Here is a 215,838-nt window from a genome sequence, read left to right as displayed (position 1 = left end):
TTTTTTGGAGCCCTCGCTGTGTGCTTGGCGCTGTGCTGTGTGCTACGCAAACTGTCCTGTTTAGGTAGGCAACCAAAAGGGCTACTGCAGAGGAAATTTCAATACCATAACGTAACTGGGAAATTCATCGTAGTCTTTTCTGTTGGAACTCAGCTGGAAAGGGATGCAGGAGAAATAAAACCGTTTCTTCCAGTGATTTACAGCAAATGTATTTACCCTTGACTAAGTCTCGCTGGCTGACTGGGGATACCCTCAGGGGACATGGGGGGTTGACTCACTAAAGGCTGTCTATTTCTTTTCTACACTGTCCTTAGTAGGGTGAGAAGTAACAGTGCCAAGGCCTTCCAAAACTCCAGGGGACAGGGATGGTGGGTGAGGCGCTGGCTTGCCGCCTTGGCAGTTATGTTGCTGTTGGCTCCTGCACCTGCGCCTGGCTGATTCTCTGTGTGTGTGCTGGTTTCTTTTGATGCTGGGGCCATTGGGTATTATCTGGCAGAACAAGTTGGGATAGAAAAAAGTTCCCTTTGGAGTAATGCTTTTCTGCATCTTTTTCTTCGTTGGAAGCAAACAGTGTACGTATGTCTTTCAGTGTGTCAGCATATATTAATTGAGCACTGAAGATGTGCCTGCTCTTGCACGAACACATGCTGACAGTAGAAAGAGCATATGCTTCAGAGTAAGCAAGGAATTGGCTCGCCCACATGCTAACCGATTTGGGGCAGGTTATGGGGATGGTAACACCTGTCAATGAGGGTAGTTGTGATGGTTACAAAGAGGGAATATATGTCAGGTATCTAGCCCAGTGCCCACCTTCAAACGGGTGGTTAGTAAATAATGGTCGTTATTCTAATGCGATGAGTGTATGGTGAGATAGGGACAAAGTGCTAAGAATACAGAGGTCTGTAAGAGGGAAAAACCCTGTGGAGGGGAAAGGGGAAGGACCAGAGGGAGAGGTTTCCAGGGAGGGAGTGCTGAGCTCATTCCATGAGTGGTTGAGGGGCTGGGAGATGGAAGGGGGTGGGGAGGGGGCAGTAGGCACTGGGTTCTTGGATCCTAGAGCAGGACCTTATTGTTTCTAGAATTTTTTTCTAGTTATTTACATTATATTTTTCAGATTGTAAAACTTACGCACAGTCAACGTAGAAAGTACACAGGTGTTTTGTTCTTTCCCTCCTCTTCCTCATCCCTTTCCCAGCCCATTTAAATTAGTATTCCCATTAAAGATGTTTAACAACGTACAGTAAGCCCCCTACATACGAACGAGTTCCGTTCTGAGAGCACATTTGTAAGTCCAGCTTGTTCGTAAGTCCAACAAAGTTAGCCTAGGTACCCAACTAACACAGTCGGCTATATAGTACTGTACTGTGATCGGTTTATAATACTTTTCACACAATACATAAAAAACAAACAAAAAAATAAAACATTTTTAATCTTACGGTACAGTACCTTGAAAAGTACAGTAGTCCAGCACAACAGCTGGCACACAGGGGCTGGCATCGAGTAAACAGGCAGGAAGAGTTACTGACTGGAGGAGGGAGAGGAGGTGGGAGAGATGGTCGAGCTGAAGGATCGTCAGCAACAGGAGATGGAGGAAGCTGCAGTTTCACTCACGGCTGGCTGACGTTGGTGGACCGCACCTTCACAGCTTGAAGGCTCGTGTGTAGGGGCCTTACTGTAATTCTTTTCAGTGGTATCATCAGTCATTCACAATCCTCCTGGAATTCCCCCTTTGCTAGAGGAAGAGAGCACCCCCCACCACCATCATCCACCTTACTCTGTAGATGACCCGTGCTGTGGTTAGTTTTATTATTGCCAGAATGAGCCTGCGGGAACTCACGTGTTACATCTCCCTAATGCCAGGCCCATCCCTCAGACACGAAGACCCTTTTTTTTTTGCCTGTGTTGGGTCTCTGTTGCTGCACGTGGGCTTTCTCTAGTTGCGGTGAGCGGGGACTACTTTTCGCTGCGGTGCACAGGCTTCTCATTGCTGTGGCTTCTCTTGTTGCGGCACGCAGGCTCAGTAGTTGTGGCTCGCGGGCTCTAGAGCACAGGCTCAGTAGGTGTGGCACATGGGCTTAGTTGCCCCAAGGCACATAGGATCTTTCCCGGACCAGGGATCGAACCCATGGACCCTGCATTGGCAGGCGGATTCTTAACCTCTGTGCCACCACGGAAGTCCCCAAGACCCTTGGTTTTAAACCCCTTGTTTTTAAAGGTGCTGTTTTGAACTTCTTAGACTGACAATGTTCTTAAACATTAAAAAAATTATGTAATATTCAGATAATTCGAGAGAATGTGAGATGAGTATGTATGTGTGTATATACATGCACATACACATGTTATGTAACATAGCAACACAATGAACTTTGGGAATATACCACCCAACCTAAGAATTAGAACATCACCAATATGATTGGTGTAAAAATGTAATACCAGAAATGTTAAGGACACTCATCATTTCTTGCTACTTTTGGTGTCTGTGGACTGAGAAAACACAAACTATACTACTGACCAAAACAGCTACTACACGTTTCATAAAACATTTATTTACTTATTTATTTTAGAGATTACAGCTCCATTTTTATGCATTTGAAAAACAGTAGACCGCTATGTGGGGTCTGCACATAGTGGAGACCTGAAGCTTCGCCACTGAACACACCATGGGTCACTTGGTGAGTTTTCCTCACCTCTGAGATGGGAATCATGATAGTGTCTATGTCACAGGATTAAATGATAAATTATTATGTGTGAAGTACTTAACGCAGTGCATTCGCACATAGCAAGCAGATGAGCGGTAATGATTGTGTGTGCCATGTTTTATTTGTTCAGCCTGTTGATTGCTGGAGTATGGAGTATGGAAATGGAAGACCCCGAAGTTCCCAGCGCTCAGGCTGCAAGCTACTGACTGGTTTGGACAGGGGTTTGAGCCACTGTTTCCAGAGTAGTGCTTCTTCCTGATGTTAAATCACATCTATATTTTTTTCTCTTTAACACTCAATGATGAACCTGACTATCTAATATACTAGCTTTGATATTTTGTCATTCCAGCAAGTCTGGGAGCCTTGTGAAGGTAAAGACTTGGTCTTAATATTTCCTTGGGCTCCACTGTTATCTGAGCTCCGTGGGGTGAGGAGGTTGGGATATTTGGTGGTTGTCCTGCTGAAAGAAAGTAGTTTTTCCCTTCTTTTAAAAAATAAAATCTAAGTTCCTGCTTCAGACTAATATATATTTTTGTTTTGCTCCTCGGAGCAATAAAAAGTAGCCCCAGTCTTCATCCTTCTGCGTTTGTGGATGAACTGAAATTTGGCTTTGGCCTCATTCGTGGGAGGGTCCAGTAGCCAAATGCCTATTTCAGCATTATTTCCAGCCTCCCCAAACTTGTGTGTGATCAGAGATCATGTGTTTGTCCAGGTCATCATATCTAATTAGCATAACTAGAACTAGGATGGCCTTTTGGGAAAAATCTTGCCCTGCATCATCCTCAGTTGAGAGTAAATGTGTGTTTAATATGGTAAATAAATCGTGCTCTGCAGTGACCTCAGGAACAACCCAGCAGCTCTTACTACTGAGAAATTAAGAAATTATTGTTCCTTCAGTATAATATCAAACTTGTTAAGTGGTCTGCTAATATTTTAAAACGATTAAATTGTAATAATAATAAAAAAACTCGTATGAAAGTTCAGAATTACTCTTGTATCCCAGAAGTCCCTTCTGAGTTGGTAACATTAAGCTTTAGTCAAATACTGACTTTAATATTTACCCTTTCAGCATTTAGCCAAAACGTGTACTCAGAGCTACTCTGAGTTTACCCCTTCCCATGGGCCCTGCAGGTGGGTTGTTCAGTAGCCCTTCTCTCCAGATCAGCCTCCTCCAGGGGAACTATTCTGGTATTTCCTTGGACTGACTGCCTCAGCTTTAATTTCCTCCTGGGTTTCTGGAAGCCCTAGCCAGGGGTGGGAGTACTCACCCAGATTCCTGCATAGACCAGACAGAGAGAGTCTCATACTCCTTCGTGGAGGGGTAAGGGGTGTCTATTTTTCTTAAAGGGGCTCTGGATTTGCCACGGGCTCCACTGATCAAGCACTTGACCTCCCAACTATCCTCTTCCTTTCCCGTGGAGAACAGCCCTCAGGCCCTGTCCTCAAGATTTGCGTCCACTGATGCTTGCCGCCATTACTTCCTATAAGTGGCCAGTTGGTGCAAAGCTGTTTATTGAGTGGGTCGGGAGGCTTTGAGCCACGGAGTGGGTGGCGGCTGCTGGGGCCATAGGCCATGAGCCGACGTGCTTTGGCCGCAGGCTCTCGGTCCCTTGGGGTCCTGGGGCCGAGAGTCGGGAAGAGCAGCATTTGGAGCGCACCCGCGCTGGGCACTGAACTCAGGACTGTAGGGCAGTACTGCACTTTCCCTCGGTGACAGCCCTCCCTGTGGCTTCGGATTTGTTCCCAGAGCAGGTGCTCAGTTGAGTGGGCAATGCCGCCTGCGCGCTGGCGAGGGTCGCCGGGCTCAGGCCCGGGCTGTGGGCGCGGCTGTCCCGAACTCCTGCCCCAGGGACGCGGCCGCAGGCGGCTCTCGGCCCTGGACGGACGGACGGGGGACCCAGGGACGGAGGGACTCAGGGACGGAACTCGGTCTCATCAGCCGGAGCGGGGCCTGCGCCTGGGGCTTCTCTGGGGGCTCGGGGCTGGGTCGCCGAGGGCCTTGTGCGCGCCCCGGCCTCCGTGCCCGCTGGTGCCCTCTGGGGGCCCCGGAGCGGCTGCCTGGCACGCGAGAGGGGCTCAGTAGACTCGGGGAGAGGACAATTCCGGAAGGACAGTGGCCCGCCCAAGGCCCCGCCCCGGCGAGGTGGCCAGCGAGGCCCGCTCCACGGCGGCCGGTCTTCGGAGGACTCGTGTAACCGGGTCACCAGCCCCGAGCGCAGGACACCTTCCTGGCCGGCTGGGAGAGCGCGCGCCCGCGGGGGACGCGCAGCCAGGCGCACGCCCGGTTCTCGGCAGCAGGGCCTGCTTTTCCGCCCAACTCTTTGCACTTTAGATTTTGCTTGTACCTGTGTCATTGGGATAATATCAGCGGCCGGCTGTTTGGGAGCTTTTATACGTACTGTTCTTGGCTTTCACCCCCCCCTCCCCGCTTCTTGCCTCCTCCGCCCCCTGGAATCCGGCGTATGGGCACGTGACCTGATGTTTGAACCGCGATTTTGGTTAAGACCGAGCTTGATCGAACGTACCGGGTTCATTTTTATCTAAGAAGAAGAGACATATTTATTGAGCACCTGCGAGGGCGCCGGGTCAGCCCGAGGGACTGTGGGTGCGTCGTCTGTGAGGCTGTCGTAGCCCCTTAGGGCATAGACACGGAGAAGTGAGAGCAAAGGAGAGACTGTGCGACTGTCGGTCTGCTTCAAAGTGCAGGGTGGTCGGGTGTGTGACGGGGGAAGTGTTCTGGGAAGGCCTCACAGAGACCCAGAGGTTGAGGAAGCTCTTGAAAATGGATAATATCTTATTTGTTTACTTTTTAAAAAGATATAACATCACGAATGAAATAATGTCACTTGCAGCAACATGGATGGACCTAGAGATTATCATACTAAGTGAGGTAAGTCAGACAAAGACAAATATATGAAAAGACAAATATATGATATCACATATGTGGAATCTAAAAAAATGATACAGATGAACTTATCTACAAAATAGAAATAAACTCACAGACATGCAAAACAAATTTAAGGTTACCAAAGGGGAAAGGGAGCGGGAGGGATAAATTTAGAGTTTGGGATTAAGAGATACACACTACTATACATAAAATAGATAACCAAAAAGAACCTATTGTATAGCACAGGGAACTATCCTCAATATCTTGTAATAACCTATAATGGAAAAGAATCGGAAAAAGAATATATATATATGTGTATATATATATATATATATATATATATATATATATATATATATACACACACACACACACGTACACATCTAACGAATCACTTTGCTGTACCCCTGAAACTAATACAACATGGTAAATCACCTATATGCCAGTAAAAAAATTTTTTAAATAAAAATTTAAAAAAGATATAACAATAAATGTATAGCTTGATAAAGTTTTACATAGGTATGTACCCCCCTGACTACCAGATCAAGAAAAAGAACTCGTCAGCACCCCAACAGGCTTCTGCATGGCCCCTCCCAGGCAGTAACCATCCCTAAGAGTAACTGCTATTCTGACCTCTCCCAATAGATTAGTTTTGTCTGTTTTTGAACATCATTCAGAAGGAATCATGCAGTATATACTTTCTGTGACTGGCTTCTTTCATTCCACATGATGTCTGTGAAATTCATCCACTGTCTTGCATATAGGAGTAGTTCATTACCTTCCCTTGCTATATAATACTTGATTGTATGAATATACCACAGTTTACTTGTCCGTTCTGTTGTTGATGATATTGGGGTTGTTTCCAGTTTTGGGCTATTACGAATAAAGTTTCTTATGCACATTCTTGTACATTACTTTTGGTGGACATAAATGCTCATTTCAGTTTGGTATATACCTAATAAATGGAACTGATGGGTCACAGGGTTTTTCTTATATTTAGCTTTAGCAGATACTGCCAATTTTCCAGAATCAGGGTATCAAGTTACACTCCCACCAAGAGTGTACGAGTTCCAAGTTGCTGGGCATTCTTACCAAAACATGGTATTGTCGGTACTTTTAATTTTAGCCCATCTGGGGGATGTAGTGCTATGTAATTTATATTCGTTGATAGTTAATGAAGTTGAACACATTTTCATATACTTATTGGCCATCTGGATATAGTCTCATTTGTGAAGTACTTACTCAAATCTTTCGGCCTATTTAAAAAATTGTATTGTTTATCTTTTTGTTGTTAATTTATGAAATTTCTTTATATATTATAGATAAGATTTGCTTTGACAGATACATTGCAATAATCTTCTGGTCTGTAGCATGGCTTTTCACTCACATAATGGTATATTTTTTAAATTTTTTAAAAATTGAAGTAGAGGTGATTTACAATGTTGTGTTAATTACTGCTGTATAGCAGAGCGATTCAGTTATGCATATATGTACATTCTTTTTCATATTCTTTTCCATTCACATAATGGTATTTTTTGGTGAACATTTTAATTTTAATGGAGTTCAATTTATTAATCTATTTTTTATGGTTAGAGATTTTCTTTAATAGACTATTTTTTAGAGCAGTTTTAGGTTCAAAGCAAAACTGAGCAGAGACACAGAGATTTCCCACATACTCCCCGCCCCCGCACATGCATAGATCGCCCTCCACGCCATTAACAAAATCCCTCATCAGAGTGGTACAGTGTTACAATCGATGAATCTACTTCCACACATCAAGGGCACCCAAGGTCCATAGTTTATATTAGGGTTCACTGTTGGTGTGGTACTTTCTGTGGATTTGGACAAATTTATAATGACGTGTATCTATCATTATAGTATCATGCAGAGTAGTTTTACTGTCCTAAAAATCCTCTGTGTTCTGCCTATTCATCTCTCTCCTCCCCGCTAACCCCGGGAAACCCCTGATCTTTTTACTGTCTCTATAGTTTTGCCTTTTCCAAAATGTCGTATAGCTGGACTCATACAGTACGTAGCCTTTTCAGACTGGCTTCTTTCACTTAGTAATATGCATTTAAGGTTCCTTCATGTCTTCTCATGGCTTGATAGCTCATTTCTTTTTAGTGCTAAATAATATTACGTTGTCTGTATGTACCACAGTTTATACATTCACTATGGAACATTTTGGTTGCTTCCAAGTTTGGAAATTATGAATAAAGCTGTTTTAAACAGCTGTGTACAGGTTTTTGTGTGGACATAGTTTTTGACTCCCTTGGGTCAATACAAAGGAGTATAATTGCTGGATTGTATGATGAGTATATGTTTAGTTTTGTAAGAAACTGCCAAACTGTCTTGCAAAGTGTTTGTTTTGCATTTCCCACCAGCAACAAATAGGAAATCTCCTTCCTGTTGTTCCACATCCTTGCCAGCATTTGGTGTTGTCAGTGTTCTGGATTTTGGCCATTCTAATGGGTGTGTAGTGGTATCTCATTGCTGTTTTCATTTGGTTTTCCCTGATGACATATGATGTGGAGCATCTTTTCATATGCTTGTCACCTGTATATCTTCTCGGTGAGATGTCAAGATCTTTTTTTAAAAAATATTTATTTATTTATTTATTTTGGCTGCACTGGGTCTTAGTTGCGGCATGCATGTGGGACCTAGTTTCCCGACCAGGGATTGAACCCTGGCTCCCTGCATTGGGAGCACGGAGTTTTACCCACTGGACCACCAGGGAAGTCCCAAGGTGTCAAGATCTTTGTCCCATTTTTTTAAAAAAATTAATTAATTAATTTATTTTTTTTGGCTGTGTTGGGTCCTCGCCTCTGCGCGAGGACCCTCTCCAGTTGCGGCAAGCGGGGGCCGCTCCTCATCGCGGTGCGCGGGCCTCTCACCATCGCGGCCTCTGTTGTTGCGGAGCACAAGCTCCAGATGTGCAGGCTCAGCAGTTGTGGCCCACGGGCCCAGTTGCTCCGCGGCACGTGGGATCCTCCCAGACCAGGGCTCGAACCCGTGTCCCCTGCACTGGCAGGCAGACCCCCAACCACTGAACCACCAGGGAAGCCCTGTCCCATTTTTTTGATGAGATTGTTTGCTTGTTTTTTTACTGTTCTGTCTTCTTAAAAAATAAATGTATTTCTTTATGTTTATAAATTTATTTTATTTTTTTTGGCTGTGTTGGGTCTTCGTTGCTGAACACGGGCCTTCCCTAGTTGCGGAGAGCAGGGGCTACTCTTCGTTGCAGTGCATGGGCTTTTCATTGTGGTGGCTTCTCTTGTTGCGGAGCTCAGGCTCTAGGCGTGTGGGCTTCAGTAGTTGTGGCGCGTGGGCTCAGTAGTTGTGGCTCACGGGCTCAGTAATTGTGGCACATGGGCTTATTTGCTCCACGGCATGTGGGATCTTCCCAGACCAGGGATCGAACCTGTGTCCCCTGCATTGGCAGGCAGATTCTCAACCACTGCGCCACCAGGGAAGTCCGTACTGTTGAGTCCTAAGTGTTCTTTGTATATTTTGGATAACAGTCTTTTATCAGATGTGTCTTTTGCAAATATTTTCCCCCAGTCTTTGGCTTATCTTTTTATTTTCTTGACACTGTCTCTTGTAGAGCAGACTTTTTTTTAAGTCTTTATTGAATTTGTTACAATATTGCTTCTGTTTTTTACGTTTTGGTTTTTTGGCGGCGAGGCATGTACCGAGGCATGTAGGATCTTAGCTCCCTGACCAGGGATCAAACGCACACCCCCTGAATTGGAAGGTGAAGTCTTAACCACTGGACCACCAGGGAAGTCTCCGACATTTTTTTTTTTTTTTTGACATTTTTAATTTTAATGAAGTCTAGCTTATCAATCCATTTTTTCATGGATTGTGCCTTTGGTGTTGTATCTAAAACATCATTGCCAAATTCAAGTTCATCTAGATTTTCTCCTGTGTTATCTTCTAGGAGTTTTATAGTTCGGGATCTTACATTTAGGTCTGTGATCTATTTTGAGTTGATTTTTGTGAAAAGTGTAAGATCTGTCTAGATTCATGTTTTTGCATGTGGATGTCCAGTAGTTCCAGCACCATTTGTTGAAAAGAGTAGCTTAGCTCCACTGTATTGTCTTTGTCAAAAATCAGTTGACTATATTTATGTGGGTCTATTTCTGGCCTCTCTTTTCTGTTCCATTGATCTATTTTTCTATTCTGTTGTCTTGATTACTGCCACTTTATGGTAAGTCTTAAAGTCAGGTAGTGTTAATCCTCCAACTTTGTTCTTCTCCTTCAATACTGTGTTGGCTATTCTGGGTCTTCTGCCTCTTCAGATGAACTTTAGAAGTTTGTCAATATCAACAAAATAACTTGCTGGGATTTTGATTGGGATTGTATTGAATCTATACACCAAGTTTGGAAGAACTGACATCTTGACAGTTTTGAGTCTTCGTATCCATGAACGTGAAATATCTCTCCATTTATTTAGTTCTTCTTTGATTTCCTCCATCAAAGTTTTGTAGTTTTCCTCATATAGATCCTTGTACATATTTTGTTAGGTATATACCTAAGTATTTCATTTTGCTTTTGGATTTTCTACATAGGTGATCATGTCATCTGTGAACAAAGAGTTTTATTTCTTTCTTCTCAATCTTGGGTTAGTGATTTTTCATGTGTGTCTTGTTTAAAAAATCTTTGTTTATTCCATAGTCATGAAGATAGTCTCTTTTTTGTTTTTGCTTTTCAAAATGGACGCTTTTTTGTTTTACTTTCACATTTAGGTCTATGATCCATCTCAGATTAAAATGTACATATGGAGTGAGGATTGAGGTTTATTTTTTTTCGTACGGATGTACATTGACCCAGTACCATTTATTGAAAGACTATCCTTTCCCCACTGAACTGTGGTGGCTCCTTTGTCATCTATCATGTGTGACCATATGTTTATGCTTGTTGTGGACTCTTTTTTTTTTTAATGTTTTTTTAAAAATTTTATTTAATTTTTTTGGCTGCATTGGATCTTCGTTGCTGTACGCGGGCTTTCTCTAGTTGCGGCAAGCGGGGGCTACTCTTTGTTGTAGTGCGTGGGCTCCTCATTGCGGTGGCTTCTCTTATTGCGGAGCACGGTCTCTAGGTGTGCGGGCTTCAGTAGTTGTGGCACGTGGGCTCAGTAGTTGTGGCACATGGGCTTAGTTGCTCTGAGGCATTTGGGATCTTCCCAGACCAGGGATCGAACCTGTGTCCCCTGCATTGGCAGGCGGATTCTTAACCACTGCACCACCAGGGAAGCCCCTGTTGTGGACTCTTCTGTTCCATTGGTCTGTTAATTATCCTTGTGCCAATAACTTGGCATCTTAGTTGCTGTAGCTTTAAAATAAGTTTTGACATCCAGTTTTGTCCTTCTGTTTCAAGATTGCCTTGACTCTTCTAGGTTCTTTGATTTTCTGTATACATTTTAGAATCACCTTGTAAATGTCGTTAAAGAAATCTAGGATTCTGATTGGGATTCCATTGAATTTACACATCAAATTAGGGAGATTTGACATCTCAAAATACAGAGACTTCCAGTCCGTGAACATGATCTATTTTTCCATTTTTATTGGTATTCTTTCATTTTTTTCCACAGTGTTTTATGTTTTATATTTTTCAGTGTAGAGGTCTTGTGCATCTTTTATTAGATTCATTCCTAGGTATTTTTTAGTTTGGGTGCTCTTATAAATGCTATTTTCCAAAGTTTATTTTCTAACTGTTTACTGCCAGCATATAGAATGCACTTGATTTATTTGTTTTTAGTTATTTTAATTGTGGTAAAATATACATAACATAAAATCTATCATTTTAACCATTTTTAGGTGTATAATTCAGGGGTACTAAGTACATTCAAGTTGTTGTACAAACATTCAATTGATTTCTTTTTTGGTAACAGCCTTACTGAGATAGAATTCAGACACCATATAATTCACCCATTTAAAGTGTACAATTCAGGGAATTCCCTGGTGGTCCAGTGGTTAGGACTCAGCGCTTTCACTGCTAAGGTCTGGGTTTGATCTCTGGTCGGGGAACTAAGATCCCGCAAGCCACACGGTGCAGACAAAAGTGTACAGTTCAGTGGCTTTTCATATAGTCACAGAATCGTGCAGCCACCACTACAATCCATTTTAGAACATCTTCGTCACCCCGTAAAGAAATCTTGTACCTTTTAGCTATCATCTCCCAACCATCCTCAGCGCTCAGCCCTTGGCGACCACGAATCCACTTTCTGCCCATCTATCCCCCCCCCCACTTTTTTAGACTTAATTTTTATTGGAGTATAGTTGATTTACAATGTTGTGTTAGTTTCAGGTGTACAGCAATGTGAATCAGTTATACATATACATATACATATATCTGCTCTTTTTTAGATTCTTTTCCCATATAGGTCATTACAGAGTATTGAGTAGAGTTCCCTGTGCTGTACAGTAGGTTTACCCCCTTCTTAGCTCACAGGTATTTAAGAGTTTGAAAGAATGGCTAGAGCTTCATCTCTAGGCATGAGTAAAGCTTTAAGAATTCCTGTAGACATCTTACCTGCTCCTGGACTTCCATTGGTCTTTTAGACACTAGTATTGTTTTGTTTATCTGCCTGCTTTTTAGCTCTCTTTTTCTTTCTTCTGTTCTGTTTCTTACGCATGAAAGAAAGAGGTGTGTATGTGACACCCGTCACTCTCCCTCTCAGGACATCAAGGCAAACAAACCTGCTTCTCCTGTTGGTGGCTTCTTCCAACCCCATCGCATGTCCTTCTCTGTGGTGTGCCTTTCCCTGGGTCATTCAGCTGCTGCTTGAAAACACCTACCTTTCCCCATTTCTATTCTCCAATTTTTCTTTCTCTCATGCAAGTATTTTTAAAATCAGCATTACTGAGGTATAATTTACATGTGCTAAATCCACCACTTTTAAGCGAATAGTTCAATGAGTTTTGACAAATGCACATAGCCGTGCAAGCATGACAACAATCAAGACGTAGAACGTTTCCTAAATTTATCCCCCAAAGTTCACTTATGCGCCTTCACAGTTAATCCCTAGCAACCCTCCTCCCTGGGCCCTGGCACCCACTAATCTGTCTCTTTTTATAGTTCTGCCTTTTCTAGGATGTCATGTGAAAGAATTATACAGGATGTCTCTTTTGTGTCTGGCTTCTTTCACTTAGCATAATGCTTTTGAGTTGTACCTATGTTGTTGTGTGTGTGTTGTTGTATGCACTGGTAATTTGCTCTTTGTTTATTACTGAATAGTATTCCATTGTGTGGATGTACCACAGTTTGATTATCTATTTACCAGGTGAGAATTTGGGTTGTTTCCAGTTTGTGGCTACTAGGAACAAGGCTGCTAGAACATTCTTGTACAAATCTTTTATTGGAGATATGTTTTCATATTGTGTGTATACCTAGGAGCAGGACTGCTAGGTCACATGGTAACTATATGTTTGACTTCATAAAGAACTGCTAAGCTGTTTTCTAAGTTGGTTGTACCCTTTTGTATTTCCACCAGCAATGGATGAGAGTTCCACTTACTCTGCATCCCTGCCAACACTGACTGGTCTTTTAACCATTCTAGGGGTTATGCAGTAAAATATCATTGTGGTTTTATTTATTTATTTTTTAATTTAATTTTTAATTGAAGTAGAGTTGATTTACAATGTTGTGCCAATCTCTGCTGTACAGCAAAGTGATTCAGTTATACACATATATTCTTTTTTTAATATTCTTTTCCATTCTGGTTTATCACAGGATATTGACTATAGTTCCCTGTGCTATACAGTAGGGCCTTGTTGTTTATCCATCCTACATATAATAGTGTACATCTGCTAATCCCAAACTCCCAATCTCTCCCTCCCCCACCCTCTCCCCCTTGGCAACCACAAGTCTGATCTCTATGTCTGTGAGTCTGTTTCTGTTTCATAGATAGGTTCATTTGTGCCATATTTTACTTTTCACATATGAGTGATATCATATGTTATTTGTCTTTCTCTTTCTGACTTACTTCACTTAGTATGATAGTCTCTAGCTGCATCCATATTGCTGCAAATGGCATTATTTCATTCTTTTTTATGGCTGAATAGTATTCCATTGTATATATGTATTACATTTTCTTTATGCATTCTTTTTTTTTTTAAAGGAATTCCTTTATTTTTATTATTTATTTATTTATTTATTTATTTTTGGCTGTGTTGGGTCTTCGTTTCTGTGCGAGGGCTTTCTCTAGTTGCGGCAAGTGGGGGCCACTCTTCATCGCGGTGCGCGGGCCTCTCACTATCGCGGCCTCTCGTTGCGGAGCACAGGCTCCAGACGCGCAGGCTCAGTAGTTGTGGCTCACGGGCCTAGTTGCTCCGCGGCATGTGGGATCTTCCCAGACCAGGGCTTGAACCCATGTCCCCTGCATTGGCAGGCAGATTCTCAACCACTTCGCCACCAGGGAAGCCCTATCCATTCTTTTTTAAAAAATTTTTATTGGAGTATAGTCACTTTACAATATTGTGTTAGTTTCTACTGTACAACAAAGTGAATCAGGTCTACTTATACATATATCCCCTCTTTTTCGGATTTCCTTCCCATTTAGGTCACCACAGAGCACTGAGTAGAGTTCCCTGTGCTATACAGTAGGTTCTCATTAGTTATCTATTTTATACATAGTATCAATAGTGTGTATATGTCAACCCAATCTCGCACCCCCCCTTCCCTCTTGGTGTCCATATGTTTGTTCTCTACATCTGTGTCTCTATTTCTGCTTTGTAAATAAGATCATCTATACCAATTTTTTCAGATTCCACATATATGCATTAAAATACGATATTTGTTTTTCTCTTTCTGACTTACTTCACTCTGTACGACAGTCTCTGGGTCCATCCACATCTCTACAAATGACCCAGTTTCGTTCCTTTTTATGGCTGAGTAATATTTCATTGCATATATGTACCACATCTTCTTTATCTACTCCTCTGTTGATGGACATTTAGGTTGTTTCCATGTTCTGGCCATTGTAAATAGTGCTGCTATGAATATAGGGGTGCATGTATCTTTTTGAATTATAGTTTTGTCCAGGTATATGTCCAGGAGTGGGATTGCTGGATCATATGGTAGCTCTATTTTTAGTTTTCTGAGGAATCTCCACACTGTCTTCCATAGTGGTTGCACTAACTTACATTCCCACCACCAGTGTAGAAGTGTTCCCTTTTATGCACACCCTCTCCAGCATTTGTTATTTGTAGACTTTTTAATGATGGCCATTCTGACCAGTGTGAGGTGGTACCTCACTGTAGTTTTGATTTGCATTTCTCTACTAATTAGTGATGTTGAGCATCTTTTCAGGCGCCTACTGGCCATCTGTATGTCTTCTTTGGAGAAATGTCTATTAATGTCTTCTGCCCATTTTTTGGTTGGGGTGTTTGTTTTTTTGTTGTTGAGTTGTATGAGCTGTTTGCATATTTTGGAGATTAAGCCCTCGTGTGTCACATCATTTGCAAATATTTTCTCTCATTGTGGTTTTAATTTGCATTTTCCTAATGGGTAATGATGCTGAGCATCTTTTTGTGTACTAATTTGCTATTTTGTATATCTTCTTTGGTGTTCATATCTTTTACCTATATAAAAAAAACAGATTGTTTTCTTATCGATATGTAAGAGGTATGTGTGTGTGTGTGTGTGTGTGTGTGTGTGTGTGTATGGCACTGTGGTATACTGAATAATGGCCCTCCAAAGATGTTCATGCCCTAATCAGCAGAATCTATGAATATGGTAGCTTGGATCTTGAGTTGGGGAAGTTACCCTGGTGGGTCCAATGTAACTACAAGTGTCTTTCTAAGAGGGAGGCAGCAAGGTCAGCATCAGAGCTGGAGATGTGACAGCGGAAGCAGGAGTGTGTGCTGTGGGCCCACAAGCCAAGGAATGTGAGCAGCCTCTAGAAGCTGGAAAAGGCAAGGAAACAAATTCTCCCTGGAGCCTCTGGAAGGAACACAGCTCTGCTGATACCTTGATTTGAGCCCAGGTGAGACTGATTTTGGACTTCTGACCTCCATAACTGTAAGAAAATTAATTCGTTTTGTTTTCAGCCTCCAAGTTTGTGGCAGTTTGTTACAGCAGCAGTAGCGGTATACAGACACTCAGTGTTTATTGAGTGGTTTGAAGCTAGCTTTTCTGCCTCTAAGTCCAGTGTTGTTTGTTTCTGCCATACTGTTCTGAGTGGAGGGGGCAGGGTGCTTCAGGTGGTGGGAGCAGTACGAGAAGCTGCCCAAGGTGGACATGAGCATCTCGGTACAGAAGCAGAGGAGTCTTAGGTGGAGTAGAGTGGGTTGGAGGAGTGGGAGACGAGATTATTTAGTGGAGAGTACTAGATTTTGGAAGCAGAGGAACTTAGGCTTGAGACGGTAAGAAACCACTTAGGTGTTGGAGCAGGTAGGCTATTTGTGAGTCGTAGCAGGGGTGTCTGGACAGGTAGGAAATGAGCATTGGGGAAAACATTTCTCTCCAGCCCTTTCACTCACTTCTGATGGGAAGGCCAACCTGGCACGCTGCTTGTTATTTTAGAGCAGCGTTCTACAGTTCTTCAAGCAAGGCTGAATCTGTTAATAAAGGGTGGGGAATCTGGGAGGTCAAGGTCACCTCATCCCTTAGGGACCCTCTGGCTCAGCGTGTCCCATCCCTCAATCTCCTCCAAACTGGCGCTGGACTCTCTGATAACATTTTGAGATGTCCTGGTCAGCACTTCACTGTATCACTCTGCACAGGCATGTGGTTTGTCGGCATGAAAAGGCAAGGGGTTCGTTGGAGGGGGGCCTTTTGCAAAGGGGGAAAAGCATACTGGTGTCTGGGAGCTGGAAAGGTAAGGTATATGGCTGTGTTCCTTGCTGCCCCTGCCCTGGCCCAGCTCTCAACAGTGGGCAGCTGGGCCGGCTGGCTGTGTGCTTCACGCCCATGTCTCCCCACCTCTGGAGCTGTGACCGAGCTCCCCATCCCTGGGACTCAGGATGCCTCCAGGCCCCTGGACATGGAATTTTCTTCTCTTTCCTACTTCCACCTAGCCTAGGGCAGTTCAAACCCAAGCCCCTCCAGGAAGCCTTCCCTGAGAACCCTTATTTTCTACACTGCACATTTTCAGGGCCCAGTGATTGTCAGTTTACCATTTCATTATACAGTCCCTGGTTCTCTCATCATTCTGGAGCAGCAAGTGTGTCGGGAACTCCCTGACGGTCCAGCGGTTGGGACTCCACGCTCTCACCGCCAGGGCCCTGGGTTCAATCCCTGGTCGGGGAACTAAAATCCCACAAGCCACGTGGCAAAAGAAAAAAAAAAAAAAAAGCAAGTGCAGATGGATGCCTTGTTTTCCAGTGAGATTACAAACTTCTTGAGGACAGAGAGCAATCTTTCTTCATTTGTGTCGTGTCTCACTAAATATATTGTAGACCACTGGAAGACAGTAAACTCTTCAGGGAAAGGATGAGTGGACGGGAGCTAAATGAGAGACAAGGAGCCCAGGAGAGATCATTTGTTAGTTGAAAAAGACATGTCCTTTCTAGTGGGGTGGATTCCTAAATTTAGGGCAAACTTATCAGGAAGCTCAAATTTTTTACACTCTAAAAAGATGCGCCTTAGCTCCTTAGTCCCTTTTGCTTTCTTGGTTTCCTCTCATCTCAATATGTCAATGGATGTCATATGTTTGCTGAGTACCTTGTGTGATCAACATGCAGGACCCCAAGATGAACAATAGGTGGTGTTTCTCTGCAGGTGGCCAACTATCTCGGTGCTTGTCACTCACAAGCCTCTGTCTCCCCAGTCCCAAGCTCCTTCCCCAAATCCATTTCTTATGTGGGTGTTAGACCTTTTTCCATGTATGAAAATATACACAATTAGACCTGCAGCCCCAAGGGGAGCTGAGGTCGTGCTTCTCCTTGCCAGGAGGGGCCACACGATGTCACATGACTCGTGGAAGGTGGGGACGGGGTGGGGGGGGGGAAGGGGTTGGGGGGGAATCCCAACTGGCTTTCGGATTTTGGCAGAAAGCTGAGGAACCCAAGACATCAAAGCCGACTTGCTACCAGTAGGAAGCTGAGTTAAAATCAGGAGAGGCTAGTGGTCAAATTCAGTCTCTTTTACACACAAGAACCAAATACATGTTTTACAACAACGGAGGAAAAAATTAGTGGCCACCTACTAAAATAAATGAAAGCAGCAGTAATAGTAACAACAACGGCAACAGGACAGACCGAGAAACAAATATGATACAATCCAAAGAGTTTGCAGTTTAGTGGGGGAGGCTGGCCCACCCTAAAGAATTGACCTCCTTTTTTTTTTTTTTTTTTTTTTGTGATGACATGAAATGTTTTTATTGAGGTATAGCTGTGTTCTGGCAGTTTTTTCTTTTATTTTTAATTGAAGTATAGTTGATTTACAATGTTGTGCTAATCTCTGCTGTACAGCAAAGTGACTCAGTTATACACATATATACATGCTTTTTAAAAAATACTCTTTTCCATTACGGTTTATCCCAGGAGATTGGATATAGTTCCCTGTGCTCTACAGTAGGACCTTGTTTTATATCCATTCTAAATGTAATAGTTTGCATCTACTAACCCCAAACTCCCAGTACATCCCTCTCTCCCACCCCTCCCCCTTGGCAACCACAAGTCTGATCTCTATGTCTGTGAGTCTATTTCTCTTTTGTACATAGGTTCATTTGTGCCATATTTTAGATTCCACAGATAAGTTATATCATATGGTATTTGTCTTTCTCTTTCTGACTTACTTCACTTAGTATGATAATCTCTACGTCCACCCATGTTGCTGCAAATGGCATTATTTCATTCATTTTTATGACTGAGTAGTATTCCATTGTATATATGTACCACATCTTCTTTATCCGTTCATCTGCTGATGGACATTTGGGTTGTTTCCATGTCTTGGCTATTGTGAATAGTGCTGCTACGAACATAAGGGTATATGTATCTTTTTGAATTACAATTTTGTCTGGGTATATGCCCATGAGTGGGATTGCTGGGTCATATGGTAGCTCTATTTTTAGTTTTCTGAGGACCCTCCATACTGTTTTCCATAGTGGCTGCACCAACTAACATTCCCTCTAACAGTGCAGGAGGGTTCCATTTTCTCCACACCCTCTCCAGCATTTGTTATTTGTAGACTTCTTTTTTTTAGACTTTTTGATGATGGCCATTCTGACCGGTGATATGTTAACCATTCTGACTGGTGATAGGATAACCGCACTGTGGTTTTGATTTGCATTTCTCTAATAATTAGTGATGTTGAACATCTTTTCATGTGCCTACTGGCCATCTGTATGTCTTCTTTGGAGAAATGTCTATTAAGATCTTCTGCCCGTTTTTTGATAGGGTTGGTTGTTTTGTTGTTGAGCTGTATGAGCTGTTTGTATATTTTGGAGATTAAGCCCATGTCAGTCACATCATTTGCAAATATTTTTTTCCATTCCGTTGGTTGTCTTTTTTTTTTTTTTTTTTTGTGGTTTCCTTTGTTGTGCAAAAGCTTGTAAGTTTGATTAGGTCCCATTTGTTTATTTTTGTTTTTATTTCTATTGCCTTGGGAAACTGACCTAAGAACACATTGGTACGATTTATGTCAGAGAATGTTTTGCCTATGCTTTCTTCTAGGAGTTTTATGGTGTCCTGTCTTATGTTTAAGTCTGTAAGCCATTTGGGTTTATTTCTGTGCATGGTGTGAGGGTGTGTTCTAACTTCATTGATTTACAGGCAGCCGTCCAGCTTCCAGCAGCACTTGTTGAAGAGACTGACCTCCTTTTGAGGCACCACCCCGGTTCTGCACCCTGGCTTGCACGGACATGGGGACAGTAGGAGCCCACAGGTGTCCCACCAACACCTCAGCCCAATTTGTCTCTTTAGACAGCTCAGCAGCACCCCCAGTCTCCAACTCATTTTTCTGCCTCCCTTTCCTCCTTTTTTTTGGGGTGGGGAGGGGAGGGAAGGTGTCTGTGGTCCAGACAATGCCTCTCATTGCCAGGAGAGGGCAGCAGTCACCTCCCCTTCCCGCAGGGGCACCCTCAGCTCGATCTAGGATTGCGTCACTTTTCCAATGGCCACTGAGTGCCCACTAGGTGCCAGGCTCTGCGCTGGGCGCTGGGGATGCCAAGCTGACTCCTCTCGCTGGAGGAATCCGTGGTCTAAAAGAGTGAGTCAGCCACAGAAACACACGAAGTGCCGAACAGTGGGGTGAGGCGCTCTGCAGAAGGTCCCCCCGAGGAACTGCGGACTCCCAAGGAGGGGTGGGAGAGGAGGGGCCCCAGGAGAAGATGCTTGAATGGAGTGTTGAAAGAGGATAGTTTTTTTGCAGGGTACATGGCCAGGAAGGGCATACCAGGAAGGGGAACTGAAACCGCAGGACTCAGATGGGATTTCAGCCCACGGGCCGGGACTCCAACCCAGCCAAGACCCAGACTGGGACTTGTATCCACTGTCTTTTAATTGAAATCGCAGACCTGGTCTCAGGACTTAACGAAGCTCAGGTTCTCACGGCAGAAAGAATTCAGTGAGAGACAAAGTGGTAGGTAAGAAGTGGATTTATTTAGAGAGATACACATTCCATAGACAGAATGTGGTCCATCTCAAAAGGTAAGAGTGGCCCTGGGAGAAACACAGTCTGCAGAGTGTGGGCCACCTCAGAAGGCGAGAGACCCTGAAGTATGGGGTGGTTAGTTTTTATGGGCTGGGTAATTTCATAGGCTAATGAGTGGGAGGATTATTCCAACTATTTTGGGGAAGGGGCGGGGATTTCCAGGAATTGGGCCACCGCCCACTTTTTGGCCATTTTTGGTTGGCCTCGGAACTGTCATGGTGCTGGTGGGCATGCCATTTAGTTGCCGATGTGTCACAATGCGCGTATAATGAGGCTCAAGGTCCACTGGAAATCCAATCTTCCGCCATCTTGGGCCTAATCGGTTCTAACCAGTTTATGTCGTAACTTCAATGGCTGTGTCATTCTTTTAAAGGTTGTGCCCTGCCCCCTTCCCTCCTGTTTCAGAACCAGGTGAACCTGACCCTATATGGCCAGCTCAGCTCGAACAGAGGGTGCTGGGGAGGGTCAGGAAGACTCGGAAACTGGGACCATGAAGGGGTCCCTGGCTGCCGTGCCGAGGAGCCTGGGCCAGAGTCGTGGCGGAAACAGGAAGCCATCACAGGGGTTTAACCGGGAAAATAACACAATCAGATGCGCACTTTTTAAAAAAGTCCACTCTTGGGACTTCCCTGGTGGCCCAGTGGTTAAGACTCCATGCTATTAAAAAAAAAAAAAAAAGGAGATAAAAGCGCCTGTGGGGAAGGGTTGAGGATGGAGGGACGTTGGCATAGTGGGGAGGCCTTCCAAAGCCCTGGCGGAGGGTTTGAGAGGGGTGGGGGTGGAGGGGTAGGTCACGGAGAGGAGGCACAGAGCAGGGAGAAAACTCATTCATTCATTCGTTCCATTTAATGAATATGGACTGAGCACCTGTTCCAGGCCAGCAGTGCAGCAGTGACCAAGATGGGCAAGCCTCCTGAGCTCAGGGGACTTACTTTTTTTTTGGCCTTGCTGAGAAGCTTCCGGGATCTTAGTTCCCTGACCAGGGATTGAACCCGGGCCCACGGCAGTGAAAGCACCGAGTCCTAATCACTAGACCACCAGGGAAGTCCCTGGGACTTAACATTTTAGTGGGAGGAGACATACAGTAAACAAATACGATCATTTCAGACAGCGGTAAGTGCTACGCAGAAGGGAAAACAGGAGAACGTAATAGATTGTCGGGGACCAGGGTAAACCTCTCAAGAGGGGACATTGACATGTGAGCTGACCGGGAGGTGAGCACCCCTGCTTGGGAGAGGACACGGTCGGAGCAAAGGCAAGAGGGTGTGGGGAAGTGTGGATGCCTGGAGGGTGGCGGGCAAGGACAGCGGCTGGGGGCCAGATGGATTCACCGCTCACAAGGTAAGGCAGGGACTTAGTCCACCAGGCCTCCAGTGGGTGGATGGACCCTCAGGCCTGGAGGGGCTGTATGTCTGGAGGAGCCTTCTTAGTCTTTGACAGATGAGGCTTGGGTTTCTGGAAGGAGCTGGAGCTGGTCTGTGTCTGGATCAGTCACTTAGGCTCTGGGAAGAGGCTTCAAACTCCAGGGCAGCAGTTGGTAAACTACAGCCCGGAAGGCTGAGTCCTGTATTCTGAGAACACAGCCGAGCTCCTTCATTTATGTATTGCCAATGGTTGCTTTATCAAAATGGACAGTTGCAACAGAGACCACATGGCCTGCAAAGTCTGAAACGTTTCCTCTCTCTGTGGAAAAGTTTTGGGAAGCCCTGCTCTACGCTGTGGCAGGCAGTTTTCTGGGACGTGGTTCGGGCCTGGCCTGGTCTGCATGTGCTGAGAAGGTAAGGCTGTGCTCTGAAGCCGCATCTCCAAAAGCTAACGTCCATCTCAGGTGCTGGAAATCTGCTTGGTCACGTGTGTGTAGTAGTGCACCATGACCGTGGACTTGTGGTTCCAGTGGTCACGTGAGTGTCTCTTAGCTTTTCTTGATCGACAGCTTTCTGCTTTCATCTCTCTCTTTTTTTTTTCTTCCTTGCAATTTATTTATTGAAGAGACTGGGTTGTTTCCCCATATGTTGGGTTTTGCTAATTATATCGTGAAGTTTCACATGTGCCTCTGTTCTCTACTAATTTACTGTAAATTAGTAGTTTGATCTAAAGGCTTGATCGGCTTCAGGTTACATGGGGAGGGGGCAACAAGGATTATGCTAGATTCTTCCAACAGGAGGTAAGTAATGTCTGGGCTGGCTTTTAGTGTGTGTGTGATGTTAGTAGCTGTTAATTAATTATGGATTGAAAAATGGTATTATTACTGTATCATTCCTTCTTCATTTACTAGCTGGCATACTTCTCTAAAGAGATACTGCCCCTTATAAGCTATTTTGTTACTCTGTGGTACAATTATATAGAAAAGGCTGGATAATTGCTTGATTTGTTCTTTTTATTTACCATTTTTCAAATGAAGAGTTGTTTCGTATCCTTCAATGGCAACCACTTTTTCTTTCTTTTTTTTCTTTTTTTGGCTGCGTTGGGTCTTCGTTGCTGCACACAGGCTTTCTCTAGTTGCGGCGAGCGGGGGCTACTCTTCGTGGCGGTGAGTGTGCTTCTCCTTGTAGTGGCTTCTCGTTGTGGAGCACGGGCTCTAGGTGAGCGGGTTGTGTAGTTGTGGCGCACAGGCTTAGTTGCTCCACGGCATGTGGGATCTCCCCGGACCAGGGCTCGAACCCATGTCCCCTGCATTGGCAGGCGGATTCTTAACCACTGCGCCACCAGGGAAGTCCCCAACCACTTTTTTTTTAACGTCTTTATTGGAGTATAATTGCTTTACAGTGTTGTGTTAGTTTCTGCTGTATAACAAAGTGAATCAGCTATATGTATACATATATCCCCATATCCCCTCCTTCTTGGAATCTCGGTGTGGGTTTCGTGTTTTTGGTTTTTTTGAGTTTAGTGTGAAATTTATGAAGGCACTATTAGTATCAGTAAAATTATATAAATAGTATTTAATTTAGTTCTGGCCCCCAAGTCTTCATCTTTTTCTTCTTCTTCTCCTCCTCCTCTTCATCTTCTTTTTCTTTCTTTCTTTCTTTTTTTTTCTTTGTATAGATTAAATTTAACTCCTTTCCAGGCTTGGAAGTGAGCTGAACCCACTCAGTTCAAGCATCCTGAAATCCTCCCTTCCCGTCATATTCCTGAGAGACTGGTGATGTGTTCTTGCCTAATGAACGTGAATCCACAGTTTGGCATTAGTACTACTACTTCTTCTCTGCTACTTTGTTCTTACACTGTGATTTATTTTAAAATCCTTTTGCATTATTAGACATTATTTGCAATTGTAAAGATAAAAAGAAACATTTCAAGTATTAGCTTATTTGACCTCTTTGAAATGATCACATCTTCTTCCTCAAAATTCTTTTGGATCTGCAGCAGCATTTCATATTGTTTCTACCCTATCCTGGTTGACTATTCCTTTTCAATCTCACTTATGAAGTCCTCTGGCTCTGCTTCTGCTTTACTCATTTTAAAAATAAATTATTTATTTTTGGTATAGGTACTATTTCCATATATTGCTGACCTTGGAGGGTCTCCTGGGGCAGTGGGGGGGGCAGCTGTGGCTCTCTCTGGGGTCATAAAAGCTGGTGGCGGACATATTGGGGAGTATTCATCTGAGTAAACTCTTCCTGCTGGTCTTGGAGGGTCCCCTGGGGAGGTGGAGGGGGGCCAAGGCTCTCTCTGGGGGTCACAAAAGCTGGTGTCAGAAATATCAGGCAGTGTTCACCCACCCGAACTCCTGTTGCAGGCAAACATCCTGCTTGGGCAATTAGCACCCTTGGTGTGGTTTAAATTGCTTTTCTTTTTTTATGCAGGACTTGTGATATGCTATCATTTTTATATATTGTTGCTGGATTTAGTTTTCTATTTTTAAAAAAGATTTTCACATCTATAGTCATGAGACAGATTGGTCTTAATTTTCCTTTCTTGTACAATCTTTTTTAAGCTTCAGTATTAAGATTATGCTAATCTCATAAAATGGGTTGAGGAATGTTCTTTTTTTATTTAATGGAAGAATTTGTGTATAATTGGCATTATGTTTTCTTTAAATGTTTAGTAGAAATTATTGATGAGGGACTTCCCTGGAGGTCCAGTGGTTAGGACTCCACTCTTCCACTGCACGGGGCTCGGGTTTGATTCCTGGTCAGGGAACTAAGATCCCTCATGCTGCATGGTGCGGCCAAAAAAAAAAAAAAAAAAATCAATATTTATTGAGTTCTTACTATATGCCAGGCACTGTTCTCTATATATTGTCTCGTACAATGCTCCTAACGACCCTATGAGGTAGCTTCTACTACTGCTACTGCTGCTGCGAGTACCGTGATAATCATTTTACAAACGAGTAATAATAAGGCGTGTCTTTAGTGAAGATAAACCAGAATATCTAAATAAATAAATAAACAATCTGTGCTGGTAGTAGATAAACGGAGCCCAGACTAAATCAATTTTCCATTTTTTTGTTTTCTGTTTTTCCTATCACTATTAACCAAGACTATGGGTATAGGTAACTGTAGTTTATAGTGATCAGTTTTTCATAATCTTATTTTTTTTTTTTTTCTGGCTTAACTCACTTTTTAAAAAAATTGGAGTATAATTGCTTTACAACGTTGTGTTAGTTTCTACTGTACAATGAAGTGAATCAGCTATACGTATACCGATATCCCCTCCCTCTTGGACCTCCCTCCCCATCCCACCCATCTATGTTGTCACAGAGCACCGAGCAGAGCTTCCTCTGCTTTATAGCGTGTTCCCACTAGCTACCTATGTTACGCATGGTAGTGTGTGTATGTCAGTCCTCATCGCCCAGTTCGTCCCACCCTCCCCTTCCCAGCCCTGTGTCAGAGTGAAGTAAGCCAGAAAGAGATTTTCATAATCTTAGGGACAAGCACTGCACCCCCCCTCACCACCCCCCGACCCCCAACTCTCTATCCAGCTCTCCCGCGTAGAAGGCGCTTTATGATCTCAAGGGAAAAGATGTGATCCAAAGGGCAGGATGAGATCTTGAAAGTTGATACCTAATAGGATATATCTTGTCTCTTTTGGTTCTCATGTTAATTTTTTTTTTTAATATTTATTTATTTAATTGGTTGTGTCAGGTCTTAGTTGCACAGGCGGACTCCTTAGTTGCGGCTCGCCGGCTCCAGTTGCGGCATGCATGTGGGATCTAGTTCCCGGACCAGGGCTCGAACCTGGGCCCCCTGCATTGGGAACACGGAGTCTTAACCACTGCACCACCAGGGAAGTCCCTCATGTTAATTTTTATTATGCTTATTTTACATATGCAGAAATAGAGTCTCCAGGAGGTAAGTGAATCGCCTAAGGATAAATTGCTAGTAGGGGCACAGTCTGAATCAGGAGCCAAGCTTGTGTCTTCTGATTCCTAATTGTTCTTTGCATATTTTCATGCACCATGATACCCACCTCTGAGGAAACACCCACCTCCAGCAAGAGAGAAACAGTGCTCCCCAACTTCATTCTTTTACATGTGGATGCTGCCTGTTTTTTTTTTTTTAACTATTCATTCCTTCAGAAATATTACTACTTACTATAGCTTTAGGGGTGATCAACTCCATATATCCAGCTCCTACTTCTGTCTGAACTCTAGTCCCCCATTTTCAGACACCACTGAATACCTCATCGAGACAGTGAAAGTGGGGCACTTGAAAATTAAGTTTGACAAGTTAGTGCAACCTATTATGTGAGGAAACAGACTGTATCCCACACCCACCAGAATGTGGCTTAATGAGCAAAATTAATCTAGCTAGATATATACTGAACACAGTTATCAAAGAAACTAGGATTTAGAGAAACAAGTGTGATTAGGGTGCATCTTGCACTATTCCAGGGAGAGGCACATGGGGTCTGAGGATGGGAGCAAGCTGTTCTCTAGAAAAGTGTTTTCTCTTATAGGACAGGCACAGTTCATGGGACTTGCCCAGTGAGTAGGTAATGCATCTCACTCAGATTCCTGTGTTTTCCTTTTTCTGACTTAATGGTCACCAAGCAATCTTCCAGTTCACACTGGCTTCCCAAATAGGAAGAGAAAAATTAGCTTATGCTCACCGGAAATGACTCCTTTATAAATAAATCCTTTATAAATGAATTAGCGTGAATGTAAATTTTGTGATCCTGCATTTGTAATGAGCCTGATACTTTCTGAGCTTACTAAGATAATTCAGCTTCTGGACTGATGCTCAGTTAATATTTATCGAATGAATGAATGCCAAGGCCAGGCTACACCCTGGAATAAGATGCCTTTGAGAGGTCCTGGTCCTGCCTGTACATGGACGACCCCTCCCCCCTCCACAAACAAATACATTACGGTGTGCCCCATCAAACTGCATAACTTTAAATATCTCAGAAACTGAATATTCATGCTCCTCCTCAAAATATCACTCCTGGCCTCCTTATTTCTGCTCTTCCAATTGCCAAAGGCCAAAATGTAAAAATTTACACAGTTAGTCAGAACCCAACTTTACTTTTATTTTATTAGATTTTATTTATTTATTGTTAGGTTTATATCACAGCTATTTCTAAAGGGGATCTAAGGAAATATAATAAAAGCATAGAGACACTAAAACTAAACCCAATTAATATTAGTAATAGTTTGGGGGGGAGGGATAAATTAGGAGATTGGGATTAACATAAACACACTACTATATATAAAACATAATCGGGCTTCCCTGGTGGTGCAGTGGTTGAGAATCTGCCTGCTAATGCAGGGGACACGGGTTCGAGCCCTGGTCTGGGAAGATCCCACATGTCGCGGAGCAACTAGGCCCGTGAGCCACAACTACTGAGCCTGCGCGTCTGGAGCCTGTGCTCCGCAACAAGAGAGGCCACGATAGTGAGAGGCCCGCGCACCGCAATGAAGAGTGGCCCCCGCTTGCCGCAACTAGAGGAAGCCCTCGCACAGAAACGAAGACCCAACACAGCCAAAATAAAATAAAATAAAATAATAATTAAAGGTGCTAATAATTAAAAAAAAACAAAAACAAAAACAAAAAACCTTTAAAAAAAAACATAATCAACAAGGACCTACTGTATAGCACAGGGAACCCTACTTAATACTCTGTAGTAACGTAAATGGGAAAAGAATCTGAAAAAGAACAGATATCTGTATATGTATAACTGAATCACTTTGCTGTACCCCTGAAACTAACACATTGTAAATCAACGATACTCCAATATAAAATAAAAATCAAACAAAACAAAATATTAGTAATAGCTAACCTTCGTTGAGCTTTTATAATGTGGCATGCACGGTGCCAAGCCCTTTATGTTACGCAGATGATCTCGTTTCTTTCACAAGAATCCTATAAGGTGGGTCCTGTTATTATCTCCATTTCCTAAGTGAGAAAACTGAGGCTCAGAGAGTTAAAACAACCTGACAAGGCCGCCCAGCTGGTTAATAGTGGAGTCAGGATCTAAATCCAGGTGGTCTGATTTTACTAGGGCCTGTACTTAAAATTAGCAAGAAGCAATGAGAACAGAAAAAAAGAAAGTATCAAAAAATGCTTTCCAGTGAAATGCTAAAACAATGCACAACATGTAGCTGAGATTACTAGCAGCGAAGGCAAAGAGGAATACATAATGGGTTTAAAGAGCTCTCACGGCCGAGTTATAGAAAGCATATTCGTACATAAGTAGAAAGACTTTTCTCCCTGGCCTTGAGTTCTGAGTTTGTTAAGAAGGTGTTTGAGTTCATTCAATGAATGCCATTAGCAAGAAATGCAGAGGTGGTCCACATGGGGCTAACTTCTGATTTTACCTTTGGGACAAAGCCCAAGGCCTTATGTTAGGAGCGTCATTCTCTAAATAAACCCTTGGGGTGAGGATGAGGGGAGGATAGAGGGACATAGTCTGGGTTCACATCCTGGTTTAACCGCCTCCATCAGCCATTCCTATCGCTACTCTAGAGGTCCAAGTCCCTGTTGCACTGTCTGGTTTACTGCATAACCTGACTTGTTCACTTGCTTCTGGTCTCTCCCCTGCCAACATTCTCCACACTGCTTCTGCCTTATTATTTCCAAGGCATTGATTTTGCAGTTTCACTCGTCTGTTCAAAAACCATTTCAGTGATGTGCAAATTAGAGATTTCATACCCTAGGCGTGTGTGTGTGTGGAGAGCGGGGAGGGGGAACTCTGAAGAAATAGACCCAAGTCCAGTGCATCTTCTTGAAGTGTCAAGTTTACCAGATGACAATTACCTTAAAACACCTTTTTAAATGCTAAAACAAGCAGTGGTTGTAGAGTAAATGCAACATTTACATGAACTTAAAACTGAGGCATCAGAGACCTTTTCAGGATTTTGGTGGGCCACCTTCCAAGACCCTGAAGGGTGTTAGTTCTTTGCCCTTTTCAAACTACCCCAGTCACTGATAGTTGGAAGTACTGACAAAAATACCGACTCTGGAACCATCCTTTTGTAAATTCCCACCCCCAAGTTTTTACACAGCTTGTAACACTGGCTCCTTTCCTGGAAGGCCTTTCCTTTAAGCCCCAGAAACTGTCCAGAATGTTTCTTGATCCTGCTGGGAAGTCACACCAATTACCAAGGTCATTCCCAGGGAGCACTTAGCATAAAATGCCCCCAGTTGTAATTTCATAGACCCATCCTGTGATATTGTGATAATAATTATATTTTTGGTCTTAGTCCCCGTTCCTAGCAGAGCTCCTAAAACCCTAGAAACTTCCTAAGTGAGGAAAGCGATAGAGGTGTCTCTTGTTATGTTAATGATGTGATTTTTGGAAAGCCCCTAGGTAACGAGCCTAAGGATGGGGGCTGGTTGCCAGGGGAACCAACTGAGTGATTGGAGGGGAGAAGGGCTGGAGACTGAGTTCAATCACCAATGACCGATGATTTAATCAACCTTTGCCTGTGTAATGAAGCCTCTATTAAATAGGCGGAAGGATGAGGTCTGGAGAGCTTCCGGGTTGGTGAGCATGTGGAGGTGCCGGGGGGAGTGGAAGCTCTGTGCCCCCTGCCACACACTTGGCCTGTGCATCTCTTCATCCTGCTGCTCCTGAGTTATATCCTTTTACATAAACTGGTGATCTAGTAAGTAAAATGCTTTCCCCAGTTCTGTCGACTGACAAAAAAAAAGTGCAATGTGAGAGTTGTGAGTTAAGTTTTATTGGGGGAAATTGAGGACTATAGCTTGGGAAACAGCATTTCGGATAGCTCTGAGGAAATGCTCCAGAGAGGTGCGGGGGGTGGGGGGAAGGTGAGGGTTCTATATGATTTCAGTGAAGGGGGGACGTGCAGTCGAGCACACATTTTGGCAGAGCCTGGCTGCTAGTCAGGAGGAGCAGATGTCCCCGTTAATGACTTTAGTGCTTTTCTAGATATGAGGAGATGCAAGAATTGGGCTCATAAAATCTTCTCCTGAAAATAGCTATCTGAAGACCTGTTCTGCCAGTTTTTCCCAGAGCACAGAGGGCCTCATTCCTAATCTCCGCCCTGAACTCCTTTCAGGGGGCTTTGAAGGTCAGCAGCTGCAGCGGCTCATGATTTAATCCTTGTAGAGGTAGATGGCAATTGCCAATTTGTAGCTGGCAATTCCGTCAGCTACTCTAGCAAATTAATCAAACCCAAGGAGGAGGTTGTGGGAACCTCTTGAGTTACAGCCAGTAGGTGAGCAGCACAGGTGACAACCCGGACTTGTGATTGGTGTCTCACGTCGCAGACATGTGGGACTGAGCCCCTAACGTGTGGGATCCCAGTTACCTCCATATAGATAGTGTCAGAATTGGGTTACTGGGTGGTGTTGGAAAACACACACTGGACATGCCTTCAGAAAAGCTCACAGGGATCATTCAGTCCTATCCCCTGCTGGACAAAGGAGAACCCACGTCCAGGGAGGTGAAGGTGATGTGCTTTGACCCCCTGACCAGGTGTGCTCCTCCAAGCAGGGCTGGCACCCAGGAGCAACAATCCTAAACTTGGCTTCCAGGGTGCTTTCCCTCACCTGGTCTCAACCCTGCAGAGGTGGGCAGGGCAGGTACTGTCCATTCTAGAGGTAAAATAACCAATATATTAAGGTCTGACAGGAGCGAGGACTATTAACCAGACCGAACTCCACACAGCAAAGTCAATTTCCTGACACTGGGCTGTGGTGAAAAGAAAGTACAGCGTTTACTGCAGGGCCAAGAGAGGAGCACAGCGGCTCATGCTCAAAAGACCTGAACTCCCCGTGGCTTTCAGGGAAGCGTTTTTAAAGGCAACCTTTGGGGTGAGTGCTGCAGGGTGCATGACTTTCTTCCGATTGGTCAGTGGTGAGGTAGCAGGGTGGTGTTTCAGGAATCTTAATCAGCAGACTTCTGGTTCCTGACGGCCTGGAGACCACATGCTTGTGCTCAGCATGCAGTCACCGTCCTCCACCTGGGGGAGGTGTCTTAGTTTCTCCAGAAAAACTCAAAGATCAGTGTCAGATTGTTAGGTATATGCCTTGAGGAGGCATATACATAAGAGTTTATCCCTCAACTATTGTCGTTACTTCTGTTTAACTGCTTTCCTTTGTTTCTGCATTGCCTCATTTCCCTCATTGGTAACTACCTGTGCCATACCTTGGAACTTAGGGAAGCATCGGAGGCTAGTCTTTTTTAAAAAAAATTCTAATTTATTTTTAAAAATTTATTTATTTATTTTTGGCTGCGTTGGGTCTTTGTGGCTGCACGCGGGCTTTCTCTAGTTGCGGGGAGCGGGGGCTACTCTTTGTTGCGGTGCGCGGGCTTCTCATTGCGGTGGCTTCTCGTTGTGGAGCACGGGCTCTGGGCACGTGGGCTTCAGTAGTTGTGGCTCACGGGCTCTAGAGTACAGGCTTAGTAGTTGTGGTGCAGGGGCTTAGTTGCTCCAAGGCATGCGGGATCTTCCTGGACCAGGGCTCGAACCCGTGTGCCCTGCATTGGCAGGCAGATTCTTGACCACTGCGCCACCAGGGAAGCCCCTAAAATCTCTTTCTACGAACAAGAAACGGAGGACATAGGGGGGCTTTTGGGCTGGAGGGCCCTGCTCAGTTCCAATTCCATTTTTTTTTTTTTTTTTTGATACTTCTCGATCCTGAGGGGAACAGGCACGGAATAAGAATGGGAATAAAGTTTTGGATAGAGAGGTTAATCATAAACTGAGCAAACTGGTTTTACAGGGGCTCAGTTTCACGACCAGAATACAGGTTTCCTGAGTCAGCTACAGCAACTGGCCCCTCAGGTGTTTGATAAACACGGCCAACTGAAGTCAAGCGACTGCTGAGCTCCCAGGATTATGGGCGCCAGCTAGCGGAGGCGCAAACATTCCACAGCTGGCGCGCGGCAGGGGAGGAAGAACAGCCAGCCGCGACCACAGCCTCCTACGGCCCCTCCCTCCAGCGAGCCAGCCGCACAAGCGCAGTGACGCAAAAGGGGAGGTCCAGCCCCAGCAAGACACGGAGTGCGCACGCGCAGCGAAATGGGCTGTGCAACGCAGGTCGGTCTTCCGGGTAATGCAGACCGAGGCCTGGACGAGCCCGCCGCGCAAGCGCAGTGGCACAATAGGGGGACCAGCCCCCGCCGAGCCCCGGAGTGCGCACGCGCACTGGCGCGGGGCGTGTATCGCGACGGGCTTCCCCTGGGGGACGCCGACACCGGCGAGCCGGGGTTTCAGGTTCAGTGGCGTCCGCTCGGACTCCTCGCCGGCCTGGTCTCGGCGGAGCAGCCCTCCCGCCAAGGAAGGTGAGCGCGGTGCCGAGGACGCGGAGCAAAATGAGAAAGTGCAGACTCCGGGGGAAACGCAAGGGGGCGGGCCGGGCCGGCGGCGGGAAAACGTCCCCGAGCTGGGGCGGGCTTGACATGTGATTGACAGGCCAGACACCAATGCAAGGGCTGGGGAGGCCGCGGGGCGGGACCTGGCCGTGAGCCGCCGGCCGCGGGGAGGATCCGCCGGCGGTGCTAAGCGCGCGTTTCCTACGTTGTAGTACCTGCTGGTCCCTGCAGCGCTACTGGATGTGCCGTTACCTGTCCCCCGCAGGTGAGGAAACAGGCTCAGGGCTGTGGACTTTAGCACGGATACAGCCGGGATTCCACATTGGGCAGTCTGACCCCAGAGCCCTCCTGCCGCTCGGGGGACCAAGGTGGAGCAGGAGGAGTGGGATGGCTGGAATGGACCAGAGTGTGGGAGGTCTGTGAAAAGTGGAGAGAAATGTTAGCACAGTGTGAGAGCTCTGAGGGCGGAGCTGGGAGGGGGACAGAAGCAAGATGAGGATATGGGGTTGGGGCCAGCTCCGGATTCACAACAGGTGCGCTGGAGCCGGGTCGTCTCCCAGGTGTGTGGCGTTAAAGCACTTTAGGAGGGGGACAGTAGGATGGTACCTGGACATGGATGTCTCTTCTGCTCAGGCTGCCATAACAAAACGCCATAGACTGGGTGGCTTAAACAATAGAAACTTCTCTCTCCCAGGTCTAGAGGCTGGGAATTCAAGGCCTCAGTCCTTATAAGGATTTAGGACCCCACTCTTAGGACTTCATTTAACCCCGATTACCTCCTTCATTTCATGTTAATTACTCCCTAAAAGCTCTGTCTGCAGATACAGCCTCACATTGGGGGTTAGGGCTTTAATGCATGAATTTGGAGGCGGGGGGTGGGGGGACACGATTCAGTCTGTAGCAATAGTTTGTACCCAGGCAAATAAGTGATCATCGAAGACTGAAGAAAATGAGCACTTTCAGGACTAACGTGCCCCTGAGATGCTCTCACGTATCTTAGCCCATTTAACGAGCATGAGATTTGCCTTCGCATTGGTGGGGAGTTCTAGGGAGAACTTGGGTGGGAGCTCGTGTCCACGCAGCCAGCCTGAAGAGGTCGGGAAAAGTTCCACCAAACATCCTTAATAGCACTTAGTATATCCATTATTCATGGATTTAGCTAAACCCTTCTTTAACTTATGGTTTAGCTTGTGCTGCTGCTGGAATGATGAGATCCGTAATTACCACCCACGGAGAAGTGGAATAATAATTACTTTTGTTCTGTATTGTTTCGTGTTGTCATTCTAAAGTTTGGTAACCGAGTCTTTCCACCCTACTTATCCTGGTGGGAGGAAGATCAGAAATCTACAGCTTGGAGGCAGATGTGCTTTCAAATCTTGGATTCAAGCCCTTGCTGAGTGACTGTGGGCAAGTCACTTAACCTTTCTGAGGTTCAGTTATTTCAGCTGTAAAATAGAGCTAATAAAAATCCTGGCCACATAGGGTTGTGAGGTTATATGGAAGCAGTTTGAAACCATTAAAGAACTGGCCCTGGCCTAAATATTCAAGTCATAGACCTCCTCTCCCCACCCCTCTGAGGAGCAGAAACCCTCCCCACGGCTCCCACCTCAAGCTGGCTATTCATTCATTCATCAAATTGTTCCTGAATGCCTGCTGAGTGCCAAAGCACCTGTTCTGAATGCTGGGGGCAGGGAAGAACAAGACAGACAAGGTTCCTCCTTTTATGCTATTTATATTCTAGTGGGGGAGGACAGTAAATAAGTTCGCTAAGAGGTATGAACAAAAGACAGAGTATTTCAGAATAATGAGATAAAAAAATGACTTAAAGCCGAGTGGTGTGTGTGTGTGTTTGGAGGCGGGTATTTGACCACTGGAGGGTGGCACATACAGGGAGAGGCCTCTCTGAGGAGCGGAGCTGAGTCCTAAACGTTGAGGACGCCAAGCCGGCGGGGACGGCAGGTGCGAGGCCCAGGCTGATTAGATCCGTCTCTAGGCCGTCCAGTGATCTGTCTTACAAGGAGAGGAGGGATGGGTCAGATTTTTCTCTTGGGATTTAGAACTACGAAACAAGAAAAGACTTCGCTTGGCAGTGGGAGCTGAAGCCAGAGGTCGAGGGGGCTGCAGGCAGAGGTGGCATGCAGGCTGCCTTTGGGGTAAAGCAGAAGCTGCCAAGCGAGCAGAGGAAGCCGGGTAGGCGCCACCTGGCCCGCGATGACGGAGCAGGAGACGGGGAATGCGCGGGGCCTCCGCGGGTGTTTACCGTTGGTGGGCTTCCTGGCTCCATCTTGAGACCTGAACCACTTTGCAGTTCTAGTTTGCAGGACGTCCCACCCTGTCCGCGGCTCTGCTCTTGGTTTTCCCAGATGGTCTGTATTCTCAATCTCTCAATATGTATCTTTTCAGTAAATCTCACTTTTATTTATGCTAGTTCTCTTTTGCAGACACGTGAGTTGGACTAAAACAGAGCCATGTGGACCTGGGCTTGGATCCCTGGGTTTCCTTTCTGAGCTGAGTCTTTGAAGAGTTACTTAATTTCTGTAAAAGCGTCAGGATCCGACGACCCTCTGCTTATAGTGTTGTACAGATGAAACGAGACACCAAAAGTGGAAGGGCCTGCGGAGCGTTTAACACAGGGCAGGCGCTCAGAGATTGTTAGGGCCATTCTCCTTTCCCTTCACGTTTTAGTGGGTTTCCGATTACACACTTGCCTCTTGCATTGGATTGTCCTGGTTTTCAGTCATCCTTACCGCTATCCCTCCACCTTGGTCCTCGTTTTAACTGCCCCTAAACTCTTGCCTGGAAGAACATCATGAAACTCCCTTCTCTCATAAATGAATTGACATGGTCACTGGTCTTCCTGAGACCAGTTATGTAGCAAAGGCATAAATGGGATTTAGATTTATTCATATTTGTACTGAGGTGAGCTGGGCCTGCTTAAATAGCTCAGAGCAGTGACTTGCAAAGACAGAGTGGGGCCCGGATGGAAAATGGTGACTAAAGGAAGAAAGGGTGTGTCAAAGCTGTCTCAGAGAGAGCAGGGTCAGAAGAGGAGGAAAACGATGGAATAAATATGGAGCAGAGACGTTTTTCTTAGACCTGGGCCTGCAGGGGCAGAGAAGTGCCGAGGCCTCAGTTCTCGGAAGCCCTTCCAGCCAGGGCTCAGCCGCCGTGCAGAGAGAGGGTCCTCCAGGCTGGGGCCCCAGGGAAAGCTCTTAGGGGGTGGCTCTGGTTTGTACTGGAAGTGGCAGCTGGGATGAATTAGATGCAAACGGAAGATACCTGTTGGGTAGGGATGGGTGTGTGACATGCAGAAAAGCTTTGCTCGGGATTCTCTGCCTGATTCTCCGCCTGTGGGTCACGACCTCTTAGGTCTTCACAGCAGGGGCAAGAGAAGCAGTTTTTTTGTTGTTGTTGTTTTTTAATTTATTTATTCATTTAATTTTTTTGGCTGCATTGGGTCATCGCTGCTGCACGCGGGCTTTCTCTAGTTGCAGTGAGCGGGGGCTACTCTGTTGCAGGGCGCAGGCTTCTCATTGTGGTGGCTTCTCTTGTTGCAGAGCACAGGCTCTAGGCGTGTGGGCTTCAGTAGTTGTGGCACACGGGCTTCAGTAATTGTGGCTCGCGGGCTCTAGAGCGCAGGCTCAGTAGTTGTGGCGCACGGGCTTAGTTGCTCCGCGGCATGTGAGATCTTCCCGGACCAGGGCTTGAACCCATGTCCCCTGCATTGGCAGGCGGATTCTTAACCACTGCGCCACCAAGGAAGCCCAAGAGAAGCAGTTTTGTCCTGCGATGTTGGGAGACATGGCTGGGAGATGTGAGAGAAGAAAAATTAATGACTGCAGAAGTAATTACAGGCTCTCCAAAAGAAATCTGCAGGCCCTTAGAAAGGTGTGCACGCAGGCGGGACGGCAGGGGTTTCTCTTAGGGCTTCCTGGGCCGCGTCCCCCTGTATCCGGTTATGATGGACATCCCTGGATGGACAGCGAATGTGGCCAGGCCTCGTGGGGAGGCACGTGAGGGAAGGAGCACGGCCTCTGCTTGCAAAACGTCCCTCCTGGGGAGGAAGTGTGCGACTCGTGTTGAGGCCCCTCCTAGGAACTGTTCTGGATCTCAGGCCAGTACCGCCTGGCCCATCAGAGAGCTACTAGATTTTTTTTTTTTACCCCCCAGGACCATGGCTGACAAAACAAAGGAGGCTGGTGGCGTCCACTTCCCTTTTCCCTTCACACCCTATGCCATCCAGAAAGACTTCATGGCAGCGCTGTACCAGGTGTTGGAGGCTGGCAAGATCGGGATATTTGAGAGTCCAACCGGCACCGTAAGTATTATTTGGGGCCTGAAGAGGGTCTAGGGAGACGCTGATGACGGGTCAGAGCCAGCGTGCTTGTCTGCACGTGCAGAGAGTCGTGGTTTGAGGTCGAGCTAAGTCGTTCTTTCTGAGTAGTAGCCGTTTCTGTCTACCAAACCGTTAAACACAGCCCCGGGGTCTGAGAAAAATTAGGCTAAAGGCAAATGAGAATTTTACTGGCCATGGAAACCACGACCGTAGCACTGAAACCTTCCGGTTTTTTCTGGACGCATGACCACTTTGATGCTGAGAAACGTAGAAATTACTCTGGCTTATCCACAGATCTGACATATTGGTTTACTCTCCAGGAACTGGGTTACTGAGGGCCGGAGGGGTCCAGTCCAGAGCCCCTCAGTTTTCCTTCCTGGCCTGGGAGGAGGGGGTTTGTTAGAGGTTGGCCGCAGAGTCCTGTTAGGTTCCCACTTCTCTCTTGCCCTTTATTACCTTCTAGAGCAAGTGCCGCGTGAGAGTGAGCTGCCTGTGTGGGTGTTGCTGTGACCTCCTGGAGGACCAGGACCTTGAGGTCCTCTCCTCTGTGTCCCCGTCATCTGCGGGGAGCTTGGCACGGTCGGCCTCAGGGGGCTCTTAAGGTGTGTGTGTGGAATGCATGAACGAAGGAAAGTGACTTACTCCTTCTCATCCGCTGACGGGAGTGTGTCACTCTCTCCTGGGATGACACGGTCTCCTGGGGCAGGAAGAGTGCAGATGGGCCGCTCTCTTGATCCGTTTTGTTCCTTCAGATACAGCGAGTGGGAGAGGCTCTGTTCCGCCAGTTCACACAACGTGGGTCATGAAGATACTGTGCAGAGTGAGGGTTTTTTGGTTTTTTGGTTTTTTTTGGCTGCGTTGGGTCTTTGCTGCTGTGTGCAGGCTTTTCTCTAGTTGGGGCGAGCAGGGGCTACTCTTCGTTGTGGTGCGCAGGCTTCTCATTGCAGTGGCTTCTCTTGTTGTGGAGCATGGGCTCTAGGTGCGTGGGATTCAGTAGTTGTAGCTCACAGGCTCTAGAGCACAGGCTCAGTAGTTGTGGCGCACGGGCTTAGTTGCTCCACAGCATGTGGGATCTTCCTGGACCAGGGCTCGAACCCGTGTCCCCTGCATTGGCAGACGGATTCTTAACCATTGCGCCACCAGGGAAGCCCGAGGGGTTTTTTTTTTTTTAAATTTTTTGTTTATTTATTTATTTATTTTTGGCTGTGTCGGGTCTTCGTTTCTGTGCCAGGGCTTTCTCCAGTTGCGGCAAGCGGGGGCCACTCTTCATTGCGGTGCGCGGGCCTCTCACTGTCGTGGCCTCTCTTGTTGTGGAGCACAGGCTCCAGACGCGCAGGCTCAGTAGGTGTGGCTCACGGGCCTAGTTGCTCCGCGGCATGTGGGATCTTCCCAGACCAGGGCTCGAACCCGTGTCCCCTGCATTGGCAGGCAGATTCTCAACCACTGCGCCACCAGGGACGCCCCCGAGGGGTTTTTAAAGTAGCATCTTTCTACCAGCATCCGACCTTCCGTTTACACCCAGTGCACGTGGGGACTTCCCTGGCGGTCCAGGTCCAGTGGTTAGAACTCTGCGCTTCCACTGCACGGGCTATGGGTTCGATCCCTGCTTGGGGAACTAAGATCCCGCGTACTGTGCGGTCCGGCCAAAAATAAATAGATAAACCCAGTGCATGGGACTTCTCCCCTCCTGACCCACCCTACTGAAAGACTGGTTAGGATCAGGAGCAACTTCCTGTAATTAGATCTGAGGAGGTCAGGTCCTCATCCGACCACCTGGCACATCTGACATGGTTAAGCATCTCGTCTTCCTCTCTTTAAAGTCAGGTAAAACACTGAATCAAAGAACAGTGCCTGTCATTTAAGAAGTCACATTTATCAAACTTTGTTCCTTGGGCAGGTGCTTTTAAGTCTTTTAACTGTTTCCTAAGAAATATACTTGGAAAGAATATGTTGAAATTACAAGCTTATGCTGCCATTTCTTGCTTTATTGATTTTAGTCATTGGGACCTTCTTCTTGTGATAGATAAGATGGAGCTTTCTTCCTGGTGTAGTTATATGTTTTTAGTCTCTTTTTTTTCTTGAATAATCTTTTGTCTTTTGTTTTTTAAGAGTCGATAGTTGTCTTTTAAAGGTTTGTGTAGTTTTTAAGGTACTTATGCCTGTTCCGCTCACACCATCCAGTGGTCTCTCAGTATCACACTTCATCATAAAATTATTACCTTTGTCTGCCCGGGCTGCCACCACAAATCACCACAGAAGGAGTGACCAAAATGGCGGGAATTCATTGTCACACAGTCTGGAGGCCGGAAGTCCGGAACGAGGTGTCAGCAGGGCTGTCCAGGCCCCTCTCCTCCGCGTGTGGACGGCGGGCTTCTCCACGTCTCTTCCCATCGTCTGCCTTCCTTGCCTTTGTGTCCACATTTCCCCTTTTTACAAGGGTACCCATCTTACTGGGTCAGGGCCACCCTCCTCTTAATTCAGTACATCTGCTGTGACCCTGTTTTCAAGTAGGGTCCCATTCTGAGACACTGGGGGTTAGGACTTGAACATGTGAATTTGGGGGGACACAATTCACCCCATATCAAGGACCTACGGGGAGAATTCTGGTCTTTAAACCAACAGTTGTGTTCCCCAGAGCAATTGGCTTGCTTTAATGTTTCCTGACACTGGGACTCATGGGGCTGATCACCTTCCGTCCGCACGTTGGCTGCATCCCCCGCCCGGCAAGTCGTATCCGGGATTTCATGCTGTGCGTTTTTTTGGCTTTATTTTCTGGGCTGTGTATTCAGTTTCTCCCGTTCTTCTAATTATGATGACCTGCAGTACTTATATGCAACTTGTTAAGCCACTTTCATTCTTTGAGGACCAGTGAGCCATAAAATTAAAGAATTTCACTTTTATTTCTCTCTTTTTCCTATTTTTTTCCCCCAGCCATTCTCTTGCCAGTTCCCTTCTTTTTCCTTCCTTTCCAAGGCTGGTCTTAGAGCACCCTCTGATATTTAAAGTCAGACCTCCCTCGAAGGCTTTATTAAAACGGGAAAGGTGGGCTTCCCTGGTGGTGCAGTGGTTGAGAATCCGTCTGCCAAGGCAGGGGACACGGGTTCAAGCCCTGGTCTGGGAGGATCCCACATGCCGTGGAGCAACTAAGCCCGTGAGCCACAACTACTGAGCCTGCGCTCTAGGGCCTGCGAGCCACGATTACTGAGCCCACGTGCCACAACTACTGAAGCCCGCGTGCCTAGAGCCTGTGCTCCGCAACAAGAGAAGCCACCACAATGAGAAGCCCGCGCACCGCAACGAAGAGTAGCCCTCGCTCGCCACAACTAGAGAAAACCCGTGCACAGCAACGAAGACCCAACACAGCCAAAGATAAATAAAATAAAATAAATACATTTAAAAAAAGAAAAAAACCTTTAAAAAAACAAAATGGGAAAGGTCATTAGGGAAGCTTCGTTTCTCATCCTCTATTTCTGAGAACGTTTTTCTTCCCGCAGGGAAAATCCTTAAGTCTCATTTGCGGGGCCCTCTCCTGGCTCCGCGACTTTGAACAGAAGAAACGGGAAGAGGAGGAGCGTCTCCTTGAGGCCGGAGCCGACCCCTTAAACGATGGGAAGGACCAGGCCCCGTGTCCCCCACCCTCCTGCCAGGAGAGCCCAGGCTCCCCGAGGGCCGCTGGAGAGCCCGACTGGGTCACTCAGTTTGTGCAGAAGAAAGAAGAAAGGGACCTGGTGGACCGACTAAAGGTGAGATCGGGTTACGAGAGGTGGGGTGATCGGGAAACGGGGCCTCCGGGAGTTTTTCGGGTGGATCCCGAAGCAGGATGGCTCCTGTCCTCGCAGTGCCTCTCAGCGCCCCCGGCCACCTCCCGGGTGGATGGCGCTGCGCCCTCGCTGTCTGTAGTAAGCCGATGTCACCAGGCCTTCCCTAGGTTGGCGGTTCCCATCCTTTCCCAGGAAAGGAACTGCACCGTTGCCAGTGGCCACACGCTTCCCTGGCTGCGGACTCGCTTCCGGGCTGTGCTGGACGGAGAGCGTGGGGCTTCGGGAGGGAGGCGCACACTTCCCGCAGCAGCGAGCTCGACAGCTCGGCCGACAGGAGGCTGGCAGGGCAGGGAGGTGCGCGGGGGCCAGAGGCCCTGGACTGAGGTGCCGCGACTCCGGGAGAGGCTGGGGCTTCCTGCAGGGGTCTCCCTTCTGGCTCCCTCCCCTCTAGGAGGAGCAGGTCAGGAGGAAGAAGCGAGAGGAGCGCCTGCAGCAGATCCGGCACAACGTGCCGCTCAAGTTCGCAGCCAAGCGCATGGTGAGTGGTGGCCCGTGTCCCGGTGGCGTCCCCCTGCTTGGGGCCTCGCGGTGCAGCTGGTCGGGCGAGCGGCCGGGACCTCGGCCCCTCCCTGCCCCCGCTGGCTACGTGCTCCTCGCCCGGTAGCAGGGCAGCGTGCGCTGAGGGGCTCATCCTGGGGCCTTGACACCAGTCGGCTGAGGCCCGTGTCGATGGCGTGTGTGTCGCTGCCCTTGGCCTGGCCCCCGGAGGCTGCCTCGTCAGGGGGTGGGGCTCTGGCGCTGAGGTTTCTCTGTCTTTCCCCACTGGCCACGCTCCTCCGCAGAGACAGGAAGATGAAGAAACTGAGCGTCTCCTCCGCCTGAGCAGGGAGATGCTGGCAGCAGGCACGGGGCCGGAGCAGCTGGCCTGGGGGGAGGAGGAGCTGGTCCTCGCCGAGTACGAGAGCGACAAGGAGAAAGGCTCGACCAGCGGGTGAGAGCGCGTCTCCTGCATCCCCTGCCCCGGGTGGCTGCGCAGGGCCCCTTCCTCTCAGGCCCGGCTTCTTGGTCGCTCATGGGGTGCCGACGGGGTGGAAACCCGGCTGCCTGCCCTATTCCCCCCACGAGGCCCCTTGGGGCACAAAGGACGACGACAGGGGCCCTTTCTCTGCCAGCTCAGGCAGGTGTCACCTCCGTACCCTCTGTGGTATTCTTGTCTCCACTCTGCACCCAGGACACCGAGCCCAGCAGGATGCTGTGCCTCGCCAAGGCCACCAGCCGGCGATTTGAACCTCCGCTGGCCCGGCCCTAAGTCTCAGTCTCTTAATACCAAACTGAGCCGTGTGAGGCTTGTGATGTAAGCCCTCGAGGTGTCCTCAGCCTGTGTTTTTCTTTTCACCTAAGGCTTCGCTTGGTCTAGGTTCATAGGTTTCTAATTTGTGAGCTGTAACTTCCTGGGTGAACTAGAAACGCTGAAGGTAACAACCGGGCCGTTTCTAGGCCACGCCATCCCTGTGAGATCCTCCCTGTCATTCGTGCTTTAATTTCACAAATGCCCTTCGAGCCTCTGTTGTCGGCGTGGCGCGTCTTGCCTCAGTGTTGGTGGCAGTTGACTGACGAGGGTGACGGTTGCTGAGGGCTGGGGGGACCACGGCAGGTTCTTGAAATACGGCGACAGTGATGTTTGCCCCATCGATTGACTCCTCCTCTTACAAACAGTTTCTCTGTAGCAGCGATGCTGTTTGACTGCATTTTACCTGCAGTAGAGTTTCTTTCAAAATTGGAGTCAGTCCTCTCACACCCTGCTGCTGCTTTGTCAACCAAGTTTATGTAATTTTCTAAATCCTTTGTTGCCATTTCAAGAGTCTTCACAGCATCCTGACCAGGACTAGATTCCATCTCAAGAAACCGCTTTCTTTGTTCGTCCATAAGAAGCAACTGCTCATCCATTAAAGTTTATCATGGGGTTGCAGCAGTTCAGTCCCATCTGCAGGCTCCGCTTCTAATTCTAGTTCTCTTGCTGTTTTCACCACATCTGCAGTGACTTCCTCCACTGAAGTCTTGAACCCCTCAAGGTCATCCATGAGGGCTGGAATCAACTTCTTCCAAACTCGTGTTCATGTTGATATTTTGACCTCTTCCCATGAATCACAAATGTTCTTAATAACATCTAGAATGGTGAATCCTTTCCAGAAGGTTTTCAATTGACTTTGCCCAGATCCATCTGTAGCTAAAGCCTTACAAATGTATATCTGAAATAAGACTTGAAAGTCAGAGTTACTCCTTGAACCGTGGGCTGCAGAATGGATGTTGTGTCAGCAGAGGCATGAGAACAACATTCATCCCACTGTCCATCTCCATCAGAGCTCTTGGGTGACCATGTGCATCGTCAGTGGGTATTAATATTTTGAAAGGAATCTTTTTTTCCGAAGCAGTAGGTCTCAACAGTGGGCTTAAAATATTCCATAAACTGTGTTATAAGCAGATGTGCGGTTAGCCAGGCTTTGCTGTTTCATTTGCAGAGCACAGGCGGGGTAGATTTAGCATAATTCTTCAGGGCTCTGGGATTTTCGGACGGTAAATGAGCATTGGCTTCAACTTAAAGTCACCAGCTGCATTAACCCCAGCAAGAGAGTCAGCCTGTCCTTTGAAGTTTTAAAAGCCAGGCATTGACTTCTCCTCTCTGTGAAAGTCCTAGATGGCATCTTCTTCCAATGTAAGGCTGTTTCGTCTACACTGAAAATCTGTTGTTTGGTGTAGCCACTTTAGCTACACCTTCTGGGTAACTTGCTGCAGCTTCTACCTCAGCACTCGCTGCTTCACTCTGCACTTTAATGTTATGCAGGCGGATTCTTCCTTCCTGAAACCTCATGAGTCACCCTCTGCCAGCTTCAGACTTTTCTTCTGCAGCTCCCTCACCTCTCTTAGCCTTCATAGAAGTAAAGAGCGTTAGGGCCTTTCTCTGGATTAGGCTTTGATTACAGGAACGTTGTGGCTGGTTTGATCTTCTATCCAGACCACTCAGACTTTCTCCATATCAGCAATAATGCCGTTTTACTTTCTTATTATTCCTGTGTTCACTGGGGCAGCACTTTTAATGTCCTTCAAGAACTTTTCCTTTGCATTCACAGCTTGGCTAACTCTTTGGCGTAAGAAGCCAAGCTTTTGGCCTGTCGGGTTTCAATATGCCTTCCTCACTAAGCTTAATTCATTTCTAGCTTTTGATTTAAAGTGAGAGACATGTGACCCTTCCTTTCACTTGAACACTTAGAGGCCATTGTAGGGTTATTAATTGGCACAATTTCAAGATTGTGTCTCAGGGAATAAGGAGAGCCAAGGAGAGGGAGAGAGATGGGGGAATGACTGGTCAGTGGAGCAGTCAGAACACACACGACATTTAACAGTTAAGTTTGTCATCTTGTATGGGCATGGTTCGGGGCACCCAAGACAATTACAATAGTAACGTCAAGGGTCACTGATCACCGATCACCATAACAAATATAATAATAATGAAAGTTTGAAATATCGCGAGAATACCCAAAACGTGACACACAGACACTAACTGAGCAAATGCTGTTGGAAAAATGGCACCGATAGACGTGCTTGATGCAGGGTTGCCACAGACTTTCAATTTGTAAAAAAAAAAAAAAAAAAAAAAAAAGCAGTATCTATGAAGAGCAGTAAAGCAAAGAGCAATAAAGTGAGGTCTGCCTGCAGTCGACGTGTAACGTGCCTAAGTGATGATTCGATATAGGTATATGTTGTGAAATGATTACCACCGTAAGGTTTAACACGTCCATCACCTCCTGTACTTAACATTCTTTTGTGTGGTGAGAACGTTTGGGATCTGCTCTCTTAGCAGCTTTCAGGTTTACAATACAGTATTATTAACCACAGTCACCATGCGGTGCATTACATGCCCAGGATTTATACATTTTATAATGAAGTTTGTACCCTTTGACCACCTTCACCCATTTCTCCACCCTCCCCCCACTGCCCAGTCCCTAGCAAATCACCAGTCTACTTTGTTTCTATGAATTTGGTTTGTTTAGATTCCATACATGAGATCATACAGTATTTGTCTTTCTCTCTCTGACACAGTTCACTTAGCATGCCCTCAAGTTTCATCCATATTATTGCAAGTGGCAGGATTTCCTTTTTTTAGTGGCTGAATATTCTGTTTTGTGTGTGTGTGTGTGTCTGTGTGTGTATATGTAAAACACACCATATTTTCTTTACCCATTCATCTGTCAAGGGACACATAGGTTGCTTCCATATCTTGGTTTTGTAAATAACATTGCAGTGAATGTGAGGATTCAGTTATCTCTTCGAGATAGTGACTTCATTTCCATTGTATAAATACCCAGAAGTGGGATTGCTGGATCATATGGTACTTTTATGTTTTGAGGCGCCTCCATAACTGTTTTCCATAGTGACTATACCAATTTACATTCCCACCAACAGTGCACTAAGTTTTCCCTTTTCTCTACATCCTCACTAGCATTTATCTCGTCTTTCTGATTATAGCCATTCTAACAAGTGTGAGGTAATATCTCATTGTGGTTTTGATTTGCATTTCCCTGATGATTAGTGATGTTGAGCACCTTTTCATGTACCTGTACCTGTTTGCTATTTGTATGTTTCTTTGGAAAAATGCCTATTCAGTTCCCCTGCCCATTTTTAAATTGGATTATGTGTGGGTTTTGGTGTTTTTTTTGTTTTTTCTGTTTTTTTGCTATTGAGTTGTACGAGTTCCTTATATATTTTGGATATTAACCTCTTATCAGCTATATGGTTTCCAAATATTTTCTCCCATTCCGTAGGTCGCCTTTTCATTTTGTTAATGGTTTCTTTTGTTCAGAAACTTTTTAGTTTGAAGTAGTCCCACTTGTTTATTTTTGCTTTGTTGCTTGTACTTTTGGTGTCCTATCCAAAAAATCATTGCCAACACCAATGTCAAGGAGCTTTTTCCCTATGTTTTCTTCCAGGAGTTTTATGGTTTCAGGTTTCTTACATTTAAGTCTTTAATCAATTTTGAGTTAATTTGTGAGTGGTGTAAGATAGGTGTCTAGTTTCATTCTTTTTCATATGAATATCCAGTTTTCCCAGCACCATTTGTTGAAGAGACTGTCTTTTCTCCATTGGGTATTCTTGGCCCCCTTTTCAAATTAGTTGACTGTATACACAGGGGTTTATTTCTGGACCCTCAATTCTGTCCTGTTGGTGTATGTGTCTGCTTTTATGCCAGTACTGTACTGTTTTGATTACTATAGTTTTGTAATATAGTTTGATATCAGGAAGTGTTGATACCTCCAGCTTTGATCTTCTTTCTCAAGATTGCTTTGGCTATCTTTCCTGGTTCTGTATGATTTTTAAGGTTGTTTTCTCTATTTCTGTAAAAAATGCCATTGGAATCTTGGTAGGGATTGAGTTGAATCTATAGATGGCTTTGGGTAGTATGGGCATTTTTGTAGCATTAATTCTTCTGATTCATAAACGGGATATCTTTCCATTTGTTTGTGTCTTCATCAATTTCTTTTATCAAAATCTTGTAGTTTTCAGCATACAGATTTTTCAACTCCTTGGATAAAGTTATTCTTAAGTATTTTATTGTTTTTAATGCCATTGTAAATGAGATTGTTTTCTTTATTTCTTTTTCAGATAGTTTGTTGTTAGTCTATAGAAATGCAACTGACTTTTGTATGTTGATTTTGAATCCTGCAACTTTACTGAATTTGTTTATTAGTTCTAACAGTTTTTTGGTCAAATCTTTAGGGTTTTCTACATATAAAATCATGTTATCTTCAAACAGACAATTTTACTCTTCCTTTCCAAATTGGATGTGTTTTATTTCTTTTTCTTGCCTGATTGCTCTGGCTAGGACTTTAGTACTATGTAGAGGATGAGTGATAAGAATGGGCACCTTTGTCCCTGATCTTAGAGGAAAAGCATTCAACCTTTTACCACTGAGTGTGATGTTAGCTGTGGGCTTGTCACATATGGCCTCATTGTGTTAAGGTATGTTCCTTCTCTTCAATTTGTTGAGAATATTTATCATGAGAGGATGTTGGATTTTGTCAGATGCTTTTTCTGCATCTGTTGAGATGATCATATGATTTTCTGTCTTTCATTTCGTTAATGTGATATATCACATTTACTGATTTGCTTATGTTGAAACATCCTTGCGTCCCAGGGATAGATCCTACTTGATCGTGAAATACGATCTTTTTAACGTGCTGTTGAATTTGGTGTGCTTTGGTTGAGAATTTTTGCATCTATATTCAGCAGGGATACTGGCCTGTAGTTTTCTTTTCCTCTGGTACCCTTATCAACTTTGGTATCAGAGTAACGCTGGCCTCATGGAATGAGTTTGGGAGTATTCCCTCCTCTTTGGTTTTCAGGAAGCGTTTGAGAAGGATTGGCATTATTTCTTTAATTATTTGGTAGACTTCACCGGTGAAACCATCTGGTCCTGGGCTTTTCTGCGTTGGTGCTCAGAGGCCTGCCCTGAGGCACCGGTTCCAGGGCCTGAATTAGAACTAACGCTTGTGACCCCGCCCACGGCTGAGATGCCAACTGCTCTACGGTCCCCATCTCTCTCTGGGGGAGGACAGGAGCAGCCAGTGCCCCGTGGCCTTTCCTGCTCTTCTGCTCCTCCCCAGGGGGCGAGGTAAAGAACTTCAGTGGAGTTTGCGAATATTCGAGGAAATAGTACTCGCTAGGGTCCAGGCCAGGGCTGCCAGTCCTGCAGCTTAGTTTCTGTGGCTTCCGACGCCCTGGGTTCGGGAGACGCCAGCCTCTGAGGGCCCACCCACCTGGTTCTGAACACAAGATGTTCTTCACTGCCTCCTACATCCAGCCCCTCATGGGGTCCTGCCCACTTTGTCCCCACGTGGCATGTGATTTAAATCCCGGCCTTTCACACAGAGCTGCCTGAACAATCCTCTGTTGACCAGGAGGCCGACCCTGTTGATAACTCCTCTCTGAGAGCCCTAGACAATGCACATTTCTGCCTTAAAAAAAAAAAAAATTGAATTTCTAGGTGAATAAAAACAAAACACAAAAGTCCGAGAAGACTTTTTCCGTGCTGTGTGTTTTTTCCTCTCACAGAGTAGACGCGGATGAGGATGACCTGGAGGAAGAACATGTAACTAAGGTGAGACACCAGGTCCTGGGTCTCCCGTGACCGACCTGGGTCCACGGAGGAGGTGGGAGCCCCCGAGTCTCCAGGTGCTCACTTGGCAGGGGGGCTGGCTCCCCGGGAGATGCCCGTGCCCCAGGGCGTCGAGGGGCAGCCTCTTCACTGGGGGTGGCAGGAGGTGGGGGACGAGTGCTCTGCCCCTGGCTCTCAGTGGCTCGTCCCCTGTCCTCTGGTCTGAGTTTGCATTTGCCTGGGGTGCTGGGAGCTGTGTGTGGTTCTCACATTGCTCAGGCTTCGTGTGTGCGGGACTTCGGGTTTTCTCTTTTGAAATTAGATACTCCCCCCCCCGCCCCCATTTTCCTCTCTTCCTCCCCTGGCTCTTCCAAATCTTGGAGGGGCGCACAGAGAGAGGTGAGCTCAGCCTCCTCCTGCTTCACCCCCCGAGCCCTGGGAGGTGCATGGGGACCCGCCCGCCCCGCTACGCCCCGGACTCTCGGAGTCCTCCCTGTGTCAAGAGCCACCACTGAGGGGAAACTCCCTTTCCTGAGATGACCGAGCCTCCCAGAGGGGCAGGAGCAGGGGCACAGCGTGACCGAGGGGAGGGGGACGCCCTGGCCTGAGGGCTCGCAGAGGTCTGCCTGGGGGCGGTTGCCTTCCTTAGGTCTGTGTCCCGGCCGCCCGCTCCATTCCCTCTGCGTCTCGGGCCCCAGCCCTCCTCGCTGTGCCGGGAACGTTTGGGGGTGACGGTCTCCCCTGAACCCCGCTCCCCCGGGCAGATTTACTACTGCAGTCGGACGCACTCGCAGCTGGCCCAGTTCGTGCACGAGGTGCAGAAGAGCCCCTTTGGCAAGGACACTCGGCTCGTCTCTCTGGGCTCTCGGCAGGTGAGCGCAGGCAGGGGCTGGGTGGGCAAGCAGGGCGGGACCGGCCCCTGTGCCTTGCTGGTCCTTGGAAGGAAGGACCCGCTCCTGGAAGGCGGGCAGGCCCGGTGGCTTGCTCTGTGTCGCTTAGCCAGCCCTGTGCCCTTTACCCTCTTCTCTGTCTCATAGAATCTTTGTGTCAATGAAGATGTGAGAAAGCTGGGTTCTGTGCAGCTCATCAATGACCGCTGTGTGGAGCTGCAGAGGAGCAAACACGGTAGCCGCCAGCGCCCCGAGGCTGTAGGCAGGGCCTCTGGGACCATGTGCAGCCCTGGGAGGAGCCAGAAGCAGTCCCGGGACAGGGGAAACGGAACGAGGGCAGAGCAGACCTGGCCTCCTTCCTAAAGAGCCTCACGTGGGGAGAAAGGTCTTTTTGCTTTTTAGTCCGGATCTAGTCCAGTACCCTGGCTATGAGGTGATACCATAGGCCACTTCTAGAGAAGACAAGGTAAAATGCCAGGATGTTTCGCAGAGTCCGTAAGCAGCAGTTCTGGAAGGGTTTAGAGGCCCCGCCCCGTGGTACAGACCCCCTTCTGGCCCTGGGGTCAGAACCTCAGCTGAGGTTCTTTCTGCCTTTGCCCTGTGCCTGCCCCCCTCAGAGAAGAAGAACATCGTCGAGGAGGAGAAGCCCGGGCGGAGGAGGAGGCTGGAGCCGCGGGCCACCTGCCCCTTCTACAGCCATAAGCAGCTGCAGCTCCTCCGGGACGAGGTCCTGGTGGAGGTGAAGGACATCGAGCAGCTGGTGGCCCTGGGGAAGGAGGCTCGGGCCTGTCCTTATTACGGGAGCCGGTTCGCCATTCCAGCAGCCCAGGTGAAGACCCCGGAGGTGGGGCGGTAGCTCTTGGCTCTGAGCAGGGCCCAGGAGGGAGTTCTCACTCCTCTTTCGGTTCAGGAGGGTGTCACCGGCCGTGGTTGTCTGCCTGACACACCGCCCACTGAGGACACGTCACCCACTGTCTCCTGGTACATAGGGTTGGAGGAGGCCCCAGGTCCCTAGGTGGCTCTGGGCTGCAGGGACAGTTGGCGTCCTGGGGGATGGCACATTAACGCCAGGGCAGAAACTAGAGTGCCGTGGGGAGCTACGGGACGTAAAGGTCTTTCCAGGTGCCCTTTGGGTGCGTGGTCGTCCCACCCTGCGCACCTGCCTGCAGCACAGGTGGAGACCCTTCCCTAGACTTGCTGTATGGAGTCAAAAATGGTATCATTGTAATTTGGTGGTATGATTTAACTGTTTTCTTTCTACTCCCTTAATTTGAATGACTTTTGGAAGTAATGTATCATTTATGGAGAATTTCATATAATCAAGAGAAGACTTCCATAGATTTTTAAAGATGCAGGGAACTGTGTTAGTAATAACATTACCTGGCAGTTAGACGCCTGTCAGTGTGCTGCCCGGAACCGAGTGTGGAGGGTCACCGAGAAACTGGGGAGCCCTCCCAGCCTCACGGTTGTCTCAGCCCTCCTGGGGTCTGGACACACTTGGGTGCCAATATAGTGAAATATCCTGAAACTCTTATGATCTTGACTTTTTAAGACACTTTTCACATCGTTTTTGTGTATAGCAGCCCACTGAAATAGCTAAGACAGGTATTGTTCATATTCTACACATGAGGACCCCCGGGGCCCAGAAGGGTTAAGTGATTGATCTGTTTTCTCACAGCAGATGAGTAATGGAGCCAGTGTTAAAACCTGGGCCTTAAGTTTCCAGCTTTTTGGATTTTCACTTTATCGGTATCCTTTTAACTGGAAAATCCTCATAACAACACGGCACCTAAGAAATTGACAGAGTGCTTTTATTTTTGTTACCCCGCCTCCCCCCGCTTAACCCTCATTTGAGATAGACTTTATCAAGCCCGTTTTGCAGACGAGGAAACTGAGGCTCAGAAAGGTTGACTGTCCCAGAGTCACACAGCTGGGAAGTGGTGGCTCCAGGGCCAGAACCCAGGGCTGCTTTCTGGGCCCCAGTGCTGTCACAGCGTGTTGAGGGACCTTGGTGCTTTAGGGGCTGCCTTGGGGGCGCAGAAGGGGCTCCACAGCAGGGGCTCCAGGCCCCTCCGCCCTTCCGCCCTTGCCCCACTCGGAAGTGCAGTCGGCTCCAGTTTTATCTGTTCCGTAGCTGACGTTCCACATAAGACTTTCCGGGGAAGGTTCTAGAGCTCAAAGCACAGTGCGCTGCTCTAGCTTTCTCTCCGGAGTGTCCCCCTACGCGTGTTCCGGGTAGGAAGTGAAACCGTGCACGCCGGGCCTGTGGGGTGGCTGGCCCGCCCACCGCGGGAGGGGTCCTGCTCCCACCTCAGGCCGCCTCTCCCCCTCCAGCTGGTGGTGCTGCCCTACCAGATGCTGCTGCACGCGGCCGCCCGGCAGGCGGCGGGGATCCGGCTGCAGGGCCAGGTGGTGGTCATCGACGAGGCCCACAACCTGATCGACACCATCACCGGCATCCACAGCGTGGAGGTCAGCGGTTCCCAGGTGGGTCGGCCTCTGCCTTCCCGGGCCAGGGCCTGCCGCGGGGGCAGCGGGCGCGCTGAGCCGAGGCCGGGGCTCCCCAGCATGACTTAGGACGGCACCCAGCTCAGGCAGCGGGCACTTCGCTTGCTTCTCCCCAGCCTGCGTCGACCCGAGTCCTCCAGGCCAGGCTGCTGCTAACTAGGTCTCTGTGACCCGGGTGGCGGGATGAGAAGCAGGGGTCCTTGTGCAGCTGGATGTTACTGTTGATGCTGCTTTGAGGGGTGCTCAAGGTTTCTGAAAGCCGCTCTTTATGGCCCATTATGTGCCCTGCACCACGTGGGGCGCCTCTAATCTTCACGCTGACTCTGCATCGGGCTGGTGCCTGTTTTACGTAGAGACTCGGAGGCTGAGAGAAGGCTAAGCGCTGCCCCTGAGGTCAGCCTGGGATTTGACCACCGGTTTCTGACCCTCAAGCCCACCCCCTGGACTGCCCAGTGCCGGTTGGCCTGGACTGAGCTGCAACGGTTGCCTTGAACCGGCTCCCTCAGCAGACAGCACGTCTTTCCCATCCCAGGAAGCACTAGCAGGGACGTTCGTTACCTGCGAGTCATCGTCTTCCCCTTTCCCTGACCCTCAGTGGATGCCACTGCACCAGCCCCCCTTCACCTCGACTGCCCCCCGAGTGTCCTGGGCTGGCGTATTCCAGGCATTGTCAAGGGCATCACTGGCACGGCCCCAGGCTGCTGGTCTAGGGCCTGCTCTGTCATCACATCGCTCTCTGTTCTCCCCCAGCTCTGCCAGGCCCACTCCCAGCTGCTCCAGTACACGGAACGATACGGGTGAGACGTTGCCTCCCGAGGGGGTGGGAAGGCCCCGCTCAGCCTCGGCGCCCCAAAGCCAGCCTGCGAGAGGAGGCACCGGGGTGGCATCTGGCCGGACCTAGCATGACGGGGGCCAGCGTGCCTTCACCTCCTGTTCGTTAGGCGTGCACCCCAGGAGGCCGTGCGGGCCCTGGGCCACAGTGAGCCGCCCTTCTGGGAGAGCGTGTGCAGCTCGTGACCCAGCTGGGAAGACAGCAGACAGGAGGGCCTCAGCTCAGGCACGTGGAGGGGAAGTCGGGGTCCTCCCGCTGATGTCCACTGGCTTCTCCCCAGGAAGCGCTTGAAGGCCAAGAACCTGATGTACATCAAGCAGATCCTGTATCTGCTGGAGAAGTTCGTGACCGTGCTGGGCGGTAAGGAGCATCCCCGCCCGCGGCCAGCTGCCGAGCCTGCTGGGCTCCGTTCCCCGGGTGCCAGTCAGGACCCCTGGGGTTTCTGTCTCTCAGGAATCGCCTTGGCCATTGATTTAGGAAATTCTTATTTGTCCGGCCTTAGATCTTTGTTTAGAGCCCTGGTTGATCTGCCCCTGTTCTGAGTCCTTTTTATTTTGCCAGGCCCGACTCCACAGGTGGCAGTAATAATAATATATTGTGATATAAATGTGTGTATGACACTACATCACAGTGAAGGGACTCAGGACTCGGGTGCTCCTGTGAGGAAAGCAGCGCAGGCACGGTAACCCTCAGGCCAGTAAACTGAAGCCCGGAGCAGAGGTGACCGGCCTCTGGTTCATGAGCCCGGCGAGAGGGACTGGAGTCTTCTGGCTCCAGGGCCCACACTTCTTTGTGTTATTCAGAGCCACACGACTTCCCTTTGGCAGTTCCTATGAAAGCTTGTATAGAAGCTGAAGGGCAGAAAGGCCGCGGGGCTTTTCTGGGGGGGTCTGTCTCACGTTGATGCTCTTCACTTGGTCTCTGCCATGCAGCCTGGGCGTCTCCTGCTGGCGCCCGTGTGGAGCGGGGTGTCCCTGTCCCTGCCTCCTCAGAGGATGTGGGAAAGGATGACATCGCCAGGCTCGGGCTGTGTGTGCAACACGTGGGTCAGACCTTGAGGCCCCCGGGCCCTCCTGCCCCCTCCGTGGGTCCTTTGGGTGCTGTAAATGGCAGAAGACCCCTTCAGATAGGAACGTTCTTACTCGATAACCACAGAACAGAGGGAGAAGATGGGGGCCAGAGGCCCACCGTCCTGACCTGTTTGATTCTCTTTTTTAGGGAACATTAAGCAAAACCCCAATACCCAGAGCCTCTCTCAGGCAGGTAAGAGCAGGTCGGAGCCGTTTCTGAGCTGCCCTCTGGGGCCTGGAGGCCGTGGTCCTCAGACCAAGGACTTCAGGGCCCTTCGCTTGTTTGCTCTTAGGGACGGAGCTGAAGACCATCAGCGACTTCCTCTTTCAGAGCCAGATCGACAACATCAACCTGTTCAAGGTAGGTTTTCACCTTTGTGTGTTGGCACATCCAGGTTCCTTTTCTGCCCACCCCCCGTGGGCGGAACAGTGTTAAGACGGTGGAAGGAATAGAAAGTAAATTCCTTCTGTCCTTGAGCAGCCTAGAGGTCTGAGGGTCTATAGAATTACTGTACCTAACCCTTACACACAGCTCGTGTCGGAGGAGGGCAGAGTCTTCAGCCTGGGGTGGAGGGTCACAGAGAGCCGTGCCTTCCTCTCTGTGTGATAAGCAGACGCTCGCAGGTGCCTCCGCTCCATCTGTCTTCGGGCACAGTCTTCCCGGGCTCTGGGCAGAGCACGAATGACTTTGCGATCCAGCTGTCGGGCTGAGGTGCCTGAGAGCACGGCTAGGGTGCTCGGCCTGGGTTGGGCCCAGCCTCAACCTTTGCTCCCTCCAGATGGGGCACAGGCTCTGTCGCTTGACAGACCACCTTAGTGAGTCTGGTTTGCTAACGACACAGAGCACCGTGTCCAAGGCAGCGCGTGGGTCCCGTGACTCCAAGGGAGGGGCACCACGTCATTCAGGCTCCCCAGCTCAGGAGGACAGCACACCCGTGCACGCGAGGGGGCTGGGGGTGCTCGGCGGGGCCCGGGGCGACCCGGCTGCGCGGGCTCGAGGCCCCCGCTCCCCCTTCCCCTTCACACCAGCTGCCCCCCGGCCTGGTTGCTGCCATCGCCCGCCAGGCGGGTGGCAGGCCGAATGGCCTTGGGTTCCTTTCCCCCTCGCCTTGCATCCACACGCTGCCAGGCCCTGACCCCGTGCTCTCATCCCACAGCTGCTGCCCCAGAGCAGGCGGTTTCCCTCCTCGCTCCTTTCTGGTCTCTGATCCTGTTCTCTGCCTCCTGTCTCTTTTACAGACTATAGTCCGGTGACTCTTTTTCTTTTTTCTTTTTGGCCACACCACGCAACTTGCAGGGTCTTTAGTTCCCTGACCAGGAATCAAACCCGCACCCTCGACAGTGAAAGCACGGAGTCCTAACCACTGGACCACCATGGAGTTCCCCAGTGAATCTTTTTTTTTTTTTAACATCTTTATTGGAGTATAATTGCTTTACAATGGTGTGTTAGTTTCTGCTGTATAACAGTGAATCAGCTATACGTAACACATATCCCCATATCCCCTCCCTCTTGCGTCTCCCTCCCACCCTCCCTATCCCACCCCTCTAGGTGGTCACAAAGCACCGAGCTGATGTCCCTGTGCTATGCGGCTGCTTCCCACTAACTAGCTATTTTACACTTGGTAGTGTATATAAGTCCATGTCACTCTCTCACTTCGTCCTAGCTTACCTTTCCCCCACTATGTCCTCAAGTGTGTTCTCTACGTCTGCGTGCATCTTTATTCCTGCCCTGCCCCTAGGTTCATCAGTACCGTTATTTATTTATTTATTTAAATTTATTTATTTACTTATTTTTTGGCTGCATTGGGTCTTTGTTGCTGCGCGCGGGCTTTCTCTAGTTGCGGTGAGCGGGGGCTACTCTTTGTTGCGGTGCATGGGCTCCTTGTTGCGGTGGCTTCTCTTCTTGCAGAGCACGGGCTCTAGGCACGCGGGCTTCGGTAGTTGTGGCTCGTGGGCTCTAGGGCACAGGCTCAGTAGTTGTGGTGCACGGGCTTAGTTGCTCCACGGCATGTGGGATCTTCCCAGACCAGGGCTTGAACCCATGTCCCCTGCATTGGCAGGTGGATTCTTAACTACTGCGCCACCAGGGACGTCCCAGTAGTGTTTTCTTAAATTCCATATATATGTGTTAGCATGCAGTATTTGTTTTTCTCTTTGTGACTTACTTCACTCTGTATGACAGACTCTAGGTCAATCCACCTCACTACACATAACGCAATTTCGTTTCTTTTTATGGCTGAGTAATATTCCATTGTATATATGGGCCACATCTTCTTTATCCATTCATCTGTCGATGGACACTTAGGTTGCTTTCATGTCCTGGCTATAGTAGATAGTGCTGCAAGGAACACTGTGGTACATGACTCTTTTTGAATTATGGTTTTCTCATCCCCAGTGAATCTTAATGGAAGACGGCCCCTTTTCAGAGATCTCTAGGGGCTCCACACCCCTCATCTTGCACGTTGTGCTCACAACCAAGCTCCTCCACGTGCCCCTGACCTAGCCCAGCTCTCCCTTTTGCGTTGTGCTTTTGCTCAGAGGATTTTTAAAAAACTACCACTTAATCCTCAAGGTCCAGCTTTGCTGTCATGTTGCAGGAGAGCAGAGGGGACGTGGCCATCACCAAGCACCTTTAGAGAGGGGAGGCTGTGCCGCGCTGCCGAGTCCCTCCTGTGGCAGGGCACCGTGTGCGCACGCGCGTGTGTGTGTGTGTGCGCGTGCGCGCACAGCGGGGGGGACAGTGGCAGAGGTGAGGCCTCAGGCAGGAGGCTGATGCGACCACAAGAGGCGCTTCGGGCACCTGGGGGGTGGCGTGGGCCTGCTCCTGTCGTTTGGAAGGTGGCTTTCTCCAGCTGGATTTGTTTTCCCGGCGCCTCTGGCTGGGTTTGCTTTCGCAGGTGCAGCGCTACTGTGAAAAGAGCATGGTCAGCAGAAAGGTACGTGTCCCTTTGCGCGGGCCCCCGTCGCTGTCCTCCGTGCCCCTCTTTTCCTGCCCTGCCAAACCTCCGAACCCCGTCTCCGTGCTCACCGTGCGGCAGCTCGCCGGGGCCGGGGAGGGGCCCATCCGTCTCCCTCCCACAACCACTACTCTCATCCCTGTGCCAGCTCCTCGGCTTCACAGAGAGGTACGGGGCGGTCCTGGCGCCCTCCAGGGAGCAGCCCAAACTGTCCGGGTTCCAGCACTTCCTGCAGAGCCTGCAGCCGGGGGCGACCGCGGGTGAGTCGGAGGGGGAGCCTGGGCAAGAGTTGGGCTTCCTCACGCGTGGTCTTCCCGGAGGATGGCTTTAGCCCAGGTGCAGGGCGCCCCCTGCTGTCCGGGCTCCCAGACCCTCCTCCTTCCTCTGCTCTGTGCAGCTCCTGCAGCCCCTGCGGAGGAGGGGGAGGACAGGGCGCCGCGGCCCGCTTCCCCGCTGATGCACATCGAAGGCTTCCTCGCGGCTCTCACCACTGCCAACCAGGATGGCAGGGTCATCCTGAGCCGTCAAGGTAACCCCGGGAGGGGCCAGCCTAGAGCCAGGCTGCTTTACTGCCATCTGGGACCCCACCAGCTTAGGACGCAGAAATGGGTGAAAACTGGCCACCTGTGACCCACGCCAGTGGTCGAGGGGCTGAGGAGGGATGCAGAGGTGCTGGGCTGCTGGCTGGTCTCGGCCGAGGTTGCCAGAGACTCCGCGTAGCCCAGTGTGAATGAAGGTCAGGTGGGCTTTGTTGGAGTCGTGGCTCCATCACCTATGAGCTGCGTGACTTGGACCAGTTTCTCCCTAACCCTCAGATCCTCATGTGAAAAGGGAGACAGTCCTGCCATCTACCTCAGGGTTGTCCTGGAGATGAGATGGGTCTAATTGAAAGAGCAAGTTGTATCTCTTATGGCTTCTACATGGACCCGACTGGACATCCCCTTTGTCTCAGGCGGATGGAGGTCTCTGTTGGGCCTGCACCTGCCCTTCTCCATGTAGCTGTCTTTCTCTGTCTTTCTTTAGGCAGCCTCAGTCAGAGCAGCCTCAAATTCCTGCTCCTGAATCCAGCCGTGCACTTTGCCCAGGTGGTAAAGGAATGCCGGGCGGTGGTCCTTGCAGGGGGCACCATGCAACCGGTAAGGACACGGCCCAGCCTCTCACGCCCAGCTGCTGGGATGGGGAGGATGTAGCATCAGGCCTCTTCCCATCCTGTGGGTCCCCCAACCAGAAAGGGGTTAGCTTGAGCCGGCCAAGCAGTGTCCACCAGGTGGCATTGCTGGACTGTCTCGTGGCTGGGTCTGGGGTGGGGTGGGCACTGCCCTGCCCTGGTGTCTTCTGTAGCCACTTCTCCAGAGAAAGCCTTTCTGGAGTTTCAGACCCAGAATGGAGTGCCTTTCCATTCCTGTACCCACCATAGATACAACCTTCTCTTTCTTTTATAAATTTAAGTTTTAGTATACATATTTAGGAAACTGTTATATTTTCATTGTAGGGAGCAGAGACAAGCAAAAACAGGAAATAGATCATAATTCCACCAGCAAAAGATTCGTTTTGGTGTATATCGTTACAATAGTCTTTGTATTCATAATTTTTACAAATACACATACATATTTTTAAAAAAAAAAATCGTATCTCCACATGCTGCTGTTATAATTTGCTTTTTTCATTCAGCAACAAAGCATCTTCAGCATTTTTCCTTCTCAGCAAATATGCATTTATTCTGCCCAACTCTGGCTGCACTTTATTCCGTTACGTTAATCTATTACATACAACCACTCTTCTTTTGTCAGGTATCTAGGCGATTTGCAGTTCTTCTGTTTTAAACGGTAGGGTGGAAGATACAATTGCATCTCTGCACAGCGCTCACTTCCTTAGGATGTGTCTTAGAACCAAGACTTACTGGCTGAAAGGCAATGGCTTTTCAACCTCCTCAAGCTGTCAGCTCCCAACCTCAGCTTCCTGTTAGAGTCACCCCTGTAGCTGTATAATTTTTCCATTTTTCTTTCTTGTGTATAGAAGTAGATTTTTATTCACTGGTGTATTAGAATCATTTACAGTTGCTGTTTTTTGTTGCTGTTGTTTTTAAATTATTTTTGGCTGCGTTGGGTCTTTGTTGCTGCGCGCGGGCTTTTTCTAGTTGCGGGGGCTACTCTTCATTGCGGTGCGCAAGCTTCTCATTGCGGTGGCTTCTCTTGTTGCGGAGCACAGCTCTAGGCACGTGGGCTTCAGTAGTTGTGGCTCGTGGGCTCAGTAGTTGTGGCTCGCGGGCTCTAGAGCACTGGCTCAGTAGTCGTGGTGCACGGGCTTAGTTGCTCCGCGGCATGTGGGATCTTCCTGGACCAGGGCTCGAACCCGTGTCCCCTGTATTGGCAGGTGGATTCTTAACCACTGCGCCACCAGGGAAGTCCATAGCCGCTGTTTTTGATGCTCAGATTTTCTCAGACTTGGCCTGTGGGAACCCCTTATGCTGCTCTGGTCCCTTTGACATGGCCCCCTTAGTCTTGGGATGCTTTCAGCACAAAAAATGTCCCGGGCTCACCTTAACACTTTCCTTGCCCCAGACCTGGAATCATTCATTTCTCCAGGGTGCCCTGGTTTCTTCAAATGGGGATTGGTACTTAGAAACCAACATCTGGGAGCTAGGGTGTTCATAGTGCTCCTGGGTCATCACCGTTTATAGGCCATTTCAGGGGACAGACCTAGGGAATAGTTTTCAGAAATAATGAGTCCACAGTGACATTTCTGTATCAAAATCAGTCAGTCATTTTACTTGACCTTACATAGTATCTGTTAAGCTGCAGTTTGATTTCTTATCACATTCACATAATTACTTATTTGATCTATCCCGAATATACTTAAAATAGTTTCAAAATTATACCAGTATTCTAACAAGAAACTACTGATTGAATTCATTTACGTGCATTTATTTTTTGCCTTTAAAGTATCCCACTAAGGATATGTGGTCATTAGTGATATAAAGTCACTTGAAGTCAAGCTTTTCTCTGTGTGGCTATGTTCTGAGTTTGATAGGCAGCTAGGCTTTCTTTCAGTTTTTGTTTTCAATTTTACAGTTTGCCTTTTTACTTTATGTTCTTAAAAATGTCCACATCTGTATGGTTCAAAAGTCGAAACTATATAGCAAGACGTATTCAGAGAGTCTCACCTCTGTTCTTCTTCAAACCGTTCCCCATTCCCACAGGTAATCATTTTTATTAGCTACTGGTCTATTCCTCCAGTGTTTCATTATAATTTTTTTTTTTTTGCAAAGATGAGCAAATATTTTTTTCCCTGTCCTTTCTTACATCAGAGGGAGCTCAGTCAGCTTTGACTTCCCAGCACGCTCTGGCGGTCGCACCTTACCAGTGCGCAGGGTGGTCTGCGCCCCCCCGTTAGCTGCACGGCTGTCTGCTGGGGAGATAGCGTAGCCCCTTCAGCCAGTCTCTCTTGAAATGCAGAATATTACAGATAACCTCACGAGGACTATCCTTGCGCATATATTTGGTTTGTGGAGCTGTACTTCAGGGGAGATGCCTAGATAGGGGATTGTGGGTTAAAAAGTAAAAATATGTCTACTTTGTTAAATATTGTCAAATTCCCCTTCCACAGGAGTTGTACTATTCTGTGTCCCACAAGCAACATATAAGAATGCCTGTTTCTCCAGGGTGTAGTCAGACTTAGGGTTTTTGCCAGTTTGATAGGTGAAAACCTAGAGCTCTTTAAAAATACAAATGCATATGTCTTCCCACCAGAGAGTCTTATTCAATAGTTTGGGCTGGGCCCTGACCATATATATATATATTTAACTCCGAGTGGTGATTTTGTTGCATAGCCAGGGTTTAGAACCACTGTTTCAAATTGCTGAATTTCTCTTGCTGTTCCCACAAGTGGTTTAAATGAGGCTGCCAACACTGGGTATCATTATTATTTTTTTTCTTTTAACGAATCTGTTACCAGCCTTTCCTTTTGCCTCTTTTTTCTGTTCTTATGGACTTGTCGCCTCCTGGCCCAGACCTCTGGGAGATGACAGAGCTGGCTTTGTGGTCTGCAGGTGTCTGACTTGCGCGAGCAGCTGCTGGCGTGTGCCGGGGTGCAAGCTGAGCGCGTGGTGGAGTTCTCCTGTGGTGAGGACCCATGCCCAGGGGTTCGGGGTGGGGCCTCTGGTCACAGTTCAGCCGTGTGCTGTTACCAGGCCCGGGGGCTGAGGCCACGAGAGGGCAGCTTCATCCCGTCAGCTTCCTCGCGAGCTCCCCGTCTCCGGGCTCTCCTGCTCTCTGTGCCCTCTGTCTGCACGGAGAGGCCTGGGCATCGCCGAGTCGGTTCTGTGTGGAAACGGGGTGGAGGGTGGGTGCTGTGAATTGCTCTTCCTAGTCTGGAAGACAGGGTGGGGGGATGCCCTTCCTGGACTCTGCCTTGCGGGACAGTCGACTCCAGTTCAGCCTCACTGGGTCTCGCCAGGTCACGTGATCCCTGCAGACAACATCCTGCCCCTTGTCATCTGCAGCGGGCCCTCCAACCAGCAGCTGGAGTTCACGTACCAGAAGAGAGAGCTGCCTCAGATGGTCCGTACCAGGCAGCCTGCCTTCCCACGGCCTTTGCGGGGGCAGGAGGCAGACTTAGGGCTGGGGGCACCCTGCCCAGGGCCGAGCATTCAGGCGCTGGGCTCTCCCGTCACAGCTGGCACAGGGTGGGCAGGATCTAGAAGTTCACCCGAAAGGTCTGAGCCATCTCCACCCTCACGCCTTCGGCTGCTGAGGACGTTTTCTTTATAAATGAAGCTCGCGAGCAGGCTGCCCACTGCCTTTGGTTCTCTTGCCGTCTGGCTTTGTGCGCTCCGCCTGGGCAGGAATGCGGGCGTCGGGGGCACACCTCTAGTGGCATGCCTGGGGTTTTCCGTGCCTGATTTGTCAGACGGGGCTTAATCCCCATCAGGATGTTGGGAGTTGGAGAAGAGCGGACTGAGCGGCATCCCACAGTGGCTTTTAGCTCTGGTGTGCCAGCACGGTGGTGTGTCACAGACGCTACCAGGCACCAGAAGCATCGTCGGGTGTGTGGTGGGGAGGGTGGCACATTCCGCCCCGGGGGAGCCACCTGGCCGTGCTCCCCCGCAGTCACCCGTGGGTCGCTGTACTTGGCTTTGAGCCTTTTTGGGGGGCTTCAGGAGTGGCTCCGTGGTGGGTTCCTTGTCTTCCCTCCCTAGATGGATGAGACGGGTCGCATCCTCTGTAACCTGTGCAACGTGGTGCCGGGAGGGGTGGTCTGTTTCTTCCCCTCCTATGAGTACCAACGCCAGGTCCATGCCCACTGGGACAAGAGTGGCCTGCTGGCCCGCCTGGCTGTCAGGAAAAAGGTGAGTGACTGCTCAGCTGGACTTCCCACTTGAGAGGACGGTGGCACCCAGAGCTCCTCCTGGGATTTCTTGTGTGCGGGGGCTTCCGCTAGTTCCTTACCCCCACTTCCAATCCCTGATAACCATCCAGGGGATCTCCCCAAGGGCCCTGGCCCTGTGGGCTTCTCCAGTCCCCAGTCTGGAAAACATAGGCCAAGAGCGACCCAAGACCCAGGCGTTCTGAAACCCTTTTCTGGGAGACATATGTTTGCCTTCAGATATTTCAGGAGCCCAAGAGAGTGAACCAGGTGGAGCAGGTGCTGCTCGAGTATTCCAGGTGCGTTAAGGTAAGAGGTGTACTTCTGAGGCCTTGGGTCAAAGGGCACGTGGCGCTGGCAGCTGAAAATACCGCGGTTGGCATCCACGCTCTGGCTCTGCAGCTCTGGGCTGGGTGTTTCCTGCAGCACTGTGGCCAGGCAGGGGGCACGGTGACAGGGGCCCTGATGCTCTCCGTGGTCGGAGGGAAGATGAGTGAAGGCATCAACTTCTCTGACAACCTTGGCCGGTAAGGGGTGGGCTTCTCATCTCCCGCGGCTCTGACACCCACCCGTCTGGCGCCTTCTGAGTCCACACCCGGGCTGACTGCTCAGGTCCGTCACCCGCGAGGCGCACGGATGCAACAACTCTGGATTTGGCCCTTTGGGGCCAGGTGGAAAATCAGGCAGCCCCTAACTTGATCAGGACTCAGTTCCTTGGTCTAGACTGGATATCTCTGCTGAGAAAACCCTCTCCAGGTGGTAGGGACGAGGGGAGGGAGAGGCGGAAGGAAGTGGAGGTGTGGGTGAGGACGGGCCCCTTGTCATGGGCCTGGGCACTGCCCGCTGCCGTGGCTCACGTGTGCCTCCGCCCTAGGTGTGTGGTCATGGTGGGCATGCCCTTCCCCAGCGTCAGGTCTGCAGAGCTGCAGGAGAAGATGGCTTACCTGGACCAGACCCTCGTGAGTACCGCCAGTGCCTCGGCGGACGAGGGGAGGGGGCGCCCCACGGCTGTGACTTCCCCTTGCCCCGGGACGTGTGTGTCCCGTTTGCTCCAGAGCGATGGGACGCCCCTCGACACCCCCTGAGCTTCTCCATGCCATCACCTATCATATCGGCTGCTGTGCCCATGAGGCCCACAGGTCCCGCTCCAGAGCCCAGCTGTGTCACTGTCGCTGAGAACACTAGGAGGAGGCAAGAATCCACTCTGACGGGTCATCTCCTTTGCCCTTCCCAGCCCCGAGCCCCGGGCCAGGTGCCCCCTGGGAAGGCGTTGGTGGAGAACCTGTGTATGAAGGCTGTCAACCAATCCATAGGTGAGCCTGGGGCTGATCCTGCTGGCGAGATGGATGGCTGGAGAGGCCACAGGAAGGAGGGATTTCACCTGCCATCTCTCCAGCCCGAGGGCTGAGCGAGGGGAGGGGACACAGTAGAAACGCACTGTGGGGGGAGGCAGGTTTAACTCAGAGCCCCAACCTCTGTCCCCATCCAGGCAGGGCCATCAGGCACCAGAAGGATTTTGCCAGCATCGTGCTCCTGGACCAGCGGTATGCCCGCCCTCCTATCCTGGCAAAGCTGCCGGCCTGGATCCGGGACCGCGTGCAGGTCAAAGCCACCTTTGGCCCTGCCTTTGCTGCTCTGCGGAAGGTCAGTCCTGCCTTTCTCTCTCGTCCCCAGAACCTTCCACCCCCCAGCCCCACCCCACCCCGAGCTGGCGTCTCCCCGTCTTTCCCTCTCTCCACAGTTTCATCGAGAGAAGTCTGGCTCTTCTTGACAGATGGCTGCACCACGGCCTGGTCACCAGGCCCTCCTTTCGCCCTGCCCACTAGAAATGTTGTCTTGGGCCTGGTCTGCAGCGACCCTGCCTAAGAAGGTGAAACCCAGGTGGCGAGCGCGGTAGCCCCCTTTTGGAATCAGTGGGCTGCCGGGACCTAGGAATAGGTGGAGAAGGCAGCAGGAGAAAATGAGGCTGATCCTGAAGGAACAGTGCCCCGCCATTCCTGGGCCCGTCCCAGCGCAGTTGCCCTCCCTGGAATTGAGCCTGTCTTCCACTCGGCACGGCCCGGAGTCCAGCTCCCTGACCTGATTCCCGGCCGGCCTTTGTGAGCGGCTGTGGGGGCCGCAGCATCTCCGCCCTTGCTTGCTTCTCAGTATGCACGTTCTTAGAGGTGAGGTGGGGCAGGCCCTCCCTCCCTCTCCTTTCTCACTAAAAGTAGCTGTTTTAGACCTTTCACCCTCTCTCGGGAACCAAGAGCACCCCCCGGGGCTTCTGCTCGCCCTACCACCTTCTCGCTCTGAGTTGCTAAGAACTGCTCCCCGCTCCTGCCCGCTGGCTGCACTTCTTCCCGCAGGCCCGTCCCTGAGCGGCTCCTGGCCCTGCAGCGGGATCAGCTTCCCGGCTCGGCTCCGGGTCTTCCCAGGCAGGGGCCCCTCCCTCCCTCCCTCTCTCTCCAGCACCACCGGAGGAGCCCACGCCAAGACTCTCTCTTCCCCTGACATCAGCAATTACGCCGAGGGCCATCAGGCTCTCAGCGAGGCTATTTTTAGCGACCCCCCGTCTGTCACTGAGACATGTTTTCCTGTGTGGAAATGTCCCTCCCTCCGCCGGCCCCTGCTGACCGCACCTCTCTCTGACCCCGCCGCCTGAGACCCGGCCTGGAGGGGGACATCATCTGCGTTTTGTGCGGCTGTGGTCTCTTAATTAAAAGGGCGCTGTTGGTTTATGCTCGGTTCTTGCGTCATACTTCTTTATTGACTCACGTACTGTTTCGCCGCAAAGCGTCTCTAGGGAAAAGGCACGCGTGCTGGCGAAGGGGGTGGGTGAGGCCCAGGCAGAGAGCGGCCCCCGAAGCAGCTCCAGGTGACAGAGCTGGACGGTCCTCCGCGACCCCGTCCCTCCCGGGGGCCTGTCCGTGGTGAAGGCGGAGCGAGCCCCTAGGACTCCCAGTCATCCTCGTCCTCCTCGCCCGGGGCCGGCTGCAGGGGCGGCAGAGGCGGGATGGAGTCCGACATGCGGGCAAAGGCCCCTCCCGGCCCCTCGCTGGCCCCCGGCCCGGGTCCTTTCCCGGAGATACCTGCGAGGGCAAAGGTGAAAGGTGAGGGGCTGGTTTGGGGCACCAGTCCACCCGGGCTCTGGAGACTTGAAACAGTGAGAAAAAAGGATGTGGACGACCTCAGCCAGGGAGGCAGCTGGCGTCCTGCTTCCTACCTTTGCGCCTCATGGCCAGCTTGTTGAAGAGATCCGACATCAGGTCTCCACCTTGGCTGGTGGCTCTCACTGTAATAGGAAAGCCATGGGGAGAAGATGAAGGGACCAAGGGTGGACCAGATCGAGCCTGCCTAACACCCGCAGGGCTGCATCAGTGTCCTCTGTGCTGTCAACGCACCCGGCCCCTCCGCGGCCACGTGTCACCGCAGCTCTTGGAGCTTTGGTCAGTGCTCATAAGAACACAGGTAACCTCTGAGCAGCAAGAGTCACAGCTACCCTGTGAGACAAGGACAGACGAGCAGCCTCGCTGGACAGATGAGGAATCTGGCCCAGAGAAATGAGGCAATTTGCTTGGGGTCACAGTGCAAAGCTCAGAAGCAGAGCTGGGACTCGAAACTCAGGACCGGACTCCCAGGGCATTGCTGCTTTGGGCCCAGGTGCGGTATTTATGTCAGCGATGGGGATTCCCAGCTGACGTAATCCAGAGTCTCAGAGGCCTAGAGAAGCAGGACTTAGCCAGGTCTCCGTCCCTAAAAATATCCCAGGTCCCTGACCGTTTCCTGGACAACTGGCAGAGTCTAAGAAGGCTCGAGTGGCCGAGGCTCTGCCCCCTACAGGCGTAGAGAGGAAAGTTCCACCAAGCAGGCCCCAAGAGCAGGAAGGAGCCCGTGGCCCGGGCAGGAGGACGGCCACCGGGGCAGCCCACACGCCCCTGGGGACAGCAGGGCCGAGAGCCCCTCCTGCAGTGGGTCCGGCCCCACCTTGCTCCTGCTGCTTCTGCTTCTTCTTCTCCAGCTTGCGCTCCTTGACGCTGCGGAGCTTGGCCTTGCCGATGCCCCCGGCCTGGCGGATGGACTCCAGCAGAGTGGCCCGGCCACTGGAGGGCTCAACCACTTCCTTGGGCGCTCCCTGGACTGGGGTGGGAAGGGTGCAAGGAGGAGAGGCTGCTCAGGCAGGGCCTGGCCGTGCGGCCCAGAGGCGGCCCTGGGCGGCGTCTGAGGAAGGGCTCTTCCTCGGCGAGGTGGCAGTGGTGAGGCGGCGCCTCGGCACACTAGGGGCCTGGACGCTGCCTGCATCCGCCCGGGCGCAGCCGGTCCCTCTCCAGCCCCACCCGCTTCAGGTGCCACGCTGCACTGCTGGACCCTGGGAATCACCAGTGTGCTGAGTGTCTGAACTGAACACAGGAGCCAACAGGGGATTTCTGTGCCACTTCTGGGTGCTGGAGATGGACGGGGAGATACAGGAGTAAAACCGAAATCCTGTAACTTAAGGGCCACGTGGATACTTCGTTGCTGTAGTTTTCCATGTCTATTAGTTGCCCCCTTTCCCCATTGGTTTAAGGGGGAATGGGGGGCCCACGGCTCCCCCTGTCCAGGCTCCACAGACACGGTTTGAAACTGCTATGTTATGAACCCAGTAGAACAAGATTTTGAAATCAGAACTACTCTGAAAATCTAGCATTTATGACCAATTAACTAAGCTACAGAAAATCCTTCAGGGACCCAGAAACGAAGGGCACCCTCAGAGGAAGCAGAGCCCCCTCCACGCCCCGCGGGCCCCGTGCCGCTGCTACCTGAAGGAGACGCGCCACCGCTGTCATCCTCCCTGGCTGGCTGGCCCAGCGGGGCCACGGTCTGGGCTGGGGGCGGAGGTGGGAGGGCGCTGACCAGCAGGGCCGGAGCTGGCGGCGGCGGCGGCGGTGGCGGCGGGGGTACTGCCAGCACCCCATCTTCTAGGTGGGAAAAGCGTGAGAAGGTGCCTGCGGAAGAAAGTGGCCAAGCAGGGGTGCTCCCGCCCAAGTCCGTTCCCAGCTCTCAGCTCACCGGGCTTGAAAGGCTCAGCCACCTCCGTGTGGAAGGCAGGCAGCTCTGGAATGGTGCCAGGGGCCGACGGGGCAATGCCGGGGCCTAGATCCGCACTGTACATGAGGTCGTCGGCCACGCCCGGCAGGTCAGGCAGGTAGGACGGCACATCGATCTCAGGCACTTGGCCCAGGTCGGGCACATAGAAGTAGTTCTCTGGGACCTGTGGGACCGCGGGATGTGGCGGGCCTCGGGCAGCCAGCGGCCTCACGCGTGCCCACTACAGCCGGCCGGGGTGAGGGCTCGGCAGACCCCTGGCCGAGACAACACGGCAGGACCACGCCTCCCCCCCCACCCCTTCCCCTCCCCCACCCGAGCAGCTCTTCTCTCCACCTGCCGCTCCAGCTGCTCTCTCTTGCTGATGGACAAGGGCGCATCGAACAGCTTCTCCTCCGTCTCCGCCCCCAGCATCACATGGGTCTTTGTTACGGCACCAGCCAGGGGGTCCAGGAAGACATACTTTTTGTACCTACAGAGGAGGGGTGGCGGTCAGGCAATCCGGCCTCTGTTCTAGGCCCGTGGTCTGGACCACCTTTCCTTCTTCATCGGGGCCACAATTAGCTTGTACCACGGCCTCCCAGGCCTTACCAGACAAAACCAACTGGTCAGGAGCCTCCTGGCTCCCGGGTTGCAGACTTCTGCTGCAGCCAAGTCTGGTGCCCCCGGCCCCCCCGGCCCCCCCACCAAGCCAGGCCAACCCACCCCCCGGCCCCTTCCCGCCCCGCCCTTACAGGTTCTCCGTGGTGTTGAAGAGCAGCAAGGAGCTGACAGAGCTGATGTTGCTGGGGAGACCCCCCAGCCCCTCCTCGGCCTCATCTTCAGGCTCCGGCTTGGTGCTCACACACACGGGGAAGTACTTCAGCTTCTCCTGGGGTGGGGCGACGGGAAATGACCGAGGGACGGTGGTTTCAGCGCCAGGCCAGAGCGACCTCCCCCACCGCAGTCAGACTCCTCCTGGGGGACAGAACCCTGGGATGGGCCTCAGTTCCTCCCCAGTGCCCAGGTCACCCCCGTCAGACCTGTAGGGCTAGCTCGTCCAGGGGACGGTGCTTGCTCTGGACCCTGTGGCGGGCACGCCTCTGCAGGCCAGGGTCCTGGGCTCCCGTGAAGATGGAGCTGTACTCCTGCAGGCGCTCTGGAGCAGGGTACTTGGCACTGGAGAACACCTGTGTACACGGGGAGTCTGAGCACTTCCTCAGGGGGCCTGAGAAGCTCCAGACAGCCTAGGTGTGGGCGGGGGGAGGCATCCCGGGCAGGAGGAAAGCTTGCCGTGTGGCTGGAGCAGGGAGCTGGCAGCCTCAGAGGCATGGGGAGAGGGGAGGGAATGGGATTTCTGGGACTGCCGACCAGCCAGGGGGACAGGGCCACACACGCTACCTTGATGGCTTTCTTGCTGCCCTTGATCTTCTCAATCTTGGCCTGGGCCAAGGAGACCCTCTCCCCAATGGCCTGCAGCTGGCTCCGGCTGAGCTCTACTCGCTGGGAGATCCTGCCACCGGAAAAAAGTCACAGGGGCTGAGGGCTGCTCCCCAAGCTCCTGCAGCCTCCTGCAGCCCTTGCGCTTTTAACGGCAAACCTGCGAAGCCAGGGGCTCGGGTAAGGGCTCTTGACTAAATTTTTGTTTGTGTTTGCGTGTGTTTGTCTTGGCGGTGCCCCAAAACAAGGCATGCGGGATCTTAGTTCCCCGACCAGGGATCGAACCTGCATCCCCTGCAGTGGGAGCACAGAGTCCTAACCACTGGACCGCCATGGAGGTCCTCAGGTGAGGGCTCTTAAAACACAGCAATACCTGCTGTCAGGCCCGATCTTAGAACTGCCCAGGTGACCTCTACCAGGACCATCCAACCTGAAGCGTCTAGCAACGGACTGTATTAAGTTCCTTGGAGCTCTGGGTAGGGATGGGCAATCACCTTGGCCCCAAGTTGGCACCTGTACGTGCCACCTGAAGGGACGTGGTTCCTGCCTGCCGGGGTTCTCAGCCTCAGGCCCAGGTGAGCAGAGGCAGAATCGTTATGACCTACATGGAGGAAACCAGAGCTCAGCAAGGCTGAGTGACAGGCAACGCTGGGCCTGAATTCAAGTCCTGGAGCTGTCCACAAGGAACTGCCTGGCACGGCTTTTGGTAAATCCAAGTCCCCACCGGGGTTCTCATGGTTGTGGTCGGGCTGCCTAGGGGCTGCCACTGCCCCCTCCCCGGATTACGGCGCCCTGCTACATTCCCTGAACACGCCACACATCGCCTTGTTGTGTGGCCTCTGCCCTCTCCTCGGATACCCACATGGCTGGTCCCTCACTTCACTGAGCCCCTCGCCGAAGCCTCCCTGACCACGGAATCTAAAGCTGCACCTGTCACTTTCCAACCCCCAGCCGGTTCTTCCGTTACACAGAGCCACCTGTCACCATGCGTCTCCTGTGCACTCCTAGGCTGAGGGCTTTGCTCCCCGCTGTGTTCCCAGAGCCTGGAACAGCGCCTGGCACCTGCAGGCCTCCCTCTGCAGTTACTGAATGGCTAACACCACGTGCCCCAAGGGTAAACGCACACGAGCCTCACTCGCGTTACTCAGTAACACGAGGTACTCCTCACCGCACGGGGACTCCGGCTCCCCTGCCAGGGCGTCCTGCGCCTGAGCGCTCCCCTACCTCCAGGGACACCTGCCCGTGGCCACCGTGTTCCACGACCACAGCGGGGATCACATCTCCACATTCACCAGGCACGAGTGAGCACACAGCGAGGCACGAGAGACGAGGCAGAGTTGCAAGCTCAGCTCCCGGGGAATGGCCAGAGGACACAGTGAGTGGATGGCCGAGGAGCGCCGCGGTCCCTGGGATCAGAGACCACGCGGCCAGGGAACTCTAGGATTTCTTTAATGGTTGAAGTGAATAGTCAAGACTCTGGCCCAACCTTCTTAAACCACCCCCACCAACTTTAGAAGGTTTTAGCCCCCAGAGAACACACCTCATCGGCCAGCTTCACAACCCAGGGGTCTCCACCCCTGATAAAGTCTCCTTGGTTACTCCTGGCCCCTCGTGTGCAAGGGCTCGGGGATGCAGGGGCTGGCCTACGAGCAGGGACCCAAACCAGCTTGGTTTTCCTTGACAGGCTGGTCTGAGCGGGGCAGCAAGGCGGACAGAGAACACGAGGCACGGTCTCCTTCCGGGAGAGATGCAGAACCAGCTTTCCGGCAGGGAGACCCGTCTCCCCGCTTGCACACAGGCCAGCTCCTGTGGCTCCAGGCTCAGCCCTACGCTGCCCGAGGCTGAAGCAACCTCACAGTTATGTAACCGCTCCGCTCAAAGGTGGCATGGAGGGTGGGAGCGACGTCGAACTGGAGCCAGACACAGCCGGCTCTCTCTGGGTCTTCCATCTGATTTCTCCAAGTTACAAACATCAAGCTTAACAATGAATCCGGGCAAATTTCCGGAATGGGTTATTAAATAGAGGGTCGTAAGCAATTTGAAATGGAAGAGGCGGATCCCCGGGGCCAGCACTGTTCTAAATTCATAGCATTTCTTTTTTGACAAGGTTATTAGACTGGCGTATCAGGGGAAAACCTTACACACAGTGCAGCTTGAGTCAGCAAGGATTCTGACGGCTTCTCACAAAATCCCGTGGACAAGATGGAGCTATGGGGGCCGGAGGAGAGCATATTTAGGAAAAATCAGAGCCAGAGAACAACAGTGCCCCAAAGGCATGGCTGAAGAATGGACTGACCTCAGCCTCGCACGAAGGACTCTGGCAGGGCGCCGCACACTCATGCAACGCTTGATTAGTAAGCTGGGGGTATCAAATGGGGAGGCCCAAAAATGGTCTGCACGACGGAATCAAGACTCACGGGATCTTGAAAGGCCAGAAGGCCAGAAAAGATGAAACTGATAAGGAATGAATGTGAAGCTCAGCGTTCAGGTTTAAAAAGTCAAGGGTACAAACACAGAGGATGGAGGTTTAGCAGGAGTTCAGGTGAAGGAGGACCTGGAGGTTTCAGTTACCTATGAGCTAAAAGCACGTTAAGCAGCTTGGAAAGGAAGTGAGATCTCAGAGCACACAGCTCCTGAGATCTTTCCCACCTTCTTTCAATAAATAGGGAACGTCCACTCTCCTGGAGGCACTACAGAGAAAACAGAGCTCATCTATGCCAGGCGCCCACCTCGTCCACAGCCGTGTCCCCTTCAAACTGGTTCCACATGTTAAGAGGACTCTGAAGTCCCTTCTAGACCACAGGGTCTGTCTGATTCACAGCTGCATCTCTAGCACCTGGGACAATGCCTGACATGTAACATACTGGCTGAATACAAAATGACAAGCTAACGAACAACTAGAGGAGGGTGATGAGGAGGGTGATGGTGAGAAGCTCACATCACACAAGATAACTGAAGGATGTTCTGGCTAAAGATGAGATGACTTCGAGAATATGAAAATCCCCTTCAGATATCAGAAAGATCACAAGTGCTGTCAGGTGGAAAAGCGATTAGACTTACTCTGTCACCCCAGAGAATGAGCTGCATTACAGCCGGTGGGAGGAGTTACATGGAAACAGACCTCAGTTCTGCATAAGGAGAACTTTCTCGTAAACAGCTGCATGGCTTTGCAAAGCAATCAGATTCCAGCTGGATGCCCACCTGTCAGGGATGCTCCAGGGGAGATTCCTGTGTGGGACGGGGGAATGGAAGATGGGATTTCCAGGGTTCTTTTCTTATCCAAGAGCCTAGGATGGCTAAGTAACGCCTTGCTTGTAACAAAGGGCTTGTAACAAAGCCCCCAGGCAGCCCAACCTCAGGCCAAGGGTGAGAAGGAGGTTTCAATTTGTGTGTCATCTCTACCGACTGGCAGTGACAACGGCCTGGAAGGCAGTGTTAGGAAGGCCTGCTGGGCCGCATGGGGGCTGGGACCAAGAGCCAGGACTGATTAGCAACACCCACCATGAGCCGGGCTGGTGGCAAGAGGGCGACTTGTTTGCCGCTCCTTATCTAGAGCCCCTGGCTTGGTGGCTGGCTTCAGGCAGGTCAGTTTCCAGGCTCATCACTGGAGCCACGTCCCTACAGCATGTCACCAGGACACCAGCAGGGAAGGAACTGGCTCAGTCAGTCTGCTGAGAGCCTGGGACAGAGATGCGTCAGATAACACACATCTGCTCCCAAGGAGATAAACAACTACAACGTCCCAAAGACCTGGGGACAGCAGCAGCGTGGCCTTCAGCCAGTCACTTAACTGATCTATGTCTCACCTTCTTCAGCTGAAAAACAGGAATTGTAACTTCTGCAGCGTGGAATTGCTCTAAAGATCAAAGTGAGAGACTGGATGTCTCATGAGCTGTGCAAGCCTACACATCCCAAGAACTTGGTCAACGTTTACCTTTACGGCCCACAGACCAGGAGGGGTGAGGGGCTGCAGGCAGTGCTGAGCAGACACGGAGAAGGCAAGGGAGCACCACGGCGGGTGCAGTGCAGAGGGCTCCTCTGGCTGGGGCCTGGGGTGTGAGGTGGTCAAGGTCAACGACGCACCTAGGGGGCCAGGACAGGGCCTGGGCTCCCTGTCCCCACCACCTCCAAAGCTGACCCCCATGACCGTATGGGAAGGTTTCCTAGGAAGCCGCAGGCCCATGGCCCCTGCAGGGCTGCCACACCCTCCAATCATCACACCAGTCAGCTGCTGTGACAGGGCCACTCCCCTGGCCTAACTGCTGCTTCTCCTCCCCTCGCCAGCCCTACCCCCGCACCCCCCAGCCGGTGCCCTGAACAGCTCTTGCTTTCCCCTTTATCTTCTCCACTCACTGGGGTAATTAAGAATGATCTGCTAATTATGCAGGTAGCTGATTTAGGCCTCCTAACCTTGGAAGGCACCAGGTGCGCTCAGCAGGGAGAAGAGGGGGGAGCGGGGAGACGAGGAAGGGCCCAAGGAGAGGAAGGAGGAAGTGAGGAGGAGGAGGAAGAGTGGGGAGGTGGAAAGGGAGGAAGGGGGGAAGAGGGGAGAAAGGAAGAGGACAGGAAGAAGAGAGGAAGGGAAGAAGCCTCGCAGAGGCCGAGTGGCCAGGCTGGGGCCGCGGAGAGGGCAAGAGACAGCAGCCACCGCCCACGCCCGTCACAGTCTGCCCTGCTCCTGCTGCCCCTCTGCCCGTCATGGAAGTCGTGTGGAGCAGGGGACGTCTCTGGGCAGGTACCCTGGGGCTTCTCCCAGGTGATGATGGGCAGGTGAGGGCAGGTCTGCTAGGCAGGGGGACAAGCCAGGGAGGGGCTGCAAGGAGCGGGTCCCAGTGCCCGCAAGGGCCCTGCCATCCTGTCTCTGCGGGCTCCGCCCACCGGGCCGAGCAGGAGGAAGGAACCGGCTGGGGACGCTGACCTTCCACGTGCTCACCTGCCTGGGGGCACAGGCTCCGGTGGGGCTGAGGGGCTGGGCCTGCGCCTGAGCTGGGGGAGAGGGGGGGAGCAGAGACATCAAGCATTTCTTCGTCACCCGCCGCCTCTCCTTCTCGAGAGGAGCACGTTCAAGGGGAGAGGCTCCGAGCTGGGGTCCCATCCCACAGCAAAAGCCAGTGAGAACAGAGGCGCCCCTGCTGCAGAATGGGGGGCGGGGCTCGGCACTCCCCACTCCCTGTCGTCCCCAACTCCTCCCTCCCCTTCATCCTGTTCCCAATCTGTCATCTCGTCCTGTCGTTATTCCATTTGCAGTGTCTCCTATCCGCCCCCCCTACCTGCAGCCCCCCTGGACCGCAGCCTCTCCCTGCCCACAGCACGGCTCCCCTCCTCATCCCCTGGGATGGCTGCCTGATGAACCTTCCCCAGACGCTTCTGTCCCATCGCTTCCGGCTCAAGAACCTATCCGGGCTCCCAAAACCCTGGGCTCAAGCTCAAAGCCCCATCCAGCCGGGCGAAGCACCCCCCCCCACCCCCGGCCCTGACTCACATGTCCCAGCTCTCCCCTCAGCCACATCCTCTTGCCCGCTCCTTCCACCAGGGACCGTCCCCAGCGCTGTAGGGACGTAAAGCAGCGAGAGAGGAGGGCTCCCAGGGCACAGACACACGGAGGGCGGACTTTCAGCCCCGTCCTGCAGTGAAGGAGTGGACCTTCGGGACAGGCGGCACTCAGGTACTCAGGGCCCCGCGGCCCGGGGCGCACCACCCTCCAGTCAGGCCTCAAGCCTTTGGCACTCATTTCCGGGCCCCAGCGGAGGGCCCTCAGGCGGCGTTCCGCACCCCGAGTGGCCCCGTTCGCGCCCCTCCTTCAGGAGGTCTTCCCTGGCCTCGGGGAGCGGCGCTGGTTTTCCTCTCTAGCATCTGCTCCCTCCTCGCTCTGTAACAGCCTGCTTCCTATGGGGCCGCCGTCGCTCCCACAGGCTCGGTCCGCACTTTGGGTGGGGCTAAACCCAGGGCCTGGGGGTAAGGCATGTGACCAAGGTCTGAGCCAGCCGCTGTGTCACCCTCCCCGCCACCCCGGCCCCAGCCACTGGCTCTGGGACGGCCATGAGAACCAGGCCAGGCCAGTGGGAGGGCGGGACTTCCGAGCGAACGCCGCTGCAGAGGAAGACATTCTTTCCTGCTGGACCTGAGCCTGAGTATGAACTCTGGGCCTACTGGTTACCTTGCAAGAGCGAGGCCTGTCTGGGAATGGGGCCAACCCAGAAGCAGCGAGCAGGGATGGGATGAAAGCAAAACCAGGCCCTGATGACAGCATTTAGCCCTGCAGCTCCAAAGGCTGCTCTATGAACTGGTTACTTCTGCTTATTGGTCTGGGGAGTCTGACTGATAAATGTGCTGCCAGTTGTCTCTCTCTCCTCTAGGCCCCTAGGAGCTCACACAGTTCATGCTACGCGGCTCAGAATCAGCTCAGATGACTGTTTTCCCATCCTAGACAACGTCCCTGAGGACAGGAACCCCATGCCACACACCATTAGTATCCCTCTGACCTGAATGCCGGGCACGTGGTGGGGGATCAATGGTGGGACCTGGAACCCAGCGGTGATGGGAGCCTGGACGCAGGTACCAGGCTCCTGGGAGCATCCTACCATCCCTGGGCCATGCCGAGCCTATGTTCAACCAACTTGCCACTCCCTCCCCATGAGATGGCCATCCTGCCCTCTGCTCACCCCATCCAGGGGCAGAGGAACGTGAAGATGTCCACTGGTGCCAAACACCAGGAAGGGAAAGGAAAGTATGCTAAAAATCCAATGCTCCCCTTACAGAAAGGCAAGCATGCAGGCACAGTCCTGGTGAGGAAACACAAGTATTTCTGATGGATTGTTTCTGGCGTCCGTTTCAATCACGAGGTGTGAGGTGGCCATAATCTGGGACCAATGGCTCTTAAAGGCCTGTGTCCTCTGGCTTACGTGTTCCTTGGGCATATTTAGCACAAAAATTAGCACAGAAGGGGCACCTAACACTTTCTATAACTACTGATAGCAGGTTAATGGAGGGCCAGAATAGGCAGCAAATGAGCAGAGATGATGTCACCAGATCATAGGAAGGAACATTTACTGAATGCTTACTATATGCCAGGCACTTCAATTCCTTTGCACGTTTCAATTCATTTCATCTTAACAACAATTCTCTGAGGAAGGTACCATTATTACTGACAATTTATAGATGGGAACACTGAGACTTAGCGAGGTTAAGTAACTTGCCCGAGGTTACAGAGCAAGCAAATGGGGAAGCCAGATTGGAGCCCAGGAAGTCTGCTCCAGAGTCAACCCCCTTAACTACTTCGGGGCACCGCCCTCGGGTACATTTACATCTGGGATAGGCTTGAGGCAGGCAGGTGCATTAGTGGGCAACTCAGCGGCAAAAGTCAGGTGGATCTAATGTTTGGACTGTGTCCAGCTGCAGACAGTGACTCCACTGTATGCCCCATTGGGGAAGGCTTCTGGGAAGAGGTGGAATTCCAGTTGGTGGGGGAGGAGACTGCATGCTGCAGCAGTCGGGGTTCCTGGTCTGGGGTACAAGCAGGGGACGGTGTCGGAGACCTGACTAGGGGAGGGACCTGAGTCAGGCAGTCTAATACTCCAGCCTTCAGGGGGCACGGTGTGGGCACCCAGGAAGGAGAAGCTCTACGCCCCTCTCAGCTTGCTCATGGCCAGAGAAAGATAGGACCCGTATACAGGACAGAGGGTTGAATGAGTGAATACACTCAGGTCAGTGGTGGCACACAGTTAATGTGACGCAAATATTAGTTGTTACAAAAATATTAAAAATAGGTTTTCCCACAATTGTAATTAACTAACATGCAATTAATCAATTAGAGTCTGTCTCTGCTCCTGGAGTATATCCTCTGGCTGGGCAGAGATGCTGCCTTAGTCGTTGCTGTAACTAAAGAGAGTAGCACAGAGCCCTGCACACAAGAAGTGCTGGATGAATATTCGCTGACTGCGGGTCGCTGACTGCGGGAATAAGCGGAATAAGCGAAGGAACAGGGCCCCCCAGTGGGGGAACAGCATGAGCTGGGAGAGCTGCACCACCGCTGGGCGGATGCACAGGGAACCCAGGGGCCAAAAGGGACAGGAGGTAGTGAGCTCTTATGATAACATTAGAAGCTGGGCACCCAGCCTGGCCCCTTGGGCACAAGAAAGCCAGCTGGGTCGCCCTCAGGACCAAGAATCACCAAAAGGGGTGCTCTGAGAGGGTGCGTTCTGGGATTGGAGAGACGACTGCCCAGCGCGGGGAGCAGCCCCCGGTCAGGTGAGGGCGGCGGCGGCAGCACCCACCTGCTGAAGATGTCTCCGGAGACCTTCTGTAGGTGCTGCAGGGCATCCGCCACCTGCTGGGTGGCCTCCTCTCGCCGCAGGTCTGGCTGTATGAGGGGCACCGCGTAGGTCTGATCGGCCAGTGGACGCTGGGTCCCCGTGGGGGTCATGGTGCCTGGGGGTGGGAACTGAGCATCAGGACTACCCGCACACCCACCTGCCACGGGGCAAGGTGACGGGCACACAGCGCCCCGCCCAGCGGTCTGCATGGGGCGGGTGGGGGGGGAGGCTGGGAGCTCACAGGAGCTGGTGTTCTTGTTGGGTGAACGAGGGAGGGAAGTTGCTAAGGACCAGAGACTGATGTGAAGCATTCAGAGGAGGTGCAACACGGACTGGCTGCCGGAAGGCGCTTGGAACCCAGCTAGGCACCCCTTCCCCACCTCATCTCACTTCAACCTCCAAAGCCTGGATGAACAAGAAAGAAACCCTGGCTGCAGAGTGAAAAAGAGGGAAGGGTTTGGGGGGAAAGTTGCCTGTGTCAACTGCCAAACGGTACCTGGGTCTGGGAAAGCACAGACAATGTGGACTCGAGCGTCCTTCTCACTCCGGCCCCGGAGGACCTGCTCCCGAGACAGGACAGGCAGTGGCTGGAGACTCCAGGGTTAAGGCTGTCCGGGCTCTGCTCTCCCAGGCCAGAGCTAAGGGGGGCCAGGAGGAAGGAGGGGCACATGGGGGCAGGGGACAGGAGGAAAAACACTCCTTCGAACTGCAAGAGGGGGGCAGAGTCAGTCTATTTATACTGGGTTTAATTAACTCCGCTCCCTGGTGCCACCAAAGCAGCAATCACACTGCAGACGGCACTGATTTGATTGGCAAGAGAGGTATCGGGCAGAATATTAAGGCACCAAGCCCCTATAAATAGGCCTAATCGCAGCCCTTCGGTAGAAGACAGTGAGGAAGACATTAAGCAGGCCTGGCACTGTGCCCCAGACCTGCTCTCCTAGGCACAACGCTGGGGCCCCTGGTTGCAACAGAGGTGTGGGTGGGGCTGGGTGTGACATGGAGGCTTCATTTGAGTTTCAAGTACTGTGTGACCTGGGGTAAGTTGTTTGCCTCCTCTGAATCTCTGATTCTTTCCATTTCTCATCCTACAGACTGAGCATGGCACTGCCCTCTGAGAAGTGGTTATTCTCCATGCTTCACGCCAATCTCCTCAGCAAGCTGGAGCTTATCCTCTGCTCCCTCTGTTGGCCTCCCCTGCCCTTCCTTCTACCCAACTTGTTCTTGCCTACCCTTCCTAGGCCAGCACTTCTCCTGATCCGAGATGCCCATTCTGCTCTCCAAGTTTTTCTCCAGCAGTGAGCTCCTCAGCTTCCTAGACCTGAACCTGCCGAGAATCCTCACCAGGGCCCAGGAGTAACTCCTCACCTCCCCACTTCTCTTCCCGCCTAACAAATGACCAAAGAGGAGCCAGCTGATCCCACACCACCTGAGGAACCTAACCCTCTGGGAACTCTCATGCCTTTCAAAAATCCCCACCCCAGTCCCTCTTTGCATTTACACTGATGCAAATCTGCCTGGAGTCCTAACTTAGCTCTGTACCTCAGCTTTCCCATCTGTAAGACAGAGAGGGAGTAAAAGGCAGAAAGAAGGTACTTTCTGGGCTCATCTTGTGATGCATTCCTCATGGTCAGTCACCACACCCTGTGTGTGTGTCCATGCACGACGGGGTAGAACAGGCACAAAGCTCCTAAGCGAGGAAGGAGCAGGTCTGTTCAAGAATTAAGAAACAGTGCAGCTTAGTTTAGCATTTTACTCATTCTGTCTGCTGACAAGTGCTCATCAACTATCAGGTGCCGGCCATGACCACAACAAAGATGAACAGGACGCTATAGTAGCTGTGAAGACAGCCTGGAAAACAAACAGCAGGTCATAAGTGCTCTAATTCAGCCATGAATCCAGTGCTAGGGGACACTGAGGAAGGAGTGAGTGATAAACCCCTTCTGGGGTCAGGGGAGTCAGGAACAGCTCTCCGCAGAAACTGTACCTCCCTGCCAGTCCCAGGGAGACAGGGCAGGGAGAGCACCCCAGGCAGAAGGGACAGTTGAACAAAGGTGTGTAGGGGAAGGGCAAGTGGTTTGGGCAATGAGGATGAAACCATCCTTGGGTAAGTAGCAAAAAAAGAGGCCGGATTGTGAAAAACACTGAATACCATGGCAAGGAGTGTGGAGTTGAGCCTGCAGGCCAGGAATGAAAGCCTCAGACCTGTCGTCCAATATAGGAGCCACTAGCTACATGGGCTATTGAGCACTTGAAATGTAGTCTAGGTGTAAAATATACACCAAATTTCAAACTTCCGAGTAAAAAAAGAATGTAAAATATCTCATTAAAATTTTAAATAGATTACATGTTGAAATGAGCATATTTTAAACACAGTGGGCTAAATAAAACACATAACTAAGTTAATTTCGCCGTTTCCTTTTACTTTTAAAGTCACACATGTGGCTCGCATATTTCTATGGGACGGCGCTACCTTAGAGAATCTGGTAAAAACTGTGGATTCTCCCAGAAAAGTGAACACAGAGCAAACCCGCTCTCACAATGCTGTTGATAAATTTCGAAGTGCTCGGGATCCCTCCCGCGCGCGACCCACGCCCGACACCCAGCTCGGCTGCAGGCAACTGGGACCCAAGCAGGGTTAAAGCAGTGTGGGGTCATCCAGGGGCCGGGAGGGGTGGCCGCAAAGGGAGGGTCTGAGCATCCACTGCAGCTCGTTCCGAGAGCCGGGCCCTCCCCGCGAACCGACAGGGGCGGGGGGCGCCGACCCGCCCACTGAGGCCCAGGCCGGCGCCGCGAGGCGGCCAGCCAGCCGGCGGCCGAGGCGGAAGTCACGGGGCCCGGGCCTCCCGCGTCGGCTCCCGGCCCGGCGGCGTCCCCCGGAGCCGCTCCCGCCTCCTTCCGTCCCCTCCGTGACCGGCCCCGCTCCCGCCCCGCGCGTCCCGGCCAGGCCCGCGCCCTCACCTGCGCGACGCCCGCCGCTTCCGCTCCGCCCGCTCCGCCTCCCCGGCGCTCCCGGCCCCGAGCTCTGGCCCCGCCTCCAGCCGCCAGTTCCGCTCGCTCGGCGCCGCGGCTCAGGGGCCTTAGCCGCCGGCGCCTCGATCCCTCAGGCCGGAGCTCGCCGCCAGCCCCTCAGCACCTCCTCGCCCCGCCGCCGGGCACAACCCCGACGCCCTCTGCCCCTTCTCCCCGCGCAGCCCCGCCCCTCAGCGCGCAGCCCCTCCCCTCCCCGCGCAGCCCCGCCCCTCCCTCCGCGCCCCCTCCACCCACAGGCTTGGCGGCGTACTTGATTGACTGCCCCACCTCTTTCAGCCCGGATTTTCTGGGATTGGGATCTGCGGGCCGAGCTCCCCGCAGAGTCCGCCCAGTGCCCGCCCCGCCTTAAAAAGTATAAATAAATGCCGGACACAAAAGGACAAAGGCTGTAGGAGTCCACGCTGTGCGAGGTGTCCAGAGCCGTCAGATCCAAACAGAATCAGAACGGCGGTTACGGAGGGGGCGTTATTGTTTAGCGGGTACAGAGCTCGTGACGGTCTTCTCCTGGACCACACTTTAGTCGGGCTCCTTTGAATCCTCTTCCAACTAGGCCTCCACTTGCGTCGCCCAGTTTTCGCGAGAATCCTGTTACTCGTTTCAACCAGAACCTCCCCCCACCCCACCCCGCCCTCTTATCTGACCAAATGCCTCCCTCCCCCGTCCCCAGGTGACGTCCCATCCCTCAACTGCCTGCCTGCAGCAAGAATCCTAGCCAAGAATTACCCAACCCTCTTAGTAATTTTCCATCCCCCCCAATCCGGCTCCTTGGCTAAAAGTCCCCACTTGTCCACGCTGTATTTGGAATTGACCCCTGTTCTATACTGACCTCTCTTTTCCCCTGTTGCAAAGTCCTGAATAAAATCTGCTTTTACCCCTTTAATGACTGTGCGGCTCTGGTTTTCTTTGCCATGTCAGTTTGTGATGATGACAAAGTTCTGGAGATTGGTAGTGGTGATGGTTGCACCACGATGTAATGTATGTAATGCCACCGAACTGTCCATTTAGAAGTGGTTAAAATGGTAAATTTTGTGTTACGTTTTTGTTACGCCAAGACAAAAAAAGCTCGATGGTTTTAAAAAAGACTTTTAAAAAGTTAAATATATAAAGCAAGCGTCTGTCCAGAGATCCTGCAATAGTCCTTCGTGGGGTCCATTGGCCTGCCTCATGGAGGCCAATGGCTCCTCTCTTTTATGGTTGCCAGATAAAAATACAGGACGTCAATGTCATCTGAAATTCAGATGAAAAAAACCAAATAGTTTTCTATTTTTTTTAGTATAAGTATGTCCCAAACAAAGCATGGGACACATTTACACTAATAAAATCATTCCTTGTTTATTTAAAATTCAGAATTAAGTGTTTATATTTTTATTTGCTAAATCTGGCCACCCTACTCTCTTCCTAATACTCTCCGAATTTTGTCCTCCTTCCCTGCCCTGCCTCCGCGTCCGTCCCTGGGAGAGAGTTAGGTTGAACACCCCAATGACTTGCAGGCTGTAGCACATGGTTCCCACCAATGGTGGGTAAGAGATGGGTTTGCACCTGTATTATAGACTGAATGTGTCCCCCCCGCCCCAAATTAATACGTTAACACCCTAATCCCCAGTGTGACGGTATTTGGGCCAGGGCCTTTGGGAGGTAATTAGGGTTAGATGAGGTCATGAGGGTGGGGTCCCCACGATGGGGACCCTTATGAGAAGGGATACTCTCTACCACTAAGGACACAGGGAAAAGGCAGCCATCACAAATCAGGAAGAGAGCTCTCTCCAGGAACCAAATCAGCCGGCACCTTAATCTTGGACTTTCCAGCCTCCAGAACTGTGAAAAATAAATTTATGCTGTTTAAGCCACTCTATGGTATTTTGTTTCTGACTAATACAACCTGCAAGCCCATTTCCCCCTCACTCCACCTGAGCAATGACTAAGCAGCTTAAGGTATCCGGACAGAAAGCTCGCAGGCTTGGGGCTCCGCCCCTCATCCTCTGTGCGACCTTGGGCAAGTCATCTGATGGGGCCTCAGCTGCCCGATTTATAAACTGCAGTTAAGAGTGCTTGCCCTGCCTCCTTTAGAGAGCTGCAGATAAAGGGCATCTAAGTGCTCTGTGATCTGTAAAGTGTACTCGAACACAAAAGACTCCGGGATGTCTGTTCTGTACATAGACATGTGCCCACATACCCCACATCACACATCCAACCTGGCTGTGTTTTCTCACAAAAGTGCTGCAAGACAGCACCCCCAGTCCAGAGCAGCCAGTTCACCCTCCAGACCGTTCACCCCACGCTTCATCAAAGTTCTCTACCAAATCTACTGGTCACAGGCTCCTCTCAGACTTAATTTTAAAGATTTCCTGGGACTTCCCTGGCGGTCCAGTGGATAAGACTCTGTGCTCCCAATGCAGGGGACCTGGCTTCCATCCCTGGTCAGGGAACTAGATCCCACACGCATGCCACAACTAAGAGTTCTCATGCCACAACTAAGGAGCCCACCTGCTGCAACTAAGGAGCTGGTGAGCCGCAACTAAGGAGCCCTGGAGCCGCAACTAAGGAGCCTGCCTGCTGCAACTAAGACCCAGTGCAACCTAATTAATTAATCAATTAAAAAATAATAATAAAATAAAGATTTCCTAGGAGCTGGACTGCAAAGACATTTCACCTCAGCCACTCGAGCTGCAGTGGGAACCTTTGACCTCAGTCTGGATAAAGAAAAGCTAAGTGTCATCTTAACATGTGGACACTGGGGCCCCACCTGCCTCTGCTAGCCCAGCGTGTAATGCTATTTATATGAAACATCCAGAAAAGGAAAATCCACAGAGAATGCAGATTGGTGGTTTCCAAGAGCTGAGGGAAAGGGATAATGCGAAATGGCTGCTTAACGGGTATAAGGTTTAATTTTTAAATTTTTGGCCACGCTGCACAGCATGCGGGGATCTCAGTTCCCTGATCAGCGATCGAACCCGTGCCCCATGCAGTGGAAGCACGAGGTCTTAACCACTGGACCACCAGGGAAGTCCCGGTTATAAGGTTTTATTTTGGGGGTGATGAAAGGTTTTGGAGCCACACAGAAAGAGCGGTTGCACGACATTGTGAATGCACTAAATGTCACTGAATTGTTCACTTTAAGACAGTTTTATGTGGCTTTCACCTCACTTTAAAAAACAACACTGGGGCTTCCCTGGTGGCGCAGTGGTTGAGAATCTGCCTGCTAATGCAGGGGACACGGGTTCGAGCCCTGGTCTGGGAAGATCCCACATGCCGCGGAGCAACTGGGCCCGTGAGCCACAACTACTGAGCCTGCGCGTCTGGAGCCTGTGCTCCGCAACAAGAGAGGCCACGATAGTGAGAGGCCCACGCACCGCGATGAAGAGTGGCCCCCGCTTGCCGCAACTAGAGAAAGCCCTTGCATAGAACCGAAGACCCAACATAGCAATCAATCAATCAATCAATCAATCTTTAAAAAACAAAACTGAAAGACAATGCTGGGGCATAAGAAGCGCTGTCCAAGCACTAGTTGTGATTATCCTGCATTCCCCGACCTCACCCATGCGAGGGCTGAGCCTGTGTCTTGCACTTCTGTACTCTCCTTGCTGTGGAGCCTGCACTGGAAGGGGCAGGGAGGCCACTGGCCGAGGGCCTCTTCTGTGTGTCCCCTAGGGATTCCTTTTTTTTTCTTCAGAAGGAGGATGAGGAACACAACAGTGTCCCTTGTCACTGTCCGCTCAGCACACGTTTACTGAGCGCTTGCTCTGTGCCTTCAAACAAGTCAGAGAAACAGCCCCTGGAGCGGCTGATGGCCAGCGTGCGATGGAGTTCTGAGAGCAGCCGGTCGGGGAGCACAGGCGCTGGGGAGCGGGAGCTGGGGCCCGCATTCACGTAGGAGCGTGTTCATTTGGTGCCAAACAGGACTTCAACTTCCACCGCCGGCTCTAAGCCTTAGAAGTTTCATTTTCCATATATCGACCACACCGTCTTTATCCAGTCATCTGTTGATGGACACTTAGGTTGCTTCCATGTCCTGGCTCTTGTAATAGTGCTGCAAAGGAACACTGGGGTGCATGTATCTTTTTGAATATGGCTTTCTCCGTGTATATGGAATCTTACTCAGCCATGAAAAGGAACGAAATTGTGCCATTTGCAGAGCCGTGGATGGACCTAGAGACTGTCATACAGAGTGAAGTAAGTCAGAAAGAGAAAAACAAATATCGTATAATATCGCTCATATGTGGAATCTAGAAAAATGGTACAGATGAACTTATTTGCAAAGCAGAAATAGAGACACAGATGTAGAGAACAAACTTATGGATACCAAGGGGGGAAGGGGGGGTAGGACGAATTGGGAGATTGGGATTGACATATATACACTACTATGTATAAAATAAATAACTAATGAGGACCTACTGTATAGCACAGAGAACTCTACTCAGTGCTCTGTGGTGACCTAAATGGGGAGGAAATCCAGAAAAGAGGGGATATATGTATACGTATAACTGATTCACTTTGCTGTACAGCAGAAACTAACACAACATTGTAAAGCAACTATACTCCAATAAAAAGTAATTTAAAAAATTTAAAAAACAAAAAAAAAGAAGTTTCATTTTCCACGTTACAGGAGAACTGGAGGTAAGCAGAATGGGGCTGATCCGTGGTGCCTTTAGGAACCTAGACTCTTCTTTCTACTGTGCCTTAGCACGTGGCTTTCATCCTTATGGCTGTAATATGTGTGCTCCATTCCGGACATTGCATCTGACTTCCAGGTGGTAAGAAAGGAAGGACAAAGCAAAATGGTAAAATGTAGATGTGAGCCCAATCTACTTTTTTTTAAGAAAGATTCCCTAACGATCTCCATCCAGCAACTTCTTCTTACATCTTATTGGCCAGGACTGGACCAGGTGACTGCAGCCAGCTACAGAGGAGTCTTGGGACGTGAGTATTTGTAACTGGGGATACTACTTCCCTGAACAAAATAGGGATTCTATTAGGAAGGAGAGGATAGAAGGAGGGTAGTCAACTGTGCAGTGTCTGCTGGAGACACCCAACCTTTGTTCAGGTTTGCTCAGAGAAGGATTTCTGAAGGATGCAATGCCAGAGATGAAGCTTGAAGATGAGCAGGAGTTACCCCAGGGAAGGAGGGTGGGGTTATAGGCATTCTATGAACACAAGACGGCAGGAGTCTATTCATTAAGGTAAGGCTAGCTGCTGCAACAAACTGAAAGCAGTTCCATCACTTCTCACTAATGGAACACCCACATCCATGGATGGCTTTCCTTCATGCTTTAATTCAGGCACCTGAGTTCTCTCCATCTATGGCTCTGCCGCCTTCACCATGGGGCTTCTGGGGTTGGGGAGGGAAAGAACATGAAGAGCATGTGGGAGTTTTGATGGAACAGGCCTGGCAGCAGCATGGATTACTCTTGTTCCTCTTCCACTGGCAAGACCCTGTTCAAATGGCCACATCTAGGTGCAGGGGAGGCTGGGAAATACAGTCCATCTATAGATGAGCCAGCTTCTGCTACAGTGATCAGGAGGTGAGAAAATGTGCAGCTGGTGTGGAGTGGGACGTGACACAAGACCAGAAGCAGTTTGGTGTTGCTGAAGTTCAAGGCAGAGGGGAGGTGGGGATGAGATTAGAGAAGTAGTAGGAACCAGACCACAATACTGGGTACTGTTTCTGGAGCTCCTGCTCTGTGCCGGGCAATGCACCTAGTACTTTACATCTATAATCTCAGTTATGATAGGGTGTCTGACCTGTGGAGAAGAGGTGGGAGATCTTCTGTGTATATTTGCTTTGTATAACAATCCTATTTCCTAACGAGTATATAGAGTTTCACTGTGTGCAAAGCACATGTATGTCTACAATATTTGTAAGAATTTGGTGAGGAAAATAGTCCCGTCATTCCTATGTACATTGGGGGGAAGATGAGGGTTTGAGAGGTTTAAGAACTTGTCCCAAGTTCAGCCAGGTCCACCTGTTAATAAACACCTCACCCATTCTATTATATCACCTCCCAAAGAGGGTCTCATGCGTCATAGTAGGGAGTTGGGACTTGAGCCTGAAGTCTAATGGCCCATGCGCTCGTTAGAAGCCATCCCTTTCTGATGCTAAAACTGGACTCCCTCAGATTTGCTCAGACTTACCTGTCATCGGTGGCATCGGCGGTGGAGGGGGGCGCGGTTTGCGGGGGAGGGCGCGGGGGGCAGGAAGGACTCCGTGAAACCATGAACTCGTCCTTCCTGGGGCAGCACCTGGCTCTCCCAGCGGAGGAAATTCTCCGTTTTCAGAGGGAAGGGGGCAGGGAGAGTCCATGCCTCCCTCTGAGTCCAAAATGACCCACCTGCGGACTTTACAGCTCTCCTGCCACCCCCAATCCCAGCCTCCTCTGCAGCCTCGAAGGACCAGGGCTGGGAACAGAGGGCGGGGCGCAGGCAGGGCCAACAGTAACACAGTACTTTCAGAGGACCACAAACGTATTGTCATTAAAATCACAAGAAAAGTGAACTTCAGATTGAAGAAGATATTTTAATACATAATATTAATATAGTCATCTGTGTACCAACAGAGAAAATATGATTTTTAATTTTTTTTATGGAGTAAGGTCCCCACGAAGGCAAAAGGACCCACCTAGTCTATGAAAGTTGTGATGAGGTTGGGGTGTGTGTGTGTGTGTGCGTGTGTGTCTGCGCGCGTGTGTGTGCACGCGTGTGTGTTTCAAGGCAGAGACTGAGGGCCTAGGGCTTCGGGCTCTGACTCTCCAGCTCGTAGCCTGGCAGGCTTCCTGCGTCCTCCTGCTAAACCCCACGCGCCAGGACGTGCTCTAAGGAACCTGGACCCCACAGCCTGGTGCTCAACACCCTGCGTGGATCTGCATTTCAGGAGCCGCACCCCCTTCCTGGCACGGTGTCCACCGCTCTGAAATCCCACCGTGTGGGAGCTGAACACAGGGCAGCAGGACTAATCCTTGAAATAACTCAGGGAGGATTATCCCCGCCTCTCAGCAGCAGCGAGGCCGGGTTGGTTCCCAGGGAGGGGGAGGCCAGAGCAGGGGGGCTGCCCACAGTGGGAAGACGGGGAAAGGTGAATGCCCAGCAGAGAGGCTTCCAGACTGGACCAGGCAAGGAGGGGGTCCTGAGGGGTGGGGCTAAATCTCAGAGGTGGGATTATGCAAATCAATTCCGGCCAGAGATCTGAAGCTTGGAAAAACCCAGACTGGGGGAATGAATTTAATTTATAAAAATTTAAAAGTATGAAATATAAAAGAATCCCTTAAAGTGCTTATTTAACAACCAAATCATTCCAACACAATGAACCATACGTAAAACGTACCTCCCCCCAGCCCCTCACTTACACCCCGAGGAGCCCCTCTTCTCTCCACCATCCTACCACCCAGGCTTGGATGCCTTCCCGTCCTCCTTTCCGTCTCACTGACCCAGCAAATTCTGAAGTCCCACCTCCTCCAGGGGGCGACTGGAGGACAAGGCCCGATTTCCTGGGCCCCCAATCTGTGGGGGGAATATGTCTCCGGATCCTGAATTTGCCTTTGCAAATTGGATTTCTGATATGCTGATGTCTGTATGTGGAGACAATTTTGGTAGGAGGACCAGGTAGGTGAAAGTGTGCCAGGGGAGCAGGGACGCATGAGTCATGGGTGGCTCCCACAGGCTGGGGTGTGGGTAGGAAGGGGAGCCCCTTTGAATGGAGATGTGCGCACAGAGGGTCTGGGTAAGTCTGGGTGACTGGAGAGAGCCCGAAGTGGGTGCTGGACCTGGGGCCTAGACAGCAGAGGCTTACACTCTGGTAGCCACTAGTCACAAGTGGGTGTCCGAGCACTGGAAATGCAGCTTGTGTGTGCAACTGAGGAACCAAAATGCACATCTGCTTAATTTTCACTAAAAATTAATTTAAAAGTTGTTACTCTCTCCATTTAGTTATTGGAAAACATAAGTATTGGTGAGATAGTTTGAATATGTGAACTTACTTTTCAATGTGAATGTTGTGAAATCTGAACACAGGCCATATATTTCCAATAAAAATTTAGCATCCAAACTGAAATGTGGTGTAAGTGTAAAATACACAGTACACCTCTAGGACTTAGTATGAAAAAAAAGAATTTTTTCAAGGACCTCAGGAATTCTGTACATGATTACATGTTGAAATGATAATATTTTAGATACAAGTTAAACAAATATATTATTGAAATTAATTTCACTTTTTTTTTTTACTTTTTTAAGATTAAAAAAAGTTTTTTTATTGGAGTAGAGTTGATTTACAATATTGTGTTACTTTCAGGTGTACAGCAAAGTGAATCAGTTATACATACACATATATCACCTCTTTTTAGATTCTTTTCCCATAGAAGCCAAAAATATGGAACGCTTCACAATCTGCATGGCCTCCTTGTGCAGGGGCCACGCTTATCTTCTCTGTATCGTTCCAATTTTAGTATATGTGCTGCCAAAGCGAGCACTTATTTTTTACTTTAAAAAATATGGGGGGCTTCCCTGGTAGTGCAATGGTTGAGAATCTGCCTGCCAATGCAGGGGACCCGGGTTCGAGCCCCGGTCTGGGAAGATCCCACATGCCGCGGAGCAACTAGGCCCGTGAGCCACAACTACTGAGCCTGCGCGTCTGGAGCCTGTGCTCCACAACGAGAGGCCGCGATAGTGAGAGGCCCGCGCACCGCGATGAAGAGTGGCCCCCGCTTGCCACAACTAGAGAAAGCCCTCACACAGAAACGAAGACCCAACACAGCCATAAATAAATAAATTAATTAATTAAAAAATATATATATATGGTTACTAGAAATTTAAAAATCATGCATGTTGCTCACATTGTATTTCTGTTGGACAACTCTTCTCTAGAGTGAAAGGCTAAGAGGGACCTAACTGGCTTCAGGTGGCAAGGCAGGGTGGAAGGCTCTCTAGGGCAGGGCCAAAGGTAGCTTGATGCCGGGGTGGAGGTTGGGGGTAGGAGGGGAGTGGGGCCTGGAAGAGGGCAGAGACAGCTCGACCTGGCAATGTTGAGAATGTGTTTCATGGGGCCGGCCGTGTCTGCTGTGTGTATCATAAGGCTCAGGTGTCTCTGCACCCCTCCATACCCTCTGTGCCCTCCTCCCCCATCTTCCTTAGGTGCTGGCAGAGTGGGTCTCACCTCCAGCGGTATAACCACCACTGGACCAAAAGCTTCTCCAGCACACAGATCGTGTCTTATTTCTCTTTGTATTCTCAGTCTCAACATCACGTATAAAGACACTTAGCAAGTTTTGCCGACAGAGGAACCGGCAGTCCAAATGCTGTTTGCTTTAGTGGGCTGACACGTGTGTGTTGGGACAGGCCCCCCGAGGGGGGCGGGATGTGAAGGGGAGCGGTTACAGCCTGCTGGGGGAGGGGAGTCCTCATCCTCTCATCCCTGGGGAAGTGCAGGGGGTGCCCCTCGGAAATGGACAGGAGCCTTGTCTGTGTCAGTTCCCGCAGCACTGTCTGTGTCAATCCTGGGTCTAACGAAGCCCCAACGCAGACAAAAATAAAATAAATAAATAAATAATTAAATAATTAAAACAAAACCTAAGCAGGGAACACCCAACATTGGCTCAGTGAATTTCAGAACTGCTATGGACCAGCGATTCCTTTGTACCTCTCCTGTTACCCTCCCCTGTTACTTTTTGAGCAGAAATGTCTGTAGCTGTTGTCCTGCCATGGTATGCTGTGTGTGGGCAGGCAGATAACTTGCATCTTTAGTTGTACAGGCCAGGTAAGAGGAATACCTAAAGGAAACTCATCTACACCTAAACCTGATTTAGATGAGATTCTGGACCCTGAGCTTTAGGGTGTCTTGGGAGGGAAGTGAATGTATTTTGCAGGTGCAATGGACATGAGTCATTGAGGGACAGAGGACAGCGTGGACAGACTCTAAGGTGACCCGCATGATCCCACCTCCTGGTACTCACACCATTGTATAACCCCCCGCCCTTGGGTGTGGGCAGGGCCTGTGCCTTGCTTCTAATCAATAAAGCACAGCAAAGATGACGGTATATATGTGATTATGCATCCAGAGTATGTAACATCCATGATCGTTACACTGGTCTTGCTAGGGCACTGACTCCCTTGCTGGTTTTGAAGAAGGAGGCTGCCGTGTTGCGAGCTGCCATATGGAGAGGGCCATACAGCAAGGAGCTGGGAGACACGTCCAGCTGACGTCCAACAAGAACTGAGGCCTTCCGTCCAGCAGTCGGCAAGGAATGAAGGCTGCCCCTAGATGAGGACCCAGCCCTGGCCCACAGCTTGACCGCAGTCTTACGGAGGACCCAGTTAAGCTGTGCCCACACTCCCGGTCTTCAGAAGTTATGAGCTGATGTGTGCTGTTTGACGCTGCTAAGTTTCCGATCGTTTGTTCCTAGCAGTAGAGAACTGACACCGCCTACCAGCCCTCCTCAGTCTGAGCCTCACCTGCACCTCTCTGACCTCATCTCCAGCCACCGTGCCCCTGGCTCACTCCACAGTAGCCACAGGGCCCGCTTGCTGATCTCCAAAACCACCAGGCAAGCATCTGCCTCCCAGCCGTGGCATTTGCTGTTCCCTGTTCCTGGAATGCTCTTCCTGCACTTAAAAGCAGGACTCACTCCCTTGCCCCCTTCAGATTATTGCTAAAGTTTTGCCATCACAGTGAGGCCTTCCATGGGCACCCTTTTAAAAATTGCAACCCACCTCTGCCCCAACTCCCATACTCCTTACCCCTCTTTCTTCTTTATTTTTCTCCAGTTCTTTTTAAAAATCATTTTGGCTTGTTTTTTTGTTTTTTACTGTTGCATCCCCAGATCATAGGAGGCGCTCATCAAATACTAGCAGAGAAGTTAAATGAACCAGGGAGATTGGTGGAGGCTGCGGCAAGGATAAGGTTAAAGTTAAGATTACAAAGAGGAAGAGACTGAGGCTGGAGGGCATTTTCTGGCTGTCAGATGTCTGCAGAGTCCAACTTCGGACATGCTCTTCCAGGAAACACTCCTCATTATATAAAATATGATCCTGGGAATTCCCTGGCGGTCCAGTGGTTAGGACTCCGCACTCTCATTGCCGAGGGCTGAGATAACATCCCTGGTCGGGGGAAACTAAGATCGCACAAGCAGTGCAGCGCAGCGCAGCCAAAGAAAAAGAAAAAGAAAATGAAAATAGGATCCTGGACTTCCCTGGTGGCGCAGTGGTTGAGAATCTGCCTGCCAATGCAGGGAACACGGGTTCAAGCCCTGGTCTAGGGAAGATCCCACATGCCGCGGAGCAACTAGGCCCGTGAGCCACAATTACTGAGCCTGCGCGTCTGGAGCCTGTGCTCCGCAACAAGAGAGGCCGCGATAGTGAGAGGCCCGCGCACCGCGATGAAGAGTGGCCCCCGCTTGCCACAACTAGAGAAAGCCCTCGCACAGAAACGAAGACCCAACACAGCCAAAAATAAATAAATAAAATTAAAAAAAAAAAAAACCGCTTTGTTTAAAAAAAAAAATTGGATTTGCTTATAAAAAGAAAAAGAAAATAGGATCCTGCAGGTGGGGAATGGACTGTATAAAATAGCTCTATAAAATAGCAATGACTGGACACATCGAATTACTCCAGGTATGTGAAGAGGCTGACATAACGTTACCCCTGGTAAGTGGTCAGTAGTGAAGGAGGTGCCCCTCGTCAGACCCTCGTCATGCTCGTGAAGACACCCAGATTCTCACGTGACCCAGGAACTTGATCCGGGTCACTCAGGTATTTCATTCCCGATCTAGGAATCAGAAAGGAGGTCTCCGGGCTCACCGTCCGCAGCTGGAGAAAGTGTCTCACGGGAAGTTTCCCTAGGAGCCCGGTCCCCTGGAGTAGGAAGCGGCAGCTGTAGGTCCAAACCCAGCTCTGCCACCAAAGTGCCACATATCCTGGGGCACATGCTCCAGCTGGGAGAGGAGCTGAACGCGGCCACTTTCTGACCAGGCAGAGATGAGGGAGCGAGCTGCTGTTTGCCAGGTGCTAGGGGCCCCGGGTCGACGCACAGAAGGGAGGGCAAGAGGCTCCCACCACGGAGAAGCAGGCCCCCCTGCAGCTGGAGATTTTCCGCCGCAGCAGATCTCACCGTGGCTCTCTGGGTGTCTGACAGGCCCAGGCAGAACCCCCAACCCTGGCCTGTCATCATCTTGCGAGGGCGCCCTTGGGTACCATGGGGAGGGGGGCTGGTGGAGGGAATATGGCTGGTTTAGGGCGGAGCCAGCGCAGTGATCCCAGACCATCGGGGATCGGTGATGGGCGAGAAGCGTCATTTTCATACGCAGAGAACAGTGCACGGTTTTTCAGATCTGGGCCCAGTCCTCAAGGTCACTGCCTTTCTTCCTCAAAGAATAGGAGTTGGGGTGCTTCTCCTTGTTTGGTGACCACGCTCAGCCATGGGCCCAGGCCTGGTTGATGGCTCTGGGTTCAGGCCCCAGCTTTCCTCCTTAGTACTGTGTGATCTTAGGGAAGGCGCTTCACTTCTCTGAGCCTCGTGTTTCTCACATGCGAGATGCGGGTGATGACACCTGTTGCCTGTTGGTAAGATTAGCAGCCGCCCGCCCTGCTGCACACATGCTCTTTTCTTCTCACTCTATCCTTTTCACTTAGTGGATCTTATCTATACTCATGGCTTCAGTTTAGAAACTGTGGGTTGTTTTTTTTTTTAAGGTTCAAGTTACATGCAGTAAAATTCACAATTTCCGTGTACAGCTCTGAGAGCTTTGACGTGCGTATAGCTGTGTAACCACCATCACAATCAAGGTACAGAGTAGTCCCACCGCTCCCGCAAAACCCACGCCCTCACCCCCACCTCTTGCAGTCAGTTCTCCCCCCCTGTGCTCCAGGCTGCCACTGATCTGATTTCCATCACTAAAGATTACTTTTGCCTGTTCTGGCATGTCATGTAAATTGAATTATGCATATGTACTCTTTTATATCTGATTTCTTTCCCTAAGTGTAATATTTCTGAGATTCATCCATTTTGTTACATGTAGCTGTAGTTTGTTTCCTTTTGTTGACAGGTAGTATTTCATTGCGTGGATTCCATTGCACGGATTCCAGTTGCATGGATACCCACAATTTGTTCATCCATTCACAACTGAAGCACATTTGGTTTGTTTCATTTTCGGGTTGTTATGAATAATGCTGCAGTGAACATTATTTGCAAGTCTTTGTGTGGACAAATGTTTTTATTTCCGTAGGACAATTATCTAGAAGTGCAATTGCCAGGTTGTACGCTAAGTATATGTTTAACTTTTGAAGAAACTGCCTGTTTTCCAAAGTGGTTGTGCAATTTCACATGTCCACCAGTAATGGGTGAAAGTTCTGGTTGTTCCACATCCTGGCCAGCATTTAAGTTTGTCAGCCTTAAAAAATTTTTGCCATTCTAGTGAAATGGTACCTCATTATGGTTTTAATTTTGCATTTCTTTAATGACTAATGATGTTGAGCTCTTTTTATGTACATACTGGCCATTTGGAGAATTTGTGAGCTGCCTATTCCAGCCCTTTGCATGGCTGTAGTTTTTATTAGCTGTTCTCCAGACCTCACTTCTGGGTCCTGGATGAAGATGCCACTGGCATTCTTGATACTCTGCTGGGACGCCTCAAAGGGAACTTAACTGAACATAAAGGTAAACTCATAAAAAAAAAAAAAAAAAAAAAAAAAAAAAACTCATAACCTTCCCCCTCACCGTTCCTCCATTCTCCAACCTTGGGCTCCATCGCTGATACACGTCTTAGTAAATGACCTCGCCGCCCACACAGCGGCACAGACCAGAAGCCTAGGAGTCGTTCCCCGTACCCACTCTCCTCTATTCTCCCCACCTCCGTCCACGCCATCACTTTTCCTCCTCCCTGCCTCTTAAATCCATTCAATCCCCTCTCCCCACTGTAGCCTAAGCCACCATCCTCCCTCACCTGGATTATTGCAACTAGTCCTTTCTAACTAGTCTTTCTCCCTTCAGGATGTTCTAACATTTGTCGATGAAATTCAATTAATTATCAAGTTAAGAAGAAAAAAAGGGATTTTATTCGAGCCAAACTGAGGCTTATTATTACTTATTATTTTGGTCACACTGCGCAGCTTGTGGGATCTTAGTTCCTCGACCAGGGATTGAACCCAGGCCACAGCAGTGGAAGTGCCAAGTTGTAACTAGTGGACCACCAGGAAATTCCCCAAACTGAGAATTATAACCTGGGAAGCAGATTCTCATAAAGATCTGAGAACTGTTCCGCCTGTTAGAAGTAGAAGGCACAGTCATACACATTTTCGAGATAAAGGACTGTACATCAAAATGACACACTGATGTTTTACATAAAGCTCACCAAGGATACATAGTCCAGGTAAGTGCATACAAAGTGAGCAGCAAGTCGCCATGACCCCCTGCAGAGCTGGGAAAGAACGTTCTTCTTTTAAGAAGTTACATTGCTAGCATCAGAAGAAAGAAACAAAATTGATCTCCACAGCTAAGAAGGCACTCCCATCTTTGAAAAGTTTTGATTAATGTGTAATGCAGGTGCACACTGCACATTAGGGAGGGAGGGAGAAGGCCCAAACAAACACACAGAGAGAATTTTATGTTTAATTTTTTCTTGTCCTGCCTTAAAATATAATTTTTTTTTGTGGCCGCGCCGCATGGCATGTGGGATCTTAGTTCCCTGACCAGGGATCGAACCTGTACCCTCTTCAGCGGAAGCACGGAATCCTAACCACTGGACCGCCAGGGTTTTATTTCATCACACTGTAACAGTGAAAGAACTTTTTAAAAACAGATTTGAGGGTTTCCCCGGTGGTGCAGTGGTTAAGAATCCGCCTGCCAATGCAGGGGACGCGGGTTCGAGCCCTGGTCCGGGAAGATCCCACATGCCGTGGAGCAACTAAGCCCATGTGCCACAACTACTGAGCCTGCGCTCTAGAGCCCACGAGCCACAACTACTGAGCCCACGTGCCACAGCTACTGAAGCCCACGTGCCTAGAGCCCGTGCTCCGCAACAAGAGAAGCCACTGCAATGAGAAGCCTGTGTACCGCAACAAAGAGTAGCCCCCGCTCGCCGCAACTAGAGAAAGCCTGCGCACAGCAACGAGGACCCAACGCAGCCAAAAATAAACAAATAAATAAATAAATTTATAAAAAAAAAACAAAACAAAACAGATTTGATCCCATTTACTCTCCTATTTAGATACTTTGTGTGTGTGTGTGTGTGTGAGTGTATGTGTGTGTGCCGGGAATTCTATTTAGATTTTTTGTTTGTTTTTTAATTTTTATTTTTTGGCCATGCCATGCTGCCTGCGGAATCTTAGTTCCCTGGCCAGGGATCGAACCCCCACCACCACCGCCATGCAGTGGAAGCTCGGAGTCTTAACCACTGGACCGCTAGGGAAGTCCCCTATTTAGATTCTTAATGGCTTTCCATAACTTCTAGGAGAAAGACCAATTCCTAACGGGATTTATAAGACTGGGCCATGTTCCAGCCACGTGGCTTGCTTTTCCTGGGATGCCAGTCTCTCTCCTGCCTCAGGGCCTTTGCACATGCTGTCCCCTCTGTCTGGAACAGTCATTCCTTGTTCTTTACTTCACTAACACCTGCTTATTCTTCACATTTCTGTTCATACATCACTTCCTCAGGGAAGTCTCCCCTGACCCCAAGGCTACTTTAGGTCCTGCTACTACATGCCCTGAGGGAGCCCTATAATAGTTTTACTTAGCACTGATCAGCTTATAATGATGTATTTCTAGGATCATTTGGTTAACCTATGTTTCTCTCACTAGACTAGTAGGCTCTATGATGACAGGGACTGTATTTTGTAGATCCTGTGTCCCTGGTACCTCACCCCAGGGCCGCTATGTAATGTGTGGGCCCCATGTAAAATGAAAATGCAGGGCCCTGTTCAAGAAGTAGGAAAAAAGTGTCCTTAAAGGTAGTAAAATATACAGCTTTTTCTTTTCTCCCATGTTCTCTTTCTCTCGACTTGTCATAGTATTTAAAAAAAAAATTTGTTTTTGATTGTAGTTGTCTTACAGTGTTGTGTTAGTTTCTGGTGTATAACAAAGTGATTCAGTTATATATATTTTCCATTATATATCTAATGGAAAAGAATCTAAAAAGAATATATCTATATGTATCTAGATATATTCTTTCAAGATTCTTTTCCATTATAGTTTATTTTTAAAAATATTTTATTGAAGTATAGTTTGTCATAGTACTTTTATTTGCTCTTTCGTGTTATCCTAAGTTAAAAGGTTAAAAAATAAATTTAAATTATCGTCACGTATTTTCATTCATCTTTATACTGTATGTTGCAAATTTTAAATGGAAATATGAGCCTTTAGCTGCTATGTGGAATCACCAAAGTCACACAGTTCACGGCGGGTCCATGTGTATGTATTTCATTCTTACGGGAGCAGTGGACGTACTGCATGAACGAACTCGGACGTTTCTCTATCCCTCCTGACACGCGCCATTCCACCCCAACACTCCGCCTCCGGTCACTGGTGACTCAGGCAGGGCTGCAAGGAAAGGGAGCTGGCGGCTGCTCTGTCTTTTCCTTTCCTTCCGTGTAACCATTTTCAGCCTAAGCATTGGTTAATAGGGACATAACATCAGTAGCAAAGGATGTGATAAGGTTCCTTGGTCATTTGTGTCTCTTCGAATGTCACTGCCTTCTTTCTGCGCACAGAGCCAGCTCTGCGTTGGATGGGCGGTGTGGCCTCTCCAGCCTGTGGGCGCCCCACCCGTCAGTCATGGACCTGACAGCGCTCCCTCCTGCACTGACTTGAGTCTCCCTGCGCTGCCCCCATGGTGTGTGTCCCCTGGAGCTCCCTGCTTGTGGGGTGTCGAGAAGGCTGCACGGGAGTGGGCTGAAGGCACAGGACACACTCGCGTGACTCGTCTCCTGTCCGTGTGCGCGCTCCCCTGCACTGGACTTCCCTGACAACCTTACAAAACACCAACTTCAAGGCAAAATGATTAACCATTTCAAGATGCTGACAGCAGAGCATTAAACCAAATGCGGGGTCCTTCTGAGCATAGGACCCTGTGTCATTTCCCAGGTCACATGCTCGTGAAGGTGACCCTTCAGAACATACATAGTAGACACTCAAAAAACGTGTTCAATGAATGAGTGAGGGGTGTCACTTGATATAAGAGAAACAGTTCATTTGGTTTTGATAAAAACTAAAGACCTCCCTCCTCTATCACCTTGGAGATGCAACGTAAATGTCAGAGGGGCACCCCTGCCTGGAATTGCCTGTCTGGGGAGAGATGCTTCCTCTCATGCTTCAGAGTGAGAGTGAGAGAAGAGGGGAGAGGGGGCGGACAGAGGCTGATGGGTCTCTAGACTCGCCTGTCAATTAATCACTGCACTTTGCACATACAGCATGTAACACCTTGTAGCCTGTGCTCTTAAGACCTGGCCTCTGTGTGAATTAAGCTTCGCAGCTCACTGCTTTCACCCACCTCCTCCCCACCTTTCAGCCTCCACCCTCACTCCAAGAGACCCAAAGTTGCTACTTCATCTGCACAGGACCTCTGGGAGCCAGCCTGGAGGGAACGGGGAGTAGAGCAGCTCAGCCAAGGTCAGAACTGCTGGCTGCTGGGTGATGCTGATTCCTTGTCTCTGGCTTTGGTTTGGGTCCACAGCTCGGCTCGTGCAGAAAGATATTTGAGAATTGCAAAGGCCAGGAGGCAGGAGACCTCAGCTCAAGATCTGGCTTTGTTCTACAGCACTCCATCGTGTGACCCTTCTCTAGGTCTCTGTCAAATGAGAAAATGAACTAGATAAGTGGTCTACAAGCAGTGTTCCCAGAACCTCCAATGTCTCAAGAATTACACTGGTTGGAGGAAGGAAGAGTCTCCCCAACTTCAGTCATTGGTAATCATCATCATCATCATCATCACCACCACCATCACCACCACCACCACCATCATCACCACCACCATCACCACCATCACCATCATCACCATCACCACCACCACCATCACCATCATCACCACCATCACCATCACCACCATCACCATCATCACCATCATCACCATCATCACCACCACCATCACCATCATCATGGCAGACACTCACTGCTCCAGGGGTTATCTTAAGGCTTTAGATGCAGTAACTCATTTAGTAGTCACAATATTCCTATAAGATGGGTTTTAACTGTTACGCCCATCTTCAGATGAGGAAACTGAGGAGCTGAATAGTTAAGTGACTTGTTCCGGGTCACACAGCTAGTAAGTGACGGAGCAAGGACTTAAACCTTGTAGTCTGGCTCTACAGTACAGCTACGTAACCACACCATTCCCATTTTATCTAACTACCTGCCTCTCCATTCATCCACCCATCCGAGTTCCACGCAAGAGTCTATTTGATAAAGAAGGATTCTTCTGAAAAATTATTAAAAATGATAAAGAGGTGAAAACTACTAAATATTGCCATTCAAACTGGAGAAGCCCCAGGGGGTGGGGTGCTAGGATTGCTTCCCACTTCCTGGGTCATTCTCAGAGCAGCTTCTGTGGGTGGGGCGGGGGGGTGGTGAGGAAAAGTTGGCAGCAATCAGAAAAAGAGAATATTTCAAAACAATTTGTCAAATGTGACACCCACAGCTTCTGCGGAGACGATGCCATGTGAGAAAGTCAGGCAGTTTGGATGTGGCTTCCTCCCTCCTCCCTCTCTCATCTCTCCCTATCCCTGGAAGGGTGGAGCTGGAAGGGGTTAAAAGGGATTGGCTGGTATAATGAGACTTCAGGGGGCTGAACTTGACCCACGGGAGAAAGGTCAAGGGAGGCAGATCACAGCTCCACGTAAGCAGAATCTTCCTAGCCATGCTGTCATCCTGAAATTAGACAACCATCTTGTGATGCAGGGACCTGCTTGTCCTGGGAAATCTGGGGCAGAGCCTGGTGATTAGGGACGACACGGTGGGATGCTTGCGTTTGTGGGGGGAGGGTGTCCTCAGGTAGGTAAGCGCCCAGGCCGTTCTTTCTCCTGGATCCAGTGATTCCACCTCCACCCCGAGTCCACAGAGGGACTCCTGAGGTCTGGAGAAAAACAGACCTTGGCCCCAGCTCACGGGCTTGTCAGGGGCAAAGAGGAAGGATTCGAACCAGTAACCAGGGTTCTCAGGCCTGTGGCTCCAGCTGGAAGCTTCTCAAATGTTCTCAATGACACCGCACAGCACTCCCTCAAAGAAGGACAGTTCTCTCCATGCCCTTCTCACTCCAGGGCTTTCTGGAGCATCTCTATGCATCTGCCGTGGAGGCTTATGACCTTCTCCAAATTCAAGGCAGGCCTTTTGTTGGGGCTGGAGATGGGGGGGCAATGGCGGAGGGGTGTTCCCACCTTCAGCTGGGCCCAAAGGTTCTGTCTGGATCTGGACTTCCTCCTAAAACAACGTATTCACCACTTTCCTGTTCACACAGAACATTCACAGATGTGCGCTCCGGGGATACCGCTACCGAGCCCTTCACAGATGGAGGCAGGGATGTGCAGGGAGAGCGACCATGACCCCAGGGAAGCCTTTACCGCTCCTGCTCCAGAACAGGCAGCGTTCCCTCTACAGCAGCTATCGTGTAACCACAGCATCCGCATGAGGTCCGCCGTACGGGTGAAGGAACGCAGACTCAGAGAAGGTGAGTCATTTCCCCAAGGTCTTATGGGTGGAAGGGGCAGAGTGAGGGTTCAAACCCACAACTGCCTTTTCCAGAATCCAGGTTCTTTTTCCATTCCTAAATCCAGAGAAGCCCCAAGGAAATGGTATCTTGGGAGAATGGGTGTGCGGCTCTCTTCAAGCCCGAAAGCTTGGGATGCCTTCGGAATGGCCCGGAACCCGGCAGGACTGGCCTGATCCATTGGGGGGCAAGTAGGGTGACTAGGGCTTCCCCAGCTCAAACCCCGACTGCAGGATGACCTCGGAGGCTCCTTCTGAGGCCCAGGCCATGAACTGCACACCCTCAACTGAACTTCACTCTGTGAGACACAGCAACGCCACCTCCTGGGCTGCATTTGAGAGAAGCCCTGTCTGAGGAGACCCAGGGCAGCCTGGCCTGAGGGAGGGCTCGGGCTCTGGCATCTACTAGCCTTGGGAAAGCCACATTATTCCCGCGTGCCCCTGCACCCTTTTCTGTAAAATCGGGTTAATACAAATACTCCATGGGCTTTTTGTGAGGACTAAATGACACTGTGTATCTGTGAAAGTACTTTGTACATGGTATAGCATTACTATATTTATTACTGTATTATATAAGCTTTATTAAAATAAAGCTGATTTTATTGGACACGTGTTCTGTGCCAGACATGGTTCTAAGTGCTTTAACGCTTCACCTCATTTAAGCACACATACAAGTATAAGGGCATTGCTGACCATCCCCTAAAGTATTCTTTCCACGTCCTATCAGGATGTCCGAATATGTGGTGCAGAGGAAAAGGAGGAGGGGCTTAGAATAGGAGACCTGCGTTCCAGTCCTGGTTCTGCCATCATTGGCTGTGTAACCCTCTCTGAGCCTCACTTGCCACATCTGAAAAATATACTTGTCTTGCTAACCACTCGCTGAGAATCAAATAAAATGAATACGTGTGATTGCACATCTCACGCACTATTTATCCTTACAATATTCTTACAACCTATGATGGGGATTCAGTTATTATTCCCATTTTACAGTTAAGAAAACCCAGGCCCAGAGAGTGAAATACAAATTCTGGCTAGGACTATCATCATGGTTATTATATAATAAGGCAAACCCCTGTGAAAACAGACCCAAAAGGTCACTGGAAGAGGCTGTGTTTGCTTTACTTCCCTGTAGGCTGATAGCCTGATTTATTTCCAGTCCAGGCAACAAAATACATAAAAAGCATGTGTGAGCCCGAGTTCTGGTTTGTATGGAGCCCAGAGGCAGAGGGTTGGACGAAATGCTCCCGAATGCCCCCTCTAGTTGTCTGGCATCCATTGAATCTCGTGGACCGGAGCAGACACCGCCACCGTTTCTTCCCCAGCCCCACCTGCCCATCTGGCGAGCTGTCCAGTCAGAGCTGTGTGTGAAATCTGTGGGTCTTCCGTGCTGAAGTGAGAGGATTCCCACCCCACTCATCCCCCACCGTGCGAGGCATCGTGTGGACAGAGGTGGCAGCACCTTCTGATCTTGTCAGGTCGTTGAGGGAGAAGAAAGGCACAAATTCACACCCTGGGCCAGAAAAACTGAATCCCTTGCTGTCCATCGGGCATCAAAGCCCTCGTCAGTATTCCTTCTGCTCTTACCAAGTTAGCCTAGAATTATGATTTTACCAACATATACGTCATAGCTAAGAGGGAAGTCTTAAAACCCCACCTCCTTCAGGAAGTCTTCCTGAACTGATCTCAATGTTGAAACATTTTATTGTTGATTATGCATACACGTAGAAAAGTACATACACACACCACACACACACACAATTTAACCAAGTGTCCTACCATGTCATTTTAAAAGAGACATCGGAGGGACTTCCCTGGTGGTCTGGTGGTTAAGACTCTGTGCTTCCACTGCAGGGGGTGCGGGTTCGATCCCTGGTCGGGGAACTAAGATCCCACATGCTGCACGGCACGGCCAAAATATAAAACAATATGTAAGAAAACAGAAGAGACATCGGAGGCTCCAGGGGGTAAAGTGCCATTTTCTGAGGCTGAGTTCTTCCCTTCGACTAAGCATAACTGCTCACTGTGTCCTCTCTCACCGCTCCCAACCACTACCTTATTCTTCCATTGAACACATATCACTGGAATATTGGCCCAAGGCCCTGGGATGAGGGCAGATCAGGCGAGGGGTGGGTGCCCAGATTTATAAGGCACTAATTCTTTTTTTTTAATTTTTTTTTTTTTTTTTAATGCTATTCTTGTCTGCTTACATTCTTTTTATGTATGTATGTATGTATGTATGTATGTATGTATGGCTGTGTTGGGTCTTCGTTTCTGTGCGAGGGCTTTCTCTAGTTGCGGCGAGCGGGGGCCACTCTTCATCGCGGTGCGCGGGCCTCTCACTATCGCGGCCTCTCGTTGCCGAGCACAGGCTCCAGACGCGCAGGCTCAGTAATTGTGGCTCACGGGCCGAGTTGCTCCGCGGCATGTGGGATCTTCCCAGACCAGGGCTCGAACTCGCGTCCCCTGCATTGGCAGGCAGACTCCCAACCACTGCGCCACCAGGGAAGCCCAAGGCACTAATTCTTGCCCTCGAGGAGTTTGCAGTCTAGGAGGAGAAGACAACTACATGGATAACCAGATAACAGAGAGAGTGGTTAAGGTCAGAGAGAGAGAGACGTCAAGGTGCTATGAGAATCCAAAGAAAGAAGAGAGGATGGAAGATGCTCACGGTGTAAGTGGTATTTATACTGAATCTTGATGGGATGGGATCTGGACATGCAGGGATTCAGAATGAGGAAGAGCACTTTACACAAAACAGAAAATACCAGGAAAATGGACTTCCCTGGCGGCCCAGTGGTTAGGACTCCGTGCTTTCACTGCCAACGGCCCAGGTTCAATGCCTGGTCGGGGAACTAAGATCCTGCAAGCCACGTGGTGCGGCAAAAAAAAAAAAAAAAGTGTCCTGAAAGGGGAAGAGTAATCCCTTCCCAGCCGTCCTCAGAGGGTGGATTGAGGATGACATGATAATGAACATGAAGGCGTCTTGTGAACTGGAAAGGCAGTCCCTTTACTGCCCTCCAGCCCAGGAGCTCTCCACCTTAAGGTACATCAGAATCACCTGGGGTGCTCACTAAACATGTAGTTTTTGGCTTCCAGCCATAAAAAAATTGGCCAGGAGCCAAGAACTGGGACTCCATTTGCCCTTCTTCTATCAACGGCTAGAAAACTGTTATATTCCAGTCTACACATATATTTAAAAACCAATTTTCAGACATTGGAAAACTAGCTGCACAGGGCTATCGTTCCTGAGAAAAGGAATGCAAACTAGGTGAGCCCCGATCGCCCTGGCTTGCCGCCTGGGAGGGACTTTCAAGATTGCTATGCAGGGAGGGGGACCAAAGCAGAGCATGACAATCTCTCTGAGTTGAGGTCACAGACACTGGAGCTTGGGGAGGCTGAGGTGGCCGGAATTTACAGGGCAGAGTTAGAGAAGAAGGAGTTATCTGAAGAAAGAGCTCCAGGAATCCGCAGAGAGCCCCCTTGAGTCTGTTGGTAAACACTGAACTGTACACATCCAGGGTAAAACTCTACAAGACTCAGCACATAATGATGGGGTTTAAGCTGACCAATTCTCAGGGCTCACACAGGCTGGAAGAGATTAGAGCTCTGACCAGCCAGACTGAAGAGACCTTGATGGCGTCCGATCAGATGACAGAGTGATCGCACCATAGCAGCAGGGATAGATTAGCCCTAGAATGATTACTCTAGACTGGCCCTTCAAAAAAGCTTAAAAACTAGTCTTGAAAGGACCAAGTGGATCCACAGGTAACTTAACTACTTGCAAAAACAAAGCCCAACACTCTTTAAAGGAAAACAACAAAATTCAGCACTCAACAAAGTCACATTCAGAATGTCCAGCGTAGCATAAAACAATTACTAGATATGTGAAGAAGCAGGAAAATGAGACCCAAGCTAGGAGAAAAACATAAACATAATGAGGTGAGAAATGTAAGATATAAACAAAGAACTAAGTGGAACTTCTAGGGGTGAAACTATCCTCACAAAGCTCAGAGGGAAAAAAAGACTGGGAAAAAAAAAAAAAAAAAAAGAATAGAGACTCAGTGACCTGTGGAAAAGTATCAATCAGTTTGGATAGTTTCTGTTGCTATATCTTTAGGTTTATTGATTTTTAAAATTCTGTAGTGTTTATCTGCTTTAATCCCATCCAGTAAAACTTTCATTTTAGATACTGTATTTTCACCACTAAATGCTATCTATAAGAAAATAGACTTTAAATTTAAAGACACAGATAAATTTAAAGGATGGGAAAAAATGTAACATGCTGTATTAGTTTTCTGTGGCTGCCATAACAAATGATCACAAATGTAGTGGTTTAAGCCGTTCACATGTATTATCTTACAGTTCTGTAAGTTAGAAATCCAACATGGGTCTCCCTGGGCTAAAATCAAGGCATCAGGGCTGCATTTCTTTCTGAAAGCTCTAGGGTAAAATCAGTTGCTTTGCCTTTTCTAGAGGTGACCCACATTCCTTGGCTCATGGCCTCTTCCTCCATCTTCAAAGCAAATAAAGTAGGTCTAGTTCTTCTCACATCACACTACTCTGACCATTCTTTTGTTGTCATGTCTCCATGTGCCTACAGCCAGGAAAGGCTCTCTGCCTTTAAGGAATCATGTGGTTAGATTTGGCACACCTGGATAATCCATGACAATCTTCCCATCTCAAGGTCTTAATTTTAATGGCATCTGCAAAGTCCCTTTTGCCATGTAAGGTAACATATTCATAGGTTCCCAGGGGTAGGAGATGAACATTTTGGGGAGCTATTAGTCTGTCTATCACACATGCAAACATTAACAATGAGAAAGCTGGAGTGGCTACCAGACACTTGCACATGAAACGTTCATCAAAACAGGCTGTAGACTGGACCATATAAAAGGCCCAGAAGTTTCAATAAATGTAAAAAAGATTGAACTCACACAGAGTATGTTCTCTGACCACAAAGGAATTAAATTAGAAACCGGTAATAGAAACATTTGGAAATAACAAGGGAAATTACAAAATATTTTGCACTGAGTGAAAATGAAAACAAAATTTGTGGAATTCAGCAAAAACAGTGGTGGGTGGGAACTTTAGAGCTTTAAGTGCTTATATTAAAAAAGAAGAAGGGTCCAAAGTCAATAATCAAAGCTTCTGGGACTTCCCTGGTGGTGCAGTGGTTAAGAATCCGTCCGCCAATGCAGGGGACACGGGTTGGAGCCCTGGTCCAGGAAGATCCCACATGCCGTGGAGCAGCTAAGCTCGTGCGCCACAACTACTGAGCCTGTGCTCTAGAGCCTGTGAGCCACAACTACTGAGCCCGTGTGCCACAACTACTGAAGCCAGTGTGCCTAGAGCCCGTGCTCTGCAACAAGAGAAACCACTGCAATGAGAAGCCCACGCACCACAACGAAGAGTAGCCCCCGCTCGCCGCAGCTAGAGAAAGCCCGTGTGCAGCCATGAAGACCCAACACAGCCAAAAATAAATAAATATATAAAATTTTAAAAAGATTAAAAAAAAAAGGCTAATAGGAAAATATAAACAACTTGATGCCAATAAGTTTGACTCTTCAGATGAAATGGACACATTCTTAAAAGACACTTATATCTACTTCCTATTGCTGCTGTTTACCACAAAGATGGTGACCTTTTTTTTTTTGGTCGCGCCGCACGGCTTGCAGGATCTTAGTTCCCCAGGGACTGAACCCAGGCCCACAGTAGTGAAAATGCCAAGTCCTAACCACTAGACCACCAGGGAATTCCCCCATTTAAAACAACACAAATTTACCATCCATCTTAGAGTTCCGGAAGCCAAAAGTCCAAAATGCATCTCACCTCGCTAAAGCCGAGGTATTGGCAGGATTGCATTCCTTCTGGAGGCTCTGGAGAATTTGTTTCCCTCCCTTTTCCAGCTTCTGCATTCCTTGCCTTCTGGCTTCCAGACAGCAATTGCCTCACTGTGACCTCTGCTTCTGTTGTCACATCTCCTCTCTGACACTCTTGCCTCCCTCTTACAAAGACTCTTGTGATTACACTGGACCCATCAGATAATCCAGAATAATCTTCCCAATTCAAGATCCTTAACTTTACTGCATACTTAAAGTTGCTTTTGCCATATAAGTTAACGTATTCACAGGTTTTGGCGATTAAGACAAAGGCATCGCTGGGAGGTCATTCTGCCTACCAGAGACACAAATTGCCAAAATGGATACACAAAGAAAGAGAATGTTGAATAGCCCCGTATCTACTAAAGAACTTGAATTTGTGGTTTAAAATCTTCCCATAAAGAAACCTCCAGGCTGGGATGGCTTCAGTGGTGAATTATGTCAAACATTTAAGGAAGAAATAGAATTTGACTCATCATACCAAACACAAAAATTAACCTGAAATGGATCATAGGCCTAAACATAAAAGCATAAACAATAAAACTTCTAGAAGAACACATAGAATATGTCTTTGGCCTTGGGACAGGCAAAGAATTTTTGATAGGACACAAAAAGCATGAACTATAAAAGACAGAAAGAAATTTTTCTTCATCAAAATAAAAACCTCATCAAAAGACAATGTTAAGAAAACAAAGGTAAGCCACAGACTGGAGAAAATATGTGCAATGCATACATCTGGCCAAGACTACTTTCCATAATAAATAAAGAACTCTTACAACTCAAAAATAAGACAAACAATTCATTAGAAACAGTGGGTAAAGAAGATAATGGCCAAATGGCCAAAAGCACATGAGAAGATACTCAACAGCATTAGTCAATAGAGAAATACTTACTAAAGCCATATTAATATACTCCTGATTGATAAAGTAAAAAAAAAGGGCTAAAAATATCAAGCGTTAGCAAGGATGTGAAACATCTGAACCTCTCACATACTGCTGGTCAGAATAAAAAATTGTACAACCACTTTGGAAAACAATCTGACAGTTTCTTATTAAGTTAAATATACATATATTTAGTATATGACTTGGCAACTCCAATTCTAGATTCTTCCTTCTGATAAGACACATGTAACATAAAACACGAAACACATGAAAACATATGTCTACACAAAGACTTGTCCTTTAATGATCATAGAAGCTTTATTTAAGATAACCAAAACCTGGAAACAACTAAAATGTCCATTAATAGGTGAGTAGAAAAATTATGGTATACCCACACCATAGAAGACTACTCAGAAATAAAAAGGAACAAACTATTGATACCTATAAGAGAATAGATGAACCTCAAAAGTATTATGCTGTGGAAAAAAAAAGAAGACACAAAAGAGTATATACTCTATGATTGCCATTTACATGAAATTCTAGAACAGGCAAAACTAATCTGTCTTGACAGAAAGCAGATCAGTGGTTGACTGGGGATGAGGATGACGGCAATTGACTGCAAAGGGGCATGAGGTAGTACCTCATTTTTTGCAGTGATGGAAATTTTGATTAGACGGTGTATATATTTGCAAAATTCATTGAACTGTGCACTCAAAGTGGGTACATATTATTACATGTGAGTTGTAACCCAATAAAGCTTTTTTAAAATGAAACAAAAAAAGTTAAAAATATGAAAACACTTGGGCCCCATTCCAAGTGATTCCAACACAGCAGGACTAATATGGGGCCCAGAAATCTGCATTTTAAACAAGCTCCATAGAGAATTATGCTGCAGGCTGTTTCGCTTATAGAAATAGTATTGGTTTCTATGAACACCCAACTCTTATTTAGACAACAAGTCAACTAGGCAAGCAAAGAAAATTCAGAAGAAAAGTGTTTGAGTTTCTGTGGGCACTCATTCCACCCCTCAACCTCCATTCCTCAGGTGGAATACTGGTCACTACCAAAGCATCCTCCTGGAAGCTGGCTCAGCTGCGGCTAAGCTTCCTTCACGCATTCTTTACAAAAGGAAGTCTGCTAGGAAAATGAATGGGAGAAAAGCAAAATAAAAATACAAGTGCAGAGAAACCAATATATTTATTTGCAGAGCACAGATCCTTTCCCATAACGTCATTCAAGTCTGGCACCAGATGGGCTTGGCTGGCCCAGCTCACGGGACATGTGGTACCAACAGATATGCCTACTCTGGGGGGAAAGAGCAGGTCCATAGGGAGGCTGGTGGCCCACCTGTGTGGAAGATACAACAGTACAACAGATATGCTAAGGGTACTCATAGCCCAGAGGAAAGGGTCATTTTTTTGCCAGACTGCATTGAACGGAGGTGCTCTATTTCCATTCCTCAGTCTTTTCCTGCTGCCTGACATAGCTCCCCTATCTTCCTCTGTTCTGCTTGTTGAAGCACCTCCCATCCTTCAAGGCCCAGCTTGACTAACACCTCCTCTTTATCAGATCACCATAGTCAAACACGACTTCCCACTCCCCTGAACTCCTACGGCACTTGGCTTGAAGAGCTCTTACAGAAATATTGATTGGTATTTTAGATATCCATGTGCATGCTGTATCTACTCTACTAGGTTGTAATCTTGATTATAGAAACTATAACTTATGGTCCATGCTAGGGCTAGACTACATCGTTCCTAGTACGTTACTTGGCACTTAGTGTGTGTTTTATGTACATGTATTGTAGAAAGTAATGAATGATTCAGTCCATGTGGATTCCTATCTCTGAGCTTTTGCTTATGCTGTTCCCCCTTTCTAGAAAATCCTTCCCACTTCAAGTGTTATTCCCTCCAAGGAGCCTTCCCAAATCCCCAAGCTGTTGGGCTCCTATAGCGCTCTGGGCAATCTCTATCTTATCACTTACAACTACCGCCTTATATTGAAATTAAATATTTACTACCTGTTTCTCCCACTTAATCATAAGCTTCAAGAAGCCAGAGTCCGTCCTACTCATCCTTATCTTACCACCACCTAGCACAGTGTTCGGTGTAGTATGCATTTCATAAATATTTTTCAAACAGAATGCTCTCTTAAGAAGTTTCTGGAAGCATTAGCCCTATGACACAGAGGGCCCGGTTTATTTAGTCTGTGTTCCCATTAGAGTGGCCAAAACTGTCCTGAGGTCTCATTTCCAGAGAAAAGCCAGCGTAAACAGCCTTCCCACCCTAACTTTCTCCTTGGCTGGAGAGGTAGGACCAGACGTTCTCTGGGGTCCCTCACTGTCCTCGGATCCTCCCGATTCAGGGAATCCCCCAGCAGAACAGACAGCCGAGCGTGCGGCCTCTCCTCAGAAGGGCTTTAAGGTGGACCCCCGTCCTCTGGGATGACTGCACACAGGCAAAAGAACCCGTGACCTTTCAGACCACGTCTTTTTAATACACTTCTCTCTCCTCTCACCACCTTTCCTTTCTCCGCGTCCTCGTTCTCCCAGCCGCTCTCTCCTCCTCCTCTGTCCTATCTGCTTCTGCTCTCCTACGGGTCCCACCGCACTTTCCCGGTGCCGCCGCTTCCTCCTGGCTGGCTTTCCCTTTCTCGCCAGATCCCCCTCATCCACCCCGGGTCCCTTCGTTTATCCTGCTCCTCTGCCAGCCCTGCAGGAAGCCGAGACTCCTCACGAAGCTTAGAGGTGGGAGGTGGGGGGGGAGGGGTGGGCCCTGGCGCCGCGGTCCCGCCCCTCGTGCGTGTGTGAATGTCCGTGTGGCGGTGACGCGGCGCCGGCGGAGAGGGAGGCGAGCGGATCGCCGGGGCTGCTCGGCTCCTGCGCGCCCTCGCGCTCCCCGCCGCCCGCCCAGGCGCAGGCAGGGCGCAGGCGGCGGCGGGCGGCATGGAGAGCTTGCTGGAGAACCCGGTGCGCGCCGTGCTCTACCTCAAGGAGCTCACGGCCATCGTGCAGAACCAGCAGAGCCTCATCCACACCCAGCGCCAGCGCATCGACGAGCTGGAGCGGCGGCTGGACGAGCTAAGCGCCGAGAACCGCAGCCTGTGGGAGCACCAGCAGCTGCTGCAAGCCCTGCCTCCGCCCGGGCTCGTCCCCCCGTCGCCAGCCCCGCTGCCGGCCACCCCGGCCACCGCCGCCGCCGGGGCCCAGGAACAGCTCCAGGACCACGGACAGCTCCCGCCCACCGCGCCCGAGAAGCCCCCGCTTCAGCACCACGGACAGCTCCTGGCGCAGCCCCAGCCGGGCCCCAGCAGCAAGGCTCACGCATCCCAGCCGCCCCACCAGCACCCGGCGGGGCCCGGGGCCGTCGCCGACAAGGAGAAGGAGCGTCCCCCGAGTTGTTGCGCCGCTGCTGGAACCCTCCTTCAGCACAAATCCCCCGCCGCCCTCGGCAAGGGCGTCCTGAGCAGGAGACCCGAGTGAGTGGGGAAGAAGGCACGGGGACCAACGTGCCGGGAGGAAGGGAAGCAAATGGGCATGAGAAGGGGACAAGGGGGAAGTGGGGTGCACCTGAGACTGAAGGACTAGGGCCTTCAGTGTGCTTGCGGGGAGAAGTGTGTCAAGGAGGTTTGGGGGAAAGGAGGGAATGATATCAGTGTTTGAGAGGGCTTGGGAGGTGTTGGAGCAAACGGGAGTATCCCAACAATCACTGGGGGGGGGGTGCAAAGGAGGAAAGAAATGAGGGTTATTGGAAACTGGCAGATTTTAAAGGGGACAAGACTGGGGGGGGGCAGATTAAACTGAAGAAAAGAGAACAGTTGAAGAATCTTTTCAAGTTAGGAAAAATCTGGATGGGAGTTTGGGTAGTAAAATTATTCGAATGGAGAGTGAGCTATGAAAAAGACGGAGGCTTGGCAAAGAGACATGTTGAGAGCTTTAAAAAGGGCAGGGTCCAGGAACCGTAGATCTGGGGTCTGAGGGGATTCAGAAGGCAGAGCATGAGGCTGAGAGGCAGGATGATGTGAGAAGGCAGGGGGGCTGGAGACAGAGGAAGAGGAAGGGTGGGAGAAAGCATTTCCCAGAGGAACGAGGTGGCTCTTTCACTGATGCAGTGGGAGTCCAAGCCAGGAGCGGCTCATCTGGCGAAGCTTACTCTGCTCTGACCTGAGTGGGCACCTTTCTTCCGAATGCCCACAGACCCGGAGGGGTGCAAGGTAACAACCCACCAGGCCCACAGAGGATCCCTTTACAGTGTCAGGATTCAGTCTGGTTATAGCTTTTTCCTCTGACTCAAGGAGGATTTCTGTGCAGGATGCTAGCAATCGTGGAAAGGGGATAATGATGAGAGAGGCAGTTGGCTTACGGAGATGGTATTTGGATGGAATTCCTGTTTAAAACTCTGTCGTGGCTGGTGACTGCAAACCTTGCTTCCCCCTGGTTATTTGGTGATGACTGGAATCCCATGGTAGGTCCAGAGAGAAATATGCTCATTAGCCCCTGATGAGAAACTCTAGGACTTCAAGCTCTTTCTTTATGCCCAACGTCCATGAACTAGAGATACGGGAAGAAGAAATGAAAGAGGACTGGAATATTCTCTCCTCTGTATGGGAAGGCTGTGACCACGTCAGCTTCCCTTCTCTGGTTAGACAGGTGATAGAAGAACACCTCACGGGAAATCAGAACCTAGTCAGCACCTGACCCTGACGATGGGGATGCTGAGGGAGTTGGGGGCGGGGTGGGAAGGGTGGAGAGCCAAGAATCATCTTCAGCAGCCTTGGCGTGCTTTAGTCTAGGGCTACTTGTGAAGATTTGATGCAGACTCATTTTCTCCTCACATCTACTGCAGAGTTAGACAAGTTGGGTCAGGACAGAGGGTAGATTTGACCAGAACTTTGGGTCCTTAGGCAGAAGACCCAGGATGATCCCGCAGCATTTGACGCAAGTCCCAAGAAGATGTGGTTTTCCCTCCTACCTTCCTCAGTGGCCCATTTGCCCTCCCTTCAGTTTCACGGTTTTCTTTCCTTATCTGGCAGAAAAAGCAGAAAGTCAGTTTTCCCTCAGTGCTCATGGCTCAGCAAGAGGCAAAAGGCAAAAGGCAAAAGGCAAAAACAAAAAGAAAAAAAAAATCCAAGATACTATGTGGCTTTTTCCCCAAATACAGGCAGCTATCCCATTCCATTTCCCGGGGGACAGCCACAGCTTCCTGGGAATTGTGGTTCTTCACCTGATTCCGCTCCTCATGCCCCTTGGTGTCTCCCTCCTCTTCCACCACATCCCCACATCCTTTGCATCCCTTCAGGGGACTGTGTAGGCAAGACCGGTTGAGGAAAGGTCATTTTTCTTGGATAAGGACTTTGCTGTGGCCCCCAAGGTGGCTTAAAGAGCCCAAACTCTCCTGCTCAGGTGCTCTTGCTGGGAATCCAGGGATTTTAGGAATCACCTGGATTCCTACCCATCCTCACATGTCAAAACTGGAGAGAAACCGTCGTGTCCTCATCTCTCCTTCTCCCTTGTCCTGCTTTTGCTTCCCAAGGGAGCAGAACAAAAATAAGTAGTTGAAATGGTGGAAGAGAGTGGAAGTTTTGGAAATCTTTCACTCGGGAAGTTGTGCCAGGCACCGAGAGGTTAAAACCAGCAGTAACTCCTTCCTTTCTCCAGATCCTCCAGCTTTTCCCCCCTGCTCCCCAAGCCTGGACACCCAGAGACTTAGGGAGCTCAGACACGCACACGCATGCCTCCTCCCTCTTCCTGCAGCTCCCTCCCCGCTCGCATGGGAAATCACGGACATCTAGGCGGACTGAATGCCCTTTGGATCACCCATTTCTTCCCACTGTTTTGCTTAACTTCAATCCAAGTTCCCCCCCACCCCACCCCGCAGAATCTCAGGAAGGAATCATCTTTGCTGACTACATGTTTAGCCCCACCCTGCTCTCCACCCACGACCCCAATTTTGCATGTCTTGTCCTCCTCTGCCCAGCCTCTCAGCGGTGTAGGGCTAGATGCAGGCGGCCGGTAGGGGCACCTCTCCATGGATCGGGTGACATGGGGAGAGGGAGAGCTGAGCCAGCAGCTCTCTCCCTGGGGCCTCTCCTGGGGATCTCCCTGATGAATCAGTTCTCTACTGGGCATGCTGACGTAGGAGGAAGAGCCGGCGGAGGGGGTCCCTGGGTCATAATTTTGCTGAAATCCGTTCTCATTTCTTACTTCCCCTTCTCTGGACTCATTAGGCTGAGAATGCAGCTCTGGTGAGGTTGCTGAGGGGCGGGTGAGGGCTACCCGGGGCCAGGCAGCGTGAGGTGCATTATCTCACCGCACAGCTTATCTCTTAGCCCCAGAACTCATCTTCCTCCCCAAATCCAGGAGAGGCAGGAGCCCTGGGCACCCTGGGGCTGGGAAATAATAGACTGTTGAACTGTCATCAGATCTGCATTAACACGCAACCTGGCCTCTCTCCCTCCTTCAGCTGAGGGAGCTACGAAGGTGATGGCCTTGGAGGTCGGGCCAAGGAAGCAACAACGTGGGTGTGGGTGAGCTCAAAGACATCACGAAAGAACGACACCCGAGGGGTTAAAATTCTTTTTCTGCTGCTTCCTGGCTCTTGCTAAACTCCAGCCCCCACTGCCTTTGCCTCTTAATGAGAGCAGCAATCTAGCTTCCTCCTCTTTATTTTTTTAATCAAGGCTCACAGCATCTACAGAATTGATTATCCCTTTCCTGGCTGGAGCCAGAGCCTCAGCTTGACCCGGCAAAATCCCCTCCACGTCATGGAAGCACATGACCCGGCCTGAAGCTCCTGGCTTCAGTGTGGCCACAACTTCTCTGTCTGAGCACATGTTGGTCCACCCACCCAGCCGTGCATTTAGAGCCAGTGGATCCCAGGGTTTGCCCAAGTCCCCAAGCCCACGGGCAGAGGATTATTGGAGGGTGGCAAAGATTCTTGCCTTATAATTCAAATTCAGCACCTACCCTAGGCTCCCTACCTCCAAGGGACCATGAAGTCCGAATAGCTCCTGTGTTCTCCTCTTCCTCCCTTGTCTTTTTTTATACCCCTCCTCTTCCTCCCTACTTTCCCCCTTGTCCTTTTCCTTTCTTTGCTCTTACCCTTCTTCCCTCCTCTCAAATATGTTCCCTCTCCTGTATTTTCTTCCTTCCATCCTTTGCTTCCACTTAAGCTGCGTAGGGAAGTCTCCTCCTCTCTGCTCCCATCCTAAGCATAAACTAAATCTTGAGTCATCTTTTGAGCACCACGGTCTCATGCTACCTGGAGGCCGGGGCACAGCTGGAAGACCACTGGATGTGCTTTTTAGCCTGTTGTCTGAGATGCTGATTGGAGCCGGCATCCCTGCTCCTACTGAGTCAGGGTTGTCTGCCTGGAGGTGGCAGACAGCCAAGACTGGCCCCTCCTGGGAGCTATTAAGAGAGTCTGACAGTCTGTCTGTCAGTCAACTCTACTGTATCAAGCATCCGGTCCGTTCAAAATCCTGCACTCTGTGCTGCGAAAAGACAGGAAAGACGCCGAGAGTCCTTGCTCGACACACTCGAGACACAGATCTAGAAACATCTAAATAAGTGGAAGCCGACTGCAGGTGCCCAGAGCCATCCTCTATCAGGACAGAATGGGGTTAAGAGGGTGAGCGTACAAAGCATGTTCAGAGCCCAGAGAGAAGGGTTCCTTGGTTGGCGTCAAGGGCTTATGTCAGGAATAGCGAGAGCCAAGGAGAGTTGGAAGGGGGACAGAGCCGGGAGGAGTTGATCCACAGAGATGTCTGTGCTACACGTGCTTACCATCCCACCCGCTGACCTACAGCCCCTGCCTGCCCCCATCATGCCTCCCCCGACCAGGCTAAACCCATCAACGTGGGAAGGAGATCTCGGTGCCCGGGGTCCTTTCTGCCTTGCGGCCAAAAGCCCTTCTTGCTGAGGAAGCGACGTTACCGCCTTGCTCCCTGGCCCTCCGTCCTCCGTCTCTTTCCTATCTCAGCGAGGAGAGAACTTCGGGCTGCTCACCTGGAAAAGGGGGCCGAATGAAGGCTCACTGAGAGGAGGGCGTTGGGTGTCTTTTGCTCACTCAGCAGCTGGTACGGAGCAGGCACTTGTGACGACCTGCTGTCCCCTGCCTCTCCGAGGGCCTGGACCACCGTTCTTCCCTCCCTCTCATCCAAAAAGAAACCAGTCACCCCGGTCTCAGGAAAACCCGACGGCCTCCCTGCTGCTCAGCAGCCCGTGTGCCTTGCTCCACCGCCATCTCCTTCCTACCCGGAGCCCTTCCTGGACCCACACAGGCAACACCAGAGGCCCTTGCACAGGCATTTGGCGCGTCTTCCTCTTGGCCTGAAACCCAGCGGGAGGAGCAGCAGTTGGTCCTGCTGATTCAGCAAATATCTATGCGGCCTGAGTTTCAAAGGTCACTTATGAAAAACGGCAGATGGGGGTCAGGTCTGGGGCGGAGAGTGAATGAAAGGGAGGGTGACATGAAAAAGTGGGGAGAGCCAGGACAAGCAGCTGGACCCTGGTCTGGAAAGAGGCTTGGATCTTAGATTGAAGTCCCATGTAAGGGGTTTCTTAGTAAGAGGGCCTGGGGATGCTTTCATTGCACCTGGCAGATCCCCAAATGCAAGGCCATCTGGCAGGACCTCCGAGGCTTGGGCCACTGCAGCGCCTTCCTCCTCTGCTTCTGGAAAAGCACAAAGCGCGGGTTCCCACACAGGCTGCAAAGGGTTTTTTGTTTTCGCGCGGGCTTTGGAGGTAGGCATACCTGGGTATGAGTCCTGCTCTACCACCTACCAGCTGGGACAGCTTACATTCACGGTGTACCTTCTTTGAGCCTTGGTTTTTTCATTTATGATATGAAGAATAATATCTACTTTAAAAGGTTGTTGTTAAATTTTAAAATTAGATAGTTTTTTTTTTTTTTACTGTTTCAGGCACAAAGTAAGTGCTCAATATATTGTAACATTCCTACGGATAAAGAAACCAGGGCCCAAGGCTCATCCAGAGTTACACCATAGCTATCGAGGAGAATCCAGGTTCAGGATTCCTTCAGGAATTCTTCCAGGCCACCTTTCTACAGTGACCTTTCCTCAACCACTCCCCTACCTCTGGACAGTGTGCACCCAAGCTATTCCAGATATGTGAATGGGCGCTTGCCTTAAAATGCAGCTAGGCAGGACAAATCACCATCCCTTAGTGATCTACAATGAGGTCTCACAACTGTAGAGCTGGGAAATGCTTCCTTAAGCCCAACCTAAATTTCTTCAGTTGCATTTTCAGATTGTTTGCACTTCTCTTAAGGACACTGAAGGGATCTGAGCTACCACCCAACACCCCATGGGGATGAGAATGACCTCATCCATTTTCTAAATGGGGAAACTACAGTCTCATCTAGTATGCAGACGTGACAAGGACAAAAGTGGAGAGTGGGGGACTGGAGTCTGAGCCAGGAGATTGCCTCCCCTTTGCTGGAACGAAAGCTGAATCCATTGCTCCAAATTCTTCCATCCCGGAAATGGAAGGGAAAAGGCAGAACCGCACTTTGCAGGACTCTGAGGTCAGAAAGCGAGACAGAACAGCAGGCAGGGGCTGAGAAACGGGGAGGCCTGACCCGACGTGGGGTTCTGGTGGAGGCTGGGGGGGAGGGTGGCCAGAGGGGGACTCTGCTTTTTCTGGTCAAGCCCAGAGGGTAAAGGAGTTTCTTCTCGTAAGGACTCTGTTAGATGAAATACCTTCTAGAAAACCAAAACAAACGGAAAAGAAAAGGTGGCAAGGTGGTCGTGGCTGTGTGTGTGTGTGTGTGTGTGTGTGTGTGTGTGTGTGTGTGTGTGTGTGTGTGTGTGTGTGTGTGTGTGTGTGTGTGTGTTGAGGCATGGCGTGGGGCAAAGGCTGTCGTGCTGTTGCTGTTTGGAATATCCCATCTGGAGGGTTATGTAACTCTGCGCTGCTGATGTCCGGGCTCTGCTGAGCACTCCCTTTCCTCGCCAGCTGGGGCCCGGGCTCTGTGGACAGGGGGCCTGCAGGCCTGTCCAAGTCCAGAGAAGTGCCCCCCTGCCCCACACCCTCACGCTGTATGGTGGCAGGTCATTTCCTCCGGGCCACAGCTGCAGGGGCCAGAGGGCCTTAGGAGCTGGACCAGGGTCCCCCAGCCCCTCTGGGGAGTCAGGTGAATATCAGAGCTGGAAAGGTCCTGTTAGGTCATTTGGACTGAACTTCTCATTTGGCAAATGAGAAAACTATGGCCTGAGACAGAAGTGACCAGTGCTTCCAAACTGGTTAGTGGCCGAACTAGGTTTAGAACTCAGCTTCTCTAAACTCTTCATCCAGTACTCTTGTCAATATAGTGAGGGACCAAGAGGACCAGTCAGGACTGCTCCGTGGGTGTGCATGGCCAGACTTACCGCGAGCTATGGGGGCTTCGGGCATTCCACGGAGGTCTCTCTGCCTTCCAGAATATCTCGCCTATACCAGCAATTCCACAAGTAGAGATTCCTCTGGGTACTTCAAGGTTATCCCCCTCGTTAAAATGCAAATTCTCCTAGGACAAGAGAAAAACAATACATTTGGCTCTATTAGACTGTTGCACTTCAGCATGAAAGAGTTTATCTGAGCAGTTTCTGAAGGGCAGGTTTGATAAGGGAGGAGAATGCCTAGCGGCCAGGGCAGGAGGCTCGTAAGGCATTGAAGGGCTCACGGGGGACGCTGCGGAGAGTCTAAATGGTCTTCACCTCCACTGCATTTTGCAGAGAATTAGCACTGCCTTGCCTGGGCCTGGTAAGCAAAGGGCAGGGACGCAGGGCACTCACTCCCACACCGGCTTGTCTTGGAAAAGTAATTATCTGGGCTGGAGACGGAATACTTCCCCAAGGAGCTTCATGTGTAAAAGTCATAACGCAGGAATTTAAGGAGCATCCTGGTGCTTGGTAAGCACTTTTGATCCTTTCTAGGCTCTATAAAATAATTTTTTGGACAGCAAAATTTCACACAGCTCTATTGGGGTTTGTCATGGTGGGGATGAATGGTATGGGGGACGGAGGCCAGCTCAACACCTAGTAGGTGTGTGTTGAGTAATGCTGGAAGGAATAAACTCTCAGTGCGTAGGACACAGGCAGGCCCATCCACCCGTGAGTGGAGGGAGGGGGTATGCAGTCAGGGCTGAAGAAGGTCTCAGCTGGAGGGAGCCCCACCAGGGTGGGTTGTGCCCTGGCCCACGAGCACAGTTTCTGCAGCTGAGCACCTGGGAGATGCTGGATCAGAGGCTTAGCTCTTAAGGCCATCTGGGGAGTGAGGGGGACCTGGGTGCCCCTCGCAGCTAACAGATCCCACCTCAATTCTACCCGTGAGCATGGAGAGCCCTCCTCCCGCTCTGCCCCCAGCCTCTGCCCAGTCGAGTCTTCAGTCTGGGAAGCTGCATTAAGAATGAAGCATGAGGGACCTCCCTGGCGGTCCAGTGGTTAAGACTCTGCACTTCCACTGCAGGAGGTGCAGGTTCGATCCCTGGCTGGGGAACGAAGATCCCGCATGCCGCGGCACAGCCAAACAAAAGAATGAAGCATGAGAAAGCCCTTGGAGTGTTTCACCTCAGACACCCACACACACGGCCTGTCAGCAGGTTGAACCAGAAATGGGAAATGGACCTATGAGGATGGGAGGGAAAGAAAGCCGGAATCGTGGCCATGTCTCTGGGTAGAAAGAGACAAAGGAGAGCTGGATTCTGGGGTCCCACTCTGGCCCGGGAGAAGCAACAGGAAGCAGCATCCGGCTCCAGGCCTCTCCTCTTTCTCTGCCAGGCAGTGGTGTCAGCTCTGGTCAGGGAGACGTTAGGACCCTGCCGGGAGGTGAGTGGATGTGAGTCTGGCGTGGCTGCGTTTGTGGGACTGAGGGGGTGCGTCTGAGCGTGGGTGAGCGTTTTCCTGACTTGGACTGGGGGAAAGGGGTGAGGACCCCATCACACAGCACAGGCCTTCTCCCTGTCTCCCCACCCCCGGGGTTTGTCACCCTGTCAGGACTCTGGGTTCCTTCTCCTTTTCTCTGCGTGCTTGTTTCTCTCTTCTGGCCAGCCAGTTCCTCCCGTCTGTAAAATGGGATGAGTCTACAGTGCCTCCACGCCCCGTTTTCTACCCCTCACTCTGCCTCGAGCTTGAAGGAGACCTGGCCTCTGGAGGCTGTGAGCTCCTGGGAAAAAGGCTGCCCGGACGGTGGGCGGCGTAGGGGCGAGACATCTGAGGGTCTAGTGACGCACTGTGTTTGGAAGCTCAGGTACCAGCAGCAGCAAGATGCATGCCAAGCTGCAGCATCATCTTCCCTGCACCTGACTTGGCCTAGCTGTGGCCAGGGACGGGCACCCATGACCTCTCTGGGCTGGACAAGTCAGGTCAAACCAGCTGTCCCCCTGCCTCCAATCAGGAATGCACTCCCCATCCCAGCAGAGAGGCAAGGGAATTCCACCATTTCTTCTGTGATAAATGATTCCAAACTACCACAATTTTCATTCAACACATCAATCCAACACAGTGATTATTTAAAACAGCAACAGCAACAAAAACTCTGCAGAGCAGTTGGGAATCTCTTGCCTATGTCTAGTTTCAGCGTTTCCAGTGCACAGCCTGGTCTTTACAAACGGAGACGCCCTGGTGCTTCCAAACCGGCTGGCTGGGCATCTTGGACATTCCTGGAGCTACTCAACTCGTAAGAGCCCATGGGCGAGGGCCAAAGGGAATTCCAGAGGCAGGTGAAGGCAAGGCGCTGCACAGCACTGGATTGGGGTGGGGAGGGAGCCCAGAAGCCAGACTGAGCCCAGAAGCCAGGACTCCCGAGTTCGATTGCTGTGCCCACCCTCACAGACCCCAAGTGTGAGCCTGCAGCAAACCGCTCCCCCTTCGCTGGGCCTTGGTGTCCCCTCTGCCCAACGGGGACAATCAGTCTTTGCCCACCTTTGGGCCCCTCTCTGCCCTCACTTCACTGAGTCTGTGGCAAAGCAGGGCTGTTCAGAGGCTGCTGCAGCAGAAAGCACTTACCTTAGATGGGCAAAGTGACTTCCAAATGGTAAGAGCCTTAGGAAAGGAGCTCAGAATCCACTCTCCATTTCGAGATAACAAAGGAGACAGACCCTGGGGCCGGGTGTAGGGCGGCCAGGCCCCGCAGGTCGGGGAGGGCGGGGTGAATTCTGCCGGGGCTTCCGGCTCCACACTCCCAGGAATTTCCACGGGGCCCCCTCTGGACATTCGCGCGTCAACAGCTGGAGGGGAGCGCTAAGGATGCAGCCCCCTCCTTCCCCCTCCCCCCACCCCACTCGCCCGGAGCCTGGGGAAACCCTTCCGCGGGCGGCGCATCCCAGGGGCTCCGCGGGGGCGGACCCGCCGGGCCGGGCTCGCGGCTGCGTGGGCGGCCTGGCGAGCGGCCGGCGGGCGGCGCGGAATCTACCCGCCCACGCGCCCCTCGGCGCTTCCCAGCGGGGGCGGCAGAGCCAGCCCCCAGCCCGGCGCCCGGAAGCCGCGCGCCCGGCGCCCATCCCGGCGTGGCGGCTGCTGAGTCACGCGCCCGGGAAGCGCGGCCGCTGCCCCCCATCCCCCCACCGCGCGCCCGGGCCCCGTGGGGCTGGGGAGGGGCGCGTCTCGCGGGTGCGCTGCTCCCCTCCCCCCACCCCCGCGGCCCTCCCCCCTAGCCTGGCGAGCCGCCCGCCCACGTCGTCTGGGAGCATCCCAGCCGCGCGCCTCCCGGGGGAGGAGCTTCCGGGCTGCGACCCCGCCCCAGACCCGACAGGCCGGGCCGCTGCCCGAGGGTGCGGGCGCTCGGGGCGGGACGTGCGCTGCTGTCCCGGCCTCCGTGGGCCACTGCCCGGGCTGGGGGGAGGGCCATCGCCTTCCTGGGGGAAGCCGCGGGGGCGGCTCAGAGGTTCGGGATCAGGGTGGTGTCACGGAGGTCCGGTTCTACCGAGCATCCACCTCCCTAGCCTTCCTTGTACCCGAGTCACCTTGGCCAGAGAATCCCAGCTCCGGCTTAGCCTTCCATGTCTATATTTGTATTTTGTACAAATACAAGTCTTCGAGTTCTGGCCCAGCCTGTGATAACCATAGTAGTTCAGAAGGTGGCCTGGGGTTTGAACCCTGACTCGGTCATGTACTAACTGTGATCCTCAGCAATGACAGCCTTGGCTTCCTTGTCTGTAAAATGGGGCTAGGATTAGTGATAACCTCCCAGGACCGCTGTGAAAATTCAGAGTTGATGCCAATGAAGCACCGAGCAACCCAGGCGCCTGGCGCAGTGGGAACTCGAAGGACAGCAGTTATTTGGGGACCCCTCTGGCAGGAACTGGGCCAGAAAGTGATTTTTGAAGGTAGAGGCTTCCCGAGGGCCCCGAACAGGGCTCCTCCTTCCCTCCCTGACAGCCTCTCAAATATTTGAAGACGGTCAGTCCCCCTCCCTGGCCTTCTGAACCGCTCCCTCCAGCCGCCTCCTTTTCTTTCTCCTTTTCTTTCCGGTGAGCACACTGACACCTACACTTTATGCTCCACGTGGGTCTGGTGGTGTCTCTCCCCACCTGGTCATTGGCTTCTAGCTCCCAGAACACAGGAGCTGGAGACAGCCCTGTGGCCCAGGAGGTGTGGCCCGGCCAGCGGGGGCAAGGGGAGTCCCTCCTTCCCCCTTCCCCTTCCCCCTCCCCCTTCCCCCCCTCCCCCCAACCTTGCAGGTTCTGGACCCTGCCTGGCTCTGGATGGCACCTAGGAACCCACTGGCTTTCTCGGCCCCGGGCCACACAGATGGGACCTGTCAAACGAGGTCAATGAAAGTCCCTGGGCTCTCTGCTGTCCTTCCACTTCTGGCCACCTGTACTTCTCTGCAAGTGGCTTTCATTTTAACACCCAAAGAGCTGAACTTTTCACATGGCTCTGTTGGTTTTCATTTTGTTAATCTGGTTGTGTTCTTTTTAAAAGTTAATTTACTCTTTTCAAACAGGTAATACTTCGACATAGTCCAAAATTTGGAAGATGCAAGTGTTTTCAGTGAAAAGTGTCTCCCTGCCCTTGTTTCCCACCTACTCACCCCCAACCCTACCCCCATCCGCTGTCCCCAGCAACTACTGTTAGAAATTTCTTGTGCATCCTTCCAGGGATAGTGTATGTATATTCAAGCAAATATACATATATATATATATATATATACTTGTTTAGATATGTGTATGTTTCTTTTTACACAGATGGTAGTATACTATATGCTATTCTGCACCTTGTGTTTTTTTTTCCCCCTAATAATAATCTATCCTGGTGATCCTTCCATATTCAGTATAAAAAGAGCTGTCTCATTCCTTTCAATAGCTGTAAAGTATTCCATTGTGTGGCTGTGGATCTAGGTCCTTTCTTCTCGCCTGCTGAATGTGTAGAAGGCAAGCTCTGGGTAGCCTGCCTCTGTGTAATCATTTGGGGTGGGCTTTTCTGAGGGTGGGGTGGGTGGTGGATGGGTAGGCAGACATTATCCAGGGGCTCCATTTGAACTTGGCCCTCCAGCTGCGGACCTGCTGCTGGAGCCTCCTACAGACATTGGTAAATTGCAGTAGAAATAAGATTAAGGGAGCGGGCTTCCCTACCTGAAAACGCTTCACCACTCTTCCAGCTTGGAAGAGTTGTCTGCAGTCCTCAGGGCTGGGGGAGCTCCCAGGATATTATAATCTGGTTCAAAATGAGCTGAAAGTGAGTCCTAGAGCCCCACCTCCTTCAGGAAGTCTTCCTTAACTGATCTAATAAACGGAGTTTCTCATCGCCTCTTCCCCTACTTCCCACCCCGGGCTGAGCACACTCCAGTCCCTGTGGCTTAAAAGTGCTTGTTTTCTTCTCTCCATAAGTATATGCTTACGGCATCTGTATTCTTTCTTTCACTTAACAAATATTTATCGATTATCTGCTGTGTGACACTTACTGTGCCAGGTACCAGGGTACAGCAGTGAGCAAAAAACCCCACATCCCTTCAGGAAGCTTATAGACAAAAAATAAACAAGTTTAAGAATGAAAACATAGAATGAAAGTTTATAGACAAAAAATAAACAAGTTTAAGAATGAAAACATAGAGTACGTCTGATGGGATAAGTGCTCTGGGGAGAAATAAAACAGAGCAAGGGGGCCTGGGAATAAAGGGATTTGCAATTTCAGACAGGGTGCCCTGGGCAGGCCTCCTGGAGAGCTAAGGCAGCACCTGAGAAATGCCCTGGAAGAGGGGTTCTGTGCCATCTGGGGGAGGAGCTTTCCTGGCCGAGGCAGGCGCAGCCCAGAGGTGAGTGAGGGAGCCTGTCTAGTTGTTCAGGTAAGACAGGGGCAGAGGGAGCGCAGGGAGAGTGGTCTGAGGTGAGTCAGAGACTTTGGTGGGTGGAGGGAGGGTGGGAGCATGCAGGGCTGCAGCAGACCTTGTAAGAGGTTCTCATCTGCTATTTCCAAATCCACCGGGCAGTGTTTGGAAAGGCGTGGGGACATTTTAGCTGTCGCAGTGGCTGGCAGGGTTAAGCGGGGGAAAGCATTGCTCTGCTGGCATTTAATGGGCAAAGGCTACAGCAAACACCCTCTAGTGCTCAGGACCATCCCCACGAGGAAGAATCTTCCTGCCCCAAATGCCAGCGTTTCTTGTTGAGAAACACTGATAGGGCCTTGGAACCTATTGTGAAGAGTTTGGCTTCCACATTAAGAAAAACTGGGAGCCAGTGGATGGTTTTAAGCAGAGAATGCTTCAAAGGGACCTCGGCTGCTGGGTTGAGCTTGGGTTGAGAATAGACTTGAGGAAGAAGCAAGCCAGCCGGCAGCAGGGAGATAAGGTAGGAAGTGGTTGCGAAGTCCAGGTACAAGACGGAAGTAGCTTGGACGAGAGGCCATGGCAGCAAGTGGTGATAAGCAATCAAACCACAGGACTTCCTGCGGGATTAACGTGGGTATGAGAGGAAGGGGAGTTGAGGATGAGTCCAAGAGTTTGGACTGAAGTTACTGGAAGGATGAGACAGGGACATCGGAGGGGGTCGAGTTTTAGCCACGCGAAGTTGGGGATGCCTGTGAGACGTGCACTGGAGAGGATTGCAGGCCTTGGATGGACTGGAGTTAAAAATTGGGGAGGGCTTTTAAAGCTTCAAGGCTGGATGACACCACCACCGAGTGAGAAAAGAAGACCACAGAGGGCCGGCATGGAGCCTTGGAGCGCACCGGTGGCAAGAGGTGGGGATGGGAGCTGAGACACAGAGCCAAAGAGGGGTAGCGGCCAGAACAGCTGCAGAAGCACGAGGTGTCCCAGCGAAGAGGGGTCTCAGCGAGGACGGCGGGAGCAGAGTCACCTCCCGGAGGGGGTGAGCAGGGAGGAGAGTACATTGTGCAGCGCGGAGGTCATTGGTGACCCTGAAAAGCACAGCTTGGGTAGAGCAAGGGGCAGGGCGGAAGCTTGTTTGGTGTGGGTTTAAGAGAGAAGGGAAAAGAGATTTAGACAAATCAACCCGGGGTAAAGTGTGGACCTTGACTAGGTCCTAATTCAGATGAAGCAACTGTAACAAGACATGTTTAAGGCCATCAGGGAAATTCAAACACAGATATTGGAAGTATTGTTACTTTAGTTAGCTATAATAATGATACTGTGATATCTTTTCAAAGTTCTTACCTGTTTAGAGATACATTCTGGGTGAAATGGTATTATTTCTGGGGTACGCTTTAAAATACTCTAGCAAAAAAGATGGGGGTAGAAGACTGGCAGAAATGTATGTTTGAAATTTCTCTAAAAGGAAATTTAGGGCTTCCCTGGTGGCGCAGTGGTTGAGAGTCTGCCTGCCAATGCAGGGGACACGGGTTCGAGCCCTGGTCTGGGAAGATCCCACATGCTGCGGAGCAACTGGGCCCGTGAGCCACAACTACTGAGCCTGCGCGTCTGGAGCCTGTGCTCCGCAACAAGAGAGGCCACGACAGTGAAAGGCCCGCGCACCGCGATGAAGAGTGGCCCCTGCTCGCCGCAAGTAGAGAAAGCCCTCGCACAGAAACGAAGACCCAACACAGCCAAAAAAATAAATAAATAAATTTAAAAGGAAGTTTAGAAGATGACAGAATGGGAGGGACTGCAGAAAGTGAGTATAGAAAACTCTTCGGTGAATTTTGCTAGAAAGAAGAGTAAAGAAATGGGGTGGTTCCTGGAGGGGGAAGAGGGTTCAAGACAGAAGATTGTTCTTGAAGGTGGGAGCAACGGTGGCATGTTTGTCTCAGCCAACTGCGGGGACTGGCCGTCCACAGGAGAGGCCCTACGCTGGACACTGCAGGGAGGCTAAGGAACACGGCCTCACTGCCTGGAGGAAAGGAATAATAATTTAATGAAAGCTAATTTTTTATCTTGCACTCACTGTGGGCTGGGCGTTGCGTTAAGTGCCTTACAAACTTTATCTCAATATATGTCTCAATAACTTCTTTTTTTTTTTATTTTTATTGGAGTATAGTTGCTTTACAATATTGTGTTAGTTTATACTGTACAGCAAAGTGAATCAGTTCTACGTATACATATACCCCCTCTTTTTTGGATTTCCTTCTTGTTTAGGTCACCACAGAGCACTGAGTAGAGTTCCCTGGGCTATACAGTAGGTTCTCATGAGTTACCTGTTTTATACATAGTACCAATAGATATATGTCAATCCCAATCTCCCAATTCATCCCACCCTGCCCCTTTCCCCCTTGGTATCCATGTGTTTGTTCCCTATGTGTGTGTCTCTATTTCTGCTTTGTAAATAAGGTCGTCTATACAATTTTTCCGATTCCACGTACATGCGTTAATATACGATATTTGTTTTTCTCTTTCTGACTTACTTCACTCCGTATGACACTCTGTCTCAATAACTTCTACACTTGGGGGGTGAGGCACAAGAGGGTCAGGAACCGCTGCCACCCCCCACCTCGTTCAAGCAACCACCAAGAGGCAGCGTCCAGATTCAAACCCCGGGGGTGTGATTCTGGCGTCATTGCTCTCAGCCTCTCTCCTCCTGCAGACGATTGCAGGAACAATTGCAGGAACATGCATCCAAATGGCCTCCGCCCTGGAGACTGTTGTTCAGGAGGAGGTTAGGGGAAGGAGGGCAGCCAAGTCTACTCTAAAGGAAGCTCTCAGGATTCCGATGCAGCTCCCCACTCAAGAACCATCAGAATAGATCAGCCTGAATCGGCTAGCTGGGGGCTGGGGAAAAAATGTTGAGGTGATGAGCTGAGCTGTACGGGAGAAAGGAATGTGGAGAGAGGGAAGCTGAGCGTATTATTGTTATTTAGGGATGGAAATTTTATTTAGGCTCCTCAAGGGCTGGAGTCCTATCTGTACCTCCATTTAACAAGTAGTCATTGAGTACCTACTGCATTTCAGGCTCTGCTGTAGGTGCTGGGGATTCACAGCGAACAAGTCAGACAAAGACTCGGCCATCATGGAGCTCACATGCGAGAGGAGAAGACAGATGTTAAACCAGGAAAGTAACTCATGTGTATATACACTCATAAGGACTATAAGGAAAAATAAGGGGGTGACTGGGAGGAGGCAGTTTGATAGGCAAGACCTCACTTAGGTGGTGACATTTGAGCAGAGAAATAAAGTGAAGGACAGAGTCATGGGAAGACCTGAGGGAAAAAACATTCTGTGCAAATGCCCTGGGGCTGGAAGAAACACATGTTCAAAGAATAGGAGGGAAAGGTGGAGAGAGAGAGAAAGAGAGAGAGAGAGAGAGGGTTGGAGGGGTCCTTCAGAGGGATTTGTGGGGTGGAAGTTGTTTGGGTGGCGGTTTTGAGCAGGGAGCAATGTGATCCACCCCTGCAGGAAAGTCAGGGGGCTCAAGGGGCAGAAAAGGGAGAGCAGCTTGCAGAGAGAGCCCCGCAGTGCAACCCGCAACCATTTGATCTTCACTTATTTATTCAGTCTTTCTTTCAACATCCACGTACTAATTTCTGCTGTGCGCTAGGCATTTATGTACGTCTTCTAATCTCATTTCCTCCATACAATCCTAATGGGAAGGTATTATTATCCCCATTTCACAGATGTGATAAGTGAGGCCCAGAAAGGTTAAGGTGACCCACCGAGGTCACACAGCTACAGTGGTGTCTTCAAGATTCACCCACAAGCTTTAGCCTCGTACACCCTGATGTAGCTATCCCCACCCTAGGGGAGTCCCCTGCGTTGGGGAAGTGCCTCCCAAGTCAAGGCCTGATTGGGAACTTGGCTCAGTGTTCAGGGACACAGACGCTGGTGGCCCCACATGACACATCCATGTGACAGTTGTTCATGCTGTGGGCCTTTGGCCCACTCATCTCTGTCTTGCCGTGAGGACTGGGCTAGAGGACAGGCAGAGTGTCACCCACGTGTAGCCATGGATGGATGATTTGCAAGTCCCCACAGGACATCGTATCCCTCCATGGCCCACGTGGTCAGCAGGGTTCAAGGAGGGTTCATGTAAGGGATGAAACATCCCTGGTCTCAGTCCTCTGTGTGTGTGTGTGTGTGTGTGTGCGCACGCGCACGTGTGTGCATGCATCTGCACCTGCAGGGTTGCATGTGAAAATATGTATATGTGCATGTGTGTGTCTACACAGCGAAGAGTGAGTGCATATGCATCCATCACATGTGTGTGCAGGATTGTGCATGCATAGGTTTGGGGTGTCCACAGCCACACCAGTGGGGAAGCAGGGATCGAATGCCGCTGTTCCCAAACCTACAGCTTGTGGGCTCTTCGGGAACCGAGCTACCCCCTGCAGTTGGAGAAGGGGCCTCGGTGGATTCCGCCCCAGAGCATCCGTGGCTTCCTGGCTGCCCCGTGGGGTGCACTCCTAGGATGAGAGGAACTTGGCTCAGTGCTGGATCCACCCCTAACCAGCTGTGTAACCTTGGGAAAACCAGATCACTTCTCTGTTCCTTATCTGCAAACGGGAATAACTAGATCTAACCCATGTACAAAGATTAAAAGATGTATGAGAAGATGCTGTATAAACAGTGAGGTGGTGGACTGAAGGGAAGAGACGGCAGCCTTGTGTGTCCAGCACGGTGCCAAGCGTGATAAGGAACACACTGGTCACAAAAGCAAAAAGAAACAAGTGGGAGGCTATCAAACTAAAAAGCTTCTGCACAGCATGGAAACCATCAACAAAATGAAAAGGCAACATTCCGAATGGGAGAAAATATTTGCAAATCATATACTGATAAGAGGTTAATATTCAAAATATGTAAAGAACTCATACAACCCAATAGCAAAAAATAAACAATCTGATTAAAAAACGGGCAGAAGGGGCTTCCCTGGTGGTCCAGTGGTAAAGAATTCGCCTTCCAATGCAGGGGATGCGGGTTTGACCCCTGGTCGGGGAACTAAGATCCCACCTGCTGTGGGGCAACTAAGCCCACCTGACACAACTACTGAGCTCACGCGCCTCAACTGGAGAGGCTGCGTGCCACAAACTACAGAGCCCACGCACTCTGGAACCCGCGTGCCACAACTAGAGAGAAGCCCACACGCCGCGATGAAGAGCCCACGCGCCACAATGATAAAATGATCCTGCGTGCCTCAGCGAAGATCCCGGGTGCCGCAACTAAGACCCGATGCACCAAAAGAAAAAAAAAAAGGGCAGAAGACCTGAATAGACATTTTCCCAAAGAAGACAAACTGACCAATAGACACATGAGAAGATGCTCAACATCACTGATCATCAGGGAAATGCAAATCAAAACCACAATGAGATGCCTCCTCACACCTGTTAAAATGGTCTTCATCAATAGGACAAGAAATAAGTGCTGGTGAGGGTGTGGAGAAAAGGGAACCCTTGTGCACTGTTGGTGGGAAGGTAAATTGGTGCAGCCACTATGGAGAACAGTACGGAGGTTCCTCAGAAAATTAAAGATACAGCTACCATATGATCGAGTAATTCTACTTTGGAGTATTTATCCAAAGGAAGCGAAAACAGGATCTGGAAGAGATATCTGCCCTCCCATGTTCATTGCAGCACTATTTACAATAGCCAAGTTATGGAAACAACCTAAATGTCCATCAATGGATGAATGGATAAAGAAGATGTGAGATATATATATATTCCACACAGTGGAATATTATTCAGCCATGAGAACGAAGGAAATCCTGCCTTTTGTGACAACGTGGATGGACTTGAGGGCATTATGCTAATGAAATAAGCCAGACAGAGAAAGACAAATACTGCATGGTATTACTTGTATGTGACTCTTAAAAAGAAAAAAAGTCAAACTCATAGAAACAGAATGCAGAAAAGTGGTTGCCAGGGACTGGGGGTGGGATGGGAGAAATAGTGAGAGGCTGGTGAAAGGGTGCAAACTTTCAGCTGTGAGATGAATAAGGTCTGAGGAGCTGATGTAAGGCATAGTTGATAACGCTGTGTTGCATAATTGAAAAAAAAAAAACAAGAATGCACTAGACCCAGGCAGACTCTGCCCTCAGCCCAGCAAACATCGAACAGGTAATCAGTGGTCAGCCCGGTGCATGGGATGGGGAGGCGGACACCCAAGATGTGGAGTTTGCCGTTTGATTGGGAAATAGAGCATCTCGTTCAAGAATGGAGTGACCTCTAGTTACTACGACGGTGGGCTGTGAGCTGAACATTTTCTCATTTAGCTAATTCTAAAGGCACTCAGGCTTCCTGTTTGGTCCACCGCATGCCCCAGCCTCTGCTGTGGCAGCAATATACCCTGGGGCTGGGCCCAGGCCTCTGCCTTACCTGTGAAATGGGGGCAGCATCTCTGCCTCTCCAGTCCGTCGTGTTGTGTGTGTGGCCGTGGGTTCCTGGCAGGCAGTGTGGACACGCTGCGTAGACAGACAGGCCGGCCGTTGTGGAGCGTCCGCTGTCTTCTGGGCTCCATGGGCGACTCTGAGTGAGGACGAGAGACGGTTTTCCTGTTGGGGATGGGATGCCTTGATGCTCTCTTCAGGAAATGTGAAAAGGAGACGGGGTCGCTGTTTGTAGTTTGAATTGGGTGGAAAACTTGCAAAACCCGCACATAAGTGAGTCCAAGCCACTTCCTCTCTCTCCGCAGAGGCCCCTCGTCTGTGCCATGTGAGTAAGGGCCGTGAGAGTGTCCACCTGGCAGGGGTACTGGGTGTGGAAGAGCTGTAGTCATTCCACTGAAATCAGATTCAGAGACTGGTCTCTCCCTGAAGCGGCTTACAGCCTAGTGAGGAGGGAAACGCCCACAGTCCACAGGTGAGAGCTGTTAGGAACCAGCCCAAGACCTGGTGTCTGAAAACCACCCCGGGTCGGCAAGCAGCAACAGCATCTATCTGTCTGCGCAGAAGTCGCTTGCCAGGGCGGCTCTTCTGCGCATCGCGGTGGCTGGCCGGGCCTGACTGCACCGGGAAGTTCACTTGCAGGATGTTCACGAGCACGGCCTGGCCAGCTGCTCTTGGCGTTGGCCCCTCTCCTTGCCACGGACTCCTCCCCGCAGGGTTCCTCCGACCACCACGAAAGCCACCGGGCACACCACTTCCCCGGAAGCCAGGGGCTGGGGTGCTTCAAGAAGGAAGGCTGGGCTGGGAAAAGTCGAGTCAATGAGGAACTGAGAAGGTCCTGCTGGATTGGCAACCGGATCGCTGGGGGACTCCCTGGGGGGGTCCCTGGGGAAAGCTCTGTTAGGGCTCCGGGGAGGAGCCGCTTCCCAGCAGGTTGGCAGGAGATCAAGGTGAAAGGAAGCACCTGCAAGCAGAAGGTGGGGGGAGGCAGTTGTAGGGAACAGTAGTGTGTCTAGGATGAGAGATTTGATGAGCAAAAGCCTGTGCCAGCGACAGCATTGAAGACCAGCGGGGTAGGAGAGGGCCTGATGATGGGGCTTGGAGAGGAGGGCGCACCCCTCTCCTGAGATGGAAGGGAGAGAGGCAAGGGTGGCAGAAGGGGGACATTAATAACAGCTGACACAGGGACTTCCCTGGCGGTCCAGTGGATAAGACTCCACGCTCCCAATGCAGGGGGCCCGGGTTCCATCCCTGGTCAGGGACCTAGATCCCGCATGCATGCCGAAACTAGGAGTCCGCATGCCACAACTAAAAAGGATCCCGCATGCCGCAACTAAGACCCGGCACAACCAAAATAAATAAATATTTTTTAAAAAGGAAAAAAAAAAACAGCTGACACTTATTAAGCACTTACTGTGTGCCAAGTTCTGTTGTAAGTGTTTTGCGTGTCTTAACTCATTTCACCCTCAAAACGCTTTAGAGAAGTTCTATTGTTAACCCCGTTTATAGATGAGGAAACCGAGGCAAGGCTGTACCGAGGAGTTAGGCAGGATGACGCAAGGAGTCTGGCTCCAGGCAGTGAGAAAAGGAGGGCGGGGCGAGCCACCTCTGGGGGCGCGGCCAGCAGCTCCTCTCCAAGACCACTGCAATCGATCGGAGAGACGGAGCAGCCTTAGTAATCAATCGCCGGAGGAGGGCTTTTGCTTAGAAGAATACTTTCCCAGTTGTTGTTTTAAATAAATTTATTTATTTTTGGCTGCGTTGGGTCTTCGTTGCTGTGCGTGGGCTTTCTCTAGTTGCGGGGAGCGGGGTCTATTCTTTGTTGTGGTGCGCGGGCTTCTCATCGCGGTGGCTTCTGTTGTTGCGAAGCCTGGGCTCTAGGTGTGCGGGCTTCAGTAGTTGTGGCTCGCGGGCTCAGTAGTTGTGGCTCTTGGGCTTAGTTGCTCTGCAGCATGTGGGATCTTCCCGGACCAGGGTTCAAACCCGTGTCCCCTGCATTGGCAGGCGGATTCTTAACCACTGCGCCACCAGGGAAGTCCCTCCCAGTTGTTTTTTAAAACAAGAAAACTTATTCCCCCAGCCCCCAAATCAAGCCCAATGGGCATCTCTAACACATAATCAGACCAAATCGGAGCTGCACTGGTTGAAGTGGAAGGTCCAAGCCCTGCCTTCTCCACTTGCCTCCTGACCCCGGGGTGGGCCCTGGGGCAGCCGGTGGGGCTCCTCAGGGCACAGGAGAGAAGCACAGCGTTTCCGCAAGACCAGACTTGTTCATATGAACGTTCAAAGAGCCAGCAGCGTGTTTTCAGGGGAAACCTCTCTGAAAAGGAGAGGCAGGCAGCTCTTTTCCCAGACTCTGTAACCCCTATTCCTTGGCGGGGATGTGGACTTGATGACCTTTAAAGCTCCCCCAAAGGAGACTGAGCAGAGAAGGAAGGAGAAGCAAAGCCTGGTGAGAGGGACGCCCATCCGAGCTTTCAGCCTTCGGCAGGCTCGGGGCAGAACACTGGAGCCCGCGGGCCTACCTGACCAGGGTGACATTTCTGTAGCTTTTTGCCCCTGGCTGCTGGGACATCCGTCATCACTTGCCTTATTAAGACCTTTCCAAAGCTTTCTGAGGAGGACTGTGCAGTTGCAGATGGCACCAAGGGGCAAAGGAAGCCCACCCCTTCCTCTGCGCTCCGGGGCCTGCAGGAGGGGGGGGGGCCGGGAGGAGGGAGGGGGGATGGCGCCTGTAGGTCTCTGATGGCAGCAGAGCTGCGGCTGCGGAGTCCCTCGTTGGCTCAGACTGATATCAGTAATAGTCATTATAAGATTGTGCATCTGTGCAGGGCTTATTAGGTTTCTCCCAAGGCGGTTTCACATTCAAAATCTTACCAAATCCCCATAACTCAGTGAGATAAACAGGACAGGGATAAGAGCCTTGTTTACAGCGACTTGACCTTCCCCCCGGGCCAGCGGTGTGGAGAAGGGGCTGGGTCTCCACCACCAGCTCCACACTGTTGCTTCTGCCCTTCCTGGAACCCTCAGCCCCAGGCCTGGGGCCAGCGTTTCCCCAGCTCACCCACCCCACCCTCAACTTTGTCATTGTCCTGCTTTCTGGCCTCCTGGACTCCTCTGGCTCAGTTACGAGCCATCTGGTCTCTGAAAATCCAAGCTAGCAGTTGAAGGGAAGGAAAGGAAAAAGTTGGTGTTTTTTCCTGCTGCTTGGAGGGGGGTTAATAATTAGGTGATCGGGGGCAATGGGAAGAGGGAAGTTAGAAATTATTCTCAAGACTCTTGATGAAGTATCAAGAAGTGAGAAGGGGGAGAAAATATTTTGGTCTTACAAAAATCAGCCATATTAAGGTGCAATTACACACTAAAATTCTCCCATTTTAAGCGTGTAGGTTGATGATTTTTGTCAAATGTCTATAGTTGTGTAGCTACTTCTCAAGCTATGGAACATTTCCATCACCCCGATGACCCCTCGTTCCCTTTTCACTTTAATCTCTCTCCTCCCGTATCACTGAAACTGATCTGCTTTCTGTCACTATTGTTTTGCCTTTTCTAGAGTCTCATACAAATGGAATCATACATTGTGTGGACTTTTGTGTCTAGTATCCTTCACTTAATATAAGGCTTTTTTGAAATTCATCCACGTTGGTACATACATGAGTAAGCGTGTTCCTTTTCATTGCTGAACAGTATTCCATTGTATGGATATACTACAATTTGTTTATCCATGGATATTTAGGGTTGCTGGGTTTTTTTTTTTTTAACATGAATCTTTAATTTTTTTGTAATAACTGTCTCTACATGTTTTTTAGAACACATGGTCCATATGTGTGCACGATACATCATTTACTCAATTTACTGACAATGCTTGGTGTGCATATATATTTGTGCCCTCCTTGAATTAACTCTGGGCCAACTCCATTCCACTCCTACTCCTCTGGCCAGGCACAGACGCTCACAAAGTGGGAACCACTCTTTTTTTTTTGGGCCGCACTTCATGGCATGTGGGATCCCAGTTCCCTGATCAGTGATCGAACCCACGCCCCCTGCATTGGAAGCAAGTAGTCTTAACCACTGGACCACCAGGGAAGTCCTGGGAACCACTAATTTTAGTCACACAACTCAAGAAATGAATATTCAAACCCAAACACTTACATGGATGTGTAACTTTTTTTAAAAAATTTTATTTATTATTTTTGGCTTCATTGCTGGGCACAGGCTTTCTTTAGTTGCGATGAGCGGGGGCTACTCTTCGTTGCGGTGCGCGGGCTTCTCATTGTGGTGGCTTCTCTTGTTGCAGAGCATGGGCTCTAGGCACACAGGCTTCAGTAGTTGTGGCTCGTGGGCTCAGCAGTTGTGACACATGGGCTTAGTTGCTCCACGACATGTGGGGTCTTCCTGGACCAGGCATTGAACCCGTGGCCCCTGCATTGGCAGGCAGATTCTTAACCACTGTGCCACCAAGGAAGTCCCGGATGTTTAACTTTTTTACTGTATTTTATTTTATCGTGGTACGAACACTTAATACAAGATCCACCCTCAACAGATTTTTGGGTGTACAATGTAACTATAGGCACAATGTTGTACAGCAGGTCTCTAGGATGTATTCATCTTGCGTGATTGGAACTTTATGCCTGTTGACTAGCAATTTCCCATTTCCCTCTCCCCTCCCCCATCCCTGGTAACCACCATTCTGTTCTCTGATTCTGTGGGTTTGACTATTTTAGGTTCCTAATTTATTTATTTATTTATTTATGGCTGTGTTGGGTCTTCGTTTCTGTGCGAGGGCTTTCTCCAGTTGTGGGCAAGTGGGGGCCACTCTTCATCACAGTGCGCGGGCCTCTCACTATCGCGGCCTCTCTTGTTGCGAAGCACAGGCTCCAGACGCGCAGGCTCAGTAGTTGTGGCTCACGGGCCTAGTTGCTCCGCGGCATGTGGGATCTTCCCAGACCAGGGCTTGAACCCGTGTCCCCTGCATTGGCAGGCAGATTCTCAACCACTGGGCCACCAGGGAAGCCCTCTTTTTATTTATTTATTTATTTTTTTAAATTTTATAGCTACTTTATTTATTTATTTATTTATTTTTGTCTGTGTTGGGTCTTCGGTTCGTGCGAGGGCTTTCTCTAGTTACAGCAAGTGGGGGCCACTCTTCATCGCGGTGCGGGGACCGCTCTTCATCGCGGTGCGCGGGCCTTTCACTATCGCGGCCCCTCTCGTTGCGGGGCACAGGCTCCAGACGCGCAGGCTCAGTAGTTGTGGCTCATGGGCCCAGCTGCTCCATGGCATGTGGGATCTTCCCAGACCAGGGCTCGAACCCGTGTCCCCTGCATTAGCAGGCAGATTCTCAACCACTGCGCCACCAGGGAAGCCCTCTTTTTATTTTGATGAAGTCTAATTCATCAATTTTTTTCTTTTATGGTTTGTGCTTTTTGTGTCATATCTAGGAAATCTCTGTGTCCTCTAAGTCAGATTTTCTCCTATGTTTTCTTTGAGAAGTTTTATACTTTCATCTGTTATTTTAGGTCTATGATCTATTTTGTATTAATTTTTATATATGGTGCAAATTATGAATTGAAGTCCATTTTTTGCATATGGATATTCAATTTTTTCAGCACCATCTGTTAAAAAAATTAGTATCCCTCATTGAATTATCTTGGTACTTTTACCACAAATCAATTTACCAAGAATCAACTGATGTTTGAATCTATTTCTAGCCTCTCTGTTTGGTTCAATCAATCTGTATGCCTCTCCTTATGCCAACATCAAATTCTCTTAATTTGGGCAGCTTTATTTTAAGTCTTGAAAGCACACAGTGTATGTCCTATAACTTGTTCTTGTTTCTCAAAGTTGTTGTGACTATTCAGCCTCTCCCACCCCCCACGAATAGGAGTGACTTCTGAGAAAATAAGGTCATCTTTTCCTCCTATTACCATGTTTAGATAGAGAAGGCTTCCTGGAGGAGGTGATAAAGTTAAGAAAAGGGGGAGGTGGGAGGAGCCCAGTCTCCAGGCTCTACCGGCACTGGTGACGGTGGCACCAGGATGGGTCGGGGCAAGGACGGTGCTGGGAATGATTTTATGATTTCTCCCTTTTCCTGAAGCTCAAGACTGCTCTGTCGGAGAGGTTCCCTGGCTGTTTCCTTCCAGAGGCTGGGGGTTAGAGCTGCTGTCTTCAGCTTGGTGAAGGGGAGGGGGTCCTCCTTCAAAGCTGTCCCATCGGGATGCTGGCTTTTCCTCCTCAATTTTCCTGCTGGGCGTCCCCTCCTCCATCCTCCGCCACTTCACCCACTGCGTCACCGCACGCCTCATCAGTTCCTCTCAACTACTCAGCTGTGCTGATGGCCGAGCAGTGGAATCCTGAGTCTCAAACTAAATAGAGACATGGGAAACTGTAGGTACACAGCCTCCCGTGGCTCGGAGCCTGGCCTGGCTACAACCTCATTAGCTCCTGGCAGCTCTTGGTGCTTCTTCTCCCTCCAGCCAGCTGGCCTCTGAGGTCTCTGCCCTTCCCTAGGCAGCACCACCACTCTCTTCTCCGCTTCCTGGCTCTTTCAGAGTAAGAAATGGGGTCCTCTTCCAGATGAACCCCAGCTTCTCCTCTTCCTTCAGGCCCACGCTGACTCCTTGGAAGACCCTTAACCCCCATCTTGCTTGGGTGATGCCCTGAAATGCCCCAATGGCCCGCTCCTCTCATCCCCTGAGAACTCCATGCTCCTTCCCAGCCCAGCCTGGCAGCAAGACCAGGGATAAGACACACACTGAAACCCTCATTCTGGGTCCGGACTGTCCCGCTCTAGGGTCACCACATCCACCCACAATCCAGCCACCCCATCAGCACTCATCAACTTGGGGCACCTGGGATCACTAAAGCCAGGGAGGACTGAGTTCTGCCTAAAGTCAGGGGCCCTGGGATTACGAACCCGAGAAATAAGCTTTCAGCCTGGATACCATACGCCTCCCTCCTTTGGAATTCCAAGGGCCCAGGACCGAGAATGGGTTGTGTTCTTTTTTTCAGAGGGGCCCCCTTCCATTGCCAACTTACTGGGGCCTCTCTGTTCCAGATCTCCGAGGGCCACCGCCTTGGGCTGCGAACTGCCCAGACCGCGAGGTGAATGATGCAGCGTGGCAGCTCCGGGAAAGCCCCTCCAGGGCTCCTGCTCTGGGCCGGGTTGGGGGCTGCAGGATTCCAAGGTCTGGCTCACGTTCCTGGTGCACCTTGAAGGGTCCCCCCTCACCCCAAAGCGCAGCGGTTGCACTCAGGCCTGTGAGCACAGGCTTTCCTCCTCTCTTTACTTCCCCAGCAGCAAGGGGACACAGGCCTGCCTCCTAGGTCCTCCACCTAAATGCCCAGCATCTTCGGGATTTGCTCCACCTGCTGAGCCTGTTTCCACCACAATGAAATGGGGATGCAGGGATGTTGCAGGTTGCCATCTGCCCTGGTCTGATGAATTAGGTGCCAAGGGCAGAGGTCTGAGAAGCGGGTCTGAGAGCAGCAGGTTCTCGCTACGTGGAGGGGACGTCTTCTGCCTTCTGGTGCTCACAAAATGCAGCACTGGCTGACTTCAGGCATGCAGGGAGCGCCCTTCGTGGAAGAAAAATTCTTCCTTCCTTTCTCTCATTTGAGCTGATGAAATTAAAGGCTGGGTCAGAAAAGTGAATGAATAAAACGTTTGCTCGTATGACCCTTACCTTTATGATGTGCTTGTACATCCACTGTTGTATCTGCTCCCCTAAAAGCCCTGCCAAGTGAAGGATTTACTATTATCCTAGTTTTACTGGTGAGAAAACTGAGGCTTCGGGAGATAAAGGACCTGACGAACCTACACAGGGGTTGTGATCCGCTTGTGGAGAGCTGATGAACCCAGCACAGATCCCAGCACCTAATTGGGGGTGGGCTGCGGGCAAGGCCTCAGGCCAGCTGTCCTGGGTTCTGTGGACAGGCCCCCTGCCTCACATCTGGACAGGCCGTGATGGGTGGGGCCACCCCGGGGACGCTGTCTTGTCCCTTCTGTCCCCCACTTCTCTTCTCAGCCTCTGGTGCCTGGTGGTCTGGTGCCTCTGGTATGGGGGCAGTGCTCCCAGGGAAGGCGGGAGGAGAGGGAGGCAGAGAGGAGGGGCTGTGACCTGCAGGCCAGGGATTCAGGGATCAGCTCAAGCGCGGTGGCAGGACAAGCCTCGGACTTGGGCAGCGACGGACAAACCAGGCGACGATCCCCCTGCCCATGTTCTCATTACGGCTGGAAAAAGTTCTGGCTTCAACCAAGCAGGAACTCCATCGTTGGTTGACGTGTATGCCCTCTCTGCGGGTGGACTCCCTGAGGCGTGGGATGCTCTTTTGCACGCTCACGCACTGAGCACCAGCAGTGTGTACCCGGCACCGGGCTAAGCACCGGGGACTCCCGTCCAGGGCGTGGGGCCTGGGCGTGAGTGTCCACTGGCCATGAACCTTACAAAGTAGAGTAGTGGGCACAATCCTTGAAACCTGCCTGCCTGGGCTTTAGGCTCTCCTGCTAACTAGCTGTGTGACCTTGGGCAAGTCACTTACATCCTCTGAGCGTTGGTTTTCTCATTTGTATAAAAGGCGATGATAACACAGACCATAACGAGTTGTCATGAGAAACGAGGCACGTGTTGAACGCATGAGAGTTCATCTGTGGTTCACAGACTCCCCGGGCCTCCGCTTCCTCATTTGGAGACCGAGGAGGAAGTTTTGTTGGATGCTGTTTTGTGAGTTTTAACAAATTAACACATGGAAAATGCTTAGAACAGTACATGCCACATAGTAAACACTATAAAGTGCTGAAATACGGTTATTAGTATTTTGCTGCCCCGATTTTGTCATCTATCATCTGTCTGTTTATCCGTCTATCTATCCATCTATCCATCTATCTATATCTATCTATCCATCCATCCATCCATCTATATTTATCTATCTATCCATCCATCCATCTCTCTCTCTCTCTCTACCTATCCATCCATCCATCCATCCATCTATATCTATCTATCCATCCATCCATCCATCTATCTCTATCTACCTATCTATCTATCTCTAGCCCTTATTTGTACTTTACTAGCTTTTCCACTAATATCCTCTTTCTGTCCCAGGATCCCACCAAGGGCACCACATGGCAGTTAGTTATCACGTCTTAGTTTTCTCTGGTCTGTGACAGTTTCTGTCTCTTTGTGGATTTCAAGACGTTGACAGTTTTGAGGAGGACTGGTCAGATATTTTGTAGAATGTCCTCGATTTGGGTTTGTCTGACGCTCTCCCACGTTTGGACTGGGTTATAGGTTTGGGGGAAGGATACCACGGAGGTGACGTGCCTTCCCATCACTTCTCCATTTTTTTCTTCCAATTTTATCTCTAACGGGAATGAATTCTTGGGGTTCCTCTGTGTGGGTTCTCCTCTGAGGTGGAGGGAAGGGAAGTCTTGGGCTGACTTAAGCTAAGACCTGCCCAGATCAGGCACTTGGACGGTGACCTTGGGCAGGGCAGGGGGCCAGGGTGGTCGGAGGTGGGTAGCATGAAATTAATCCCAGAAGGAGGCACCGAGGGGGGTGTCTATTGGGAAGCCCCTGGCCCAGCCTGAGAAGGCCCATGGGCAGGAGGTGGATAGAGAGGAAATGGGGGAGGGGCTGAAGGCAAACTCCTCCTCCCAGCTGGACTGTCCTGAGGGACCCCATCAGTAGGAACCCCAAAAGAGACTGCGACCCCCAATACACTGCCAGCCCGAGCCTGAGGTGCAGAAGGACTTGGAGACATCCAGGCTTATGTCTCCCATTGCACGTGCCAACGCAGCTGCAACTGGGGACCTGGGAGGACCACGTGGAGAGTGCCTCAATGCTGCTCAGGGGAGCGGCTCCCAGCCCTGGGAGGTTGATCAGAACAGAGCCCTTTCAGGTCTGACTTTCTCTGACTCCATGATGGTGACTGCTTGCCAAAGGGGAGAAGGCAGGAGGTCAGCATAACTTTATCCAAAAGTAATTTCAGGGGAGTTCCCTGGCGGTCCAGTGGTTAGGACTCAGTGCTCTCACTGCCAGGGCCCGGGTTCAATCCCTGGTTGGGGAACTAAGCTTCCACAAGTCGCACAGCACAGCCAAAAAAACAAAAACAAAACAACAACAACAAAAATAATTTCAGTGTTAAGTCTCAAGGTGGCTCAAGACAGGTATTAGAATCCCAGCCTCGTAACAACGGAAGGACCTTGGAAATTGTGTAGTCGAATGGCTCTCAATTCTGGCTGCCCTTAGAAAATCAGCTGGGAGCTTATAAAATGTCCTGCTGCCCCTAACCCAGGCCAGCCCAAGTGAATCCGTAGTTTAAAAAGTCTCCTGGAGAGATTAGTAAGCAGCTGGGGCTGGGAACCACTCCTGTGGTTCATTAGTAAATAAGCTGAAACCCAGGAAAGGTGAACCAGGTATCGCAACCCGAGCCAGCTGTAGCGGTGGCCCCAGAACCCGGATCTCCACCTTCCGGTCGGCTTTTTCACCCACATCAGACAAATCTCTCATCCAGCCGGCAACTCTAAAGCCTCTATGAGTGCTTTGCATCTTTGCATATGATTAGCTTAAAAATGTTCACTGCATGCAATTCTGTGCATCTTGGATGAATAGACCTAGTTCTGCCTCGCTGGTCGGACCTTAATGGGGGAAAGGGTTATAGAGGGCTAACCGTGATAATGACAAAAGATACAGCCAAGTAAATGTTACATCACATGGAGGAGCCTACTGCGGGGATCGGGGCGCAGAAGCGGAGGAGGTCAGGGGGCTGCAAACAGGAGGCAGTGTTTGTACTGACTCAGTGCCGCACGTCCTCCCCTGGGTAGTGTTTGGGACCTTGGTGTTACCCAGGGGCAAGGTGTTGGGGCAGGAGCGCCTTGGGGTCAGAGGGCACTGACCTTCTTCCTCTGCTCTGCCCTCAGGAATGAGACCGTGCTGCACCAGTTCTGCTGCCCAGCCGCCGACGCCGAGCAGAAGCCCGCCTGCTCCGACCTGGCCTCCCAAAGGTGGGAATAATTGCCGGACGGTCCTCCCTTCCCCACCCCCACTGTCCTTCCCCTTCCAAGCAGAGCGCACACCAGGGCCCTACTTGGCCTCTTCCTCCCGAGTCGCGTGGTTTTTTTGTTTGTTTTTACCTCCTCCCTCATAGTTCCATCTCTCCGTCCTTCCTCTGGACCCCAGATGAGCAATTCCCAATTTTTAGGTCATGATACCCTGCTGTGCAAATCCCAAACCTATGCTCCTTCCCACTAAGCAGCCTGTAAACAATTCACCTTTTTAAACGTCAGGGGAAATTAGCTTGATTATATCTATACGTCTCACGTGGTGGGCTGTCTGGCACCCGGAGGTGCCCCACCAATAATAGTACCCATCCTGCCTCTCATATCCAAGATTTGCATTTTTCTCTCTAACCTTTCTCCTTCCACAAAGGAGCCAAGGTAACTTTGATTTGAAGGTTTGTCATGCTCCGCTGGGTTTGCCGACCACCTGGGAAGGGAGGGGGACCACTGAGAAGTCAGGTCTGGAGTCCTGTCCCAGGCTCTCCTCCCTGCCCTGTTCTGCGTCATTCGCCCACCCTCTCTTTTCCCCGCAGGCTCTCTCCATTGCTTTCGTTCTTCCCCTCCCCTCCATCATCCACCCCCTCTGACCCTCCACCTCTCTTCCTCCTCCGCATCAGCGTCCTCTCCCCCGCCGTCTCAACCTGGAGCTGCCCCCTCTGTACTGGTCACAGTTTGTCCTCTCCTCTTTCCCCCAAGTTTTCCATCTCAGTTCAGTGCATTTCTCTTTTCTTTGCTTGTTCTTTACTTCCCTGGGGGTCAGGATACTCGGATTCCAGCCTGAAAAGCACCCCATCTTCAGTCTCCTCTTGTTGGAATGAACTTGGGCAAGTTCCTGGATTCCCCTGGACCCCACTTTCCCCATCTGTACGATGAAGGGGCTGGTCTATGTAGGTAGCAGCATGACTTCCCATCTCACCGAGGCTTCTGGGCTGCTCAGAGCCTGGACGGGCTTTAGGACCCGTCTCACGGGAGGGCAGCAGAAGGTTCTAGCCGCCAGCACCCTGGCCCAGACCTGCTGCACTAAGGGCCACCTCCAGGTTTAAGCCTCAGTGATTCCATGATCCCTTCATTCCTTGGGAAGTAACTGGGCAGTCATCAGAGATGGTAGCTGGTGGGCTTGGGGATGGAAAACCTCCCCAGAAAGGTGTTACTGCTTGTTTTCCCTCAAAGGGAGTCCGAGCGGGTTGGGAGAGGCAGGACCCTGGGGAGGGAATGGTGGGAGGGATGTTGTGCCCAACATCCCTGTTCCCAGCCTTATCCGTGACCTTCAAGCCCCTCCCTTCCCTGTGACCAGCTGTCCCGCCCACAGAGAGCATACCCAATCCCTCCCCCCACCCCGCCCCGAGTTACTGTAAGGAGGTGCCGAGGTCAGAGGCCTTGTGTGCTGTCAGAGCACACGGTGCTGGGTCATCAGGCCCTCAGGGCCACGCTGCGGAGACCCTGGGCTGGGCTCTGAGACAAGCCAGCCTCCTCCCACTGCTCAGCCTGGGTTCCCACCGGCTCAGCAGGGCTCCGGCCGAGATGGCCTCCTCTGGGGTTTCCAGGGATAAGCCAGGTGGTCTCTACAGGGGGCCCCGTAAGGACTCCACGCCATCAGTCAGAGCTCAGGGTCAGGGTCTTTGGTGTGTGAGTGCAGGACTGGCCACCTCCCTCCTCTGCAGCTGGCCGACAGTGACCCAGGTCAGCAGAGCCTGAGGTGCCATGCCCTCCCTGTCCCCACCCAAGCTGTGGGGCTGAGCAAGAGTCCCCTTCCTGAGCCGCTGGCCTCATCCCCGGCGGGTGGCGGCCCATCACCCCTAGCGCCTCTGATCAGATGCACAAAGACGAGCTGCTGCAGCCTGAGGGAAACCCTCGGCCCAGGGGAGACCTGGGGGTCCAGGAGAGACCCTTGCCCCTCGCAAAGCCCCAGTCCTGGGTGTGTGTGTGTGGGAGGGGCTAGGACGGCCTTCCCCAGCTACCCAAAGGGCAGCCCTGGGGCATGGGGTCAGGAGAAACTGTGTCTTGGGACACGGAGCCTGGGGGGAGCGATGCTCCCAGAAGAGGGGAGACTGGGAGGCCGAGGGACGGGCACAGTGGGCCGAGGGACGGGGTGCAGTGGCGTGGTCATGGGGTTGGCAAGGTCTCTGAGCCTGGACCACCCGTGCATCGCCCCGAGCACACAACCCATGCTTCCCAGGTGACAGGCCCTCGGGTGGGAGCAGCCTCCAGGGACCGCGAGTGGAGTGCATGCCTCCCACCTCCCCCCGCCCCGCCCCGCTGCCACTAATGACAGGGCTTTATTCCGGGCGACTGAATAGGCCAGTAATCACAGCCCTGCTTTCCATCCACGGGCTCTCCTCCCTCCGGGGCTCTCAGTGACGTCGGGAACAGTGACCCTGGAGCTGGCCGCTGCGTCCTGCATCTAGAGAAATAGTGGCCCATTTGTCTCCGTGGGTGGCAGCAGGGCCCGAGAGGAGGGAGACTGGCTTCTGTTAGAGTAATGACAGGAGGCGGCGGGGGAGGAGGGGTCAGGAGGGGGGCCACTGGGCAGGAAACAGAGCCACCCCCAGCCCTGGGGAGGGGGAGGCTCTGGGGGGCACGCTGCGTGTTGGGTCCTTCCGCTAGGATGGAAGAGGCACTGATATTACGGAACATGCCAGGGGCGTGGCACTAAGCCCTCAGCACTTGATCTCGCTTCATTCCGTGTGACAGCGCTATGGCCATTTGCAGATAAGGACTGGGGGGTGGAGAGAAGTTTGGGGTCTTGACAGAGGGACCCCTGCCAACTAGTTTTGGAGCCGGAAGGTCAGCCCAGGCCGAACTCCGACAGGCAGCCGCTTTCCACGGAGCTGCCGCTAGGATTTTCTTTAGGAGCACAGGAGGAATCCTTCCAGCCGTTCCATTTGATCCTAAATAACATCTATTTGCTCTGATTATAAGTTATACTTGCTAGTTGTTGGAAATGTGGAAAATGCAGAAGTATAAAGAAGAAAATAAAAATGGAAGGCAGTCATATAGAATGAACCGTTGTTAATATATTAGTGTGCAACCTGCCAGGGTTTATTTTTCTAGGCAGGGTTTTACATTTTCCCCTCAGGAAAGAAAAAACGATTTTGTAGCCTGCCCTTCCCACGCAGGGCACCGCAGCCAAGGAGAGCCTGCCGCCCTGACCACTCCCTCCTGGTGCCCCTGCCCCCATCACCTGCCAACCAGCCAGGCGGGGGGCCCTGCTTGGGACCCCTGAGGAGGGGACACCCAGCCAGGAGCAGTGTTGCAGGGAGAGCCCTGCGTCAGTATCCACCCCATCTTGTCTCTCCCCAGCGGCCTGAGGCCTGATCAATGGACCAGCCAGAGTTTACTCAGGGATCACAGAGCAATTAAATTCTCAAATCGATACAGTTTAGGCTTCAAACAGCTGGGCTCCGGGGCCACTGAGTCCCGCGCCGGCTGCATTAGTCGCACCCAGGCTCCAAGGCTGCTGGGAACCCTGCCCCACCCCCCGTGGAAGTGGGGAGGGTCATTCTGGGGCTGCAGAACTGCATGCTCTTCCCCAGAGAAGCACAGAAAGGCCTCAACTTCCCTCGTGGCCCTGGGTGGAGGCAGGGCAGGGGTGGAAGTAGGCCCACCCGGCCTGCCCGGCCCCCAGTCTCTGGGGTCCTTGCATCTTCACGCCAGGAGGGCCACGGGCAGCAGAGAGGCCAGGGGGGAGCTGTCCGGTCTCCGAGGAGACCGGAGATTCGTTTCCAGAGGTCTTTGCAGGGGTTGGGGTCCTGAACCCTGAGCCAGGGCTGTGAAGACCCCCAGGGTGCGCTGCCCTGGAGTGGAGCCCAGGAGGGACCCCTGGGGGTTGAGGACCACCGTCCACGGTGGGCGCGCAACCTGCCTTCAGCGCAGAGCAGCGGGCGTGGGGAGAGGCTGCTCCTCCTTCCTTGGGCTTTGTGAGCAGATGTGCTCCCTGTCCTCTGAGGGTCCCCATGTCGTCACAGCAGAGTCCAGCTCGGCTGGCTCCATACCAGAGGGTGACCTCAACGGAGGTGGCAGAGGAATTTTGTCCTGGAGCTAGGGAAGTCCGTCCCCTGTCACTTTACCCCTCTGTGCTCTTTGCCCCACCTGTGTCTTCCCTGCCAGACCCCGGAGACACAAAAGACAAAACAGATGCTGTCTGGGTGGGGACGTCCCCCTAACTCAACGGGCAGCAGGAAAGCTCTGTCCTGAGCTGCTGTCTGACGTTCTGCTCTGTGGGACGTGGGACTCATGTCTGGAACAATCTCCTGTGTGCTTTCCTCCCAGGCCTGGCCGTCCTCTGAGATGGTCTCTCCCAGGACCTAGGTGGTCACCAGAGGTACTCAGGAAACGCACCTGCCCAAGGGGCGGTGCCTGGGCCGCCATGTGAGCCAGGCCAGGCTGGGCACGCCTCCAGACAGCCCACTTCCTGTCAGCAGCGTGTTTGGAGCAGGTTAGAGAATCCCTCCTCCCTCGGTGTTTCTATTATGTGTCCCTGCACCCACGAAAGGGAAGGAGAATACTAGCTGTCATGTGCTGAGTGCTTGCTGTGTGCAATAGATATGGGTATTATTTAATTCTCACTGAAAACTCATGAACTGTTGTTATTCCATGTTACACACAAGGAAGCTGAGGCTCAGAGGTGATGAATGACGTCCACGGGCCGTAAACCTGGAAAATGGCACAGCTGGGACTTGAACCGCGTCTGTTACGGCTTCTATCACTGTAGACAAAAGAAGGGAGGGGTTCGCTGGCGCAGGAAGTGAAGTGTGGCCACCACCCTGCACAGCCCCTCCCGGAGAACCTGGCTCGTGGTCCAGGGACCGAGAAGTCGGGGCCTTTCCCTGCCACCCCCCTCCCAGCAGGAGACTCAGGCAGCCTTAGGTAAACACATCAGCACAACCAGACTGAGCAGAGAAATGACCAAGAGAGTATTTTTAGAGGAGAAAAGCTCTAGGCTTTATTATTTAAAGAAATAAACATGGGAGCTCCCTGGTGGTTTAGTGGTTAGGATTCTGGGCTCTCACTGCCATGGCCCGGGTGCAGTCCCTGGTCGGGGAACTGAGATCCCACAAGCCACGTGGCATGGCCAAAAAAAAAAAATAAAAAGAGAGAGAGAAATAAACATAACTAAGATAATACTTCCAGAATAACAAAATGAAAGCTACCACAAGGATGGGCATTTATTAATGCAGAGTTTTGTCCAGTTTGGGGGGGAAACAGATTCTTGTTCCATTTGCTGAAAACTTCTTGTTTGAATCTTTTGGATATTCTTTTTTCATTCCCAGAAAGTGTGGCCTCTCTTTGCAGGCCTAGAGATTCTTCTAACCTCACTGTTTCCTGAGCTGTCTTGTTTTCTCCTCTGAAAGGTCATCTTTACCTGTTCATTTATCTTGTAACCGATAACACAACTATGAAAATGACATAATTCCAATAAGCGTTTCTGATGGATGGAAACAGAAAGAGTTTTAAATGCGTTTCCTCAGACCCCAAATGAGGAAATAATCTTAGTCTATAGCAGGAGGGATTGCATGAGATCAGGCATTCTTCAAGAATTTACTGCCTTTGAGAGGCATTGGAATGGTTTAAGAAAGGAGATTTTTAGAGATTACTTTTGTGACGATTAAAAAACAAAACAAAACAGGAAAGACAGCCGTTGGCGAAGGAAGACGTGTTTTTCTGTCTGGAGCCGGGAGAAGTGTGGCGGAGCACAGAGAAGGGGTCCGTAGACTTGGAACCACAGGCCGTCAAGGCGGCAGAGAACCAGGAAGCCTTGGCCCTTTACTGCCCAGACAGGAGACCCAGGAGAGGAAGTGCCTCACCCCAGGTCTCCCGCTGCTGATGCTGGCGTCATGCAGAACAGGGTGGGCTCAGGCCACCCGACAGCGCTGGTGTCCCCCACCCCCGCCACTGCTCCAGGCCCCAGTGTCCTCAGCTATCACACTGGCGGGTGACCCATCTAATCCCCGAGGCCCCCCAGAGTGATTCTATAGGAAGGCAAGGAGCTGCCTTGGCCGGAGGAAGCATCCACATCCGACCAAGGGACCAGGAGCGTTTGCAAAGCAGGATAAAGCAAAGTGGTGTGACCTGAACAGGAGTGCCTGGGCGGAGGCTCGTGGGGAGGAAGCCCTGGAACCTCAGTCAGAGGAGCGCTGGGAGGAGGGCTGGCCACGGGGTTTCTTTCTCCATTTCACTTACTGTGAAAACACAAAAGGCGGTTTTAAAGGAGACCAGCCTCACCTCACAGGCATGACCACACAGCCCTCGCATGACCACCTGTCTCGTTTCCGTCCCCGTCGCCTCCCCAGGGTGCGGCCTGGGAGCTGGGCTGGGCCCCCGGGGAAGGAGGGAGCGTTCGGTGGCAAGCCAGCCTCAGCCTCAGCTAACTGTGTGCAGCGTCTGCCAGGTGACAGGCTCCTTCCCACCCTCCACGCCACCGGCCCTCCCCACAAACCTTCAAAGGTACGAGGGCGAGAATCCCTGTGTCCAGTTTTCAGCCGAGGAAATGCTCAGGGAAGGGCAGCAACTTGCTCAGGTTCTGGAGGTGAAGACAGAGCCCGTACAGACAGAGGAGCGGCGGGGCGCCTCTTTCTTGTCACTGTTTGACGGGTCAGGCCTGGGCCCGCCACCCCCCGCAGGCTGGCGGGAACTGGTGTGGGCACCAGTGGGTTCTAAGTCTAGGCTGCAGTCTTGCAGGTTTGGAGAATCCATTAGGCGTCCCTGTGGTTCTTGGATTCCAGGGGGACTGACTCACCAGAAACAAATTCATGAGAGACTGATGTATCATATTAGTATGAATTTACTAATTCGTAACAAGAAACGACTCTGGTAAACAGGAGACTCTTAATTACTGACCAATGAAGAACTCTACAATACAAGGGAATACAAAGAATTCCATTTCTTCTCTGAGGGCAGAGAGATGAGCACCAGATTCTTGTGGATTCCCTTCTAGGTCAGAAAGGAGGAGGGTGAGGAGGTGGGATAGGAGTGCCCTGGGCTGGAAGGTGAGCTCAGGAAGACATCAAGGAAGCACAAGGATGTGGAGCAGCTGAGAGCACAGACAGGGTAACTCAAATCCAGGTTCACGTCCTGGCTTGGCCACTTACAAACTCTGTGACCTTGGTGCAATTACTGAAGCTTTCGAATCCGCGATGTTCTTATCTGTCCAATGGGGACAACAGTAGCACTTAGCTCTTAGGGTGGTTGGGAGGATTCAACAACATGACGTGTGCAAAGGTGTCTGGTATATAGTAGGCACTCAATAAAATGCTAGCTGGATTTTTCAAGAGCAGAGAGGGAGAAATCAGTTAAGATCCAGGAGTCCCAGGAGAAGGGGTCTAGAAACTCAGGTGTGACTGAGAAATACTTAGAAAGAGAGGGCCGACTCCTTCAGGGGATGGGGTCCCAGCAGGAGCCCCTAGTATGGCAAGCAGGAGGGGACCCACTACCCTGCATCTTGCTCAGGGTTGTTGAGCTGTGCCCTTCAGGGAGAGGGTCCAGTCCCTCCTTTGGACAGCAAGGAATGGGCATGGGGGAGGGGGCCGCTTTCAGATGTTTCTACTCAAGCCTAGCCCGTGACCCACAGAGTTGGCTGGAGAGAGAACGAGAGAGAGAAGCAGGGCGGGGTTGGGGGGTGACTCAAGAACTGAGGGACCAATTTGGGGAAGAGATCAAAGAAGCCAAGAGCCCCGATGAATGACAATCAAGCAGGGCCAACAGGCCCAGAGAGGAGATTTTCTAGATGTCAGGGCAGGGGAGGAAATTATTTAACCCAGCACTGGGCTGTCACAGTGCAGCGAGGATGCGATTAAGGGCAGAGACATTTTATCAGGAGCATCTTCTAGCCAGCCGACAGTTTGGCTTCCTCTTAAGAGGAGGAGACAGTTTAGCCCCCGCAGGGAAAGGTTTATGGTCTGGCACTGACCCCTGCCCTGCCTGGAGAGGGGTGGCTCCCCATGCTGGGAGCTCTGGAGCTTCTCCCCAAAGCCATTGTGTCCTGCATTGCTGGCCCTTCCTCCCAAACACTTTTGGAGATGACCCGTGAAACCCACAGGCATGTGCGAAATTGCCTGGCCATTCTGATACTGTGAGCTTGGAGTGGTTTCTACTGCAGCAAGAAAGATTGAAGCTAGACATTAGGAAGGACTTCCAGGAGGAAAGGTGAAGATAAGGAAGGTGACCATAAAGAAACAGGCAAGGAACCTTGCTCCATAGTAACCTGACAGATGTCTAGAGCAATGTCCTACCCTGCTGGTGATTCTGCCATTTCCATCTCTAGTGTCACAAGACTCCTGATTTTTGGCAAGCACACATCTGACTGCCACAGGCACCTGTAGGCCATCAGAGACCTTTCCCCTGATGTGGGGTGGAATGGGAGGAGGTGGGAGGATAGCCTTCCCTGAAAATGGCTAAGGACCAAGGAAACGTAGGAAACATCTCTGCTGGGTGAGGTAGGGCTGGTTTGGGTAGACCTGGAGGAGGGAAATGGAGAGACGTGGTCTCATGCTCCGCCTCTGGGATGGGCTGTCCGCACATGGTTTGTGTGGGCCACCATCACAGGGCTCTCGGAGGGATCCAAGAAGGACCAGACGAGGTCTTTGCTCTCCAGGGAGAGCACAACAGCCCAAAAGCCAGGGAAGCACAACAGGCCCAGATTAGGGGAGGAAACCTGCATTTACCGAGCATCAAATAGGTGCCAGAGGCTTTATGGTCGTTGTTTTATTAACTCTCCCAGCAACATAGGTATCCCCACCTTACACAGGACTAAACGAGCTCAGAGGAGTTAAGGAACTAGCCCAGCTCCACACAGCTAGTAAGAGGTGGGATTTTAACCACAGCCATCTGTCTGGTTCTTTTTTTTTTTTAATAAATTAATTATTAAAAATTAAATTATTATTACAAATTTATTTTATTTATTTATTTTTGGCTGCATTGGGTCTTCGTTGCTGTGCACGGGCTTTCTCTAGTTGCATCGAGCTGGGCTACTCTTAACTGTGGCATGCAGGCCTTGTGGTGGCTTCTTTTGTGGAGCACGGGCTCTAGGTGTGCGGGCTTCAGTAGTTGCAGCACGTGGGCTCAGTAGTTGTGGCTCGCAGGCTCAGTAGTTGTGCCGCACGGGGTTGGTTGCTCCGCGGCATGTGGGATCTTCCCAGGCCAGGGCTCGAACCCGTGTCCCCTGCATTGGCAGGTGGATTCGTAACCACTGCACCACCAGGGAAGCCCCGGTGCTTTTGCTTTTTATCTTCTTATTTGACAAAATAACATGTTGGAAATCCTGAAAAGGAAAACGATCGTTGCTACTTATATAGGGCTTAGAGCATCTCACATACATTACTACTGCGATCCTTTCCTAGAGAGGAAAGTAAGGCCCAAGGAGGTTAGGAGACTTGCCCAAGGCCACACGCAGGTGCATGGCAGAGCCCGGCCGCCTGGCGCCGGGTCTGCGTTTGTAACTTCTACCCTGTGCTGTGCTGAACTATGAGTTGGCCGACACTCCCTCGTGTGCTCCCTCCTCTCAGGGACCCCAAAGGCACTCACACCCTTGGCCTGGCTGCCAGCGGCTCACAGGCTGATGCTTCTCCTGAGTCCACCTCTCCCAGCCTCACCTGGCATTTCCATGGGCTACTTCCAGGCACTTCTGCATGGCTCCGGACGGTCCCCATGGTGCCTTTGGAAATCGCTACCCATCCGGCCACACGGGGCCAGAAGCAGGGCTCCTTAGGGAGCAAGTCCATTTTCTCACTCGAGAGCCCTCCTTGCTGCAGTAACGGGCACAGCCCTGCTGCGTCAGAGCCCTGCCATCTTTCCAGTCCGGTCTGGAGCTGGGGGCTGGGGGCCGTCCCCCGGGAGGGCCTCCTGCCCCTTCCTGGGCTCTGCTAGACCGTGAGAGCTCCCGAGCCGCACCCCCCAGCACGAGGCGCACTTGGCGCCCCTGCCCAGCAGCCAATGCCGCTTATGCAACATGACAGGAGGAGATTCGCCCCTAAGGAGAAGCTGGGGATGATAAACACAAATCCAGGACAGGCATTCCTCCGAGGGGAGAAGGAGGAACCCACGGGTATGGCCGGGCTGTTTCTTGAGCTGGGTGCAAGCGAAGATTTTCCTCTGAACCTCGCATACACGTTATTCATATTTGCACGTATCAGATAGTTCATAACAAAAGGAAAACATGGACTAAAAGCCAGAGTTCACTAGGCTGTAACTCTTCAGTGCAGCTGTGAGGTGACCGTGGGGTGTGTCAGGGACAGATTACAGGCCATACTTCCGCGGCTTCATCCTCAGGGTGGGTGAGATGGGAATGTGGGCAGACACGGGAGGTAAGAAAGCCCGAGATGTATTCAGGGGCTCAGAGGTGCGTGCGCTTGTGAGCTGTGTGCGGTGTGTCAGGCAGTGAGCGGGGAGGGCGTCCTTAGAGCCTGATTTTGCTTCCAGATCCATGTCTACTGGGAGGAAATCAAACGCTCAAAAATATTAGGCTTCCAGGGGCAATAAGATGGCGTTAGTCCGTGTGGCCCAGCTTGAGTCCGTGAGGGAGGCGTCCTGAGGAAGCTTCTAGGTGAGGCCCCCCCTGGTGCTGGCATCCTGCCGAGGAGTGGGCTACGCAGGGGCCGTTTTCATGTTGGACTCTGGGGCCCCACCGTGAGTGGGCCTGGGTCTGGGGAGGGCACAGGCCCAGAGGACGACTGTGATGTCTTCAACAAGAAACCCCCCCCAGACAAACCCACCCAGCCAGCACCTTCTGGGGCAGCTGTGCAACCAAAGCCCGGAGTCTCCAAGGAGCCGATGGGAGACAGTAACTCACTCTCTCTGGGCCCTTGGGATGTGTCACAGCCAACGAAGGCAGGGCGGCCTCTGCAAGCAGACAGCAGGGAAGACACAGCCGCCCTCCTCCAGGGCGTTCTATTGTGAACTCTGGCTTCCAGCTTGGATGACGCGGGGTCAGGGAGGTGAGGGAGGCGGGGAGGATTCGTTGTGCCCCTGGGTGTGGTGTGAACAGGAAGGTGCAGGGCTGCCGGCACTTCCTAGCCTGTGCTTGGAATCAGCACCGAGTGAATCTGTTTCTTACGCTGGCCCTCTGTTCACTGCAACCTCTCCCCGGTACCATCTGGGACACCCAAGGACACTTGGCTCCCCTTGCTTGGCCTGTATTCTGACCACCTGAGATCACTTCATCGATTCAGGAGAGGGAGAGACAGGAGTGTTTTAGTAAAGGCTGAAAAATCTTGAGATGTGAGGCTCTTTGTTAGCTTTTGTCTGGAAAATGTCTAGTTTCTTTGTCCCAGAAGAGCTTTAAGAAAGGCTGGCAGAGACCGAGATAATCTAGTGCAATTGGTCAGGCCCTCTGGGGGAATCTTGTAGCCCAAGGAGTCCTCCAGCCTTCAAAACACTCCTGGCTGGGTCTCCGGTAATTGCTGCTCTGGCCTTTTCAGGGAGGGGAAAGAAGCCCTCCCTCCCCGCCCATCACCCCCACCAACAAGCCGCAGGGGCTGGGCCTCCAGGCTCCTCCTCATCCCTCTCTCCGCCTTCTTGCCAGGACCTGGGTGCCCCCTCCCCTGAAGTCTTCCCCTCCCCAGGCATAGCACCCCCCCCTCCCTGGCCCTCACAGGCTCTGCAGTAGCTCCTGTCCCCTCAGCTCCTGGCAGTGGGCAGCGTCTGCCTGGAGCCCGGGAAGGACACCACCGCCGGGACCAGCTCCCTGGCAGGGGCTGCATAGCTGCCCTCCCTTCTCCCTCATCCTTCTTAGGGACGTATTTTCCACGGTGGCCGGCACACCAGCCTAGGAGGTCACTTCACTCTCTTGGAAAGGAGATATTCACACCCCCATTTTGCAGATGAGAAAACTGAGGTGCAGAAAAGTTAAATGTTTCGCTCGAAATCACCTGACTAGTGAGTCATAGGACCAGGGGCTCCCTCCACTCAAGCTCTCTTACCCGTGAGCGAGGATCCGTCGGTATTGAGGGGAACAGTGACCGGTGTCTGAAAGCCCTGTGGTGTGTGAAATCCTCATGTTTCCTCTGTATGATCAGAGATGCCTGCAGCGCTTGGTGCAGTCCTCAGCATATGGACAAAATCCATGATCACCCCTCCAGAAGAGCGTTTTCAGCCCGATCCGCAGAAGCTGTAAAGCCTCTGAAAGTGGAGGTAAAGCTCGGCGGGTATGAAATCACGTGCATTTTCTGGGAAGAGAGTCCAGAGCCTTTGTCAAAGGCGTCCGGAGCCCAGAAAGGCTTTACAGGTCTGGGGGCAGGGAGACCAGGGTAATCCTGGCTGACAAGGAAAAGGAAGGAAAAAGAAAAGCTGGGTCTCCATCACTGACTGGTGCCTCTGGGAAGGAGACTCTGAGTTCAGGGTGCCGGATGCTTACTAGAGGATGCTTGGGGTCAACACGCATGGAAGGGAGGGCAGGAACACGGCATGGGGCAGAGAGAGAGGTCAACCCGTGTTGGACGTCCACCAGAAGCCTCGGCTAATCCCACGGGGGCTCTGGAGGGAGAGTGACCTATCCAACCCATGTTGGGTCATATGGCTGAGCCTTTATGTCCCCTCTTTGTCAGCTGTTGGATGCAGATAGCCCTGGGGAGGATGTGACTTTGGCCCAGTAGCTCACTGCAGTTCCTGAAGGAACTGGGGTGGGGGGCAGCTGACAGCTGAAGGCAATCTTCAACAGCACCTCCAGAGCTGGGCAAGCAGTCCTTGAAGGAGGGTCTGGGTGGTACACCACCAAGCTCACCGCAGTATCTCTGCCCTTGGGAAAGTATAAAAGATCAAACGCCATCCATCCATTCATCCCTCCCTCCCTCCCTCCGTCCATCTATTCATCCATCCACCCATCCATTCATCCATCCACCCATCCATTCATCCATCCACCCATCCATCCATCCCTCCCTCCCTCCATCCATCCACCCATCCACCCACCCATCCCTCCATCCATTTAACATTTATTAAACATGACTTATAAGCCAGCCCACTGTGATAAGCACCCGTGACAAAAAGGTGTACATAGCACCGTCTGGTGGAAGACAGAGACATATCAATGAATAATTAGGGCACAAAGTGGTCATTGCTAAAATAGAGGCAAGTGCCAAGAATTATTGGAGCATATTGTAGGGGGGACTCTTCCTGGGGCAATGAGTGAGTCCTGAAAGAGTTGACAAGGCAGAGAAAGGGATGGATGGAAGGGTTAGGGGCATGAGGCATTTCAGGCAGGAGGAAGTCACGGGAGAGGCATGGTGGTCTGAGGGTGTGTGGCAGATTTGGGGAGAGTTTCAGCGTGGACAGAGTGGCTAGGTGACTCCTGGAGGTGAGGCTGGGAAAGGAGACGGGGGTGAGATCATGAACGCTCTCGAGTACCACACGGCTACAGACACGAGTGGAACAATGAGCTGTATCCGGCATTACTGAAAAGTCACTGCTGGGTTTTGAGCAGAGGATTGGCGTTAAAACATCGCATTTCAGAAAGTCAACTCTGATAGCAGAGATGATAGACAGGCTGGGTGGTCACTGGAACCTCAGGGGAGTCCTATATGTGCCAGGACCAGGCTTGCTCAGTGGGTACCTGGAACCCCACTAAGCGCAAGCCAGTGTCTCACATGAGTGACCCTCCCCTGAGGATGCTGAGTTTCAACACCGATCATTCTGGTCCTGTGTGCATGTAGTATTCCTCTGAGCAACTGCTTGTTCCCCCAAGTTGTCAAAGACTTTCATTTCCCATACTCACATCCTGCGTTCTCATGCGTGGCGTAACCTCCGTGGATGGCCTAGGCCCCTGTACATGTATCAGCCTAATGTCATGTGGGTGCAACCAAAGCCTTCTAAGAACCTCTCATTCTGATGCCACCCACATTCTACTTTTCCCTTGTCAAATGGGTGCCCCAACCCAGGCAAGACTCTTGTGACTAGCATCTCCCATATGTCAGCAGTGACCTTAAGTTTCCCCAGGCTAGTGGACTACCACTCAAGGAATCTGTTTCTGCAGCTGGATATGAAGCCCAGGACAGCTAAGTTCACCAGGATTCCTCTCCAGAAGCTCAAGGAAGGGGCTTAAAAGAAGCTATGCTTGTCATAGAGTGAATCCCATTCACACGATTCCTGTCTACGCGCCAGGCTGCCTGAAATTGGACCCACTAGGGATGCCGGCTTTATGATGTGAGGTCAGCCTGGCAAATTCTGGAAACTTAAGGGACACAACCTGTGTCTTGGGAGGAGTGATGCTCTGGGCGCTGGAACAATGGACTTCCAGTTCCGTAAGAGACTGTGGATTGAGAGAGATTGTCCTTCCAGCTATGACAGCCTAGGTTGAAGACTTGAGCTTCTTTCCCTGTGCCCAAAGCACAAATTCACACAACCAGCACTGGACAAACGTCCACCTAGGGCATGCCCCACACTGTGGTGGGTCCCACCAGGGGGTGAATACACACAGATTCCTCAGAGGCCATGGATCCCAGGACTTGGTAACGCCCAAGACCAAGGCCCTTCACTGTGTTCTTTCTCCAGTGGGTGGGAGCCAGTCCAACTTCACTCCTCTCCCTAAGGACCCTGGGAGTTAGTCGGGGGTCTGGGAAAGGCCATGAGGAATGATGAAAAACCCTATTATTTCAATTTTGTGAAGGTTGACAGGAAGGCTAAATATTGAGAACCTCTTCCACTTAGGAATGCTCCATGCTATTTTTCTGGGCATTCTTGTGGGACTCCATGCTATAGGGTTTCAGCTCAGACTACAACCACCATTGCCATCAACTACTGTGTGCCAGGCACTGTACTGGGGGCTGTGCCAGCTGTATTTATTCCTCACAGCAACTTTGTAAAGGCATTACAAGGATGCCTGTTTTGCAGATGAAGAAATAGAGCCACAAGGAGATGATGTAATTTGCCCAAGGTCACATCATAAGTAGCAGAGCCAGGTTTCTAACCCAGGTCTGCCTTCCATGTTCTTTGGCCTCCACTGACAAGCCTAAACCTTGCCATATTGATGACAGTAGTCTTGGGTTTCCATCACCACCTCCTACCACACAAGTCTGTGGAGTATGATAAGGAAGGAAGACAAGGATGGGGTCCCCTTTCCAACACTTTTCATCATATACCTGGGGGGACACAGTCTCTCAGGTCCCTGTGCACATAGGTGGGCAAAGGCAGAGTTGGTTCCACCAGCCAGAGAGCCTGGAACCTTGGGGCTGGTGGGCCTTGGTGGTCTGGCCTCGGCACTGGAATCCAAGCTCCCAGAATGTCCAAGCTGGAGGGTCCCTGGAGATGAGTAAGCTCCTGTGAGGGGGCAGGTGAAGACACTGACTCAGGAGGACACGAGCTACCCGAAGCCACAGAGCTGGTTAGAACATTGTGTGTGTGTGTGTGTATGTGTGTGTGAGTGTGCATGCACGTGCACGTGCACATGCTGGAGATGGCAGTGGGGGCCTCCTATCTCCCAGACCCTATGGATGAGTTCAGGTGAGAAGGCCTTGGAGCCTTCGTCCATGTCCAGAGGGGTGGCCCACGAAAAAGGTTATTTTAAAAATGTGTTTTGTTTTAACGTAAGTAGTGTCTTTGGGACCAGGTGACCCCAAGAAGTGTCAACAGGAGAGTGGGGGATGAGACACAAAAGAGAAGGAAGCCAATGCATGTTCATTAATGATCAGGTCACTGCTTTGGGCAACTGGGGTTCAATCCCATGGGGCACTTCTGGGAGATGGTGTGAAATGTGTCTCAGAGCTGTCCTGCCCACGAGACAAGGAAGCTGGGGTATTTGTCTACCAGCCTCCACTATCATTGGTTGAGCGCTGCTATTGAGGGGCATCAACTCCTTAGAACCTCTTGCCAAGCATCCTCCAGCAGCATAAAAAGAGCAAAGGGCTATTTTTAAAGGTGTTTGGTCTCTAAAGAGTCTTGAAAACCTTTTAGGATTAAGAAGCCTTGGGCATCAGTACCAAGGACAGTGCAGAGAAGAGATGGGTGAGACGGAATGCTGTCCCCAGGAGGCAAGCTGTGCTGGGAGTGGGAAAGGGCTATTTCCATGGGCCCTGCGGGAAGAATGGCCATGTCCTATCACAAGAGGAGCTGAAGTTAGATCTTAAAAAGAACTTCCTGGTGATACTAGTGAAAAAAACCACATACTTAGAGCTCATCCAGCTATACAGCTTGATTGATGGCCACAGAAAAAATGACGAAGCAAAGAATCATGCAGTGGCAAGGAGTTTGAGGCTCCCTGTTGCTAGGGCTGGCCAATGAGCTCTTCTTTATCTATGTTCGGGGTGGGGTGCAGGGGAGTGCTGGGGGGACAGATGAAGTTGAATGAAGAGAGGATTCTTCACTCCACCCTTGGTTATTCTAGCACCAGGAGGCTCCAAAGTTTGGGTGGAAGCAAGAGCTTGAAGAGGTCCCTTCTCTGGCACGATTTGGGGCATCTTGCATGGGACAAAGCCGTGGAAGAAATAAGTCCTAAGGTTGACTGGCCCTCCAACCAGAGCCAGCCCACCTCCCTGGACCCATGCTCCTCATATGTGAAAAAGGGAGATGGGAAGGATGAACTAGATAACCTTAGGGACTCTGTCCACTGCCGAGGCCATGCCAGTGGCCTTGGGTTATCTTCAATTCATCCTTCAACAAGTGTTTATTGAGCCTTCGTTGTTTGCTCAGCACTAACTGGGGAGGAGGGATTCGCATAGAATACAAGTGCCAGGCTCTGGGGGGCGGCGGGGAAGGGAGATGGGGGAAATAAGAGTTAATGTTTATGGAGCACTTAGTCTGTCTGTGCCGGGCACTGTGCTAAACACCTCACATACGCTGACTCCCTTACGCCTTGCATGACCCCGTAGGGCAGGTACTAGTGCCTCCTCTATACTGATGAGGAAACCAGGGGTCAGGGAAAAAGCCACTTGACCAAAGTCACACAGTAGTGGGGCTGCACTGGAGCCCACACCGTGAGCCGAGATGCTTCTCCTCCGTGAAGTAGGCGGTGACTCTCTGGTGTTCTCGCAGGTGGAGCCTGAAAGCTGGAAACACCGGGAAGGCTTCACGCAGGAGATGGCTCAGCACTGGGCCTTGGGGACGGGCAGAATTCAGAGGCTGGCCGGGGAGGGGAGCAACCTGAGTGTAGCAGCCCCCGGGCAGCCAGAGTGTCGTCTTAGAGGAGGCGGGTGGGCAGCAGCTATGGCCAGCCTGCTGGTGGCTCCACGGGAAGAGAGCAGGGGCTGGGGAAGAACAGACACTTCATAGCCCCAGCCAGGGCTATGTGCATCACTCCTGCCCCCAGCCTCCTTGGGGCAGTCTGAAGATGGAGCTGGTTCAGCGAGGATCAGCTTCCTCCCAGCTCCTTAAGCCACCGGCCAGAAAGCCAGACCACTGATAATTACGGTAGTTAACACACATAGAGCAGGGACCGTGAGCCAGGCACGGCTTTAAGAACTTTAACTAGCTTAAGCCTTCCAGCATCCTTATGAGGCAGGTACTAGTATTATTCCTGCTTTATAGATGGGGAAACAGAGGAAAAGTGAGGTTCCGTAACCTGCTCAGGGCCCCAGAGCCAACACGAGGCAGGGCCCAGCCTGGAACCCAGGTAGTCTACCTTAAGCACCTGCTCTACCGCTTCTAAGCAGGTTCCTGAGCGGTGGCCAGTGCCAGCCACTCCCTCCCTCTGCCCCCGGGGACCCTCCGCAAGTTCAGGCTCTCCTCCAGGGCTGGGGCCCTTCCCTAATGGGGACCGCAGGAGGGCCCCACCAGCCCCTCCTCTGGTGAGGCCCATCGCTGCCAGAGGGCCCCAGCCCCCCTCCCCCGCACTCACATGCACCCCGCCCCTCCCCCCAACCGAGCACCGTTGCCTTTCGTTCACAGTGACGGCTCCTGCGCCCAGGCCGGTGCGGGCACGGAGGACTCCGTGGCGGCGGCGGCGGCGGCGGCGGCCGGCAGACCCAGTGCCCACGCCCCGAAGGCTCAAGCCCAGGAGCTGCAGGAGGAGGAGGAGCGGCCGGGGGCGGGGGGCGCCTCCCCGCGGGCCGGCCTCCACTGCGCGGCCTCCCCCAGCAGGCAGCAGCCTGCCCTGGCGACGGCGCTCTGCTCCCGCGCCCCTGCCGCCTCCGATTACGAACTCTCCCTTGACCTAAAGAATAAACAGGTACCCAGGGCCTCCGAGGCGGGTGGGAAGGGTGGTGAAGGGCCCTGGCTCGGGCGCCGTCCAGGGTACCAGGGATGCCCCTGTCTAGGCCGCCTCTGCTGCAGGCAGACCTCTTTGCCGCTAGTTCTCCCAAACTGAGCCAAGGGACTGCCCTTCCCTGCAACCCAGTTCCAGCCTTCACGGGGCAGGGGTCACCCTTGTAACGCCAGGCCCACAGGCAGCGTGTTCAGGGCTCTGCCCCTCTTACCACCGCAGGGAGACCAGCTGCTGACACACTTCCCAGCCCCAGAAGAGATGGCCCGGCTTACCTGCCCACCCAAGGGGCCAGCCCCAAGCTCAGGCACACACAGGCTCAAATGAGGTTTGAAGACAGTGGTCTCCTCCAGGTAGACCGAGGAGTCCCAAGATTAGCCCAGATTGGGGGAGTCCAAAGACCCGCTTATTGGAGAACAAATTTCACTGAGGAGTTCTGAGCCTCCATCTTCCATTCTGTGAAGCAGGAGGAGAAAGTAGTCAGTCACTGGGTCCCAGCTGAACCCTCCAAAATGATAACGGCATGGTTTGTTCGGGTGGAAAATTAAGAGACCTGAAGGAAGATCTGTGTGTGTGTGTGTGTATGTGCGAACGCATTTAGAGAAAGAACATATGACTTAATATCGCTAAGAAAGAGCATTGAGCTTGGAGCACAGATGTGGGATCCGATCCTTGTTCTAGCTCCTCTGTGACTTGGGAAAATGCCAGTTAAGCACTCTGGGCCTTGGTTTCCTCATCAGCAAAACTGGGAATTAGACCTTGAACCATCTCTGAGGTCCCTTCTAGCTCTAAAATGTGTAGGTTCTAGAGAACCATTCTTTAACCCAACGGACTGTGAGGTTTTGAAGCGAAGCTAATAGAAAAGTCACTAAGACTGAGTCAAGCCCAACCAAAGTCTTTTCTTCCTTTCAGCGTAGATGTCGAGCTATTATCCAAGGTCAGGGGCTGCAGGTGGTGCACCAGCCTTCAGTAAAGTATTTGACAAAATCTCCCGTGGTAGCGATGTGGACAGGATCGGAAGTGGGTTAGTTGACAATAGAGTCGGGTGGGCTGTTCTCAAACGGAATTGTCAAAAAACACTGATTTTTCTATCGGTGCCAATGCCAGGGTCATTGAGTGGGGCACTGTCCTTGGTCCTGCCCAGTTCAACCATTTCGAAAAAGGACTGATGCAAAGCTGAAAGGGAAGAGCTAATACCTTGATGACAGAATCCCAGATTTGAAAAAAAGAAAAAAACTCATTAGGAAATATTGTTTAAGTGGAAAAAGTCAAATGAAAGAGGGAAAAATCTAAAGTTCTGTTCGCAGCTTTGAAAATCCCACAGCACTACTATAATACGAGCAGGCTTGGTCGTGGGTGAGAGGCCTTAGGGATTCAGTTGACTATAAGCTCAAGATGCATCAATAGCCAATGAAGCAGCTGCCAACGATATGGGTCCAGCAGCCTTCAGAGATGGGTAGATAAAACCCCCAGTGTAAGGGGGCGGCTGCCTGGAGCCCCACTAGTTACTGGTCAGGCTGTCTGGTTCTAGGGGTTTCATTTAAGAGGGAAAAAGAGAATCCTGAGGTTCTAAGGTTCTTCTAAGAAAGAAAACAACTGGCTGGGGTCATACAGGGAAACTGTAGACATGAAAACCAGTTTTAAACATGGAAGAGCTGAATGTGAATTGGCTGGATTAGATTATTTTCTATCATTCCAGGTAAAAATAGTGGTACTAATGCATGAAACTTGTAGGAGAGGAAGGGGTTTGTTTTTAGCTCAGTTAACAATTAGAGCTGTTAAAAATGTAGACTGTCGCGCTTCTGAGGTAGAGAAAGCCCATGCAGGGGCTGGGAGGCAGTCCATCTGGAACCGCATGCTGTGATGTGGGCGGTCAGCTGGCACAGATGAGAACGTCCTCTCAGTTCCACTTGGCTCTGCCCCTTGAGGACAGAGACCCTGTCCTATTCATCCCATCCCCTGGCGTCCAGCAGAGTGCCTCGGGCAGAGTAAGAGCTTATCGAGTGAATATTTTTTGAGTAACTGCGATGCGTAAAGCAATGAGGGAGTAGGGTACCAAAAAGAAAAAAAACATGGTCCCTACCTGCTCCCCAAAGAGATTACAGTTCAATTTAAGGAGTATCCTGTTAGTAACACCAAAGGAAACTGGTGCTTCTGCTTGGGCAGGGAATTAGTTTAATTGTAACTGATTAGTGGGGTAGGGAGGGTTGTGCACGGTTCTGACGGGCACTGTGGACCTTTTTCATGGTGGGCATAACTCTAGTAGATGGGTTTGCACGTCAGGCCAGCAGCAGTGGGGCAGGAAAGATGAGGGCTGGTAGGGGTGTGGTGGAGCCCCCGTGCCCTGCGGAACAGCCCGCCTCCCCTGGCCCGTGTAGCTCTCCAGGCCAAGACAGGCTAGGGGTGGGAAGAGGAGGGGAGAAAGGGACTGAGGGGAGCAGAGTGGCTAAAAACACAGCACACGTTTACAAAAGATGGAGCTCCACAGCTCTCTCTTCTGCAGATGAACTGTGTGACCTTAGGCAAGTTGCTTAACTTCTCTGGGCCTCAGTTGCCTCATACAGCCCTTTGCCTCTACCGCTAACGTTCCTACTCCCCTCCTACTCCTGCACTGGCCTCATTCACTCCTTCTCTTGCTTTAGGACTTGCTCTCCTGCACCTTCCTCCTCGCGGGCAGCTCTCCCCGCCCTCCCAAGGCTGTGTTGAATGCCCCTTCTCAGTGGTCCCACAGCACCCAGGCGTTCCCTGACATAGCCCTTCAGCCCAGGATCACCATTCCTGTTTACTTGACGTCTCCTCTAAGGCAGGGCAAAGACATCCATCATGACACCCCTGGTGCCCGACACAGCGCCTGACATGAGAAGATGCTCAAAGGATGAAGAGGGGAAAGTAACAGTTCAGTGGCCTGAAGGGGATGCGGATGGGCATGAAGCCTGGGCCAGGCCCTGACTCTATCTCAGCTTTCTTTGAGATCCAGGATTTAGTATTCTGCTCCTGTGGTCCTCACGAGTCACCCACATCCTGTGGTCCTTGGGCTGGAAGGGATCTGGGACAATCACTGTCTCCCCAGTTCACCAACCTGCCAGGCCCGCTCCATCAGCCAGTCCAAAATCCCAGGTGTTTTCCGTGGCTCCTCTCTCCGCCCCGCGTCTGATCCAGCCCCCCACCCCCCATGCTACTCTTAACTACTTCCCAAGTCCCCCCCTCCCCTGCCATCCCCCCCGCCCCTGCCCTAGGCCTGTGTGCCCCTGGGGAAGCCTCCTATGGACCCTCTGCTTGGACCTGGTCCCCGCACCGCAGCTGCATTCTCCTTGTGAGCAGCACGTCGGTCACGGTACCCCATATGGGGGCGCCCACGGCCCCTCGTTTTCTAGGGGACAAGGACTTCAGGCTCTTCCGCCCCCAGATCCAACCCCACATCCTGCCTTGCTGTCCCCCGGTCACACTCACCTGGGTGGTCTCTGCTCACACTTCAGTCTCGGCTCAGAGTCCCGAGCCGGGGTGTGTGCTGTTCCTGAGTGCCCACGGCGGACTCTGCCGTCTGGCCGCATCCCCCTCGTGAGGGCAGGGGCTCTGTCGTGCCCAGGCTGTCGCAGAGTGAGCAGATGGTGCTCTGAACGCTGCTGGGGTGCCGCTCCCTCCGCTGTCGGGGCGAGGAGCGAGCACTCCCTGGGGGTGAGCATTGGGCGCTGCCGGCCGTGCCCACCGTCATTCCTGCACCCGGCACAGCCTGGCGCCTGGGCACTGCTGGGTACTGGAGGAACACAGGAATGAGCAAACCAGTGAATGAATGAGGCCCCCAGGCCTCCCTATTCTCCCAGTCCCCGTGCACCGACGGCCCCTCCCCGAGGCCCCACAGGGAGGAGACTGCCTTCCTTGCTTGCTCTGCCCCCAACTCTCCCACTGCACCTCAGGGTGATCCTTGGGGCCGCACCCTAGAGGTAGGGCGCATGCGGATCCCTTGCGGGGAGGTTCCTTTAGGAAGTGGCCATGTCAGAGATACAGAGGGCGCGGATGTGATTTCCAAATTCAGGTTCTCTAGGGAGTTTGTGTCCTGTTCTCTGCTCCTGTGGGTGAGCACCCACTGGAGCCCATCTGGGATGTCCAAACTGCATAGGTCTCTGTGTTGTCCAAGCCCGGCGGCCGTGGAGCTGTGGTCACAGCATCCAGGCCCTGCTCCTGAGTCAGGGTCCTGGGTGGCAGCGCCCTCTGTCTGGAGAGCAGATCTCCTGGACCCCAAGCCTCAGGGTCCAGCCTCACCACGGGGTGCCTCTCAAGGGGAGAAGTGGTGGCCATGTTTCCAGGTCACTGTCCCTCTCTGGGCCTCAGTTTGCTCACTGTGTCTGAGGCTCTGTCCCGCTCTGAAGGTGAGAGCGCTACCGCGGGCGTGAGGGCCCCAGTGGACCAGCCTGCCGAGGGTGGCGGTGAAGGCAAGGTGTGCCAGGGTGTCGCTCTGCTCCGTGGTCTCGGTTCGGGGAACGGCAGTGCACAGCTGCTGTGCTGGGCCCCATGCGAGGCCTGGGGGCACCGCGATGCGGGAGACGCAGTCCTGGGTCTCAGGGAGCTCCGGTGCCAGTGGTGGGCGCTGACACAGAACGGTACAGGCGACACTAACAGCACTGCATCTGGGGACAGTGCTTGAGTGTGCCGAGCACTTTCTGTGCGTCATCTCCCCCATCTGCACAATGTCCCTGCAGGCTAGAGACTGTCACTCTCCCCATCTTAGGAATGAGAACACTGAGGCTTAGTGATGTTAAGTGACTTGCCCAAGGACACATTCCTAGGTGTGCACCCCGGTGCAACCAAAACGGACCCCACAGTCCACGATTTTAACCCAGAGCCCTCCCCATCTGCTGCCCCCGCGGTGAAGGGGTAGGTTCTGCGGAAGTGGCGTGCAGGGCACTGCGGGATCCTGGCACAGGGCAAGTAGCCCGACCAGGGTTCAGAGCAGGCTTCCTGGAGCAGCCCCACCCGAGGGAGCATCTGGCTCAGGGAGCAGCTGAGCCGCGGTTCTCCCCCAGCGCCCCTACCTGGCTGCATCGGGAGAGGGTCCCAGGGCAGCCCTGCTCCCCAGCAGGCCTCTGTGCCCCTTGCCATGCTGAACACTTTCTGTGTTTTGGACGGTGGGCAGGGAGGTGGGCACACGGAGAAGAACAACCCTGCTCAGTGCAGGCCACGCGTCCTGCGGGCCGCCCCGCGCTCCTCCGAAGCTCCTCTCCCCTCCCGACCCTGCCCCGGAGCCTCAGGTGAGGTGGGAGTTTCGCCTCGCCAAGGTCTGCAGACTCACACCACGGACTGCTTTAATCTTCTCCACTGAGAAATCCTGGCGCACGTGGGACCCGCCCCCGCCCCTCGCCCGGGCCTGGTGCCCCAGTGTCCCTCAGAGGCCTTGTCGGGCTCAGCCCGGCAGCAGCTTGGAAGAGCGAGCGTGCTCTGACGAACACGGAAGGCTCGTTAGCGAGACAGCCCCCAGCCCCGCCCCCTGCCTCCCCGCAGGAGCCGAGGGATGGCGCTCCTGGGGGGAGGGAGGCCACAGTTACCCAGGACTCACGGGGCTTCGAGAGAAGTGGGCGGAGCTGCTCCTTGGCCGGTGGGCCCAGGGACCCCTCCCCCCCACGAGCTGGTCCCTCGGCTCTCTGGCCTGGCCCTGGTAAGAACAGGGTCAGGGAGGTGAGCGGGGCCTGGCTGGGGCGGATGGAGCTGACCCGGGGAACCACCGATTCCCCAAGGCCTGTGATAATGGGGGGAGGGGAATGCACATGGGGGGCGGGGCCGGTGGTACAGCCTTTGGCTCCAAGCCCAGATCCAGAAGACAGCCTGGGCTGCATTTCCCCTGGCGCAGAGGCGAGAGTTCAGTTTAGTTCATGGCCGCAAACATTGATTAAGCCCCAAACACGGGTCTGGCTCAGCGCTGGGCACGGGGGATGCAGAGGCGGATTACGCTGTCCCGCCTGTGACGCACCGTCTGGGGTGCTGAGGCGGCACCGAGCGGGCCGCGCAGGATGCGAAGGAAGCGGTGGGGGACACTGTGGGCAGCAGGCACGAGGCCAGGATGAGTGGGAGCCGGCTGTGTTAGACGATGGGAACAAACGGTGACGATCCCTCAACTGAATTCAGAGACCGTCGTGAGCAGTGGCTTCGGGCCAGGCTCTGGGCTGAGGCCGTCCGTGCATCAGACGATGAGAAGGCCACATCCGGGGCCTCCAATAACTTATGCTTAGTGGAGTCTTGGGGAGGGGAGGGGGGAGGGAAGCCTAAGTTAGATGAATACCACCAAGATTAGTAGGGGAAACTGAGTGTCAAAGAGAAGCACCAAACAACCTTCTCGGGGGTGGGGCGTGGTTCAGGGCAGGGACACCCCGTTCCGGTTGGGGGAACTGGGAGGCTTCGTGGAGGAGGCACATTTGAAGAAAGGGGAAACGTTTTGCCTGGAAGAGAGGGCATGAGAGTGGGAGGTGAGGCCGAGCAAGAGATCAGAGCAGGAAAGCCTAGTTGGGGGAGGGGGGGGGGAGCAGGAGGCGGGGCTGGCGCGTGAGCGTGGACTCCGCGTAGTAGGAGGGGCTGGGGGGGTAGGCGGGGCCAGGCTGCTCTGCGCCAGACCCCCAGGAGATGGTGTTTACACTTATTTAGGGCAATGGTCTCAAGCGGTGGAAGTCCTGTGTTTACACCCGCTCTCTGAGGATACTGCTCAGGGGAATATAGTACAAGGCGGATGGTGCTGGAGCAGGAAGCAGGGAAGCAGTTGGGGGGTTGTCAGAGTGGTCCAAATGGGGGGTCCAGGAGAGCCCCACGTGGTGACAGTCTGGTGGAAAGTTCAGGATGATTGCAAAAGGCATGGGGTGGGGGGCGCTATAGGACTTTCAGCCTGACAGATATTGAGGATAAGGCAAAGGTGGACCCAGGGACAAAAGCGAGGTCCCCAGACTGCATGACCTTGTAGCCGGGGTGCTGTTAGGTGAATAAGGACGTCATCCAGAGCTGGTTTGGGTGAGCCGGGGGAGACGATGGGGTCTTGGAAATGTAGGTCTAGGATGGAGTCTAGGAATGGAGAGCTGAGAGTCACAGAATCATCACTGTCAACATCAAACTGCCACCACTTATTGAGCACCTACTGTGTGCCAGGTGCTACGGGAAATAATTTAATTCTCACAACAAGCTACAGAGTCAGCAGGATTAGCTTCATTTAACAGATAAGAAAACTGAGATTCAGAGACGTTAAGAAACTTGCCCAGGGTCAACGAGCAGGGAAGAGGCAGATCTGTGACTGGGTATTTCCCCTATGGGCTTGCTCACCCACCTATCAGAGTGAAGTTACAACGGAAGACGAGGTTCTCAGACAAGAGGTGAGAAGATATTAGCCCGCGGGACACCTTTAGAGTTGCCACGAAGGCTCTGCATGAGATAGTTCTCATTTCATCAGCTGTTAGCTATCAGCTACCAGGGGGCTGCTCTAAAGACTTCCAACATAGAAGTCAAGGAAGACGTCCAGAAATGCACAGGAAAATCATTGAAATGTGTCTGGAGAATGGAAGAGAGCACACATATGACTCGTAACTAGCACGGTTAGGGACCTTGTGGTCAGAATATAGGATCAAGGAGCTGTATGGAGACAGGAAAACCAAGATAGACTGGGTCATGAGAGCGGAGGACAAAGTTTCAAGGTGATAAAGTATCAAAGCTGCAGAAAGGATGGGGAGGAAGGTTGAGGATGGGATCTAGTGACTGAAGGTCATCAGTACCTTTCTGAGGGTCGTTTCAGAAGTCTGGTGGGGGCAGGAGGCAGCTGCAAGGAGTCAGGGCATACGGGGCTGGCCAGTGGTTCGGCATTTGCTCACGGACGGAGGCAGAGCGAGCAGACTAGTCCTCCTATAGGTTTGGTGGAAAAATACAAAGAGACTGGGCTAGTGCCCCAGAGCAGGGGAGTCAAGCAGGGTCATGTTTCAGCCTGGGACATTAAGGAGGGTCTGTAGGCTGGTGGAAAGGAGTCAATACCAGGGTAGAGGCTGGAAATGCAAGTAGGAGAGACTAGGGGATGAAGTAAACTTACAAAGGAGGCCAGAGAGGGTGAAATCATCAGCCCGGGAGAGAAAAGTTACGGTCAGATTAGGAAGGTTTTAATTTATTCAATAAATATTCATTGAAGATCTACTATGTAGTCTAAGCATTGGGGATAGAGCAGCGAGCATGGCAGGCAAAGTCTTCCTTCATAGGGCTTACAGTCTAGTGGAGGACTTGATGGAACAGATTCAAGAATTTAAAATCTGGTTTTCTTCTCTCCTTGGGTGAAGCAGGGACACTGGCCGGTAGAAGAAGTCTCCTCAGTTATCTCAGCCAGCCTCTGCCTCCAGGTGGGACGACACCATGCCAGGGGGTGGACCTTTCACCATTTCGGAAACACTTCAGGCAGTGGGATTTCACACCTTCCCTCTATTGCCAGTAGCGTCTCATAATCTGAAGAGAAGCTCTTGGGCCAGGGGTTTCCCTAGACCTATGAGCAGGCCAGGGAGGAAGGAGATGTGAATCCCTGTCTGGGGTCAGTTGCTCATGGTGCTTGGGGAGGGGTAAATGGGAGGTGGAACTTGCGAGAAGGAGGCAGGTGAGCGGTCAGTTCTCCTCCCTCTCTACTCTTCCCCTTGGAGGACTTTCCTTCCTAAGCCAAGGCCGATTCTGGGCCTCAGGAGCTACAGTGCTCTCTTCCTTCTGGTGTGATTTCTGCAGAAGCAGGAGGAGAATGCATCAGAGGCAGATACCTGTGTTTCTCTGGGGCTCCTGGGCGCATGAGGTCACACCTAGATAAAGGCCCACAGGCAACTGTCCAATTGGTATGGTAGGCAGCATTCTAAGAGGGCCCCAGAGATTCCTGCTCCCGGTGGACGCACCTATATAATCCCCTCCCCCGGAGTGTGGATGGGACTAGTGAATATGATGGGTGTCACTACTACGATTAAGTTACCAATCAGTTGACATTGAGTTAGTCAAAAGGGAGGTCATCCCGGGTGGCCTGAATGAATCAGGTGAACCCTTTAAAGGCAGTGAGGCTTCAGACGGAGGCTCTCTTGTTGGCCTTGAAGGAGCAAACGACCACGTTGTGAAGGGGACCAGGTGGCAGAGAACAGCAGGCAGCTTCTGGTAATTGAGGCCTCAGTCTTAAATCTCCAGGATCTGAAACCTGCCAACAGGAGTGAGCTTGAAAGAGGACGCCAACCCGTAGATGAAACTGCAGTCCCAGCTGACACCTTGATGTCAGCCTGGTGAGATCCCGAGCAGAGAACCCGGCTGAGCTGTGCCCAGACTGCTGGCCTCCAGAGCTGTGAGGAAATAAACGGTGTTGTTTTAAGCGGCTACCTTTGTGGCAATTTGTTCTGCAGCAGGAGATAACTAATACACTTGGCATGCTTTATCAGAGCGCCTTGGATGTCCCTACAACCAGGGTCATGAGTCCCAGGAGAGCTTCCTGCCTTCTGCTTAAGGCCTTGCACCTTGTGAGCTGCAAATGCTTCTGGGAGGAGTCCTATAGGAAGACTTAGTGGCCTTCTAAACCTTAATAGGAATACGTTTTCCAAGTCTCTTCAGAGAGAAGCATTGGATGTGGGGAGAGAGGCAGCATAATGCCACTAGGCTTGGGGATGGGAAAGGCCATTGGATGGTGAGACAGGAAGAGCCCAAGACACACATTGAGGAGGTCCCGTTTACCTGGGCTTGTCCCTGGGCGTTGGGATTGTATCTATGAGGTCTCCTGGGCTAGGAGGGTATCTCTGCTGGTCCAGCTGTGGGGCACCCACAGGGAAGGAACAGAGGGGGCTGCCAGGGTGGTTGGGAAGTAGTCAATCCAGCTGCAGTCCCTGGGGGAGTGGGAAGCGTGGTGAAGTGTTCCTTGTATTGGGGGATGAAATTTGGCCTTTGTATCTGTACCCCTCCCCCCATGATCCTGGGGGAGGATGGAGGACTGATGTTGTTCTTTCCTTGAGTTTTTTTTTTTTTTAATTTTATTTATTTATTTTTGTCTGTGTTGGGTCTTCGTTTCTGTGCGAGGGCTTTCTCCAGTTGCGGCAAGCGGGAGCCACTCTTCATTGCGGTGCGCGGGCCTCTCACTGTTGCGGCATCTCTTGTTGCGGAGAACAGGCTCCAGACGCGCAGGCTCAGTAGTTGTGTCTCACGGGCCTAGTTGCTCCGCGGCATGTGGGATCTTCCCAGACCAGGGCTCGAACCCGTGTCCCCTGCATTAGCAGGCAGATTCTCAACCACTGCGCCACCAGGGAAGCCCTTGCCTTGAGTTATTAATTTCAGCCACCTGTCCCAATTCTTAGTTCAGGAAGGCTACTCTGTGTAAGTGGAGTGTACGGCTGGGAATAGGACATAGTTTCAGGGCCCAGGAATACTTTCTCACTTCCCAAGCTTCCCTAAGGACTGATGGAACCCACCACAGTGCTACCATTTTGTCCGTCCCCTTCACACAGGCTTTGTCTGTTATTTAGGTGCAAAAATCTCTAGGAAGGAGCACTGCTAACTGTTACTGGTCATTCACACCTCAGGGGGAATGTCTTTCTAGTCCTTTCCTGAGAGGTTTTTGATAAGAGAGAAAAAGTGAGAGCTTAGCAACCCAAGGAGGAGAAAAGACCGCAGATGGGGGACAGAGCTGAGAGGAGGGGAGGAAGGGCCTTGAAGACAGACTGGCCAGTGCCAGAAGTTTTCCTGGGTTCACATCTGCCCAGATGAGGCAGTGCCGTCCCCACCCCGGCCCCCGCCAGCCAGCCCCACCAAGCCCTGCCCTGGCTGTAACAGCTCCCATTGTTGGAAACACAGGTGACTGGAATTGCGGAGCAGGGTAGCCTGGAGGGACTCCGCCTGTTGAAACATCCATCCATCATCCATCTGTCTTTTTATGAAATTAACGTTTATTGAGCTCTATCCTGTGCCAGCCCTTGGGCTGGGTGCTGGGAACACAGAGATGATCCAACCCCAATCCCAACCCTTATGAGGCTCCAAGGAACAGGAAACGACCCCAATGCATGACATGAATGCTGAGAAAGAAAGCAGGTGAACAGGAATAGCGGCAATGTTTTTTAGCCTCTTTAATTTTCAATTTTCTATTATTTAAAAATATACACAAAAGTAGATAGAATAGTGTAATAAACTCCCATTTAACCATCACCCAGCTCCAACAAGTTTTATTAATATTGTTTCATCTAACCCTTCCACTTTTTTTGACGGAGTATTTTAATACAAATTCAAGATGTCATGCATTTCAGCCATAAACACTACCGTATGCATGTCTGATACGAACATTTGGAAATAACCACCTCCTACCACTCACAACTCCTCCGTCCCCTGCCCCTGGCATCACCAATCCCGAAATCCAGTCCTACATCCCACACCTCTAGGAGCCTTGGCATCTCAGGCCATGGCATGCTAGGGTTTTCAGACATGTGCCCCTCAGTCCCCCGAAGCTGTGCCTTCCTGCGTCCCCGCCAAAGTTCAGCCAGCTCACGCCCTGCCCCAGTCGACAGCCGCCGCCACCGTCTTTCTCAAGGACTGTCACACCCCTTCCCTAACTGCGCTCCCGCGCCTCTCTGTCTTCGCTGCAGATTGAAATGCTAGAACACAAGTACGGGGGCCACCTGGTGTCCCGGCGCGCCGCTTGCACCATCCAAACCGCCTTCCGCCAGTACCAGCTCAGCAAGAACTTCGAGAAGATCCGCAACTCGCTCCTGGAGAGCCGCCTGCCGCGGCGCATCTCCCTGCGCAAGGCGCGCGCGCCCGCGGCCGAGAGCCTGGCGGCCGAGAGGGCGCTCCTGGAGGGCTGCGGCCTCTCGGGACTGCCGCTGGCGCGCTCGCCCTCCCTGCCGCCCACCATCGCGGGCACGCTCACCGAACTGGAGGACTCCTTTACCGAGCAGGTGCAGTCCCTGGCCAAGTCCATCGACGACGCCCTCAGCACCTGGAGCCTCAAGACCGTGTGCTCCCTGCAGGAGAGCGGCGCTTACCAGGTCCACAGGGCCCTGCGCGCGGCAACGGGGCCGCCGGGCCTGGAGACCGAGGCGCGGGAGCCCGAGGGCGCCCACCCGGGGGACTGGGCCGAGCCCGCCGAGCCCGCCGGCCCGCCCCAGGGCCACGGCAGCACCCTCATGATGGCCTTCCGGGACGTCACCGTGCAGATCGCCAGCCGGAACATCTCCGTGTCCTCCTCCACGGCTCTGTCCGTGGCCAACTGCCTGGGCGCGCCGACGGCCCCAGCCCCCGCAGAGTCCGCGGCGGGCGAGGCCGAGCAGGACGAGGCCGGCGGGCAGGAGGCCCCGGAGGCCCCCAGCGCCGGCCAGGGGGACGTGCCCGCCGAGGACGCGAGCGCAGAGGCGGGAGCCGACGACGGGGCCGTGCGCGCCAGCCCCCCTGGGGCCGCGGTACCGGCGGCGGAGGAGGAGGAGGAAGACGAAGAGGAGGAGGCCGAGGAGCCGGTGAAGGGGACGGAGGCCGAGGCCGGCGACAACTCGGAGCAGCTGAGCAGCAGCAGTACGTCCACCAAATCGGCCGCGTCGGCCTCGGCCTCCAAGGAGGCCCTGCAGGCCATGATCCTGAGCCTGCCGCGCTACCACTGCGAGAACCCGGCCAGCTGCAGGTCTCCCACGCTCTCCACCGACACCCTGCGCAAGCGGCTCTACCGCATCGGCCTCAACCTCTTCAACATGTAAGTTCCAGGAGGTGCGGGGCAGGGGCTGCGCTTATGGGTGGGCAGCGGGCCCGGGAATGGCCCGAGTCGTCCCAAGGTCGTCCCAAGGTCCTCCCAGGTGGCCTCTGGGCCACGCCTGATCCTCGAGCTAGTGTGGGAATACTCATTATCTTTTTAATGGATGTGAGTTTATGTTAAAGATTAGGGTTACAACACCTGAAACCTATGCTTTAACCACCAGTACTGCTAGATGAAGCTAGGCTTTGAAAAGTGAGAAAATTTCAGAGAAAATGCAGTATTAAGTAAATAATAGTACGAGTAGTATAAGGCTTGAGCAGAAAGCATTCGGGTAGGACATGATGTTAAGGAAACAGGGAATATCAATCTCATGGGGTTGATGGCACGGAGACAAGAGGCAGTGATCAAAGGAGGAAAGGGTGGGGGGAGGAGAGACCTAGCGCGAGGAATGGGGGTGCGGGGGGCGGATAGGAGGGGAGTGTCTAGCAAGCAGAGGTGAAGCAGAAGAGAACAGGGGCGTGGGAGCAGAGAAATGAACGACCACCATAGCTCAGAGCCCCCAGCCAGAACTTCCTTGCAACCAAGAGGTATACAGCTGGTGGCAAGCAGAGGAAACACACATGCCCATCCTGTGGAGATTTCAAGTACGTGCGGTGCTCGTCTCCACCCTCCACTCACCCCTTCCTTCAGAGCCCTGAGCCGGGAAGCACGGCATCCCTCCCGCCTAATCAGTGAGGACTGAGCAGAGACCATTCACCTGTGTGTTCATTTACGCATTCAGAAGTTATTTTTGCAGTGCTTGGCACGGAAACCACGAAGATGAGCAAGACACATCCCCTGGTCTCAAGCAGCTTATCTTCTAGGGGGAATAGCTACTGTTCATAGCTCACCTGACATAAAACATTTGCAGACTTCCTAGCAATCTCTAGAGGGAGCCTCATTACGCCATTCTACAGAACAGGAAACAGGCTCCCACAAGCGAGGTGAGCTGAGCCCTGAGAAACAGCTAGTAAGCGGCAGGGTTGGGTGACGTCAGACCCGTGTGACTCCCAGCGCTGCTTCTTGCACCTCAGGCTGCCACCCTGCGGAGCACAGCCCTACCCTCGCTTCTGCACACACACAGGTACTCGCATCCCACAAGGCAGTGGTTCTCAGATTATCTATAGTGAAGGACCAGTTTGGGTTTTTACCCAATATGTTGTGGGCTGATACTTCTGTAAAATACAATTAAAATGAGTTGCTAGGAAAACAGTCACATGCTTGGTTGTCCTGAAAATGTCAACGTGCTATAAAAGGGTCTAAAGGCTTAGCCTCTATTTCTGTACTTATCTTCTCCTGGACCGGTAAGCTCCAGCTCAGGGAGCAGCATGGATTTGCAGACCAAGCTGGGAGCACGTGTGCCTTAAGACACAGCACTCACACCCACACCCACACACAGACTCAAGCCTGGGAAAATCAACCCTGAAGAGCAGGGTCTTTCTTGTGTCTGCCACACACAGGGAAGAGGGGTGTGGTAGGAGATCCCACCTCCATCTCCCAGTCTCCTCTGCCCTCCCGGTTCGAGCGTGGGTCCTGAGTAGAGACAGCAGGATACAGGCGGGAGGAAGGGCTTGGGGACCTCAGGGTCAGATCCAGTGGGACTGAGGCAGCAAGACGGAAGGGACACCTCTCCACCTGCTCTGGAATCTACTTGGCCAGACCTCCCCAGTCCCGCACCATCTTCACTCCTGTGCAGGGAGGTTCAGGAGAACGTGGCGAGGGGGGCTTTTTAAGGGGAGCCCCTCTGCAGTGGAAGGAATGCTGACATTTCCTGGGAATTCTGCCCAAGGACCTCCAGGCACTTTTGTGGGTTCCCTAGGCAGGAAGAAAGGGAGGAAAGGCGTCATGGGGAGACTTGCCTCACTCTCTACCCCTCCTCCCCTCCCCACCCCACCCCCAGAAACCCGGACAAGGGCATCCAGTTCCTGATCTCTCGAGGCTTCATCCCCGACACCCCCATCGGAGTGGCCCATTTCCTGCTCCAGCGTAAGGGCCTGAGCCGCCAGATGATCGGAGAGTTCCTGGGCAACAGCAAGAAGCAGTTCAACCGCGACGTGCTCGAGTGAGTGCCCCGCCTCGGGCTCCTCCCCGCCCTCCTGGCCCGCCCTCCCGGATCTCCTGGGCGGCCTGGGACCTCAGCTGGGGAAGGCCACGGGGAGGACAGGACCTGTAACGTCTGGGTGGATTCCCAGAAGTCCTGGCTCCAGTCCTGGTGGCTTCCTGATTGGTCCAGGAGCCAGAATCCCTATGGTCCTTAGCCAATCACCTGCCTCCCCTCCAGTCATTCTGCCGCTTACTGAGCCAAGGTGCTCCTCCGCGTGGCACTGTGGATGGGGATGGGATGGGGACACAGGGACGGAGATGGGGACAGGGATGGGGATGGGGCCGCGGATGGGGATGGGGCGGGGCTGGGGCTGGGGCTGGGGGCGGGGCTGGGGCTGGCGCAGAAATGGTCAAGGGAGACCAAAAGGCAAGAGAGTGAGCCTGAAAAAAGAAGAAGGCCGTGTCAGCTCTGGGGCCATCTCCGCCTGGGGGACCGGCCCTTCAGCACCCTCTCCTGCCACCTGTCCAGCCCCCCAGCCCCTGAGTGTTCGCTTTATATCGTGGGGGAAACACGAGGCAGAAAAAGAAGGGGTTAGACTGAGGAGTTTTAGAGCCAGAAAGTACTATGATTCCATAAAGGTAGACTGACCACCAAGGTTGAAGTCCAGTAGATGTGGGATTTGGGGCTGTGTGTGCGAGGTCACACGATCAAAACAATTGTTTTAAAGTCCAGGAGATGGGGGATTTGGTGGGGGTGAGGGGGCCGCTTTTGCTAGGGCTCTGCTTCGTGGGTGTGGTGCCGTGGATAGGTAGGCGAGCCCCGGGGCAGGGGAGCACTCCCTGGGGCTGAGGAGCAGGGCCTTGGAGCCACCTCTCCTCTGGCAGAGAGGGGGCGAGGCCCCATGAAGTCTGCTCCGGACCCCTGTCTCTCCCCGTGCCTCTCCCGATGCTCCTCCTCTCTTCTGCTGGGCCCCCCCTAAGCTCACTTCCTTCTCGAAGGTCACCATTCTGTAAGGAGCCCTCCCCACTTCTCTCCCCACCCCCTTCTCCTTGGGTACAGTCGCCGAAGTGTTTCCCCAGGAGTCCTGGAGAACCTCTTCCTTTTGTACTTGCTCTTGAAGCAGCAGGGGCCTGCTACAGTGGGCTGGGGGCACCTGCTACAGAGGGCTGGGGGCACCTGCTACAGAGGGCTGGGGGCTCCTGCTACAGAGGGCTGGGGGCACCTGCTACAGAGGGCTGGGGGCGCCTGCTACAGAGGGCTGGGGGCGCCTGCTCCGGGGCTTAGAAGCATGGAGTCACTGGCAGTGTCCCCAGGGTGGGACTCAGACACCTGGCTTCTCTTTACGGAGCAGTCTTGCTGCCGTGTCTTGGGACAGTCTCTGCTCTCTGGGCCTGCATTTCCACGCCTGGAGGGTGGAGGGGTTGGGTTAGGAGGGGAGATCGGTTGCGCTTGGGAATCCCTGTCACATTCCTAAATTCCTGATGGGATAGTTGTTACCTGAGTGCAGTCAGAAGAGAGGGGGCTTGGACCCATTCAAGGGACCTTGAAATCCCTGATGGCCCTTAGTTGACAGAAGCCAGCTCCTGCCTCTGACTCTTGGTGGCTTTGGACAATCAGCTGTTCCTCCCAGAACAGGTGTTGTGAGTGCCTAAACCCATAAATGGACGGCATTTCTTTATCTTCCTCCTCTCCCTCGGGCTCCCCTTCCCCATCCCACCACCCCTGCTGTGTGGGTGCCCTGAGGGGATGCCTCGAGGAAATGAGAGAAGAGGAGAAAGGTCAGGTTTTCCGTCTCCTTCCTTTCCTGCTTTCCTCTGTCTGGTTCATCTGTCCGGCATGAACTTTTCATTTGCCTTTGTCCCCTTTCCACTGGAGAGTGAGTAGAGGTGCTGCGCCCGACGGCTTCATTCCTTCCCACTGCCCCACACCCCCTGGGTGACCCCGCTTTGTCCCTCTGCTCTGGGGCAGGGGTGACTGCTCCACTCCCAGGCCCTGACTGCCTTGTCTGTTCTCTTCTGCCTTTCCAGACCCCATGTGGCCTGGCCCCGGAACTCTGACCTGCTAGGCCCCTGTTGATCTGCAGCTCTGGGAACACACGGTTTTTCTGCAGCCCAGGTTGTGCTGAGCAGCACAATGGAAACTAATTGCCATCCTCCCTAGGAGAGCATGTGGGCTGGAGATTCAGACCAGCCGCTGCCGCCTGCGCCGCGAGGGGAGGTGGGCTGGGGTCTAGGGCTGGCGGCTGAGTGGGCTCAGGCTTGGATGAGAAGGCAGTGTGGTGGCAGGAGAGGTGGCTGGACCTGCGAGTCCGGCGCTGGCCCCTGCTCTGCTCCTAACACGCTCTGGAGCTTTTGCAAGTCACTTCTGCTCCAGGCTTCCTCATCTGTAAAGAGAGAGGGTTGAGCTGCGTGATCTCAGAGGTCCCTCCAGTGCCGGTGAATCTATCGTCTTTCCTTAGTGCGTTTGTAGCACCCTGGCATCATGCACAATCATTTGCCCTGAACAAGCTTTGTCATCCTGCCAGAGCTGCCCAGAGCAGCCCTCAGGCTCCAGCGTGGGGCTGGGGTGCCAGCGTTCACGGGGGAACAAGATGGCCATTCACCACTCATTCAGCAAATACTGAGTGCCTACTGTATGCTGGGAATAGGGCTGCACTGGGCATCCCACGTGTGTACGTGTCGGGGTGGCGGGGGGAGGAACAGGCCTGGCTCGTGGCCTCAGGGAAGTTATAGACCCAGGTCTCCACGGGGAGAGATGCGAGGAGGAACGTGGAAGGAGAGGTGAGGGGCCCACGAGCCTCCAGTGGGCACTGTGGGCTTAGGGGGGGTCGAGTACAGAGCTGAGCCCCAATTCTGCCACAGTGAGCGCCTCAGTCCCTCGTGCTTTGTTCTGGCAGGCCCTGGGCTCTGAGGCCCTGGCAGACTCGGCCTGCACATGGCAGCTCCGCGGAAAGGAGCCCTCCTCCCCCAGGTCTGCAGCGTGCCGACTGCGTGGTGTGTCTGCGGCGAGGTGCCTGGAGAGGATGAAGAAGCAGGAAGGGACGGGCATTGGCAGGGCAGCAAGACGCTGGGGTTTTGGGTATCTCCCTGCCACTCAAGCCAGCTCTCTCGGAACCCTTCAGGATCCACTGCCTCTTCCTTACTCCCGCCAGAGAAAACACACAATGACAGTCACCCAGTGCCGTGTGTCCAGGCCGGGAAGGCTTCACTGGGATTCTGCACGTGCCCCCGCCCCCGCCGGTGACATTCAGCCTGTCGTATCCATTCTGTACAAAGCTGTTTGCTGAATAAAAGACATAAATCACCCATCCCCTTGGAGACTGAGACAGCCCAAGCCACCGCTCTCTCCAAGGTGCAGCCAGACTGGAAGGGGAGAGGCTGAAAGTCTCTGGGAGGGGGCCCTCCCCCCACTCCTGGGCCTGGGGGGACAGGAAGAGAGGAGGAGCCGGGCCAAGCAGGATCTGTCCCAGCCACTGATCCACGTCTGGGCGTCACAGATGCGGTGACATTTGCCTCCGGGGTCAGGCCCTCTGTGCTCTGGCAAGCTGACCTCTCCACCCCTTTGTGTCCTAGTTCCATGGATGCCCCATTCCAAGAAAGAATGTATCCAACCAGGCTTTATCAAATAATAATAGGAGGCATTCTGAGCTCAAAGGGCCATGTCCATTCCAGTGTTGACCTGGGAAGGTGTTGCGTTTTGGTTGTTGGCTTTTGGTTTTTTTTGTTTGTTTTTTTAGGAGAAACCAGCCTCAATTTCCTCATTTGTCAAATGGGGATAATAGAACCAGTCATATGAATTAAATTTTTTTAAGTGCATATAAAGTGCTTAACTCAGTGCCTGATGCTTAGTACATTCTTTTAAAATGTCAGCTATTTCTATTATTATTTTTCCCACTTAAAAGCACAGGGCATTAGACCCCCCTCGCCTCCCCTTCCCCTCGGCTCCCTCCCCCAACACAGGGAAACCTCAGACTCCTCAGGGCTGGTCTGAGACAGAGTTCCGCGCTGGGGAAGGGAGGAGACCACCGCATGCTTGGAGGAAGTCCTCCGCTGGTGCTGAGGGGGAAGGGCAGTGGGGGCCAAAGGGCAGTGGGCATCAGGATTCTCTGGGGCTGGAAGCGTCTCGCTCTCAGTTTTCACATGGCTGGGAAATTTGACTCTGCTCTATTTCCTTTCTAAAGTGTGCGCTTCAGCAGGTTTGAAGGCCAGCGGATGGGGAAATGTTGTGTGCTGGCTGTGAGCAGTCTCTTTCCTGGCCCGGGTGATCTTCACACCCGTGGAGGGCATCTGTCATTTCCAAGGAAACGCGCGAAGGGCAGCTTTGGGGTTGAGTAGCCAGAAGAAAGTTTGCTGGGTGTTCCTTCTCTGTGTCTGCTCCATTCTTTGTTAGATATTAGAGTCTGACATTTTAGTCAGATTTCATTATTCCATGGAAATGTTTTGGCCAGAGTGCAACAGATTTGTTCTTCTTAGGGGACGTTCAGAAATGAAGACAGATTGTCTGTCAAACTCAATAGGCTGGAAGGCTCTGGCCTCTCATCGCCAGGAAGGAATGATTTGAGAAGGTCCTGCGTGTTGTCTGTGTGTAGCTTCGGAAGGGTTGCCTTGCCCCTGAGGAGATCCACGGGGCAGGGGAGAGCAGGCTGGGGCCCAGGCCCACTCTGACGGGTCTGGCGGAGGGTGCAGAGAGGCTGGGGCAGGCAGGGATAGAAGACTTCGGGGGCTATTTCCACTGTTCTGAAAACTTGATGCTGCCCCCCACCCAGAGGAATGGAAGGAGGGGGTCTCTTCTAAATGTGGTGTCTTCGGGTTTTATGACCTTGACCCCTCACCTCTCCAGTGCCCTTTCCCCCATCCCTGCCACCGCGCACACACACACACACACACACAGACATACACACACACACGCTCACACACACACAGATGAGAGATTCTACTTAACAGGAAAGAGTCATTGGCACTTAAAAGAATCATTTGCTCCTGTATGTGGAGATCTTGGAACCCCAGAGTGGGGTGAAAAAGTCCAGAGTTGAGACTCTCTTTGGCTTCGTCACAGATGCCTAGAACTTGAGCTTTTACACAAAAATGAACATACCCACCACCCATTCCCTTCCTGAGTACCCAGGGCCCGGCTCTGGAGAGGTCTCTCTCGATCCTGTGTGATGTTCAGGTGTGGCTGAAACTGGCCGCTCTTTGCAGTGGGACTTCCTGGGAGCCACACTCCCCGCGGGTTTCTCAGGAGCAGGTAGCTCGCACATATCCAGCGTGTATCGTGTGCCCGCAGGGACGGTTCTAAGAACCTTACGTGCAAAGCCTCATACCATCTTGCCAGCAGCGCTGTGAGGCCAATGCTGGGCGTCTGCACCAAATGAAGGAACCGCGGAACAGAGAGGGGGGTCGCTTGCCCCAGTCCCAGAGCCGACCAGCGGCTGAGATCTGAAGCCTGGCAGAGTGGTCCATAGCCTGAGCCCTGAACTCTACACCATCCTGCCTTGTGCTTCATCCCAACAGATGTGTGGTCCGAATGCCTTTACGGTGCTTGTCAGAGCCCAGCTGTGAATCACCGTGCTGAGAAATGCTTTGGACGGTCAGCTCGTCCAGCGCTCTCATTTTACCCGGCCAGGGACTGAGGCCCAGAGAGAAGAAGTGGCTAGTGCCCAGGCCAGGGGCAGAGTAACTGAACTGAATCAGATGCTGTCCCATCCCTGACTCACCTTTATTTGCTGGGCCCCAACCCTCTCACCTGGGAAGAAAACAGAGCTGAGAAACTGATCCACAGATCTCCACTGATCTGAGCTAACTCAGTTTCCTCTCTCTGATCGATGTATGTTTTAAACAGTTGATGGGTCTAATGATGAAATTTCAGGCAGAGTTCACTGGCGATGAAGGAAAGGGTCTTCATACCTACGCTAGAGGGAACTGCAGATCTACTTACTCACGGGGCACGTCAGCTCCGATTCGGTCCCTAACGAGAACACTCATTTCTTTTTTTTTTAATATATATATTTTTAATTGAAGCATGGTTGATTTACAATATTGTGCCAATCTCTGCTGTACAGCACAGTGACTCAGTTATACATGTGTAGACGTTCTTTTTTTAATATTCTTTTCCATTATGGTTTGTTGCAGGATATTGAGTATAGTTCCCTGTGCAAGGTGCATTAGGACCTTGTTGTTTATCCATTCTAAATGTAATAATTTGCATCTACCAACCCCAAACTCCCAAACCATCCCTCTCCCTCCCCCCCGCCTTGGCAACCATAAGTCTGGAGAACCTCATTTCTTAAGCTCTGTTATAAACTGGGAGCTTTACATACATTGTCTGTTCTAAAACCCATACCACCCTGCCCCACCTGCCCACTGGATGTTTCAGGTATTAGCTCCATTCTAGAGATGGGGAAAATGAGGCACAGAGAGGCTAAGTGGCTGGAACTGAAGACCTATATGGTGGAGACAAGATTCAAACCCAAGGGTGCCTGACACCAAAGGCCTGACTTCTTCCCGTCCTACCCCTGTCATTGGCACAGAGCGTGGGTCTCAAAGTGTGGCCCCCCAAACAGAAGCAGCGCCCCGGAACTCGTTAGCAACGTCGATTCTCAGACTCCAGCCCAGACGCCTGGATTCAGAAACCCTGGGGTGGTGCCTAGCTACGTGCATGTTGATCAGCCTGCTGGGTGATTCTGGTGCGCCCTCAAGTTTGAGAACCACGGGCGAACAGGGGGCTGCCAGGCCCAGCAAAAGGGAAGTGGCCTCGGCATCCACACGGACTCCCGATTTGTGGGAGCAGTTTCAAGGTGCACCAGCCGCCATCCCTTCTGAGGACTTCAAACAAGATTTTCTTTGTCCCCGTGTTGTCACCAGGGACTCTGGCAGGTCCTCCTGCGTCAGTTCCCTCCTGCTCTATTTTCTTGGCCACGTTGCACTTTTCCAGAAAGCCTTGACCTCTGTTAGGCACGTTATGAGTTCCGACTAACAAAAATAACTCCCTAGCGGACGGGGATATTTTTAATTGAATTGTATGAGACAAGAACTGCAGAAATAACAGCCGGGTTCCTCCAGCTCATGGCGGTGGGCGGTTTCGTTTTCCATCCTGATCCCGAAACCCGGCCCCGGCTCCGCCTGGAGCAGAGCCCCACATGGGCACCGCACACACCTCTTCCCGGCCTTGGCCTGTACCTCACCTTCCAGGTCTTTGCTGTCTCTTCCAGCCAATTAAAAATCCCTGCTGCTATCATTACCTATTTTCAGCTCCCAGCCAGTTCCTTTGTCTGCCAGACACTGTCTTGCTATCATTAAAAAAAAATAGTTGAGATGACGAAATTCATTTTGATCACTGTTGTGTAGCCGCTTCATCTCCCCACAACACAGACTGACGCCGCACACGGATGCGCTAACAAGCAATTTCCTGCAAGGCTGTACCTGTTTATACAGATGCGGGGAACATCTGTGCTCACGCTTCCCCAGCCCTTGGGAGGGACTTGCCACAGAATCCCACAGAAAGGAGAAGCCCCCACCGCAGCAAGAGCACCTCCGCGGTCACCCCAGCAAGAGCACCTCCGCAGTCACCCCAGCAAGAGCACCTCCGCGGTCACCCCAGCAAGACCACCTCCGCGGTCACCCCCAGCCAGAGCACCTCCGCGGTCACCCCAGCAAGAGCACCTCCGCGGTCACCCCCAGCCAGAGCACCTCCACGGTCACCCCCAGCAGGAGCACCTCCGCGGTCACCCCCAGCCAGAGCACCTCTGCGGTCACCCCCAGCAGAAGCACCTCCGCAGTCACCCCCAGCCAGAGCACCTCCGCAGACACCCCCAGCCAGAGCACCTCCGCGGACACCCCCAGCCAGAGCACCTCCGCGGTCACCCCCAGCAGAAGCACCTCCGCAGTCACCCCCAGCCAGAGCACCTCCGCAGACACCCCCAGCCAGAGCACCTCCACGGTCACCCCCAGCAAGAGCACCTCCGCAGACACCCCCAGCCAGAGCACCTCCGCGGTCACCCCCAGCAGAAGCACCTCCGCGGTCACCCCAGCCGGAGCACCTCCGCGGTCACCCCCAGCAGGAGCACCTCCGCGGTCACCCCCAGCAGGAGCACCTCCGCGGTCACCCCCAGCAGGAGCACCTCCGCGGTCACCCCCAGCCAGAGCACCTCCGCGGTCACCCCCAGCAGGAGCACCTCCGCGGTCACCCCCAGCAGGAGCACCTCCGCGGTCACCCCCAGCAAGAGCACCTCCGCGGTCACCCCAGCAAGAGCACCTCCGCAGACACCCCCAGCCAGAGCACCTCCGCGGTCACCCCAGCAAGAGCACCTCCGCAGACACCCCCAGCCAGAGCACCTCCGCGGTCACCCCAGCAAGAGCACCTCCGCAGACACCCCCAGCCAGAGCACCTCTGCGGTCACCCCCAGCCCGCGGCCCCTCCGAGGCGGGTGCAGACAGCGCCTCAGGGGCAGCCTCAACAGGGCCAGTTCAGCAGGTTCTCATCACCCCCTGGCCCGCATAGCTGGCTGAGGAAGTGGGAAGCACGTGCACTCCAGGCCGCCTCGCCGCCCGTGGTCTGGAATCCACGGGGCCCTTCCCCCGGCAGCCGTGTCCAGGGGTCAGGTCCAGCGGATCGGGGCCACCGGGCAGAGCTTCCAAAGGCGCCGGCCGCAGGGCTCCTTCCCCAGCTGACCGTGTGCTCACAGTACCGTTCGTTCTTGAGCTTGGTCTGTCACTCACTCCTTCATCCACCCCAGGAATGTTTACTGAGTTCATACATACGCCAGGGATGCAGAGACCGACTGGGCGTCGGGGAGCGCGTGGCCTGGTGGGAGGACAGGCAGATGCTTGGGTGACACGGGAGACACAGCAGAGGCACCGCGGAGGTCGAGGAAGATTCCGGAGAGAAGGAAGGCAGACCTGAAGGTTGGGGGTGGGCGGCAGGGAGGAGGAGCAGCGTGTGCAAACCTGGGGCTGTGGGAGAGCCAGGATGCGGAAGGGGCGGGAGAGTCTGGGAGCGACCAGGGCCGTGCTTTGCTGGGGAACTCAGGCTTCACATGAGGGGTGTGGGAAACCTTGAAAAAATATAGGCAGAGGAGTGAGTGACAGGGCCAAATGGCCGTCCTAGTAGTGTTGTTCCGGAAGATGCTTTGGAGGCAGGGAGGCTGGTTCGGAGGCTATTGAAGTCCCAGTTGTGGCCAGATGATGAGGCCGTTACCCTCAGCAGAGGCTGCAGGGAGGGTAGAGGCGGGTGGAGCCCAGAGGCAGGGAGAGGCAGCAGGGTCTGGTGACTGGGGTGGGCGGAGAACAGAGGTGGCCAATCACAGCCAACAGCCTCCTGGGCTGCTGAGAATTCGGAACACTAGGTCTTTGTGTGTGAATATGTCTTTGCTGCAGGCCCACTGGAGTAATCTGTGCAGATTATACCAAATAAACACGTATGTATTTTTAGCTTCGAGGGGAGAGCGATGCTGGCTGTGGTGACATTTCATCTGAAGAATTCCTCAAACTAGACATTATCAGATATTTACTCAGAGCAAGTTAAAATGTTGAATACTTGGTAAAACGTAACATATGTACACCCTGACTTCCCTGCAAGAGAGGCTAGCACAACCTGTGGCCTTGTGAAGATGCCCAAGGACTGACCTTTGCACTCAGTAGCCCTCATCCACGTTCAGCAGCACCACTACTTAAGGTGGTCTCTCACGAACACTGTAGATCAACAACAACAAAAATTAACTGGTTAGTGACTGATGGTAAAATAATGAGGGTGACCCACTGCTACACTTAAGAGTTGTAGCGTGCGGTGGCATTCAGAGCCATAGGAACGGGTGAGGCCCCTAGGGAGAGGCTGTAAAGTGGGGAAGGGACCTGGTGGCCAGCCCTGAGTTAGAGGCCAGGTGGAGGAGGACAAGGAAGAGGGCCTGTGATGGAGGAGGGGCGCCTCCAGAGAGGAGAGAGTCAACCTAGGGGAGGGCCATGGGATGGAAACAAGAGAGAGGAGAGTTCCAAGGAGGGGGTCTTTAACCGCGTTGATGCTGCCAGGAGGCTGGTGCGATGAGGACAGACGTTGGCGCCATTGGACTTGGCAACGTGGCGGCCATTGGTGGCCTTGACAAGAGTTTTAATGGAATGCTGGGGTAGATGCTTGGCTGGAGCGGGTTGAAAAGTGAATGGGATTGAGCAAGTGGAAATAGCATGAGTAGGGATGACTTCTAGAAGTTTGGCTCCAAAGAGGAGTAGAGGGACTTCCCTGGTGGCGCAGTGGCTAAGAATCCACCTGCCAATGCAGGGGACACAGGTTCAAGCCCTGGTCCAGGAAGATCCCACATGCCGCGGAGCAACTAATCCCGCAAGCCACAACTACTGAGCCCGCGTGCCGCAACTACTGAAGTCCACGCACCTAGAGCCCATGCTCTGCAACAAGAGAAGCCACTGCAATGAGAAGCCCGTGCACCGCAACAAAGAGTAGTCCCTGCTCGCCTCAACTAGAGAAAGCCCGCGTGCAGCAACAAAGACCCAACGCAGCCAAAAATAAATAAATTAATTAATTTTTAAAAAAAGAGGAGTAGAGAAAAGAATTAGTGACTACAGAGCAAAGAAGGGTCGAGGCTGGGTTTTAATTTGTAAAATAGAAAAGGCAAGACTTTGGGTGCTAATGACGATGATTGAGTAGATAACTAAACTGATATGAAAGAACATCTCCAACTTCATGTGTCCAAAACTGAAGTCTCGATCTCTCCTCCAGCATATGTGTCCACCCATCTCAAAAACTAGTACCACCAGGCCCCCAGGTGTTCAGGCCCGAGCTCTGAGACTCACCGCCGACTCCTTTTCCCCGCCGCCCACATTCCTTCCATCACCTTGTCCCATCAGTTCTCCCTCCAGGATGTCTCTCAGGTTCTGAGCTGGCCTGGTCCGTTCAGGTCTGTTCAGGTCCATTCAATTTGTTCCACCTTAGCCAAGGCTCGTCATCTCTAGCTTGAACCTCTGTGGGTGCATCCTGACGGCCCCCTGCTTCTCTCTTGCTCCTGCCCTTCCTTTTTCATTCATTCTCGCCCAACACCAGAGAAATCATCTTAAAACAAACTGGATCTTATCACTCCTCTGACCGTACCCTTCTATTATTTCCCACTGTCTCACCGACCCTTCCCGGACCTTGAAAGTTCTTTCCTACCACAGGGCCTTGGTGTGTGCTGTCTCTCCCACCCCTCCCCCTCCCTTAATCAGATCCTACTCATCTTTTAGGTCTCTGCTCAAATGTCACATCCCCAAAGAGGCATTTCTGGACACACCAATAAAAAGTACATCTCCTTTGTCCCCTCACAAAACCCTGTCCTTTCCCTACACAGAACTTGTCACGATTATAATGAAGTAATTATTTTTGACTCTGCATTTAATGCCTGTCTCTCTCGCGGGGACAGGATCTGTGTTTGTGTTGTTTGCCACTTATTCCAGGTCCCTAGCAAAGTGCTGCAGATGCAGAGGCGCTCAGTGCATGCGGGGGCGGGGGGGGGGAGGGGGGAGGGAGGGGGAGGGCAAGTAAGCTACTGGGGGTCAGAGAAAGCCCCAGGAAGCTGAAGGTAGGGGGTCAGGGGTTTGGTCCGCTGCTGTGGGCTCCGTGTGCCAGGCCAGCTCAGAAACTGCAGGGCGGCCACATGGCCTCATGTGACTGCTGACAGTGAAGTGGCCTTCACCCATGACTCTGTGATGTGTCCATCCGCCCCTCCTTGGCCCCTCACAGGTCCCACCAGGCATCTGGGTGAGAGAGCAGCTCCCAGCGAGAGATGCCTTAGCAACAGCCCCCGAGAGGGAACATGCCAGGAATGCGATGTGTGCAGTCCCCCTGCAAGGTCAGCTCTCTTGTGAGCTTTGGTTTCCTCATATAATAAAGAATAACAGGATGATGCTTAACATCCCACAGGACTGAGGAGATGAAGTCATTGCCCAGTTAGCGAAGCACTGAAAAAAATACTCAGTGAAGGAGGTGCAGAGGGAGCTGCCCACTGGAGTAGATTGGGGAGGGTCTCCCTAGCAGAGGGAACACCGAGCAAGCCCCTTTGCAGTCTCAGTTTTACCTTCTGTAAAATGGGGAGATTATACACCAGAAACGACCACCCAGAAACGTGTGGTTTTTTTTACCTTAAAGGTGATCAGAGAGGAGAGGGCTGTTGGCTGTGCTGGTGGAGGTGGCAGAAGGATCTGGAGAACTGTCAGCCCAGCAGGATTTCAGGGTGATGAAGAAGGAGGACAGGAGGGGAGATTTTAGGTGCAAGTGATCTGCAGAACACGGGGAAGAATGGGAGACGGGGAGAGGAGAGGAGAGAGAGCCAAGGTCAGGTGCAGGCTGGCACACTTAGGGAGGGAAAGGAGAGCCACGCTGTGGGGAGGGGCGAGGACCGTGGGTAGTGATTCCTGGATGACGGAGCCCCCCCTACAAGGTGAGTGTCCACCAGAGCATGGCCTCGGCCCGGCCACCTGCCCCGGGAGGGCACTGGTTCCCTGGGAGGCGGGGAGAAGCAGCCAGTCATGTGAGCTGTATTCCAAAGCCAGCCAGAAACGACGCTGCCCTCCCCTGCTACCTGCAAGCATCCGCGGAGCCTCCAGAGGCTGACTGTGGGCCGGCTCTGGGTCTGGGTCCTCATCAGAGAATGTCACGGCGCGGGCAAGAGGTCACCTGGCCCAACCCCCAGCTCTACAGACAGGAAACGATTTGGGGGCAGTAGTGTCTTTCCGCCTCTCAAGACAGTTTCTGGGGGTTTTGCAGAAAACGTCTAGATTTTTTCTCAAAGATCTGACTACGCCAGACCACCTGCCCCTCAAACAGCGATGCCTGTGGCGGCAACTGCGGGGAGCAAGGCAGGAAATCAGTGTGCGTGCGTGCGTGCGCGCGTGTGCGTGCGTGCGCCTGCATGCGTGCGTGCGCGCCTGCGTGTGTGTGCGCGCGCACGTGCCGTGGAGAAGGGGTGGGGCTGTGTCTGTCCCTCCCGCCCGCGCTCCCTCCCTCACCACCCCACCACAAAAGCAGCCCCTGAGAGCCGAGAGGACACGCGTGCTCCCGTGAGCTCCCGGGCTCTCATTTTAAAAGCATCCCCCCCACCTTGCGCTCGGCTCAGCCATTCGTTTTCAGTTTCTAAGAATCGGCTGGCGACTTTGAGGGATGCTGATTCCCAGGCCCTGCTCTCAATCGTCTGGTTGGTAGATCTGGGGTAGGGCCGGGGCCCTGCATGTTAACCGGCCGCCTGAAGGCTCTGCCATGGGGTCCTGCAAGAGGTGGGCTGTATGCAGCCCCCCCAGCCCCTGGCACAGGTGTCTGCCCGCAGAGGCCTGCCCACCCGGCGCCGTGGTGGTGTAGCCTGCTGCCCGCTCTGCGGGCTGGCGTTTCCACCGGCTGAGTCTCCTGCCCCGGTCCTTGACTCTCCGGCTTGTTACCGGAGCTTTCAGCTGCCGCCCCGAGCGGCCAGCGGCCGTCACCTGAGCGGAGGGCTGGAAAGCAGGCCGCCGTGCTTGGCTGGGCACGTCCGCCAGCTCCCAGCTGCTCTGCGGCCGCCTCCCTCGGTGCCCGTGGTGGGGTCAGCCCCGGTCCAGGGCACGGGGGACAGTCCATGGACAGAGGTTCTGGGAGGGACACCGCTGAGGGACACAGGGTGCCGGGACCGTGGGGTTCAGAGTCGTGCAGGGGGGCCAGGTCGGGGGTGGGATGGACGGACTGACAGGGGCGAGTCCTGGACACCAGACCGCGGGGACCAGGGCCGCTCTGGGGTCCTCCGGGCAGCCGGCCTGTGTGTCAGGCGCTGCCTGCGCCTGGGCCTTGCAAGAGTCGGCGGGGCCCAAGGACGAGAGGCTGCAGCGTGGCTGCCCCGTGCTCCACACCCAGGCCTGCCCAGCCTCCTCCCCCTCGTCTGCTCTGCCTTCTTCTGTCTGTCTGTCTGTCCCTCTTTCTCCTGCTCTCTGTCTCTGTCTCTCCCTCCCTCTGTGTCTCTCTCACTTGACTCTCTACCCCCGTGTCTCTCGCTGTCTCTGTGTCTCTGTCTCCCTCGCCGGCTCCTGCTCGTGGCCCTCCTGCCGCACCGGTTCGCCCCCTCCGACCGGCATCCTGTCTGGCTCAGTCGTGCTCGATTCGTCCCTCCCGGCTGGGCTGGGCTGGGGGACACGCAGCTGTGGGCCCTGTGATGCTGCCCTGAGTTCACCTTCCCTCACCTGGGGACGGCCCAGGGAAGAGGCGACAGGAGCTGCCCTCTCGCCTGCTGGACCTGCTGTCCGTCTCAGGTGCCGAGACGCAGCCCATTCCCATCCTTGGGCCAAGTCCTTGCCTCCCACCTCCCAGTCCCTGCCCCACCCTCTACTGAGGCCACCAAGCCTGAGAGAAGCCCGGGCTTCACCAAGCTGAGCGCGGCTCCCAGCCTGCAGACGGCCATCTGCCCTGTCCTGGGGGAAAGAGCCCCCGGCCCTGCCCTCTCTGGGTGGCCTTGGGACGCCCCCTCCTCCTTGTTCCCCCCAAGAGGAGTAGGGGGAGGCGGGGCCGCCGACCACCAGGCCCCTGACCGCCACCACAGGGCTCCTTGCTTTCTCCTAAGAACCAACAGCTGAGCCAGGGTCAAGCGGGGACCCCCAAGTCTCCCAGGCCGCGGGCAGCCCCAGAGCTGATCACGGAGGAGTTGGGGCCTGCTCAGGGGGGGACAGGTGGGCAGTGGTGTCCAGGGCTGTGATGCTGGTGGCGTCCACCACGGGCTGTGGGAACGGAGAGGGGGCAGGGTGGGGCAGGTGTAAGATGACCAGGACAGAGGAGAGCAGAGCAGCGCGTGGGTGCAGAAGGGGACACGTCCGCTCCACGTGGGAGCCTGCGGCCCGCAGGGGCACGGGGCCCGCTGCTCACGGCCCTGGAAGCGGGGCACCCCGAGGAGGGTAAGGGTGGATACGCCGGGGGCTGGGAGGTCCTGGGGAGGGAGGCCCAGGAGCAGGCCAAGCCAGAGGACAGAGACTGACTGACGGGGTGCCTGGCAGCCGTCCCCACCACACACCGAAGGGGGACATGCAGAGGCGAACTCTCCAGGGCCAGAGGTGGCATTTCGGAGGTGGAAGGACCCTTGGGGAGCAGGACTCTGACCCTCCGTTCTCAGAAAAAGAAACTGAGGCTCCAAGAGGTGAGCCTGTGGCCCCAAGCCACAAGAGTTCGTGCTTGGCCCGGGCCCAGAATCTGCCTGCACCTGTCACGCTGTCCCCTCCACGTGAAGCTGACTTGTCACTTACCTGGGGGGGGGAGGAGGGGTGGCGCCTTGTCTGCAGAAGCTCCGACCTGGGAGGGGCGGTGTAAGAGGAGGTTCCCAAACGGGACGGAAACCAGGGAGAAAGGCCCCGAGAGGCCTCGGAGAGGACAGAAGAGAAACGCTGTTCACCGTTTACGCCTCTGACGCTGGACACTCCGGGGCTGAGAGGAAAGGACCTGCGTTCGGAGGCAGCAGGCTCGGCCTCCTCCTGGCCCTGGGGCCTCGGACAGCTGGCCGCAGCCCTGGGCCCCAGGGTCCGGAGGTGGGAGGGAGGCCCTCAGCCAGAGCCTCGCAGGGCTGTCAGGTGGGAAGAGGTGTGAGGAGGGTCCTCGCGGGCGGTGGAAGGAGACCCTGGGGGTGGGTAGGGTAAGTCCCCCCTTGTTGGTCACAGACACCAAGTCCCCACTCCCCACCAGGGTGGGGCTTCCAGCCAGCGGGTGGGCCGCGCCCTCCTCCCAGCTCTGGTGGGTGCAGGGAGGTTCGGGGCCCACGGCCCTCACGAGCCCCTCCCCTCCTGGCCTCAGCTGCGTGGTGGACGAGATGGACTTCTCCGCCATGGAGCTGGACGAGGCCCTGCGCAAGTTCCAGGCGCACATCCGCGTGCAGGGCGAGGCCCAGAAGGTGGAGCGGCTCATAGAGACCTTCAGGTGGGACCCTTCCCCAGCCCCACTCCCCTCGCACACGCCCGGGATCTGGGGGGGGGGGGCGGGCGGGGAAGCAGAGTGGCCGTGAGCCTGGGGGCCAGGAGTCCCTGGCGGGCCGCGAGGGAAGCAAAGATGCGGGACAGACCCCTCGGGCTCTCCCTGCAGGCACCTCACCGCCCCCATCGACCAGCACATCTTTCCTGAGCGTCTGTGTGAGGCTGGAACGGGGCCGGGAGTGGGGTTCCGGGGGTCTCTGGGTGTGTGACAGCCGCCCCGTCCCCTCGGAGGGGATGGGGACCGAGGTACGGGGCAGACGGCAGTCGGCGGCGGGAGGGGGAGCCTCCCTGGGCTCAAGCCCTCGGAGGACTGGGCACGTTCCCAGGTCCCCCCACCGCTGGAGCCCAGGGAGGGTGTGGGCCCTCAGCGCCCTCACGTGTCTCCCCCACAGCCAGCGCTACTGCATGTGCAACCCCGAGGTGGTGCGGCAGTTCCACAACCCGGACACCGTCTTCATCCTGGCCTTCGCCGTCATCCTCCTCAACACCGACATGTACAGCCCCAACATTAAGCCCGACCGGAAGATGATGCTGGAGGACTTCATCCGAAACCTGCGAGGTAGGGGAGGGGCGGCGGGAGGAGCGGGGACGCTGCTCAGGGTCATTCCGGGGGTCCCAGCCCCGATGCTAGGTTGTCACCCCGGTGGCCAAGGGCACTGCGTGCCGCTCTCCGGGCCCGGTCTCGCAGAGCGGCCCTGGGGAAGTTGCTAGCATGCCAGGCGTCGGGGGGGGGGGCGGTTTCCAGGAGCTGCTGCCACTGTCCTGCAGCAAGCGGCAAGGGCCCCTGGGCGACGCCCCTTGCCCTCTGTGGAACGTCCTCCGTTGGGCGACCTCCAGGCCCCAGGCACCACGGCCGGTACCTGGCTGGTACCGGCCCTTCCTGCTCCACGACTTAGGAGAGAAGAGCCACGAGCAGGGCCTTGAGATAAACCTTATGGCGTTTACCAGCCAAGTCGTCTCCTAACTGACGTGTGTTGGATTCAGGTTTCCTGGGTTCCATCGCTCCCTCGTTTTTAGTTGACTTCCAGAGAAAAGGTACACTGGAGACAAACTTTTTAAGAGTTTGCATGTCTGGATATTTCTTTTTCTATCCTCAGTCTTGATTGAGAATTTGGCTGGGAGCAGAATTCCCGGTTGGAAACATTGAACTCAGAATTTGGAAGGCGTTGCTCCGTTGATTTTTAGGTGTCAGTGCCGCTACTGTTACAATTCCTGACCTCTTGCTTATGTTTTTTCACTCTCCCTGAACATTTTTAGGTTCCTCTGTTTGTCTTTTGTGTTCTGAATTTTCACCATGATGTGCCTTGTTACGGTCCTTCTTTCATCCATTGTGCTGGGTACTACGTTCTTCCTTTTAGTCTAGAAACACATGCCTCTGATTGTGGGAACTCTTTTTTTTTTTTTTTTTTTTTTTTTGATAGAAAGGAAAGATGCTTTATTCAGAGAAGCTGGCAATCTGGGGAGAAGGTGGACTTCTGTCCAGAGACCAACTCTGAAGATTCTGCTCAACCATGACAATTTTAAAGGGAAAAAGGGGAAACAATCTCAGTTAATCATTAAAGCAGGAGGTCAGATTCTTCGTCATTTTTCCATTGCACGCAGACCTGCTGACTTCTCCTGATATTCCTTGGGACGCTGTCTTGCTCAAGTGGTCTGTCTGCAATTGGATTCTTTTACCCACGTGGTCCGCCTGTGCCCTCGGGGTCCACCTGCAAATTTACTAAGGGGGACCTAGGGGTAGAGAGTTAGTCATTCTTTAACTACTTAATTCTTCATTCTTACTCCTTCTAATCCAGGAAAGGAATCAACAGGTTAAGTAAGGCATTTTGTACATTTAGTAAAGCAGAAATCAGGAGCTAGGTTGAATGTTGCTTAGTGATCTCATCTTTATGATGAAGGTCTGAGGAAAACAGGGATGAACAAACAGAAAAGGGGAAAAGGAGCTGCTTACAATTTCATCATCTACGTAAGTCAAATCATTAATCTGTATACCTTAAACTTATACAGTACTGTATATCAATTATATAGCAATAAAACTGGAAGAAAAAAAAAAGAAAATCAGTTAGTACTTTCAGCTGTATCCAGTTGTTGGTTAACTCACAGACAGACCTGATAATTTAATATTCACAAAATATTTAACCTCACATAGTAATTTCAGATCAAATTATTTGTACAGACTCCTTTGTGTCCCTACTGGTAAAGTTTTAAAAATTCTGTAAAGTGTAAAAGTTCTGCCCCATCTGGCAACTGCCTAGACATCTTCGCATAAGCTTATATTATTTTGGAAAACTGCATACATATACTCCAATATACAATATCTCTAATTAGAATTTATTTTCAGGTGGGAACTCTTCTTAAATATTGTATCTGATCATTTTCCCTCTCCATTTTCCATACTCTCCTTCTGGAACTCCTATTATTCAGGTGTTAGAACTCCCAGTTTGAGCCTCTGATCTTTAGAGCTCTCTATCTGCCATCTTTGTCTTCTCGTTTGACTTTCTTGAAGATGTCCCTTGGCTTTATCTTTCAAATCTCCTACTAAGTTTTTTGTTTCTGCTGTCTTATTTTTCATTTTCAGTAACTCTTTTTTGCTCTCTAAGTGTTCCTCTTCTATAGCATTTTGTTCCCGTTTTGTAGATGCAGTATCTTCTTATTTATCTCTGAAGCTATGATGTTTTTTCTGATGAAACTTGGTTGTCCATCCATATTTAACAGTGAGCCACTAAAAGGCTGATTAAAATTCTGAGCACGTATGGGGTTGCTGACTGATGGACATTCTCATAGCAAGATTTAGTTGAGCTGTTTCATTGGGAGACCTGACTGCAGAATCTTTAGATATTTTCTCTTGTGCTGGTTGCTTCCTCAAAAGAGAAATGTCCAGTCCGTTGCCCAGAGGGTATGAGTCTGTCTGCCAGTATTCCGAGATCTTTGTGGGAAATGGGTTGAGGGGGTCTCCTAATACGTAGACATCATCTCCATCCCCCAGTTTTCAGCACAGACTCCCACCCTTGGCAGGGCTTGGGGTCCCCCAGCCCAGAGTTCCTGGTTCATCCCTTCCAGAGGATGAAGGTCCCATCAGAAGACTGGGGTGGAGGAAGGGGCGGGGATGTCTAATTGCCTTTTAAACTGATTTTCAACTGACTTTCCTGTTTCGAGCCCACCTTCACCTCCACCTCCAGGGGCTGCAGCAACTCCAGAGCCCTTGGTGGTTCTGAGCCTCCTAACCTCTCTGCTGGCTTCTGTTTCTTCTTTCCCAGGTTTGTGGATCCATGTCCTCATTCACCCACTTCCAGGTCCCCTGGTGCCACTGCCTCTTTCCCCCGTCTCTGCCTTTAAAAAAAAAAAATTCCTTTTTCTAGGGCATTCAGAAGGAGCAGAGGGGGTGCAAGCTGCTGTCTTTACCTGGGAGCCCCGTGTGCTCAGTCCCTGGCCTGCTCTTTCTTGCCCCCAGCCTGGCTTCTTCCAGGCCCCTGGGTGCCCGACTTTCAGAACCAAACTCAGATGTGGGAGAAACAGGGTCAATACAGAGGGTCGCTCACAGAAGGTGTAATGTCCTCTCGGCACTTAGGAAAACTCCTTGGAGAGCACTTGCCCAAGATGTTTTACCTTTAATTTTTCCCTCTTAAAAAAAAGGAGTGTATAATCATTAAAGAAAGATTTAGAAAAAGTAGAAAGAAGACTTTTTTTTTTTAATTGCCTCTGTTTCTACCTCCCGGGGAAAGTTGCTTTCGTGTTGGTATATTTCCTGCTGGTATCCTTTGCTGCCAGAGTCTGAACGTCACTGTGAAGTGGGAGATGGGTGGCGGTCTCCTCACAGCACCACCACGGGGGCTGCCCTCCTCTCCTTCACTTAATGTCTCACTACCCACCCCCCACCGCCACCCCGTGCTCCCAGCGAGGGGAGAATCTTGTCACCACTCGACAACTAATCGCTGAGCTCCACGCTCCCTACCGGAGGGGAGGGGAAGGCCTGAAGGCCGACACAGCGATGCTCAGCGACGCTCCTGGCGGGGCTGGGGTGGAGGTTGTCAAGACGGGAGAACCGGGGGAGCAAAGGCAGGACCACGGGGGCCGCGTTCAGAGATGGGGAAGGAGGCCTGGGAGGGGGGAGCGGAGGCCCTGGCTATGGAGCAGCAGGAGGGGGCGCTGGGGGCACGTGCTGGGCCCTAGTGTAGTAGTTCTGGTACCTGGCAAAGGAGCTCATCCCTGCTTTAGCGGGTATGGGGAGCCAGCCATTGAAGGCTTCGGAGCGGGGACAGGACAAAATCAAGGCCATTCTTCGGGAGCGGCAGTCAGGTAGGGGGCGCCCCCTCTCTGGCTCCAGGCCCCTGACACCCCCTCCCCTTCCCCGTTCCACGGCCATAGGTGTGGATGACGGGGCTGACATCCCCAGGGAGCTGGTGGTCGGCATCTATGAAAGGATTCAGCAGAAGGAGCTCAAGTCGAACGAGGACCACGTCACGTATGTCACCAAGGTGGAGAAGTCCATCGTGGGCATGAAGACAGTAAGTGCCCACCACAGAGCAGCGCTCACTGCGGGGGATCATTTCCCCTCCCGGGGCTGCAGAGGCCCTGTCTCCATCTCCTTACCTTTCCTTCTTCCTGGCATCTCCTCCTCATCTTTCAGAAATGTGTTCCCCTTCTTCGCTCACTTGTTACTGTATCGAGTGCCTCCGTGTGCTGTGCAGGGCACCCTCTTCCTTCCACCTGCCCGATTTCCTCATTGCTCCCTGCGACCAGCTCCTGCGGCAGGAGAGATTGAAGTGAAATATTGAGAAAGACTGCCCGGTGCTCTAGGGTCGCAGCACCTGGATGGCCAGATAGGGAGGTGTGGGGTGGTATGGGTCCTGGGCAACCTGGATGGTCCTACTGGATAGAAGGCAGGAAATGGGCTAAAGCAGGCTCTAGACGTGGGTTCTCAAATCCTTGGGGTGGCCCCTGAGTTGTAGCCCGTGTCGCAGTTTGCAGTGTTTTCCAAGTTTGCAATGATTTTTAAGGGAGCATCCTCTGTAGACGTCAGCAGAGGCTCTGTATATTGTAGACATAAAGGTCCTGGCCTCCATCTCCCTAACCATCTCCCTAACCCTAACCTCCCCAAATTCTTGGCTCAGGGAGCAGTTTGGGGACCTCGTCTGAGGCTCTGCGCTGGACCCTTCCGCCCAGTCGTGCGGGGCCGGCCTTTTCTGGCCGGAGCCTGCTGTGCTGAGGTCATAGCCTCTGTCAGGTTTGCGGACGCCCCCTGAGGAGGCTTTCACACACTGGAGCAGATTCGCGGTGTCCCCGGGACCCCTCCCTCTTGCACACTGGTGTTTGGGTGTGCAGCCGAGAGAGGCACAGCCCGGGATGTGGGGCTGCCCTCACGAAGGCCTCGGAGGGAAAGGGGTGCACAATCCGAAGGCTCTTTTCAATTTCCTTTCCCCGCCTTTTATCTGCTCGCTGCGTCCAGCACTGTGAAGCCCTCTGGCCCAGCCCTGCTCCCTAAGGAGCCTGAGGAAGGGGGGAGAGCCCGGGGGAGGAAAGAGGGAGTGTCAGGGCCAACCTGGGCCTGCATCTGCTCTTCTGGAAAGTGGGCGCCGGGGGCAGGAGGGCTGCGACCTCGGCTGCTTCTCCGGCTGAGCTGAGCGCTGTGCCCCGGCCCAGGTGCTGTCAGAGCCCCATCGCCGCCTGGTCTGCTGCAGCCGGCTCTTCGAGGTGACGGATGTGAACAAGCTGCAGAAGCAGGCCGCACACCAGAGGGAGGTGTTCCTCTTCAACGACCTGCTGGTGGTGAGTGGGGACCCCCGAGGGCTCCGAGGGCACCCCGCCCCCCAGGATGCCATGACGCTGCAGAGCCAGTGGCTGACTTCCCAGCGCGGGGTGTGAGGTGGCCCGGGCAGATACGATCCTTCCTACTTCGCTAGTTACGGAGCCGAGGCACAGAGAGGTTACCTGCTCATGGTTCCCGGGCCCCGCTGCGAACGGACTAGACCCCAGAGCCTCTGCATCCCCCTCATTACGGGGAAGCTGGGGCTGGAGGGTGCAGGGCTGCACGTCCGTCCCACAGCCTGGGAAGTGCAGGCGGCCTCATGGGGGCCCACACTGTCCCTGGGCCCAGGGGGGATGCTGGCGTGCGTGTGGGCGTGTGTGTGTGTGTGTGTGTGTGTGTGTGTGTTTGCGCACGTCTGTGGGGTGCTCGGCCTTTGCTCTTTGAACACAGGTATCCATACAACAAATATTTAATGAGGACCAGCTATGTCCCAGGCAGTGTTCTAAGTGCTGGGAAGCAGAGTGAACAGGGTCTGGCTTCTGTCTTTTCCTCAAACCCTACACCTTCTCCAGCCACGAGTCATACTGGCACTACCTCTAACGTTGTCCCAAATCCAACGCTCCCCGCCTGAGGTCCACCTCCGCGGAGTAGCTCCCGGACCTCACCTCCCTCCACGCCTCTCCTCTGCCGCCCGCCCCCTGCCCCACCAGCTGCCTCCCCAGGCCGACTCCAGGCTCCCTCCGTCTCAAGCCTTAATCTGGCAGCTCCATTGTCTGCTTGAAAAGCTCCCCAGACCTTGCACGACCCCCTGCCTCTCCTCATTCACTGCAGACGCTCTCCCCCCACCTCACAGGTGGCCTGCCCACCCACCGTCTAGTTCTGACCCTACTTCGTCTTCAAAACACCTACCAGTTTCTGCAGTTACCCTATGTGTCCGTTTCTTCACGTTGCTTTTTGGCTTACTATGCGATGATGGATTGATCCACTGATTGATTTATGGACCCTGAGGGTCCTCCTCCACCAGCTCTGGCACCCTGAGGGCCGAGCTCCCCCGTCCTCTCCTGTGTCCCAGAGCCCAGCTCAGAAGGTGCCGAAGAAACATTTGTACACCGAGCAACTGCTACCTCAGCTTGCGTTTCAGGAGGCAAGGGAGGTAGAAAATAATTAAGAAGACAAACAAGATAATATCAAACTGGGGGAAGGTGCTATGAAGACAACAAAGCAGGGTGATAGGTTGGAGTAGCTGGTGTTAAGGTGGATTTTTTTTTTTCTCTTATTTTGTTTTTGTTTGTTGTAAAGGCTGGTCAGGGAAGGAATCTCTAAGGAGGCGGCATTTGAGTTAAGATCTAAGTAATGAGAGTAACCCAACCATGCAAGAAGCTGCAGGGCGAGTTGTGGAAGGAAATAGCAGGTGCAAAGGCCCTGTGGTAGGACTGAGCCTGCCCCGTTCAAGCTATAGAAAGGGCAGCATGGACTGAACATAAAGCCAGAGTAAGGCAGGGACCAGACCAGGTGGGGCTTACAAACCAGGGCAGGAAGTGTGGACTGGCCTCTAAGTGCTGTGGGAATGACCACTGGAGCATTTTGTGCAGTGAAGACCGTATTTTGATATTGTGTCTGTACATACGTATGTGTGTGTACATGTGTGTATATGTGTGTGAATGTATCCTAAGTGTGTAAGTGGGCATGTGTGTGCATGTCTCTTTCTGGGTGTTTACTTGTGTTCACAAGAGCCCTGGGTGTTCACTCATCCAGGTGTGTAAGGCACGTTTATACACACACACACCTGTCAGTGCACGGCTGTCCCCCTGTCTCGGACAGATTCTCAAACTCTGCCCCAAGAAGAAGAGCTCCTCCACGTACACCTTCTGCAAGTCTGTGGGCCTCCTGCGCATGCAGTTCCACCTCTTTGAGAACGAGTGTAAGTCTCGGTCACCCGTGGATGTGGCAGAGGGGGGAGGGTGCAGGGGAGGGGGAGGGGCAGGTGCTCCAGAGGCCCCCTCCTCACCTGCGGCTGCTCACGGCCTGTGGGGCCTGGGGTCTGGTTTCCAGATTACTCTCATGGCATCACACTGGTGACCCCGCTCTCGGGCTCCGAGAAGAAGCAGGTGCTGCACTTCTGTGCCCTGGGCTTGGACGAGATGCGGAAGTTTGTGGAGGACCTGAAGGAGTCCATTGCGGAGGTGACGGAGCTGGAGCAGATCCGGATAGAGTGTAAGGACGCGGTGACCCCAGACCCTCCGGGCGGCCGGGCTCCGGTCAGCGGGAGCAGGGTCGCTTGCAGACAGACACTCCCTGCACCCCTGCGGAGGGAGTGTGGGCGAGCAAGGCCCCTCCTGCCCTCCCGAGCCCTCCCTGCCCCAGCCCCACGGCACCATCATGGCTGATGGGTGCCTCACAGTTAAGGCGAGGTACCTGAGGGCGTACACATGCGTGTGCACAGGTGGCCAGGCCGTGGGGCGGCGTGTGGGCCCCTCGGAACAGAGAACTCTGCTGGGCTTGACCAGGACCAGTGAGCGAGCCGGCCCTAAAGGCGGGCTTGCAAACCGAGGCGGTCCGGGCCTGGAGCACTTCTTCCCACCAAAGCTCCCTGGCAGTGTCCTCCCCTGACCCAGTCCAGGTTCACCCATCACACCTGGTGGTTTCATGGTTTTCATCTCTTCTCACCTGGAATAGCCCCCCACTTAATTTTTTCATAATGTCATCTCCTTGAAGAGTCCAGTCTGGCTTTCTGACTGTCCCTTGACTTGGAGTTGTCTTTCTCTCCTCCAAGGAGTGCCTTGGTTCCCGATTGCTCCCGTTCAGGTATTGTAGGCAATCTCTGTGCCTCTTCATCTGTCCGGGTGGTTTACCGGTCACCTCTTGGTTCAAGAAAAGAGCAGTGACGCTCTGTGGTCTCTGCCCACCTGCAAGCCTTCCTGGTGAAGCATTGCAGCAGCTTCAAAGAGCCTTTAAAGGAAGATTAAGTAAGAATGGATTCAGAAACTAAAACAGAAAATAAAAACAGACTCCAGGTCTGCCTTACACGGCCACTTAGTTGAAAAGTATTTCTAAATTGGTATAAATCCCTTGGGCAGGAGGAAAGGCAGTGGGAGTTTCTAAGCAGGGACCGATGCGCCAGGGCGGTGCCATTTCATCAGCATCTCTGGAGCACCTACTGTGTGCCAGGTGGTTTGTTTAGGTGTTCACGGGAAGGCCGCAAGGCAGGTGTTGGCCCCCACTTCACGGATGGAACTCAGAGCAGTTAAGGGATGCGTCTAAGGTGCAGATTAGAAGTGGAGGATCTGGCAGCTGCAGTGAAGTCTGATTCTAAGGTTCACGTACTTTCCACCCTGAAAATGAGGGGATAGCTTCTGTTTATAATTTCCTAAGGAAACAACGAAATCAGGTTAAAACAAAAACTCACCAGGGACTTCCCTGGTGGCACAGTGGTTAATAATCCGCCTGCCAATGCAGGGGACATGGGTTTGAACCCTGGTCTGGGAAGATCCCACATGCCGCGGAGCAACTAAGCCCTTGCGCCACAACGACTGAGCCTGTGCTCTAGAGCCCGTGAACCACAACTACTGAGCCCACGCGCCACAACTACTGAGCCTGCGCTCTAGAGCCCGCGAGCCACAACTACTGAGCCCACGCACCACAACTACTGAGTCTGCCCTCTAGAGCCTGTGAGCCACAACTACTGAGCCCGTGAGCCACAACTACTGAAGCCCGCACGCCTAGAGCCGGTGCTCCGCAACAAGAGAAGCCACCGCAATGAGAAACCCATGCACCACAACGAAGAGTAGCTCCCACTCGCTGCAACTAGAGGAAGCCTGCACACAGCAACGAAGACCCAACGCAGCCAAAAATAAGTAAATTAAATAAATAAATTTATAAAGACCCAAAAAACCTCACCAGACCAGACTGTGAAACTAACTCAGTATCGCCTGGTACAGGGAGGGTGTAAATTCCCTTTCTCCTCTCCGTTGGCGACGTGAGTTCAGGGGTGTAACAGACAGACTCTTTTCAATGCCACCTTGGCTGTTGATCTAGAACATTCTCAGAGACACACCCTCTTGTCAGTATGTCCTAGATGGGTCCGCACAGCCGCGGAGCACAGCACCCACGGGTGGGCGCCAGCATGGCCGCCAGAAGTCCTTTTCCCCATCAGCCTGGGAGCAGCAGGTCCTGCCCCTCCCAGTACTAAGGAGGAGATATCGCCAAGATCCGTGTGCTGAGGGCAGGAGAGCAGGGACCAGGCTCATGTCTGCTCCTGTTCTTCAGATGGAGAAAAAGGGAAGAAAGCTGAGGAAAGAGGAAGGGCTGCTCAGAGAGGCAGGGAAAAAGGAAGTAGAAAACAGGAGAAAGTAGCCACAGCTCCCGTTTCTCGAGCACTTACTACATGCCCGCACTGGGCTGAAAGCCGAGCCTATTGTATGAATTGCTGCTACATCTTTCCAGGAGGTGAGAAGTATTATCTTCATGTTGCAAATAAGGAAACTGAGTCTAACAGAACTTAAGGAAGTTGTCCAAATTCACGCAGTCAGTGACAGAACAAGACTGGCACCCAGGTTCCTCGGATGCCTTGCTTGTAATTACAGCGCTAACTTCTCCAAAGCCAAGACGGTCCCTCTGGGGAGAGAGAGCCACTCTCACTTCAGTAAAAATATTGAGTATTGCTTGATGGTGTGACTCAGGCAATCGGCACAAATGGTTCTGGTTTGGGGTTTGCAGGCCGGTGCCCCCGGATTATAGACAACTAGACAGGCAGAAAATGGGACCCAAGAGAGTAGCTTTAATACAAGGAACTTGAGTGATGTCTCCTGGAAAAGAGGAAGGGAGGAGAGATTTAATAACAGCTGTCAAATCTCCAAGGAGGGTCACTGGCCGTTCTCCAGCACCACCGAGAACAGACAGGAAGGAACAGGTTGACAGTCTAGAGAGAGGAATTAAAGCCGAGTAGCCAGACAGACCTCTGCCGGGGCCTCGGGCGGCTGGGACCTCCTCGTCGGGGGAGCTCAGCCAGCTGGCCTGACGGCACCGGCGGTGCTGAGGCTGCTACACCAAGTGAGCCTTTGATGTCGTCACAGGAGCTGGTATTTACTGAGCCCTTGCAACATCCAGACCTTGTTCTAAGTGCCTTAATGTCTTTCCTCCTGTGATCCTCTTTTTTTTTTTTTTAATAAATTTATTTATTTATTTATCTTTTTTTTTTTTTCTCTCTTGGGTCTTCGTTGCTACGCATGGGCTTTCTCTAGCTGCGGCGAGTGGGGGGCTACTCTTCGTTGTGGTGCACGGGCTTCTCATTGCGGAGCACAGGCTCTCAGCACACAGGCTTCAGTAGTTGCAGCATACAGGCTCAGTAGTTGCAGCATACAGGCTCAGTAGTTGGTGGCGCACGGACTTAGCTGCTCCGCAGCATGTGGGATCTTCCCGGACCAGGGCTCGAACCCGTGTCCCCTGCATTGGCAGGCGGATTCTTAACCACTGCGCCACCAGGGAAGTCCCCTCCTGTGATGCTCTTAATGACACTCTGAAGTGGGCACTGCAGTCCCCTTAAGGGAGGCACAGAGAGGATAAGTAACCTGCCTGAAGCCACACAGCCAGGCAGCATCAGAGCCAGGATGCAGACCCAGGCTGTTGCCTCCCTCTTATCAACCTCTTCCACCTGCTCTCTGGCTGCCAGAACGGGCTGCCAGCCCCGGCATTGAAGCTGACATGAAGCGGGTGCCGTGTGTTTGGGAGCCCCTCTTCCTCCTCCTCCTCCTCCTCCTGCTCTCCTCTCATTTCTCCTCTCCCCTCTGTGTGCTAGAGGTCAGGGTTTCTCTCCATTCACGAGCCTCTCCATTCCCCAGGGGAGCTGGAGAAGCAGCAAGGAGCGAAGACTCTCTCCTTCAAGGCCGGGGGAGCCCAGGTGGACCCACAGTCGAAGCAGGGATCGCCCACAGGTGAGTTCCAGACCTGCGGCCCTGGCCCACGTGGAGGCCACTCAGCGCCCCTGCCCTTGGGGTCCTGGGGATTCGGGTGAGGGAAAGGCTCGTTTCCATGGCCTCACCTGCTGGGGCTTTAGCAGTGAGACTGAGGGGGAAGGTGAGAGAGAAACGTGCCCACTTACAAAGGTCACTGTTCCCCCTGGAGGCATCAGGCTCAGGGCTCCGACATCCTGCCCCAGTGCCCGCTTGTTCCCCCCGCACACCGGGGGTTAGGGGTGTGGGAAAGCGAAACCACGTGAGAAGAAAATGCCGTGTCTGTGGCTGGGAGCAGGTGAGAAGGCAGGTGGCCAGAGGGGTCTGGAAATCTTGATCTGCCCCATCAAGACCTTTCCCTAATGAGCCAGCATCACTCTCTAATCCCAGGCCCGAGTCAGCACCCCGAAACCCAGATGAACCCTCAAACCCAATTTCTCAAATGATTTCTTCAAGTTGAATTTTCACTCCAGACAAGTCAAGCCAGCTTCAGATTTTGTATCACCTTTGGCCACGTTCTCTAGACCCGCCCCCTGCCTCCCACTGCCCCCTCCTACCTTTCCCCCTCCCCTTCCCCCCTCCCCCCAACCTGCAGGGAGACAGGAAGAGTTGCCTCCACCCCTCACACACCCATCCCTGCTCCATCTGCCCCAAATAGAAAAGAATTAGGAGAGGTGGCGTGAGAATTAAATCCCATCCCAGCAAACCCCAGCGAACCATCCAGAACTGTTCACTAATTAATTCAGTCATTTATTCCTACATTTAATGAACACTTACTGAGTGCCTGCCGTGTGCCTTGTGCTAAGCCCTGGAAAGCCAGGGTCCCAGCAAGACGTCAGCTTGAGCTGAGACACTCCAGTAGGCTCCATGCTGGTTCCAAACCTCTGGTTACGGCCGTGGCGCCGAGACGCTGTATCAGCCTCACAGGACTGGTCACACCAGCTGGGAGAGGAGATTTGTTTTCCAAGCAAGACTCGGGGCTCTTTTAGCTCATGGAGACCCTCACTGTGGTGTCTCCTCTGTGTATGCGTCTGACCTGCCACCACGCGTTCATAATTCTCCACCCGCCCTGGTTTTCAGCTGGCCCTTCATTTCTTTCTTTCTTTTTTTTTTATAAATTTATATTATTTATTTATTTTTGGCTGTGTTGGGTCTTTGTTGCTGCACGAGGGCTTTCTCTAGTTGCGGCAAGCGGGGGCTACTCTTCGTTGCAGTGCGCAGGCTTCTCATTGTGGTCGCTTCTCTTGTTGCTGAGCACGGGCTCTAGGTGCGCAGGCTTCAGTAGTTGTGGCACATGGGCTTAGTTGCTCCGTGGCATGTGGGATCTTCCTGGACCAGGGCTCGAACCCGTGTCCCCTGCATTGGCAGATGGATTCTTAACCACTGCGCCAGCAGGGAAGTCCTGGCCCTTTATTTCTACAAGGTCAGAGTACACGCTTGTTTTCACAACTGTGTAATAGAGTCAAACCTCAGCCGTGATTGATTCCCAGACACCCCGCCCCACTCCACTCTCTGCAGCCCAGCCTGCCTCTTTGGGAAGCTGCAGCCCCTGGCCAGGCCCTGATGTGTATCTCCGGGGCCTTGTCCATCCGTTCCCTCCCCAGCTTCCTCTTGTGCTACGGAAAGCAGAGGGATGTGCACAGCAAGGGAACTAGCACCCTCCCCGGGGGTGTGAGAAATCAGAGGGGCCCCAGCCGAGGGCTCTGGGGTGTCTGCTGGGGGTAGGGGTGGGAGTCGGGTGACTGAGCCAGAAAAAATCATCAAGCTGTCCCCGGGTGTCTGCAGGGTCCCTGGTGCTGTGCCAGGCCCATCAGGAAGCCCTGGTAGCAGTCAGAGCCATTCTCAGCTACTTGTGCCAGGTCCTGCCCTGTGGCTCGTTGAATCACCACTCAGCTAAGTAGCAGGAACAGGAAAGGAATGTGGCCCCTCCCTCTCGGAGCCTGCGCCACAGACACAGAGGAGCCCCTTTTGCTCTGGGGACCAAGAACCAAGGCCTCCTCACAACCGACCTGTGCAGTCCGTATGGGGCGCTCTGACTGTGGGTAAAGGAGACTCCACAATACCCAGAAAGGAAAAACGTCAGAGACCTTCTAGTCCACGAGGGCCCAGAGAGGTGTAGCGTCTTGCCCAAGGTCACACAGCTAGTACGTGGCAGAGCTGGGCTCAGACGCCCAGTCCACTGCCCCGGGAGTGGTGGGGGCCCTGGAGTCTCCGGCCGCTGCACTGAATTGCAGGGAGGCTTGGCTGGGGGCTGCGGGGCGGTGGAGACAGGGCTTTGTGCGGGGCCAGGGCTCTGTGCGGGGACGGGGCTCTGTGTGGGGACAGGGCCAGGTGGAGAGTGAGCCCTGTGCTCTTTGCTTCCAAAGCCAAAAGGGAAGCGGCACCGGCGGAGAAGGCGGCGGAGAGCACGGCGGAGGTGAGTGGAGGCCTGGTTGCCCAGGTGAGTGAGTCTGTGCCCCCTGCCCTCTTCTCACTGTCTCTGTTGTTTCTCTTCTCAGGTTTTAATCAATGCCTCCCCAGCCCGACTCACCATTTTACCAATTTCAAGAGATACAATTAAAAGTTACTGCTAGCATGGGTAATACCACTCTTCCAGCACCTCATCAAGCCACAGTGCCCCCTCCCGTTCCCCAGCCCGCCCTCCCCGCCGAGCCCCCCAGGCCGAGCTCCCAGACTAATGCGTGCAGATAAAGCCCCCAACACCCCCATCGCATCCCTCCCGCAGTCCCCCGAATCCACCGCCCCGCACACTGCCGTGGTCCTGATGCTCCCATATCAGAGACCAAGGTTCCCTCCTCCACATCTTGCCAGCCTCTGTAGCAGGGAGCCTGGCCCCTTCGAGAATCCCCCCTTAGGTCTGTTGCCCGAGTGAGCATGGCGGGGCAGACCCTGCCCTCCTGGATGCCTCTGGGGAAAGTGGAGGCGGCTGGGAGGGTACAGTTTCCGCCCAGAACAGTGGTCCATCTGGAAAGCCGGCCACAGGGTGGGATGTGGAGGAGGAAGTGAGGCGAGGTGGGGAGGGGGTTGTCTTAGGGCTTCTCCGGGAGGGGCACGGGTGGCTGCTGCATCTGAAGACGGTCCACATCGGAGGGAGGGGGCTGGAGAAGTAGTAGCAGCAGCTGGTGCCTGCCAGGCCCCTGGCGGCCACCTGGGACGGGGCACGCAGTCGCCCTGCAAGCCTGCTGGGCCCCAGCCCTCCCCACTGGCTCCCCTCGGACCCTGGTGAGCCCCTCACTCCTTTCTGCCAGGCCTCCAGGGACCCTCACTGCTCACACAGACCCTCACTCCAAGCTGGAGGAGCCCCAACTTCGGGCTCTGAGGGAGGAGCCCTGCCCCCAGCCTGACTCAGCTTGGGGAAGCCCCAGGACACCCCAGGAAACCCCAGCTTCTCCTCTCTCCCCCCGACACACACACACACCTGTGTCTGGAGGAGGCGCCTTCACAGGGAGGAGCTTCCCGCCCCAGCAGCTGACAAGCCCCCACTGCCCCTCCTCCGCCCATCATCCTGCAGCTGCCCGTTCTCCAGCCTTGCAGATAAACGCACGGAGTTACCAGCCCTTCGGTTTGTTCTACCAGCCCCGCCTGCGGCTTAGCGCCCCCTGCCCAGGGAGGACCACGATCTGGGGGCCATCATCCCCTGCTCCCCGGCCCCGAGGGCCACGTGGCTATCTGCAAGGCTGCCACCCCGGCTAGTCCCAGGGCTCTGCCAGCCTCTGCTCCCCTGCACAGAGGCGGCGTCCCCGCCGGCCTCGCAGCTGGACCCTGAGCTCCCGCGTCCTCCACCCGCTCTGTCCTTGCCTGGCCACCCCCGCTGGCAGGCGCTTCCCAGCTTGTCTGAGCTGTCAGCCCTGCTATCATGTTCCATCTTCTCTCTCTCTCTCTCCCTCCCTCTCTCTCTCTCTTCTTTCATCAGCAGGGAGGTGAGAAGGGGGTCAGAATGAGGGAATGTTTTGCTGTCACTTCCTGCTTTTCACTTACTGACCAGAGGGAGGTGCAGACAGTGGAGGGGGAGAGGGGAAGGGGAGGCAAAGAGGAGGTGCAGGGTGAGGCCGGGGCTGCGGCCACAGGGGGGCTCGGAGGGTCTGGACTGGGGTGGCTGGGGAAGGGCAGCTGTAAAGTGTGGGGGCGGAGAGCAGAAGACCTGCCCCGCGGTCTCAGGCCACTTTCTCCCAGGGGATAACTCGGAAGACAAGCAGGTGGGGAAAGGAGCCGCACCCACCCCTCCCCAGCAGCAGTGGACAGAAGCCTTCTGTCCCAGCGAGGACCACAGAGGGCTCCCCGAGAGGGAGGTGGACGCAGCCCTGCTCTCGGCCCACCCCAGGGCTTGGCAGGGCACTGAGGGGCTCCGGGGCTCCTTTGATTGATTGGGAGGCGGGGGAAGCTCAGGCTTAGAACACACTGCTGAGGCTGGAGGTTGAGAATGGAGAGTGGAGCCTGCAGCCTGTGGAGCTTGGCGGTGGGGGCTTGTGAAAACCCAAGGGCAGAGGAACGGGGCTGGAGAGCCCAGCAGCCCACCAGGGCAGTGCCCGGACCCAGGAGGGGGCGTCCCTGAAATTGCACCTTTTGCCAGTAAATAGGGTCAGGATCTGCTGGCTTAGGGCTCTGAGATAGTTTAGGGCAGGGCCCTCCTGGTCTAGACCTGGCCAGAGGATCCCCTCCCCTGCAGCCTCGGTTTCCGCCCCCCGTGCACTGAGCAGCGGGCCTGGGTGGTGGTACCCAAGGACATCCTCAGAGAGAAGGCTCTCAGACACTCCCTGAAGGGCCCAGGTGTCGGAAGGGGATCGTGTGCCATATCTACAGGCTGGTGAGCCTGAGGGATGAGGAATGAAACCCCTCTCCTTCCAGAATCCTCCTATTTCTTCCACCTCCCCTGCTAGCAAGAGGAGGCCAGGCTAGTTCCCAGTGCCCTCCATGGGCCACCCCCTCATGCCCCACCCAAGGCGGAAAGATTAGAGCCCTTTCTGGGTTCCCCCTCCTGCAGCGGGACAGATTTCTCCAGGGCCCAGGTTGGGCCAAAAGGGCAGCTGGGGACCTGGCTCTGGCCTTGGCCGCTCTCAAATGTGTGGGCACGGCCCTGGGGAGTCTGGGAGGATGGGGCAGGTCCAGATCACCCCTCGGGGTCCCTGGCATTCCAGGATTTGGACACCTTTGTGATTCACAGTGATGAGAAGGCCTCCCTTTAAAAAGCTGGTGGGAGGGTTAGGGGCTTGCAAAGCTCCAAGCCACCTGACTCCTCTGTCCCTGTGTCCGCCACACACCCCTGGGAGGCAGGGCGCAGGCAGATCCCCCTGCTTTTCCAGCTCGAGTTTGGTGGGAAGGCGGGTGGGCGCCCACCCGGGGCCCAGGGCCACCCAGCAGGACCTGAGTCCATCGGTCCAGCCGCCCATCCCACAGAAGGAGCCAGGCCGCTCAGGCCGGGGTAGAGCACAGCGTCTCCGGACTCCACCCAGGCTCAGCGCCTCTGCCTGGCAGCTGGGTGCCCTCTGGGTGGCGGAGAGATGGGGAGCGGGCCGAGGTGAGGGCTGCGAGCCCCTGGTGGGCACAGGGGCCGGGGAAGGGGGGGAAGGGAGGCCCAGGGTGGCCAGTCCTAGCAGCTGGGACTTAGTCTTGTAACATTTCACGCTTCTCTGGCTGTTTCTAAACTAGGTGTCAATTCACAACAGGCTTCAAACGTCCCAGCACAACTCCGGGCTGGGGGCCGAGAGGGGAGCACCAGCGCCAGACCTGCAGCCTAGCCCCTTGAGGGCGCAGCCCCCTCTGCTGCCACCACCGCCGCCCACGGCCCCCGGGACCCTGGTGCAGTGCCAGCAGATTGTCAAGGTCATCGTCCTGGACCAGCCCTGCTTGGCCCGCATGGAGCCCCTGCTGAGCCAGGCCCTCTCCTGCTACGCCTCGTCCTCGTCCGACTCCTGCAGCTCCGCGCCCCGGGGCGGCCCGGGCTCCCCCGTCAAGGCGGCCCACCAGCCGCCCCTGCCCCCCGCCCCGCCCCCCTACAACCACCCGCACCAGTTCTGCCCGCCTGGCTCCCTGCTGCACCGGCGCTGCTCCAGCGGCGCCAGGAGCCTGGTGTAGACTCGGCCACGCCCGCTACGCTGCTGTCCGGGGGGCTGCGTCGGGGCCCCCGCTGCTCCCCACGCCCGGCGCGCTGCCTTCCTGGCCACTCACCACTGTCGTTTCAGAGAGAGAATCCCAGTCCCTGGCACCTGGTTTGCTTGGCCCAAGCTTCCCTTGCTCAGTTGAGCGACCCTCCCCCCAAATCTGCAGACACCCCTCACCCTCCTGGGGCCCAACACAGCCCGGCACGGCCAGGCCTCCTCTCCCCCCACCATTACTCTGGCCACTTGGAACAGGGACTGAGGGCCTATCCGGCTTCCAGGCCAAGTCTGCCAGGCGTTGAGGGCTGGGTGGCCAGCACCCAAGCCTTAGACAGAAGGTGGTCTGGCTCACCGCCCCAGCGCTGGGTGCCACGCTGGGTGGGGGACAGTCAGCCCTGGATCCCTGGAGCGGCCAGGTCAGGGGGAGGCATGAGAAGGGGGCTCCCTCTGCTGCCCCCTGCCCCGCCAAGCCCGGCAGTCTCAGGAGGCGACTCCTCTGCGCCCAGGGATGTTGGCTGTCCTGGCCACAGACTCCCCTCCTCCCAGGGCCTCTCCTGCTTTCTCAGGGGCTGGGGCGCTGCCTGCCCGGGGCTGCCGAGACTTCAGGAGAGCTTTGGGAAAGGGGGGGAGGGGAGGGGGCACCCGTCTCAGCTCTCTCTTGGTCAGTTCAACAGAACCAGGGAATCAGGAGGTCACGTATCTACGAAACGCACCTTTTAAGGAGTTTCTTGTTCTCTAGCCCTAAGTCATACCCAGCCAGTGCAAAGTGCGCCCAGGGTATGAACACATACATAGGAGATCCAGGTCCTCCCAGTATCGGAGCAGAAACGGGGAGGGGCAGGGGTGGGCCCAGGGGCGAATGTAGCCAGCAGAGGCAGGATTCCGGCCCAGGGCCAGGCCCCCTCCTGAATGACTTCCGTGGCCTCCACGAGGGACGTGGACGCAGAAGTGGGCGGGAGCGGCAGGTGCTCCAGAGGCCTGGCGTGTCCCCCGCTGCCGTCCCCAACGAGCCCTTTAAGCCCCGCCCCCCGTACCCCAGAAGGCAGCAGGCCCGCCTGCAGCAGGGGGAAGAGTCCCTGCACCTTCAAAATCGCCAAGGAGAGCCAGGAGGGCTCGCTGACCAACCCAGAGCCCAGCAGAATCAGAGCCAACCTCTGTGCAGCCCCACAGGGCTCAGGCAGCCCCGCCTCAAAGACCCCGGGGGGTACCCTTCCAGGGACTGTCGGTCCCGAGCCAGGCTGGCCCCTCCTCTGGTCCTGAGCCGACAGCTCACTGCTGTCCTTCGTTAAGGTCCCCTCCCTCTCGGAGCCCAGGTCCAAGACATCCCGAGAGGTGGAGGTGAATACTGATCCAGAGTGCATTTGCTCCTCCCCGACCCCTACCCCACAGCCCAGCTGCGGGCCCCTGGGCCGCTAGGAGGCACGGACTCCCCCTGCTCTCAGAGATCCCAGGTGACCTAGTTGCGTGTGTATGTGTGTGATCACCAGGCGTCATTATGCTGTCCCCTAGCGAGTGTATTCTGGCCCTGTCTCCGTCAGCCGGGTGTCCATAACGTGTGACCACTTGCTGTCTCCTCTCCCCGGCCCTGCCCCCGTCCTTGTTGTCCCGGCCCCTCTCCTGTGTCTTTTCTGTCACACGGTCGCTCTGATCAGAGCCTTTCAGGGCAGAGCGGCTGACCGATGGGGCGCACGGTTCACACACCCAGTGCCCGAGGCCTGGGCGGCAGGGGCGTGGGTTCAGAAGCAAGAGGAGTGACGAGTGGCTAGATATGTTTATGGGGTGGGAGCCATGGGGGCACAGTCCCAGCCACTGGGCCCCTGTCACCTGCTCACACGGTGCCCCCCTCCCACGCTGCTGACGCCCAGACTTCCCAGGTTGGGACCAGCAGGCGCCTCAGGGCTGGCACGTACGTGGAGCGTCTCTCTGCGGGCCCGGAAGCTCCGGTATCTCCGTGCCCTCCCCTGGGTAGGGCTCCCCACCGGCCCCGGTCACTGCGGTGGCTGCCTTGGGCCCCGCCGGCGGCACTGGAGTCCTGGCCGAGGAAGCACACCAGCCCGGGGTCAGCAGCATGTGGGGCGAGTTCTGAGCTGTGAGGGGTTTGAATCCCCGAAGGCCTGGGGCAGGGTGCGGCGGGGCCTCCTCGCGGTCGGGGAAGCAAGGGTTCCCGGCCTCGGTAACTTCCCTCCCCTGGCCGGCCAGCAGGCTGAGGCTGGGACCCGTCTCCGTGCCCGTCCCCAGAGCCGAGCCCCCAGACAGCTGTGACAAGCCTCGTGTCCTCCCCGTGGCTGCGGCCACGTCAGGGCCTCCATCCCCCCGGAGGGCCCAGCTGGAAATGCTCGCGGGCCTCCCGCTCACCCCCAGGCCAGGGGGGCGGTGGGGTGCTGACACGGCCTCCTGGGCACACGCGCAAGGACCCCAAGGTGGCCCCGCGATATCGACACTCGAGGCCTTACTTTGGGGACCGGGCCCCCTCCCGGTTTTATCCATTTGGCCCCAACTCCAGAATCAGGAGCGGGAGGTGAAACTAGCTCTCCCACCCACTTTGGGGCCAGCCCACCTCCAGAGCTGGAGCTCGTCCTGGAAACCTGGCTGCCTATGTGCAAAGGCACCCACGTGACCAGCCCCAGGCCCCTGGCCGCCGCCCCACCTGTCCCCCCCACCCGCCTGCCAGACGTCTCTTTGTGCCAGTAGGTTTCCCCATAACCGTCGGTCCGTCTGTCCCCGTGTCCTGCTGTACATACATCCTTGCTGCACCCCTCCCCCTGCATACACCCTTCCCCCGTCAGAGAGCAGCCTCTCTAGGGAAAGAAAGGCAGGGCGGCTGCACCCAGCAACTAATCCAAATGGCAAATATTTTGTAACAAAATAGCCCAGAGGTATTTTATCTGTTCAATTCATAGAGTTTTAGAGATTATATTGAAATATGTCACTTGAGCAAACTGTGTCGGTTCTGTTTCTTTCATTCTCCAAGAGGGGGCTCCAGCTCAGATCAAATCTTGGCGAGATCGCAAGGGCCCAGGGCGGCAGCTGGGCCTCCTCTGGCCACAGGGGTGTCACCCCTTCCATGCTACCCTGTGACACGGTTAGGGAGCCCCTTCCTAACCAAACGGGGCTAGGTGCCGGGAGCCATCTGATGGGCGGGCGCTGGGTCAGACCTGGGGGTGCAGGGCCAGAGAGTGACCCCCACCAACACACACACACACACACACACACACACACACACACACACACACACACACACACCCTCTAGCCTGGTAAGAGAGAAGGTTTCAGTGGCGACCAGGGCAGCTTTGGGGGGAGCAAGCACCACGACGGCCAACGTGCACCCCAGCAGAGTGGGGGTTCAGAGGGCTAGGACTCCATCTGCCCCGCTCGGCTTTCCATGATGGAGGCTGAGGGTATGCTGGGTTGGCAGGGTCCTACTGACCACATTTGGTCATCAGCCTCAGGTGATTTTCACCAGATGTCAGCTCTGAAGCCCGACCTTCTAATCACAGGGTCTGGGATGAGAAGCCCCAGGGTATACCCTTCCTAAAGTGGAGGGGAACAGGCCCAGGTGAAAGGATTGGGGGCACATTGTTGGGAAAAGTCACGGAGCTGCAGAGTGGAGTGGAGCAAACCCTTACGGAGCCCGAGGCGTGCCGGCTCCCCTGCTGGAGCTGGAAGGGATGCCAAGGTCCCGCAGAGGCGTGGGTGACTGCGGTGCCCGAGAGGAGACTGGAATCCGGGCTGGAGAGACGCGCAGGGCACAACCACACCGCGCGCAAGGCGCAGATCAGGCTCCATGGCGGGGGCGTGCCCCAGAGCCACGTCTCCTGGCAGCGGGGAGAGGAGAAGCCTTACAGCAAAGCTGAGGCACCGAGGGAGAGAATCAACTGGGCGGGATGGCTGGTCTGGGGACACCTGCAAAAAGGGTATCCAGCTCTCCTGGTGACCAGACCTCTGAACACCCAGAAATCCAGACAGCACCCCAGGCTGGGCCCCATTATCCCGTTAAAGTGAAAAGGAACATGACCTCACCCTCCTTCCAGGAAACGGGAAATTCCAGGAGAAGCCTGGAGCCGGCTTTGACCTGTCCCATCCTGAGAACTTTCTGACCCAGGAAGCCGAGGCCTGGTCCCTCGAGAGCACCCCTGAGGGGACCCGGCTCAGCCCAAGCCTGGGAGAGGGCCTAGGGCCAAATGGGACTGCTGCTGTCTGTGTGGGGACATGGGGCATGGACATGGGAAGGGGCACCGTTCTCCAAGTCTTCTGGCCTCGAGGCCATCTAGGAGGAGGGGCCAGCCCTCCGGTAGAAAGGCAGACAGCCTCTGGTGCCCCAGGCCCTCTGGGTCCACCTGCCATACGGATGGAGAGCTATGGTCAGTGCCTCTTTCTTGTAGTGACCCTTTAGACGGGGGAACCACAGACTCATCAGCCACTGACTTAGAATGCTTCCAACAAGGGGGCCCAGGCTGCACAGGTTTCTGGCTGAGAGCAATGGGCCAGAAGATGCCAGTGCTAGAACGGGGAAAACCCAACAAGCTTAGGAACATCTGGTGCTTGGCGTGCGCCCAGCACTGGTCCAGGGGCGGGGGATATGTGGTGATGGGCTGAGCAAAGTGCCTGCTCTCCAGGGGTTCATGTTGGGTGGTGCCGTCCAAAATACACAAATGGACCAATCTTTTCACACAGTGGATGGTGGTGCGATAGAGGTGATGGGAGGGGCTGTTTAGAGCAAACAGTCAAGGAAAGCCTCTGTGAGGCAGCAAATTCAACAAGGTCAAGGTTGGGTCTGGGGGCAGGTGAGCAGCTCAGAGATCACCTCTAGGTGTGGAATGAGGCAGAAACCAGGACAGTCTGCCATATATTTCCTGATATGTAAGTGTACTTAGCTGAAAATTCTTACTAAATCTTAAATGCATTTTCAAACCACCTGGACTTCCGTGGTGGTTCAGTGGTTGAGACTCTGCCTTCCAGCGCAGGGGATGTGGGTTCGATCCCTCCCTGGTCTCCCTGGTCAGGGAGCTAAGATCCCACATGCCTCCCGGTCAAAAAACCAAAAAACATAAAACAGAAGCAATATTGTAACAAATTCAATAGACTTTAAAAATGGTCCACATCAAAAAAAAAAAAAAAAAAAAGAGTCTTAAAAAAATAAATAAATAAAATCACCTTAACTGAGGAAATGATAAAATGGGCCTCTCCTAGGAAACCCAGGACAGATGGTCACCATGCTCTCGGGAAAGGAAGGGAGGGGGAGCGGACAGCCGGGCGGCTCCAGCAGGCTGCGTGGTGGGAGCAGCGCGAAGGGCCAGCGGCAGTAGGAGGGCCCGGGAGACCAGCCCAGCAGCAAGGAAAGCCGCCCCGGCACCCGGCAGCTGCTGTCCAGAGCGGCTCCTGCCGGGAGGAGCCCAGCCCCGGCCTGGCCGGCCTGCAGCCCGCGCTGTCCACCTGTTCACGGTCACCTCAGTCCAAGCGGACTCAAGGACTCCCGGACTCCCGCTGGCCATTCAGAATAATAACAGGATGGACCCCATGGCCTATTAGCACCTGGTCCTGGAGTTGACGACCTGTCTCATCTCCGCGTGAACTAGGTGAAGCTTTCGTAGGTGAAGCTTTTGATTCTCCTACAGCAGGGCTGGCAGACACACCCCTTTCCCCGCCTTCACAGACGTGGCTGACTGATCACTGCCTTCCGGGAGTCACCACCAATCACCTTACGGGGACACCCAGGATGGAATTAACGCTGAGCCACCTCAAGGGAAGGCATTTGGATGGGGGTGGTTTAGAGCAGGAGGTGCAGGCTAGGCCGGGGCTGAGACACCGGGGAGAAAGGCCCTTGGAGGAATCACCCAGGGCCGCTCACGCAGGCCCATCATTCTCTGACCGCTCGTGGACGCGGCTCTGCAGGGACGTCTGCTCTGTCTCTGGCTCCCCGCCGCCCTGACCCTCGGGCTGCTTCCTTTTAGGGCTCCACATGGCCCTGGCAACCTGGCAGCTGCCTGACAGCGGGTCCCCTCACTTGCTCCACTCACCTCCCTGCAGCTCCATCTCCTTGGACCCCAGAGTGAGCCACTGAGGAGGACATGGCCACTGGGCCATATGTCGATCGGGGCGCCAGCGGGAGCCCCCTATCCCAGGGCAAAGCCTGGCCTGCAGAGGCCACAGCCAGCACTGCTGGCCTTGGGAGAGACCCTTCCCGAGGCAAGTGGCCTGGAATTGCAGGCTGCGTTCTTATCTGCACCCCTCCCCTTCCCAGGAAGGCAGCCGGGCCCAGGATCAGCCCCAGGCCCCAGCTCGGAGGCAGAATTGGTCCTGCCAGGAAAATTCCATTCTGGAGGAGGCCAGAGACTGAGGGAACTGGGCTCAGGAGATGGGGAGGAGGGATGGGAACTCTCTCCTCACCCCCTCCTCCCCTCCCCCCTGCAGGTCTGGTGGCTTGTTTCCCTAGAGAACCAGGCGCCCTCACCCCACTAGCCAGCCCCTAGCACCTCAGTGCTTCCTGCTCCCATGACCCTAAAACCTCAAGGCAAACTCTGGAAAAACTGTGGGAACTGGCCACAGGGAAGGAGAGCACCAGGGGAGCTGGCTCACATTCCCACATTCCCAAACCCCCTGGACAGACCTGCTGCCCTCCCAGGAACCCCCAGTCCTTCTTCCTCCCAAGACAGCTGGGTAGGAAGCAGCCTCCCTCCCCCACAGGGAGTCACAGAGTCCCCGAATGTCAGAGCTGGAAGCAAACAGGTTATGAGACAGGCTGGGATGTGGGACGTGGGACCCTTCACTGCCGTGCTTGCACCTGGACAAACGTCTGCTCTCTTCGAGCAACAGAATACAAAGAAACTATAAGGAACTAAAAATAACTGCGTGCCTGCACAGTTGGGGCAAGTCATGAACAGTAAGATACAAAAAGGCCAAAACCCACCTGCCACGATCCCTGCACACAGCACCACCAGGGGGGTGGGCAGGCCCCCTAAGCCACCCCCTCCCGCCCGATCCACCCATCCATCCATACCCTCACCCCATTTAAGGGGCCAGCTCCCCCTACTCCCCCCTACACCCCCCCCCGAGGGAATCTGTTACTTGATTTCAGCTCATGCTGCTGCAGCATGAGACCCAATAAAGCCTTGCCTGAATTTGTTGTCTGGCCTCTTAACAATTTCTATTGATTAAAGAATCCAAGAACCCAGGTCGGCGGTAACAGTCAGGCTAGCTGCTTCCTTTTACGGATAAGGGGACTGTCTAAGAACCATAATTCAAAAAGACACATGCAGGGCTTCCCTGGTGGCGCAGTGGTTAAGAATCTGCCTCCCAATGCAGGGGACACAGGTTCGAGCCATGGTCTGGGAAGATCCCACATGCTGTAGAGCAACTAAGCCCGTGCGCCACAACTACTGAGACTGCGCTCTAGAGCCCGTGAGCCACAACTACTGAGCCCATGTGCCGCAACTACTGAAGCCTGCACGCCTAGAGCCCCTGCTCCACAACAAAAGAAGCCGCTGCAATGAGAAGCCCACGCACCACAACAAAGAGTAGCCCCCGCTGGCCACAACTAGAGAAAGCCCGTGCACAGCAATGAAGACCCAACGCAGCCAAAAATAAATAAATTAAATAAATAAATTTTAAAAAACCCCACAGTACTAAAAAAAAACAACCACACACACAAAAAGACACATGTGCCCCAGTGCTCATTGCAGCACTATTTACAATAGCCAGGTCATGGAAACAACATAAATGTCCATCGACAGATGAATGGATAAAGAAGATGTGGTTCATATATACAATGGAGTATTACTCAGCCATAAAAAAGAACGAAATTGGGTCATTTATAGAGATGTGGATGGATCAAGAGACTGTCATACAGAGTGGAGTAAGTCAGAAAGAGAAAAATACGGTATATTAACGCATATATGTGGAATCTAGAAAAATGGTACAGATGAACCGATTTGTAGAGCAGGAATAGAGACGTAGATGTAGAGAACGGACATATGGACACAGCGGGGGAAGGGGAGGGTGGGACGAATTGGGAGATTAGGTTTGACATAAATACACTACCATGTGTAAAACAGTGGGAACCTGCTGTACAGCACTGGGAGCTCAGCTTAGTGCTCTGTGGTGACCTAGATGGGTGGGATGCGGGGGGAGGTGGGAGGGAGGTCCAAGAGGGAGGGGATATATGTATACGTATATAGTTGATTCACTTCACTGTACAGCAGAAACTAACACACCATTGTAAAGCAATTATACTCCAATAAAAAAATTAATTAAAAAAAAAGTTACAAAAAAGACAACAGGATAATCTCAAAGTAAGCAAAAGGAAGGAAATAATAAAGACAAGAGCAGAAATAATGAAACAGAAAATACATACAAGATAAAAAGGCTTAACAAAGCCAAAATTTAGTTCTAGGGCATGACTAATAAAATTGACAAACCTCTGGTAAGACGATCATGAGAGAGTCGGCCCAGAGAAAAGACCTGAGGGTGAAGAAGTGGGACTGTTGTCCCACAGAGATTTTCTTATGAATAGAGACAATACTACAAATAAACTACAAACCTATGACAGTAAGTTTGAAAACCTTCACAGAATGAACATTATTCTAGAAAATATCTTACCAAAACTCGTTCAGGAACAAGTAGAACATGTAAGATGGATAACCCTTAAAGAAATTTGAATATGTAGTTTAAAATCTATTTACCATCCTCCCTAAAAAGCAGCACCAGGCCAGATGACTTTTTCTAATAAATTTATTTATTTATTTACTTTTGGCTGTGTTGCGTCTTTGTTGCTGTGCGTGGGCTTTCTCTAGTTGTGGCGAGTGGGGGGCTTCTCTTCGTTGCAGTGCGCGGGCTTCTCATTGTGGTGGCTTTTCTTTTTGTGGAGCACTGGCTCTAAGCGTGCGGGCTTCAGTAGTTGTGGCTCGCGGGCTCAGTAGTTGTGGCTCATGGGCTCTAGAGCGCTGGCTCAGTAGTCGTGGAGCACAGGCTTAGTTGCTCCGCGGCATGTGGGATCTTCCTGGACCAGGGCTCGAACCCGTGTCCCCTGCATTGGCAGGTGGATTCTTAACCACCGCACCACCAGGGAAGCCCCAGGACAGATGATTTCATAAAATTCTACGATACATTCAAGGAACAGACAGTTCTGATCTCGTTAACTCTTTCAAAGAAGAGAAAAAGAAAGAAAATTCCCAAATGCCTTTTTATGAGTCTAGTATAAACTTAAAAACAAAAACTAAACCAGACAAGGACAATATGAGAAAGGAAAACTCTAGGCCACTCTTGCTTGTGAGCATAAATGCAAAATTCTAAACAAAATACTAACAAACTTAATCTAGCATTGAGTTACAAAAATACCATACAGGGGTTTCCCTGGTGGCGCAGTGGTTGAGAATCTGCCTGCCAATGCAGGGGACACGGGTTCGAGCCCTGGTCTGGGAAGATCCCACATGCCGCGGAGCAACTGGGCCCGTGAGCCACAATTACTGAGCCTGCGCGTCTGGAGCCTGTGCTCTGCAACAAGAGAGGCCGCGATAGTGAGAGGCCCGCGCACCGCGATGAAGAGTGGCCCCCGCTTGCCGCAACTGGAGAAAGCCCTTGCACAGAAACGAAGACCCAACACAGCCATAAATAAATAAATAAATAAATAAAATTAAAAAAAAAAATACCATACACAATGACCAAACTAAGGTTTGTCCCAGGAATTAAAAGATGGTTAAATGTTTTAAAAATCCATCAGTATCATTCACCACATTAAAGGCTAAAGGAGAAAAACAATACGATCCTCTCAATAGATGCAGAAAAAGCAATCGCTAAAAATCAACACTTATTCTTGATTTTTTAAAAAAACAGCAACCTTGGAAGAGAAGAAAACTTCATAGCCTAATAAATCGTATCTATCAAAAATCTACAACAACGAGCCTACTTAGTGGTTGAAACGTTAGAATCCTTTCAAACTGGGAAAGAGGCAAGGACGCCTGCTACCACCACTCTAGTTACCAAGTGAAGGAGACAAGAAAAAAAATGAAAGCAGCGAGGATCGGAGAAACAAAATATCAGTATTTCCTGACAGTCTGATTATCTATGTAAAAAACCCTAGAGAATCAAGAGGGGGAGAAGCATTAGAGTTAATTCAGAGGAAAAGCCTGCAGCTGGTGAGGGGCCCTTCCTCCTCTGTCCCACCGGCCTGCTCTGGCCACCCTCTGTCCCTGTCCCCACCCTCCTCCTGGACCCTCCTCAGGATGACAGACCCAGGTCCAAATGCACTGCTGAGGCTGGACCGGCCGCCTGCACTTACTCCTGCAGCTGGGAGTCTAAGTCTTGCTGGGAGGGGCTTGTCCACTGCTGCTGACCGCGGATCGTGGTAGTTCTGGCCTCAGGGCCAGGCCCTTTCGGTGAGATGGTGTGGGCAGCAAAGCCTCAGAACGCGGCTGCATCCGGAGTTCGGCTGGATTCTTGCTACAGCG

General features: G+C 52.6%; 3 protein-coding genes and 1 non-coding gene across 18 annotated transcripts; 2 read left to right on the top strand and 2 right to left on the bottom strand.

Moving 5' to 3' along the window:
* The first annotated feature begins 31,735 nt into the window (after positions 1–31,735).
* DDX11 (DEAD/H-box helicase 11) lies at positions 31,736–63,499 on the top strand. Of its 5 annotated transcripts, none has more exons than XM_036865975.1 (28): positions 31,736–31,881; positions 36,082–36,229; positions 39,742–39,990; positions 40,460–40,546; positions 40,851–40,999; positions 47,116–47,161; positions 47,552–47,557; positions 47,923–48,030; positions 48,196–48,283; positions 48,666–48,877; positions 50,383–50,535; positions 51,307–51,353; positions 51,669–51,748; positions 52,607–52,651; positions 52,752–52,819; positions 55,362–55,394; positions 55,564–55,675; positions 55,813–55,944; positions 56,439–56,551; positions 59,464–59,536; positions 59,871–59,974; positions 60,613–60,762; positions 61,020–61,088; positions 61,206–61,306; positions 61,654–61,738; positions 62,014–62,092; positions 62,269–62,423; positions 62,521–63,499. In XM_036865975.1, exons 2-28 carry the CDS (start codon positions 36,086–36,088, stop codon positions 62,548–62,550), a joined length of 2,718 nt encoding a protein of 905 aa, XP_036721870.1. In that variant the 5' UTR covers positions 31,736–31,881; positions 36,082–36,085; the 3' UTR covers positions 62,551–63,499. The 5 variants fall into 5 exon arrangements, with proteins under 5 accessions (XP_036721870.1, XP_036721867.1, XP_036721869.1 ...); XM_036865972.1 differs by having other exon boundaries at positions 55,356–55,394; XM_036865973.1 differs by lacking the exon at positions 31,736–31,881 and adding an exon at positions 32,077–32,176 and having other exon boundaries at positions 55,356–55,394.
* On the bottom strand, positions 63,492–118,176 carry WASHC1 (WASH complex subunit 1). 5 transcript variants are annotated; one of them, XM_036865988.1, is made up of 12 exons: positions 118,039–118,176; positions 115,423–115,559; positions 75,536–75,689; positions 67,224–67,335; positions 66,866–67,012; positions 66,578–66,714; positions 66,180–66,315; positions 65,808–66,009; positions 65,558–65,716; positions 64,746–64,898; positions 63,985–64,053; positions 63,492–63,850 (listed from the first exon to the last, which is right to left on the bottom strand). In XM_036865988.1, the coding sequence occupies exons 2-12, from the start codon at positions 115,445–115,447 to the stop codon at positions 63,711–63,713; spliced, it is 1,434 nt and encodes a 477-aa protein (XP_036721883.1). In that variant the 5' UTR covers positions 115,448–115,559; positions 118,039–118,176; the 3' UTR covers positions 63,492–63,710. The 5 variants fall into 5 exon arrangements, with proteins under 5 accessions (XP_036721883.1, XP_036721884.1, XP_036721881.1 ...); XM_036865989.1 differs by lacking the exons at positions 115,423–115,559; positions 118,039–118,176 and adding an exon at positions 78,536–78,755; XM_036865986.1 differs by lacking the exons at positions 115,423–115,559; positions 118,039–118,176 and adding an exon at positions 75,816–75,927.
* Positions 86,958–87,063, bottom strand: LOC118902976. Its single transcript, XR_005021686.1, has one exon. It is a non-coding gene; the product is annotated as a U6 spliceosomal RNA (small nuclear RNA).
* Positions 107,848–208,312, top strand: IQSEC3 (IQ motif and Sec7 domain ArfGEF 3). Of its 7 annotated transcripts, none has more exons than XM_036865967.1 (15): positions 107,848–108,510; positions 138,649–138,732; positions 156,589–156,868; positions 168,487–169,583; positions 171,523–171,684; positions 187,432–187,554; positions 188,000–188,166; positions 191,973–192,112; positions 193,248–193,373; positions 195,175–195,274; positions 195,406–195,567; positions 199,191–199,283; positions 201,668–201,717; positions 201,800–201,879; positions 204,948–205,031. In XM_036865967.1, exons 1-14 carry the CDS (start codon positions 107,978–107,980, stop codon positions 201,872–201,874), a joined length of 3,192 nt encoding a protein of 1,063 aa, XP_036721862.1. In that variant the 5' UTR covers positions 107,848–107,977; the 3' UTR covers positions 201,875–201,879; positions 204,948–205,031. The 7 variants fall into 7 exon arrangements, with proteins under 7 accessions (XP_036721862.1, XP_036721863.1, XP_036721860.1 ...); XM_036865968.1 differs by having other exon boundaries at positions 204,965–205,011; XM_036865965.1 differs by lacking the exon at positions 201,800–201,879 and having other exon boundaries at positions 204,948–208,312.
* The last annotated feature ends 7,526 nt before the right edge of the window (positions 208,313–215,838 follow it).

This window comes from Balaenoptera musculus, chromosome 10 (assembly GCF_009873245.2).
Source record: "Balaenoptera musculus isolate JJ_BM4_2016_0621 chromosome 10, mBalMus1.pri.v3, whole genome shotgun sequence".
NCBI lineage: Eukaryota > Metazoa > Chordata > Mammalia > Artiodactyla > Balaenopteridae > Balaenoptera > Balaenoptera musculus.
The sequence above is the reverse complement of the archived record's forward strand: the minus strand, read 5'-3'. Positions and strand labels throughout refer to the sequence as shown.

Coding starts and splice junctions, on each gene's coding strand:
- DDX11 (XM_036865972.1), top strand. CDS start 36,086: ATGGCTGACAAAACAAAGGAGGCTGGTGGCGTCCACTTCCCTTTTCCC. Junction 48,284..48,665: donor GCTGCAGAGGAGCAAACACG/GTAGCCGCCAGC, acceptor TGCCCCCCTCAG/AGAAGAAGAACATCGTCGAG. Junction 48,878..50,382: donor TCGCCATTCCAGCAGCCCAG/GTGAAGACCCCG, acceptor CTCCCCCTCCAG/CTGGTGGTGCTGCCCTACCA.
- IQSEC3 (XM_036865964.1), top strand. CDS start 107,978: ATGGAGAGCTTGCTGGAGAACCCGGTGCGCGCCGTGCTCTACCTCAAG. Junction 188,167..191,972: donor CTTCATCCGAAACCTGCGAG/GTAGGGGAGGGG, acceptor CCACGGCCATAG/GTGTGGATGACGGGGCTGAC. Junction 195,568..199,190: donor GGAGCAGATCCGGATAGAGT/GTAAGGACGCGG, acceptor TCCATTCCCCAG/GGGAGCTGGAGAAGCAGCAA.
- WASHC1 (XM_036865986.1), bottom strand. CDS start 75,885: ATGCTTCACATCAGTCTCTGGTCCTTAGCAACTTCCCTCCCTCGTTCA. Junction 66,316..66,577: donor TTCAACACCACGGAGAACCT/GTAAGGGCGGGG, acceptor CCTCCTCTGTAG/GTACAAAAAGTATGTCTTCC. Junction 65,717..65,807: donor GGCTGAGCCTTTCAAGCCCG/GTGAGCTGAGAG, acceptor TTTCCCACCTAG/AAGATGGGGTGCTGGCAGTA.